This window comes from Drosophila hydei, unplaced genomic scaffold, assembly GCF_003285905.1.
Source record: "Drosophila hydei strain 15085-1641.00,03,60 unplaced genomic scaffold, DhydRS2 tig00000001-arrow-pilon, whole genome shotgun sequence".
NCBI lineage: Eukaryota > Metazoa > Arthropoda > Insecta > Diptera > Drosophilidae > Drosophila > Drosophila hydei.
The window spans coordinates 12251052-12539409 of record NW_022045643.1 but is presented as its reverse complement, the minus strand read 5'-3'; the positions used below and the strand labels follow the sequence as shown (position 1 = coordinate 12539409).

Here is a 288358-nt window from a genome sequence, read left to right as displayed (position 1 = left end):
AATCGCACTTTTTCCAGTTCATTATTGATTAATGTTCGTTATGTAATTTAATAAATATTTTAGTCTTGAAAGGAAATGAGTTTTTATTTTGTAATACACAATTTATCAGAGATTTACTTAATCAGTATAGCACCAAGACACGTAGACAAGTCTTGCACTATATCAGAAAATACTTTTCACTATCTAATCATAAGAAAAATTCCAGAATTGATATATTTAAGACGTGAGGTTAACTCGAAGTTGGAGAAAGTATTCACTTGTGGCTTTTAAATAAAACGGGAATTAATTTAAGGTGTTGCTATACTATTTATTCTCAAAAAAAAAAAATAAATAAATAAATAAAATAAAATAAAAAAATTAAATAAAATATAATTAAAAACAATTGAATTTTGATTCGTTGCCGAATCTCGTGTATTCAATTGAATTCAATTAGCCGACCCAATTTATTTTAGAGCCCCAAAATATGTGTCTTTTGTGTGAAACTTACTTTAGTGTTTGACGCTGATGTCCGCTCATATAGTCCGTTAGGAAACTAACGGGTGGACTGTGACTGAATATGGGTGGACTGTGGGAAATCATTTTATAGATGGCTCTCTCTATAGATCTCTAACAAGGAACTCTGATTGATTGTAATTAGCAGCACGGCCTGTAAAATTAGAACAGAAATTGATAAGGTAAGCGAAATTGTTGTGAGTCTTAGACGAAGCGTAAAATGTTAATTGGAATTAGCTATAAACAAAATGCTTGACTGCGAATGTTTACATAAAGCTATTCTAATTAGGATTGCAATGGAAAATATTATTTCTAAACAATATTTGTGTATACATTCTGTTTATGTTTATGTGAGCTGATCAATATTGATATTACTCCGAAAACTAACCGTTGCTTGTTTTATGACTTTGTTGTGTGTTGCGCTCTCGTTCCTTCCCTCTCTTGCTCTCTTTTGCTGGCGCTCTCCGCGTCAGCTCTTTTTCTCCGTTTATATATATATCGATCTCTGTGTATTAAGGAACTTTTTCTGATATCACTTTTCTTTTTTGGCCCAACTTCTTCTTAGAGATTTCTTTTCATATGTGCATCACGCGCGCTGTTCATGGGGTTTGGCAACGCGCGTCAGACAATGAAATTTTTGGGTTGTGTAAAAATTGAAATTTCTTATTTTTGTTAAAAATTGAAAATTTTAAACACACAGGCACACACAATTTTGGCAGCACCGCACAAAACAAAACGACAAAACGGATTAGCAATAATTTAAAATTATTGAATTATTTCCCCTATTCTTTTTGAAGTAAGAATTCGCGCGTTTTTCTTCTTAAGTTATATATGTTATGTTATGTTATTTTTAGTAATTTATTTGTGCTTTCAACGACACGAGCAATTAGGACCGCATCGCGTTTTGTTGTTGCCAGTTGCACTCCGACTGTGAGTACCGTTCGCCTCGACAACTCAGAGACGAATAACTGATGTTGTTAGAGCACCCGCCGCCAAGACTGGTGGTTGTGCCGACCCAACCAACCACTACGATCCCAGAGAGCGTTGCTATCGTATGCTCTGGAAGGCACTCGCTCTCTACCGCTCTCTAGCTCATTAACTCTCTGTTTCTGCTTCAGCGTCTTCCTCTGCTCTGTGGCCCTCTCTCGCATTGTCCGTTATTCTCGCTGTGAGCGTGTGGCTGCATTTTAATGATAGTGCAGCAATAGTTGCTGCTGTTTTTTGTTATTACTGTTGTTGCTGGCGTTCAGTTTAGTTTAGTTTAGCTTCGTTCGTTTGGATTGACAACAATTTTCGTTAGGCTTAGGCGCAGCCACAGAGGCAAAGTCACTCACTCAATCTGTCAGGCTGAATGGACATGATCAGCGAGCAACAACGATCATTAGCTCGTGCGCTCGTTTTCGAAATTTTTGTTTTATTAATAAATGCGAATACTCGTACAACGTATTCACACACATCTTTACACATTTAGTGGTTATGTCAAACAACTTTCCATATGATCAACAGTGCCTACGTCTGTGATTTTAGCCAGCTGTTTTGCCTTTTTTTCAATCCATTTCATTCCCTTACTCTTTCATCCTTTCCCAGGCCGATAAATAAACAAAAAAAAAAAAAACAAAACGAAAACTCACCGAACGAGTACCCACTCAATCGCTTGAGTGTCCACAACTACTTGCTGGCGTTTCAATGGTTCGAGTGGATTTCCTTTGTAAGGTCTGGGAGATTATATTAGGCTGGCTGCAATCGTGTAACCCGAACACCTTTACAGCCTACGCTTTTCTTTATGCAATTTATGTTTGTTTTACGTTGTCTCTGTTGAGTCGACAGCTCTAAATCAATTATGCTTTTTGGGGGGGAATTGTGTAAAAGTTGTCGCTATGTAATCTCGCCTTTTCATCGACTTTCTCATGCGCTACGTTTAAATGCAGACGGCATATTGATTGTGCTACGTGCATGACACAACTGTTGAGTGCTTAAGATGCAACAAGGCTACAATTTAAATTACTAAATAGGACAGTGAATAAATGTTATAGCACTGCCAAAAATCAGACTATAACTGAATAGGACTTTGTGTTGTTAAATTTAAAATATTATTGTAGAATATTGAAAAGTAAAATTCTACATTAAATTAAATATAATGCGCTTAAGTCACAAGCACTTTTTCTTTTTGTTCACTAGAGCCAACTGTTGAATCATTAAATCCCATTAAAATCCCATATCAAGTGACTTAGGAGCGTTTCATTTAGTCAGTTGTAGTACCCACATCATTCGTTGCATAGATGACGACGACAACTCTGTGAAATTTTCGACGTTCTCTGCCACGCATCGTCGGGGACTGAGTCTATTTCATGTTGCAGTGCATAGAAAGTGGCTGAATGTGTGTGTGCTTGGTTGTGTGTGCGTGTGTGTGAATTTGGTGTATGGCGTGCGTGACTCGTTGACATTCAGAAATGGCGGCCTAGGTCTTAGTCGTGCCTAGGTAGTCGACGAAAATGCTCTCACAATGCGTGATCTTTCAAGTCTCTAATGATAATGCAGTTTTTGTGTGAGGGCCTTAACAAGTTGTTTGTTCAAGTGTTTCGATTGATCTGTTACCACTGTGCCACTTTCGTGAGGTGTCACACACGCCGCTCCAAGTCCAAGTAACTTATTTGCTTTCGAGCCCCACAGCATCAGCAGTCAGGTTTCAGAGTGCACAAGCCGGCCGGCTAGCTGGCTATCTAGCAAGCTAGCTAGCTGTCTGGCACTTGTTCACCTAGTCTCTTCTCCTTCCTGACCACCAGCCGATCGCCTTGACGGAGAGCCGGTTTAACGACGCATCGTTTCTGGAGTCGCATGTTGCGTTTTTGCCGGCCACTTCATCAGCATTCGCCTATATACCATTCCCATATGCAGGCAGTTCTCCATCTCCCTTTATCTCTCTCTCTCTCTTTCACTCTGTCTTGTGGTGCAGTGCCCTTTGAAGCGTTGGCCATGTGGCAGTCTACGGCTGCCTCGGTTATGGAGTACACTTGAAGCTCTGCAAATCTCATACATATATGATATAGCAGCTGGCTGTCTATTTCTGTTATATTTTTCATACATGTATGCGAAAAGACTCTTAGCCGCGCAGCGGATGTGATGCATTATTTAATAGACGACTTTCCATTTTTGGCCTGCGTGTGGGACACAGATACACTTGATATGCCATAGTACACATGATATTAGCTTAAAACTTGTTTAAATACTGTTATTATCAGAGCTTTCTAACAGGAGACAAGGAAGAGGAAAGTTATTCCGATCACCATTTTAGAGGGTAATTTGTCAATCAAAGACTATCATAGTCTGATCATTAAAGTTTATAGATGGAATATAGATTGAATGGTAATTAATTTTGAAACAGTTGCACATTGCGCTATGTATCTGTATCGTACATAATATTATTCGCAGAATTCTAATGTACTTTGGTATTGATATATGATAATATTTCAAGCCAGGTAACATTCGCTGACTGCGTGAAAGGCAACCATTAACCGTTGTTAACACACATTTCTTCTCTGGAATCAAAACAAAAAGCACGATTTGCCCTGGACTGAAATATATTAAAAAATAATGTCCAAGTTGTCTGGCAAAGGGTCTAGACCCGAGCGGCCCGGCCCAACAATATGCTGATGAAATCAACCGAGCTGTCAATATCAGCAACATCAGCGGCGCCATTAGTGAAAAGATTATCAGCGATTACGATGTCTATAAAAAAATGGGCGTACCTAGAGCTTGTTCGGCTTGAAGTGTGTAAAACTGCAACGTATACTCTACGGCCGGCCGAAAGTTTAAATTTAGAAGCGAGGCGTGTGACTTGACTTATCAGCGCTTATCAATGTAGGCAGAGGAATCAGGGGTTGAGATGCTGATAAACTGCGCAGCATAAACTAAACACAAAATTCATAAATATAGCTGCATTTATTTTTGGCTGATGAGAATCACGCCGTAACTGACCTAGAGCACCTGATCGCGGCGTGATCACTTATTTGGCAACATATCACAGATCTCAGATCTCTCGGTCTCTCTTGCATAGAGCGAAAATGAACTGAAAACAGAAAGGAATTAGTTACGGCTGCATTTCACAAAAATTATACACATAACGTTTTTAATCATTTCAAAAACGGTTATCGTTGGTGTGAGGGTCAATGGAATAGGCGCTTAGAAAATATAATCGGTGATCGATTAAAATGTGTGTTATTTTTCCTAGTTTTTTTTCTGTTTTGCATCGCGTAATATTGCCGCGTAATTTTCCATTGTAGCTCTCGCTCGAAACTTAATTATGCGATTTATTATGCAAATATATACGTCCATATGCCTGTTTATATATATATATATATATATAATTGAGCATCGCCAGTCTACATCTATTTAAAGATGCGGGCCTTGTTTGTGGTTTGGTCGAAGCCGCGAACACGAGCTGATCACGTTTTTCACTTGTGCTCGATTGACACCCTCGATCGAGTGGAGTAGAGTAACGCCTAAGTAAACACCAGAGTAAGTAGTTTGAAAATCTGAAAAATCTGTTTCATTGACATCGCAGCGACGCAACGCGACGCGACGTCTGCCCGTAATTATGATATGGCAGCCCATTGTCTGCTGATAAGTGAGCCAACTCCACACAGATCTATGTAACAGCCGAGACCTAAAAAACAAACTCTTCTGCGAGTCATGTTCAGTTCGTCGCCTTATCAATAGACAAACTATTGGAATGATGTGGACTATATCACATATATGCATGTGGTTTTTTCGGTATGAGGTTCTAATTATAGTCGGAAACAAACCAGACGAGACTAGCCACATCTGTTTGCCTATGTGTCTGAAATTTGTTTGCTTAGCTATTGACAGTGGCGAGTCGCAAATTGAGTTTTTAAGTTTTGTTTGCTCAGATTAAATACATACTAAGTTCAAGTATTAAACAGGTTTACCGATATTCGCATATTAATATTAATTGTTATATAATTTTTTTCTTCAACCTACACCTTTCTTCCCTCTATCTGTATTCCAGACTTGCTCCATTTATTTGGAGAAAGTAATCGAAATAAAAATTCTAACGCTTATCCATTCCTAGTTTATATTTTATTATACTTAAATTACATTTATTTAAAAAATAAATTAAAAATAATCTATCATCACTTCCGGCTTTCTTAAAAAGCAGCCCAAACTTCGATCGGGAAAGATAGTTTTGACTATATATAAAATAAAACGTAAGCATTCATTCCGGTTCCGGTTTAATGGGACATTAACATAAAAGCGAATGAGGCAAAAAATGAAAAAAAAAAAAATAAATAAAAACATGTTTGAGCATTGCATTCAATGCTAAATCAGTGCAATGCACTGCACAGATACAAAGATACAAATGTATCTGAGAGCTGGTGAATGCTAGAAGCGCGTAGACTAGACTATCCAATGAGTCATTCATATAAACAATTTACAAATAGTGTCGGGCAGGTAAATAAGTTTACACTTGCACACACACACACACCCTCAGACACACACATAGACCTGTACATATTTAGCATTTGATATACTCAACTCGCAAATATTAATATGAATTGAATAATGCATTAACCTTAAGTCGCATACGTGCTATATCTAAGCATTAAATATCATATAGTGGCAATTTGCCGAGTTCAATGAACTCTATTAGTAGATGGTCTCAATAGGAGCTTGCATTTAGTTTGTTTATTTCGCGTATTTGCATGATTGGCAAACTTAATTGTTTATTTGAATGCTGGCAGCGGGACTTTGTTTGAGGGTTCGTTATGCTCGCTCATGAGCTGCAAAGAGTATATTGGCTTTGTAGTGCGTGAGAACAGAAAGGACAGTTTAGCCCTGGGCGTGTCTAAATTAGGTTTACAAACTGCTAAGCTTTTGTGAATATGCTATAAGATGTCAAAAAGCGGCTGGCGGGAATTGCAGCTTTACTAAATTATGAATTGGCTGTCCTTAACCACATTGAAGTGAGCGTCCCTAAATATTATTACATCTAGCTATATCGATCGCTTTATAAGTCTTATAAACATAAGTTCCTTTTTAAAATTTTGAAGTTATTGAAATAATATATATTATATATTTTAATCAAATTGAAATCGGAAAACTGCTTAGAGTTGGCTTAAACAAAATCGTTTAACGTTATTCAAGAGCTACGATCAAAAAAGTCACAGCTTGAAGCGTCTATATGTAGATCAATAGATCAATTTGGAGTGTTAGATTGAAATATGTATATATACTGTATGAATAGTATAAAAATCTATGTTAATTTTAGAATCACCACAGACATGCAGTTCGATTACAATTAATCACCTCTGCACACAGATATTTAAGTAACTAATTGATATATGCATTAATGAAACTGGGTTTGAGTAGTGAACGCCTATTATACAGTCGCTTATGACTAACTGAACTATTATTTTTATTTGTTTTCTTTTGACAGTCTGTTATTCAAAGATATAAGTAATAAATATCATCAGTTTTTGATTTCCTATGAAATATCGTCACACACTTAGAGTCTATACTTTGTGATTCTCCTCCATTTGATACACACTTACTGCTCACGCTTAAAGCTGGCTTTTTTAGCACCCATTCGATTCAACTTGGTCACCTTTTGGCTTATCAGGGCCCATAAAGCTGATTAACATTATATTGGCGCCTTTATAAAAGCGTTTATAAATAACTACCTATACGAATGCAAATTGCCTTCTCTTTAGCGCATTTTCATTATCATCAAATATAATTAAGACGAAAACGCAATAAGTTACGATCTTCAAAAGAAACATTTATAATATTATCCCTTTCCAGACAGCTGTCCAATGGATTGGCTTGCATTTTCGGTTGCCTTTTTGGATTACCAATTACTGATAATAATAATAATAACTCAACAAAAATTTTTAAATAGAATCTTAAGCAATAAATGTTTATTTGTGTATAGGAAACTTTTTATTAGACGATTAGTTTATTGCAGTCATACGTCAAGTCCGTCTGGCTATATATAAACGTTTTTATGTCCCAAAACAGTTAATTTAGGCAAAAGAGAAAGTTATCATGTTAAAGATAAAGTTATCATGTTTCATTTACTTCATTTTAATGCTGCTAGTCAGGATAACACACATTTCATATGGAAATTCGAGATATGTTTATCTTTGTAATTCTTAAACTTTGATCAGTCACTCACTCAAGACAATGGTAGACCTGTAAACAGCTAAGAAAATATTCCTTTGATATACAGCTCCATTCGACTGCAATAAGCTAAGAAAATATTCCTTTGATATACAGCTCCATTCGACTGCAATAAGTTAAGGGTTAGAGCTCTTATCGGCCAACTGTTACAAATTATAGTGAAATGCTGTAAGATTTTCCCTTGTGACGTCAATCGAACAGACTTCAAGTCTGTGATTGACAGCAATGGCATAGTTCAGTCCAGGAATAGTTTCAGGTGTAATACATTCTCCTAAGGCGTGATTGTAAGTGTAAACATATGGTGTATATATAAATAGATCATTAATGCGGATTGATTTCATGAGAAAAGGCAAAGTCTGTGTCCCTATATTAGAGGAGTCAATAGCGGGTTTCAGTCTGACTGATTTGATCAAAAGATTAATGTTAAAATCGATGTTATTGGAATCAAAGATAATTTGTGAAAAGTTTTCCATTGCTTAAATATTATATCTAATCGTTAGCTTATCAAGTATATATGCTTGTCTTATCAGAGAAATTTTATGTGGGGTCTTTTGGGTTATTTATATTTTTAATTTTTATTTTATGTATAAATAATTGTTGTTGCTAGCCAGTCGCGCGACTAGATTCGCTATATAGTATATATGTTTTATGATTGGCCATTCGCCTTCTTCTTCTTCCAATGTTAAGTTCAATGACTAAATTTAAACGTGATTTCTTGCTGTTGACGAACCCGAGTGGCGTTTTATACAATTATATATAATTATATATAAACATACCCTGTCGACATTAAGAAATAAACAACAAATATTAAGAAAAATATTAAGATTAAAAATAATAATTAGATAATATAATTTTTTAATATGTATTATTCTTATTGATAATTATTTCAATTATGTATAATCAAACTGATAAATATATATTTCTTCGCATAGGGAATAGACTTGGAAGTGCTACAGCATCTGAAGTGTTGTAGGGTATATCTTAGTCGGGTTTTCTTGGACCAAGCACACTTATTTATTTTCTTTTTTTTTTGACTATTTTTAATCAGCTACTCTGAAATTTTGTTATCAGCTTTATGTGCATGTTGCCCTAGTTTTTAAATTTGATGTGATGGCCAAACTCGCGGGATTCAAAGATGCAAAGAGGAGCGATAAGCATATCAAAATGCAAGATTAAAAAATTATATATAGAAAAGTAGCTGCAGCCGTTCAGATTTCGAAATTATATTTCTATAAAAAATTTTTTTGCATTGCATTTTATATAATGCTTAAATAAATGTTATATATAACGATTCTATCTCATATAGCTCACCTATCTGTATAGGGTATATGCTAGTTTCGTCAACCTAACCTTCGAGTTGGTCAACCTAACTTGTTTTTTATTATATTAGGGACACTCACCCTACCCAATCAAAGATGGTCTCTGACAATTTAACTCTTATTTATGTATCATTTTCAGTTTTCTTTTCACATTCGAAATCTTTGTCGGTATTTTTTCATTGTTTTCTATTTCCTTTGTCATTTGGTCTTAATACTTTTTTTTTGAATATGTGAATATGTAGATGCAACATAATGCGCTTTTAGAAACACATCATCAAGAAACACATAAGACATTAATTTATTAATAAATTTCTAATTAAAAAGACAAGAAATTGTTTATAAGATTTGGTACATTTCAAATAGGTTTTTTTAAATTGCAGATGAAGCCATAAAAATGTCCTGTTCAAAATGTAAAAAAAGAAGGTTATAAAATAATTTATAAATTTCAGTTATTTAAATCGTTTTAGTATTCATACCTTCGGTCAAGTGGACCCCACACACAATTTTATTTTAAATTTGTTTTAGTTTATTTTGTAAAAATTGATAAGCATTTTTTTTGGTTGCTTTGATTAATGGCGTATTAAAAAATTAAGAAAAAAAAACCGCTCAGGTCTTGCCTGCATATATATTTGCCTAATGAGTGGCAGATAGCCCATGCCCGGGTCTTGATTTAATTACGGGATTACGGGCTCATGGGGGAACATAGGAACATGTTATGCAGGAAAACTGGAAAGCTGTTGCGAGAATGCAATCGACCTGATTAGATTTGATTTGATTGCAACTTAGTTCCGCAATTAGATTGCCACATTTCAAAGGCTCGAACAAGCCGAGTTCATGGGTTCAAGTGCTATTTTTATAAAGCAACTCTTAACCAAACTCTATAATATATCTCACTTCTAGTATACATGTTTCCGATGTTTTTAGTTTTATACACCATCGAACTGAATTTATATTAATTGCATTTAGGAAGGACCAGGAATTGCCTCAGTTGAAAATTATAGTAACATATCATATTTAGTCTTCCTATTGAACCAATCATTCACTCAATCAGTTAGCCAGGTAAACAGTTTAATAGATCGATAAGGAGTTGTTATTGAAAATCCGCCCACCTAATCATAATAATTCACCTATAATCAGCATTTTATGTCCAAGAAAATCCCCAATCTCTCACAACAGCTACACAGGTTGGCGTCTCACATCTCGCATCTTGACATTTGCGCAGTCTAATTAAATCAGCAGAAAAAATAGAAAAAGGGAAAGAAAAACGTATACGTTGTAACTTATTTAGTTGTAGCTGTATTTTTTTTTCGATTATCAGTTGGTTTAATGATTTTTGAAATTCAGATTTGTGGCATGGCCCAAGCGCGATTAGTTAACATTTGTTTTCAGCGTGTTCCCAGAGCCAAAGGCTTGTGAGCTAAACCTCAGAACCCACGCGAGATAATTTAACGCACATGCAACGTGAGTGACAGTTGCATTTCATCTCATCTGTTGCCTCCTCTCTGAGTATGTTCATAGTATGTGGGTATTAATAGACAAGGTTTATGGGTTGTTGTGTTGTGTCGACGACCAAAGCACCTTCAATCCGTTTTGGACTCTGTCTATCAGCATTTGGAGCCATCCTTATCGCAATCATAGTGCATAGTAAACTAAATAAAAATAATTGCATTTATTTTTGGAACGAATATTTTGAGACGAAAATTAATCTGAAAAGGGCGTGTTTGCGAGTGTTATTTAAGATTATATTGAAAGATTACAATGGAATGCCGTCGAGTAGCATAACCAGTATATAAATATTTCAACAAAATTGAACGTGATAAAAACATATAAATAAATTGAACTCTATTTAAGCAAGACAATGTAATTATTTTTAATTTAGTTCTTAAAAGCTTACAATATGTGCCAACAGTTACAATTTTCAATAGACTTTTTTGCCGGCTATTTGAAGATTTTAAGCAAAGCGCCAAACTTAATATCGATATATCGTAAAGAATCAAGCTTGCTATCAATGTTGCCGGCAAATGAGTTGCAAATCGGCTAATCGATAATTTGAGGCGGTAGTCGATAAGTGTGTATAGTTTCTCATAAGAATAAACATAAGTCTTAAACATTTTAAAATTAGTTAAAACAATTACACAAGGATGGTGAGTAACCTCTCTCAGCGTTTTTTATTTTTATTGTTGTTAAATATTTAGAGCTAGTGCAGTAATTAATTGGTAGATTGACATTTCATACATATCTGGAACGAAGTTTTAGATGGGCGAACAAGAGCTGATTACTTGAAATCTCTGAGATTAATAGAAATTGTGTTCCATGCCTGCGCCGGCTACGGCAGACACTGCATCGGACAATGTAAGCGTCGATGCTTGGTCCGGTGAACGCTTGCCTCCCCAGGAATGGAAGCGCTGCTTCTTGCCGAGGACAACCGAATTGCGTTTGTCATCCCGCTGAACTTTGAGGCGACAGCGTTCGATGACCGAATCTCTTATAATGGAGGCGAACTCTAAATCATTGAACTGTGCCATCAGCAGCTTGAAGAACGCCCAAATCTCGCCACGCTGTGATGTTGGTGGTGGCGCATATTGATCGAATAGCCAGGTGTCGGAAGTGCTGGGCCTATCATCTGGAGCGATGCGCCGTGAATTGTAAGCATCGCACACATCCTCGAAGCTGAGTATGGCCTGCAGTATGAAGCGACGATACTTGCCAAGCTGCAGCTCACAGGTGTTCAGCTCCAGATCCGTTGCCGTGTGCGTGGGCAGAGCATAGAGCTGGCTGCAAATGCCAAGGAGCAAGAGCAGTAGGCGCCAGGTGGACAACATGCTTGGATTCGATGTTTGTGATGGTTAATCCGTCTGCAAACGAAGCGCGTGTGTGTTCGCAGATTGGCAAGATAAGCAACTGTGCACTCAATGGCCACTTTCAATGGCTTTATATACCAGTCAGCCAACCAGCCAAGCAGCCAGTAGCAGCAGCAGCGAGCTAGTCCTGCCCCACTCTCAGACAGACGACTGCGAACTTTGAAGTCCATAAAATAATTATAAAACGTTTCTCGTTTACATTTCTAAACCGTTACACACGGCTAAAGAGCGAGCCCTAATAAGCAGATGGCTTGGAGGGGGCGCACTTCGTTCAGCAACAAGTGTCATAAATTTACGCCGTACTCTTAAGCTGCTAACGGCTGCTCATTTGTTTTTTTTATTTAGCTCTCCCACGTTGAAAATTTATTAATTCTGCCCATAGATAAACGTGACACTCACTTGAAGCCGAGGCGCCACTCGCCAGTTGCCTTTATATGTCACAAGCTGCTCATTAGCTTGTGGGCAGCCAGTAGCGCATACCCTCTACCGTCTACCCTCTAGCCACTACCCTGTATTCCTGCTGCAAATTGTGCACCCCTTTTGTCAGCAGCCTTGTCAGGCAGTTGTACAAATTGCTCGCTGATTAGCAGGCAAGCGTATGAAATTAATCATATGCAAATACGAGTGTGCGCTACACTTTACGCATTTCTTTTTACACTCTCCTTGCGCTCGTACTCGCACTCGCACTTCCGACTTCTTACTTGTTGCTTGCTCTTTAATTTACTTGACACATGACGAATGTAGCGTAGGCGTGAAAGAAAGGCAAACAAGTAGCTAGTTGTGAGGGCTGTGCTTAGTCTTTTTTATAAGCTCCTCAAATATAGCTATATTTTATATAATAATTTCATATTGCATGCAGAAATTTCGCTTTTGTGGCGATGGCGATTGTCCTGATTGGGTTTTGGCCGAAATCATTTCTACACTCTCGAATCTGAGTGTCGAAAATGTGGAGCAACTGGCACAGCTGGTGGCCAAGCGCATTATCGGTGAAGCCTTTGAAGTGAGTAGTTAAGCAATACCTATATAATCGAAATAACTCGAATTCTACTAAACAATCTTTTAAAGGAAACGACTATCAGATCTTTGACATCGACTGCCACAAATGATGGCAAAACAGCTGTGGCATGCGTGCACTACATGCTCACAAATGCGGCGCGCTATAGCTGCACAGAGGCAATCTTCAATGAGGAAATACAGCAGCTGGGCCTACCCAAGGATCATGCTATGGCTATGTGTCGAGTGCTGCAAGCAAATGCGATGGCTATACGGCAACAACTTATAGATAAGGCATTTAGAAGTAGGTATTTTCCTATCTGTTCATTATAACAAAACTCTGATATATCATTTTTGATAATTATGATCGATAATCGAATGTATCTCAGCCTATTCATACTTGTCTTCCCTTTCAGTTAATGAGTTGCAAAGCATACGAAACGTTACCTCACCTGGCGAAACACCTCCAAACTGTGCGACATTGGAACTTAAAATCTCGCAGGAATTGGTCGATGGATTACCTAAGGATACCACGCATATAGTTAATATTGAGTGTGCACAGTTGGGCGCTCTGCTCGATGAAATGAAATTGGCTCGTGATATTATGCTTAAATACGAGAATAAGCAAAGTGCGTAAAAATAAGCAAAATTAGAAAATAGTAGAACTGCGAAGTACTTTAAACTGTGTTGCAGTTGTCTATTGCAACTGCTTGCACAATTGTTCATTAACCTCGCTGGCAATTATTTGTTGTGCAAATCGTAGTAGCAGTTTTAACTAATTAAATACAATAGTTATTGTGTAAGTAAATATGATATGATATGAATAATAAAGATCTTAAATATTAGCTTATAGTGTCCTGATCCATAAGCTATACATTTTAATATCTATTTTTTCCATCTTATAAAAAAGTTGCTTGAACTATCTTTTATTTTATAAATATTTGTGTTAGGTATTAACACATTTCGTTTGAAAAGTCATAGTTTTATTTATTCTATTTGGCTCTAAAATGATTTCATAAAAAACATCGATTTTATATTTTTTTCACAACCAGCAACTCTCGAAATGAAAATGGTTTCGGTGTTTGTTTGTTTGGTTTGTGTCTTTGCTAGCGTTGCCAACCAGTGACTTTTTATGTTAAGTTAACATATTGAAAATATGTTAAGATGTTAAAATATGTTAAAATGTTAAAAATTCTGTTAAGGAAATGGAGCAGCTCAGAGAAAAGATTTTTATTTTCAAATTAAAATTAAACTTAAGCTGAAACTGAATTAAAAAAGCTTAGACTTAATAACATTTACAATTTTTTTAATTTTACAATTAGAATAGTGGAGACAATGGGTAAAGTTTCTAGCTGAGCTGAAACTTTCAAAATTGTAAATTTCAATTCTTATCAAATAATGCCAGTAAAATGTTTATGATTTTGGTCAACATTTAAAAATTCTAAGAAATATACATATATATCTACAACTACATATATGTATAATTAAATGACGATTCTTATTTTTAGACCTGTAATTCACATTTAACCAAAACAGCATCGCTGTCTTATCGACTATGAACGTATAAATTACACTCGTAAATGTCACCAAAAATCAGCCACAACTTGAACCCTTTTACCAAACCCAACAAGACTAGACCAGACCACGCCCCCTTCATCACAAACTGTGTCAAATTTAATCAACTGGCGTGCAGCAACCTGCGCCACACAAATTTCTAACTGCCTTCGCCCAATTATTAATTATAATAACGTAACGTGCGGCGTGAATAAAGTGAAATTTGTTAATAAAAAAGATGGGCAAAAAGTGAACCCTTTTGCCCCCAAAAATGTAACCTTAATTCTGCTTCTTCCTCTACTTGCTCTCGCTCGCCTCGGCCTTATCATCCGGTTTTCCACGGCAATTACCGGCGCATCCTCTGGACAGGGCGGGTTATTAAAATTATCTGCAGCAGCTAAAAAGAGAAGTAAAATGAGAGTAAAAACGAAAAGAAATTTCAATTAAAACAACGCCAAAAAGAATAAATTAATATTGCTTTTTATTTTTTTATTCTTTTTTTTACTGCCAGCAATTCTAATTATGAGCAGCTGCGCAGCATCAAATGTCGCGCTCAACATTTGAATTGTTGATTTTTTCTTCTCGTATTATATTATATATATATTTTTTTATATACAAATATATATATTTATTTTTTCAATTAAACTTGACCATGTCAAACTGCGGAAAAAGTCGCGAAGTTCTTGACATTTGTATATACCCTAATACCATTGGTACTTCAGGGTATATTGTTTTGCTTGAGGTGTATGTGGGAGGCTGAAGGCGTGGCCGACATAATCTAAGGCATATGCAAACCATAAACTCCATCTTGCAGATCATATTGAAGTTCGTTCCAAATTATCGATAAGTTTTAACAAACAATCGATTGAAATCGGTATCAAGCTTACAAGTGAGCCATCAAATATGATCGATAGATTCAATTAAAATATTTTCAAATATTCTTTATCAATAACTTCGTTGCACATGCTCTACAGGATATCTCTTAGTCGGGCACTTCCGACTAGAACACTGTTACTTGTCGCCATTTCAGTCCGATTGCTGCGCAGCGCTTATTTCTTTAGCTCAATTTTTTCTTTTGACTGCCACATGTTGCCGACACTTGCAGCAGTTGCTTGCTGCTCCCTCCACCTTCCACTCTCTGTCTTTCTCTCTCTCTCTCTCTGTCCCACTCTTGCTCACACTTTGATTTATGATATGCCTTGGCAACTTGCAGCACTGTCACCTGGACGCCTTAATTAAATTTCTGCTGGAGCTTTTCCAATGAACTATCATCAGCCGAGCTGTATGTTTGCCATTGGTAAATAAATGCACCAATTACTGGGGCAACTATTTGCCATAGTTGTCGATATTTGCGAAAAGTGATATCTAAACATTGGCGGGGCATGTGAGTGTAAATGGGGCCATATACACAAATTGGGCACGTAACACTCTTTCGGGTGTCACTCGGGGCTGGAAGTAAGCAGCATTGGTCTGGTGCCTGCCAAACTGTGAGCTACAGTGGGCGGTGCAAGCAGATTATGGTATAAAAAAATTGATTATTTAAATGAAATTATTTGAAAATATTTTAAATGTATTTAATTGAGTCAGATTGTGCAGTGCTCAGATAAATATTTGACTAACTTTACTTTTATTAGAACAAATAAATAAATAAATAAGTATGTATTTAAATAATGTATTTTATATATTTATTACATTTATTTTAAATATAATGTATAATATTATAAATATAAATATAAACAATTAATGTTACATGCATATTTCCCCCAGGCTAAGAACCGAGATTGAAAACATAAACTTGTGTTCGGGCTTGATCAGAACATTTCCAACAGTATATGTCTAAATTGATATATATATATATGTATGTTACATATATTACAAATTGAATTCGAATTATATATTTATGTTTTTATATAGCTTGTAACCATAAGAACACTCGACTTATGATCTCTTGCAAATTCATTTTTTATTCTTCATGTTTAAGCCGCCTTTCTCTCTGACCACCCTCGCGGAGCCGGCACAGAGAGAGATATACGTCATAACCCCCTCCCTTGAGAAATTTTAATCAGGCGCTGGCAACGCCTAAACATGTGTACCCTTCATCTGTCTGTCTCTCTCTCTCGCTCGCTCTCTGCTGTCTCTCTGCTATAACGGGAAATGCTGTCACATTACGCGGCTGTTACCATATCTTTACAACTGTATCTGCAGATCGTCCTCCGCGCACTTATATGACAAAGCACAAAACTTAAAAACCTTATGCATGTGATTTGAGGTTGACTCGCCGAGGGGTTGACGCCCAGCACAAGTGTCAGCCCATTTATACCCTGTAAGTTGACGTAGGGTGTATATTAGCTGCAGTAATTATAATTAGTTCATATCAATTATATTGTTGTATTAAAATATGATTGAATAAAGGAGTTTTAAGGGCATATCTATACTATTAATATATAAAAGAATCAATGGAAGCTGCTGATAGGGTATCTTCAGGTTGGGCAATCGAGGTAGATAACTGTTACTTGTTAGCCTGATGTTTTGGTGAGGGTTTATTTATATTTTTCTGTTCTTTTGGACTGAGTGAGTTGCCTGACGGGGTGCTCGGTGGTGGGCTTCCTGGTTGTTTTGTTGCTAGTACTTCCGTTACGGTTTTTACTTTGGCCGCGATGCCACCCCCGTGGGTGGGCCACTTTAGTCACCCTTCAGGCTTTTGTTTGGTGTGTCCGGAACATTTCTGACTTTTTCAATTTGACTTTTGTGCAGGGCCACTACCAATGCAATGAGTGCTGCGGATCTTTTCCCCCTTATGCGTAATAATGAAATAAACGTTTCGCTAAATGCCTTCGTATTTGGCATGAGGCAACAGAGTCCGGAGCCTGGGGCTACGAATCGTTTAATTTGATGAGCTTTTCGGGATTTTTGTGGGTAAGAGATATCTGAGATGTTTAAATAAACTAGCTAGATTTTCTTCTCTTTTTGTGCGTTGACTAAATTTCTTTTACAATAGCTTAAAGTACGCAGTTTGTGATCATTTTGGTCATGCATTATTAGTACTTAGGTATATTATAATTAAAACAACATCATCCAGCTTAGACTTAATATGCAAGACTGATTCAACCCTTTCACGGATCCATTGTATTTGGTATCTTTGATCATGCCCATGAATGATTGGTCCCCACTGATTCCAGATTTCAATCCAACGCTGAACAAGTGGTTTGAATAAATCTTCGATCCACAGGATCCAGCTGGTGTTGCCAATAAAGTTTAGATACTTTTTTTGTTAAAATACTTATGTTAATTTTTACCGACTTACTTTAGATTTCAAGTGTCGCTTATTGTTTTGAAACTCCAGGACGACTTTAGTTTCAAGGTGAAAAACCTATTTTGAAATTCCGATGTCGACTCATCGCTCAGATTCATGTGAACCATCCAAAGCTGTACCATTCTCTCAGAGCTTCTGTGCACTATAGGGCATGCGTCCATAAATAGTTACCTGATTAGCTATCGGATTTATGCCGAAGCTTTCCACTTGTTGTGGTCCTAGCTAAGTCCTAGTTCACATAATTAGTCAGCTTGATGTCTGTCCGTAGAAGACCAGTTCGAGCAGTTCTTAGTATTCATTATATCGACCAAATCGGTAGGCCTTATTCTTATTTTGGATATGCCTCTTGGATATCTTTTAATTATGTCTTTTATGGAGTCAAATAAGAATAGCCAAGCTAAGGGAATGATTAGCTAGATCGCTTAGCTTCAGCTTAAAGACACTTACGCCACGCTTTGCAGGAGGTAACCAGAAGCAACATAAAGAGATATCCAGCCAAGGCGTAGCATATAATTTTTCTCAGTTATATTGCTGAATCACCTGGCTTATAGATGTTATGCGGCACGTGATCGAGCTAATCTATCTTAGAACCAGTTGAACAACATGAACGTTCGTCCGGATGAACTTTGAAGCAAGTGAAAGTGATTTCTAGAGAGGAAGAGAGAACCGATTGCATAATAGTTGAATAAGTGCAATAATTCAGGAATGTTTATTTTATAATAAATGCAAGCGTACTACAACAAGTAAAAGTACATAGTGGAGCTGTCCAACTGGCTGATACCTTAGACTCTATTTAAATATAACAAACTGATACTCCTATATGTATACGAGCTATGCCTGAAGAGTAAAATCAGTAGAAGATAGAAGAAGATATCGAATAGCATGTTGAGCTTCGAGCTTAGTCTAGTCCAATTTAAAGACCCAAAATTGTATAGCTCAAAGTTGATTTGATGTGTATTAGCTGATAGTAGCTATATGCTTATATATATATAGGTTATTATAAGTATATATATATATAGGTTATTATAAGTTAGATTATTGCTAGCAGTTGCGTTCAAGCAAACAATACTTTAGAAGAATTGAAAAATTGTGACTCATGTGAGTCAAATTTTTTAGATTTTAATTTTTGATCAACAATCTCTTGTTGAAGTAGGAATACTTACGTTGTACATAAGTATAAGTCGGGCAAAATTTTGTATGGATATATTGAATGCAATCTGTATTTTAAAGTTCTCTCTTTGCCCTGCTTAATATTAATATGAACTTGTTATAGATGCTGCAAACACCTGAGCATAGAAGTGTAACGTTTGCCTTCGCCTCTCCACGCGCCTCTGTTGATCGACTGCTTCGCATTAATCAACGCATAAATTTAACGCATTATTATTTATGTGCCTGCTCTCAGCGTAGTTGTTGTTGTTGTTGCTCTTGTTATTGTTACGGATTTCATTTCGAAATAGAAATTGTTTTACAAATGTCACGCCTCGCACCAAGGAGCGGGAGGTGGAACAGCAACAAAATAAATGGCGCTAAAATGATTCAATTACGCGACAACCCCCAACCCCAACACCAACACCCACAAACGAAAAAGTGAAATGGAAACAGGTGGCAACTCAGGCGACAAATTTTTTAGAATTGAAGTTGGGCATGAGTAAAATTTGTAGACGTGTTTATTGGCGGCGGCTGCAGCTGCGTTCCGCACGCAAAGCCCAAGACCAAGGAAAAGTCGAAATATAATAAGCGAAAATAAGATTTTAATTGCCACTTTATGGGTTGCGTTGAATGCCATTTTAATGCCAAGCACAACACCTGAGAATTCCTCGACACTGGGGTAGAGGTATCTCGGCCAACATGTCGAGCGCATTGAACTACACTAATTGCTGTATGTTCATCCGATTGCCAATTGCCAATTGCTAAATGCCAAATGCCAAATGCCAATTGCCAACTGCCCATTGCCGATGGCCGATTGCATTCCATTCGAGCGCCTTGATCTTACTTGCATCCTGCTCCGGGCAGCAGGAGTGAGCTCTATTTCAGTTCAGTGTCAGCTTTCAATGTTTGCTATTGCGCATTTGCTGGACTTCGCTTACCCAAGGCGAAGGCAATGCGCCATTTCCCCTGCCCACTCACCAGCTCTGCCACTTTCTCCTCCTCTTCACGCTTCGCTGCGCAGGCTGAGCGAATTTTTAAGTGGGTTCGCCATGGTCTGTGGGTCCAGTAGGGTTATCCATCCTGTTTCACTTTATTTAATGTTGTTTTTCTTGTCATCGCGAGTAAATCAATGTTGTCTTCCTAATTTATGATTTCATTACTTAAATTGTTGCCACATCTGCAATTAGGTGTAAGCCATTTTGGTATATAAAAAATATAAGAATATAGAATATAGAATATAGAATATAGAATATAGAATATAGAATATAGAATATAGAATATAGAATATAGAATATAGAATATAGAATATAGAATATAGAATATAGAATATAGAATATAGAATATAGAATATAGAATATAGAATATAGAATATAGAATATAGAATATAGAATATAGAATATAGAATATAGAATATAGAATATAGAATATGAAATATAGAATGTAGAATATAGAATATAGAATATAGAATATAGAATATGAAATATAGAATATAGAATATAGAATATAGAATATAGAATATAGAATATAGAATATAGAATATAGAATATAGAATATAGAATATAGAATATAGAATATAGAATATAGAATATAGAATATAGAATATAGAATATAGAATATAGAATATAGAATATAGAATATAGAATATAGAATATAGAATATAGAATATAGAATATAGAATATAGAATATAGAATATAGAATATAGAATATAGAATATAGAATATAGAATATAGAATATAGAATATAGAATATAGAATATAGAATATAGAATATAGAATATAGAATATAGAATATAGAATATAGAATATAGAATATAGAATATAGAATATAGAATATAGAATATAGAATATAGAATATAGAATATCGCCTCTCGCCTCTCGCCTCTCGCCTCGCGCCTCTCGCCTCTCGCCTCTCGCCTCTCGCCTCGCGCCTCTCGCCTCTCGCCTCTCGCCTCTCGCCTCTCGCCTCTCGCCTCTCGCCCCTCGCCTCTCGCCTCTCGCCTCTCGCCTCTCGCCTCTCGCCTCTCGCCTCGCGCCTCTCGCCTCTCGCCTCTCGCCTCTCGCCTCTCGCCTCGCGCCTCTCGCCTCTCGCCTCTCGCCTCTCGCCTCTCGCCTCTCGCCTCTCGCCTCTCGCCTCTCGCCTCGCGCCTCGCGCCTCTCGCCTCTCGCCTCTCGCCTCTCGCCTCTCGCCTCTCGCCTCTCGCCTCTCGCCTCTCGCCTCTCGCCTCTCGCCTCTCGCCTCTCGCCTCTCGCCTCTCGCCTCTCGCCTCTCGCCTCTCGCCTCTCGCCTCTCGCCTCTCGCCTCTCGCCTCTCGCCTCTCGCCTCTCGCCTCTCGCCTCTCGCCTCTCGCCTCTCGCCTCTCGAATATAGAATATAGAATATAGAATATAGAATATAGAATATAGAATATAGAATATAGAATATAGAATATAGAATATAGAATATAGAATATAGAATATAGAATATAGAATATAGAATATAGAATATAGAATATAGAATATATAATATAGAATATAGAATATAGAATATAGAATATAGAATATAAAATATAGAATATAGAATATAGAATATAGAATATAGAATATAGAATATAGAATATAGAATATAGAATATAGAATATAGAATATAGAATATAGAATATAGAATATAGAATATAGAATATAGAATATAGAATATAGAATAGAGAATATAGAATATAGAATATAGAATATAGAATATAGAATAGAGAATATAGAATATAGAATATAGAATATAGAATATAGAATATAGAATATAGAATATAGAATATAGAATATGAAATATAGAATATAGAATATAGAATATAGAATATAGAATATAGAATATAGAATATAGAATATAGAATATAGAATGTCGCATATAGCTTACTCTCTCTATTTATTAGATGACATATTTTAAAATAAAATGTTGAGTTAGGTTTACTTTGCTATTGCTTTCAATACGTAAATTGGTTTTCTTTTCGGGCGGACCTGTTTTCAGCTTAATATGTAAGTGCATTTTTGGAGTCCCGCTTAGTAGTTTGGATTTATTATTATCGAGTCTGTTTTCTCTAGGCTAATTATCAGTGTTAGCATCATAAGCTGAAAATTGCGTTTTGCAGAATTTGGCTCTATAGAAGTTGCAAACAGTATCTGGATGCGATGTATATGAAGCTCTGTCGTTTTGGATGTGGAATTCCTGTGCCGAGCAGCTGTTGTAAGCGATGCTTTGGGTGTTCATCTGGATGTGCGAAATGCTGGTCTATCTGCTGTGGATTATACCCAGAGACATTTTCCGGGCCCTGCAGTGAGTCTTGCCTTGATCCAGCCTGGTTCAGCTGGCTTGCCCCAAATGGACACTGCAAACGCTGTTGCTAAGACTGTTGTTCGTGGACAATTGCAAATAGTATGCTATGGACTTCTAATAAACTGCAAGCAATAGATAACTGAATATAGCTCATCATCTTAAATCATCTGTAAATGAATGCTTGGCTAAGAATCGTTCGTATTTAGTTAAGCTGTAAGGTTATAGAGTAGAATATTTAATATTTTCAGAAGCGCAAATCTCAAAACTCCGACAGTTTAATGATATTATTTGCGAAATAGCTCAATACCTGAACCTTAACTAAAATCAATCGTAAAATAGTAATAAATATTTATTGTTGCCTTTGCTGTTGTTGCTCTTGGTAACACATGTAAAGATTGTAAAATGAATTTTTATTGTTGACCATGGCGTGGCATGGCATGGCATGGCGTGGCAAGCCAGCGCCCTGATACGCTCAAATTTTAAAATCAGAAATTGACGATTATGCAAAAATCCACAATACACCTTTATGGCTGAATCGGATTTGTGGGCAAGGGCCTGCCTGTACGACATATGATTTCTTACCACCTCCTGAGTATGACATTTGTTTTATGCCTACTTCAGGCGGTGGACGCATAAGGCAACACATGAGAACGGCCTGCGATAAAAGTTAAATATGCAAAAAGATGAAAATCTATAATTTTTTATGAGTTTTCCCTGCGACAGCGGCCGGTTCAGGATCAGGATCAACCACAGTGTGTAGAAGGCGCAAGGCGGAAAGGTTGCCACGTTGCCACATTATGTCGCATTTTTATGTTGCTTACTCGCGTGTGCTTTCCCACTAATTTGCCACTCCCCTCCCCAATGCCACCCCCTTTGAGCTTCAGCTGGGCCGCAATTTGTTGCGGTTTTTCGGCATTGGCGAAATTTGCGCAATTTTTACGATTCGAGATTTGCACGAATTATATATATATTTTTATAGTTTTACAATATGTCGACCCACTTCGATCATCAAAGTTGCATTTGCTGTTGTTTTGTATTAAATTCTATATATATATATATATATATATATATATATATATATTTTGCGCCAGTTTTTGCTTTTTTTTTAAAGAGTGAGCTGAGTCTATAAGACTGGTAGGAGAAGGTAGAAAAAAATAACAAAAATCAGATGGCAACGGGCTAGCAGCAGACAGCTTTTCTGTGATGTCTTTGAATACATGGGCAGTGTTTTTTCGAAGGATATTAGAATCAGAAACAGATAGATTTAGGCGTGAGTTGATGGGTCATGTCTTTCTTACCTTTCCTTTTGACAGTTCATTCATTTGCTCTTCTCTATCATAAATAGAAATCATGAATTAAAAAATATTGAATTTTCACTAATTAAGTTTTTAAGAATGAGCTTGAGATAATCTAAACAGCAAATATTGAATGTATATTACCAGATATATACTATCTGCAGGTGAAATGTATATAATTATCACTTTTCTAACTCTGTGTCAGATTCTCGACTGGAGGACTAGCTTGACTTTTCAGAGATGGCTACCATTAAAAAATGAGTGGGATGCGAAACATGTTTATAATTAATATTTTATATTTTTCTTGAGCTCTTCCAGATGAGTTTTTTTGAGGATATATTTAGAGCTCATGTCAATAAATTTGTAATGCTCGCTTATGGTCGATATTCCGAGATATCAACTCGAACATCATCAAAAATGAGAACACGTGTTCGGGCTGACACCCCAAAGAAAGAAACGCCTCCTACCTACACATGGGTAGAAACACCCCGCGCATTGTTTTGCCCACTTTTTTAATGGCTGTTGCCGCAAAACAAATCCCACGGTTTGTAAACTCTGTAAAATGTTATCTCTAATGCTTAGAATTTAAATTTTTGGCGCATAATTTACATGAACATTAAACGAGCAGCAAACAGCGACATCCACATGAATGATGAGGCGTCGGCACGCGGCCAACCGCAGATATCCAGCAACAGTGCCCCGCCCCTTTGTCAGCCCTTACGCCTTCCGCCTTCTGCCTTCGGTCTCCGGCCTCCGGCGCGCCGTGGGATGTGCCAACAGGCAACTATTAAACGCCTAATGGCAATTTCATTGTATGGCCAGATATTAGTTGCCCGATAGCCAAAGCGAGTCACGGCCACATGTTTTGTTGTGATTACATGCGAGTTGACACGCCGATTTGCCGCTTTGCCGCTTTGCCGCGTTACCGCTTTCCTAGGGCGTCTCGGCCACGTGACCAGGTCACGTGTCGTCAATTCGGCCGCAAACAAAATGCTACAAGTTATTCTGCTTGCAATACCCTGCTCTACCCTGCAAAAGCGCATGTTAACTTAGCAATGGACTTTGAGCTGAGCGTCTAATTATAAGTCAAGCCATCAAATACAAGTCTCTGAAATATCATCAGAAACTATAAACTTTGCATAGAACATAAAATATGGTAGAAATATATGGATAAACTATTCAAATTCATAGTTTTTAATAAGTTTTCAAAATAATTTTTTAATATATTTAATATATTATATATACATTATTATATATATATATTATTTATTTTTATATATTATTTTAGTAATATTTTATATAAGAAAAACACATCTTAAATACAAAATAAAATATATTTATAAGATATGTATATTTGGTTGAATATTTGAATTACTGAAAATAGATTTTTCAATCTGTAAGCAACTCGAAAAATAAAAAAAAATCTGTAAACATAATTTGAAACTAATCTCGATTTCTTTAAAATTATTAACATTGAGCAAAGACTTAAGACCTTTCAGTTCCAATACGAATATTTAGGGCTAGGTTCGAGGTAAGGTATATAAGGAATTTTTGTCATTGAATTAAATCAAATTTTAATTTATATAATCAAATTTAAATGTGGACAGAATATGTTCTACGTGAAACGAAACTCCATTTTGTTCTAATTGCATTAATGAACTGGGTCATCAAGCAAGAAGTCAAAATAATTAAAGTAAATTTGATTGAAAATAAAACTTTAAACAGCTCATTGAACGTTCCATAAATTAGATTTATTCAGAGAAGAAAAAGGCAACCGATTCACATAAAACTCTTTTGATGTTATCATTTAATCTGAAACCTGTTTCCACTTCATAGTTATTAGTTACAAAGGCATCTCGATAAGGGTATACAAAAGTCGCTCTGAACGAGCTCTTTTTTATTCTACTTCTAATGTTTGTATCTTTTAATGTAATCAAATTATGAAAATAATATGAGAGCGTCCGTAAGTCAAGTTGCCAAAATGTTGAGTGATTGTTTTCGCACGGCATCCCCTTCTCTGTCTCTCTCTCTCGGCGTCGGCTTTGGGCCGCCTGCTGAGATTCACTTAAGCCAGCCCTTTGGGGGCGACCAAATAAATTATATTTAAAATGCTAAGCCCTGGTACCCTTACCAGTCAGTGAGTCAGTCCCTCGTCTACATACTCCTCCCAGTGGGTGTTTCTATTTCAACACTTGAGACCCACTCAGTGCGCTCCAATTGGATTTATGTTTGCGCTTAGAGGCCCACCAGGGTGGTTGAGCCCTGCGCTGGTGGGTTGATGGGCCTCGTGGATTTGTTGGGTTTCCGGGTCGCTGGGCTTTTCGGTGACTCGTCAGACCGCCCATGAGGATTTGCTTATTGCTTTTAAAAACATTAAACTCTTACACGGTGCTACTCTGGTGTTGTTCTTGTAATTGCTCGCGCCGACCCACTGTTTGTTTTCTCTTCTGTCGTCAAAATGACACATCACGAACTTTTTTAATTTGTTTATGATAATTTACGTATTGGCCAATGCTCGGAGTCATGTCTGGTAGTCATTTAATATGGGGAACGAGGTGAATATGCCACTCCTGTTTCTTAGAATTTAAGAAAAGCTGTAGCAGAGCATATTATATTGAGCATTGGATTTTATGATAACTCAGAATTTAGTCAATTAGTTATACTTCAGTCAGGCAAACCCAACTGCCCAATACCTGTCTAGAATCGAATGTGTGCTCTGAAGAGGTTGCATATAGAATATGTTGGGAAAGATACTTTCTCTCAACGAGTTCATGACTTCCGTGACGGACAAACTAATAGCCGAATATACTCTATTCACTTTGGGAACGAGCATCAAAGCATGATTCAGAACACTTCATTAATTGATAAGTATTTATCGTGCAGTAAAGCGCCAAGCACTGCTCCTTGAAGCCATTCAATTTCAAAGTGGAAGCCTTCAGTGGCTCAGTGCAATCAATCTCCAATGGGGGCTTTTCTCCAATGTTGTGCGCAATATGCGCAGATTAATTAATTTGTATTACATGCACACACACACACACACACAGTGAGTCAAGTCGTTGTTGTACAATAATTAATCAAATCAAATGCATAAGTTTCAGTAATCACATGCGTTCCATTTGTAGCAACAACTGGAAAATCAAATCAGCGCCCAAAATGCGCTTAACTTGCATGTCAATTACAGCTGGCGAGCAACTGCGTCTCCTGCTGCCCCCGCCGCGGCCAATATTCAAAGTCAATTGGCGGAACTCATGAACTTATCGCAAGGGGTCGCATAGGTCGTCATAGATCGGGGTTAGAGTCGCGATTATTCATGCCACACGCACAAAATGCAAATCGAATGCGAATCACTAAAACGCGAAATTGGCAACGGAGCGAGGCGAGTCAACTGAATATTGATACGATTTTCGTTTTGGCCAATTTCATGATAAATATGCCGCCATTTGCGCTTAATAGTTGATAAGCCCGCAAAACAAGCCGCGCCCAAGTTGCAACTTCAAGCTGTGGCTGCAACGAATCGTTATAGCCTCGCAGAGAGCTTCTATAACTAAGTCATCAATTCGAAAAATAAGTGAATTTGTAATTTTATTTGGCATTAATTATTTGTTGAGATTGACATATTTATTAGATATTTTTAGTCTTCATTTATTTCAGGTGAACATTTGGATTGAGTAGTTCAACAACCTTTAGAGACTGAGACAGTCTAATGCTTGGTAATTGAATCTCAACAAACTGTATAGGTTTGTCCAATGAATAGACTCGGATAGGTAAGCCATTCGAGCTTATATTTTGAAGGTCTGCAGAAAATGGCATTGTTTGCAGTCTCAGGACTTCACCTGATCGGATTGACTTAAACAAAAGGTTGGCATTCAGCAAATAGAGATGTCATATTTAAATCAAATTTCAGCTTTTACTTCTCTAACATTTTTTTAGTAAATAAGAGTTCTCTGGTCGAGACTGCTTGACTAGAAGATAACCGGAACTCTGTGAGTTGCCGATATTGCAATCTTTTCTTTTATACATACATAGCAAAAAGAAACTGCACACACACACACATGCTCGTCATACACACACATATTGGAGTCAGATCAAATAGCATCTCACGATGACAAAGAAGGTGGAGTATCTCAACGAAACTGGAAGTTTAGATTAACCGTAAGCTCAGTGATATTCATTTTTAACCGTAAGCTCAGTGATATCATTTTTCATTCATTTTAGTTATAATATAAATTATAGTATAATTAAAATAATTATAATCTAAATATGTAAATAAATTGAGATATAAAAGTAATATAAAAAGTCTTTATTTCTTAGCATTGGCATTTTTTATGGCATTTTGAGTGGGTGGCTTGAGCTCTTGGCTATGCATCAGACTTTTTTAATTTTTGTAAAAAATGCATTGTCAGAACTGTGCCGAGATTTATGCACACGCAGCTGTGTGTTGTAATTTTTAGCATAGATTCTATATTCATCTTTTTTTCAGTTTTATTTCGCTGCTTTTTTCGTTTTTAGATTCTTTCGTTGCGGGCCGCGATTTATTGTGCGCAATTTTTTCTATCTTTGCGCGCTGGACGCGCACATTGAAAACGAATCACGTGAAATCTAAATAGCATCATAAATCAGAAAACGACGGCAGGTTGCTTCGCTGTGGATTCGCAGGACTCGCTTGAATACGCTCGATTCGCTTGGACTTGCTGGAATAGGTTGCATTCGGCTTTGGTCTACCCATTTCGGCCAGACAATGATAAATGTTGAGCACTCCTCCCTCCCCTCCCTCCACATACACACACAGCTCCACCAATCCCCCTCCTGCTCAGTTCAAAAAACAGGAAAAAAATGGCGGATGCGTCGCTCGACTCTCATGTGTATGAAAATGGCAAATCGCTAGACGGCCTTTGATTGCGCGAAAGTCTCCCGTTCTTTCGATATTGTATGAAATTTGGGCAGGAAAAAACACGAGGCAGCACCGGTCATTTGCTCAGCCTGTTCCCCAAGCGCTGCAAATGCAAATACAGCTCTGTGGCTGCCCATAAATATAAGCGAGGGCGTGGCATGTAGTGGGCGGCTAGTTGTGTCCTTGGAGAACGGCACTGCAGCATGGCAACGCCGTACACGAATGCCTTTTGTTTATTTATTGACGCCGTGTAGCTTGCCAATTCTTATAACTTGTGTGATAGTCCTTCTCCCTCTAATGCTTTAGTGCTTTACTATTTTTTGTCTTTGCTTCTGCTTTTGCGTATGATTTATGTCAGATGAAGCGATTGCCAAAAAGTTCACTTCAGCCAGTGGCTTAGGCAGTTTAATGAGGTTTTAAAACAAATGTAAATACATATATGCCAAAAAAGTAGTTCGCATATCTTTGGCAGGCTGAGCAAAATTTATAATTTAAATATTTTTTAAATTGAAATAGAACTTTTTCAAAATTGCTCAAAATTCATATTTTTTATTTCCGTTTTCTCTACAACTGAATATGATTGAGGAAAATAGTTTTCAAATACGAAATAATCAGAAAATTCTTATAGATTTTGAGCACTTTACTCAATTTGTATAAGCTCAATAAGAATAATGTATCCATTTCGATATATTTATAATTTTAATACCAACTTTTTCTTCAACTAAAAGGCAAAACTATCTTAAGCTTAAGTTTGGCTAAAATTGAATAAATTGATAAATATAAATATTTAATCTAATGTCTAATATTGCAGTTGCTACATTAAGTGGCTTCGTGTATGTGGAAAATCCGTCTTATGAATCGAGAACTCAGAAACAGCACTTCTTGCAGCATTTCCCTTCCTTCCCTTTCCTAACTGTGATCTTCGGGTGGCGATGCCATTTACATTTGAAGCGGCTGCCAAAAGCATTCAGAGGTCGCACATGAAATGAAATTGTTTTTAATAACAATAAGCTTTACGAGTATTACTCGCAATTACTTAGTCACACCCGGAACCCGTCCTGCTACTTGACTTATTTGGCCAGCACATAAGCAGATTAATTATGCGACTTTTGCTATTTGCCGCGCACACAGATTTTCAGTCAGGGGGTCGCATGTGGTTGCCATTGGAATGGATGAGGGGGTCGCTCTAATTATGCGATAAGCACAAATTGACCTCCAGATGGGGCAGCCCAAGTAATAGTATGGCCTTCAGTACATTCGTGTCCATGTAATGTTATTAATACATAAATCTGAATATTAATTTCGCCGCGCCGTACTCGCCCGCATTGGATTATGAACTCTCTCTCAGATGCTCGCATGTTGGCCGGGCCATTTATAAGGCTTTCGCTTTATTGTTTGTAATTAGAATTAGAAATTTTGTGTGTGCATTGCGTTTTCCTTTTATGGCTGTTAACACATGCGCATATCAAGCCATTATTTATAAAAATCAAATGCTTCCCGTTCGTAAGCACAAAATTAAACATAGTTCTCCGTAATGTAGCTCCAGTCGAAAATATTGGCTCTCATTTCATATTACTTGGACTGTTTTTGCGCCTTATGTGTGGCACATTAAAATTGCTTTATGGACGGGTCAGATTAATTCGATATAGTTCTGTACTAATTGAGCCACATATATAATGCATATATTTAGAGCAGAGAGCTAATGATATTACACTGGACTGTCTACTAAAAATCTCTTACTTGTTTAATTTTCTTTGAGCTCTTTTGTCTGTGGATACCTAACAATAAAAGTATATTTATCTAAGCAATATACATATATATAAATATATAAAATTTAGGTGACTATTTAAAGTATAACTTGACATATTCTATATTTTCTTATGAACATTAAACATGAAACTGAATACTATATTGTGTATAGAGTTGTAATGAGTATTCATTGCCTATTTCGCTCGAATCTGGCACAAAAGTTTCTTTATGAACCGCAAAGAAACAAACAACCGAAATTTTAGGAATCTCTCGCTGTCTGTTGTGGAAGGGGCAACAACTAATTGCAATTAGAAACTGATTTACTTAATTTGTTTACTTTGCGGTGTCGTTTGCCCCAAGAACTGAGCCAAGTTACCAGATTTATGGATGTGGGCAGATTTTTGGCATATTTTTGCAAAGCTAAACTTTAGACATTTGCGGTTTACTCTCATGCAGCGTGCACAAGGAAAGAATCCAGCAAGGGATCTGAAAAGGCAAAAATGATTGAAAATTTATGGCATTTTGATATATTGCAGTAGCCCAATTTGCTAATTGCTAAAGCGGACGAAATGAATCATTTTTAGTAGTAAATTATAATATGCAAGACTTCGTCACGTAAACTACTTACTATGTATGAATGTGCTGTTTAAATAGGGCATTTTGTGGTGCTTCTTAAGGCATATGGAATATAGATTTATATATATATTGTTGAGCTGTGTTAACTGAGTTTCTGTGAATCATTGTTCATTTGCTTTTTGTTCTAGATATTGATATTATATTATAACTATTAAGATGTAGACATGATAGATATTAAAGTTATTCAATACACTAGTCCAGCATTTATATTACAAATTAGGCAAAGGCCTGTTCACAAATTAGGATATTATGTGAAAAGTTGTAAAATAATAAATTTATTTTATTATGATTTAAATTTAATTTATTGTGATTACTTTATTTAATATTGAAGATATTTACATTTTTAAGCTATTTGGGAACAAAAGTTTGAAATAGAAGATTTTTAGTGGAAAAAGTTTTATTGATTACATAATTAATTAATAATTAATATATCTTAATAATTAATATATCTTAAGGAAATTTGGCATATTTCATCTTGTGCATTAACTACAATGTTGGCACAGGCCAACAAAATATAATAAAATTAATTAAAGACAATGAGACTTTAATTTCCCGAAGGCCTTTTATTTGCCATTAACGGACTTTTAGAAAATTCTAAAATTAAAAAGCTTTTTTTGGCTATATTTTAGGTTTTGTTATTTAAAAAAATATAAATATAAATAATATATTCTAAAATCTACTTTATTATAATACTTGAACATTAATTTATCTTAATAAGTTTATTTTTATTTCTAATTTTTATTAAATTAAAAAAAAATAATTTATTTTTTCTAATATTATTTATATATTTATTAATTATTAATTTTCTTAATTTGGAACTAGCTAATCCTGCTGGCCTGTGTTATCTTATACTGAAGTTTTTCATGCTCTTTAAAATTGATTTTGATCGAAATTAAATGCCAATGGTTGAGATTTATTTTAAGTTACATTTAATAATACTACGGACCTTAACTCGAAGTAACAAAAAAATTATTAATGGTATGCAAAAATATATTTTAAAGGAATTAACATTTTCCTTTCATTAAACTATATTAAAAATAATAATAAAATTGTATATTCAGTGGTCATCAATGTGGAACGCCATTTATAAAAGTCCTACGAATTGGCAGCATTTGTTGAGAATATGTCCATGATTTATGCCATGTCGCTCTTAACTCAACTCAACTTATGATCAAGTATATATCATTCAACCAACTACTAAATAACGTAGCGCTGTGCACAATTCTAAGTAGGACCATATATCAGACGAAGTGACGTAGCCATGCATTACCACAACTTGCCGTGGCTAAAGTCGCTGACAAAGCTTTTAGTGTCACTTGAGGCAATTCTGTGAATGCTTTTCCCTATGCCAAGGACCTCCCATGGCTGCCCAAGTGATAATTGAATTAGAATATGGCGTCTCACACACACACACACAGAAGCACTTGGCTATAACTTTGCTGAAACAAAAAATACAACACATGTGCGACATCATTTGGACTGGTTTCCAGCTATGGCACGGGCTGGAGTTGAGGTTGAGGCTGGGATTGGGGTTGGGTTGGGAGTTGGGGTTGGGGTTGGGTCGGGTCTGTAGCCAAAGAAATATTATGCTTTTAACAATTTTAGCATTTTCTCCATTTACATACATCTTAATTATTTCTCAAGATGGTTTTTGTGTGGATTACAAAAGCACAAACACACGCACACACGCACACCCATTCGGAGGGACTGATGAGGCATGTGTGTGCCAGAGGGTTGTTAAATTTAACTGGTAGCATCCTTGGCGTCGTCGTCATTTATACATTTGCATTGCCAGCTAATTTGCTTAAATGTTTTTAGGTGCCCCGCTCAGCGCTCTGCTCTGAATCTGCTGCAATAATAATAACGTGCGACTTTGTCGTTGAACATATTTTTACGATTTCGTAGATTACGACATGAGAGGATTTCGCTAATTACATTTCCTCTTAGATGTGAGCCAGCTCGCTGGGCAGGAGAGCGTTCAGTAGATGGTTTAATTAGAGCTGCGCATCATTAGCGTCCCTTATTAATTTTCATATGTGACTCAGCTGAGCTGTAACAAAATTAATGACAATTTAAATACTAACGCAGAATTTGAATTTGAATTTGCTATCAAATCTGATTTACTCGCTGGAAAATCCATTTTAACTGCAGCGGCGTTAATAGAACCAATTCCTAGCTCTGTTTCAAATATTCAATTCACACAAATTTCAAAAACATAGCAGAGTCACATGAAAAGCTACCCCTAATTATGTGCTTACCCTAAATATGATCGGTTAATGATAGCATAAAGAATGAGCAACGAGCGCTAGAGAGAGCCAGAGTGAGCGAGAGGGAGACGAAGAGACAACGATCATCGTTGTCGCCAGGGGTTGACTTTTTGTATAGTCAAAGTCAATTGGGAATAATTAATTTGGCTCAAATCCTTTTGTATTCTTCATTCAGCCGAGTGTTTTGCCACGTTTTTGATGAGGGACTGACAGTGGCTGTGAAAAGTAATTTGTGCACTAATAAGGCGTCCCTGTGTGATAAATAAAGTACACTGAAAAAAATTTAGCGTAATAAAATATAAAAAAATATATTAAAATAAAAGCTAAAAAATGCGGAAATTATTATAAATAAATTTATAGATAAAATAAATAAATATAAATATAACATAAGAAAGTTAAACTGAATTCAAATAATTATAATTTATATTGTTGTTTTTAAATTTTATGAAAGTTGTAATTAAGTAAATTTTATAATAAAATAACTGAAAAGATGGGAAAAATATATTTTTTAGTACATATTTTTATAAATAAATTTATAAATAGTATTAAAAATATATGTAAAATAAATATAAATAAAAATATAACATACAATAATTAAACCGAACAAAAATAATTGTAATTAATAATTATGTATTATTATTTTTAAATTTCATTCTATTTGCTGCATTGCATGAAATTGTAAATATTTTTTACAGTGCATAACGAAATTTCGAACGCATTCGCTGCAGAGAAATTGCAATTGTTTATATCCTCACACTCATATACATAATCGCATTTACACTAATTGGGTGACGGTGATCAATCAAAAACAAAAAGAAGAGAGAGATAGAGAGAGTCTCTGCTTGGGCGTCGGGACATTGTCAAAGCAACAGTCGCCTGTAAACCTGAAACTGAACTCAATGAACCGATTTCCGGTTGTGCCGGCGCACCGAGTACCTGAACCAGATTGTGCATTTATCTGACTAGGGCTGAACCCTCCGAGCATTAAAACGGAAGCAATGCGACGCAGCTGAGTTGACTTTTGGCACGACCTGGACTCTGCTCAGACACAGTGGGTTTCAACGCCAGGCGGCTGCATGCGTGTGCGTGTGTGTGTGTTGTCACCGCTGCCATTATCCTTGCTAATTTCGCAGCTCAATGGGTCTTTTGAATTGCGTTTGCTTCTATCATTTTGGATGATCTTTAATTGCGCAGCTTGCCAGCGTATTACAAGCAAAGCGATCCACCCGATCGCTGTATAAAGTGTGATATATGGCTATTTGAAAGGCCGTGAGGCAGAGCACGAAACGGGGAGTTGAGTGCAGGACTGCATATACCATTGATATAATCTGTTATCGTCTTCTTGTTTGTTGTTTATTAATTGATTGCTTTTGTGTTCGTTGTATGATATGTTGATTCTTATCAGCTGCTGCAGATTCTCACCAAAAATTGGCAATGACGTCACTGCTGTGTGCTGAATATGGGAGATAGGAAAAGTTAACCTTGGCGTATTCGCATTCAGTCACGCAGAAAGCGCCATGCAGGCAGAACAAATGGTGTGGAAAAACTTGTAGTGAAAAATCGAATGTATTTCCACAAAAAAATCATAACATCTGCAATTAATCCGGCTGTCATTTCGCCGCTTTCTACACTGAACCCAAAATGTCATTTGAGGGCTAAACTGTCGCGTGAACACGAAATTGATTTTTATAGATATTTATAGATTAAAAATTTTCCACATAAGCACCAAAAAAAGGAAGGAAATATCAGCCAACATTTGTAGCACAATTTATTCGATTATTCCGATTTGCTCTTTTTAACGTGCGTCGCTTGCAACCCTCATATGTGATAGATTATGAACTTGAAATGGCAGCAGTAGCAAATATCCTTGTACAAAAGAGACAAACACAGAGAGAGAGAGGTGGAACATGTGGCTGAATTTTATGAGTTTGCTTTTGCAAGAAGCAGAAGAAGAAGACAACCCACCCGAAATTGAGTTACTTGCTGCTAAATGAGGGACAGTTGCTAGCCCAGCCCAGCCCAGCCCGACCCATTAAATTAAAAGGCCATAAATTAGTCGGCTTTAATGTCAGTTGAAGATTTTCGCAAGCAGTGTGAATTGCATCAACTCTTATTGATTGTCTTCTGGCCTTTGTTGGCCACTTTATTGAGTTCCGTAACAATTTTATGAGTTTTTCATTGAATATGTTCGGCTTCCTTGAATATTAACAAAGTTGCAGTGTCGCAGTAGAACATCGAAATGTTCAAATTATCGTATAATGATTTCTTTTTATAATCTTGATGACAAATGAAAGCATAGAATATTGCATTTAGTTTTTTTTAAAGTTATTTGTGAAGATTTTATTTGCATTAAAATTTATTCAATATAATATATTATATATTAAATAATCTATATAAATATACAATTTTAATAATAATAATAAGAAGAAGAAATATAAAACAAATGCATATAATGTTCAAAATAAAAATATAAGAAACAATTGACATTTTTAAATTTATTGTAGATAACAATTTCAAAATAAATGTCAGCATTTGAATCCTTAGGCCTTTCATTTCATTTTATTATGAGGCCTATGTCAAATGATAATACTATAAGATTTATAATAAAAAAATAAGAAACTTAAGTGATGCATATAATTCTTATAATATACAACTTTTTTTCAAATATAGTTTTGACGGCATCGGATTTGCCCTCGCTTGCCTGTTGCACAACAATATGGAAAAAGTACAGGGTACAGGGTATAACAGAACTCGATTCGTTATAGTCATATTTAAAACTGTAATGCCTATTAATAACAATAGATGTCTGTCTGCTAGCGATTCGAGGCATAAAAATGGACAATTAATAAACTGTGTCGTAGCTCATCGGACGAGGTGACAAACGCTTAAACAATAGAAATTGATGAGATCCTGTAACGCATGCATTATATGGCAAATTAATTGTACTCCCCGCGCTGCCAAATTGTCAATCAAAGAGCAATAAATTTAGCAGCTGGAGGCTGTTCGCCAATGAATGAGTAGAACATCGCAACAAAAGAGAGAATATTGTTGGCTTATAAATAACAGAGAAAAAGAGAGAGAGAGAGAGACAGATAGAGTGCAGTAAGAGTGCAATGATTCGCGTTATGTCTATAATCTACTTTAGGAAAGTATAAAAAAAGAGTAAAGGAATATCCGATAGAGTTAAGTAAGTAGCGCACATCAAGCAATTACAAAAAGAACAACGAAGATACAACTAAAAGAGATACAACTACAGTTCTTACACACACACGCGCAATATATATATTTTATATATATGTATATATGTATGTATAAAATGTTCAAATCATCAAACAATAAACTCAAAATGGACTCCATCGCTTGTCGCACGTTTCGTTGCTCATTTTCATGTCGAGCGCGTTAAAAAGCTAGCTCCCCACCACTCACTCACATTTCGCTCTCGCTCTCGCTCTCGCTCTCTCTTACTGTATCTATCTCTCTGTCCCACTGTTAGTGTGTTTTTCTTATGCGCAGTTTCTATGAAACGCTATGGAATTGAACACAGGAAGCCGTTTAGCATGGCCATTTTGGTTCCAACCCTGCGCATGACTCAGTTCTATTGTGGGCGTGGCCAGCCACTTGCAGCTCTCACTCGAAGAATCACTCAACTTGAGCGCGTGTGGTGAAGATAATGAGCTACGTTGAGCTCTTTGCCTTGGGTTTGATTATATTTTGACCTTCTCGATACTTTTTTTGGTTTTGTTTTTGGCAACTGTTTGGTTTCTTTGCTAGCGACGTGTTTGTTGCATTTTTAATAGGCTACCGAACGCTCCAGGGTAGCTCATTAACAGTCCAACTTGATTGAATTTTCTTAAGATTTTTAATTAAAAATTTGGAAATAAGAATTTACTTCAAATGCATAAATGAAGGTTGAACATATGCAATGCAAAAGGTGTATGATTTAGAATCATAATTAAATTAAAAGAAAATTTATATATAACTAAAATGTGAGTCTGGCTTTGAAATAGAATACGAAAGAAAAAGCAGTCTATATAAATAATATAAAATTATGTTTCATACAAAAATCGTATTTATAATTTATTTGCTATTATTTAACTGACAAGGTCTCTAAGTTTCCTCTGACCAGTCTTCATATATGAAGTCGATGCTCATTAAAAGGACATAGATACATTATTTAGCTATAAACATAAACAATAATTCAATTTAATGTAAATAGCAAAAAAGAAAATAAAAAGAAACAAGCAAAAACACAGCATAATCAATGTCGTCTGTCTGCAAAAAACACCAAGAGAGAGCTCCACACACATACAGAGAGACTCACATGTATATAGACATCCCCAATATAGACAGAAGCAACTTGCAATGCTCGTATATCAGCATTGGAATCCACCCAGCAAACCCTAACAACGAAAACAATTTGGTAAGTTTTCGAAAATTTGCTGCACAAGCGACTGCGTCTCTGTGTGTGTGCGTGTGTGTGTGCGAGTCTGTTTGCGTGCATGTATTTGTGTGAGTGAGTAAGTGGGAAAGAGTCTAATCCTTCGAGCGGGACAGCAATACATTTTGGGAAGTCCATGTACAAAGCTTAGAAATAGACAGACAATAAAAGCTTCATGAAGCGCCATTGCCGCCATTTGCCATTTGCCACCGTGGGTGGGAGCGAGCAAGCAATAGACCATCCATGAAGTTTCTGTTGATTTTTATCATTTATCGATTTCGAATTTGTGTCGAGGGACAATTTAGTAGATCCCATACCAACTCTGTCTCTGTGTGTGTGTGTTTGTGTCTGTCTCTCTCCCGGACATTCATGAGGTGTCAGTTGAATAGGCGGCCTGCAGTCCAAACAATTTGATGGCTAACTCCACTGGCTGACTGGCTGACTGGCTGACTAGCTGTGTTTTTGGCATTGGCAGATTGGTATAGCTGCCCTGGCCTGTCATTGTCAGCCTAAATGCCCCGACAGCAGTGGAGTAGGAGTATATTTTGGGCTGGGCTCTGTAGACGACTAACGAGTACATATTGCTATTTATAGCTATCACATATCCTTGTACGCGCCACTCTTTACGCTTTTCAAAGGGGTTGAGCTCTCGCTGCTTATTGATCGCAGTGCAAGTGATAAATTAACACGCCAAATTCGATCATAGAGTGAAAGCAGTTTAAGGTCTTCGTAAAATCTATATATTTTGCGAATGGAACTCAATGTCTAAAGTGAGTTATAGTCATAGCTAAAATATGAGTATAATCAATGATGTTTAATACGTTATAAAATAAAAGCAATTGATGTTTATGTAGGTGACAGCTTTCTGCATATGATAAACACACTTTATAAGGAAAGTTTACAAATTCCTGTAGCTACTTGGATAAAAATCAATTTTAAGGCTTTTTTATTTATTATCATAATCTTATTGACTATAAACATCTTTAATCAGCATCACAGCTGTGTATGTGTCTCACTTTGTTAGCTAAAATTCTTTGCTTGTATAACTGCCATGGGTAAAAAAATTAAATTATAGCATAAGTTTTCAAATGTTGTATATTTACAAAAACGGACGCGTACAAGTAATTCTATAGTCATCAATGGAAATAATGGAATCGATGAAAATAATGTTTTAAAGATATATTTTTAAGTGTTTTTAAAAAATTTGAAGAAACTCACTAACTTTATCAGACTACAATATTAGGTCATATCAATATATTCCTAGATAGTATAGTATTGAGTACATATAAATAAATATGTGTATATATAAATAAAAAATATATAAATAAATATATGTTTATATAAATAAAAATATACATACAACTCACATAGATCACTCAATAGAATAGATCTGTGTGAAAAGTTAATTGTACTTTAAAAGTTTTATTTATTCATATATTAAATCTATGCACAAAATGATTTCAGGTTACTAAAAGCTATTTCTTATAGCAATTAAATATTTTGATACACATTTATTCTAACTTATACTGCAAAATATTCTGGAATGCAATGCCATTTATCTATATTTTATGCAATTCCATTCATTTCATTCAACTGTTAGCTCAACAATTAAACAATTAATCAAATTTATTGACGTGCCTGACCCAAACAAAGCAGAGCCGAGACCAAAAAAGAGACCGAGAAGTGGAATTTGCAAACCAAAAGACCCGCAGCAGCTTGCAATTTTTCAGCACGCAGATTAACACGGATCCTAACTCACTAGGGACACGTATGAGCGAGCGGCCAATTCATTGTGTGATTCCGATATTCCGAATTCTATTAACCTCAGGCTCAATAAGCGGCTTAAGAGGACTTACCTGGATCCGAGCGAAAACCCCGGATCGGACACGTAGCTCATATGACACATATTCCATATACGCCTGCGCAGCTGGAACGAAATGCCAAATTCAATGGCAATTCACACTCGATCGTCAATTGCTGGAAGTTGACTCTGGGCGCGTACGCAAAACAAAAGCAAACCAGGTCTTCTCGCAGCGGAAGTGTGCGGAAGTTGGCCATGAAAAGAACTGCAATGTAAAACGTGATCTTTGCTCTTTGCTCTTTGCTCTTTGCATGACTGTGCAGATTGACTTTCAAAGTAAATAACAACTGAGAGTGATGCTGGAGACTAGAGACGGGAGACGCGGGACTGAGTCGCATTTAATAATTGATGTTTGATCTGGAATTTCACAACGTAATACGGCGGCTGTTTACTTAAGGGCGTACGAGTCCGCTAATGGCTCGTCGAGGCAATTATCGGCAGTATGCTAATGGTATTTTGAATAGATCATAGTCGGGTCACTCCATTGGGCCCATTGTTTGCGCAAAGCTGGGCAGAGCCAGAAAAACTTAAAGTATGATAAATGTGGCTCCATTAGGCATGGACAGCACACAATGCGAACGAGTTCGGTAGTTGTGAATTGCAACAGCAACAGCAACAGAGTCGTTAGCTGACGATCCTAACAAGCCTAAAACCAATGAATAGAGCCCAACATCAAAGTGCCTCTTGGGCTCAAATTGTTGTTCTCTCTTAGATATTCACACTCTCCAAGCACCTTCTGTACTTGTATTCCCCATCTGCCCAAAGCTTGGGTATTCATAATTTGGTATGGCTCATTGTTGCAACAACCTGTTTCAATTTCATTCATTGCTTGTTGCAAGTTTTTGTTCAACAATTTTGATTGACAGTTAATCAATCTTTGGATTTTCGTTGATTCTTTTCACACATTTCTATTCATTTGGGTTCCGTTTTGTCTGCACCTTGTTGCTGTTGGCAGATTGAAACTCTTTGAGTTAATCCTTTTGACTGCAGTCCAGAATATTTTTGACAGATTGCCTGACTGTTTGACTGACTTACTGACTCAGGCTCAAGCAGATTTCCGGTCTGTAATTGTTATGAGCCCTAAGCCCTGAGCAGCAATTGTTCAGCTCTTGTGGGTGTCTCTGAGCCGATTTTGGTATCTAACTATCTTTCAGCTCTGTGTGTAAGATCGTTGACATATAGGAGTCTGACTGCATGCGTGTGTCTATAAAGAGGATCTATCTGCCGATCAGGCTGGTTCTGTTTGTAGGTAAAACACATTGAATTTGTATTATTTATAATTTGATCATTTTATTCTTTATCAATTCGAAATAATTAAAATTAGAATTAAATTTAAATAAACTTTACATAATTTACTGCAATATTTTATTTTCAATATAATATATTTATTAGTTAAGTTTGCTCGCATTTCATTTTCGCTTCTTTTCTATTCGTATTTCAACTGAAGTCGGCTCAAAATGAGTTTTCTTTTTGAGGAACGCTTCAACTCTGCTTGTCCCGCTGCCTCTCGCAAAAACTATCCAACTAAATGTACAATATTTAATAAATTCAGTAAACCGTGAGACTTAAGACGACTTAGCATTTAGAGCCCGGTTATTGAATACAAAATACCTAAGTTCTATATATCTATGCACTGTGAAAATTAACACAAATATTTACACACACATTTGTATATGTGAAACGAGGGGCGAAATCGAGGAAGAAATCAAGTTGCGTAGCCTTAAAACTGACGTCTTCAGAAGACTGTAAAGTGGCAGAACCTTCTTTAAATGTGGTTTCGTGTAACTAGCTAATAAAAGAAGAGAGTGGGGCGAACCTTTCGCTGTGTTGGAGTTTATTAGCTGGCGCAATTGTTGTTTGTTTTATGTTTCATGCATATTTATGCTTTTGCCATTTAGGTAAATTCGTTTTAATGACGATAATTATCCTGTTGGTGGTGCTGCTGCTGCTGGGAGCTGCTGCTGCCGCCGCGACTCCGTTTGCTCTGAGCGGGTGCCTCGCCCATGTCCAGGCTCTCGTTGTCGCTGTCCATGGTCTCGCTGCAGTCGCCGTCGTTGTCGCCACCCATGTCGTCCTGTTTCCGCTTGGCCGTAGCCATTTCCGCCGCATGACGCTTGCGCCATTTGGTGCGACGATTCTGAAACCAAACCTGCAAAAGTCACAAATTGAAATGGGAAACTTTAGACTTTGGTGCGTATGTGTGTGCGGTAAGGCAATTAAAGTTTTAAATAAGCGCAACACAAACTTTCGTATGTAATTAGCCAGTCCAGCAGCAGCAGCAGCAGCAGCAGAGCCCACAGAGGCACACATTGTCAAAGTCATTAAGTCGAGGCCCGTCACCCATTCAACAATGCCCGTCTCACAGCCCATAAGTCGCATCATCAACGCCGGTTAACCCTCAATTAAGACAATATTAAGCCCTGGACAGCGCTTGTGTTCCCATTGCCATTGCCATTGCCATTGCCGTTGCCGTTGCCGTTGCCATTGCCCAACAGCAGTTACACAAAAGCCAACAACAGCAGCAAAAACTATGCAAAACCATGACTAACATCTTTGGTTGCGCTTCATTTTCCATTTTGCAACCGCGCGCCTGAGCTCGGGCAACATATGTTGCATGCCCCACCCTCTCTCACTCTCTCTAGCACAGCCTGAAGGGGATTATTCTGCATAGGCCTAGACACGTTTTTTGCCTTGGCGTGTGCCGTGTGGCATGTGGCATGTGCTGCTGGAAAATCGAGCATAATTTCAGCATTTGCTTGATGATGGAGCACTTTCCTCGAATCTAACTAAGCAGCTTGTAGCGCAAGACATTTTTAAATAGTATTTGGTAAGTTCTTTAACTGTTGCCAAATCAGCTTTCCGCTGGATTTCTATAGACACTCCAAAGGGCAATTAGCTGTGCTCCATTTTAATATAAATAATTATGTTCACCTGCACTGGCCATGGCATTCGCATGCGAGAAATCAACGCTCGCAACGACCCAAAGGTGCAATTAAACCAGATACAACATAATTTACAGCTTCATTTGCACATTTGTGTAATTATTATTTGCAACATAATGCGAAATAAAAATACAATTATTATTTTTTCGTGTGTTGGCCCGAAGTGAATGGAGACTGGAGAGCGGAGGCTGGAGCCAGCGGATTGGGGCGTCTTTTTGGGCAAAAGAGCGAGCCACAGACAGGCTGGCAGGCTCGCAGGCTGGCAGGCTCGCAGGCTGGCAGGCAACAACATTAGTTGGCATCATTAAGGCTGCTTTTCATGGTCATTATTTTTTGGTAACAGCTGCGTCCATGTTGTTTGGGATTTGCTTGGCCAGAACGTGCTTGGTTGGGGGCGTTGAGGGAAAGCTCCGTGTGCAGCCAGCTTGTAGCATGTAGCTTGTAGCCTGGCCATAGGGCAGCGTGGCCCTGCCATCTGTCCCTTTGCGACATCATAACGATGTTGTATGCGTCATCTAGCACCCACTAAAGCATAGTTTCTAAGTGGAAGGCAACAGACTGTTGAATTCAAGACTTGTCACTGGCTTTGCACACGCATTACATGCCTCAAATTTTAAGAGTAACTCGCTTAGGACATTTTTTAAGACATTGACTTAAAGACGTAAATTATGTATTTGGCAAACTATTTTTATGTTAATGTCAGAGAAGTGGACTAAGCTCAGTTTTTGGCATTTACAGAAACAAGAAGTATTTCTTTAAGCAATCCAATTAGGAATTACAACTTTGATGTTCATTCTAATAAAACATGATCTGGGGTATTTAAGAGCTGCTTAATTAATTAAATAATCTTTATAAGGCATTCATCTTTTCAGGTATTTTTGAAAAAACTTGTTTGCAATATAAAAAAAATTTAAGTAAAGTGATGAAGCTTGCTCACATTTGAGCATTTGATTTAGTTGCTAAGTTATAAAAATTTTAAATTGAAATTTTTGTTTAGCATTCACAGATTTAGCATGATTATTTATTGAAGTTGTAAAGAAATCTCAGTTGGGTTTTGGCAAATAAAGTGCTATCGCCTAAATTTTAGATTTTAAATTTATCTAAAATATTTACAATAAATGTATATATTTATATAGCTACTAACTAACTCATATAGCGGTTGTTAGAGTGATAAATATTGTGCCGTAGCTCTGGCAGCGAATGTTTTTCTTGCATATGCGCAACGTTTTATTGTGACCACCAAGCGAGATCAAGATCGCCTTAGATCGCGGAGGTACAACATTCAAGGAAAGACACACGCAGACACACACACAGATACGCACACTAGGAAATTTATGACAGGCAACATGTCAAAGTCAATCAAATATTGTGGCAATCAATTTGACGTGGTGGCAGCGTTACGCTTCGATTGCTGGCGGCATGGGGGAATGGTAATGGGAATGGGAATGCCATATTGGATTGGTTTGTGCAGTTCGGGCACACGGATTTATTTATTGCGGCCAGGAGGCAATGCTATAAAACATATGCCAATGTTTTGGTCAAGCGGTGTCTGGTGTAGTTTATTCTTCTTTTCTTTGGCACCGCTGCGGGGCATCCGTCAGGTGTCGGTGGCCAGATAAGGATGAAAAGCGTTATGTAAATTTCATAGGAACGGACGGCTGGTTGTCAAAATCAAAAACCTTTTTTATTTTGCTGGACACATCCACTATTATGCATTTTGTCTCGGCGCTGGCAAATATATGACTCTGGCCAAATTGGAAATTTATTTGTTTACGCACGTCCTGCTCGAGTTCGGAGTTCGGATGGGATCGTATCGTATCGTATCGGATCGGTTCGCATGGGTACTTAAAACTCATGAAAATTTACAGCATGGCTGCGCGCACACCTTCCAAGCCCTCGCCCGCCCCTGATCGACTGACAAGTCAGGGCTGCGCTCGTTTTATTTCCTATTGGTTAACAAACATTCTGTTGTTGCCGTAGTTCTGGTCTTTAAAAGTGGCTCGTAAATTTCGGTTCGAACCACAGGCTCACCCTTCCCTTTATATGACCGTATTCGTATAGGTATTTATGTGAGTTTCTGATTTATTTGCATTTTGTGGGCCATTAACGTGCAGTCGCAGCGCCCATAAAATCCGTTTCTATTTGACTAATTGTGAGTGGAAAAAGTGTGTGGAGCAATGGCGCAGTCTTCGATAGCGCTTCAAATGGAACACCTTCCCCTCCCTCCATTCCTCACTCTTATTGGCAGTTCTTCATAGAATTTTCATTCCATTCATTAACACACAATCAAATCCATTAGTTGACAACAATGGACCAGCCAGCTAGCCAGCTGTTATATTCCATACGATTACCAAAAATCAATTAGACAATATTTCACATATCCGTCATAAGTTTTATGGCTGGCCTGTCCCATTGTCAACTTGTCGGCTTGTAACTTGGCTTCATTGCCTGATGCCTTTGACACTTTTGACAAACGCTACGAATCGATTTGGTCCACAAGCTTTCGATATAAATGTGCTAATTATGCGGCAAGTTTTTCTATGAATAAAAACCTAAATTGATGCATGATCGAAATTCATTTAAATTATTTTTGATTTGATTATTCTTCCATGCCTAACAGCCTCTCGAGCAAAGCTCAATTTTTTCCAATTTATTAGCCTCAGCGTAAACATGCCCCAAGCAGCCCCACGCAGCTCGACCTCCTAATCATTTGCCTGTCGCATGTGTTTACATGCCTGCACTCAGCAATCATTGGGGAAATCTCATACATTTATGCAAAAGCTAAATCACGAAAAAGCCATAACAGCGAATCATGCAATAATATTATGGCTTCTACTAACTACACAAGTCCATAAAGACGCAAAGCAGGAATGTCATTAATAATGGACGCAGACGCTATAATTCACAGCGAGAGAGAGTGAGAGAGAGAGAGAGAGGGCCAGGGGGAGAGGGTTAGACGGAGTACCGTTATAAGAACGTACAAAATGGCGACCATTTGCATTAAATGATTGCCAAAATGAAATGTCCCTCAGGCAGCAGTGGGTTGAGTGTGTGTGTCGTGTCCAAAAACGGTTTTAATTATGATAACAGCGCAATTATTCTTGTCAAGATCATTTGGCATACGCCCAGTGGCAGCCACGCCCACACACTGTCTCTGGTTGCTTTGCATTTTGTGTGCCTGTCATATTTTGGGGCCGTGTGCAGTTCTTGTTGTGTTTTTGTTTGTCAATTTGCATACTATCATCGTCATGGCTGTTTTTCATCTGGCTAGAAGGCAGCAGGGAGCAGCGGCTCTATCCGCCCACACACACACACACACACAGTCGCACACTAATTGAATATGTATGAAGCTGATGTCGTCGTTGCTGCGTCCTTGCACAGAATTTAATTTACACTCACCCAAAAGTCATGCAGTCATTTGGCATGTCTATCAGACAGAGGCCAACCCAATCCTGCTCTGCACTCATCCATCTCTGTGACCATTTGTACTCGTCATCAGACGCTTTCCCTCTTTCTCTCTCTCTCTTCCGCTAGCTGTCTCGCTTTATCTCTGTCTCTGTTTCTACTCTTGGCCTCTGCACAAATGACGCATATTTAGCTGCAGCTCAAGCCATCAATCCTGCGCCATGCTCTGGCCCTACATAGAAATTTGCTCGTTTCGTATGCCTCGCAATGCCAACGGCCTCATTCATTGGTAATTAATCATTTTACTCATCATAAACGTGATTTCTTATCACTCTGCCTATCTCGCAGTCCGAGGACCTGATTTGTGCACAATTTGCGACCAAAAGACACTTAAGGGCTGTTCCATTTGGGCTGCAGCAAAGGGGGTTGTAATTATTAAGCTCTACAAATTGCTCGACAAATGCTACCATCTAACAACTAATGAAATTGCAAGGCTTTCTACATTCTGAAGACAATATATAGTTTGCATGGAGTTGCGTAACTCTTAAATATGATATAGTCTATATAAATGGTCATCTGACTTGGCTTTTGTGAGTTGCTTCTTTCAAATATTATTTTCAGTATTTACCTCAAAATATGCTTATCTATTATGATAAAGAAGAATAAAATATATATACAATATATATATATATATTATAATATATGCAGACTTATATGAATGTCTTTCTTCGTACATCATCGTCTTTTGACTAGTTCTTTGAGTCCTATCTGATCTGTGTTCCATGAAACTTGAAACTAATTAAAGAGAACCAATTTAAAGCATTTTCTTCTTATTATAATATTCAATAATGTTTTTTATTGCAGTTTCTTCTATTTTAAATTACAAACAGAAAAAGAATAAAATTCAAGAAAAATCTATTTAGTTTTTTTTAGTATATAATATTATATAATTTATATTATTTTCTCTGTACAAATAACTGTACTTAATTGTAGTCAAATTTGTGTATTCAGGTTTGCTACAAATTCAAGAGAATATCACAGTCTAGTCTATCTAGGTTCATTCCCTACAACATACACACTATTTGGCTTGGAGTTAGCCTATCATAAGATCCATTTGCCTATTGGCTAAGCAAAAGTCAGCGCAAAAGCAATTAACTGGCCGGGCTTTAGGCTAATTTGAATTACAAGCCCCACGAGATCCGCAAGTCGCGTCACACACGCGACTTATGGACCACAGCAATGACACGTGCGTTTCTGGTAAGGATTACAAACACGATGATGGCAATGGCAATGGAGATGGAGATGGAGATGGGAACGGAGATGGCGACGCCGCTCGACAAATTTGACGACACAAAGGATTTATATGTTGATAACGTTTTGCGGGCGCGGCTTGGGGGTAAAACGCGTCAACCTTTTGCAACAATTTTAAAATGAAGCGCATGGAATGGTCTTTTTAGGGCGGCTCGGACTGGCTTCGAGCTTCGAGCTGGGACAGACATGTGAACTAAGCCTTTAGGGCACCGTCCACGGGCACACGAAGGGGCAGACCATTGGCGCCATTTTGTTTTGTGGGTTTCGACAAAAAATAAACCAAAAATCCATGAGCTTTGCGTTTCAATAAAAATGCAAATTGCCACAGAAGATAGAGGCGGGGTAATGCACAGTGGGCGGGGCTGTCAGGAAGGTTGCTCGTGTCTTTTACCTTATTTTTTAGCTTGTTTGCTTTTTTGTCAGTTGGACTAACCGTCGCCATTTTATGAGTATTTAATTTGCATGCCCCAAATGTGACGCGTTGCTTACCTTCACTTGCGACTCTGACATTCCTAAGGCATATGCGAGCTTGGCACGCTCTGGTCCGGCCAGATATTTCGTCTGCTCGAACGTCTTCTCCAGCGCAAATATCTGCTGACCACTGAATGTTGGGCGGGTGTGTTTCTTCTTGCCATCCTTGTCGCTGGATGGATGATGCTGATGGGACTGTGACAAATTAGCAGACACTGTAAAGAGTCAAAAGAATATTTTAAATGAGCAAATCTTTCTGTGAAAAGTATAAAATTATGTAAAGTGTGAACGGATCTAAGAGTCTTCGAAAATTATTGATGAGAGTAAAATGTGGAACAAGACTTAAATTTCTAATATTCCATTGCAATCAGCATTAATGAATATTATATCTAGCAATGCTGCCTTCATTAAGACAGGACTTTCTTCAATAAAACTTAACTTTTAAGGCCATAATCAATGCATAAAAACACTTCGCTCTGCAAAGTTGACAAATTTGTTAAATTTACGTTTAAGAGTCGTGTTTACAAGCTCCAAAAAGTTGGGGCCATTTGAAATGATTTAATTATGAAACAATTTCATGAAATTTATCGAGATTATAATGTCCTTAAAATAAAGTTGGCAAGGTAAGAGAATTGTCGTTGTTGTTGTTGTTGTTGTTGACGTTGTCGTTGCGGCAAAGTTTTTTGACATTTATTAATTGTTTATGGCGCGGGCATTTGGCGACAGCTGTGAATTTTGGAGCGGTGGTTGAGCAATTGTTTTTGTGGGTTATTGGGGTTGTTATTGGACTATATATATGTGCATTTATATTTATAGTTACGTATCTTATTGGAGCTATTGAGCAGGTTGAAAAGCAAAACAGTGTGCCCAATGGAAAATCTAATCTAATTTGTTTTTGGCAATTCATTTTTGCAAGCTCCGCATAACAATTAGACACTAATTACACTCAAGTTAGGAGCGGGTCACAAACAAAGTGTATCCCACGTTTGGGGGCTCGAGCACACGTTGCGACAATTAACAAACCCAAATTGACCACAGAATTTATGGGAGCCACTAAGCGTTGGGTCCGTGGGTCCGTGGGTCCGTGGGGCCTCAGGCTTTCATTAAAATCAATTAGCCAAAACGACAACGACGCTGACGACAAGAGGCCAATAAAAGCAGGGACCACGCCCCCTCCACCAGAGCATGCCCCCGCCCGCCCCGAAGGCTCGTAAAGGCATTCAAGTGGACAGAAGCTGGGAGGTGGTCATAAAATTAAACGGCAGCAGTTGACTCACTCTCTCTCTGTCTCTGTTTCTCTAGAAGTGTGGGTGGGTGGTCGTAGCAGCCCTTGTACTGTCCCCTTTGTTTGCTGGGCGGCTGTCTGTGTGTGTGCGCTTTCAATTAATGTCACCCCATTATTAAATGATCCCTAATTATGTGAAATGATTTGACTAAATATGCACGGGGCGCGCCTGGCGCTAGGTAAAAAGGTGATGCCAAAATTGTACACCAACCTTGTGGGTGCTGCTGTGTGTGTGCGAGGGTTGAAGGGTCTGCCTTCGATATGTATACCGCTTGAGACTTCCATTTATATTAAATATACGAGTTTGACTCTGTTGGCTCTGGACTATTTCTCTTGAAACTTGAGTCCCTTTATGATACTTTGGTGAATTTTGTCTAAATTATTAATTTAAATTATGACAGTTTTAACGTGAAGTGTGAGCACTCGATGTGGTTGAAGTAACGTGAAAAGTTTAAGTTGAAAAAATACTGCAAAGCTGCTGTCAACTAGAGTCAAATCAAACCCAAAACTCTAAAATGAATAGAATTTTCTATTTGATCTTAGATGCAAATTCATAGAGCGAGATCTAGACGCATAAGATCGAATTTCAAACAACAAAAGATTCTCATGATTTCGCCTTCAAATTAAATTCATTTATCAACAGTTTCTTATGATCAATGATTATAATACAATCAATAAAATAATGCAATTGATCCCATTATTTTATACTTTATAAATTTTATCATTTGACTTAGTCAATTGGCGCTTCGAAATACACATCTTTAACAATATATTTACAGCTACCATTCATTATTTCCTTTGCTCAGCTGCAACTGCACAAAGTGATTGCAATGCACCAGAAGCAAAAGAGGAAAAAAACTAAATAAAATCGCTACAAAATAAATATGAGCCATAAAATGTATTTTTTACTTCTTCACAGACAATTCGTAAGCTTAACAAGCTATGAAAAACCGTTCCTAACTAACTTTTGGGGTGAGAGAGCCAAGGAACAAGGCCAAGCCTGGCTCGTAACAAGCCTAATCCCCGACAGGAATGTGGGCTTGTGGCATATCAAATACACTTTCCAATGAATCTAAGGGCAAGCTCGAAGAATTTTGTAATGTAAAATTAAATGTTTTTCAAATAAGAACCGAAAATGCGAAGGTATTTGTTGAGTAACTTTAATATAAACTTAAATTTCATACTATCAATGTGCTCCAATTTTGCAGTCAATATTTTCAATGCATTTTGCTAGAGTATTAGAAAATGTTATCAGTGACAATTTTCTCCTTTTTTTGTCGCGAGTTTGGCTTCTCTTTCGCTCTTGGTATTTCTCTATCTTTGTCCATCTATTGGCCCTGCAGCTGCGTCCCAAGAACCCTCATAAATAACAGACAAATATGAAGCGTTTATTTGCTCATGTCAGGGCCCTCACGCAGTGCAACAAAACGAAAAATGAATTGGCAGTGGAAATGGCAAAGGCAATGGCAATGGAAGCAGGCTCAATTTCTAGAGCTCGTAGCTCCCCTAGCTGTTGCCTTAGCCTGTGCCAGTTGTCTATAATCGCATAAGTCACCCTGTTGCCAACGCTGCATTTGCACTTTTCTCCTCATATTTTTTGTTGTTGCTTTGTTCACGTCCAAATATTTTTCGCCTACTTCTCTTTTTGTTATTTTTTATAGCGTTAATATTTTCGGTTTGGGATTTTCCTTTTATTCGCTATTGATATTAATAATGCTGGGCAAGGGGCGCGCTAGGTGGGCGTGTTATGTTTTGGCTAACTGCTGCTGCCTTATTGAAAATATTAAAAAGTCATTTGTTACGGGCATCTCAGCGCCAGAGCATGTGCAGAGGCGACAATGGCAACTGTTGATGGCCATCAATAAAATAGAAATAATGAAACGAGCTGAATGTGCGTCTCATACTAATTTCCTTAACATGGGGATAACTCATATTTGCGGGCTAAATGAAGCTACAAATAAGAAGCTGCCTGATGAGAGCATATTTAGTTTTCTAAGCGGTCTTTAGATATTGCTTTTGAATAGGCAATTGTTTACAGCCTCATCTGTTAAATAGTAAAGGCTTCATAAAGCTGTTTTTTCAATTCGTTAGGTCTGCAGTGTACTAATTCTCCGGTCCATGTTAAACTTGGAGACATCCATAATTTTGTTTATTTCCTTTCTCAAGTCAGATACTCATTTGAAAAACAAGTCAAAGTGTTTAACTAATTCACAAAGAGATTCGTTTTATATATAAGCCAGTCTTTTACCTACAAAAAAAGTATGCCAACTCAGACATTAACGATTACAGGGTATAGCAATTATAATTCACATTAAAAGCTATGCGTTAGCATATGCATATTTATTCACATAAAGCACTTTGACAATCTTGGAATATGTCTGTGCCAATTACCAAAGTAAACCTAGCAATGAGTCGCTCTCTGAAATAAGCCTCTCTCCATAGTTAGCTTTGCTCATTAAGTGGCTTCGTTCTGCATTGTACATTGTGGCTTCAGCCTCATTGCATTGTTTTATTGCCTGTTTTATGGGCGATTATATGCTTAAAGCACAAGTTCTTTGGGTAGCGATTAGGAGGACGACACCGACACACAAAATGCCGCTTGAATTTTAATTAAACGCAACAGCTAGCAAAAGGTTTTAGCAGAGCCCTTGACTATCTGCCTCTATCTCGCTCTCTCTCTCTCTATCTCTCTCCCTCTCTGTCCCTTGTTCTGTCTCTCTCGTCCGTATTTCCCTTTTGCTGGCAGCCGTAACTTTTTATTTGGGCCTCGTTGCTGCTGTCTTCATTAAGCTTAATGAATTGTGTCAAATGTAGACAGCGGGTATAGTTGGTCAGCTCCTAGATTTGAGAACTTGGTTTTTGCTGTCTTCGACTATACGTCTATCTGCTTATCTGACAGTCATATAGTTGGCAGTAATTTTAGTTGCTGCTACTTTTTATGATACACTTTAGCGCATTCTAATTTGTAGCCCATATTTACTCGTCGGGCTCAAGTTAATTATTTAACTCTATTTACATTAGACAGAGTGAATGAGGTGAAGAAAACCGTGGACAGAGTAAGGAATATATCTAGTCTAGTTTTTTCTACTATCTACTATCTACTATCTACTATCTACTATCTACTATCTACTATCTACTATCTACTATCTACTATCTACTATCTACTATCTACTATCTACTATCTACTATCTACTATCTACTATCTACTATCTACTATCTACTATCTACTATCTACTACTACGAGCTACGACTACTAGCTACTACTACTATCTACTATCTACGATCTACTATCTACTATCTACTATCTACTATCTACTATCTACTATCTACTATCTACTATCTACGATCTACTATCTACTATCTACTATCTACTATCTACTATCTACTATCTACTATCTACTATCTACTATCTACTATCTACTATCTACTATCTACTATCTACTATCTACTATCTACTATCTACTATCTACTATCTACTATCTACTATCTACTATCTACTATCTACTATCTACTATCTACTATCTACTATCTACTATCTACTATCTACTATCTACTATCTACTATCTACTATCTACTATCTATCTACTATCTACTATCTACTATCTACTATCTACTATCTACTATCTACTATCTACTATCTACTATCTACTATCTACTATCTACTATCTACTATCTACTATCTACTATCTACTATCTACTATCTACTATCTACTATCTACTATCTACTATCTACTATCTACTATCTACTATCTACTATCTACTATCTACTATCTACTATCTACTATCTACTATCTACTATCTACTATCTACTATCTACTATCTACTATCTACTATCTACTATCTACTATCTACTATCTACTATCTACTATCTACTATCTACTATCTACTATCTACTATCTACTATCTACTATCTACTATCTACTATCTACTATCTACTATCTACTATCTACTATCTACTATCTACTATCTACTATCTACTATCTACTATCTACTATCTACTATCTACTATCTACTATCTACTATCTACTATCTAGCATCTATCTATTATGTTATCTCTCCCAGTTTATTTATCTTAAATTTGTTATAAAATATGAAAAACTTCAAAAACATGTTTCACTCGGTTGTCAATGGTTTTTCCTCATTGTTTTCACATGATTTTTCAGCCGAAACATTGTCATATATTCCACATTTTCGGCACATTTACATAAAACACAAAATGATGGCTGTGTGTGCGTTTATCATTTACATAAAAATTGTTTATTTATTTATTTATTATTTGTATATACATATTATGGCTGCTCGCCGATGTCGACGAATATGCGACAGCTGCTCAGCCAGACAAAACGAAGGGCGCAAAGAAAAACTTTTACCGGAAAAAGTGAGTGTTGTTATATCGGTGGCTGTCTGTGTGCGGATGTGTGTGTGTCTGTGTTGCTCTATATAAATGTTGGGTGTATATAGTATGTAGCTTTTATATGGAATGGGCGAAAGATAGGCATAAGATAAGGGCAGACGCAGACGCTACAAGAATATGTTGCCACATTATTATCTAGACGAACCTACAACAACAACAGCAGCAACAGCAACAACAACAAATGGAGGCTGAGCAGTATGCCAAAACGGGGCAGCTGTGCTTGTGTGCGTCTCTGTGGGTGTGTGTGTGTGTGTTTATGTGCTTGTAGGCTGTCATGTTAACAAGGCAGCAAAAGCTTTATATGTAAGTGGATTGTTCATACGGCTGTGTCAATATGTGTATGTGTGTGTGTGAGTCTGTTGTTTTATGCGAAAGCTGCGCACAGGACATCGCACCAAAAATGGCGGCTGTTGAGCTCCTCTCATTTGAATTTATATGTGCGCACAAAAGTATGCTATGATTTCTTTATGTTATATTTTTATTGTTATTTGTTGGCTGTGTTAGCATTCAAATGTTTTGATTGATAATTCGCTTTAGTTTAATTTTTTGAATAATTTAATATATTTGCCTCGTTGTTATTTGGAATATGTGATAATTATTTGATCGATAATTGCATATAGTTATTTAATTTGATTTGTGATTTCTTTCTTATTATTATTATAATATGTTGTAAATGTTTTAATTTCTTGTTATATATGTTAATATTTAGTCATTTTGATTGATAATTTAATTTTTTTTATTTGTATAGTTAACAAATATATTTATCACAAATTGAGTTCACCTGGCACACTTTTTTATGACAAATAAATGCTCATTTACCTTTATCGCTTTTTATTAATATTTGCAATGCAATTCATTGCATAATTGTGAGTTTCGACGAGTTCATTGCGGTTTTTATGAGCTGGGGCTTACATTGCTTAAATAGTCACCCAGTCAGGGGTACAGAACTGCATGGAATATCGTATTATATAACTTTAATAGGGTCGCAATCAATTTTATCTATCGCATTGCAAGTTACTGCAGCAAAGTTTACGAAAATATCGTTGGAAAGGTTAGTTATCATGATTTGTGAAATGAGTAAATACAACTATCATTATTTGTCATAGTAGGAGAAACCCGGATTTGTTATCATGTATTAGTAATCACTTGGAAGCACAATGCTTGGCTGAGCTGAACGATACTCTATTGGCTATTGACAGATTATAGATTTTCTTACCCATTCAATAAAATTCAAAAATAATCTAATTTGTATTAAATATCTATCTATCTATCTATCTATAACATATCTTAAAAATTTATTCTGAAAATGTATAAAATGTCACCTTGTAAAATGTACTTGTTATTTGCTAAAAGAAGTTTTAACAATCCTTAAATTAATTATATACACACATATATATTTATATACATATATATATGCAGTGCCTTAAAATAAGGTCATTAAGATAACTACTTTATCTGGTCTGTATGAGCTTCCTAGGCTGCTCCACTTAACACGCTCTTCAGACTAGAGCTCTACACTGTTTGGTAAATCAACTGAAACAATATTTACTTAATCGCAGCAGCTACCAAGCATTCCAAGATACACTTCAGAAATCGAGTCGAACACAAGACAAACATTTCTCTTCTGCTGCGCTCTCTGGCGATCTCGTTACTAATTCAATAAGAAAATTATGTTCAATTTCCGACATTAAGCCCAGCTGATAAAATATGCCGAGTCACGGGCGCAATTAAAAGCCAAACAGCAGCTGACTCCAGTGACTTCTCAGTGACTGCCTGATGCCCTGGCAGTAGCCACAACACTAAATCAAATCAAATCAAATCAATTGCCATTGCGAACGATCATTAACCACAAGCGAGCAGAAGGGAGAGGCGAGGGAAGGGGCGTTTAAATAAATAAACAATGTGAAAACGAGTTCGAGTTGAAGCTGGAGTTGGGCGATTACTTAATGAGCTTAGGTGTGAAGTCTGGGGCAGAGCGGACAACGGGAGAGTGGGAGCGGAACCTTATAAATAGATGTAATAATGAAGTGACCAGATCCAGAGAATCGTTACCCCAGCGAACTCGAAAGATGCTCGAAAGCGAATGCGATGCGAGTAAATTAATTTTTCATATGGCTTTTCAGTTAAATAAATTCTTCTTTTATGTGCAGTCATTGTCAGCTGTATAGATCGATCGTCGGACGCGTCCATCTCAGATCGCCGATCGCTGATCGCCGATCGCGGATCGCGCATCGCTGATCGTGTTAAAGTGATTCTCTTTATTTGTATTTCTCGTCTTCTGCTTTATTTTTGATGCCAGTTCTTTTAATGAGTTCGACAATGCGCCATGGGCCATGGGCCATGGGCCATGCACTAAGCACATTGGACGCGTCATATTGGTAATCACTTGAGTAGCGATCCATGATCATTAGGGGCAGCTGCCTCATTCGCTGCGCTTTGTTAACGGTATCAACAGGAAGTCGATCGGGCCTCAATGAAGCGCGAGGTGTGGCTTTCATTGTTGACAAATCATCGGCCAGGCCCGCTGGCCTCGCAACAATTGTAACCAAATTACGTGCCCCCGTAGCACGGAATGCACTGAATGATTGTTCAACAGCTCCACACACACACGCGCACACGATGCCTCGTATTGTAAAGTGCTTGATATTTGCAAATTAGTGCACACATTCAGATAATGATTTCATTCACTTACTTGTATTCGATAGACGCTCTCGCCACGCTATCGGATTGGCCACCAGACCCTGCAGTCCCGGCCAGTACAGATGCGTGCGATCCACAATGTGCCCGGCGTGCGTCTTCAATGGCGCTCCCTGGCTCTGCGACAAATATTGGGCCATGCCCGCCGCAGCAGCGGCTATGGAAAAACGTGGAATGCCAGCTGCAATACAAAATTATTAAATGAGAATTAAATATATATAAATATATAACTATAAATGTATTAATTAGTTGAGTGGGTTTTAAATAGGTCTTAAATTTTTATTTTATTTATTTACAATTTGAATTATCGAAGCGTTTTACAATAAAGAAATAAGTTTAAGCTGATCTAATATAACATTTGTTATTTTCAAATAAAATCTGAATATATTTTTGCTGCTAACATATTTCTATAAGCAGCTATTATCCACCACCTTTTGCAGTTCAACCTCATTGAGATTTGAAGATAGAAAGACGCTAACTGTGAGGGTATAACATCTTATCATTTGGGTTTACATATACTCAGCATGTTTTTTGGCATTAATAGAAATCTTGATGCTCTGTCTTAAGTTTGGAGGCAGAGCCTTATGCTCTGTATGTAAATTATCTCAAAAATGCTTGGGCAAGCGCTTTCAGATATGAAAACTATGTTGTTTATTTGATTATAATTTTTATAACATTTAATATAATTGATCAATTAAGTACACACAGTCTTATTGTTGCATTCAAGCCCGTTGAGTTCCTGGCTCTGCACACTGTTGATGTAATTAAATTTCAAAACTCAAAATATTATGTTTTCAAATATACTAACATAAAATAACCGAAAAAGTAAAATATCCATTTAACTTATGTAACCTTTATGCTACAAACTATTCAAAAAAGTATCACAGCCCCAAGACCTGGAGTCTCATATGTCTTAAGCGTTTGCCAACTCATTGTGCTTAGAACTCGGAACATCTAAACGATTTCAGCGAATTAATTTGATGCTATTAAATAATTTGTCACGAACAGAATGAAAAGATTTTTGTTTTGTAAACGCAGAAAAAAAATAAAGAAAACTAGCAACAAAATCAAATGAAATCATATAAATGCCCTCGTTAAAATTAATTAAAAGTTTTATGGTAAATTGTCAACGCCCTGTCGCATAGGTGCCCTCCTCCTCTTGGCTGGCAGCTGGCAGCTGGCGGCCCTCCACTCCACTCCACTCCACTTCTACTCGTCCGCTGCCTACACCTCTTTTTGATTACGAACAAATGTTGACCCACTCCTTATTGGTCTGGCTCTCGGTCTCGGCTCTGTCATGCCGCACAATTGGGCTACATTTAACTGTCGAAAAATTGAAATCATTTCAGTGAAACGGCAAAGTCATATATGTATGTGGTATACACCTCGCTCTCCTCCCCCGCCCCCTCCTTCTCGTCGCTCGCCCTGCTTTTCGTGTGTCATTTTGATTTAATTACAAACAATTTGACAACTAATTGCTAAACGTTTAAGTATCGCATTACGCTTTGCGTCATTTTGCAATTTCGATATTATATGATTTTGGGAATTGTGTCCAATGAAATGCTTTATACTCTGCCATCTGCTTAGAGTGGGGAAAAGGGTTCGAGGTGCTCTCAATTGCTGTTGTTGTTGTTGCTGCTGTTGCTGTTGCTATTTTATTGTGGAATCACGTCAAACCGGATTCATGCAGAAAACAACATTTGTGGCTGGAATTTTTGTGAGCGAAGCAGCTCCTAAAGCGTTTCAGCCAATTTTGGGGGCCGTGCATAATGTCTATTCGATACATTCGCATTGCATAATGCATAATGATGCAGAAATATATATTTTATTATTGCCCTTTCAGCGGCTAGCAAATCTGACTCTATGAAAATCATTGGGCAGCAGTAAGGATATTTCCGGGAGGCATACTTTATAGATATATTATAAGCCATATAATTAAAGGTTTTTCTATAGAATATTTCGAGTACTTTGTAATCGATATTTTAACATCTATTTATGTTATATTTATAATATATAATATTTCTATTTGATCTTTATAATTATTTATTATAAATATCATAATGATTGTAAGATTTGAATTTATGCGATAAACATTATATATTTATATAAAACTTAAATAAAGCTAATCACTATAGCAATATCATATAACTGTTTTGATCAGGAAATTATAGATTTTATTACACATTTGTTTTATTCGATTTTCATTAGGCATTTATTTACTCTATGATTAAAGCTGAAGCTAATATAAAAATGAATCTTTTGCCCATGACATTTGTTGGCACTCAACTGTCCATGATGCTGTATATATTTACTTGATCAAAAACAGATATAAGTTTTAGTAAAACCTTTTCTTAAAATCTAAATTTAAGTCCATTTAAAAATAAAAGAAGTCGCATAGACCGATAATTTGCATAATATTAATAATAATAGCTATAATACATCAGTAAATGCTATTCCAAGAGCATATGAAGCTAGAAAAATACTGAGCAAATTCTCTGAAATTGATTACTTAAAACCCTGCGCATAATCTAAGAGTTATATTGAAATTAGATCTATTTATATATCCTACATATTTTAAAACATTTGTAATACCAGGAACTTTGTAACTTACCTCCCGTTAAAGCACTTAGACTCGCCGATGTGACGGGCGGTGGTTTCGATAGTATCGTATCGATGCCATGTGGATTGGCTGCGCCTTGTGTATTTGTTGTCGTGGAGCTGCTCGAGCTGGAGGAGCCCGTGACGCGTTCACTGATCAAATGCGAGTTGGGACTGTGTCCATAGACCAGGCCATTGCCAGCGGAGCCTATTCCGCTGCCGGCGCCAGAGCCGACGCCTTGTGCAGTCTTCATTTCTGTGGTCATGGAATGCAGCGCCGCCAGCGGCGGACCCAGGAAACTCAATGGCAGCTTGTGCTCCATGTTGTTGTTATTGTTGTTGTTATGGTTATTGTTGTTAGGATGGTTGCCACTGTTGTTGTTGTTGTGCAGGCTGAGCGGATTAAGGCCGCTGCTTGGATGCTGGTACTTGCGACTGGTCAAGTTCTCTGGACTGTAGTCAGATGGCGGCGGGCTGGACTCGCTGTTCTGGCAATGCTCCTCGCCGCCGCTGCTGCGCTGGCTCAATGCGAAGGACTTGGCGCTGTCGACGCCGGGACTGGAGTTGTGCTCGTACCGCGGCGAGGGTGACGATTCCGAGTGTAGGCGCGACGAGGCTGGCGGCGGCGTTGTCGAGGGCGAATCCTCAGCTGATGACTTGACCTCCGTTAGCCGTGCGCCAACCGCGCCGCCATGCGCCGCCTTCAGCAGCATCAGCGGACTGTTATTGTTATTGTTGTTGTTGCTGCTGGCATAGGCAGCCGCTGCTGCCGCCGCGCTATGATAGTCTGCCAGCTGTTGTTGATAGTCCGCCGCGGCCATCGCATGTGCATGAACATCGGCGAATCCATTGCTCAGTCCCGCTGCTGCCGCTGCGGCCAAATGATGGCGCTGCGCCGCCGACGGCGGACTACTCTGGGAGGCAGCTGCGAAGCTGTGATGACGCATATAGGGATTGATCAGATCCATGTCGGGATCGGTGCTAGGCGAGGAGTGTACGTAGTCGAGCGAGGGGACGCACTCCGGTGCGTTAACCGGATTCGGAGCGGGTACGTCTGTGGGCAAGCGATGATAAAAGCTGGGCGGCAGAGCTAGATTGAAGGCCGAATTGGCCGATAGCTGAAAGGTTTGGGCGAGTTGCTTGGCTGCCGATGCCGGTGTGGGAGATGGGTTGTTGCTGCTGCAACTGCCACCCGCGGGTGTAGCGTGCAGAAATGGACTACCCAGCTTGTTATATTCGTGGAAAACGCGTTGCACTCAGAACAAGTTTGGCAAACAAGCTATGGTTGGCCAACTTGGAGTCTTCACAATTAGCTTAGTCGAAAAATACACACAAGATAATGAAACTTAAACTCAATTTTGCTGTTCAAACTTTGCACTTGCTTTGCTTTGCTTTGAAAGGGTTCAGTTCACTGGAAAACTCTTAGCATCCGGTAGCATGCACTGGCTCCATTTAAGAACACGAATTTCCGCAATTTCTGTCACCTTTTCGTGGTCATATACGAAATTGGGTTTGGATTGAGAGACGCGCGCGCGTGTCCGCTTGTTTAGGCCTAAGACTAACGAATGATTTCGAAATTGACTCGATCGACTTCACTTCACATGGTGACCCGCAGCGTTGGGCAATCTCAGCAGCAGCAGCAGTCGCAATCGTCTGAGCAACCCTGTTGCGGCCCGTTGGTTGCTCTTTTCCACTCATTCGAACGCAGCATCCAGCATGAGAGAGAAAGACACAGACACCATACAAGCATCTGCCTTATTCTCTCCTTTGTAAATCAGTGTGTAGGCAGTAGTATATGTGTGTGCGCGCACGCTCATGGGTGTGTGTGTGTGTGTTTGTGCGTTCCACAATCAGTGTAAACATGCAATGAAGCTGGAACGCATTGGCATTGGCACAAAACGAATGGGAATTTTATTATGTACATCATTAAAATCAACTATTTCGGATTGGATTGGAGCTGGAACTGGACTGGTTGCGTTTCAGCACTGTGCGTGTGTGTGTTTGTGTGTGCGTGGTACATGCCAGAGAGTTACCCTTGTATGTGTGTGGTTGAGTGCATTTGCACTGTTGTTGCTGCTGCTGGTGGGTGGCTTCCGCCTCCGTTTGAGGCGCGGCCCGACTGTGAATGCTGTTTATTTGTTTAAAAAGCTATAAATATTAAATGAAGCTGTAGCTGGCAGGGATTGAGCAAAGGTTTTTTTGCACTGTCATGCTCTGAGTATATTCATTAAAATAATTAAATTTTATGCGCCGGCATAATTAAAAGTAATAAATGTAAATTAAATATTATAAGTGCAAATATCAAATGCAAAAAGGAATACATTCATAGAAATTCATATTAAATAAAATTTAATTTTTAAGAAATAGAAATTTTATATTTATATATATAATATAAATGCTTATGTATAACAATAAGTTAAGGCATATTAAATTATATATTACTATTTGGATATATTTTTATGGTAATTTACGGTAAGTTTTGCCTTTAATTTATTTAAGATTAATTGTCTGCGCGCACGTTTATCGGTACCCAAAAGCAAACAAATAAAAAAAACTTAATTAATACGCTAATTAACATTTCAGTATTATTATGTGACTGCTCCAATGGAAAAGATTTACATTCTCATGTGCATATGCATACACATACATACATGCATGTACGTACATAGCAATACACACATATACATTGCAAAGATACACATACAAATACAAAACTGCGCTTCATTTAATAATAAACTACACAATTTTAATTTACTCACACACAAGAGCGCAACAACAACAAGAGCACAACTGAAACGCAATGGAATTGAGAACCGCTACATAGGCCACACCTACCCACCAAGCGCACTGAACGTTTTGAGCTCATGAGCAAGAGAGTGTGAGTGAGAGAGAGAGAAAGAGCTGAAGCCGCCATTGTTTGTCGCACTTCGTGTGTGAGCAGCGAGAGCGACTCGTTCATTGCGCTCAGAGTTCCACTCAAATTCATTTCAGTAAGTCAAGCGAGCTGTGAGCAAATGAAAAGGTTTTCTCACCACAGCTGTTGCTATTCGCTCTCTATTTAATAGACTTTACTATTCATTTATTTATGTTTGTCCAAGTATAAGTATGTATGTATATATATATTTATATATATATTTATACATACCCTGTTTTATTTGCCCAGCATCTCTAACATTGATCTTCTTTACAATTCAATATAAATTTATGCATACAACAATGTCATAACAGATTATCGCACTTAACAGATCTCGAACACAGAAACGGAAAATTACGAAACTTTATTCTTTCTTAAAATATAACGTTGAATCATAAATACCCACAACTACGAGCAGGGATACAATAAAAAATTCTAACAAACTACTAAAAAGTTGAAATAGATAACAAAACATAGCACAAACGACGCGGCCTTTGAATAAACCCTAACCGTGATTGATTTATTGTTTTATTGCGCAAAAAAGAAACTGGAAAGGCACAATCAAAGAAATGACAACAGCGATAACCAGAGAATGTGTCTTAGAGCATGTTCTCCATTCTCCTTGGCAGTGCGGGAGCATTTCGAATACAAAAGTGGTCCAAAGTTGATTAAACTCACTCGCCCAGACCCAGACAGCCGGAAAAAAGAAGCGGGTAATTAATAAATAATTTGTGAGACTCTTTTCTCACATGTTAGCACTAAAATCAACTCAAAGGTAAATAGCCATGGCCAATGCTGACGGCCAGGTTAGGTTCGCTCTGCCACATAGTTCATTAAACTGCGAGCGAACAGTTGAACAAGCTGCAGCAGCTGCCAAAGAGAAGAGGAATAGAAAGAACTCTTTTCTGGTATTTATGGCCCTTTTCCTTCGAAGACAATTGTTAAAAAAAAGCTGAGCTGAACAATACACAGAAGTTATTCTTATGGCATTAGAGAAGAATTGAATGCCTCTAGCTTTGTCTCCTTATAATTAAGAGATTATAATGCAAATAATTGAGTTAAACTAATTTGTAAAGACTGTTTTCTGACAATCCATATGGGTGGGCCTTGCCTTAGTCTCAACACAGCACAACTAATTTCAACCAATTTCAGTTTTAGTTATACTTTTTTATTCAATAATTACAAAGGATATACTGTATTGCGTTAAATAACCAATGTTTGTAGCAGGCAAAAGCAGACGTGGTCCAGACCATACAGTTCTCAAATACTAATTTTAATTGCCATATTCTACCATTCCTACGTCTAAAGGTGCTGATTTCAGCAACAGTTCCTTATTAATTAATTGTTATTTTAACTTTTGTTTCGGATTTATAACTTAAAGATAATCCATTTAGTTTGCGGGATTTTTAATGAGTGACGGAATATGTAATATATTTATATAAAAGAAATGGAAATATGGTTCTTATATTTATATCCTTCCTCGACTTTTTGCTTCTATAACTGAATTCTGACCAAATCACTTTAACTTGTTTCTCTGTTGCTTGGAGTTATTAATTTTTATGCAACATGCAGCAGTACAAGCCCAAAGCATATTTACACTGATCTAAGCCTAATCCATTTAACCCTGCCTTAAATTAAAGCAAAGCAAACACTGTTCAGCCAATTTAAATTTGCCTTTTTAAGTTAAGCGCAGCAGCTGCGACTCGGCTTTCTGCGATTCGACCTTTCGCTGACCAAATCGGACAAAATTCGTTTTGCACCTCATGCAAAACTGTTGTTTCTCAGTATTATTATTGTTATTATTATTGTGTTGTATTATTATAATGCCGTTTCAACGTGAAATTGGGGCACACCACACAAGAAGGAGATGGGTCACATGTGTGGCGCACTCAGATATTCGACAATATTTGAATGGTCAGCAGAAAAAGTAAAATGAAAGACAAACAGAAAATCTCAACATTTGGCATGCAATTTGCATTTTTGTTGGTGTTGTATTTTTTCGAATGGTTATTACTCAAAGTTAAGTCGTTCGGGGTTACCGGGATTTGATGTATGTCAAAGTTACGTGCGCGTTAAAATCTTGTCTAATTTAATATCTATAAATCCCGGCTATGACAGCGCTACCCCATTTGTGGCCCGAAAGGGTTGTTCGGCTCGGTTTGGCTTGGGCCTAACCTTATCAACGTGGCAAATTGATTTCGGCTCGTTATGCGGTCATTGGGGTATATTCTGTTGGTTTAGCATGGTCAAAAGAAAGCAAATTGTAAAACCAAAATTGGCCAAACGTGCGTTACAAATTAATGTTTGTTCGGGATTTCTTTCTCCCCACACACCCAAAGAAAAAAACAAAAACACATATAAAAAAAAAATATATATATATATATATATATAAATTGTTTATCGTTTTCCCTTTTTTATTTTACGCTTTGTCCAACAGGTCATAAAACCCTTTTATACTTCAACAGACCCAACAACAGGCGACTGATGCCGAGTTATGTGGTGTAAATGCTTTGGGTTTGCTTTGAAGGTGATATGGAGGACGAGAGGGTTCTATTATTGATAAACAATCAATATGGTATTAGTTGGGCCTGTCATGATATCAATATTGGCTATTGATATCGATGTGCTTTATCTAAACTACACCAACTGCAATGTGAAGAGAAACGTGCCACGTGGGAACTTGATGGGTAATCCAGCAAATGGAAAATATAAACACATTCAGATTAATTGAAAAGTTTATTAAGTTTAAAACAAATTAATGATTTGTATATTACAAGTATATAGCTATTTATTAATAAATTTATAAGCATATATAAATAAAATATAAAAGGTAATTTTACTAATAATTTAAAAAAAAATAGTAATTTAATACAAGAACCTTATGCATTGCAAAAAAATATTTAATCTTTGACGTAGTCAGATTTGTAAAAAAATATTTGTTAATAAATGTTTATTTATTATATACTTAAGAAAATAAACTAAAATATATTTCTGAGTCTTATAGAAATAATTAAATATAAGGCATTATTTTATTTAAAAAAATGATAATAAATTATAGTTTACGTAATTTCAAAAAAAAAAACTTTATGAAAATTCGACCACTTTAAATATAAATAATTTGGGAAACACAATGTAAAGAAAATTACATTTAAATCGTTTAAGTAAAAAATATATTGTGATAAAAATCAAGAAGAAAATGTCAAAAACAGTTTTATTTAGAAATAATTTAAAATTAAATTATTTGGGGTAAAAAATCAAAGCTGATTTTTATTTGCGAAATTATTAATTTTAACAACTTTATTCAGCTTAAAACTCTTCAATATAAATTAAACATCTTTAATAGAATAATACCAAGTAAAACTTCACTAACTTTTATTGATGTATACGATTTGACGGCCTGTATCTTAGAGAAAACAAGTGTTATATGCTTCTGTCAGCACGCAGACACAGATACAACTTACACATGCGAGCGTAACATCATCGTAGATACAATTGCACTGCTTCCTCTTTGCAGTTCTAATCATATTTTTATTGCATACTTTGGTGCGCGTTCACGTTAGATAGGAAAATGTCGCTTCTGATTGCTTTTGTATTTGTTTACATTTCCTGGCTATTGACAGCGAGTAAAGAGGGAATAACAATGCGTTGAAGATGGACGAAGAAAAGAGTGGGAGGAGGAGGAGGCTAAGCACATAGAACAGAGGCAGAGACGTGGTTGGCATATCAAACGAGAGACGAGACGAGCGCACGGCACATGTTTCAATCATTTTCCATTTTTATTTATTGTCAGCGTTTATTCTGCTGACACTTTTCGATTTTGTGTTCGTGCGCTTAGAAAACAATTTGCAAATTGCTTCGAGCAGCCCTCTTATGCCAACAGAAATGAATCACAATTTGAATTTGAATTTCAACCAAGAGCGCTGTGCAAAGTGTTTTTTTGACGCAGTAATTAAAAATCATTTTGTTTGCCAGCTAATCAGCTTAAGAAACTGGCAATCGTGCGAGCCGTGGCAAAATTTCCATTTCTTAAACATGGCTCATAAATTTTCCTGCTTATAAAGAGTGTGTGGGTGCGTCAACGAAACCCATAAAAAAGTGCCAAGGCCTGAAAAACTTTGTGTTTCTTTACCTTGCAGCGGGATCATTCACTTTGCAAAGCTTTTTGCAATGAAATTACAAATTTCTTTCGATGAACGTCATGCATCAGATGATAATTGAAAAAAGTATATTTTATTCAACTGAAAATTATATATAATAAAATATATGATATATATATATATATATATATATATATATATATATATATATATATATATATATATATATATATATATCATATAATTTATTATATATAATTTTCATATATATATATGTATTAAGCTAGTTCTCAAACAAAATTACTTTCTGCAGAATTTTATACATGTAACTTTGGTTTTAATTTTGGTATTGGTATCCTTAAGCCTTAAGCTTAAATCAGGCGGCTAAGCTAAGTAAAATACAATTCTTCTGAACTACAATTAAAGACAAAATTTACACCAAAGCTTAGTCTACATAGTAACCGGTTAATTTGTATTACTTTAGATCACATTTTCAACACTTTGAGCGTTCACTTGAGTTAGAGTACCTAAGCCGCCTGCTATGACGTTGACTCATTGATTCTTGCTGCAATGTCGTCCTGTTTGCCAATTTATGTGCACAGTGTGCTGCGAGGGATTGGACACTGCTGCTGCTGGCTCTGCTCTGCTCTGCCTCTGCACTGCCCCTAGCTCCTCCGTCTGTCTACTCTATATTGTTGCTCATACAATTTCAATTACTTTTGCTGTCGATTTTCGAATACGTTTTGGGTTTTTCAATTCGATTTGCAAGCCTGACCCTGCCCGGCCGCACACCGCCGCCCACATCCTCCGCGTTCGACTTGATTTCAATTAAACTGAGTTGCCCCATTGGCGGGGACGCCATCCGACGTGTGTCGCAAATGCAGCTACCAAGTTTATTTGCTTGTTTTCTTCACCCAACGATTGCTGCTGCTGTTGCTGCTGCTGCTGCTACTTGGCATTTAATTGTTTTTCTTCGTTTTTCATTTTCTGATTTTCTTTTCTCTCTTTCACTGAACGACTCTCTCTCTCCCTCTCTCACTCTTTCGACCACTTGCATTTTATGGCGACGCGAAAAAGCTGTTTTCCTCGAGTGCCCATTCGAAGAGGGACAGCCATGTTGTTGATGATGTTTAACTTGCTGGAATGGGAGTTCGTTATCGCAGTGGAGGGGCGATTCCAGCAGATACAGTGTGTCGAATAAGTTTACAGCTCTCGAAGTGATGAAAGTTGCATTATTCAATAAATATTATGTAATTAATACAATATTAATTAATACATACATCGTCAGAAAAGGCCTTAAGACACGAAGTGTGCATAATCAATGGGAAGAATAATTGACTAATTTATTTAATATATAATTGATGCAACAGAAAATATTAAAAATATTTTTAGAACAGTTCTATGTAAATGGCAGAAGCATGATTGCTTCTTACCTACTCCTCAGTATCGCCTGACAATGAGCACATACCTTGAAAGAACTAGAAAAGCTAGTGGATATGTCTTTGAAAAAAAAAACACATTTGTTCTTAAAGATTATCGATGTTTCACTATATTTGCTTACGAACAGTTGGAATTATTATATAATTTAAACTGATTATGATTTATAATATTTACTAGTTTAGTAGAGCGTGATCTATGGGATTACTTTCTTCTAACCGTTTTAACTTTTACTTAATTAAATTTTTTTCATTTTCTCACTACTTCACAACTCGAATAGCTTTTATTTCTAATTCTAATATCTGATCACTAAATATAAATTACTTATCTTAACATAACAATACTTTCATTGAAACGTTTTTTTTTCAATGATTAGGTAATGTCAATTGTTTAACGTACTTTTTAAAAAAAATGTTATATGAATTTTATATATATATGAGTTGGCAAATGCTAATCAAGAAATGAGCTTGTTTTCGCTACAGCTATCTTAAGAACATTTGTCACTACTTCCAAGCTTAAGAAACATATATAAAAATGTAGTTTAGTCTTTAAAGCTATTTTCAAAAATACAAAAAGCCTCTAAACAGCATGCTGAACTATCCCACTAACAGCTCGTATAGTTAATCGTGCTCTTAACACTATCATTCTTATAAATGTAATATTTATCAGTAGTATACCACTGTGCGAGAGTTGAGCCTCCATCCAGTCCAGCCAAATCGTAGCCAATCGGGCGCGTTCCAATCGCCAATCGAGTACAGAAATAAAAGGCAATGCGCTGCTTGTTTAAAACAAAGAAATTGCCAATGTAAATAAAGAATAAAAATCGAGCAAAGAGGAAACGAGCAAGCAGAAAGCGGAGAGCAGAAAGCAGAAAGCCAAGTGTTGGGTGTCGGTACACAAAACGCCAAGAGTAAAGTTTTTCAAAAGCGATAAAAACGAAATGTCGCATATTTTTATGACATTTGCCGCGACACTACAGGCGAGGTGAGGTGTGCCACTCCCACACCTTGCTCTCAGCCCCCACCCAGGTTCTCCTCTCTTGTATGCTGTAGCAATTCGTTGATACCCCGTCACACCCTCTAATACACAATGGCGCAAATTGAATTCGTAAAAGTCGAGAAACACAAAAATAAAAACGTTAAAAAATTCGTTTCGCTCATATTTTTGACTTTTACTTTGCCATTGCCAAATGGAGAAAATCCATTCAGACGAGAGGATGGCCAATTCAGCTTAGTATTTGGTTTTCAATATTAAGTAAGCTCCCCAAGAAAAAGTAATATCTTAGACTACCTATAATTAAAATGTAAACCAATAATACTGATTACTGATTCAGCTGATTGTTAGCTAATGGAATCTTGTGATATTACGAATGACTAGAGATTTAATAGTCGGGGCTATGGATTTTATATAACAATAGTAAGTTTATTTTTTAACTGCTTATTTATTAAGAAGACTTTAAGTTTTCAAAGGATTCAAATTTCTTAAGGTTTAAAGCAAACATTTAGTAATACTTAAAAAAAATTATGTAAGACTATTATAAAAAGTGATTTGGTTTAACAGGATTAATATATTTTTAAAGAGAACCTAATTTGTTAACCAGTAAAGTTTCTAAGCTTAGGCAAAGGAATGAACAAGCAAATGCAGCTGCATCTAAATATTTATTAATATATTGTTATAGGCTTATACATATGTGGTTCAAATTATTATACCCTAAGCAAGGGTATAGAATTATATTTCTAGAATTTTTATTGGACATCTTGTTAGGGGCACACGGCTCCACTCATACGAGCTAAATCATTCCAGACTCATGACAGTTCTTCTTCAGGTTGTCTGTTGGAAAACTATAAAAGCTAAAAACTTGATGTACATGGGAATATAAAAACAAACATAACACTCGTTCACGGTCTAGAAGCACTTAATCATATTGGGTATATCTCAAAAGGGAGTGTGAACTAACCTAACTGTCACCTTTTTGAGCTCAACCATCCCGATTTGCCTCGCCACCTAGAGGCATACATATATAAAATTTATAGACAAATCAATCGAGGAAGTCAACAGTTACTCAATTATCAAATTTTTAATTTCATGTGCTTATATATCTAGTATATATTTTTGATCTGGGGTGTCCCATTCGAGTATATATTCCAATTTTCAAGTCTCTATTTACAGCTAAAGACTTTTATTACCATAAAAGACAGCAGATATGTGATATCCTTTCACGAATACGGATTCAATATTTTATTTGTTTATGTTGTTGTTGCAGAGGTAGCTGCAAATGAATCGAATGCCAGTTCGAGTAAGGGTCATTCCCCAGTCGGGCACTAAGTCAGATTGCCTATGTTAAAATGAAAACACAAGCCCTTGTTTATTATCTCTTTAAAAAGAATTTCTAATCATTTAATATATATATTTAAATTTTTAATATACCTATATAAATGTATTCTTTACAAACAGGCTTTTCCTTAACTCAGCCTAATTTTGCAACCGTTTCTTGGAAAAGACATCATTCAACTGGTCCTTTCAGAGCTGACTCTGTTCCGTGTGTGTGTGTGTGAGTTGGACACAGTTCGCTGCCTTTTCAATGTGCCACTTGGGGGCAATTAAAATTCGGCCTCGAAATTATTATTATTGCTTATGAAAAACACTTTTCTACGGCCCAAAAAAAAACTTTTACCCCAAGCACATCAACTCGTTGGCTGGGTTTTAAAAGCACTTTATATGCCTAGCCAACCAGTGCGTAAATTCTTTTATATCTCTATCTCTCTCTGTGTATGTGTGTGTGCGTTTATGATTATTTTTCATAAACTTGGCAAATGCTTTGGGAAATCCATTTAGCAAGCAAGCAGCAAGCGCCGCATTACTTACTTTATCTATGGCCAGCAGAATTATGATTTGTGTGCGGCGGCTGAGATGAGTTAAGAGCTACAATGAGTAGCTGCGTATAGAGTGGAATACATATTATGAATTAAGTCAAGCCAAGTCATAAAAGTAAGTCGAACGGCTGCCAATTCGTTTTTGGCAAAATTTTGTACACTTAACATCTTTAACGGCAGCGCAGCCTTATAAAGTGTATCCAGCCCCACTGAATAGCTATAATTGCTGAAGTCCAATTCACTTTGGCAGGCAAATACTTCTGGAACTCTGCGAATAGTTAGAAATCTGTCGTAAAATTGTATAGCACAGAAATAGCATTTCAATTGTATAGTTCTTCTTGGGGATCCTCACTTTTATGAGCTTTCTGCAAATGTATAAAATTATTTCTGAATAAATTACAAATATTTAAGTTTTTAATTAAAGTTATGCTCCTATTTTATTCAATTATCAGTTATCTCTGCAAAAATTTATATTTTCCATTTTAAATATTTATTTTTCTACTACTATTTCTATCAACTATCATTTATTGGAACTTTTGAAGCTCACACATCACCTTCGAACAGATCTAGTTATGATCAAGGGACATTGACTTGGCTGACTGTAGAGTACTTAAAATTAACAATCTTGTCTGTATTGAATTACATAAAACATTAAGATACTTTCTTCATTGGATTGAAACCTACATCCACTTCTACATCTACCCCAGCAGTCACAATTGAATTAGATCCATATTGAATCAGCTGCTCAACCTTTTCTTTAAAATCAATTCTATTAATCTGTTTGACAACCAATTTGCACACTCACTAACAAATCGAATATGGCTAAAAGCATAGGCTAGCATAGGTTCCTTCAATTGCCGATTAGCATGACATTGGCAACAAATTTCTGGCAATTTTATTAACAATGCCATCTGAATGCAAGGCAATGCAATGTTAAAGAAGAAGTTGGCTTCAAGTTATAAATGTGGTATATATTGCAAAGAATGCTCAATTAGGGAGTATTCGAGTAGAAAACATGCTTAAATGTCCAGCCATAAACACACACAGCACAGCGGATGCATATCATTGCGAATCTAACCAATGAAATAATTACATGAAAATTTAGAATAAAAAGTCAACATATTTAAGTGGCTGCCTTAGATTTACATTCCAATCTAACTTATAGTCACTGAGATCGTCGCTATGATCCACACAGAGAGATAATTTATAATATAATTTTTTCTTTAAGACGCATAAGCACCAATCTTTATACTCTAATTCTTAAATATTTCTATTTTAATTTTAATAATATAAAAATTTAATCTGGCGAAATTGAGGTCAACTATGCAAATATTTTAATATATACTTTCACATTTGCCTTTCTTTACTGTTAAATATTCATATGTTTTGCAGATTTGAAATTTAGTTAACTTTGATAATTATATCTTTTCCAAATGCTTTTGTTTATTCATCAATCAAGGCTGACAAACGTGTCGCAACACGCGGATTTCGTTCGGCTGTGTCTACAACACTTGTATAATAATCCATTAAAATACAGAAAATTAATTGTTATGTTAGAAATATGTGTAGGCAGCTGCTTGAAGGGATGTCGCCCTCTGCGGATGTGGGGGGCTGTGGAGGCTGGTTGACTTGTCAGGTGAGTGCATGGTTAAAGGGTTGCAAAGGGGTTGTGGCTACAGTCAGCGTCTATTGCCCTGTCGCGGCCTGTTTTTGTATTCGGCGCCAAGTTTCATGCTCAATTAAAACGTTTGTTTAATGAAAACAAATGCGCTTAATTAATAAACACGCATTTTGTGGCTTCTGCCAAAGCTTCAGAAGGGAGTGAGCGTGGGGATTGGGCTCTTTTATGGAAATATACGTAATGCGAGCTACCAAATAACAAAAACTGTCCCAGCTGTCGTGATGTCGTGGGTTATGCGTAATAATTGTTGTTGCTTCTGCTGTTTATTGTTGCTGTTGCTGGCTACAATTGTTGTTGTTGGTTTTGCGTGTTTAATTACGCGTGGCGCGGCTGAATCGCGATTTATAAAAATTAAGTGGCAGCAGCAAACATAAATGTGCCATTAATTAAATTTGATCATTTGTTTATACTTGTGCCATAAATGTTTATAGGTGCCATATTCGCATTTGCATACCTGCATGTGTGCGTGCGTACGGCTGTGTGTGTGCATGTGAATGAGCCACCCTGTACACACTTGGCGATTCATGTATTAAAAATGTAGCATACTTTTAAGCGTTCGTCGAAAATGCAGCTACGAGTTATTCTGATTGACATTAAGATCTCTAGAGAGAGTTTAATAAATTATTTAAGAATCCGTTTTAACTCTAGCAAATCTATATTCACTGCATGCATTTGGAGGGGCAGCAACATAAATAACTTTGATATTTCCGTGAAATAGTTCGTGAAAGATAATACCTGTAATAATAATAGTAACAATATCTTAATATTTAAACAATAATTTGTATAAGCCCCAAAGGTACAATATAAATAATAAAAATTATATTTTCATGCATAATTAAGGAAAAATATATTGCATACAGAAGGCACTGAAGTCTTACATTAACATTATTTGAAAACAATTCGAATTTGTATAAAATATAATAAATTTAATCAAAAATTAAATTAGTGATACAAGCTATAATTATAATTGCCGATTCAGCCATAGACTTTCACTGACTCAAACATACAAATCAAAAAGTTAAGCTTCAAGGTTTAAATACTCGAAATAAATATTGAAATAATCACGCATACGCAGCGTGGGAGCAGCCAGAACCGTTCTTTGATTAAAGCAAATAAATAAAACAAACAAACTCTTATCAGAGTAAAGACTCGTGCGGGTCTGTGCCTATAAAGTCGTTTACTATTACGAAATTAGCATGCGAGTCGCATAAGCTGCGTGTAATGCACCAACTGCAAAAAGTGCATGGCTAAATAACCTAGAAAAGCTCCAAGCGCTGAAATTGTAGACAACGCGACCGAGTCGAGCCATATAACCGGGCGTTGGCATAGCGGGGCAGAGTTTGGCGCTTGGCTCGTAATACGAGTAGCGCCATATTCGCCATATTCAGTGCCTGAGCTATGACAACAAACCGTTCGAACCAAATATTGAAATGTTTGACCTATGCAAAATGAGAACCCCTTGGGCGAAATTCTGCCGAGCCAAGCAAATCGGTCTATGAGAAAGTCTGAGAAAGTTGTTCAATGGCTCAAATGAATCAACGAATCAACATAGCTCTGTTGAAAGCGAAGCCTATGCCTAGCAACTACCCAAAGAGCTAGACCAACTCGAAGACTCTAGAACTTTTTAAGATACTTGGATTTGTGTAGTTAAACTGTGTTGATGTCGAGCAAAGTTCAAAAGACTTCTCGACAATGCGGAAATGCAATTTTAAATTAATTTAAATTTTTTTATTCATTTTTCAGCCGAGTGAAAAGACAGAGGCTTTTGCTTCCACTTTGAATATGTTACGATTTATAACTATGTTATATAAATAAAGCATGTCTTAATAAGCAAATGGCTTCTATTGAGAACTACTTCTGGCTTTTTGGACTTATTTGAAAGATAACTTGAAAAGATTAGATACGATAAATAAGAATATGAATTGTAAGTGATGAGCGATTATTTAATATTTATGAAGATGACGACGAGGAGTTTGTGAATGTAAATTTCCAACAGCTTAATAAATTAAACAATCCCTAATAATGTTATCTTCAGACGTCTGATTCCCGCTAACAACTTGCCAAGACCAATGCTTTAGAAAGCCACAATCAGAATTATGGAATTCTTTTAAAATATGTTGAGCAAAACACGAATGAAACCAAATACGATTTTACAGTATAATTTTCAAGTAAGCCAATTGGTGAATCCACTTAGCTAGCTAAGCTTATAATAGAAGAGAAAGCCTCATATATCGAGGATATATTTATTATTTAGACTTTTGAACAAGGAGAAACTACGTTTAATTCCTAGAGTGGAGGTGAATGCATTAAAAGAGCTCATTTACCAGGGCTAATTAAATTTAATTTTTGGTCAAAATAAACACAGCTAAGACAATAACAATGACAAGTATGCGAAGATACAAAGCCTTTGAGTAAGAAAAGGTATACAAATGATATGAAACATTTTAATAGCCGATCTAAATCTGCTATCTGACTTAAATTCTGTGATAACAGTATGAGTACTTTCAAGAATTACTTTCATTAACAGCCACAGCACATATTCGCTGATTTAATTATCAATTTTCAGTGGATACTCAGTATAAAAATAAAAATGCAATATTTTGTTAAAAATTCCAAGTGTTATCAGTCCAAAGTGCAAGAGATCAACATGTTGAGTGTCAGAAAAATTTGTTTAATACGCAAAAAGAAAAAAATGAATAAAAAATCAGAGACTGAAGAAACAGGCGAGTGACAAGCAGCGCACAGCAGCACTTAAAAGATAAGTAGCTACTCCAAGAAAGAGAGACGGAGATAGACAGAGAGAGAGAGAGAGAGAGAGAGTGATCCACACAGACTTCAATTTATTAATTATAGTATAAAAGTGTACACTTGTATAATATACAATAATAATAAATAAAGGGCCGCTCGCCAGCGCTGCTGGGTCAAGTTCAAGGACAAGCAAATCGACTACGACGACGACATCGCGCAATATATATGGAAATGAATGGGAATCCGTATGTGGAGAGGGGCATGCATTTATTCTCTCTGTGTGTGTGTGTGTGTGTGCTTCAATGAATGAGTAGCTATATATGTCTGTCTGTATGTAGGGTCTTGTAATAGTAGATTATGTTCCGATTCGTATTCTGAAGTAATCGCTGCGCTGATGGATTTTCGCTTTTCTTATCAACTCTTAGAGCCGCTGCCCGCACCCTTTATAGATCATTGGGTCACATACACATACAGAAGATGGCCCTCAGCATCGATTTACCGCTTATAACTGGCACAGTACAGCTCGCAGAGCAGGCTCTGGGCTCTTGGCACTCTGCTCTCCACTCTCGGCTCTCTGTGACGCTGATGAGCTGTGGAGGATGCCGAGACGCAATGTCCAGCCCACTTACACTTACAATAAAACAGAGGAAGACAACAAGGCAAAATGAATTTGCAGCTCGTGTTAATCAAGCGAAACACTCACATGAACACGATGACATACGAATATACCGCATTACGGCTACTACGACTATTTATGCTCGTGCACTCAGACAGCGTGGAGCTGATTGTGAGTAGCTGCTGCAGTGCACCCTGCACGCTCATTATGTGGGTAAGTACGTCCTAGAACTCTTTACCTGCTTTATATTGGAATAATGATAATGAAAAATCGATAACTTATCGATTTAAATTTAAACGAGCTCTCAATTGTAAGCAAGCTTTTGCAATATTTAAATCAGTTCAAAATAGCTTTAACGAAAACTTGTATCTCCCTCATAGATAAAGCTAAAGATAAACTTGGTTTCCTAGTATTACTTACTTTGTCATTCTGAGAATCGCAAAGAAGAGCGAAGTTGGTATTGGCATTGGCATTGGCATTGCGGGCAGGGCACCAGCTGATCGTCTAAACTCATTTGCCAGCTTCATTCTCTCTTCTTCAAATGGAGCATTCTTGCTTGTTATCAATTGTTGTTGTTATTGCATTTAAGTGCAGCTTGTTAATGCTCATTAAATGTTAAGGGAACGCTCAAGCTGTAGCTGTGGCTGTAGCTGTGGATGTGGCTGTGGCTGCAGAGTGCAACTGGGACTGAGACTGACACGGCAGCAAGCGGAGCTGAGGCTCCATCAAAGGCAGCTCCCCAATTGCAATTGCTGTGTGTGCCAAGCGCTGCAGCGGCGGAGTCAGCGCAAAACCCGATCCAAGTCTTACGCTTTAGTCCATAAAATGAAGTGAGCCGAAAGTGTTGAAAAGAACTTTGTGTCTGACGGCAACTCGGGCAGCCATCATCATCATCCTCATCATTTACATATTAAGCGACACAGTGTGACTCGATCGAGAAGCATTTCAGAATATTAGATGTGGTGAAGGAAAAAAGTTTTAAGCACCTCAGGAAGAAACTTGTCGTAAAATGAAAATTCAAATGAAAATCTTGAAAATACACACCAAAAGGCATAGAACGTTGGCGTCCTCCGCAGCGCGTGAGAAACCTGTTCGTTGGAAAAGAGGCTTGTTGCTTGTTGTTGTTAATTGTAGTTGTTGTGTTTCACTGTGTGTGTGTAAGCATGTCTCTGTGTGTGAGTGTGTGTGTTGCGTACACAACTAATTGAAAAAAAGAAGTATTAACAGCATTGCCTTTTGTTTTTGCCTTTGATTGACTTACCGACCGAGCCAAGACAGACCGAAATGAAGACGAGACAAGACAAGACGAGGAAGCCAGCAGCCAGCAGCAGGCAGGCAGTCTGGTATGGCATAATGGCTGGTGGATTTACGAAGGGAAGCAGTAGCAGCCAGCTCAGTCCGTCGAGTTAATTAATAATGCAAAGCCATGAGCCATGAGCCATGAGCTTGCATTCACTCAATCATTCATTCGTTCCTTCATTCATTCATTCATTCATTCAATCACTCATTCATGAGACATAATCACAAGCTGAATGCATTGCTTAGCCATCAGTCGATCAACAGGATCAACAATATGATACAAGCTCAGGCAGGCATGGCAGCGTGTGAGCTACTTGGGAAGTCAATAAAGCTAAACATGGTAGGCACTTAAGTCACTGAATGTTGGCATTCTGTAATAAATAATATATATTGAGTATGGCTTAGTCCAGACTCTGCCCAACTCAAGCTGTTCACAAGCGACTTTATTCCCTGCGTAGGGTCTATTAAATGATTGCTAGTTCAACGGTTTATTTGCGTATTTTTGTGTTTGAACAAGCTTGAATGTGACTTAAAACACAACTGCAGCAACAGCAGCAGTGTCAACACCAACAACAGCAACAACAACAACAACATACAAACACACAACTCAAATTCGCATTAATTTAAAACTCAATCAAGACAATTAGCGCTCACTCACACTCGTTCGCTCCAAGCCCCGTCGCCCTCGCGGAATTCATCAGCTCCGTATATAATTGACGATCCAGCTCCAGCTCCGTCTCCTGCCGCTCGCAACGCTCACACGCACAAATCCCAGCCACCAGGCGGCAACATTGTTGTAGCTGGTTAGACATCTAGACGGACGGACAGACGAGGCACAGCTGATTCGGCTGCCTATACGAACCAGTTGTGTATGCAGTTGGTGTAGTCTCAGTCGCTGTCGCAGTCGCAGTCGCAGCCGCAGTCGCAGCCGCAGTCGCAGCCGCAGTCGCAGTTACAGTCAACCTACCTCACGCCAAGCTGCTTGCTGAGAGGCAACTCCAAGCAGCGCACGCGGCCACGCATTGAGGTAGCTGCTGTTGCTACTGCTGCTGCCTGCCAATGTGTTGCATAAATGCAGCTCTCAATGTAAACATTTCAATAAGCCACTCAGCAAGAGCAACAACAGCAGCAAATCGCCTTGGCTTCCATTGTTTCTTAGCAAACTTTCATTGAGCTTTTGTATGCAAAAAAATAACAAGAAGAAAAATACACACACACACATACACACACAGAAACAAACACAAACAGCAAGCGAGAAGTCAAACGACAGCGCCTCTTGTTGTTGTTGTTGTCCTCTTATCAGCGGGAGAGCGCGAAGTGCCGCAAAGAGAGCGAGAGCGCACGAGAGCGAGAGAGCAAGCGAGTCTGTCAGTCTGGCAGTCTGCTGCGAGCGTGAGAGAGTGTAGGCAACATGGTTCAGACACGATGCTATCATATCATGCGGCATCGCCTGCCGGGAGACCAGACCCCACACACACACTGATACTGACACACACACACATACACACACACACACGCACTCACGCACACTACATAGTGACAGAACCTTGCCTTACTCACACAAAACGGATTCGAACAGCTGGTCGGTCGGTCAATCGATCGTACGCTCGTTGATTGCACGATCAACACGATCGATCCGAATCGTAGCCACTTGTTGCATCTGTTGTTGCTGTTGCTGCTGCCGCCGCTCTCATTGCTTTTGTTGTTGCTGTTGCTGTTGTATCGCATGGTTATTAAATCAGTTGGAAGAGCCGCTCGCGGCGATCGCATTGCCGAGGCACTCAAACGATCGTACATCGTGCTCGTCGCTGTCGTAGACCGTGGACTCAACATTCATGCCCATTCATATTCAGTCAGTCTTTGACTAAGCGTCGCAGTTGTCATCGCAGCGGGCACTGTGGTTACGGCTACTGTTTCGGATTCTGAATCGGATTCTGATTCTGTTCTGCTCTGTTCTGTTCTGTTCTGTTCTGTTGATTCCTCCGGTTTCGTGGCTCGGGCTTGGACAGCGCTAAGAGAAACGCACACGTCTATGTTTATATATTAATATAAATCCGAATATTTCTATTGAACGGATACGGATGCAGTTTTGATTACACACACGCACACACACACATACCACAACAACACACAACAATAGGCAGTCAGCAATTACGAATCCCCAGTACGAGTGCAAAAGTGCAATGTCTGGATGTGATTAAAAATCAAGTTGAGCATATTCTATTGTTTTCGGAACCATGACGAGAACAACATTACCAACAGCAACAGCAATCACAACGGAGCGGAGCTTCTGATTTTGATTAGAAAGGGGAAGAGAGGGAGAGAGACAGGGGAGAGCCAGAGAGAGGACGAGAGAGATCGCAGATCGAGGAAAATATGCAGCAATAAAGAGCTTTAATAATCAAAAAATATATTATCAATGTGCAATATAGCTAAAATATTTATAAAATATTCTAGAAAAAAGAAAATATCAATTAGTTCTTTATATATATTATAATTGAAAACCAATTCAAATGCCGGTTAGTGATAATAGTCTTACATACATACAAACATACATACATACATACATACATGCATGCATGTGTTATGCAGTGCAATATGTTTGTCAGTAAATAAATAAAAAAATTAAGTTAACTTAGTGAAAAATGCCTAAAATGCTAACTAAAAATATATTAATAACGACATAACGGATCTTCGCTTGGATTTCAAACCAATAATACAAAAATAAGGTAAGTTGGCAAAAATAAAATATTTAAAATTATTAAAAAAAAAATATAAACAAAATAAATATTAAAATAAATTGAAGTTTAAAATTTGTATCAAACAAATTTCTAAGAAAAGTCCTAAACAAAGGCTGAATATAATAAGTGAGTTGTCTTAGTAGGGATTGTGGCCTACTTTGGCTTAGGCACCCACAGATCAAATGGGTCAAGGTCGAAGTTTGCACAAAAAAGTATATGGATTTCTTGGACAAATCTGATCTATATGCTTGCTGTATTTTATATAATAATATACACACAATTTCTGGGGTTGCCTTAGCTGAATAACTATACCCAGGCTTTTCTTCAAGTGTAAAAGTTTCACAATCAAAAGCAGTTTATTATTAAATATATGCCACATCCAAATGAAATCAGAAAACATATAAAAATATTACTGCATTATATGTATATAAATATTTATATTACTTTGGCAAACATTAAACAACAATTAGCTTCTCGGCTCTACTCACGGCTGTTGCTCTTGCTCCTGCTTATCGACTGGGGCTTGGGGCGCTCTGAGTGCGAATTCGTTTCGGCTGCAACTGATTTTTGTTTATTTATTAATGAATTACTCATTATTATTTAGCAGACAGTAGTAGCACGCAGATTTCGTATAGAAATAATTCTCTTTTGTCATCAAATAATATGTATATAAATGTACGCCTCAAGTTCATTATCATCGTTAACAAAATTGTGTAATTGATATTTGCCTTTTGTTGTTAGCCCGATTTGCTATAATCACAGCAAAATAATTTTACATTTTACATTTTCAAAGTGATCACCAGTCACTCCTTGTTTTTTATTTTTAAAAATCGTTTGTTTCTCTCTTTTTGTGTGTTTTAAATAACGTGCATTGACCGCCACTTTTCAGGGCAATGATATATATGGTTTTTTAACTTTGATCTGAAATGTAATTTTCGAGTATAAGATATGGGCTGTAAACGCGCATACCAAATTTTTAATGATCTCAACTTAAATTCAAGTGAAATTTGTAAAAATAAATTTGCCGTTTGATTGCTTGAACTTATGGCATACATTTGTTTATATAAGCACATCTAATAAACATAAATATATATATATATATATATATTTATTTATATGTATAAAGGGAACTCCAATTCATGCAGTTCAATAATTTGTTAAGTTTTTTGATTTTGTTGTTGCACGATCCGTGTTATTCTAAGAATTTTTAGGAGTGCCCTTTGAGGTTCTTACACTTCACTTCTAACGATTCTCCAGGTATTGAATAATTCACAAAGCCAACGGCGAAGCCAACAACAACAGCAACAACAACAGCAAAGCCCAAAGCTAGTTTGGTCGAGGCCTTAGCGCTTCTGCAATAATCTAATGCGAAATTTCTCTATTTCTCTCTATTACGATTCAAAACCATGGAAAGGTGGCAAGGTGGGCAGGTGGTCAGGTGGGCAGGTGAGTTTGGTTTGGTTAGGCAGGTAGGTGGAGGTTGTCTACAGACTCCTCTATTCAGCTGTTCAGTTGTTTTCATGCGCGTCGTTGGCCGTACATTGAACTTAGCCAAACGTCGGACAGGGCTTAGCTAATGTGTTGGGGCCTATCTCCTACTCTGTTTCCCTCTCTTTCTCTTGCTTTCTCTCTCTCTCTCTTTCTCACACCGTCAGCTGACAAATGCTATGCGCGAAAAATTGTTAGTCCGCTGCCTAGCCAGTTGGCTGCTGCTGCTGCTGCTGCTGCTGCTGGCTTGCCTGTTGGCTGTTTGTCGCTTGAGGCTTGAGACTTGGCCGTGACCATGAACGAACCATCGGATCGTTTGGGTTCCGTTGCGTGTGCAATGTTATATGGTCAGTCGGTAGTGACATAATCTGCTGATGTTGAGCGTTCTACGCTTTGAGCTGAGGTTTCTTCTTCTGTAACTGCGCAGCGAATCGCGTGGCTTTTATTCTTCTTTTATTTTGTTTATATATATTTATATTTATATATATATATATATATATCTTATTTTTGATTCGGTTGATTTGCATAAATTGTGAAAAATGTGCCAATAAAAAAATAGCCAAGAATATGTTCAAAACTTTATGTAAATTCTGATGAAAACACAAACTTGTTTATTTCGCAAAATAAACAACGACAAAATATCGGCTAATTGGTAGAACACTTTTTCATATTAAATTTTTTTTTTTTAATTTTTTTAAACTGCTTTTTTGTGGCACATTTTAGCTACGTTTGCAGGTCGCCTTGTATAAGTACGAGATTTTTATATTTTTTACAAAGTAACTAAGCAATTGCTGAATAATTTTATGTAGGTGTCAACATTAATTTGCAGTTGCACTTGGACTTGGACAGCCAGACGCCACAGGAATCAGTTCAATGCGAACTAATTTGCTGAATTTGTCGAAATTATTTACATTTTTATATTGTTTTTTGTTTGTTTGAGTTTTTTGGGGTTTGTTGTTTGTTTTTGGGAAAGCATTCGTCGAAAGCTGTAAGGTAATACCAAGGAAGAAATACAAGTGAAGAAAGCTGAAAAATGATCAACAAATTAAGCTAAGGAATGCCACAGCTCGCGTGGAGCTCTGAGACGGGCGTGCGACCCATACAGTGGGCTGTGAGACATACAAAACTGCTTGAAAACTTGCTGAATAATTAGAACCACTCACAGTGCTACCGCAATCAAATACTCTTCAAAGCCTTTGCTTGGCTTGAGTTCTAATAAATCTTTTTCATTTACATGAAGCATATGAAAATGACTTTAAAAAATATTTTCACTAATCTTTGAATTAATTACTTATAAACAGATATTTTATAGACTTTTTATAATTTATAATTTATTTTGAGATTTTTCCAAAATTTAAAATTGATCTTGATATATAGCATTTATTCTTAAATATATTTTGAATACATGTAGACGTGTTCCAAATTACATTTAGAATTTGAAAGATCTTAACCAGGGGAAGTGCTTCACAGTTTTGATTGCCTAACATAATTATCTTGTGTGCTCTCAAAGGTATATATTGAAAATGATCAATCGGTCATAAACAGCAGATACCTGGCCCACTGATGTTTGTCCAGCTCACACACACTCATACAGCTTATATCAAATAGACACCAAGTGTACAATGTATTTGCGAAGAAATCAAGATAATGAAATTTCGAATTAGACTTAGAGATATATTTGGAGTATCTACGTGACTTTGGGCTGTGGCTGAATGTCGCCAACTCGCTTTCAAATAGAGGTTCTTCTTGGAGTCGATCGTCAATTCAATTGCCTTTGTAGATGGTTGTGGCTTGCGAAAAGTGGAAACACAAGAAATAGAAATCATAGCCAGTTCAGCACTTCCTTCTTTGCTGTTAATCACTTCCTCATCTCTGGGGCGACGCGTGCACCGTTCTAAGCGCTTCTCACTTTTCCAAGCAGCTAGCCATAGTAGTAGTAGTAGTGGATGAAAAAACTCGCTTTTTAATAAGAATTCTTGCGAATTCTTCTAAGCACAGATCTCGTCTCGTCGACTGGCGGCCCCATGATTAATATGCAGATACATAGATAGATCGAGTCGAGTCGGCATCGAACGAGTGAATGTCTTCGCGTGCTGGCTGTCGTCGTTAGAGCCGCGTTAGAAACCCCCGTTCCACAGGTCGGCTGTAAAAACCGGCTCAGAAGCAACCTAGCCGCAGGCACCAAGTCAACAAGAGAAAAAAGCATCGACCAGCCAGAATGCGACATTAGAAAGCATATTATGTAATTTATTATGTAAGCCGAGACGATGGGAAAGTTTTCGTTCCTTACTCTCAGTTCTTCTGCGCTCGGCTTTGTTTTGGTTGAATTCGAATTTCACAATTTCTATCAAGTATTTCTCTACACCAACAACACAACGCAATAGTCCAATGCGCAAATAAAACTTCGACTTCTTCTTTTTCGGGTTTTGTTTACGACAGCTTAGAGCAATGACGTCTTAATAATGTATAAGGTATAAAAATACGTTCATATATAGCTATATATACATACATATGTATTTTTGCCTATTTCGCAAGTTAAAAATAATTCATAAACGTGATACGCAACAATAATAATTTAGTACTAGAAAGTGCTTTCGCCTGTAGAAACAGGAGTGGCTTGAGTAAAATATTTTACTTTATTTATATATACTTATAAATAAATAAATATATATATATATATATATATATATATATATATATATATATATATATATATATATATATATATATATATATATATATATATATATATATATATATATATATTATTTTTAATATACAGAATATATTATTTCTTGATTGCGCAAGACTTTCGTTTATGTAGTTAAAATAGTTATTCTTGAATAATAATATTATAGTAAGAGTATAAGTCGAGTTAGAGGACATTAAAAACGATACAATCTGGTAGTGTTAAGATTTATTAAATAGATTATTTGGGTGGCAAAGGCTAAGATTATCTTTCTCTGCTCTTCAGCTGCAGCCTTAATGTTTTGCATTTTGGTTATTGTTGATATCAGCTTCACAGCAGACACAGTTGCTAAGCTACTCCACAGATATCTAAGCTGCATTGAGAAAAGAGACACAATTAAAATTTTTATTTTCCATGAACGAGTATTATTCAGTCAGTTGTACCCGAGCTCAACGTTCTTATCTATTTTTTTGCTCGATTGCCCAATTGTTCTTTTCGCAAGTCACAGTGTCTTAGGTTTTTTACTTAACCTTGAACTGGCTTTATCTTATCAGTGCGACGAAACAAAAGAGTTAAGCCAAAAATGTTCTTATCAGATACACCCAAACACAATGCAAAATCAATGATTAGCGAATCTAGGTGCCAATTTCTAATTAAAGCAACATTTGAGTTAAGGCCAGGGACCGGTTTGCTTTGTGTGCTGTACATGAAATCAATTAAAAGTTGATCAGCTTAAGTGTTTGAAGTTTCAGTTGAGAAAATTTGCATAAAATATACAAAGTATATATGAAAATTTGAATACGTCAAGTAAACCCTATCCCCGTCCACAACTCCCCTCTTTATAGCGTCCAATGGTAATGGCCGTGATACTGTTGCTCGCCCTGGCACTTGTACTCGGTTGCTACTGCGCGATCCATAGGCAAAAGATCAGTGCGATTTATTTGAAGCCGCTGCTGAAGAATACGCCGCTCGAGGATTGTTATCATGCGACGCCCATCGAGCAGAGGAAGCGGCGCAGCATCTGGGACATACCTGGACCGCAGCGTATCCCTTTTTTGGGCACCAAATGGATATTCCTCATCTTCTTTCGGCGCTACAAAATGACAAAGCTGCATGAGGTCTACGCAGGTGAAAGACTCTCACTGCATACTACAGCACATGCCAATAGTCTCTCTTCTTCTCTCTCGATCTCTTTGTCTCTCTCTCTCATAGATCTGAACCGTCAGTACGGCGACATTGTGCTCGAGGTGATGCCCTCGAACGTGCCCATCGTGCATCTGTACAAGCGCGAGGATCTGGATAAGGTGCTCAAGTATCCCAGCAAATATCCCTTTCGCCCGCCAACCGAAATCATTGTGATGTATCGGCAATCGAGACCCGATCGCTATGCGAGTGTTGGCATCGTCAACGAGCAGGGACCCATGTGGCATCGCTTGCGGTCCTCTCTCACCTCCAGCATCACCTCGCCGCGCATCCTGCAGAACTTTCTGCCCGCCTTGAACGCCGTCTGTGATGATTTCGTCGAGCTGCTGCGCGCCAAACGAGACCCCCAGACTCAGATCGTGGCTAACTTCGAGGAGCTGGCGAATCTGATGGGTCTGGAAGCTGTTTGTACCCTGATGCTGGGCAGGCGAATGGGTTTTCTGAGCGTCAATGCCACCCAGCCGGAGAAGATCAGCCAACTTGCGGCGGCCGTCAAGCAGCTATTTATCTCTCAGCGCGATTCGTACTACGGCCTCGGACTCTGGAAATACTTTCCCACGAAGACATATCGGGAGTTCGCGCGAGCCGAAGACTTGATCTATGAGTAGGTATAAGAATACGACATGTGGCAGCTAGCATCGCAGCCATGACTAATGCATTTTTACAGTGTCATCTCGGAGATCATCGACAACGAGCTGGAGGAGCACAAGAAGTCGGCGGCCTGCGAGGATGAAGATGTAGCCGGCCTACGCAGCGTATTCCTTAATATACTCGAGCTGAAGGAGCTGGACATACGGGACAAGAAGTCGGCCATAATTGACTTTATAGCCGCGGGTATTGAAACGGTAAGAGACAACCGAGAAGAGAAGAGACATGATAAGAGAAGCGAACAGAGGAGATAAAATGAGATGAGAATTGAACCCACTTCGTTTCTCTCTTTCTAGTTAGCCAACACCTTACTCTTTGTACTCAGCTCAGTGACAGAGGGTAAGGGCTCAGCTATGCCGCGTATATACGACGAGTTTCGTGAGTATCGTGACACGAACATTCTGCAGGACGCTCTGACAAATGCCACTTACACCAAGGCGTGCATTCAGGAATCGTATAGGCTTAGACCGACCGCCTTCTGCCTGGCACGCATCCTTGAAGAGGACATGGAGCTCTCCGGCTACTCCTTGAATGCGGGCGTGAGTATTCAACGCCCATATTGAAGCCGTATGCAAACCGTAGTCTCTAAACACAGGTCTTTCTTAACACTACTTTGATCTAGACGGTGGTGCTGTGCCAGAATATGATCGCCTGCCACAAGGACACCAACTTTCAAGAGGCCAAGCAGTTTTGCCCCGAGCGCTGGATCGATTCCAGCTCAGGTAACTTCACAGTGAACGTGGACAGTGCCAGCATTGTGGTGCCCTTTGGTGTCGGACGACGCACGTGTCCCGGCAAGCGTTTCGTCGAAATGGAGGTGGTGCTGCTGCTTGCCAAGGTTAGCTCATAAATAATATATGTCCTTATGTATCTAATAGTTATAACCCTTCAATCCTTAGCTTGTATTGGCATTCGAAGTGAGCTTCGTGAAGCCGCTGGAAACGGAATTTGAATTCCTCCTAGCACCCAAAACGCCGCTGAGCTTAAGGCTGCGTGACCGCGAGTTATGAAACCTATTGATTAGAGGCGTTTGTATAGCAAGTAAACCCCGAAGGCAAAACACTTGTTTATAAAGGCGCTTGTGAATTGGAGCTCAAGAGTTTTAAAAAAACTTTCCTTAAAACCAAAAATCGTATGGATCGAATACAGTTATTCTCCCACAGCAAATTAAATATGTTCCCATAACTTATTGGGTTCGTCAAATATCATTCAGCTTCTGTCAGGCATACGCATTTAACACAGCAGCCAAAAAGTATGCTTTAGTTTTATCACCAAATCTCCAATATGCGAGTGCCTTTCATAAATGAGAAAAATACAAAATAGAAATATATATATATATATTAAAGTATAACCCAGATATGTGACAAAAGAACACACCAAACTGTATATACAAAAAATATCTAGAAAGTAGAGTTCATTTATATATCTATAGGAACTATAGCTACCCGACTCGTAGCTGTTCCCTATACGTTCCATTGTGTTGTTGTAGCTAGTTATTGTTTCTCTTAAGTAGCGGCAATTATTTTTGTGGCCTGTAAACGGAAAGACTGTATTTAAGTTTTGTTGTTTCAATATTGAGGTGGCACCTAATGTAATATGTATAAAAACAACAACAAAAACAAAAACAAACAACTAATTCGTAATGCTCTGTACAGTTAACAAATATGTATTTATTCAAGTTTTCTATTTCCTAGTTTTCTAGCTGTGTATATTTTTTGTTAAATCATAAAAAACGAGAGTTAAAAACAATTATGAAAAAATAAAGTCAATACTTTAAACTGTGTTTATAATTCCTTTGGAGATTTCAAATCTGATGTTTTTCATTTCTGAAACGTTGCTTAGAGTAGATTTACATCGCGCGATGACTCCTAAAAATTACAAATATTTAATAAATTTTAAAGCTTTTTTCCCATAGAAAATATTAGACGATGAATCACAGAATTGCAGAAGGCATTACAAATGTCGTTTGCAGTAGATAAAGGATATAAAAACTAAAGTACTTTTTCCTTGATCAAAGTTTGCAACCATAACTAATGTGTCGTCGTACACATTAGTCAAGATGTGCCGTCTAATCTGATATGTCACACTGGTGGCCAATTCGGCTCACATATTAGTCAAGGTACGCTTGAGTGTGACATTTTAATACGGCTAAGGCTTGTTAATATTCAGCACTTGTATTTAATTTAAAATATTTTATTTAATTAAATATCAGATGAAACAGATATTACTCCCTTAAGTATTTATCTTATACTTATTGGGAAAAGTATGGCAGACCAAGTCATACTTTGCAACTTGACTAAATTGTTTAATAAAATTGTAAATGGGAAATTAAAAATTTCCTTAGCATTTGATAGGGGAAATATGAAGCAATGTAAGGGAATTTAGCATAGTTCGCAACCATCCCTAAATCAGTGTGGTCTAATATATTAGTCAAGGTGCGTTCTGCATTGGTTTGAAACACGATTAAGTCCCATTACAGTGCTGGCCCCTTTAGCAGTTTTTTAAATATCTGTTTCAAGCAAACCTAATAATAACTGAACTATTCTATTGAAAAAGGTGTTAATTAACTATTTACCAATTTCAAAAATAGTTGGCATATATATATATTTTCATAGTTAACTTTTTTAATTTGTGCAGCTATTAACACTTTGGTTAGCTTTGAAGTTTCCAAACATGTTTCAAGCGCTTGTTCTCTTAGCTTTTTCAATTATGCTCGCTTGCTCGCTCTGCCTGTGTGTGTGTGCTTGCGCGTGGCTCTCACTCTCGCTCTCTCTGTCTCGCTGTATGTGTGTCTTAGGTTTAGTCTCTCTCTCTGCCTATGGGGCTGGGGCTTGGGCCTGAACGGTTTGGGCTATACGTAAGCTACAACAGTTGACGTTGTCGTGTCGTCGGTTTCAGTTTCAAACTTTCCCGATTGAACGGATTATAGGAATAACGAATCGAAATAGAAAATATTTGTGTATACACATAGAAATTGAATTGCGCGCTTCAAGTTCTGACTGTATCTGTGTGTGTTCAGTGTTGGCTCACTGTAAACGTGTTTTAGTTTTGGTTAACAGCATCAATTGGCTGCACTTTTCTGCACCTCTAATAAGTATTAGCCATGTACGCAACTGTATATATCTAATATGTTGTAATACTCACACACACATACATACACACACACACTCACACACAACTGAATTGAAAACCTGTTTTTGAAAGCCAAAAACATTTGTAAACATGTAAAAATAGTTTTAACTAACTTTGTGGTAACACGCAAAAGTGCATCAAATACTATCAAAGCGAGTCTGAGTCGGAGACTAAGACTGAGACTGAGGCAGAGACAGATTCAGAGAGCCGGAGATCGTTGCTCTCATCTATAAGATCTGATGCTCTCGCTGTGCCCCACCCGAAAACTAATTGTTATTGCAGTACAGTAAACAAGCAATAACAACAACAACAAGGACAACAATAAGGGCGTGACGATGTGTTGTTGTTGTTATTGGAGTAGTGCTAATTGTGCATAATTAGAACTAGCTAACAAATTGTTTGCTCTATGATTCACGGAAACTAATTTTGGGCGTGTTTTGACTGCGAGTTATAAGCTCTGTTCGAGAACTACTTAAGTCGGCAAATACAAGCAAATATATTAAAATATATATGAGCATTTATACATATATGCATATGCTACACTTTGTACAGTTGTTAGGGCTTTTGTTGTCACAGCGGCTCAGCCACCATTGAATGGTTCGTATAAGCACTACTCTATGGACAATCTTTAAGAGAGAGTATTAGTTATGTGAAGCATATCTAGAGAATGACCTCTAAAGTGTATGTCTATCTTCGATATATAATATGTATCTATATATTTTACTATCTATTTAGCTTCATAGATTTATATCTAAATATCTAGGAAATAGATAAAACATAGTAGTTATATTATGTGTCTAGAAATTGACTTTAAAAAAGAAATATATTTATATATATATGTCTCTTAAAGGAACGTTTTCTTTATGAGCTTACATATTTCTCTGCATAGATCTATATTTATATCGCTATACATGCCCATATATATTTCGCACCAGGGACTATGCAAATTTAGTTAGTCTTCATAACAATCCATACTACTAAAGATATATATATATATATATATATAAAGATATGTACATATATATGTATAAAGTATATATGCTTATAAAATATATTATTATTATATTTATATAGTAAACATTTATGTTCAAGCAAATCTTATGCTTGCCCGTCTTAAGTGCCTCTTGAATTGCGAGCGAGTATCGCTCAGTTGGTGGCAACCAGTTTTCAGTTTTAGTTAACAACATGAAACTCTGCTAGTTACTACCTTTTTGATGTAGCCATTAACTGTTCGCTGTAGTGTTTGTGGAATTGAAGGAATAACACAATTTAACACTCGCTGACACTGACCTTCCTTTAGCTGTGTCATTGAATTCGCCAATTGCGCTGCCTAGGCAACCGACTAACTCAACAACCGACGAAAAAGTTAACAACAACTAAGCATCGAATAACAAATTGCATGTCCAGCCCAAAAGCTATTACAACGGCTAACGTGTGGGAGGGAGCTGACGACTGCGACTGTGGCTCTGACTGAGACTGAGGAATGAGGTCAACAAATCGCAAACTCAGTTTACACTGCTTGCCCTTAGGCGACAATAACAATAACAACAACCTGGCTAGGTACAGTAGGCGCCAATGTAATACGCCCCTTGAGCCAAACAGAGAGTTAGAGAGGGACAGAGAGAGAGAGAGAGACAATTGCTAATGCAACCAAGAAGCAGGTTGGGGGTGTCATACGTTCGAAACTTACATGAAAAACCAGTTTCTGTGACGTTTTGTGAATTTATTTAAAGAGCATTAGATGCGCATTGGAAAGTGAACTAAAAATATGGCAATTTTTTTAGAGGCTGCGCAAAGCGATCGAGATAAAAGTGAAGCGTCTCAAGAATGGCTTAGCAAAACAAAAAACATAACAGCAACAACAACAACGACGACCACGACGACAACAGCAACATTGCTCACAAGTCGATGACCCAATCCACGCAGAGCTGGCCAGGCCAGACCAGTTAGAGGGCTGCCCGCCAAGCCCTTGCGCGGATACCGCCAACAGAAAGCGAAACGAGGTTAAGGCACAGTGCCGGTCGAAATATTGGGCATACACACATTGAGAGCGGTGGGAAGTGCGCGAGAGTGACAGCGACAGCTTTGTGGTTGCGCGAGCGCAAAACAGGTGTGGCTGCCTCACTCTCCTGCGCTCGCCCGCTCTCTCTTGCTCTCTCTCTCTCTCTCTGTCTCTCTCTGCTCCAAGCTGCTCACAAAACCCGTTGAACTGGTCAAGCGATTTGTTTACATTATTCAGCGCTTGTTTTGTTTGTTTGTTTTCTTTTTTAAGCTTTCTTCTAAATTGTTTTGGTCTTTGTTTTTTGTTTGGCTTGGCAAAAAAAGAAGAAGAGGACCGTGAGAAGTTTGTTAGCATCAACACGCAAAATGTTGTCGTGTCGTTTCCTCAATTACGAGGCATTACGACAATTATTTCGTCTCGGAATCTGCTACCAAAACTTAGCCGCAATTTTCATTGCATGATTCATGCTGAAATGACATAATAAAGTTGGCAAGAACAAGAAATATCATAAACAATAAAATATCAGTTATTCATTATGAGATTTAGAAATATTCAAATATATACAATATTAATATTAAACTCATTTAATATAAATATCTCAAGAAATCTGTAACAAATTTATGTTGTATATATATTTTGTATATCTTTTATATTTTAATTTTAAAAAATTATGAATTTAAAGAAGCCTCACCTACCTTATAAGGAATGTAAGGAATGTAAAAACTTAAAGACTTTAGGATCGTATGAGCTCAGCTCGTTTTGAGGATTGCATTCTTCTGTATGTTCAATTTGTAATAAAGTATTTGAATTATAGGGTATTTAGTGCACCACTATTTCGAGTCCTTAAGTCATATTACATATTCATAATTCTTTGACAACACGCAACTGTCACAACTGTCGAGCCTAGACACTAGAATAATTGTTAGTATTTCGAATTAATGTTAACTAACAAAGAATTACACACTTCCCACCATCTCTCTCTCTCTCTCTCTCCTTATCTATCCCCTACACACACCTTCGAGCGAAAGTTTGGCCCACCTTAGGTTTTATTTGGGTTTTTCGACTACTGGTTTTCCCGTCTGCATTTCAATAACTTTGTGCATAGTTGGGAGTAGGTGAAGCGGGTCAACTACGTCTGTAATTCTCCAGTCTGTGCCTCGTTTATGGTATTTTTTATTGTACGTGACTTTTGCCAGTGCAATTAGTCTTAATCAATGAGGCATGAATGAATGCCCCGAATAACTCAACCATGCAGTAAAATATTCTTCATGAACAGCAACAGCAGCAAAAGTGTTGGCTCGGCCAAGTGTCGCATTGTTGGCTGAACAGTAATTGTTGACACATCAACTAACAAAAAACAGTTAGGGAGTTGTTTGAAATGATATACATTTAAGTGTTGATCTGACTGATTGGCAGACTGCCCGAATGAAATAATGATATTCAAAATATGCTCTATAAATCAGATTTCTAAGTCAAATTTAAATAAAAAAGTGGAAATAGTCTGAAAACTTGTTATTTTTTTATTTAACCAATTTTGAAAAATTATCAATAAAATATTTGTTAGATTATTTGTTTTATTAAACACATTTGCAACTATGAGTGGAAAATATGTGACTTGGGTTGCTTCACCGATTTTGAACACGTCGCCCACAGCAGAAAATAAATTGAATATATAAAATAATTGAAATAAATTCTAGACTTACCTTTTTCATCTATGTAAATCTAAATGTAAAAAATCACATCGAACTATAGTTGCTGCTTCCATGTGAGAAATACATGTTTTCCCCTGCAAATGGACTTTAATGGTTGAATAATAACATCTCAATCTCTATCTGAAATCAATTGTACAATGGGCTTTGTCTATTTGCAACAGAGGTCAAACAAGATCCAGGTGCAGAGATTGGTTATCATAGTGTTATAAATTTAAAATTATAATTATATATTTAAAAGAAAGAAAGCTATAATAGCCTTAATTTGATATGTAACATTCTTATAAATTATTAAATACTTAAAACATAATAGAATGCATAACAGCCAGAATCTTATATATTCTATTTAAATTAGGTAAATATTCATATATCTTACACATTTTATCAAGACTTTCTAGTCTTTAGTAGAGTCATCGCTGTAATCGATATATTAATTCCTGAATTTCTACGCCTCTAGTGGTCGCTCCATAAACTGTGAACACTTTACAAGACGACCATATACAACAAGACATATTTAAAATCTTAGCCTTTGGTTCTAAGTGTTCATAGCCAATGTGCCGTACTCAATGAAAACGAAAGATTTTTCATGCAGAGACAGTTAATATTTAGTATTCGAATACCTAGTATTCCTTGTAGCCATCTGATTGAGTGTGTAAATTCCACATTGTAGGCAAAGACAGACAACGGCCCAGCCTGTTGACTCATCTGGTTCACAGCTAATTTTTATTGCTGGAGTCGCTTGGAGCTGTACCCACGCATATCCAGAGATGACATCATTTTGCTGCCCTTAGAAATTTTAGGTACAGGCAATCAATTAGAGCCCAATTTGGAAGTTATGAGAGGGAGACCTTCCCCACAGCAATTGACATGAATGTTCAGCACAGTTTTTTGTAGCATTTAACACGCTCCACTGCGCACTCGAGTTAATAATAAAAAGAATAACAAATAACTCAGAGCCCAATAAGGCACTTACGTCTTAACCTCCATAGATACCGAAGAACAACTTCAAATACCCCATCGTAGGCAGTGCGAATAAATACCAGAATAAAGTGGAAGATGAGTTACTTGCGCTCCATAGGTACTGACTATACTCTCCAAATGGAGCACTTGGCTCGACTGTTCCAAGCCAATTCCAATTAAAAAACATTAATTAATTGATCAGTTAATTGACTAATTGCATCCCACAGAAATCTCACGCGTCGAAATGTCGCCGGCGGATGACAATTCCTTTGCCACAACAAATGGCAGCAAGAAGGCAACCTACACTATCATCACCATCAAAGTTGTTGAGCTGGTGAGTACTAGTCTTTAAAGACATATATATATCCATACATACATGCATATAGTCGAAAGGAGGGAGACAACAATGTTTGCCTTTTTATCAACATTTATTAACTAACAGAAGTCGATTATGCATTCATTATGTCACAGTTATTTGGTTATAGACAGTTGCCTTATCTATTTTCATTGAGTCACAAAATTAGATTAACAATTTCCAGCATGCTTAAGCCCTACGGAAATAGTAAAGTTAGTAACGCCAGTTGATCTGTGTTGGTGACTTGTTTGTTCCATCGACTTGGAGTTTTTATAATTATATCCTGATCTCATTGATTTTATGGGACGTCTAGAAGAATATGTGTGAATATGCTACAAAGTATATAGGCATAATGTAGTATAGTATAATAGTATATTAAATTTAATCAGGTTGACCAATGTCCTTCTGTCTGTCTCTCCATATGCATTCCTGTCTTTTTCTTGCTGATAATCGATCATTTGTTGAAGTTGAATACACAGATTGGATTATTATATTATTCATGTGTTCAATGTTAAGTTAATTTAGAATTATTGAAATAGCAACTCTGCAGAATAAAGGGTAGCTTCTAGTTGGGCACTCCCGACTGTTGCACTCTTTAGTTGGTTCTGTCATACGGTAACCTGGAATAAAGTTTTTCTTTTCAAATCTGGGTTGGGTAGCTAAATTCTTTCTTATCTATATAATTACGCATTTCGAATTCGAATCCTTTCGCCAGTGTCTGCTGATATGTTGCCTGGGACTGATCGACGAGCCGGCCACCAACTCGCACTTGCGAGTCTTCATCACACCCAGGGTCATGGCACTTAGTTATGTGACTTTTGGAGCATTGACCATTTACACGGCAATCTATTTGATTATGGCTCTATTTGGAGATCTGTAAGTAATATAAATACTATATCTATATACCAATATAAATTGATGTGTACAATATTTGTATAGCACGCCTTGGCGCACTGCGACGCTTTGGTCCTTGTTGGGCTTTGTCCTGTATGTGGCTGTGACGGCGCTGCTGTTCCGTGACTGGAGCACCACAAAGGATCGCAACTACTGGCATCCCAATATGCATCGCCTGGATCTGGTAATGGCATCCGCTTCCATTTCGCTGGTCACCGCCTTGGTCTATTTGCTGGATGTGCTACTCACCATTCGCTTTGGCGTGCACGGAGACCTGGAATGACATCGCACTCGACTCTTCCAGACTCTGGTCTAACTGGACTGTAATATTTACAGTGCTTAGTCGTAAGCGGTGCCCCAACCCCTGCTAATTGTTCAGAATATCTGTACCATATACATCATAATTGCCATCAATTGAAAAAAATGTACAAAATCCCCATGAGTAGGAAGTTTTTTTGATAAATGTTAAAGTGTCGCTTACAGCCCTTAGAATACGAATCACGAAACGTTTTTTCTAATCTATCTAACATAAGTTTTACACCGAATATTTTTGTAACAAAACAAATAAATTTTTTGAAAAATAATTAAAATAGCAAAATTGTTTTCATTGCATATTCAGCTTCGATTGTGTTATATGTTTTGAATATATAAATATATATTTTTCATGTAGAGCACAGGATTTGCATTTAAATAACAATGTTTATTGGGTAGCTAGTCTCTATAAATATAAAGCTAATTATTATTATGCTTTCATCTGATCAAATATTAAAAAATGAAAATTTGTAAAATTTTAATTCGGTTTTTGTTTTAAGGATTCCAAAAAAGGTATTTTTAATTAAACATGCGCATTTTGCTGTAGGATCTTATAACCGATCATTAAAATCTAAACTTGGCTTCCAAGCGATATTTGTAACGTTTGAAATGATAATTTTGTAAGCTGTTTCCATTAGGATTAAAAGTGATTATCAATATTTACAGTAGGTTTAACGACATACAACAAAAAACAGTTCCTATAACTGATAACATATTAATAACAACATTTCGAGGAGCTGGCGGACATAGGCAAAGGCAGTATCAAAATTCGATGTTGCTCATTTAATAGAAATTGTAAAGTATTTCTCAATGTCCTGATCATTCTCGATCATCTTGAGGCTGTGAAATGTTTCCTTAATGTAACACTTGCACACATCGCCGTTGCCTAAAACGAAAAAAAACAAACAAAATTACAAATTGGACCCAAATTTCTTTGAGTGTATTCCTTACCCAGGCTGCCGTCGCAAATGCGTTGCGTGATGAGTTTTGCAAGCGCCTTAAACAGCTCCCTGGTGGCTATTTTACGCTTGTAATAGGGATTTAGCCACTGCACCACAGATTTGCTAACATCGTTCTTTTGCTGATTGACTTGCGGTTTTTTTTTCATCTGAGAAGAGGACTTATCCTTGAGAGAGTCATCTCTTGCCTTCTCCTGTAAGACCGGCGACTTAATTTCCTTCGACTTCTTCAAATGTGGCTCATCTTTAATGTATGCTTGCTTCTTTCTCAAGTCGCTAGACTCCTCTAACTGTGGCTCTTCTTTAATTTTCGCTTGCATGTTTTTTTGCTCTAGCAATTGTCTCGCAGTCTGAAAGCCACCGTTAAGTGTCAAAGATTCTTTTTTTAGTTCTGGCAGCTTCTTATCTACCTCGTGTTCCGACTTCGTTTCTGTCATCATTCTTTTAGCAGTGGTGAATTCTATTGAGTCCATGCTCGTTTCCATTTCCTCTTCGATTTCATTCTTTTCTCTTTCCAATTTGCTAAAGTTCAATTTGAAGTTCTCTTTAGGCTTTACTGGCTTCTTTTCCGTTACTGGTTCTAGGAGCGAAACACGCGCTTTTCGATGCGTATCGTAGCTACCATCGCCATTTGACATTAGTCTATATTTTCTGTCTCCAAACTCGAGTTCCAACTGTTTGTCATTCAGCGGACTTTCTGCAACGTTGAATTGTTCCTGCTTTACTTTTGTTTCAAGAGCTGGCAATTCCGTACTTGTTTTACGGTCATTCTCCTCCACATCCTTCAGTAGCCCATTGTCAGCATCATCTGCTGGCTCTGTTTTAACAGTGACAGAAGGTTCCGTTGGACTCACTGCTATTTCGTCCTCCTTAACTTCTTGCTTGACTTTGGTAAAGAAACTGGCAATTGATGTTTGCTTGGCTTGATCCTCTTTGAAGCCTTTGCGCTCGCGCAGCGCTTTTGGTGTCTCCTTCATAGACTGTGGCTTCTGCTCCTCTAAATCCCTAAGTTTGCGTTCAAAATAGGCCACACTTCCACCTGTCCAGACGCCCTTGGCGCTTGTCTCCGGTCGCGGCACATATTCAAGAATCATCGGCATTAGCATTGTCTTAGCAGTTAGTTGTTTAATGCTCGCCAGCTAAAAGACGTAGATGGTCATTGACTGAAGTTTCACTTTCTCAAGTTAGACTACTCACCTGCTTGGCCAGGGCATGTCGATACATGTTGGCAACGCGCTGCTGCCGAAATACTTCGTATTCCAGTTCCACTGCCATGGCCTCATAGTCATTGTGCCTTAAGGCGCTGCGTGGCTGCTGATCCGATTCCTTTTCACACTTCTGCACATTCGCTTTCAGTGCATCGATGATGGCGTCCAGGTATTTTTCTCGACTCGTATGCTGTAGTCCACTGATTTTTGTCTCCGTCGATTGCGCCTGCTGCACACGTGATATTTGCGTGCTTGTTTCTTGTTCTAGCTGGCGCGCTGAGCTTAATTGTTTCCGCAGCTTAAACTGCTCGCGAATAAAGTTTTCGGTTTCCTTTTTCATCCGCTTTGCCTGAGCTGCGTGACTTTGCTCCGACTCTTGGTCCGAATCAGCACTGGCATAATCTTGGGCTGCTCGCTTGCTGCCCGCTCGACCACCTAAAAGACAAAAGATTTTAAAGAAGGCTTTCAAATCAGTCAAGCTAGATATGAGACTTACCCTCGTAAAGATCAGAGCAATCCTGCAATGAAATGTCCGATTTGAAGGTGGCATCCATGCAGAGTTTCTGAAATGTCTCGAGCGCCTTTTCCGCTTGCTTCGGTCGCTTGCACACATCACACTGAGCCGTGCAAGCGGGCGAGGGATCTCCAAAATAGTCGGCAAATAGTTTGTGTCGGCAGCGAATCTGTTCACAGAAATTTACAATTCGCTCGAATTGACGTAAAGCGCGTTCCGTGAGCATCTCACGATCCGCACGACCGCGAGCTCGCTGCACATCGTTTTGCAGGAGAAAGCGGATGGAGCGTACATCCTCGCGGCCATAGTAAAGACGGCAAAACGATTGAAGGCCGTCGCGTCCTGCGCGACCCGATTCCTGATAGTAGGCGGCCACATTTTGCGGCACATCCCAGTGGATAACGAAGCGCACGCTGGGCTTATCGACACCCATTCCAAAGCTATTGGTTGCACAAATGATGGGCTGATCCCCACGCATCCAAGACTCCTGTACCTCTGTGCGCTCTGCTGTCTTTAGTCCAGCATGATAGGCCACGGCACCGACACCCTGCTTCGAGACACCCACAGCGACGCGTTCCACCTGATCTCGAGTGCGACAGTATATGATGCCGCAACCTCGCTTTGATTTAGGCATGGCCTTAAACTCGGATTCATTGCCAAAGCAATGCTTTGCAAATGTGGCCAAATGCTGAAAATCATCCTCAATGGAATTCTTGTATACAATATCGTAGTAGAGATTGGATCGGAAGCTGGGAGTACAAAATTGGGACACGGGTTGGCGCAACCGCAACTGCTTATAAATATCCTCGCGCACCTCCTTCGAAGCGGTCGCTGTCAGAGCTAACCAAACGACGTCTGGATACTTGGTCCGCAGCTCGCCAAGCTTTAGATAGTCGGGTCGAAAGTCGTGACCCCACTGGGAGACGCAGTGTGCCTCGTCCACTGCAAAATATGCGAGCTTATTGTGTTTGTAAAGTGAGTGGAGTAGCTCCTGAAAGAACTTGGTGGCCGCTTGCTCCGGCGTTATATACAGAAATTTGATCTTGGTCTTGACAGCACGCAAATCCATGATGACACGTTCGCGCTCCTTGGTACTCATCTTGGAGTTAAGCGAGTCTGCCTGCACCTTGAGTTTGGCCAGGTGGTCGATCTGATCTTTGATCAATGCTAGCAGAGGGGAGAAAACGATTGTCAACTGATTCTCGCACATCAAGCCTGGCAGCTGGAAGCATAGCGATTTGCCCGATCCCGTGGGCATCGACACATAAACATCCTTTTTCTCTGCAAGAGCACATATACATTAAGCTAGGCCCGGTACGAATATCCTTGTGCTTACTTTTCACAGCGCATGTGATAGCTCGTTCCTGCAGCTCTGATTTGAAGCATTTGTGGCCAAAGAACTTTTCCAATGCCTCAGTTAATGCGCTTTTATCCGTCATAATAATACTTTAGTCCAACTAAACTTAACTTAACAATAGCTGCACATTATAAATAAGCTTAACTGAGAAGTTGTTGCGTATTATCCTAACGTGAATGCCGCCAAAACAGCTGGGTTAGCGATGGGAGAAGCGGTGCTTAAAAGCGTAACAGACGATATTCTAATAGTTACATCGATATAGTGCAACCTAAAAATTATAGCTGAAAATGTATAACTGAACTAAGAACGAACAGTTAAGTCATATAAAATTGTAATTACTATCTATTTAATTACTATATCCAATAAATACATAAACAACAACAATTACATTCGATATTTGCAACACTTGCCGCAAAATTCAAATTAACCGCCAACAATAGCAGACAGGGTTGAAGAAACACTAGTTCTTGGTATGTTTGCATCTGAGATGCAAAGGTCCTATAAAATAAAAATAATCATTAAAATTTGTGGAAAATTAAAGCATATTTAATTCATGAGTTAACCTTGCTTACTGCTAATGTAGTTATAGTTGGCTTACCATTTTAAGCAATATTTTCACTTACGGTAAGGTAACTAGAGAATTGTGTTAAAACGTATATGAAATTTTATTTAAGAAGGGTACTTGCTTAGTAAAATTAGTTCATTTGTTTCAATATATTTATTTGTATTTCAATAAGCAATAATATTTAAAGTAATTTTGTGACGTCACTTTCGGCAACAGATGTCTCAACTTGTGGCATTGTTTTCGTAACAGTGGAAGGCACCACTAACATAGGTGTTTGCATTAACATTTCGTAGCTTTAACATTCGGTAAGCATTATGTAGTGTTCGTTAACAGTATGTAAGCGTTGTGGCTCTCTTTTTAGTTTTAGTCAAATTTCCGCGCTCGATCCGCACGAACGTATTTTGTTAGTGTTGCGTTTCGCATCGGATTCGTTGTGTGCGTGCTGTGCGTCTGCGAGTGAGAGTCTGACTGAGCGCGTGTTTTGTGCGTGTTATATTAATTGTTGTTGATACTTCATACATTTTGTTAACGAAACCAAAGAGCATATTACCGGCTGCACCTGCACATCATAAAATGCACAGTAAGAAACAGCAGCAAAAGCAACAAAAACAACAGCAGGCAACTGCAATGCCGGCATAAACAACGTAATGCATTACGTTGTCCGTGTGCCGTTTGTCTTTGTAAATTAGTGCGTGTGCCGCTCTCTCTCTCTCCCTCTTCCCTGTCCGTCTCTCACTCTCGCTCAAGTTGTGGCGAAATTTATTTACGGTACCGCGTAGAGTAAAGTGCAATAAAATCAACAACAACAACGACACCAACAACAGCCCCAAGAGCAAAAGCCGGCTTCGTCATAAAATTCATGGATTGTGCGTCGTGTGATAAACGTGTGTGATTGATTGTGACAAAGCCTAGCAACACAAACAACAAAGCAACAGCAACACCAACAGCAACAAAATGTTTGCGTCGAAAAGTTGTCAACGACAACAAAAAAATCTGCAACAACATCTGCACCGCAGTAGCAGAAGAACAACAAATGCCGCCTACCTTGTGATATTCAATAGTTTGCTCTTGTTGCTGCTAGCAACAGCCACACAGGGCCAGCTACAAGAGGCCAGTTCCGTAGGTGGCGCCCAAATAGCCGCATTGGCAGCGCCTGGACCAATTGCTGGTCCGGGCAGCTCCTCCTCCGCCGGCGTGGCTGGCGGCTCCTCGATAATCGATCAGTTCAGCCCCAACTGCAGCGCCGTTTCGCACATCTTCCAGGCGCGAGGCATCGATGCCAATGAAATACCACAAAAGCCCAGCAATGGTAAGTGTTTAAGTATAATAATGTATATGTGATATAAATAAAGAGTAAGTTTCTCTTAATCTACAATCAAAAAAAAAAAAAAAAAAGAGACCAAGAGGCAGAACCTTCTGAAACTGCCCAAAGCAGTCAAATGTAACCAAATGTTTCGATTAAATTAGATCGGTGTTTGTAAAAGGTTAGAAACACAAATTGATAGGAAGAACAAAGAAAGTATTGCAGCAGCGAGATATCCTGCTGCAAAATCGGACAACTAACCGAAACCTAATGGCCCCAGCTGGTCTAGAAACTTTGCTGAAACGACATCAATTTGCTTATCAATTCCCTTATCATGGCCGTGCCCACAGCCTCTTAAGTAACCTACTTACAGACTACCTGGGAAGACAAGCTGTAAAAGCTGTTGTTGTTGTCGACGTTAGAGAATCGAGTCGAGTCGAATCGAGTCAGGTTGAGGCAAGGCCTTAGCTTTATCTAAACGCTGGCGCTTATCAGCAGAATGCAGAAGAAGAGAATCAATAAAATTTATGACTCACGCAACAAAAGAGGCTGCAACACAGTATCTGGCTAACTTATCTAACCAAGAACAGAGCAAGAGATAGAGAGAGAAAGAGAGAAGGCAAACAAAGAAAGGTTCACAAATGCCGACAGATTGAAAAAAATCCTGGAGTGGACTGAACTGGATTGGAGTGCATAATTTAAACGATTTCAATGACACCTTGATTAATATCAATGCAACAACAACAACTACAATCGTAGGGCTTGTCCTTACCTGTTCGCTCACTCTCCGTCTCTGTCTCTCCTTTGCTCTCCCTCTCTCTCTCTCCCTATCTTTGTCCAATTCCTTGAAATTATGAACGAAACGAAACGCAACGCAACGCAACGTGTTGCATTTGACCAAAAGATAACGAAACATTGAGAACGGCGATGAGGAAAGAAACAAAACACACAAACAAAAGTAAAAAAAAAAACCAATCAAGCAACGTTGAAAACCAAAAATAAACAACGCAACACGGCGACAGGTAAAGAGCAGCGTGGAACGGGCAAAAGGGTGGGCAAGCAAAAGGCAGAGGCTGCAACAGTTTACCTGAAAACAAATCAAATAAACGTAAAAACCAAAACGAAACAGTGAGAATGAAGAGAGCAACCAAACGAGAGGGAGAGGCAGAAAGAGAGAGAAAGAAAGAAAGAGAGAGAGCGCGCTCGTTGGGCTGGTCAAGTTATTGCAATTAAGCGTGATTAATTCAGGCTTTATACAAATTAACTAAAATCTACAAAAGAAGCTCGCGTCCATCCATAGCTTGGCCTAGGCCCAAGCAACAACAACAAACAGAACGAGAACAACTGTTGTTGGTCAGTATGTAAAAGCGGCGTGACAACATTTTTCAGTCGCTCTGCTCCGCTCCGCTCCCCTCCGAAACAGATTTCTTTGATTTTTGTTGTTTTTTCTTTTCTTCTTTTTGTTGTTGCGCCAAAGGAATTTCTTGGGAGACTTTTCGTAGCGGCTGCCGCTGGTGCGGACTGGTCTTGAAACTGGTACCCTTTTTCTTTGCTGTGCACACACAGGGAAGGGAGGGGGCAGGCGACTGAGCACCGAGCAGTCGACGCATGCGCCAAACTCGCTGCTGACTGGACAGTGGAGGCATCCAAGCGACGACGGTCTCGCTCTGTCCGTTCCTTCCGTCCCTTCCATTCCTTTTCCCATCGACTGTTTGTAGACTTATTTAGAGTTTGGATTTTTTATCGCTCTGTTCGTTTTCAAGTTAATTTGCGTGGAATTTTATTTCCTTCTTTGTGTGCGTTGCGTTGGAGGAGGCCAGGCATTGCAGGCATGAATCATGCGGCCATTGGAAAGAAGCCCAAGACAAAGGGCAGACGGGAAGGTGTCTGCTATTGAGATTGTTGCCAAGTTATTAAATTACACCTTTGGCAATAGAGCGCATATAGAAGCATAGCTCGAATAACTGAAGAAGCAGCAATCGAGAGGGAAGCTATAAGCTGCAACTTTGTGGAGTCTCTGCCTAATTTAAGGCAACACTTCACAATTCCATTCCCATTCCCGGGTCACATGTCGCACATTCCCTTTAGTCTGCCAGCATCATTGAACATTGAACATTCAACAGCTGCACAACACCTTTCTTATGCCAACAACAACAACACCAACAACACCGACGACAGCAACAGCAACAGCCGAAAGTACAACAACTGCCACTTAAACGCTTCATTAAAGTTGCACTTCCTGTGGCCATTGGAACGTTGCCCCAAAAGACAACATCAAAAAACAACAACAACAACAAAAAAGCTTTTGTTCAACCGCCTGCAATCTGGCTGCTGCTGCCTTCTCACCTGCCGCAGCGCTTCGTGGCACTTAGTTCAAATTGTTTGCACAATTTAAGCAGTTCACAAAACATTAAATCGTTAAAAGTAATTCCAAAGGCAGAGAGAGAGAGAGAGAGAGAGAGAGAGAGAGAGAGAGATAGAGGGAGAGAGAGAGAGGTAAAGCGTAGTAGACAACGGCAGCCAACTAAATATCTTTACTCACATACGTTCAACATTCTCACAGTCGGAGATACAAAATCAAACATGGGCTGAGTGCAACATCTTCCCTTGCTGTTGCAGTTGGTCTTGCCACTGCCTCTGGACATTGCTCCTCTGTCTTCGCCGCTGCAACTACCTTTGGCAAAAGGAAATTTACAGCGCCGCTGCTCCACTTAGGCTGCAACTGCGGCACTGCATCCGTCCCTCTCCGCGTCATCGACGTCGCGCCGTCGTCGTGGTTGCCAGGGCCAAGCACACGACTATTAATCATTTTTCAGCGACCAAAACTAAATGGCCCTCTCATTCACTGCCACAGGCCCCTGTCTCTTCCTCACCTTCTGTATCTCCGCCTCACTTGCTCTTTTGGGGCCCTTTTTGCATTGTATTGCTGCGGCTGCTAACCGCATTCCACAGTTGTGTACCACAGCGAACTGGCCATCCAGCCAGCCAGCCAGCCTATGTGGCACTATATCATCATTATGCGAAATAATTCCTAAAGATGTTGCATTGTTGACCATTGTAAGATTCGGTGTTATATTTCAGCAAAGATTTTGAATAAGAGCAATGCGATGTGTGGATTCTTTAATATAATATTATGGCAAGTTGTGGGCAAGCATTTCAGAAGAATTTGATTGCACTTGCAACTGGCAATAGATTTGACAATTCTAATTCTGTTAGATTACACACTGAAAAGAACTTATAAAAATAATTTAGTTTGCATTTTATCAAAGATTTATAAGCTCTACAATATTCATCTATTTAAGTACACTAAAGTACAATTTTTTAGAGAGATTATTAAGTTGAGTTCTCGAGTACCTCCTAGCCAAAGTATTTTAATTCTTATATATTACTCTTATAAGTAGATTTTTAAATATAGCATAGGTATGCAGTATAGGTATATTAATTATAGGTTTTGAGAGTGTTTATATTGAGATAGTGTCTGCTGAGGAAATGCTATAAAATGAGTTCTATGGAAATGCTTTAGGTTCATAGATAGCTGTCATATAGATTATTTTAATTGAATTTCTTTTAAAATGCAGACAGCAATAGTTGTATAGAAAGGTTGGTGCAACTTGTTTTATTTACGTTATGTTTGTAAATAAAATAATTTTTATAGTTTCAATTGCAAAGTACTAGAAGTATTTTCAGCTACATATATTTATTTATTTCACATACATATAAGTAATATTTAGTTATTTAGTTACATATATTTACATATTTGTAAGCTATAGAGTAAACTCTTATATAAGTATATTATTTAGCGCTTTGCAGTTTCAGGTTGTTAACGTTCTCCCTGCCAAATATAATTTAACCCTAAAATGTCCTATCCACAGATCTGAAAGGTTCAAAATGTCGCATCTGCCAAGCGTGCAGAGCTATTGCTCGACCTGGCTATTATGTAAATGATGCAAACCCCATATTTAGTAGTTCCTCTACATTATTATCTTTAGTCGGCATATAACATTGTTGCTGTTTGTAGTTAGTTAGTGTTTTGTTGTTGCTGTTGTCGCTGGTTTGTTTGCACGACTTAATGCTTCATTTGGCTGGGCCATGGAGCAGCAAAGGTGCAAAGACGAAGCTAAAGAGTTAAGGTACTGAGTACTGAGTGGCTTAACTGCTTTCGAGTACAGCTAACAAGGGCCACATGGAGTCGATAATGATGGGAATGGGGAGCGTATGTAGGAAGGTCTATGGAGTCTAGTCTTAGTTAACTTAACTACTTAATTATCTGTGAGCTTCCAGTCGCTGCTCAAATGGACCGACTCGCCTTTGCCTATGGGGCGCCCCTTCCCATTTACTGATTATTAATAAACATGTAAAATGTAATTGTTATTTGGAGCTGCCGTTTTGGGGCGTGGCTAATTGCCATGTTGTGGATGCTGGACCACATTATGAAATTGCCCAAAATCGATGAAGGCGACTACATAATCGCCCAAAGTAACTGACCGTGAGAAAATGTTATAGTTCTCTCTCTGTCTCTCTCACTCTCTTTCACTCTCTCTCTCTCTGTTCGTGGCATTAACTTCTTCAAATGCAACAATTAAAATGCATTTTATGCGCATAAAACATGAAACATGGACATGGAATCCATGGTAGAGCATTGCCAGCTCCCCTTCTCTGCAGCTCCTGCTCCTCGAGCTGTCTCCGATCCTTGCATGTTTCGGAGGTGTTAAGGCAGCGACCAAATTGGTATGCTGGTAAACGAAACCACCGCAAAACTCATGAAGCCAAGTGACGTGGGGCAGGCAGCGGGGGTAGCGAGGGTAGCTACCACCAAATCGGCAAAGCTGGCGGCATCCCGAAGCACTCCATATATGAGAGTCACCGGTGCCCGGTGCCCGGTTCGGTATGAAGGAATGCGCCAGCCAGCTTTAACTTTGGCTGCAGCTCCAGAGTAGAAGAAGAGAACTTGTTTAAGGAGCTGCTGCTGCTGCTGCTGCTTTTGCTGACGCTACAGAAATTTTTACATTTCATGCTACGATCAGAGCGACCAGACCACACAGGGAATGGAATGGACATTGGACAATGGGCAACTGCTCATATCTTTGGGCATCTTGAAAGTGGCCACGTTTGACCTTTTTGTTGTTGTTGCCGTGCTCTCACACTGGGAACCACTGAGCACATCAGCGCGGACAGGCCCTTGAAAAATATGCCGACCGTGTAGGTTCTTTATGGTCTTGTCTCGTCTGCTGCTCGTCCTCTATGTCTCTCTGTTGCTCACTCTCTCTCTCTCTTCCGCTCTCTCTCTGTGTGTGGAAATATTCTGAGCTACAGTCAGTCTGGCTTGGGCTTGATCCGTTTTGGTTCGTAACTATTTTTGGGCCCCGACACTTGTGCCACAGGGCTCTCCGACAATTAAGTCGTTGGTCGACGTCTTCTCAGCAATTCCCTGGGCTCGTTTTCATTTTGCGCATGGCGTCTACTCAGCATGATTCATTCTAAGAACTTGGCTGACGAAGCTGCTTTTGTTGTCATCTTTTGTTTTGATAGCGCGCGCGGTTTTCTTGTCTTATGTCTGTCTTTCGCCCTCGCTCATTCACTCTCTCACACTCTTATTAAGGTTGCGAAATACTTTGTCCAGAACACTTTGTCAGTTCCGTCAGCGTCATCAACTAATTGCAATATTGCGAAATTCAACAAAGCCAGCGAGATAAGTTCATTTTGCATCCATGATATTGGGCAATTTATGAGAAATTGAAAACTGAACGACATGATGATCCATGATTAGCTGCGGCGCGAGAGGAAGTGGGACCAATGCCATCGGAAGAGGGTGAAACAATAAATAGCTTATCTTTGTTTCTGTTGACAATTCTACTCTGATAGAATATCCTCAGTGATCCAGTCAATCTGAAGATTGTATAAAAACAATGATATTGGAATATCAATTTTTAAGGCACTTTATTTATTGATGAGCAGCTGAATTGAAGAGTTTCTGTTAAGTGAAAACTTACAAAGAATCACTTTGAAGCTTTGTGAAGAAGCGGTTGGCTCTACTTAGTTTAGAGAAACGCCATGCTTGGGTCCACTCGAATTCGTTCTGTTTGCAGACTTCTACTTGGTTACAGCAACTGCATTCTTTAGACACAGTCATCCGTGTCTGCAGCTGCCCCAGAGCAAACACATTTGCTGCCCAGCGAATTTCAAATATGCCTCTGACCAATCGAACACTTAAGTGAGCCCAAGCTGAGCTGAACTGACGCGGAGTCGGAGTCTGAGTCTGAGTTTGCGTCTGCCTGGCCCATTTGAGTATGACGAATGTTAAATTGTTGGAGTGATGGGGCACGAATCAGTGACCGCTCCCCCTGCGTTCTGTAAGCTGGCGGAACATTGAAACGACCTCGCGTTGATTTAATTAGGTCACATGGAAAGATTTGTTAATTTGCGCCACCTACTTTGATGGCGTGTTTGTTGATAAACTCGCCGACGCTGTGTTGGCCATGCCAGGGAATTAGCTGAAGCTCGGCTATATTCCCGGGACTTCTGCTTTTCCAGTCCCTCCGCCTCTTGCGCAAAGTGTAATTAAAGTACAGCATATCTCGAGCCTACGTGCGTATCTAAAAGTTCATTAAAGGCCGCGCAAAAGTCTTATCCCAACTTACCCATCAAAGGTCGTTTGACACAGTCAAGTGGTGCTGTGAAACTGAGTAGAGTCGAACTGAATACGGAACTGGGTCTGAGAATGGGAATGTAATAGATTCGCTTGCGTGCCTTAAGCTGTTGAGTTGAGCCTTAGGCTCTAAGCCGCTCAGGCGTCTGCTCAAATAAAATGCAATTGCCTGCTCGGGTTTCAATTTTCTACAGTTCGTTAAGAGGCATCCCAAACAGGCCTTGGGCATCATGCAAATCTCATGCTTAACCTTGCCCATTTGTTTTCGCCTAATCTTGCAAATAATGGGTTTCAATTAGTTTGCCACGGTCCAGTTACCGTTCCAGCTGTGTTTACATTCGCATCAGCTCAAGTGAAAAATCCATGCTGGACAATGGCTAGAGACTGAGCTCTCTGCTATGCATTCCAAACAAACGTTTTGCAAACTAAAGATGCATTCCTTAGATATAAGACAAATAAAAGATATATCTGATACATGTAAAGGAAATATATATTTCCTAATGGCATACACTCCCTAAAATTTAATTCCATGCAGCTGATTGAATTTGTGGACAAATTCGTTATCGCTAAGCTTGGACAGCACATTAAATACACATAAAATCGTGCAACATGAAAATTAATATTTATTAAATATGTACAATGCTTGTTATGAAATATTCAAAAAGCCCACACGAATAAAAAAATGTAAAAAAAAATATAACAAAAGTGCCAAAGTGTCAGCGGTCATAAATTCGTAAGTTTTATGACTGAAGCTACCGGAAAGCCCAGACGCAAGACCCAAAACCGAACACTCAAGACTCACGACCCAAAGACCTAACCGCCGTACTGAGATACAGTTCGGATAACAAATGAAAAAGAATTTAGACAAGCGACTGCCAAGGTAAATTTGATATAAATTACAAATGTCTGCATCAGGCCGAAGATTAAAATACTCTATGAAAAATTTAATTAAATTTGCGCGAATTTATTGTTGAAGTATTCTTGCTCAGTATCAAATCATCTCTAAGTCTATCTGTAAAAAATGCCCGATAATAATAAAATAGGAAAAGAAACAAAATATAAATATATATATTCAATAATCTTCAATGTATTTCAGCCAGAGTTTAAATAGTTAACAAAAGTCAAATAAAAATAATAAAAATAAATAAAAGGTACATATCCTGAGGTAGAGTATTATAATGAAATCATAAGCGTAGAAGTCAAGAGCGATAAATTGAATAGACAACAACCCACACGATGCCGGCTGACTGCCTGGCTGGCTGGCTCTTTGGTCATAGCCAGATAATATGTATGATGATTTGGATGTGTCGTCGTTTGTTGTCGGTAGGTTAAAACGATGCCACAACAAGTTTTTGTGGACCTGCTGCCCACGCAGCTAAAAACTGGAAATCGGCAACCAAAAAAATCTCTGTTCAGGTTTTATAATGGCATCAGGGAAGCGCCAATCATAATCAAGCCATAAAACTTAATCTTATGATGAGAGATGACAAATAACAAGGCTTCCTCATATATTTTAATGAGCTCGTTGCCTAAAGAATCCTAAGCGAAAGAGCTTGAATATGCCTTACGCTTACAGCGTTACAGGGTATCCTGTGTGTCTCTGTCTGCGTTTCTTTTTAATAAACTTCCAATCGAGTCGCTGCCAATCGCACACATAAATTCCGTTTGGGTCGACAAATAAAGACATTTCCGGCATATTTGTTAGCTGCCCCCGCGTTCAGTTCCTCCTCCTGCGTCGGGAAATTAGCCTTGCAAACAAAAAGTTGCTGACAAACGGTTTACAATTACAGCGCAAAGGGATATGCGGAAAATGAAACTGAAAATAAAAATTGAAATCAGACTCAGACAGAATGTCCTTAGCAACTCCTAGACGACATATGAAACCGAAAAGTAAATGTAATGATAGTTTGCTTTAGCATGTAATTGTGTGAGTGTGTGTGTCCTTGTGTGTGTGTGTCTCATCTGAGTAACAGTTTCAGTTTGACGTTGTGTATCTCATGGATTGCGCATCATCGTCGACGTCTATCGCACTTTTATCAGCTGTTTGTATTTGGTTTGTCTTTGCACTTGCAACATTTGCCGAGTTCATTGAAATCGAATGAAAGGAACCACCAGGAGAAATCTCTTTCACCCCGACACGCTTTGTACTTTTGCCGACTGTTTGCCTGTCTCTGCCTGTCTGTCTTCCCCTCTCTCTCTCGGTTTCTGTCTCTGTCTCTTTCTCTGTTCCTGCCGTACCTGTTTCACAGTTGAGTGGACTCCGCTTCGAGACAGCAGTTCTGGCATTCTTTATGGCATGCACATACCTATACAGATATATATAAACATATCTATATATCTTTTGTCGGCCTCCGCGTAGTAACTCATTTCATTCATGGCCGTAAATTATGCAAGGATATGTTCACCTCAACATGTTTCTATGCTAGGCTTTAAAGAACGAGTAAAGCATACTATGCCTCAAATCATTGCAAATAATACCAAGAGAGATCCGAAATTTCTCTAAAAAAGGAAAGAAAAATACTTAAGTAAACTGCTGACGCTCACGATCGATCGTCGAGGATCATTGGATCGCAATTTAACCGCACTTGAGGCTGATGAGGCTCACCCAAGTGGAAATCGAGGCGAATTTATGCGTTTCATTAAAACCGTTACGAGACGCGTGTCTCGCAGCTATAAAAGAATCGGGCATGGAGAGAAAAATGTAATAATAAGTACCGCTCGGGCCTCAAAAAAGAATGGCATGTCTTCAAGGCGAGTGCAAGGCGATGCGTCTCGGACAATGCTAAATGCTTACGATTTCTGATGCTCCACTTTTTACAGTAAATTGCCAAAGATTTCAACGTTGTTTTAATTCAATGATGCCGCAGAGAGAAATCAGGGAAAGATATTTTAGAATGTCACTTAAAAGGGAGCAACTGCAGAAACAGTTATATAACAGTGAAGATTATATAGAGAAATCTGATAAAGTGTATCTCATAAAATGTTTACAGAATTTATGTAAATAGATAGATATATATAGAATTCATAACTTTAATTTATAATTTATTAATTAACATTGCTCGACATACAATATCTATATCTTTTAATTATAAAATACTAAACACACTATTATATTGTGCATAGGACAGAAACACATAAGATACATAGATCTCCATTTCTACTCGACTCTGCTCATTATAAAAACATATCCATATACGAAGATTTCAAACTGCATGCATGATATTTTTTATAATCCTTGCACAATTTTCGCGTTTATCCCAAGAAATGAAAGCAGCAATTATGTTATGCATTTGTGTAACATAAAGTATTTAGTTTACAATTTTGCCATTTTGCTACTACGAAGACCTTTAAAGAGAATTTCCCAGGCGAACATAATTTATTGTAGTGTTAGCCATGTGCTACCCAGCTTAAGCCTAAACAAACTTCAAAGTGCATAGCCGAGACCGGTAATCGTCTATGTAGCTCTGGCCCCTCTGACCCCTTTGGCTAAGTTGGCCCTGTTGCTGAGCCTGCCTGGCACGTCAAGAGTCTAAAACCCAACTTAAACGAAATTCACAGACAACATTGAGAGTCGGTGGCAGCACTTTACTCTTTGCCATGTGGTAAGAAAATGTAAAGCTGTGTGTGTGAGTGTGCGTGTGTTGCTTGTGAGTGTGTTCGTATGTGTCTACAACACCTTTTACTAAGAAACAACAACAATTACAGCAGTCATCACCTTTGGTGGTTTCAGTTGTTGTTGTTGTTGTTGTCGGCGCCTTGTGAACCTGCAGAGCTCATCGTCGTGGTCGTCTAAAGGTCTACAGACTACCTAAACAGCCAAAACTGCAGAAGTCTTCTAGGCAAAGCAGAGAGAGAGTGTGAGAGTGAGAGGGACAAGTTGTTTATTATCTTATGGCTTGCAAGTTATAAAACAAAGCGTCAATTGACTAAGTATTCCCTGTGCCCTGATGCAATCATGTTGCTGTGGTCTGAGCTCAGTGAAATTTACATAACACACACACACGCGCACAACACACAGAAGCCGCTAGATGAATGAAGGTGGACACAGAGTTAGGCTCAGCTGCAAATAGCGGAAGTGTATAAAGTGTTTCCAAAATACACACGTGAGCTACATAAATGTCATTTGAGATCTGTGGAGTTATTAGTAACAAAAACCTTTCAAATAATAAATGAGGCAATCAAATATTTCTACTAAAAGCCGCAGTAGATGGTTACAGATCTTAAAGTTCACTCAAAACATAGCGAACAATAGAGAAACATGAACAACTCAGATCTATGAACATGATCTCTATGCGAAGCTTTAATAAACTCAATTTAAAATAATTTTCTTTTGCTCTCTTTACAGGTAAGTCGAAGACCCGATTGCGCTAAATTAATGTAAGTCTTTTTTTGTTTTTTAAATGTTTTTACCCCATTTCCTGTGCGCCGGTGCCTCGCGGTCTCCGCCTCGCCCGATCCATTAACAAATCAAATAAATATTTTGGGCTGGCGGCATCAGAGAACTCCTCATAACAATTACTCGCTGGCCGGCCTCCTCCTCCGGGCCATGACAGTGGCGGCGTCTGCAAATTAATAATAATCAAGCCAAATTACACAATGACACGCACTTGAAGTCTTCTTGCCCTCTCTGCCCTTGCCTCAGCGCAGCTCGTCTCGTTCTCTTCCTTGTCGCTCGTCTGTTGTTGTCGGGGGTCTTGGACTCGTGCGAGCGCTCGACTATCAATTAGGCACATCTTTCAATCAAGAAACAACGACTCTCAAAAAAGATTTGTATGCCTCTCACAAAGAATTAGCGCTAATAATTAGAGACCAGTTCAGACCAGACGAGACGAGACGAGTCACAACGACAAACTCGGTCGCTGATCATCGCTGCTCGTCATATAGAAGTATTTCTATAAGATAGGCATCATTCAATTATTAACATCGTACGCCAACGCACCTAACACATTTTCGAGTGGCAACAAGAGTAGTTTTTTTTATTTATTTTCTTTTGTCAAGTACACAATAATTATAGTTTGTATTTTTAGATTTTTTCGACAGGTGTACCGCTTGGTCTTGGCCCATAAAACTTGGTAACTTGCCCCTCAGTTCCGCTTCGCTTCGACCTATTCAAGCTGCCCTCTAATGATGTCTTAAATTTATGTTAATCTACAGCTTGTTGCATGTCATGCCGCAAATGTCGCTTAATTATGAGGATCGAGCCACTTGTGCCACTTCTCCCTCGTCGTATGCGCGTACTAATCATAATCAGCGTTTTTTATATTATTTATAGCACGCTTGATAGTTTCTTTTGTGGGTCGTTTTTCGCGTGGCATGTGGAAAATGTTAATTAAATTGTAATTTATGTGACTGCAGATAAGTTAGTTCAGTAAATGAGTCAGGGCAACTGTGATAAGCACATAAGAAAGCAAGAATTGTAGATGGAGAGTAACTATGTGTGTGGAATCTGATAGAACTAGAACTCACATACAGATAAAACTGTCGTTAGACCACAAGGAGAAGAAGCAGGGCACTTATTACCATTTATTGGTTGAAGATGGACTTAAACAATTTAAAGTTTGAATGGATTTCGCGCAGACAGAGTAAAACCTTTTAGATATATGAGTTTGCAGTCTGAGCAATTATGATGCTAATTTGTCATTTTGGCCTGGAGCGTGTGGCATGACATTCCATTCATTAACAAATTATGCAATAAATGCAATCAAACAGCAGCCCAGGCTAACAACGATACGTGCCAATAAAACTCGTTACCGCGGCTCAGGCAATCCAAAAAGGTATCCCATCGGAGTTTAATTCCAAAGATCCTCTGCCCCAGCAACTGCCACTCGCACTTAATTAAGAACTTCATTTAGCACCTTCTGCGAGTCGGTTGGTTGGCTGGTTCGGAAGCCGGTTTTTCGGGACTTGTGGTACTCTGGAATGTTATCGCGCTTTGCATATCGCCTCGGCCTTCTGCCTTCTGCCTCTGAATCAATATTTTGCTTTCTCACGCTATGCTATGGGGTAGGAGTCGTCGTCGAGTCGCTCCTTTGGAATGCATCGAGCACAGTCGGTGCCTCAGTTGGCAACAATTTTGCCTGATTGCACCATCCAGACCTCGTTCTAGTCCACATTGCACTCGCACTCGCAGTCGCAGTCGCAGTCGCAGTTGTAGTCAGAGTCACAGTCAGATTCAGCTTCAGCTTCAGAGTCAGAGTCAGAGTCAGAGTCAAAGTCCCAGTCTCAATTCAGGCTAAATGGTATCACATGTCGACGTTGGAGTCGTTTGTTCTTACTCGAGTGCATTTGCATAGTAAGTGCAGTTTTTAATACCCTTTTATTAGAGCCTTAAAATTTCGCAAAAAGTATCATAATTTTGGGAAAGAAACGTTAACAAGAAATTGCTCTCAAATGCGAGCTAAAATTAAGTTCAATTAAATGTGTTCTATATATACATATATAGAAGGTTCATTGCAGGGTAGTCGAATTTCGCAGTTGCTTAGCTCGCATTCCTTTAGCTTCCTTTTCAAGCAGCTGCCTCGGCATTGCAAAGCTGCCTGCATTTGATGATAAATAGGCGTAAAGGTAAAAAGCCAAAACGTGAATGCGAATTTCGTTTCGGCTTGAGCAATGTCTACATACAATTCTCAAAGGGGCAGAAAGAGGTCTCCTCTACTCCTCTACTTACTGCTGCGTGGTTCAGGTGGCAGGTGAGCCAGCCAGCCAGCCAGCAGCGGAACTGAGCGGCTCTCAAGTGCAGCCCAAAGGAGGCGGCATTCAAGTGTTTCGCCTGGTGCTCGCTTGGTTCTTGTTCTTGTTTAATGCGCTGGCATGTGTGTTTGTCAACCTACACCAACAGCAGCTAAAGCAGCAGCGACAGCAGCTGTTGCCGGCAAACATTTGCCCAAAAGGGGGGCAGGCAGTAGACAGTAGGTAGGAGGAAATAGGCTGCAGGCATTGCAGCCAGTCAGCCAGCTCGCCAGCAGGCGCAAGCGCAGGCGCATGGCAATATTTCATTACCCACGGCCTACTCCTCGACTGACACTGAGACGTGGCCCGAACCCGAACCTGGCTCTGAACCTGGGGTACTGTTCTGTTGTCACCGTTGTTGTCAGGCTGCCTATATGCAGCTGGGCATCTTTTTATTTTTATTCGCATTTGTGCTGTAGCGTTTGAGGCATGCCCGCCAGACTGCTGCGTTATCTACTGCTGCCGCCTCGACTAGAGAGCTAGCAAAAGTTTTCTGCACGACTCTTCATATGCGCTACTTGGTGGGCAGTGGCAGCAGCAACTGTGTAGGATAACGCGATAGCAAGTTACATGTCTTTTAAATACCCACATGCGCGTAGCAATATATATGTTTAGTAACTTGGATTCTTGTAATAAGATTTTACATATTCTATGAGTTTTAGTTGCCACGAAGAGTTGACTCTTGTATTTCTGAAGGACGTTATATCAAAAATGGATAATTGTATTTTGTAGCTTTAAAAACAAATAGTTTAAATAGTTGAGAATCAATATTGTATATCATATATCATATAAATAATTATGTCATTAGATATTTCACTTGTGTTTCTACATTTGCTCTAGCTTGCAATTGTGTATCTACTTTGCTACTTCTTATGGAGTGCATCTATAAGAAACACAATATATATGTAACCGCCTTTCTACGCGCTTCTCATTAAGTACTCAATTGCATTCAAAAAGCGCATCAGTTATTCGACCTTAGCTGAATCTCATTTTATTTCTCATATCTGCGGCTGACTATCTATGTGTATGTTGTAGCCAACGAGACAGGTGGTCACAGTGGCGTTGAGGTGTCCCAACCCGCTACCCCCACCTCCATCGGGCGAAACCTTTTGCCACTCGCAAATAATTTCCATAGCAGCGCGGCGACAATAAAAACGAGGAACATGTCGCGTATTTTTTTGCCTTACGCGCATCTGCAAATTAAAAACGCATTTTATTTTATACAACACAAGAGGCAAGAAGCAGCCTATGGCTTTGACAATGGCACTAAACACTGCGCAGCAAAGTTGAGGGGCATCGTGTGTGTAGTACGGAACATACGTACATGAGCGCATTATTCATGTTTCTCTATGCGTAATTATTGTGAAATTTGTTACAAACTTTTCTTGTCGTCTGCTTGCAACGTGTGTGTAGCTACACTTTAGACTTAATTGTTAGCTGTAGGATACCTGACAACAACAACAACAACAACAATAACCACAACACACTCGACAGAAGAACAACAAGAGAGGAGCCCTGTTGAAATCAAAGCTTTGATGCCGACACAAACAGCGTCGAGGATGATGATGATGTTGATGATTATGATTATGTTGCAGAGGATGATGCTGCGAATGATGCTGGTGATGATGATGACAGGTAGCCGAGTGTTTAATTTATGTCTTTTTAAGCACTTGCCTTCTCTACATAGTTAACAAAAAAGAGAGGAGAATCTCAAGAACAACACACATCAAGCGAATTTTCTCAGTTAGTTATGCGACTTTTTAAACTTCAAGCTGACCTATGTGTCTTCAAGATAATCTAGAAGAGCTTTGGAGAACGGTTGTGTTTGGTAGAGCGCCTCAGATCTATTATCTTTGCATCTTTTACTTCAATTGGCGCCTGTTAAGCCAGCTTTATCTAAAATGTCTTTAATTTGCTTTCTAATCATTTCCTCTAACCATGGGCAACGCGCTTATCGGCCCGAATTTCCTTTCATAAAAAAGAGTGAAAACAAACTCAGCTATCAATGACAACTGATCTTTAACCCAAATCAAATCAACTTGTTAAAACTTCCGTAGAATTGTTAACTTTATACACATATATATGTCATATGATTTATTTCTGAGGATATTTCCAGTCAGACCCCCACCTCAGCTACTGTGCCACTTTCCCTTTTTTTGGGGCCACACACCTTTGTGATCGATTTGTGCAAACAAGACGTCACAACCAGCTGATAAGAATATATAAATATATATATGTATATTTATATATAGTATAAATAATTGATTAAATATACCATATTATCAAAAGAATTTCACGTTTGGAATTCTATGCCCCACAAAGAGGGTTGTTTCGGGCTTATCTGGTAGCAGGCACAATTATTTTATATACTTTAATAGCCTTCGTAGCAATTTTTGACTCTGTCTAACGGATATGTATATATATTTTAAAATATCTTATTCAGAATTAAAAGTATCTATTAGAATGATTTTAAAGAGTAATTATTTTGGAATATGTAATACTCTTCTGAGCTAAGTAATATATATGTAAAGTTTTCATTCCATACAAGATTTATATGACCGAGCAGACCGCACACAGATTAGATTACTGCAAATTGACACATTTTCAGTTGTCTTTCTGAGTCTTTCGGCCGCCTGTCAATCAGCTCTGAAAATGTCTCAAATGGGGCGCAGCTCTTGAGTCGATTCGCTGCGCTGCATTTGCAGGGCACATTAGTTATGGCATTGACTACGTTGTATTGAAAAAGTTTGAAATTTTCCCCGACAGCAGCCACACGCTTCACCTCATTGTTCTGGTCTCATTTTTTTTGTGCTCTGAACTACTCTCATGATGCGTTACGCATTATCCTTTTTGGCCTTTGTTATGGTTTTTAGTAACGCCCCTTCCTGGTAACCCGACTACCTTTTCCATATACTCGTTCATTATATTATTTATTTTTGTGTTACAGATTTTGGAGAGCTGAGTTCTGATTAGCACACACCTTTGCCCAGCTGCCTTTCCATCAGCATATTGCATGATTAGGACTAATAATCCCTACAGCCATTGCTATTACCATTGCCATTGAGTGTGTGCGCCCTTAATGGTTCGGGATTTTTTCCCAGTGCGAATGGAGGCGTATGTTTTTTACTTTCAGGGCGCAGCGGAAACGAAATATTTGGAATAAGTGTACAAAAATGCTTTTAATGTTAATGGGTGCGATATCAGAGAGTTTGATTAATGTATATTAGATTGTGTGGGATAAATCATTGATTACAGACGACTAAGTGGGACGACCTAAAAAGTACTTTAGCCAGGCATACTTGGCTCAGACACGAGTCAGTGCTTGATGTTAGCTGATGTACTTAGAATATACTATTTATATGCTATAATCATACTGAAGTAGCTAACAACAGCTAATTGACAAAGATCAGAGGCTCAAATTGACAAGCCAAATATGCGAAAATAAACAAAGTGTAGGTAGACTACACAGACCAACACGATTCAGTAACTAGAATCGCTTTAAACTTTATCAAAATCACATCTATATACATGAAACAACATCTTTATATTGAATATATATCTACAGACTAAAAATAGTCCAAATCTGTGTACTTCTTACGAGTAAATTATGATTTGAAACCCAATTAAAAATATCGATTTTTCATTCAAAAATCATTAATTTTATATATGTGTATTTAAAAAAATCTTTTTAGTTTATTTTGTGCATAATATATATTTATATAAGTATATATATTCGTATATATGCTGATAAATATAGATTGCTGATCACTAAGATTCATCCACTTTTAGTTGAGTTTACCTTATCGATTACAGAAAACAGATAAATATATACATATATAATAAATAAATATATATTTATATATATATAAATATATATATATTACATTTCTATCCATATAAATATATATGACACATGCTTGCAATTTAAATTCGTAGAACGCTAATAAGCGAAATGCGCGAATAAGATTTCTAAGAGCAGAAATCAGAAAGGTGTGTTGAAAGCGTCTAATGGGTCGAGTGCCAGCATATGTAGTCAATCAGATACTGTATAATAAACGAAGGTGCAAAGTGATCGTTGAAATAACTATGAAACAAATACGTCCGTTTTCGTGTTGACTTTTCCGACTTTTCGTACTTCGCTTTCCACTGAATGCCTTTTCCGCAACATGAACATTATTTGGAATTGTTGAACACAGCTGTGGGCAATTGGTATAAATATGTATAGATAAATATTAATTTGTCTGTTTGTTATATTGGCCAAAAGTTCAAATAAATTAATTACCTGTCTATGGCAATAAATTCGCAGAACTTTGTTTGTGTTAAGCTCAGATGTGGGTACATATAGATTTCTGTTTTGTTTTTGTTTTTGCTTTTGGTTTTCGGTGAGTCAGTTTTTGGAGGCAACAAAGCAAAGTACCTCTGTTTACATTGCGCTAGCAACAATACCAATAACAACAATTTCTTCTTTTTATTTGATTTTATAATTGTCGACAAGCAGCAAGCGGCTACAAAAAGTGTTAATGGTTTTAATCGGATCTTAAAGATCTCGCTCGGGGAATGTTCTGTTAATAACACTAAAAATTTGCCAAGTCATATCCAAAAGCATCGCCATCGTCGTCGCCATCGCCGTCGTCGTCGTCGACTTTGGCTCACATCATTGGCTGTTATTAGGGTGATCTTATCAGTGAACCTGTCCCCAGTCCGAATCGGAGTAAACGCTGCCTTGGCTCGGTTCGAGCCGGTTCGGCTGCTACAACTTAATTTTGTTGTTTCTTCGTGCATCTGCCGCTGCTGCTGCTGCTGCTGGGCCGCTGCTGGATGCTGTTGTGTGAATTCCACTTTGAATAGCCCATTGATTGTGTGCCATAAAATATTTGTCTATCATCCAATCACGTCCGGTATTTGTATCTAGTTTTTTCTCTTTACTTTTCATTCTCAACTTAACTTCGTTGCCTCGCAAATCCGACTTGTTTTTAATGGGTTTTCAATTGAGGCATAAACTCGTTTATTGGCTGCATTTAGTTATTTTTTCTGTGACATTTCTATCGTGAGAGAATCAAAAATATATTTTTCGTCCATTGAGCATTTCTCAATTTCGATGAGCTGTCATATTTTCATTATTTGTGCAGCATTTCCTACATTCCTTTCAAATCAAAAGAAAAATATGAGTCTTGCCTTTCGCTAAATAACACGACACATTTGGGTTCCCATCTGAAACATTAATTTTCCAATTAGATCATAGTTGCTCTTTGGTTTAACCTTTGGGTTTATCAATTTGTTAATTTTGTACTTCTTAAAATAAATAATTTTCCATTTTGTTCTACCAAGTGGGACGAATAGCAGAAACAATAACTAGAATTGCTTTTATTTTCTGCGAACTGTTGCTGCATGGCTTTGAGTGCCAAAGAACCTCCACATAGAGCATTTTATGGCCTTTTTCTTTAACACATCTTCCACATATTATGGCTTATTAAGGGTCTGCAGGCTTAATTAACTAACACCCTGGCAATCACTTGGACAAGGCGTAATACCAGCGCTAATTAGCCTACCAGCACGTACAGCAATCCAAACAGAAAGCACGTCAATGGACGAAGTTGAGGTTGCTGTCGATGTGGATGTCGATCTCAATGTCGATGTCGACGTCGATGTCGATCTATTGCCCCCACATGCATGTCCAGCCCGGTCCAACGCCCAGTTACAGTCATAATTGCCAGCAGCAAGGCAAATGCATTGGACCTGCTCTGATCTAAGCTCAGCTCTGGCTTTGGTTCTGCCTCTAGCTGCGGGTCTGGCTATTTTATAATACCAACACGTTCAAACGTCAATTAAATAAATACAAGATACCAAAGCGTTGTAAACGCCCCAAAAAGCCCCAACCGAGATCGTCGCCTGGCGATCCTAAGTCAAAGTCCCAGGCCTGTGACTCTAGCCGCGGCAAAGACTGAGGTAGAGAGGCAGACACCCAAGCAAGAGATTCATTCAGCCCGAACGATTCATAAATTCACGTTGCACGAGGAATGCGGCGGCTGGTGGCTGGTGGCTAGTGCCTGGTGGCTGGCGGCTGCAGCAGCTATTTTTGGTCTAGAACGAGTTTTCGAGTTTACGTTTTGTCTGTGGCCCGTCTTCCAGTTCCACTTTGTTGCAAATATTTTAATGGCAGCTTCCTGTGGTCAAAACTCTTGCGAGCTCTCGAAACTCTCTTACTGATTAGTTAGGTACTCTTAGCTCAAGATCGTCTCCAGACTCAATATGCCGTTAATTGGTTGAGCACATACGAGAGTGCGTAGCTGGAGGATGTCATCCAGAAATTAATCAAAGTGCTTGAGCCCCAAGTGCCCACTCCCAAAGAATGCTTTGTTGTTCTCTTTCAGTATTTATTTGCGCACTCAATTAGTGGATGGGTCTATGGTCTTTGTTCTTCTCGTGTTTATTTGCCTTTGGCCAGCGCAGATAGAGGCAACTGTGAAGGAATGCCCAATGGAGCGTTCACATCAAGTGGGGCCGTCTGTTCTGGCTCTGCGCTTCGATTTTGCGCATTTGATTTGCCTGACTGCCCGACAGGCAGCCTGTAAAATGATAAATTACCATTTGGTCTATTACTCAGGGGCGTGGCAGTACGCCCAGTTCTTAGCTTAATGTCCGAAAAGCGTTCATTGATTCTTAACTTGTTTTATTAAGATTTTTAAGTTTACTAATTGTTTGCGTGTCTAATGAATTTTTAATATTTTTTATATCTAATACTAATTTTTGCTTGGCTGTCCACATTATGTAAATTAATTTGACACAAATCGTTGGTCTGCACAGAGCTCTCGCCCTGAAGTCCCACATCAGGAAACTTTGATCTGTCGATAAATAAATTTAATTAACAATGATAAGCATCTCAAATAATTGATACAAGCTCTGTTTCTTGTCAGTATACCAGCTGAGCTTTACTCTACTTAGCAGTAGATACTATGATATATGAGAAATCTGCTTTTCGATTTTCCTATGAAGCAAAGAGAAAGATGTAAAAATAAAAATTTCTTGGAATGCTAGCGAAGTGAAATCTCTTTATTCAGTTTTTTCGGCTGGCTTTGGTGCGCACGATTCAATTGAAATCAATTGCCTTTGATTGCTACTGGCAACACGATGCAGCTTGCAGCTGGCAGCTGGCCTCTGCGGCTCTATCTGCTAATTATTGCAACTGCAAATAGCGCCTAAACACTGAGCAGTTTGCTAATAAAAGCCAACCCACTTCGATCTCCTCCTATTTGAGCTACTGCTACTGCTGCTGCTCTTAAAGGCATCTAAACAAGCTGAACAATTTATTAGCAATAAATTTGCGTTTGCTTTATGCATTTATGAGGCACAACAACAAAGCTGCTTGTGGCAAATGGCAAGTGGCAAGTGGCAAGTCGCAAGTGGGCGATGTGGCACGCACTGCAAGCAAAACTGCAATTGTAAGCTCCATATTTGATTGCTCGCGCTATGCATTTTAATTTAAATAAATTGTGTCTTGGGCACATGCTCCAAAGTCTTTACGGCTTCGATCTTTGTGCATCGGCGTGAGCAGCAATTGCTCTAAAACTTATCTTCGTTTTGTAAGCTGTCAACACTTTGAAATGGAAATGCTGTATGAAACATTGAGATCCCAACAATTGCAGCAGATGATTAAGAGATGCGCAGCTTGAGCTTGAATAGAGTTGGCATTGCTGCAGAGAACAACAATAATTCTATAGGCAAAGCCTCAGCCTATAACTGTGGGAGACATAGATGGTTCTTAGACAATGCATGTCTGAGTACATTAGCTTCCTAAGAAGTTAGGCCATAAGTGCAGAGAACGATCAGAAAGTTCGATGTTACGGAGAACCTATATTATTTTACTACATGGGGAACTAGTATTAAAATCATTAAAATATAATAACTTTATAACTGATTTAATTAAACTTTAATTATCACTGAATCAGTGCATCAAAGCCAATTGCAACATTTTGGAAACTAAAACTGAATTTGATGAGAACTGAATTTTGTGCCTAAATCATATAAAAGTTGTTTTAATGATAACGCAGTCACACAGTTGAAATTAAATGGAAAAATAAAGGTTAAAGCAGATGTTTTCAATTTTCTGTTAAATATTTGAAATTTTGAAATAATTCACTGTTGGGGGTCGCCGTGTTACGGCAATGAAGCCATTGGAGACGACACGCTGTATCGAGGCACAAAGTTTATTTAGCATTTGTAATAGGCAGTAGGGAGAGCGAGAAAGGGCAAACACAGGCACACACAGTGCGTTGATAATTAATTAAATCAATAATCGATCGTAGCCAAAGTATAACAATAGAGCAGAGACACAAAATGTTGCTAGGAATACGAATCCATGTGGACATAATCAAGCGAAAATTCCAACAAAATTAACACACGCTGTGAAAAATGCTGCCCGACGAAAAAAAGAGAAGAAGAAGAGGAAACAGGTAGAGAATATTCATTCAGAAGGTTAGGAATGAGAGAAGAGAGGCGACAAATTAGGCAACGCTTGAAAAAGTGCAGGTAGAAAGGATTTCGATTCGTCGCTAATGTTGCGTGCGACATAATCCTGTTAGAGACGCGTGAATGAGAAATCCAAAAAGAGCAGCAAATATATATATACATAGTATATACGAGTGACAAAGCGTCGTATGAGCAACTTTTGCATGTGACAACATAATTTGTGGGATTGGCTTTCAATGATGATGATTATTAATCATAATTCGTTGTTGTTGAGTTTTTGTTGTATCTGCCGTTGGCCGTTGGCTGTTGGCCATTCGGCTGGTCAGCATATTTAATGAGGTTTATTTAGGCAAATTAACAGCGAACAGGCGGCTGTATTATTGCTGCTCTTAATGGCTTTTATATGACATTTAATAGCCGCTGAATGGCATCGTAAATATTTGAAATTCGAAATTTGTGAGTCTTCTGGTTACCACAGCGCATGTCAAAAGTCAGACAGTCGCACGGTTCACGCGGTTGAGTTCTTCACAAATTTGTGTTGATATCACTTTAAGAAACATTATGTTGTAATCTTTATAGAGTTGCAACAGCTTCCAAGTGTCGACTCGCTTCGAGCAACTCCGAGACCTTTGTCGTCGCCCACGCGTCGTTCTTTCCTTTTCTTTTTTCTGAGACCTAAGGCATAAATATGATTATAGGGATTATGTGGTATCATAGCGGCCTCATCGCTTCGCCTTATAAATTATATATAATGACAAGTGCACTAAACTAAATAAATTGTTGCCGGGTTTAATAACGTAATTTCTGGCATTCAACAAGTGGGCGGCTTCGCTGAAATCTTAAACGATTTATCGCGCACAGGAACGACGAAATTTGTTGGGGCGGGAGTGGGGGCTGGGAAGCAGCCACTCTTGAAAGCTGTCAGCCTCATTAATCTATTGTGGTTTATGGGCTGTGCAGATGCGTGGATGATCCCAAATTCAATTGGGGTTGAATGAGTCATTACCCAATGTGGAACGCCCGGAATTTTCAAAATTCTCAGCTGTTTTTAGACATATTTAAAGGCCTCGCTGATGCGTAGCCAATTTCGTTATTTCAGATATGAAGAAGCGCAATTTGTAACCGAATAATTCAATTATTTTTAAGCGCTGGATTCATTTTTCCTTGTCACATATCAAAGGGTTTCCTTAAGCACAAACATATGTTAGACGAAATATAAAGTTTATCAGAAATATTATGTCATCATTTTGCTCCATTGTTAATCAAGTGCCAAATAAACTTTCAAATATTATATCAAACAACAAATTGAAAACTTTCGAACTGCATTACTGCATTACATCCTGCTTACTGTCTAAAAACGCATATTTATTTCACCTAGGAACCAGTCTCTATCACACATTAACCTTCAAGGTGAATTTCCTATACTTGCTCTAACTGCGCTCCTGTGCCAGTTCCCACTTTTTCTACTGATGTCAACAACTGTTTTAGGAAATAATCTCAACTTATTATATTTCCTGAATATATATATAATTTTTAATTTGAATAGAAAATACTTTTAATTTAAATTTATTATGTTTTCAAGAAAATCGATTTAGCTGAGCTCCAACTTTCTCAATTAATTTGCCACCCTAAATAAAAGCTTGAGGAAAAGCTTACAACATTTCAGTAATAAACAGAGGCACACGCTCACCCCACCAATCCCCTTGTTATTTATACCCTTATTTATAGATATACTATTATATATCTACTATTTATAGAGCCATACGAGCACAGTTAACAAGCCAACTAGTGAAAATCATTCAAGCGTTGCCACCCAGATACCCAGATACTCAGTAACCCGTCCATAGGTTGCAAAAGATACAATCTATTATTCATAAAGTGTAATGTCAACTGCAGTGGGGGCTCAGATTGGGGAGGAGGCATCGAAGAGCAGGAAACCGCAAGTAGACGCTGCCATTGTTAACGTCATTTAATGTGCCTTTCAGTTGATATTTTTCATTTTTAATCGGATATCGATTACAGTTTTTTACTTGTCATTTCGCTACGATATTTTTCGCTTCAGATTATCATTGTTTTTATTATTATTTTTTTTTGTGAAGCAAGCGCAACTTCATTTTACAGACGATTAATTTCGGAGCCTGTGAGCAGCGACTCGAAAGGCTTGTAAATTTATCAAATTAATTCATTTTAAAGACCATTTTCCTTTTCCCCAGTATCTGCATGAGTGTGTGTGTGTGTGTCAGTGTGCGTGTGTTGCTGATGAGTTTTCTGGCTTTTTCATTCATATTTTTACAAAATTGCTTTGCGGTCGCCAGCAATTTTGGTAGCTTGCTGAGCTCGACGGCAAATTGAGGAAATCTCTGCTTTTATGGCTTTTGCGGTTTTTTTGCAGTTGCGGTTACAAAAGGGTTTCGTTTACGGCTGGGTGAGAGCTGGGAAGCAAACCAACCAACCAACCAACCAACCATCCAAACAACCGACCAACTGGTACAGTGGCACTCTGCCTGGCGCAGAGCTCTCGAAATGGCCTAAATGCTTTTTATGGGCCCAAGCACATTTTTCAATTGTCGTCGGCGTCTCAACTTAATTGGGCCACAAAATTAAATAAAAAATGCTGCTCGTGTTGCATGCTGAGTGACCAGAAGAGAGTTGACAGCAACACGTCCTCACCGTCACCGTCACCGCCAGCGCCAGCGCAGAGCTCTCCTTATCGCTATTGCAAAAAAAGAAGTTCACACAAAATGCACACAGTGCATGAAGCAGAGATACCCTGTAATTAGCTTTCACAAAAGTAAAGATAACTGGCAGAATCACTCACTGTTTTCTATTACTATTCTCTGATTGCATTGCGGTTAATCTTCGCTTGGGTAATTTAATATATATACCATATTTTTCAACAGCCGAAGATGCCCAAGGAATCATCGATATTCTCAATGTGAGCTCCCATTTCGTATATAGCCTCTTCAGTCTGTACACACAGGGTACAGAAAAAAAATTAAACTCCATAACACGGGAACGTGCTTTGAATAGCTCGACAGTATTTTTTTTGGTTTTTTTGCACCAGTCACCGCTGTAAATCTCTGTCGCGCGTTTTATCTCGCGTCCAAAATCGAATTTAAATCCAAGCCACAAACCAGGTCCAACATGTTTCAATGACTTTCGATCTGGCTAAGCGGCTCTTTTGATAGCTTAGCTCCTTAACTTTCCCTCCTCGTCCCGGCCATGTCTAGCTGTCGTTCAATTTGATTTGTTTGATGGTGTGAAAATTTGGTTTGACTACAAACTTTATGTGCTGCTAAATTGTGTCTTTGATTCTTCATTATACGTATTAAAAGATTTGCAGCTAGATAGAGACACGAGTATCAGCTGAACAAACCTTCGCTTATATATTGATGAAGAGCACAATGCAATCGAAATGTGTCTGGAGATTTATTATCTTGAATATAAGGTCTCTAATGAGTCGTCTAATTGAAATCAACTGCGATCAAGTTGAGTCCAGTTGGCACTTGTTCATAGACAGCTGTTCCAATTACGAAAATAATACCCATTCTGTGCCAGACATGGAGCGTTCGTAAACTGTAAACAAAACAAAGCTGAGAATGTAAACAGCGAACAGGTTGACCAGACAATTGACCAGAAACCCACAGACCCCTGCGACCTGCCGCTCCACTGGCCTTGCCAAAAAATGCCATTAATCAATTTTTATTGTTTAATTAATTTCGCTTGAATGAATGCCGCCTGGAGATGGCAGCAGGTGAGGGCGGCGTGTCACAGGCAAAGCAAACAAATAGCCGAAAATAGTTGCAAATGGCATTCGGTTCGAATTATTTCAAAGAAATTCAGCCGCAATATTTGCTTACTTTTCGCTTGAAATTTATTTGTGTGCCCTATAACTGGGTGAACAGAAACGGGTATACTGTTACAATTGTATCTAACAAGCTGTAGATATAGAAACAACTGAAATTAAAATATCAAAATAAAGACTTAAGAAATTATATGAATAATTTCTACATTTAACAAATCATATAAAGGCTATATTTATTTTGTAATATTTGTTTTATTATTACATATCATAATTAATAATAATTAAGATGCACCTAATTATTATTAATTATGATATGTAATAATAAAATAAATATTAAAAAATAAATATAATATATAAATAAAATCGTACTTCCTGTTGAAAGAATTTAGATTATTTACATATATTTATAACTAAATTTGAAATATTTGAAGCAGCTTATTTGGTAATTACTTATCTATATATATATATATATATATATATATATATATATATATATATATATCCCTCTGTTTTTGTTTTTGTTTAATATTTATATCTATTTATTTAATTCTAACTATATACATAAACTATAAGCGTAGCTAAATCTATATATTTATAAAAATATATATGATATTGTAGTTTTATAAATAAAATATCAAATTACTGACAAATTGTATAACAATAACCATTGGATTAATTATATTTCTAAATATTGTTAATACAAATAGAAGCAAGTATGCTTATATACCAATAATAATACCATTATTAATAATAATTTTAGAGTTTTAGCCATTGCACTTATCACTATTTATAAATAATTGTAAATTCTGTTGAAATGGCGAAAATATTATTGATATACATATCACATACGCATTCACATATGCACGTCAGGATGAACTAGATATACATATAAAATTGTGTATAATTTGATTTTGGTTCAGAGTTCGTTCGGCAGATGTTTCTGTCTGCATTGGGGCTTGAATCGCCCACATGCCGACTTACCTCATCATTTCAAACATTTCACTGCCAAAAAGGGGCATGAACTGAAACTATGAAAAACTGTAGGGAAATTCAGCTGCAGCATTCAGTTTTCCTGGCGGCTAATTACGACTCATAAATATAGCTGAGGCAGCAACAAGGAAAAAGTTGCTGCATGCTGTGTGCTATTTTTGAGATCTTTGCCTTCGTTTCGCTCATGTTCATGTTCATGTGCATCGTGGCCTGATGAATTTTCGCACATTTGTGCATTGAAATTGTCACTCAGAAAACTGACAGTGAGGAAAATGCACTGATTGCCAGACATAGTACATGGCAGAGGAGCATTAAGAGCAGAGGGCAACGGCAACAAAAGGAAATTGTGAACAGAGCTGCGCCAAAGTTCGCAACATTCGTCACTTCATCAGGGCAAAAGGTCTCGACCCACCCAAATTGAAGCGGGAAGTAACATAGGTAATACCAGCTCCTTTACAAGCTACGACTTCTAACTCCATGCTGTGTTTATGTTACAAGAAACGTGTTGGCAGCATAAACATCTGTTCGCTCTTCAGACCTCTCGCCAGCCCAGTTTGCAGTTGAGTAATTTTAATTACGCCTAAAAGAGCCGACCGTACGTACAGAAAGAAATAAAAAAAAACCAAAACAAAAACGAAAAACAAAGCTGGAAAAGTACCCAAGCCAAAGCAAATGCGACCCCGGGCCGTGCCGCCCGTCCACCATCTACATCTTTGCCTTTGGCATTTATGCAACGACCTGACTCGACACGTAATTACACACAGCTCAGGAATCGGAGGCTTTCAAGGGGCTGGACAGAAGGTGGAGCATGCTAAATGTTGCATGCACCCGATGCACATTAACAGCGAACGCCTTTCCTTAGTTTGTGCAGCTGCCCCAACTGCACTGCGCCAACCGAGGAATTCATGTCAAAATAGCACATTCCACAATCACTTAAACCTCGCCCAAACAGCCCAATAGCAATGAAGAATTAGCCAAAACTCGCATCTCTTTAATAAACAATCCCAAGTTTGCTTGTTTCTTCAGCTGGTAGAAATCATTGCGAATGCAAAAATCATACAAACTACATATAAATATATATATATATATATATATGCGAAGGCCATTAAACTTGTAGAAGAAATTACTTCGACTGAACCATTTTACAACTCATTTAAACCTGAAAGCAAATAAATAATATTAATAGAAACAGAAAAGTATTTAATTTTATGGTTTCATGACGCATGCCGATGTCTATCATTTATTTCACCAGACTTTTCATTGAATATATATTATTTAGTTTTATCTTTCAAATAAGTTCTTACGATTCTTTTTTCCAGTATAAAATTATTTATTCATTACAAGAAAACTCCTTATAATATTCTGATTAATTCCTAGTTCCTAGTTTTATCAGTCTTATTAATGTGGATATGTCTGGGCCTTAAGCTATATATCCAGTTTCATATATATTGTGTTTATTTATTTATTTCTAATAATAGTTTTCTGAAAATGCATGTAACAAGCAGAAGAAGGCGTGGCAGCACGATGATTGAGTCGATTTAGTCATGTTCGTCAGACCGTCCGTATGAACGTAGCCAATTCCAGAAGATGGAGACTTCAAATTTCCAAAAACGTATAGCTAGAGACTTGTGATTTGGCAAATACGCACCTATGGATGTCATCGTGCTTTGGAAATTTTAATAAGAAACTCCAGTTAGAAAAAAAGTTATTTAACATTTTTTTTACCAAGCGCAGTCGCTGCGTAGACTGAGCAGTAAGCAGAGCGCGTGCTTATGCGTGCGTGCCTGTGTGTATATATGTATATGCATGTACGTATGTCTTGTTTATAATGTATGTAGAGCAGTGTAGTATGATCAGAATATCACCTACTCGCAGTGTTTAGGGTATCTCCCAGTCGAGCAGTCTCGACTAGAGCCCTCTTATTGGATTTATACTGTTCGTTACTAATATTTTGCACCCTTCAGAAAATGTGCAAGATATTAAATTTTTTAAAAATATTTGTCAACAAACGCAATTAACATACAAAACAAATATAATTCTTAATATAAATATATGCTGTATGCCTGCTATCTTCAGTGGGTACAAGTCTATATCCAATAGGGTATTCAAAGTTCGGCGTGTCATAGCTAGACCCTCTTCCCTGCTGTGCTGTAGTATCAATTAGTCTGAATAAATATACAAATTGCACTTGCTAGATATTGTGCAAGGTTTTCCGCCCAGGCAGGCGGGAGGTTCAGCGCTATAAAATTAATTAAGTGCGACTCAATGCGAGCGGTCGAAGCAGACGCCAAATATTTGTTTTTATTTTTGTTATACCTTTAGCTTTGGCTAAGTATTTGTTATTCTTTTGTCTGACTGCGGGTGGCAATTGAGTTATGTATTGAAGCTGAAACCATCGAGTTCACATGCAGCACTGAAAATTTCGACAAACGTGAAGTGCAAATGGCATGCCCCAAATAGAAAAACAAAAGCAGCTGCAGCAGCCGTAGCAGGCATGAGAAAGTGGCAGCAATTACATTTTGTATTAATTAAGTTGATGATCTGATTTTTAATTATACGTATTAAGGAATTTCCTCATGCTGAGACTGACCCAATTCTGACTGGCTATAACGAATTCTTGGATCGTAGTGCCAGCTGTTGCTCCACACATATACCCGAATTTTTTATTTTCAGATTTACAGGCATCGCTTTTTACACTTAATAAAACGTCCGTAGTCGAGCCCAAAAAACTCAACCCCTTTAACTACTTATTTCAGTCCGGGTGGTTGCTTGATGGGTGGGTGGTTTGGTGGCTTGGTGGATGGTATGGTGCGGCCTTCGGCTCGTTTCGGACTCTGCTGCTGCTCTCGCTTTGCTGTGCGCCTAATTAAAACTCATTACCATAAGCATAAACTGAAGCAAGGAGCAGTTCACAAAGTGCAAAATAAAAAACAAACAGGACGGGCGGATATTGAAGTCAAATTAAATGAGCAGCCCGAAGTCAAATTCAAGGGTTTCTCGAGATAAGCTCAGAGATTGGTTAACCTTCTGCTGCGCTACGTCTTGGGTCGATGCTTGCGTCTGGGGAGAAGTTCACTTAATGCAATTTCCTTGCCAGACGGCGAGGTCGACAACTGCTTTTGGGGGTTAGTTGGCTTATCGACCATTTTGTTTGCACTCCGCACTATCCGCACTAACAGGGAAAGCCCCCCTTTGGCTCGACACGCTCGCCAAAGCATGCAGCAATGTGCAACCCCATTGAAAGTGAAAGCTTTGTTTCCCATGCGTGCAACGACCCCTTTCGATGGCTGGCGCTCTCTCGCATAGCCTGCGCTCTCTCCATTGCTCCCTCTCCTCGCTCTGCTAGTCGCTCTCCCTCCCTGGCTAGCCGTCTGTCTGGCTATCCATTTCCCTTTTGCACTGTGCAACAGTTGCCACCAGCTGCTGTTTGCTGGGCGCCTGTTAAAGTTGCCGCGTCGCATTTTTGTGCCAAGCCAAAAAGGACGAAGCGATGAGTGAATTTTGCTCTCTCTCTCTCCTTCTCTCACTCACTCTCCTTCCTTCTGGCTCTCTCTATCTCTTGCATTGTTTGTCTCGCTCCGCATTATAGTGGCTCATTGAAACTCAACTCAAAAGTAAAGTTTGTTCGCAGCCTGCAAACAGCAGAGGGGAAATTTTGTCTTCGTTTCATTTTTTGGGGGTGTAGCCGCTTTTAGTTTTGCCGTCTGCTTATGTCCCGTTACATGTGCAATTCTGTTGTTGTTGGTGTTGCTTCTTTTGTTTGTTGTTTGTTAGGCTTTTCACTCGCAAACTGTTTTCAAATGTGGCTCGCTTGTGCCTTTATCTGCACGCACTGAGCGAGAAAGAGAGAGGGAGAGGAGTGTGAATGAGCAAGGGATATGCTGAATAGGTTGAATGGCTAAACTTTGACAGGATGGAAATGGAGCATTTGGGAAAAGCATTTCCACAAAACTTTACTAAAAATATACTTCTATGAATTAAAGAGTTACCAAGCTAAAAACAGCAAAGCCAAGAAATTTCAGGCTACCCATAAAGCTAACTCGTATTCATTGAAATATAAAAAATAGTTAATCCGAAACTATTTTAAATACATGTATATTTAGTTACTTAAGTATTTAAAAGATTTGGTTTCTATTCTAACCTTATTTTTGTTAGTTTGTTTGGCTGAGCTTCGGGGTCAAGCGCCAGAGTGAGTGTCTGTTGAGAGCTGCTTCAGATTGTCAAAGCGAACCAGCGAACCAAAAATATAATTTCGCTGCCAACAGCCTCTCATGCTCACACAATACGAGCCTGGGAGTAACAGTAGACACCTGCTGGAACGCTCTGACCGCCCAGCAATGGCTCTCCCCTTGCTGTTATCTGTGCGCGAAGCGTTGCTAAACTTTCGCACCCTTTTAACATTTTTGGGTTGCCTTAGGGGTGGCTGCCGTGTCCCGTTGGTCGCCGCAGGAGTCGTTTTGTTGATCGTTACAGTAAATCATTTGAAATGAATTTCACTCCACTGCTTTCACCCCGACAACTAAGTAAATAGCGTGTGCTCAGCAACAACGACGGCAGCAGCAACGACAACATATGACCCAGGTTTCAGCCAGGGGTGGGTGGTTAGAGAAATTGCTTTGCCAGCTTACTTTTTATCAAGCGCAAGCTGGAGTTTTCTATTAGACATGAACAGGGTGCTTTTCCGACGAGTCAGCCAAAGGAAGCACACTAAAAAAAAACTGCCATATCGTTAAGTTAAGGTCATTTATTATGTTCACGACACCTTCCTGCCGCCGCCTGCTGGCCACATTTGGTATGCGCGTGTCCCCCGCCTGCTATTGTTGTCTGTGAAGAAATTATGCAGCAATTCATAAAAAATGGCAAGCGGTCCACCCTAATGTTATTTTAACATCGATTTTTGGCAACGATTTATCGATTCCAAGTGGAATGTGTGGTTACACTTGGCTCGACATTTAATGATGGGAATTTGCCGAACTGATATCCACAGCTGGTATCAGTTAAAGGATGCATGCTTAAGACACCATTCTGTTTTATCAACTCTCAGTCAGCAATTCAATTAACTTGGATGTTAGGCAAAGGAAAGCGAAGCATAGCACAGCCTAGGCAGCTCCTTCACATTAGCCATGCTAGCCGCAAACGCTGTCTGTCAGCCAGTTAATGGAAAAAGCGACCACAATTGTTGCCGTTGGTAACGAGCCAATTTAGATAAGCAAAGGCTTCCAGTTACCCCATTGTGTAGCAGTACATGCTACACTTAATTCATATCTTGTGCAACATAACAATTAGTGCAGACCATAAAACCGAACGAACCAAACGCCGCTGCTCTTGCCCAAAATAGAGAGAACTTCATCTGCATATATGTGGGCTGGAGGGAAGCGCATCTGAACCTAGATTTGTTTACAAAATGTGCACGAAAAGTAGCTAAATTTATATTGGAAATAAACAAAATACAATACAACAACAGCCAAACACAAGATACATTCTTCTCTACCTCTATGCACTGTGCATGTGGATGATGCATTTAACTGAATAGCAAAATATTTATGATCTCCGACCAAGTCAAGTGTAGAGCAACTTGTACTTGCAACAGCTCAACTCTAAATACCCTTTCAAATAAATATCACAAATATAATTATTTCTATATTAGCCTGATACAAACTACCCACACTCAGTCGGTTTTGTAAACGAAAGTTTTCATTTTCACTTGAAAGAATTCGATTTCCCTAATACCCACGCAGCAGAAGGGTATTCAGAAAGTTGATTAAAAAGATCAACATGTTTGCCTTCAATTAGCGTTAAACTTTTTGGACTGTATGCAGCGCTCGTCGTTATCCATTCATGAGAACTGTCTAAATAAACAAAAGTTTTTCTGGCTATAAAACTCGAAAAATAAAAAGCCAGAACAAAAATCGAAGGAAACAGTGGAGCACGAGAGATGTGCAGCATAATTTACAGTGATTACTTCGTTGTATGTTGTATGGAACTAATGCATAATGCTTTTAGAGCAGTTTACTTCTGAAACTACCTGAACTCCGATGTTGAACGTGTTAAATGTTTGCGTAAATCCATCCAGAATCACTGCTGCCACGCCCTTATCGGTTCGGGTTCGGGTTACGTTTACGTTTACGGCTACGGTTACTCGTTATGTTGTTGCTCTGGCTGGTAGCCAAACGCATCGTTTACTTTTCATCTGAACGAACAAAGTGGCACGCAGTTAGCTGCTTTTTTTCCAGTGGTGTCTGGGTTTTTGGTTACCATGTCAAGTGGCAGCAAGTTCCAGTTCCCGGAATCTGCATAATGTGCTGCCGTTTGTAATGCCTTCTGGTTAGGTTGATGTTGAGGTTGGTTTAGTGACCAGTGCTAACAACTGGAATGCATCCAGCAGTTCTTCCCTAATGCTCGAGCAAATAGAACGCTCACAAGTTCACTGGCTTCAAATATTTGTGAACACGAACACGAACACTGATGCGGGTCTGCCTCATCAGCTCATCAACTGAGCAGACAGAAGCTGCTTTATGCACTTCCCAATATAATTTGAGCTGCTGAACATGTAAATACACATCAATTGTTCATTATTATCTAATTTGTATTACAGTATTATTGAGCATTTATTTTTGCACTTTTATAAGACCTAACAATACCCATTAATCATTGCTTGCTTGATCAGACTAAAAGAGAATTTAGTTGACATACATAAATATATTATTCATAAAATTATGTCTAAATTACTTTATTTATCAATTTATTCTTGTTTAATAATAAAAATAATTAAGTGTTTAGTATAATTTTTATGATGACTTATGTGAAGCTTATTCCAACTTGCTTGGGATTTATTCTAATTTTATTCAATACAAATTTGCAGTTTATTATGCATTTATTTATTTAATTATTATTTATATTATTTATTATTTATTTAATCTATATACTCAGAAACTCTTCTTTTCTTGCTGTTGCAGAACGTGTGCTACGCTACTGTGAATCGCCCTCGGTGGGCACCTGCTGCACCTACTCCATGGAGACGCGCATGGCGGGACAGTCGCGCCAGCAGCTGGAGTGGCATACCAAGGAGCAGATAACTAAGATGTCGGGCCTGCTGGGTGGCAAGGCTACCAAATTTAATGGTAAGTCAAAGCAAAGCCAGAAATATAACTCAACAGCTACTTGAAGATGCCCGATTCTAATTGCACGTAGACAGCCAACAGATTATATGGTTTATAGTTTACAGATTTGTAACTATTTGCGGGTGTCGAGTGGAATTGGTTTCCATTTCCATGGATCATGCGGGCTTCGGGTTACACAGATCAATTTGTAGAAAGAGAGAGGGTACAGAGAGTGAGAGAGAGAGCAACACAATGTGAAGTGTGCAGGCGACAATGCGGATGTTGAGATTTATTTTGTGCAGCGGAAGCCACAAATATTTAAGAATAGTACCACAGAAACATTTAGTCGGTTGGCTGGAGGGCGGAAGTGGCCCATTTCAATAAAACCGACTCATAGAATTTTCTTAATTTTTCACATTTTCTTCTTGTCGTTTTGTCTCTTTTATAGATATTTTTCGCAAATTGCTGTTGGAATCGAGGGAACAGTTCCACACGATGTTCATGCGAACATATGGAGTTATCTATCAGCAGCATTCGTATGTCTTTTCGGATCTGTTTAACGAACTGGAAAACTACTATGCGCGTGGACGGGTCGATCTATTGGATGTGATGGACAAGTTCTTCAGCACGCTCTACCAAAAGATGTTCACTGTGCTGAATGCGCAGTATGACTTCAACGAAAAGTGAGTACCATGCCATGTACACCATATACACCTCCCCGCGTTATCCGATCCAAAGTCTCCATTAAGGCACTCGTCGCCTGACAGATTTGAAGTTACAGACGTGTGAAACCGCAAAGTGTCGAGCGTCAACGGTTGACTGACTGAGTCAAGCCAAAGACTGTTGAAAGCTTTGACGAATCTTTGACGTTGACGGGATGTCTGAATGTCTGCTGCCTGCCTGGCTGCCTGACTGCCTGGCTGCTTGCCTGTTTGACTCTTCTGGTGTGCAATTTCAGCTTTCGGTCTATGGGCTGAATTGCCCTTTTGTTTTATTGTTGTCGCGTTGCTTGCGGTTGAAACGCTTAACTAGGAAATGGGCTAAATTTGGTACTCTAAATGCCGAAGACTAGTTACACTTTCTTGCAGAGTAACAGAGTAACTTATAAGAAACTAGAAAAATATATAACAGAAACTGATAGAAATTAGGAGCAAATTAAATTTATAATTCTAATCTGGCTAAAAACCTTATTCATACTTCAAACTTGGAATTGCTTACAATAGTATCTAAAGACATACATTAAATTTATATAAAATAGCTTAGCTAACTTGTTGGGTATATGTGGATAGTACCTACACTCGTAGTAGATATAGAGAAAGAGCATTACAAATTAGAGTCATTTGGGGGACTTGACCCAGAGTGAACTTTTGGATAAACTCTTTATCAAAAAATAAGTTGGTTGCCCATGGGCGACATCCCACTCATAGGCTGCATTACCAGCTAATCAGGCAGCTGTTGTTTTGTACATCTCTTAATTGAGCGAGCTGCAAACGTAATCCTAATGTGTATGTACTCCCACTGCACACACATAACGTGTGTGTGAGAGCCCACTTTGAGGCAGTTCCTGTGGCAGCTGGTCGCATTTCCTACAACACGCTAAATTGCGCCCACTTGGCTCTTGGCTCATTGCACTGGACCCATTCCTTGGCTTGGCTTGCCTTGGCTTGGCGAATTGTTTCGCTGGCTTCGGCATCGGGTTCAACTTCAGCTTTTGCTCATCGCGGCACGGCTCGTGTTACCCACGCGCTTTCCAATTGCTGTCGTTGCTGCCGCCGCTGCCGCCGCTGCCTTCCTCTGCGATTCGTTTTTATTGTCATCGCTTTAGTTTGTCGTACGTGCTTTGGCACGTTGTCCGTTTACTGCAATGGACAACGATGGCGGCGTAATTGCTGGCACTTGCTGCCTGCTATTTGTTGTTCGCTGTATGCGGTTGGTCGGCGGGCTGCCAGAGTGGACTTCACCAGCGAGTGTGCTGCATTTAATGTAGGGGCTGCTCCCCCAATTCAGAAGGGAATCAAGCGAATGGGTGCCCCAAGAGACTGTCAATGTTTTGGCAAAACACACAGCAACAATGTGTGTGTTAGAGTATTTTGACAGAAAGAGATAAAATACAGCAACGAGAATATTGCTGCGTCGTAGACATAGTCTATCTCTCAGTAATATATTTAGCCAGCCAAGCAGCTGACTAATTTGTATCTGTGCTCTCAGCTATGCTTAAGATTTGACAAAGAAGACCGTTACTTGGCTCTAGCCTTTTGATGCGTTTTAGCCATTTGCTAGTTCACTCTCCTATTGTCGAGTTGAGGGGCAGCCATACAAGTGCAACAGCTGCCATGCCTCATGGCCAGGAGCAGGTGCAGCGCGCTACGTGCAGCACATGGCGCGCAGTGAAGCAGTCAGTCAGACAACTTCTTTTCATATTATTCTTTGCACATAAAAATCTGTGTATACAGAAGCCGGAGATCGGGCAGATGGACGGTGGGAGGCGCGGGCCGTTCAGCGTTGTGCCATTTACATGCTGAGATTTCCGGCCAATGCCAATGAAAATATTTTGCTAACATTTTGCCCGAAACACACGTCGTATTCCAGATACATGCAATGCGTCAGCGAGCACATGAAGGAACTGAAGCCGTTCGGCGATGTGCCCGACAAGCTCTCGGTGCAAATCAAACGCTCCTTTGTGGCCACACGCACCTACGGCCAGGCACTGATCACCGCAGCCGAGGTCTCCAAAAAGATATTGGCAGTAAGTGAAAATGGATTTTATACGACATGAAATTAGTTTAACTTCTATTTCAATTCTCTTCAGATTCGACTCAATCCGGACTGCACTGGCGCGCTGACCAAAATGCAGCACTGCGGAGCCTGCAAAGGGTATACGGAAAAGCCATGCACCAACTACTGCGTAAATGTGATCAAGGGCTGTCTACACTATCTGCACGAGTTCGATGCCGAGTGGGAGAACTTTGCCCTGGCCATGGACAAGGTGGCCGAACGCATGCTCGGCTCGTTCAACATTGTTATGGTTGTGGAGCCCATAAACATCAAAATATCCGAGGCCATCATGAACTTCCAGGTGCGTCTGCTCCTTCACATCTCCTAGCTAAAGAACCAGAGAGTGAAATATATACAGAAGAGACTAGAATGAGGACACACTTCGATCTGTTAGCTGCTCATGTGCGCATTTAGCTTACTCATCTCGAGCTTAACTCGTTTGGCAAACAGCTGCCAATTTGTATTTTTATGGCCATTGATTTTAGTTTATAAATTATCCCATAAAGCTGTCCGCATGGCTTGTGCTAGCCAAAACCAACTCATTTGAATAGCTGACTTACCCGATCCCAAAGTATGGGAAAACCGCCTAATAGTGTCCGCTGTGGGCATGTTCTGAGTCTGATTTCGTTAAATATTCAACATTCAACTTTTGTTCTTCTGTTCTGCTATCTCCATATTACTTTGTCTACTCCATATGCCGAGTTGTCTGTCGATTGTAAATGACCATTTACAATTAAAATTAAAATTAAAATGCAAAAATATTTACACTCATGAATAATGCTCACAATTTATTGAATTTTGATTGCTGTAATATTTCAAGGTTCTAAATTTGTTCATATTTGATTTTTGATTTTGTATTTTTGTGTTTTGTTTGCCATTTTAACGATTTATTTGCACAACATTTGGTTCCCATATGAATTTAATTTATAATTCCATTTCAAATTTATACATTTCTACTTTGTTTGTTGTTTGTTTCGATGTGAGTGTGAGTGTCAGTGTGCGTGTGTGTGTTATATCTTTAGTTGTAGTTTTTGCTGCTGCTGCTCTTATTGTACTGCGGCATTCTGTTCTTAATGTGTTTACTTTGAGTGTGATTCTTTTTGTTTTTGTTTCGTCGGCGTCTTTAAAGGCCAAACGGCGTAAGCAAAATAGTTTTTAATTTAATTATTATTGGTCTTTTTCTTAACATCTGAAAGGTTTATTTTGCGCAAATCACAGATTACTAAGAGCTCTTAGTTCGGCGACTACAGTTAGCTGTGTCTTATGGTTGGGATAGGCCAAGAGCCCGGGCCGCTTGTTGGCATGGCTGTCAGTCAGATAAGACCTACTTAAACCTAACCCTAACACGACCCTTAACTGTAAATAGTAGTCGCGCGCTCGCAACTGTCTGTTTGCCTACTCTGCACACAGCTTGAGGTAGTCAGCGTGTCAACAATTACCGCCTTCCGATAAAGCCCCGCTGATAAGGTGGCCAAGACAGTCAGACGATTTATTGAGGGTCTCGCAGCTCGCATGAGTGGTAAATCAAACATATATGGATTTCTTTGTATAAGATCCAGCTATAAATAGCGCTTGGCATGCTTCCAAGCAATGCAATTGTAGCAAATAACTGAATAAATCCTCAAATGTTGCGAACTTCACTGCCTATAGAGGGCATTAGAAATGATTAAGAATACGTAATGTGAGTATCAAATGGTTACCAAATAGGAGATGACTTTAGTTAATAATAATTGACTTTAATGATTAATCATCGAACTACTAGAAGTTTTAGAGCTTACAAAATCAATAATAAGATTTAGATATTATATAAATTAAAATATAATTTAGTTATAATAATGTATTAATAATTGATTAGCCTTCTCGTATCTACTTTCTATTTGTATAAAAGTATTTTACAGTATATTTTAGAACCTTGATTAGGTGGCATAAGTATACCAATTGTGGCCAATTGATTAGAGTTTTTCCATTTTGGATCTCTATCAACCACAAGTTGAAAATAATCGCATTTGCTTTACTGCATCAGAGTTACTAAGCCCTAAGGAATCGCAACCTTTACGTATTTCCATTCATACAGAGTCAATGGCATCTTTGCTTAGATTGGATTGCATTCGTTTTTCTTTAGCTTTTCATTTATTTACCGTTATTAATGACGTACAACACTCGATTTTCAGGACTCTGGTCAGGACATTACGCATCGTGTGTTTCAGGGTTGCGGCAAGCCCACTTTGCGACATGCCAAACGCTCCATTAGTCCCAAAATGCTACTGGCGCCATCTGCCGCCGCGGTGCAGGAACTGCGTGCGCACAGCACTCCGGAGGCGGACACGTTAGACATCGATGCCACCTTGGATGAGGCGATTGTGCTGCGTGAACGGCGGGCTGCCGAGCCCGGCTCACAGGATTCGTCGGCACAGCAGTCGCAGGAGCAGGGCTTGGTCAATGGTAATGGCAATGGCAATGGTGGCAACAACAAGCGTCAGCAGCAACGCCGCAGGCAGCAGCAGCAGCGCCGCAAGCAGCAGCAGAACAATCGCAACGACAACGACGACGACGATGGCGACAGCAATGGCGGCGGCAGGGAGCCTATTCTAGACAAGATTGTGCGGGATATACGCCAGCGTGTAAAGGACTACAAAAAGTTCTGGTCAAACCTGCCGCACTCGATATGCAGCAATGAGGACATCGCCGCCTCATCCGATGTAGATGGCATGTGCTGGAATGGGCACACCATAGACAGGTGAGAATTGTGCAGGATCCCTTCCAGCATCAATTGGCCTCATTACTTACTACTTTGCCTTCTCAGATATATGCACTCGGTGACCACAGAGCACGGCTCGAATCCTGAGTTCAGCGGCAACCCAGCGAGCACTCGCCAAACGGCACAGATGTCCACGCAGCTGTTCCATCTGAAGAATGCCATTAGTCATTTGCGAAATGCCTACAATGGTCAGGACGTGGACTGGAGCGAGCAAGGTAAGTGCACTCCGAGCTCTCTGAATTGCAACATTCTCATGGGCGCTTCTGAATTGCAGAGGAACCATATATGGGCAGCGGCGCTGGCTCCGGATCGGGGTCCGAGGATGATGAAGACGATGATGAGGGCTCTGGCTTAGGTCCGTTCGAGCCCAGTCACAAGCCGGACGTGGAGCATCCGTCGGTGCGTGTCGATGCTGAAAATGACGATGATGAGGATACCAATCCGTCCGTTACCACCCACACATCGCGTCCCAATGTGGACGACAAGAATCCGCTGGTGCATACCACGCATTTGGACCACGACCATAACGATCTAGACGAGCCGCACAATGGCGACAACGACAATGAGGACGAGGAAGATGACTCCGTCCACAATTCGTCGACGGATGGCGCCACACGCACTTCCAACGCTCCCGAGAAGATGACGTTGCGTCGGGCTTTGGTCGTCTACTTGCTGCCCCTATATATGGCGTGGTTCGGAGGCGTCTGCGCCGATTTGCTGTGATTATACAAAACGCTGCCCCCAACGAAAGCGAAGCGAGCAAGCGAACAAGTGCAGCCGCTGTGGAAGCATTTGCGCCCCACTGGCCGCTGCACGCCCACACCTCTCAGTCATTCATCCATGAAACAAAAATGTTATTAGAACTTCTTTTATACGAAATGCAAGTCCAAAATTTTATAAAAACTTTTGTCAAAGCAATGAAAAAGCAATGAGAAAAACTACGAAAACCTCCCCAGTTATGGTCAACGCTCTCGAATCGAGCCAATCGCAAATGAAATCAATTTATTGACAATTGACGCCTTTTGAGACTGTTGCCCATCGCTGTCGAAAAGCAAGGAGGACTTGACGAGTCCCCTTACCTTTCTCCCCATTTAGAAGAGTTAAGTCCATTAACCTAAGTCGTAAGCGCGAAATTCTAATCTGTAAGCGTGTGAATGTCTGTCTGAGTATGTCTGAATGAGCTTTTGTGAGTGCCTGTGTGAGAGTGCCTGGTTATTTGTGATCGTTTAGCAAAAATTAACTATAAACATTATGTAACGTATACTAAGCGAACTTATATTTGTATTATATTTATACATATTCTATACACATATACATACAACAAGCATATACGTAAAAGTTGCCAGCAAATATTTTAACCATTTTGAATTAACGCCCAGCATAAGCAGCGATAACTAATTTCTAACTGTACTGAACTGTAATTTAGTAACTTAGTTGACCTCTCCTCCCTCGTTTCAAATAAGATAATCAAATACAATTGATTATATAATATCATATTATATAATATATATTAAATTGAAGAACGTCCTTAGACGCATCTATCAACAGATCGGTTTTCAAGCAAGCGCATTTGTAACCTTAGCAGATAAAGCTTAAATATTTATGTATATTTATTTTTGATTTTTTATAATTTTTAATAATTGTATTATTTTTATGTATGTATGTATTAAACGCAAATACAACACTGAAAACACATTGAAAATACATTAAAGCGAGAAAGGAAAATGTACCTCAATTGCAATTCTCCTGAAACTGCCCCTAAAATAAGATATACGAATACTAAAGGGCGCCAGCAAATGGGCTGAGACTTACATTTAGTGTCAACTTGACTATGTTCTTTAATCACAATCTTTAATCACAATAACAAAAGAAGAACTTAGTCCATTGGAGTGATGAATTCAATTTCCACAAAGCGCGAGCTCCAGACATTCAAATCGATTGGCTTGAAGGAGACTTCCAAATTCGGATGCTTCAGTTTTGCGATTATCTAGAAACAAAAAGAGATGCACTCATTATAAGGGCCAGTTCTATTGATATTGAAGTGTTCACCTCATTTTGATCGCAATCCTTCAAGGTTTTGTGTAGGTGAAGTGTCAGTGGTGAGGATTCGCTTCGCTTCTTCAGCACTCGATCCAAGCATAGGGCGCTCAGATACAAGAACTGGTCATCCAGCCGGCTGCCCGATAGATTAAGAATCCTTAGGGATTCGCTAGCGCCTACCATGTCCCAAATTTGGGTAGCAGTTGGCAACGTACGCATTTTCGTCAAATGTAATTCCTCCAGCTGCGGCAATGTGGCGCAAATCTTGTACAGTTCCTTCGTCTCAATGTCATCGTCGTGCAGCACAAGACGACGTAGATTCGTCATGCTCATTATGGCATGACTGACGCGAGAGCTGCTCCAGTAGGAGTCGTGGAAGAGCAATGCTTTCACCCTGAGCGGTCGCAGCTTGCCCACCGTCTGCAGAAGATACTCGTAATAGTCTCGGGTGTAGAAGGCCAGACGTCGGAGCCTGGGCAGCTTCAGTAGGTTGGGCATGAAATCGCCCAGCAAGTGGTGATCGTCCATGACGAGTTCCTCAAGCGTAGCGCACTTCGATATGGGCAGAACATCCTCGCCCATATTCGTGTTGTATCCGTAGAAGAGAAGCGTGAGCTTGCGCAATGGCATGACGCCAAAGATCTGATCAAATATTGACTTATCCAATGATTCGCAACACATTAAGTGTAGCTCTTGCAACTGATCCCAGAACCATATGTGTCGACCAGTGGTGTTGCCCAGCAACGTCAACTGGCGCAAATGTGGAAAGAGTTCGGTGAACAGTAATATCTTCTCGTCGGTCTCTTCTTCGTCTTTAAAGCCTAAATCACAGTCGAAAGTAGTCAATTTAGGAAATTCATACGATCTCCATTTCTGCAGTAATGCAATATCAGCTTGTTTAAGTTTCAGATTTTGCAGCGATCCACTGGCGAGATGAAGGAACTCCTCCATATCGTGCGGCTGCTGCTCGAAATGTTCCAGCAGAGCCTGGTCCAAGCAGGCGGTCTTTAGATGTTCCCAATGATATCGAACGACAGAGTGCAGACTCTTGGAGATATGCGCCAGTGCCACTTGGTCTTTTAGGTTTACATACTTAAGAATGGTAAGCCAGCAATCGCCGTTGAGTTTGTCAAACATTTCTACTTTAAAAAATTTAAAAACTATTCAACAGAAACAAAGATAGCCTACTGAAGTCACACTGTTAGCCGGCTGTTGACAATCAGCTGATTGAACTGCTTATCAGAAAGTCAAGCAGATCGAGAAGGCCACTGCTTGCGCTAACAACTTTGGGGCCATAGCTATGACGTCACAATTGACATAAAATGCAAAAGCTTTGAAAATACCAAAATGAGAAAAGCTTAGATCAATTGCCAATTGAGTTAATAGAATACTCTATATTAGATAAGAAACTTAAGCCGACTATGCGCTATTCTTGCAAAATAATAGTTTTCTATATATTAACAAACTATTTTCCTATCAAACTTCTTGTATTGTATCGTGTATATTCGTCTGGTTTTATTTTTATTTCTTTATTTATAAGTTTCTAAGCTTTTGCGGTTTGATGTGAGCCAGAACCAAATCGCTATTTGCATAGTTTCACCACAAATGTATAGGATATTTGTATATACCTAAAGTAGATTTCTGTTCAATAGAGTTGTCGAAGCGATGATAATATATATATATATATATATATATATATATATATATATATATGTATATGTATATGTACATATATAAATAAATTTCAATACATGGGATATTAATAAAATTCTTTGTTCATAACTAGTTTTTAGAGTGCAATGTTTAAGCAATGTTGCACCTACTGCTTGAGTGCAGCAACTAGGCTGGCAACCCTGGCAGTAGAGCTTAGGTCTCAGATCATTTCAATTGACGTTCTGAAAGTAAATCAGTTATTATAGAGCAACTGTGGAGAATGTTGACTTGGTTCAGTATGGATTTGAGATTTTTAATGATGATTTCGTATTGTTTTTCGCTTCAATGTGAGACTCTGGGATCATCGATAGGTAATGTTTTAGTTATACTATATAAATGGCATGTCTAATATTTAAATGTGATTTGTTTAGGAAATTTCGCCAATTTTAGTCAGTCGCTTGAAATCGCAAATGACTTTTATGCCGACATCAATCCTTTTCAAAAAGTCAATTCGAAATATTTCTATATAGAAAGGAGCAGAGCTCTCAATTGGTTCGAAGCTCTGCACAAGTGTCGTGAATTGGGGTCGGATTTGGTCAACTTTCGAAATGATCGCGAACTCGATGCAGTGATACCAGAGTTGAGTAAGAAGCGCTGCTATTGGCTGAGCATAAATAACTTTTCAGAGAAATCCCAATATATTTCAATTACTAACGGCCGGCCACCGAGCTTCGCCAGATGGGGTCGCGGGGAACCAAATAACTTGAAAAACAAGGAGCATTGCGGACAGCTTGTGGCCTTCAACAGAAACACATTCTATTATAACGACAATCAGTGTATTCGGCGCTGTTACTATATTTGTGAAACGAAGCTGCCCAGCCAAACAAATGTTGTTATATGGTGAACATATAAATATATGGAGCAAGCAGTGGAACAATCTGTGGATTCATAATGCATAATTATAACTCTTATTACCATAACTGATGTTGCATAGTTCTATATAAAGGCAGCGCGAAAATGAATGAAATTCTTTGGAAAATATAAGCTTAAGAGTATATTGAAGTCAGCCTAGAGTAGACTTCTTTACTTAAAACTGTGAGCACTACACAGCAGCATTCAGCATTCAAGCAGAGCAACATACGCAAAGCTTGAGTAAAGCAGTTGTTAATTTAAGAATTAGCAGTACTCCCTATACATTTTAATACGGCAACCAACCCATAGATGGCGCCACATATGCAATTCATCGACAAATTCCAGTAATAATAAAGTTTGTTTCCATTGCTACGCGATTTTTTTCTCAATTGTTCTTGGTGGGAAGTATTTTGTATGTTTGATTGATATTTACAATTTGAAATGTGTAGGTATTTAACTATTACAATTGAAAACGTCGTTGCTTTGTTCCAATGTACTTTGTATTTCTCCCAGGTCTGTAGCTAGTCTTCCTGTATGTCCAGATATATGTTATCAAGATTCTCGGCAAGGGCATCAAGAGGAACACTTTTATCTGATGAATCTGCCACTAAATTGTCAGTTCCATTAACATCCATGACATCGTCAAAGCGATTTTCATCGCCCTCTTCCTCGATTAGGTCCAGCTCCAGATCCTGATCATCAGTGTGACATTTACCATTGAGTTGATTCAGTGTGCTCTCCAGCTTATTAGCCCGGTCCAACAGCAAGCCCAAGCGCTTGTCAATCTCATTAAAAATATCCGTATCCAGCATGGACGGCGTGGCCAGTGCCGGGAAATCATCAGCCTCCGGCTCTTGACTCTCTTCAGGGTCGGCCACATCCTCCTTAGCTGGCGAAGACATGATATCGACGAATTCAATGCTTAATATTTGCTCAAGTAGAAATTTTAGTTCATCCGCAAATGTTATATATGTTAAACGTATATAAATTTATGTCGGCCTGTGCACAATATCATTTAACTAGCTCAGACTTACAACACAGGCCTACTGAGCTCTGCCAGAGACGGGTCGACAGAGAGAGGGAGAGAGAGCGAGGAGTTACACTAATTTTGCAATAATAAAGACAACAGCTGAGCAGCTGAGTAGCTGAGCAGGTGAGCAGCACCCGAGACGATGCTCCAAACAATCTCTGGGAGCGATCAACGCATGGCGGCTTTTTCTTTTTTCAGTGAGTGCGCGAGCGGCAAACGGTAAACAACAACAGCTGCTGGCAACGAAAAGTTTCGAAAGGCAGGAAAATTATTAGCTCAATAACAAAAGAAAAAGTCAAAAGTTACCACAAGCAGCTGCTGCTGCTGCTACTACTGCAAAGGCCAAGAGATCTGGAAGAAGTCACAGAGGCAACTAGATACAAAAGTATCTGGCGAATGCGCGAATCTTCATTTTCATATTGAATAATTACGCAAGTGAGTTGAGTTACGAATTGACAAATCTCTGCATTGCAATTACTGAAATTGCCACAAAGAGCCAATTACTGAAATAGAGTGGGCTAAATATACTTATTATCAGAGTGATACTATCTGTGGCGGACTGCTTCAGACTTGCAGTGATTCACTCCAAGTTCTATGGAGTAATTAGGCGAAATATCAAAAGCAAACAAATGATACGAGTTTACTTTGAGCAAAATGATTTATTTGGCTCGCCTCTTCATTTCAACTCTTTCGAGATTTCTGCTGCTGTCGCCACTGCTGCTGCTCTTTGCAGTTAGTACAAATGTTAGATGTCTCTGACATTAGTCTGTGTGTATTCACAGCTGTTTCGGTAAGGTGAAACCAGTTTTCCAGCAGCAACAGCTAGTTTCGGTGTTCCTCATCATTATTTGTTTTTTCTCTCATTTTTTTTATATTTATTTTTTGGCGCATACACCGTATAGAAAAGTCAACTGTGAACAATTGTAAATGTTATAAACTCGGATGCTTTTATATATGTTTACAGTGTTTTTAAGGTGGGCTTCGAGTGGCAGCTGAGAGTATATTGAGTAGTAGAGTAGGCGGGAAGTTTAACTTAAAATATCTAGAGACATCTTTGTATTTATGCAAACTGCATCTAAAAATAGTAGAGTTGGGAAACACAGTTGTTCTCTTTAAGGTAAAGGGAATTTAGGATCTGCTAGGAGTTGTAAACTGCTTTTTCAATTCCAATGCCAGTTTTAATATTATCATAAATTATGTCTGTCATTTAGTTGTGGTTGGCAAAATACCATTTTCCATAATCTTTGATTGATTTTTTTTCAATTAATGCCACAAGCGAATGTTTTTTATTAATAAAATTTAGTTTAATTGCTTACGAGTTGAAAAAAAAAAACTATTTCCATTCGAAGTGTGTAAGCAGTGTTTATAGCAAGCAGTGTTTAGAAACTTATTGCAAGCAGTTTCTTACTTAAGCAAAGCAGAGTACTGCTTTGCTGATCATATGGTTAAAATTGAGAATAAGAACAAGGGCGCGACTGACTAAGAAATACTCCGACTTGCATGAAATGACTACGAAATGCACTTTTCATAATAAGAATTGTTCCAAAGAGGCGAGCTTTATATGAGAATCAAAACATAGAATGTTCCGAAAAATCGTGAATTTCTCTGTTGTTAGAAGCCGGATAAGTCATCTCGTATTGAATTTCAGTTAATGAATAACTTATGAAGATAATGACAACGTGTGAACAAATCTTTCTTTGTTTATCTATTTATTTTATTTTATTTTCTTGTGATATATACTACTTTATTCAGTTGTTTTGTTTGTATTTCCGTATAAAAGTACAAAATATGTATAGCATTAAGACTAATCGTAGAACTAGAACTAAATTGAGATAGAATTCTCACTCTTAGTAATCCTCGTCGCAGAAACAGCCATCTTTTGAGTTCTCCACAATCCAGTCGAGATATTTAGTAATTCTGGTGTAGACACCTGGATAATTGGGTCGCGCACATCCATTGCCCCAAGAAACGATGCCGATCTGTTCGAAGCGTTTGTCGTCGGGCCGCAAGCGGACCAGAGGACCTCCCGAGTCGCCCTGGCAGCTGTCACGGCCGCCCACTCCCGGATACCCAGAGCACATCATGTTCTTCGTGATCATCTTTTGTGTGTAGTTGGTTTGGGCCACACACTCGTCGTTATCCAACACTGGCACCTCCACCTCCTGCAGCAGGCACGAGGGCTTGCCGTCCTCCTTGAGTGTGCCCCAACCGGTGGCAATGGCACGCGTGCCCACGAACAAATCATTGCGCTGCTCCACGCGGGGCAGGCAGATGGGTCTGATGAAGCTGGTGATCGGCACGCGATCGTTAAGACGCAGCAGGGCAATGTCGTTGTCGAAGTTGGAGAAACTGAACTTCTGGCTAAAGGCGCGCAGCACAAAGCGCGTCTCCGGACGCTCCTTGTCGTTGCAACGATCGTGCTCCCCGAAAGTCACCTTGATCATGAACCACATGAAGCCCTTCACGCAATGCGCCGCCGTCAGCACGTAGCGATCGTTGATCAGCGTGCCACCGCAGTAGAATCGATTGAAGTAGCTCAGTCTGGCCATCCAGGGATACTCGCTGACGCCAGTTGTAGTGCCCCCAACGATTCTCGACTCATCGTTGCGCTCCCCGCACCTGCAACAGTCGAAAAGCATAAAAAGTGAGCGGACCTCAATATTTTATATGTTTGTCATCCACTTCATCAAGCCGATGACAACTGAGTGCCCTGCAACCGACTGAATCATACTCTGTTCATATTTCAATTATATCATGCAGTGGCATAGTCCATAGAATAAGTCTCTAGTAAAGGGACGATACATATGTAGGAAGGGTAGCCATGAAGACATAGATGCTTAAAGATGTTTATCATTTCGATAATTGACAATGTCTAAGGACAAATTATTACAAGTTGTTGGCAAAGAGGAGTTTATATGCAATTCTGTTGCTTCCACTAGAGACAAAGATACGGCGCAGTTATTTTTCTCAAATGTGAATATTTTGCAGATTATTTGTTTACTAACTCAGCCTTAACACAAAGTGAGTCAAAGATATTTTTGGTTGCGCACAGAAACATATTCTATAATGTTCAGTTCGATTGTCTTGAATTATTGAATTATGTTTATACAAAATGTAAGTTGAGAAACTGTTCTTGCTAGATGAGATATTCAAATCTCAGTGCTAATTGCACAGCATTCTCAATTAATTGATACTAAAATTAATCATTTCAGACTAGAGAAAAGGCTAAAAAGTGCTGTTAAATGGCTAAAGCATATACACGCATATTACAAAATATTATGAACGGTTGCCTTGATATATATTTTAGCTGATATTGCCTTTATTTTGATACATTTCCTAGCCGATTTTAGAGTCTATGATACATGCCACAAGCAAAACAAAATTTGTTTTATATTCAGTCCAGGCTTAACACAATTTTCCACTTCGATTTCATTGAATGGCAATCTTCGGTGATTAGTTCAGAGTTCAACAACCTAAGAAGCCTCATTAATAATGTCGTAAAGCAAGTGTCAAAGGCTTTAACGAGCTTTTGTGCAAATCTTTCGCTTTGCAGTTTTTCCAACATATTTAAAATGACATCGTTACATAAAACTGGTTTATAATTGCCAAAAACTGAAGTAAATGCATTCAAAAGCGACACTCGGAAAGAGAAAGAGAGAAAGAGAGAGATGGAGCAAGAGAGAGAGCTGGATTGATAAATGAAATGAGAGAGGAAGGCAAGAACAACCAGTTCTCCAAAGTCGGGCTATACAATTTTATATGTATACTAAATAATTTTTTTTGGCCACAAATCAATCGTCGGCTCAGAACAACAACAGCAATAAGCTTGGACTTGGGCTTGATATCTTTTTTTGGTGTTGCTTAACCGAGTCATTGCCCCAAAAATGGTGGCCAAGGCGAGGTAAGGCAAAGTCGAAGGCGTCCCGAAAGCCAGCAACAAAAATGCAAAAACAAAGACAATAAAAATCTGCGACCCAATTCAAAGAGAATGCGGCGTTCCCTTTGCTAAATGGCAATCAACACATGACGCATTAGCCTTACCTGTTACCTATATACATTATATATATCCATATACATATATGTATGAGTGTATTTGTGTAACTCAGATATTTCAGTATATAAAGAGAATCCAGATACAAAACCAGACATATTTAAAACAAGAAGAGCTCTTATCAAAACTTATGCAAATCAGGCCTATTTCATTTGAAATGCAAAAAAAAAGTAAAAATAAATATAAAAGATACAAGCAGAGGGAATTAAACGGGTTTTGGGCTTATAAAATCAAAGTTTTATAATACTGCCAAAGAAGAAGCAGAAGACGTTACTAAGAAATGGCTTTCATTTGCTCTTTTCGTTAGGAGAAGGTAACTTTTGGAAAATGTATCTTAAGACCTTAAGACCCATAAATTTGGAGATACTCCAAAATAAAAAGTGAAAATGCAGCAGAGAGCTCCCTTTAAGCTATGGATAAGTGTGCATAAGCTGTGCATTGAAACTGACCTAACCTAATTCGGGGCTGTCGAGTCTTCTCGAAGACTTCAGTTCATTCGGATCATTAAAATTCCTATGCGAGGTGCGCCGACAAACGCATTCCTCTGAACTCCCTGAAGTGAAGTGTCTCTGCGTTCACGCAAACAGTTTCGACTCAATCAATACCCTCCGGTACTCTAAAATGCCAAAGCCATTGCCAATGCCAATGCCAACGGCGATGGCTAAGGCCCATTGCAAATCCCCATTGGCAACTGAAAGTACCACAGGCAATGCAATTTGCACTTTGCAGCAGGCATCAGGCATCAAGCAGCTCAGGAATGCTTTTCAAATCGACATCTTCAGAGTCAAGAACTGCGTAGCTGAGACGCAAAGGTGCAGCTTGTCTCAAGTGTGTAGCCAAGTGCTGAGCTGCGAAAAGTTCTAAGTTCAATTTTAAGTGTGACGACTGAAACAGAAAGCCTAAAAAGCTTCATCTTCATCCGCATAATTATCTAGTAAGAAATAGTTTTTTATTGCTGCTCCCATTATTAAAGGTAAAATCATTTAATTTCTTGAACCTTCAATCTTTGGGTTCTATCAGCAAGTAAAATTAGAAAATTTCACTCCAATACGAGCTGGACGCTTGTGGTGCGAACTAACTGCATTCTACACTCTAAACTCTACACTCTACACTCTACACAGTTCGGTTTGTGAACTAAACTAAGCAAAAACTTAGCTTTTCGTTATTCACCAAATTCGAGTCAATGAATTGCAATTTCTTTTAATGAAAATATGAACAAGTTTTCTAATAATTGAAAATAACTCACATATATTATAAATTTGTTATACGCCATTTTCAGTGTAGTTGGATGAGTGTCAAGTCTTTGTTTCAAATTATATTGGCAATTCAAATTATATGGGACTAATTATGTGGTTCTTTCAAAGTTCAGCTTTCAGTTCAGTTTGGGAATTGGCTGAAGAACTGGGAATTCTTGTGAAGTGTCAGCTGTTTTAGAACCTAGTTCCAAAAATGAGTATGTGTCGGAACTAGTCAAAACTGAAACCGTTACGCTCATTATGTATAATTTACTTTGGTCTCTGGTTCTTCTCACAGCTGAGTTGACTTCGTAATGGGCCACTTACTGAACTTGCAGTGCCACGTATGGCGACTGTGTGCAGCAATGTGTGGCAAGCTCCCCGCCTTCATAAATATTAATAACAAATGGCATTTCTTGAAGCTCGAAAAGATCTGTAAGCGCGTGCAATGGGCATACACATATATCTGTATCTTTAACTGTAACTGCGATTTGTATGCCGTGACAGTGACACCCAATAAAATGTGGTTGGTTAACTAACTCGGCTAACTGGATGCCGTCAGTTGCAAGCATGAGTGGAACTGTTTCTTCTGTTGTTTACCCACCTGCAGGAACATGTCGCTGTTTGGTCTTGAGCCGGTGGCGAATTATTACGATTGAAGACGCCAAACCAATTCTTGATCGGATTTTGCCGGAACTGGTTTACTGGTTCACTGCCACTGGAGTTGCCAGCAGCTCCAATTCCAGCTCGCAGCTTCTTTGGCTGGTGCTGGCTGCCATATGCCTGATATTTGCCTGGTATGGATGCTGATGTTGCTGTTGTCGTTGTTGATCTTGCCTGAGTTGGCGTTGCTGTTGTTGTGGTTGTGGTTGTGGCTGTGGTTGTTGTGGTTGAGGCGGCGACAATGCAGGAAGTGATGGCCAATGCTAATGGCCAGTGATGTAAGTGGAGCAGCAGCATCTTCAACTTCAACTGGTTGGCCAACGATTTGCTGTTGCGCGCGTGCACTGATAGCTTAATGAGGCAGCTAAACACTTGCTTCGACTGGTCAGTTCTTGTTACCGTTACAATATTTTCCAGATATTTTGTGATTTTTGGTTTCCTCTGGAGACCAGGTTTTTCCCCATTCACCTCACTTATTAATTATGCTAATCACATGCATCCAATTCGCTTTGTATGAACTTTTTCTCACATTTCACACTCGTTTAGCACATAATTCAAACTGTCAACAAGTCGCGCCCAAACATATAGAATTTTTCGTTTCTTTCTTTCGTTTCTTTCTTTTTCTTCTTGGATATTCTTAATATAACGGCTTTCGTGAGTTTTGTTTTGTCTCTTTCGGTTCGACCGCACACGCGAAAGTCTGCAAAGCGACTGATACCGGAGCAAACGCCTCAGCCACGATCTGCTAGCCAAGCCAAAGTTGCGCATGCGACTGCGGCGTCGACGTCGACGTCAACTAACTGAAGTCGCAGTCAGCGTCGGCGGTAGCGTAAGCGTAAGCGTACACGTCAACGTCAACGTCAACGTTAACGTCAATGGCATCGCCGCTTGACTGGCAAACAACAAAGAAAGAACAAGTCGCATTTCTGTTGGCCCGTTGCGTTCTCAATATGCTAATGTGACAGTTTGCCATGGTGTGCAGTCGCTCCTCCGGGTGAGAGTCTCCCGCTCTGCCTCCGTCTGTCTGTCTGTGCGTGTGTATGTGTGTGTGTGGCGCAGTGTCTCTGTGGCTTTTCCTGGGGCTGGGCCTCTGCCTGGGCGGCATTGATTTAAAGTTTGTTTATTATGCCCACAACGCCAATACACAGCGAGAATTTCAATTAATTTAAGTGCTTATCAAATCGATTATTTTGATAACCCATTTAATAGCCATTTCCTGAGCGACTCTGTTTTCCTTGTCTGCTGACACACATTGCGCCCCCAGAGAATCTATCTATCCTGATTTGCAGGTGCCAAATATTAACTTGAATCGTTTCATTCACTCAAAATACATAATATCTGAGTTTTTAATTTGCATTTGATATGCTGCATTTAGCACTTTCCTCTTAACCTAATTGGCGCAGATAAAGTTCCCTTTTTACTTGCACAGCAATAGAAGTTGATTCGATTCGAAATAAGTTTTTTAGATATATATATATATTTGTTAGGTAATGAAGCATTAAAATATGGATAGGATGAACATTAATCTATCCGAAACAACTGAAATTACAGTTGGAAATATATGCATTACTGGAAATATTTCTCCTTTTACACCATACGACGTCTCAGTTTATTTCTTTCATAAGATCTTCACTCTGCAAACAAAATATATATTTAGAGCAAATTATATATATACAGTGGACCAATAATGTCTTCGTATAGCAATGATTTTTTTCTTTGGCAACGAATAAGTGATACAAGATGGGCAATAATCAAAAATTTAAATTTACAGATTTGTTAACTAATATTTTGACAATTTGGAAAAAAAATAATATCAATATTTTGCTTAGCATAAAAGTTATAACTAACAAACCACAAGAAAACGCGTTTTTGGCTCCAATAAAGTCTTCGTAGAGCGCAGTTTCCTAGAACTTTAACTGCAGAGAAAAAGCGAAAATGATAAGGGTATATGATAATGATATATATTATATAGCAAATTTGTCTGTATAAGTGGAAAGTAGTGCACTCCCAATGGGCTAAAGACTTCAAATATTGATTATATATAGTCATTATTTGAACACTCCTCTTATAATCTGCTTAAGACATGCTAAATCAGCAGAAGAACAAACAACTTAAGAAGCTATTGAAGCGGGAGAGTAGCTCAATGTGCCATATAAAGTTGGGCATACTAGCGTCAGATAAAAGTATTTAAATTCTATATCCAAAGCCATTGACAGAGTGATAAATTGACAAGATATTACATAGTCAAGTTCGCTGGCAAACATTGCAAAACTTCTAATTTTGTGGATTATTGTAAACGTCCTATACAAAGATACGTTTACTATAGGATTCGCCGGAAAATGAAATATTAATTTTATAATAAAATAAGCAAACTTGAGTCCATCATCGAGTTCACTGAGCCCAACTGCAAGGCTAGCCAACACTTTCCGGGCACCTGCCATTGGCATACTCCCGATTCAACTTGTTAGCTGTTCGCTAATGGCTAAGCTTGACTTTAGCTGGCAAGTAACAATATGTGTTATCAGTAAGTGCAAATTAGTATGGATCGCTGACTGGTGGTCAGATTAAGGTTTTGCAGTCATAAGATGAGCACGCTCACCTTTGTCATCATAGACGATATGGGAAGGTCGGGGCATCGGCAGTCGCAATTTACTCCTCATTTGTGCCTTTCATGTTTTCCGACGCTTTTCACTTGCGAGCAGCGGGCCCAAAGGCAAAAAGAAAACCAAGAAAAATGCGCATTTTCATCTTCAGTTGCCGCTGTAATCGTTTGATATTTTCTGTCTTCTTTTCATTGAGACATGAATTAACAAAACTTTAAACGGAATATTTAACTTTTCGCATTTAATTGACGAGGGCGAGACGTGGAGATCAATCTACAATCGATTTTACAGTTTCTGACCTGATTCACGCCACAAAGAAGCTGAAGACCCACTTGATCAGCAGCTGAGTTGAGTCGAAATAATCATAATAAAATGTAATAAAATAAATACAAAATTATAGTACATAGGAAATATACAAAAAATGAGAACATATAGACAAACAGCAAAGGAGAGCTGCAACAGGCCCGATCGATAGTGTTTCTATATAGTCAAAACGCATATTTACATTGGTCTAATCTAAAGTCTAAGCAATTGCTTGAACTATATTTAATTAGTCAGGTAAATAATATTGCTTAATATATGCTCTTGTTTAGTTGAAAATAATTGTTTTAATTGCAGTGTAGATGGAGTAGCAAATTTGCTTCAATTTGAATGCATTTCCCTAGTCTTAGTCTGGCACGGCTCATTTCCCGCAAGTTTTCATAGCATGTTCTAGGCCCATTCCCCATTGCTCACTCGGGTACTCTATAAAGTCAACAATCCATGTCAAAAACAAGGAAAACCGTAGGCGCAGCTATCGAATTTCCTAATTAATGCAACACATGCAAATTTTCGCCCACTTCTCTTGGCAGATACAAATACAAATGCTGGAAAACACTCGTAATTGGTTGGAAAACTCAGGAGTGCATAAAGCGAATCTCTGAGCGGCATCGGCTTCAGCCCCAGCAATGCCAACGACAAAGAGTGGCTCAGGCACAACGGCGACAACAACAGCAACAACAGCAACAACCATTGCATAACTGGAAACCAAGAGTATTATCATTATTCATAGCCAACATGAGTGCCTTTCTTGATATGACGGCTGCGCAGTCAGCGAGCGTGGCGGCGAGCGTGTGCGATGCGCGGCTCAGTGCTCGACAGAAGGCGAGCAAGCGGCGCAGCCAGGGCAGACGCAGTGCAGCAGCTACGGCGGGCATACATGGCAGCATTGCCAGCGTCGGCGCCGGCCTCTATAAATCATTTCGCGAGCGTTTCAGAAACAGCGCCGCCAGCAGCGCCGTCAGCGACTATCGACCGCTGCGGCAGCGCGACGCTGAAGCGGGCAAATTGCAGAACGAATTGAACTTAAGTGACAGTTCCGATGTGGAGAGTCTCCAAAGCAGCGACAGCGACAGCGGCAGCGGCAGCAGCGTAGAAAACTTATTCGGCAATGAAACGGAGCGTGGACAGTGGCGCAAAAAGAAGAAGCCGGCAGTGCCGAGGGCCAGAAGAAGAAAGGTTAGTGGCCAACTCAACTCTCTTTCCAGACCCTTGATGCGGGCAGCAGCAGCTTTCCATTTCACAGATAGCTCTACATATTTAAGTATTCCAATCAGTTTGGCAATCGTTAACAGTTACGCGCGTGCCTTGTCGTCGCTTGTCTGCGATTTGTGTTTTATGACTCGAATTGGCCTCAAATTGCACGAGCTTGGACTTAATTGGAGCCTTCGTAGTTGATTTCATTTACAATTGTTCGTTGCCTTTGATAATTGAATTAATATTTGTCCATTGTTTTTATTAGATAATTAACCAATCATTAACCATTTCATTCAGTGTCCACCTGTATTTCACGCTCTGTTTCAATTAAAGCACATTTCACTTTCATTTCGATGAAGCTGTGGGAATTTTAAATTGTTGTTGACTAGAAACGAAACGCAAACAGACTGACATAATTTTTTTAATCATACAAAGAATCAAATTTAATCACAATATAACTTAAGACTTACTTAACTTAACAATATAAGTTAAGCTATCAGCAGTATAATAATAATCATTATCAATATTATTTAATACGACATTCTTATTAGAATGAAATTATTTAGTGAATTTCTATATGAATCAATTTTCACATAGACTCAGCCCACTGTGAAACGCTGCAGTCAGCTGTTGTAAAGCTTTCAACTTGTTTACAAACAATCGCAGTGCAAGCAAAAAGCTTCAGCATGTGGCTTACTCCATTGACTCAACAGCTGACAACAATTTTGCTCAGCTATGGGCTCTCTTGCCTATCTATTTCTATCTCGCTCGCTCGCTGATTCGGCTGCTGCTGAGCGCTTTTGCAGAGCTTTGACTCACGCCTTATGGCCGATGTGGCAATGGCCATGGGCCTGGCGGTTTTGTGGTCGGAAAACCTTTACGGCTTAAATTTTTGGCCAAGCCTCTGCTGCTGCACCATTTTACTAGTTGTTGTTTTTTGTCTAGATATTTAATGCTCGAATGGACTTTAAAATGTACGCTTCGTAGAGTAGAGCGCGCTCGGTTTGAGTTGTTTTTCGGTTGTTGTTTTTTACATACAATTTTTGGATATGTCTCTTATGGCTGTTACAGCTAACTTAGCCTGTTTAGTTCTATATGTTTATTTTTATTTTTATTTCCCTTTTTCATTTTGTTTGTTCTCTTCGCTGGCTTGCGCCGCTTGACTGCACAAACTCAAATATAAGGCAACGGCATTTATCCTGCATGATTTGAATACCCTGCCTAAAAAGCGATAGAGTATTTTGATTATGTGCAAGCATATGTAACAGACACAAGGAATTTCTCAACAAAGTTGGTACAACATATCGTATTGTATTGTATATCGAATATCGTAAATAGAATATCGTGTATCTTGTATTGACTATCGCATATCGTAATTTGGCCCATTAATGTAAGTCACGATATGCGATACCGTATATTCTATTCAGCGTATATTGAAAATACTTATTTCATATCATATAGTCTATATATAATAGGTGAATAAAATACAGAATTTTTTATTGATGATCGTATAATAAATCACTTATAGAATATTGTATATTGTATATTGCGGATCATATTTTATGCTGTATGTTGAATATCGTTTGTCGTGTATCGTATTCCGTATTGCATAAAGCTTGGGTACACGATAACTATCGTGAGACTTCCACGATGTTAGCTGAATGTTTTTTTTTAGTTTTTCTTTTGGTATAATTTATTTTCTGCGATGATTATGTTGGGAATAATTTAACTAGCCAAACTTTGCTTGTAAGAGACACATATACATTTGCACAAATCGAGCAGAGAGCAAATGCTCGGAAGCCGGAAGTAGTTCTCCTTTTTGCCAAAACTTGTGCGACTCTGTGTCGCCCGAAACTGCAATCAACAGAGCCAGATCTATGATGGGGGGCTTGGCTGGCACACCGGATTTTTTTGTACGCTTCGGCAACATCCAATTATCAGTAATGGGCGACTATAAAGGCAGAGCGCCTACCTTCGTCGCAGCTCTAAAGGTCTGCTGCTCTTATATAAGTCCCACTCGCACTCACTCCCCGCCCACATGTGATAACAGAATCAGGCGCCAGCTCGACCACTCCACCGTGGCACATCAACAGTAAAACGGCGTAAATGTGCAACTTTTCAATGATTTATGCATGATACTTAATGCCTTCTTAATTACGTTTTATGTAACCCCCAGTCTCCTCTAAAATACTCGCATTATACATATTCTGCTCAGAATCTGCGCCAACAAGCAACAAACACAACAGAAACAGAAAACGACGAAAAAAGTGGCAGCTGGAACACTTTTAGCACACAAATCATATTCACAGGAGCAGCCAAAAAAAAAAGAACGAGGGGAGGAGCAGAGGAGAAAGGAAAAAATGGCCGAAAATGTGTAGCAGCTGCTTTAAGGGGCGATGAGGCGCCACTTTCACTTCGACTTCCACTTTCACTGCGTGCTGCCATGTGACGGTACGTGGTATTCGACTGTACCAAAAACCATTTTGGGCTGTGGCTCTGGTATATGACAGCATACACACACACACACACACACATACGAAGAAAGGTCTCCCACCTTCCCTCCGCTAGCCTGCCCTCGGCTGCATTGAAACATTGGACCAAAACACAGTTACACATGTACGCGTATTCATGCATTGCCCATTGTCTCATGTGGATGGACGTCAGCTGGGACCTCGACAGAGGAGTCCCAGAGAGAGAGGGAGAGAGAGGGAGAGGAGCATCTGAAAGAGACAAAAGTCATGGTTGATGGACCAAAACAAGGTTAAATCTCAGTTACGTGATGTTTGCTCAGCGACTTAACTTTTGCATTCCATTTAAATCAATTAGAAAACTCATTGAAAGAACGTTAATTAATCAAGTTTGGATTACGATTAAAAAGCCAGTGAATGCTTTACTTGTTAGTGAATTCTTCTGAGAGTTTGTCACGCTTCTAACCAAACAAAAACTTTAGATCTAATCTGATCATTTACAATTGATTTCAGCACTTGAATCTTCGTACCACAATGATCATCAAAAAGAATTGACTAAAGCTTGAATTGGAACAGTTCAAATATCCATAATCGTTTTTAGACAATAACTATATCATGCATGGAACTTTATTATTAGGTTATATGTTTCGATCTAGTCATGTTTACAGATCCATTAAATGGAATAAGTCAACGAACAGATGGAACAGAAAAATAAATAAATTCGTCGATCTGGCTAACAACAGCCATGAAAAATAATTTATATGAATTCATCATCTTCTGTATTTTGAAGATTAATAATTTTTTAATAAATATATATAAACTAATTATTAATTTAAATTAGAATTATGATCATATCTAGAAGCTACCATAAATATATTTACTAATTTTAGAGGGTAGCACTGCGACGTGGCTCATCCCATGCAGCGTAAGTCCATGTCGAATTTACACGGTGTGCTAGCTAACTAGGACAGGTAGAAGTATTTTCAGGTAAAACTATTTTGGCCTGTCCAGCGGTTAGCAACAATGTGATGTTTGGTTCGACACATTGCGAATCACCAAGCGGAAATGAAAAGAGTATATTGGTCTCATTCCACGTCAGCTTTGAAGCTGAAAACTGGATACTTTGAATATAGACTCAAATATATATTACAAAAAAATCCGGCCTGCTAATGTTCTCTAAAGGCCAATCACAGAACTTTGCAAATATCGTAAAACCAAATCGCAGTTATAAGACCTGCATTAGTTGTTATTGAACGAGCATTACGCAGTCTGCTTCTGCTATTATCCAGCTTTGTGCAATGCGGAACTGACATGTTAAACAAATTAAACGCATACGATCCGAAAAGATGAAAAACACCAGCAACAGCAACAGCAACAGCAACGGCAGCAGCAGACAAAATGGACGGCTCGGAAATCCTTTTGCATTCAACTGCAACCCGGGAGCTCAGACCCCATGTAGCTAAATATCTGACTATGCGGAGCTCAGCCAGTCTCTGGCTGTGCGTCGACAGCGTGAAAGTCATGTTGTTTACACTTAACACGAGCCACGTTCCACGTTTTTGTGTGTTTCGCTTTCGCCCAGGCGATTTACATTTGGGCCGTGTTGCTGGCAGGGGAGACCCATTGAAGGTCAGCGATAATTTGAATTTACAAAAATAATTTACAATTCGCAAAACAATTGTTTTTGACAAGTGTCATAATTTTTGCTACTTGTGAAAGTTAATTTTTGGACTAGTTGTCAAGGGCCTTGGGAGCCAGGCAGAGCAAAAAGTTTTTTCTGAATGGCATCAAGTTTTTAATTGAAATGCCTAAGTGGCGGAAGGCGGGTGGGGGAATGGAGCAAAGTTGAAGCTGCCATTGGTTATCCTTGACAGTGAATTATGAACTTAGCCTTAGCCTGTAGGTCAAAGCAGCTGGAGCATTATGAAAGTGAATTTCCGAACTGGAAAGGTATTCAAAAAGTATTGATTTCTTTTTTGGTCCTGAATGCTACATTTGATATCTCAAAGACCAGAAGCGTGTTATTATTTCATTTAAACTAACAAAACAAGGTTTGAGCCACTTTCGCACAGCTGTGAATTGTGATCCCGTGTATGGCTGACGTGGATTACAATCGCCTACCTTTTCAGTCGGACACCCTTATTTTGTCCATTTAAGCTCCGTTTCCGGGACAACATAATAAACAAGTTACAGCTGCTCCATGGCCCGTAAACAGCCTTAGCAACCTAACTTCACCGAGAAGTAGGCTCGGTATGAAATCGAATCGATTTCGGGCAGTTTTTTGCTGAGCACAGTCCATAAGGAATTTATTTCTAAAACAAGCTTTGAGCTCCAAATACGTGAAAGCCGCTGACAAAATAATAAAATAAGTTACTTTTCGATAAAATAGTGCAGTAAGTAAGTGTGAGCGATGTCGCTTTTCGACAATCCCGACCAGCTGCGACAACTGCAGAGTTTATTGTACCCCACACGTAGGCGGGGTGGGGTCGAGTGCAGCAGCAGCAGCGAGGATGAGGAGGAGTCTCTGGTGGTAAAGAGGCAGAGTGAGTAAGTGGAGCATCGCAGCAACAGAAGCTTCATGTATCCTATCCACTCGCTCAGCACCCGGCAGCATCGGTCCGCAGGCTCCAGGTGATGCTGCCAAGGCCCGTGGAAAGGGTAAGGTGAACCTGGTGGCAACGCCATTGGATGAGCCCGTAAAAGCGCAGCCCCAAACACTGGAGGAATGGCAGGAGGCGCAGGAGCGTGAGGATGCCGACATTCTGGAAACGCGCAAGTGCCCGGAATACACGATGACCTATCGTCAGGCCGTTGGCACTGAGGACGTCTTTCTGCAGGTTGGCACGAACCCTTTTTCGCCGTCTGTCTGTCCCTTAGCAGTGTCTGTTAAGCTGTATTCTTTTACATTCAGATGGGCCAACGCACAGCATCCTCAGCCAGCTGTGAAGATCTCATTCTAGAGATTGCCTTGCCCGGCGAGCAAATGTCTGTTGACAAAATGGGCCTAACGCTACACGAACAGGAACTAGACCTGGGCACATCCCTTTACAGACTCAAGCTCCCGCTGCCCCATCCAGTGGACGTGGATCGATGCCAGGCCAAATATGACAAGGAACTCGGCAAGCTGCGGCTCACGTTGAGGTTGCGCCGCGAACTAGACTTTGTCAACTTCTAATCTACATCTTACACTATTCACACTACTCAACACGATTTCGTTGCTTGTTGTTTCTGTTGCTCGGAAGTTCACATCAGCCGCCTGTGTCGTAATATTTTGGCAATTCCCTTTTTGAGATCGCATACAAAATTTTACTACAATATATAACAAATTGTATGGAACAAGAAATCCTCTTCTATGATTAACCCTAAAATCTGTAGATTGTCAAGTTTACTCAGAATTAAAGTCAAATCCTTTAAGCTTGTCGGTGGAGCAGGAAGACTTTCTTAACATCTTGTAGTCTTTTAGGCATTCAATGAGAGCATTTTATAATGTGAATATTATGAAATAAAAATGAAATGAATTGGACGGATTTGCTTAACGCTCAAAAGGCAGTTCACCTCATCTAAAAAATGCTAGAAATAAAAAAAATAAATCTGCGTATGCCCTTGAAAATTTCCAGCCATTGTATAATTTTCCTGCTTGAATACAATATATAAACGCCTTAGCTCAGCAATGGCATTTTTGCCCTTGGACTTCGACTTTTAGTTTAAAATTACGCATACGCCGCATTAGGCCTCGCCCACACAAATTACCCTTAAACGGAGCAGAAAATGTGCCTTTGCTAGATATAAAATAGGTTCAGGTTCAGCTGTCAAAAATCACTTAAGCCTAATATTTGACAAATGCGGTCAAGAAACAACTTTCAGATGTCAAATACAAAATTGAAAAAATCTCTTCACACAAGGAATCGACTAGGTTTTACCCTGTGCCCAAACTGAAGTTAATCATGAATTGTCTAACATTGCATAAAAATACAGCCCAGTCATAAGCAGCTTAAGGATAAGAACTTGTGAGTTTTCTTCATTCATATTACACAAATTGAATTTAGAGACTAATCCCACGATTGCTTTGTCAAATGATTGAGGAAAGTCTTAAATAACAATTTTCTGTTCTCTGAGTTATATAAATAGGGGCTTGCTCTAAGTGATAAGAGTTATTGAATCAAAGCCAGGTGTCCGACTCAGAGATACCCTCTCAATAGGAATATATCATCCAAGAGGCTAAAGCAGACGAACTATAGAGGGGCGTAGCCTCGGCTAGTGCTGCTTGCCCATCTTATGTGAGTACAGGGCAAAATAATCAAAAGCGGCCAATCCTTACAAAACATATTTTTTGTGCAGGATTTGCCCAACATTGTACAGCAGCAGAGGGGGCTGCAGCTGCGACCCGCTGTGACTGCGGCTTCGCTTTGGCTCATTTACTCTTGACTGCCGCGGACACATTTCAATTTGTGAAAAGCGGTCAGCGACAGCACTGAGACATGATAAAGTGTCGTCCAGGCAGTTGTCTGAAAAAAGTTCACACAATTTAACATAGAAACTCGCAGGAAGGCAATGATAAAGGCACAAAGGCACAAGTTTTTGGCCAGCCGAAGACGAAGAAACGCGTGCAACGTGCTGCAAATAGTCTCTGTGCTCAGAAGCTGCTCGGACACTGGATTTTTGTTTTTTTAATCATTCCGCTGAGCCAGAGGAAAAACTTTTATGGCCTTAATAATAATAAATCATCGGACGGCTTGGCGTTGACGATGCGACGACAGCTTTGTGGACTTGAACAAATTTTCATTTCAATTTAATAGCCACAAGATGAGCTGCCAGCCCAATGGATTAAGACAAATATGGTTAAGAAGCTTAATAAACGAATACTAAATTATGTTATACATAATATTAATATAAATTAATAGTTATTAAAGACTAAGCTTTTAACAGAATATAGGAATATCAAGGGAAAGTCTCATCACTAGAGCTATAGCGATATATAGTGAACTAACTATGAGCATAATAATTAATAATTGCGGGGGCCTTTATAATATTGTGAACTCTGTTCTTAGTCTAATATGAATAAATAACTTTTGTGGCTTAAACTCAGCATTTGAAGAAACTTCCAAGCAACGAGAACATAAAAATCTTGCTTTAATTAACTGAAGGCACAAGAGATGATTTATTACAGATTACAAGCAACTGTTGAATTTTGAGTTTGGGTATTCAAAGTCAACAGCAATTAAATTCCATGAGACTGACAGAGTCAATCTATGCAAATGAAATCTAAATTGAAGTCGAAACACTGCCGTCTTCTGGCTTAGTCGCTGCTTATTTGATCAACAAGCTCTCGTTAAATAGAATGTACCGGAAACTCAGAAACTTCAACATGGCCAAAAAACTGGGCACAATATGTTGGTAAGCGTATCCTTTGCAAAAATACAAAAACAAACACACAAAAAGCTACGTCGCCACCAGACTTGAGAAAACAAACAAGAATCATGTCACAAAATGTTAGAAAAACGAACGCAAAAAGGCTACAAAAAATATATGCGAAAATCTTTCAATTTATACACTTCAAACAGGGTCCATTCGATACCATGTCACATAGCATACCAATTTATTATAATTTAATTTATTATAAATATATAAAACTGAAAAACAAGTATTTAGATTGAGCGTCAAATACAACTGCTTTTTGAAGCTGGCGGTGTATGGAATATGCGTATACTTATTATTTCAGTAAAGTAAAACAAGACTTGAAATAGAGGGGACATTTCTTACCCTATAATTTACCTTATAGATTCTTATATATAGATTCAAGTCACTTGTATAGACAGACTGCTAGTCACTCAAAGGTGTTGCCATTAAGTTTTGTATAGTGCTATCTATTGAGAACAGTATGTATGAAGAAAGCAAAGAAACCTTTAAGTTCCGTCCTTACTTCTGAGCAAAATATCATATGCTATATATACGCCACACGCCATTCCTTCCATGTATAAGTAAAATGATATAGAAAGCGAACAACTATTAATTATAGGAATTATTATCTTTTCTCCACTTTATTCGTATGCGAACTATTATCAAAATAGATTCGCAAATATAATATAGAATTTTACCTTTTTAAGTCACAAGATTATATAAATTGAGAAAAACACAAGTAACAAGTAGTCGACTGCATAATACCTAGTTACGATCTGAACAAGTTGCATGAGTCTACACTAACGTAACTGTAAGGTATTAAGGCTTAGGCTCCAAATATGTGGAATTGACAGGGTATTTTTTTTTATAGCAAGCCCCTAAAGCCTCGTAATAATTAGTTTTGATGCATCGATATCAACAGTAGCTACAATAAATAATCAAAATCAAATTTTTAGCTTCAGGTTTGTAGAAGATACTAACTTTTCCGATTTACCTCACGCTCTAGACATTAAATCTCTTTATTTTCTGATGTGCTCAATACTCATTAGTATATAATCCAAATTTCAAGTCTTATACAAAACACTATTTAATCCGATCCAATTAAGCGTAGACAAATAATCGTTAGTCGGTAGTATATATCAACAGTAATCCCATGCCCAATTTGGAGGTTCTAGTTCTAAACTGGAATGGAAGTATATCTACTACAAGGCTCTTGCTTGAATGAACAGATGGACGGACAGCAAGACGAACTATACACAACAAAATAAACGCGTGAATGAGTATAAAAGTTATTAAAATTGTGAATATTAAGCTCAGCAATATTTTTATATTTTACTGCTGCTCCTTTAATGAAATATTGTTTCGCGAAATTGAGATTTTATGTTGAAGTGTATTTTTATAATTTTGTTTCAATCTATGCAGCCAAGGCACGGCCAGATCCAGCATAATAAAGGAACTTCGATCAGGCATAACTTCCTCTATTTTTGTAGGCTTTGAAGAACTGACCCTCCCACTGGAAAAACTGCGAGTGATAGAGTATCTAATGACAGACATGTGAAATGTGTTGGTTTTGATTTTTGTTTCCGTTTGTTTATTTTTGGCTCATTTACACAAACGCAGTTTTAGTCGTCATCATCATTATGAGCCACCTACATGTGCTCGGGGCAAACACTAAATAGTTGAACTTGCTTTTTCTGCTGCTGTTGAGTCACGCCTCTGCCTCTGTCTCTTCTTTTGCTATCAACTCTTGAACAAAGTTGCATCAACTCAAACAGAAATTCGCATGCAAATTTGTAATGTTTCTCCCATGTGCAATGCGAACTTTTGTGGTATATAAATTTGCTTGCTCCCAAACAAAAAACGGATGACAAAAAACTTTGGCCAATGCGAAAGTTTTTTGAAAATGTGTGAAAATTGTTGTCTGCCAAGTGTGCCCGTGCAATTGTGGAAACTGCAAAATATTTATGGCTGATTAAAACGGGCAGTTGAAGCATGCCGCATGCCGCCTGCCGAATGTCAAGTGACCTTGGTTACCTTTTGAAGCACAATTTATTGCTGTTTTTTGTTGCTCTTATTGTTAAGCCACATTTAATAAATAATATGCAGGGGCACTTAAAAAATGTAATAAGCTGCTCAGCGACGACAACAGCGAGCACCGCGGCAGCAGCAGAAGCAGGAGCAGCAGCAGCAACAGACTTTGATTGTAAAGGCTGAGCCCCTGACAGAGGCCGTGCGAATCCGCATCCTTGCTTCATTGTTGTTTGACTTTTATTCATTTCATTTCAACGCCCCGCAGTTGGAAGTGAAGCGCGGCAGCGTCCACTTAGCCTGCAATACGGGCGAACAGCTCTGAACTCAGCCACAAAGCAGGTGCAAAATGAACGCCAGCAGCCGCAACGAATAAGGTCAACAAAAATAAAACCAGAGATGCGAGAAACTTCAATATGAAATGTGTTGGAAATGTGCAATTCAGCTGAAAGAGTTGAAAAGCCGCCTGAACTGAACCGAGCTGACCTGACCTGCACCACTCCTCACTTAAAGCCACGAAAATTATTACTGCAAATCTATCAAAAATCAAGTGTCTAAGCGACTGACAGTTAAAATGAATTCAGTACTTAACATTTCTTAGTTCCTAGCTAGGACAAACTGAATATGTAAATGAAGAAAATGAAGGAAGGCAGAAAAAAAAATGTTAAAAATGAACAAATTTTCTAGCTCTTGATATGAGTGAATATATTTACAATATTAAATAAATATATAAAATCAGAAATAATCATAGAATAATCCCCCAAACACACCTTCTAAAAAACTGTTGAGATAAACGATGTTGAATAACATTTTAGAAATCTATAGTCAAGATGGTAATTCAAATATTTGTTCGATGCTGGATAATATTTTAGAAATCTATGGTCAACATTATAATTCAAATATTTATTCGCATCAGGACCCAATACAATATTTATCTTTGTATATTATCAGAAAATAGTTCTCAATTGATTTAGAAAAGAAAATAACTTAAAGACAGATTTTAAGTAGAGATTTATATGTTAACAAAATTATATTAAAATCTAAATTTAGTTCGCTTGGCCTATTCTTATATGTTTACTAAATTAATCAACTTATGCATCAATTTGTTTACAGTAAGGACTTCATGTTATGAACTAAAAGAATCCATAGAATAACTCAAAAAGTCATCATCTACGATCAGCAAGCTGTTCAATATTCATTGGCTAAGCTATATTCACTTATTTGTTATATTCTTGATATATTTATATAAACTCATAATATATTATTCTCAGCACTGCTTAAGACAGTATAAGTCACGGATATATTCAGAAATATGCTTATATTATAGTCGCATCTATATATTTACTTTAAAGTCTTGTTATTATTTCAAAGTTTATGGGTTTTAATTAAACAGAAGAAACAGCATCCCAAGTACAACAATTGTTATTTACAATAATGCAAATTCACAATTAAATGTGTAAACAAAATAATTGAATGTAGCAAACACATGCTAAAAGTGTGTACCTCACATGTGGCACGGAAAGTGACTTGCGGAATTTAATTCAATTAAGACTCCGTTTAAGGCAGCTTGCACAGTCCGTGTGCTAGTCTGGCCGTCTGTTAACGCATTTCTCAAGTTTCATTTAACGTAGTAACAAATTTGTGAGCCGTGCTCGGAGATGCAAACATGAACAGAACAGTGTATAAATTACGGAAGCAAGTTGAGCAGCAGCTGGCTGGGAGCAAGTCGTATGCTGGCAGCCGGCAAGCTGGGCAGAGGCAAGCACGGCAAGTGCTGTCCATGTGTGTGTTGCCAAGGCCATTACGTAACGCACGCCTTGGGCCCTTGGGGCGTGGTTTCAAGTGTCTGCCACCCTAGCCCCTGCCCCATAATTAAGACAAATGTAAAAACTACTAAAAGACATGCCAAAAGTCACTTTCACTTACCAAACAAAAGACAAACATCACCCAGGTGCCAGGTGGCAGGCGCCAGGCGCCGGGTGGCAGGTGGCAGGTGGCAGTTGCTCGTTGCCTGTTATATTCGCCTTTTCGCTGTGTTACAAGTCCACATAATTTCCTCTTTACCCCTGTGCTGACATGCGGCAATTTTCATCTGTCCTTTGTGATAATGTCACGCGTCTGAAGACTTGAGCAAATACTTTTGATACATATGTGTAATCGAAAAGCAAGTGTTCTCTTCGAGATGCCAAGGCTTGGATACTCTGCACTCTCTTCAGTTAATAATATTCCGATTTGGTCTACCCCATGGCCATCATGCTGTGTGCACAGGGTATCGAAGGCGAAGGTCAATGTCCAATGCGTGCAGAGTGGCGCGCGCTGAATGCTCGCATGACCTTTTCACATTAATCTCAAGAGATGGCATTTTTATGCAGCCATGCGAGCGTGTTATGCTCGTTATAAGCCAACTAGCTATTATGGTTATTTATTGTGTTGAACCAAACAGCTGTTACGGCCACACATCACGACAAATGATTTCTCAACATTTCAATTAGATCGTCAATTATATGCCATCTGATGGACTCTTCATTGTAATTGATTGCCTGAGTGATGTTTTCTCTTTCCTTGCAGCTTTCAAATTATAATTTGATTTATTTTGATTGCATTCACATATAGTTAAAATAATCAGATTAAAATCTCATATGAAATAATTCTTTATATCGCCTATTTGTGCTGATTTCACGACTTCACTTAGATCAATTTTGTTCTCTAGATAACTTCATCTTAAATATTTTTGAATCTATTTGCTATGACATGCACGAAAAACACTTTTTATGCGACAGAATGAAGATTTACTGCTTATTGAGTTGGCATTCACATATGCTGAAGCTTGAAGCTGTTTTGATGGAAACAACCGACTGCAGAATTCCCTATTCATATTCATTGTTTAGAAACCTTCTTCAATATTCAAATTATGATGATTGAATAAACTGTAAACTGTCATAAAATACAGCGGGCAAATTCAGCAGAGGAACCTTCATGCCTAGCATTGCATAAGCCCCATATGCTCGTTTGCACTTGGTGAACTGAGTGGGCTCGTGTATGTGGCAGCCGAGTGAGGCAACAGCAAACATTCATTGAAACTGTTTTACAAATAGTATGAAACGACAGATGAATGCCGCATTTGCGCCTTTTGCTTTTGGGTCTTTATCTTTAGTGGCAATGGCGCCTTATGTGCTGCCTCGGGTAGCCTTCCCATGTCCCATGCTGCATGCCACCAAGCCACTCTCTCATAGAATCTGATTTCGTTTGCTGCTTTCAGGGCGAAACTTTTCGGTGGTTTCCTTAACCCACATTCGAACGGAGCGAAAGAGAAAGACTTATTTTCCTGCCATTGGGCCATTGGATCAATTAACCATTGACTGTGAGTGTGTGTGGGAGTGTGTATATTAATATGCCCTCTAATTGATTTTCCATATACTGAATGTGAATTTACAAGGTATATGAATACATGTTTACAGGAGTTTATGCTTGCTGACTACTTGTTGATCATTTAATAGCCATAATTATAAAACAAAAGACGTTAATTCAGTTGGCGATGCCTGTGTGGTTTCTTTATGCTTTATATTTATATGTTTAAATGTATATATAACCAGTAATGATGAGGTTAGAAGTCTTAGACTTGGAATTTCAAATATATTTTCTATTAAACATATTTGCTTTTCGGTTTTAAGTTGAGCTCTAGGCAGGCTTTGTATTTATCGCTCTGTAATAGTTAATCTTAGCAAGCATTAACTAATTTTCTTCACAGTCGAAAGAACATTTTAAAGCATCAATACCTATTCAAGTATTCGATTTTATTTTATGTAGACACAATAAAAAGCAATTGCAGCTATTGTGTATTTTGCAAATAGCAGGATGTCGGACCGTTCGATTACACCCATAGCTGTTGATCTGGGCTTTGAAGATGCTCAATATTGGAGCCCGACTGTGCATAAGAAAATGAGAAAGAGCGAGACGAGTGACACAGCTGACAGCTCGGAGTGTGGTGCCTCTGTTGATGCTGACTTGTTCTCGCACGCGATTAATGTTCAGGCGTACCACGACAGGCTGCAGGTCATACAAGATCGGGTCACACGCATTGTCGAACGAATGACTTGTCTGAATTCGGGTCTAAGACATATGCATGTGGGACTCAAGCAGAACAACAAACTGGAATGGGCAGCACTGCCTGAGGTCGAACTGAAGGATGCCATAGGAGACATTGGATGCGCTCAAGCTGAGCCACCAGCAAAGCCAACCCTGAACCTGATCTCGGAGCGTATAGGGGACTCGGTTGCCTGTCAGACCGTTGAGGATAACTCGAAGACTCAACTTTAAGTGGTTTATACTTTATTCACTAAATGGTTTTTTTTTTGACATTTAAGAAATATCTTCACCATTTTTAAATTATGTTAGCAGCAAGATTACACGATAACACGTCGATCTATATTTGGAGCCATTGTCACGAAATTCAGTGTACTAGTAAAAAGTAAAGAGTTGATCAAATTTCCGCAATCTACCAGTTGCATTCATAATAAATATGTTGATATTTTCTGGCACTAAATGCTATGCCATTCTCTCAATAGACTTAATTTTATTCGGAAGTGAAATATTTACGGAAAACTTTTGTCGACCAACTTGTCTTTGGCTTTGTCAAAATAATGCCCCGGGGGAAGGAGCTCTGAGCATAGATGCATTTGCAGCTTTTATTTGAGGCAACGCTCAACAATGGAGTAGATCTACTAAGTCTTTGGGGTCAAGAAAATTGGAAATATTTATATATTCGATTAAAAGTGTAAGATATTGGTTAATACATTGTCCATTTGTTATTGAAGCTGGATAAAAGGAATGTGCGTGAAATAAAGTAAAATTATGCACAACTAAAATAAATTTCTCTATGATAACAAAGAGCATTTGCCTAAGCTTAATTGATTAATAATTAATTAATGTGAACAAAAATGTATTAAAAAGTGAACTCTACGACTTTCTAAAGCATTGTTTAAACTAGCTGTCTATCTACATAAGTCCTTAAATCGAAGTGGAAAGTGCTAAGTGAAATTCAATTGGAAAATGCCACCAGAAGTGGGCGTGTCTCGCATGCCTGAATTTGTGAAACGTCACTCATCTGAGGACTCTACGGTTAGCCGCAAACGCTCAAAATATATCGACTGGCACATCAAACATAATCCAAAGTTCAAAGCAACTGTCAATAACAGGAGACTGAACTAATAGCATTTGTGATAATCGCACGTACGGCAGGGAACGAGCATCAGAATCCGTTTTCGGTCCGGAGAAATGTGCATTCATGGAAAAGTCAGTTCAATTGAAAACGAAAACGAAAACGGGAAACGAAATTGAAATCGAAATCGAAATCGAAATCAATATTGAAACTGAAGCAGAAGCAGAACCAGAAACTAAAGCAGAAATAGAAGCTGAACTTAAAGTGAATCGCCGTGAAACGGAAATTCACTGATGAGTTTTAGGAGCAGACCAGCAAAGGGACCTACCGAAAGCTGCTGTGTCATTAGGCAGGTCCAGTTCATTGTGAATGACTAAGTCCTTTATAGACATCCTCTCAATGAGCTTGTCCAGTTATCTCGATTGCTGATGCGGCTGCTGCTTATGGAAATCAGCTCCAGACACAATTCTTTTGTCGGCACTCCTACGAAATTAACATTTCAATCAAATCAATTTGATGTCTCTGACTTGTTTTATGCCTCAGCAGTAATAGCGTCATCATCGTCGCCGTCATCATCGCTGTTATTATCATTGTGTCTATGATTATTATTGTTTCTAGCTTTGTTGGCCCGTTTAGTTTGTGTGCGTTTTTGACGAGCCAAAAGAAATTGTCGAAATTGATTGATTAAATATTTATTCAGACGGAAGTCCTTACAGTGTCCTGAGGGCCCGACATATTGAGGACCAAATTGTTTGTGAAATGGCGCACACTTCTTATGGCCTGGTTCATGCGTCATTCAGCAGATTTGACTAAGGCAAGATATTATTTTTAAATATAGCAAAATATCCCAAATATGAGTATGGATATATAAACTATGTAGTAAGTGTAAGTATATAAGCTTCAGAATTGAGAACGTACTATTCACTAATATTTGACTCCACATACTCTGAGCTCTTTGAGCTTAAGCAGAAGTTTTTGTGTTTTGGAAAACTTAATACGAAATTCCATTTAACTAGAAGAGATAAGTTTATTTGGTTTTGTGTAATATTATTTTCGCTGTTTATCCATCTGTTTGTTGTTTGCTCAAGCTGAAAATTAAAACTGTGAAAAGTTCTTGAGACTATATGAATGCATAAAAATATTCAGATAGACCTCCAAAATTATGGGAAGAAGTAAATCAATTTTACTTATTACTTCAGAGTGGTTCGGCAATTTCTCATTCTAAAACTCAATGATTATTCAAATAACAATATTAAGTTAAATTAAAAAAGTGAAGAAATTAAAAAAATTAACTCTGCATGTTATGTGATTATCTTAAAATACTTTAGTCAGCTAGTCGGATAGACAGTTGTACCTCTCTAGCTTGACTTACTATTTAGACTATAGCAAATATTGACTTTATGGAGTCGCAGATGTTTCCTTTTTTGGCAGATGCCTGGCTAAACAGCTATGCACGCACAGTCGATAAGTTTGACTGTCCCTTTGATTGCATATTTATTGAGGCCCGTATATCCCGAGCAGTTGTTATTATTCAACATCAGCCCCAGACGCTGCTGCTGCTGCGTCATTAAGTTTGTCTATAGACAAAAGGAACACAAACCATTTGTATTGAACACTTGAAGCGACTAACAGACCCGCAGGAAATCTTAATTAAGCAACTTGTAATGGCAAATCCTAAATGGCCAGCAAAAAGGACCCGGTTCGTCTACTCGGCTAGAGGTTGGCTCGACTCGACCCGACACACGTCGGCCAGTGCTGGCAAACAAAGGCAAATTTCTGTGTTGGTATTGAACAAACGCCAACAATTTGCTGCCAGGGCTGCGGCATACACAACGACAAAGCATTCAGCGGCACAGATACTAACAGCACACACACACACACACATGCAGAGTGCAAACGTGGAAATCCATTTGGCGGTTTTTAGCACATTTCCGACTTTGAATTAGGCTTAGAGATTCTGCCCTCTCTGCAACTCCTGCCCTTCACCTTTGCCGTTGCTTAGCCAACCAAACGGACGCTCAATGGCCCTCAGCACATTAGAAGTGTATCAGTTTCAAGTCCTTCTCATTGCCAGCTAAGTGTTGACCCGATAGTAAAGCTAGATGGTTGCCCATTAAGTATCTAAAAATAGAAATTAAGTGGGTAACTGAGTTTATCTTACGAGAACTTCTTCAATTTAAAATTTTCCTAGCAAAAGTTGTTGACTTTGCTTAAATTATATATTCTATTTTTATAAATATGAATGAATCTAATACTTGCTAGTCACACTCTGACTCAGTACTAAACCCTTAGTCAACATTGCTTACAGACAGCTGCTGTGCATATACTATTACACATATATTTAGCAGCTGCTTTGGTTTTGTTCATTGGGCTGAAGGCAAAGACCGCATTTGCTTTCTGCCGCTTAGTCTTTAGCGTTTGTGGCATAATACCTTTTGCACTTGGGTACAATTCGAAGTTCGAATTCTTTAAGCAAACATATATTACAGTTATTCAATATAGCTTTCATAACAAAACATTTCATACTGCGCTTTGTTCTTCGCACAGCTCTCATAATAAAGACTCGGCTAATTTATGATTATTTGTAACGAATCACTTCAGATCAAAATGTCTACATCGAATTCCTAGCATAAAGAAAATAAAAAATTGAAACATCTTTATTTATATAATTTAATTTATTTTAAGATCGTTACTTGAGACAACTTGTGTTCGTTCATTCGTTATGTTAATAAATATAAAAGTAAAGCTAAATGAAGTTTTTCCATAGCCAAAGGCATTAAATAAATACATAAATAAGTGAGAGCGCTGCAGTCGATCATAGCAGACTGCATAATGCTCGCTCACGTTTATTCAAACATTGAGAATTTTAGTATGCATTGAGAATTTGAGGAGGCAAACAAGGCTCTAAGAAACTTCTGAACCAGAAGAAATGAAAGGTGAATGGCAACTGAATTTTCAGGCTTTCGCACGAGCTGTAAGAATGTGGGAGAAAAAGTTGTTCCTAAAATGTACTCAAAACGTACCCAAAAAATGTTAACATAACAATAACTATATACCAATTCATTTGTGTCAAACATGAGCATAAAGGAACACCAATATACTCCTTTCAGTTCGTCAAAGCTTGTAGTTCTTTCGACGTTCTGCACTTGTGACAGTCTGTGGAAAGCGAATTGAAGACAATCAGAAATTTATCTCTTGTATCGTTAGCTACACAATTTGAATACTTTTCACAGGCTCATTTGCTACCATATCTAACTCTGAGATCTAGTTATGCTGGTGCAGTTAGTTCGCTACAGGGTATCTATCAGTGGCGTATGCTCGTCGAGAGCACTGTTACTTGTGTTGTGTGTGCATTTATACATCGCTCATTGCACTAACTCCATGGATGTAACTTGAAATATGCAAAGTTCTGTTTAACGTCCTCGCCGTTGTTGGCCAGTTGGCCAGTTGGCCATCCAGTTAGGGACAACAACGTCGTGTTGGCAAAGTACTGAATTCCCCCTTTGCCTTTGCTAGTTTTAAAGGAGAAGCCATTTGTTTTTTTGTTTTCTTTGCAAGCAGCAGGCAGGCAAAAATAAAGAAAGAAATTCAAAATGAGGCAACTTGGGAATGTTGTTCGAAAGTTAGGTCCTGGGCCTTTGGCCACTTTTGCATTTATATTATCACAACTTTTGCGTCGGAGCTAGAGCGCTTTCTCATATTTTCCTCATATCTCTCAGCTCGAGCTTCCATTTGCGGCCGTAAACATGTAACGCTGCTGTTGTTGTTGTGCCGTGTTGTTGTTGTTGTTGTTGTGTTGTCATCATCATCATAATCATGTTCATCATTGCGAGAACACGAGAAACTTACGCTTGAAACATGTCGCGAATATGTATGCCTCCTGTTCGCATCCTGCATCCATGTTGTCACTTAGGACAGCGAAGCGAGTAGAGAGAACTTTTCGTGATTTTAATGTCAAGTCAAATGAGTTTTTGTGTAAGTTTGGCAACGTTTTCGCTTATTTAATGGTGACAAAAATTTTAATAAAAGCTAAAAAGTGGCATTAATACTGGTCTTTAACGGAGGGCAAAACACTAGAACAGAGAAGAAAAAAAAAACTAAAATGCCAATAATAACTATCAACGACAAAATGTCATCTGCAATGTTTCGTTGCTGAGCATCGGTACATTGATGTAATCCTGTAGCCGCCACATCCTTTTCGAACTACTCCTTTTCTGTACCTTATTTTTGCTATAGTGCTTGCAGATGAACGTTTTAGATCCGCGAGCATCACGCAGCATCCGATGCTGTACAGGCTCCTGACGCATACTGCAATCCGTAATACGCTGTGTATGGGCAGTAGCCGCCTCGAGATCGCGGCGTACTCTGATTGCCTTACTTGTGAGATCAACAAAGATGTAGTCCAGCTCATGGGACGTCCGACCTTCCACCTTCAGCTTACCACAGCTGTCCAGACTGAATGTGGACAGCGAAATATTTGACGATCTGACCAAACTAATAGCCGACAATGATGTATTCTCTCCTATCATATCGGAACGTAATGGCATGGTTGCACTTTTATTGGGATCCGGCTCATTATACTTCTGGTCTAAACGCTGCACAATGTTAACGCAAGTGCGCAGATCGTTCTGTATCAGCTGACAAAGTTCCAGCGCCCGATCAAGTTCTCGATCTTCGGTTTGGATCATTCTACGTGAATGTTTGTGTGTATTTTTGTTCTGTTTTTTCGACGTGTATCACACGAAACAATTTCGAATGTCGTTTAAAAATAATTTCAAGGCGAACTATATAAATTTATTTTAGTAACTAAACTATTGTATATAAACAAAACTATGTCGAACAGCCTCAATTGACAGCAAACAGTTTTGAATAGTTTTTCCACAATATCTTTATTTTTCACTTTCGTGTGAAATCAAGTTTATCTTTTCATATTCTCACATACATTTTACAGTTCTAAGTTGTTCACACACTCATTTACCCACAACTTACCTTTAGAATCACTTACTTTTCTAGCTTTCAGCTTCGACCTTCTGCAACTATTTGACAAGCTTTCAGATACAAATATGAGAAACCCTTTTTAGAAGTGAACAAACAGCTGCAGATATAATTTTTCAATTTTTAAAATCCCAAGATCTCGCTCTCGCTCTGTCTTTCAAACTATTTGAATTCAGGCATGCGAATAATGGGATTGCTTGAAACAAATTCAGAATAATATATTTAGTAAAAACATTCTGAAGACCCTTGTTTTATCTCACTCTCCCTTCTTCCTCCTCCGTTCGTCTAGCTACACTTATCTCTAACAATTATACAAATAAAAAGCTACCAACACGAAATTCGTAAAGCTCGGAGCGGCGATTACTGTGCAGCAGGGCGTGGCTCTAACGCTACCTGACGGCAACTGTAATGGATACCTGACTAGGGAACTGACTCTGCGACTGTCTGTTCGCATGCCGAGGGCGGGCAACCTCAAATAGAAAAACAATTTAAACAACGCAAGCATCGCACCATAAAGGAAAGCACGAAAATTAAATTGCCAGCGAAAAGTGAAAAGCAAATCAACAAAAATCGGTCCAAGCCAAAAATGAAACTAATAAAAGAGAGCTCTCTAGCCGGCTGTGCCCGCTATATTAGGTGTATATACAAAAGATTTCAGCCCGTGTGCGGGTGATTCAAAGAAGTTCTGCGGATATTGACAGAATGCCTTTGTTTTTGCTGCCTCACGTTGCACTTTACAAAACTATAAATAAATTAGAAACTCAGACAATTAGCAAAGTCAATGAAAACATTTGTTAAGCGATTCAAAAGGAAACTATTTCAGAGTATTTTGACTTGTTAAAAATAGTAGCCTATTAGAAAGGTATTCGGCGATCTGAGCAGGCAAGAAAAAGACCTAAGCAAATCGTTTTAAAATATCTGTTTGTATATAAGCAAAGCATCAACTTATAAATATTTGCATAAATGTATATTTCTCCGCTATATACATATATGGCATACATATGTCTGAGTGACAATGGAAGCTTCTCTTGTTATATGATGCCTATATTAGTTATATTAAAGAACAAACTGTAAAACTCTCAGAAATATAAGGATGAAATTATGCATGACAATTGCAACACAGATAGAGAGTTTTAAGTAAATATGCTTTGTCTGTATTGAGACTCAATACTACAATAATCAGAAATGAGCTATCGTCGCCTTGATCTAACAGCAGATGTTGATTTAAGAAGCAATAAAAGTTTTTGCACAACTTTATGAAGCTCGAGAGCCTCAAAGGCTTTCAGATTATCTCAATTAAGCAACGCTGCGTATGCGTAATCTGCGTGCAAGCAAAGTTAAGGCAAGCCAAGTATAAGCCACTGCATACGTGTTGCGAAAATCAATGTCTCCACAAATGCTTGCCACTAAACTGACTCCAAACTTGTCTCTAGATAAGCGACAAGAAGCGCGATGCGATGCGATGCGATGCGATGGGATGGGATGCGGCTGTCCTTGATGTCGCTTTTGTTGTTGACACCTGTTCGTGTTGCGGCAGGTGCAACTGATAGTTGTATAGTTTGTTAGCTGACTTAAAGTTTTCGAGTTGCACACTCGAGTCATATGACTTTCGGCTAACTGAACGTAGTTTGTCCATAGCCAATTGAATAATGAGCAAAGTTTAGGCGACCAGCTCGAAAAGAAGACAAGCTTTTCGCATTCTTCCGACTTATTGGCTGCAGCAATTTTTCAATTAATTCCATTGGCTAGTCAATATTAAACAAAAAATTTTGCTCAGCAAATTTAATAAAATTGTCTTCAGCCAGCTGAAAAAATTCATAAAACTATTAATTATTTTTCCCCTCTGCTGCACGTCAAAGCTTGTGAAAAAATGATCAAACTGTGATTAAAAATATAATAAAAACAAAATGAAATAGACGCTTAAAACAATAATGAAAGCAGATTGAAATTACGCTATTTTTAAATTAAATTTCAAATTTTCAAATTGCATCAACGAGCTCTTGTCTCTTGTCACTTAACTAATTGAAATGTCAAAGAAACCTCAGCTGGGAGTGAGTTGAGTTATTTGTTTCCAAGAATTTCTGTATGAAATTCATTTAATATATAGCTGCAGTCAAAACTAATTTCAAGGCTTAAAACTATCGATTTAATGGTCCGCCAATTGACAGTATCTACTTAAGCCGTGACTAAGCGAATCGAAGTCAAAAGACTTTAAGCCGATTTGGGCTGAAAGTGCTGCTCAATGGCGCCATTGTCATTGCATTATCGGCTTACGATATGCATGAATGCAGACACGCACACACACACACGTACACGTACACGCACACACACTCAAATACACACGCGGGCAGCAGGCAAAAGCTGCTACAGTCAAATATCGAATGCATTTGTTCACGACCAGAGAAAAGGTTTTTTGGCTAGCGACTTTCATTTCATAAATATTTAGTGAGACAAGGGACAGTGGAAAGCACTTGTTGTTTAGCTTTCGAAAGATTTAAATATGCTTATTATAAAATTTAAAAAGTAGTAAAAAGTAAAAAGTAAAGTAAAAAAAAAAACAATTTATCTGTTCATTTAGCTCATCTTTGGTTTCAGGTTATATGCTAACGGCACTAACTGCAGTGTTTTCATGTGAAAATGGAGAGGATGAACAATTTAATTTTGTTTTTCAAAACGTATTTACAATAAATATTGCGCATACGAGACGTAATCCCGTCACTCAACGGCAGACCGACACTGAAGCCACAAATTTGACAGCTTACAGTTCTACTTTTCAGGCTGTGCACATATTTACACTTAATTTTGTGATACCGAAAAAATCATTGATTGATTGGCATGCATAATCCAGTTAACTAAGGTATCCACATCCAACGCACTTCATTGGATTTTGGGTTTGAAATATTGGTGCTGTTGAACTGTGATTTATGGCGCACTAGGCAAAGTAGCCAAGCGAGGCAGACGTCAGCTTTGTGAGTTTTTCATTATGCGACAACAATTTTGCTCAGTTTAATCAATAAAATTAAATATTTTTAGAGATATTTCGAATATTTAATTTAAAATATTTATATTTGGTAAAACTACAAAATCTCTATTAAATTAAAGAATATAAGTTAATTATAATTTTAAAAAAAGTGTCTCACATATTTTTTTTAGGACTTTTCAATTGAAGGAAGTTCGTATCACTCGAAAATGTTTATAAAATTAACTATTAATTGAAAATGAATACAGCAAAAAATTTCTACTTTTCCCTCTCTCTCTCTAGTTTCGACGTATTTATATAAAACGAATAAGCAAATTCTGGTTAATTTGAAGTAAAATGTCAGTCAATAATATATGAATACTTACCCCCTTATCGATTATTCTCTACCCTCTGCAAATATATCAAAGCTTTTGTGGTTTTCATGCTTCGAATTGTTGCGGTTGGCGAACTTTTAATATGGACTCATTAAACAAAAACTTTGCACTAAAAATATAACTTAAAGGCTTAATGGACCTCCTCTCAGACACAAATGCTTAGCGTATTCCCGTGTCATTTTCATTCAACTGATCTGGACTTGCCCCATTGGGAGACTCTTGTGCGGTTTCATCTAGCACTTCGATCGTAGGCTGCTCCAATATATTTTCGGAAATCTCATCTATTTCTGGGCCGTCGTAGTCGGCCAAATCCTGAAAGTCGTTAGCCAATGCATTGTCCACAGTCAGCTTCATTTCCTGCAGCTCAATGTTTAGCTGTCGAATGCACAGCAGACTAGTTCGTGCCCGCACCAAGGCCTGCGTAATGCGATCACGTAAATTAGCCTGCTCGATGCGCATATTGGCCGAGTTCTCTCTGAGGCATTCCAGTATCATCAAGCGATTCTCGACATTGTACAAGTCCATTATTCAATTTTCAATTAGATAACTGATTTTGTGTTCAGTCTCGTGTCTTTTGTTGTATTTACTATATACTGTGATGAATTTATTGTAGACGCCTGCTTGTAAAGCCCACCCACCACATTAGTTGATTGATGGCGATTGCCTAATATGATTATTTGATTAAGCCGATTAAGTGCTGACTGGCTAATCTGGCTATGCAGCGAGCCCGGACAACAAATCAATGTCATAATAAAAGCGCAATTATGATTCACGTAATACTCATTATGCATAATTTAAGTTCCTAGCAATTAAAGTATTAAAAGCTTGCTTCTTGCTGCTTGCTTCCTGCTTCCTTCTTCTTGTACTTTGCGTGCTCTCGCAGCTGCTGTGCTGTGTGTTGCATAATTGATTATCCTGTGGGCAAAATGTGTCCTTGGCTTCACTCGATTCCTCTTTTGGCTTGGCTAGCAAAATAAATGCCGTTTAACTCATTGTTGATCTAAATTGCGCTGACAAAGTTTCTGGATTATATATTTTCTTTAATTTCGCCAAGAGAAGCATTAAAATTCTTTCTAAGTTTTTTCAAAGTTCCTTAATTTGTTTTGTTAATTGGTCAAAGCACTTGATTTCGGTGCGGCGCATTAACTTTAAGGCTATCTTTTTGCAGCATCTACTGTCATCTGTCCCCTATCTACTGTCCCTTGTTCGGAGGTTTGTTTGGCCTAATTGGATTAATTGACAAGCTGCGGGTTTGCCCTGAGGTTTGTTCGGTGTGAAATTCTAAAATTTAGTTTGTCCTTTTGACGAAGGTTACAATAATTAAATCCAAAGTATAGGTTAAATGTGGATTAGGAAATGTAACCTTTTTTTTTAAATTGGTAACAAATATTTGTTAAAGAATATAAATATTTAAAAATTATATATTTCCAATCGCATGAGCTGTGTCTATTCATTAAGCGTAAGTTTATTTTTGCTTGTCCGTATAACTATATTTCAAGTATAAGCAAAACAAAAGTTAATCAATCAACTGGAAAAGAAGACAAATTCATATACATATCCAAATTGGAATTCATATTTTGATTATTCATAAATGATTTTCTGCTAAGCACAAAATCGCTAGAATTTAGCGTTTTGATGAATTTGTTCGCAAGTATCAATCCCTACAACAAATATTAAATATAGGCAGCGGACGTTAATGAAATATTAAGCCAGGCGACAACAGCCAAAACAAAACATACTTTAATCCGAGTCATCAAACGCGCAACGCACTCAAAGCCAAACAATTTGTCGTCAATTTAGCTGCAAACACGCACACACACACACGCCCACGCACTCAGCCTGGCTACGAAAGCAGACACACACACAGACAGACCAACACTCTGCTTTCGCTAGGCCGCTAGCGACACCTGTTGCCTTTAAACAGCAACTTCCACTCAATTCGACGCACTCACTCGTTACGATAACGGCGCTCTTTGCAATGTTTGTTTTGCTCTGCTCTTTCGCCGGCAACAACATTCATGCTCAATTTTGATTTGGCGGCATCGCACAGTCAGGGTTTTCTCACTCTATGCTCTGTGCTGCGTTTCTCGCTCAGCGTTGGAGAAGTGACGGTTCCAGATGTGGCTTTGGCATGCTTTGGACTCAGTTTACAATTCAGTTGTCGCTTGTTAGTCGCCACGTGCGGTTCGGCTGCTAACTTTTGCTCCGGCTCTGGCGCCCTCTTTCTTTAATTTCACAGTCGCGCGTGTGTGACCAAATAGTGCGCAACTTTCTCGCGTGTGTGTAGGTGTGTGTATCCACGTTCGCTGAAGCTGTGTGAGTGTCATTCGCGTGCTTTAATAAACACACACATCGACAAGTGCTACAGATGTGTAGACAAACAGGCGGACAGACGGACGGCCAAGCGGACGGACGGACACTGATTTCCATTGCGTTGACGTTTGCAATTTAGCGCAATCTATATGAATTCTGATTTTTATTTCTTTTTTTTTCTCCGCATATTCGTCATTAATGTGCTTTTCACACTATCTTTATGTGTCTGTCTGATTGTTTGTTTGTTTGCTTGCAACGAATTTAAAGTTGTAATCAAATATCAAGCTACATTTACAACTTTAATTTTGTTTTCCATTTGCCTATGCAACGTAACTTTTATTTATTCTGAAGGCGACGCCGACGCCGACGCCGCCTCCGTTTTGTCTATGACCACAAAATTTGGCTCGCTTGACTTTATTTGGCTCTTACGCTGGTGAAATTATGTTTATAAAACAAAAAGAAAGAAAAAAAGAAATCAAAACAAGAAAAAGACCATATTTCAACGCAAGGGAATATTACTCTGATTTTATAAAAGTTTCCCGAACTTGGCTGCATGCCGAACTGACAAAATTATGCATTAAACTAATTACAAAAAATTATGCGATGCGAATTTTTTTATATGAGCAAGTCTGTAAACTTATTTGTCATAAAACTGATAAAAAAATTAAAGCAATAAATGGAAATGAGAACGTAAGGAATTCTGGGAAAAAATCGTAATTGATTCGAGCTTTAATAACCACGCCACATGAATGAATATGTTAATGCATCAATAAAGATTCCTAAAAAAATTGAAAAGTAATTATTAAACTGAACTAAAGGGCAAAGCCAATTGTTTTTAAGTTGATTAAAAAGTAACAAAAAAGTGTTTTTGCAAAAATTGTTAAAAATAACATGAAATTATTCAAAAAATATAATAAAAATGCATTAAAGTTCGCAATATTTATATAATAATAAATAAATAACAATTTCATAGATTGTCTTTCTACATGCTTATTTATTTATATATGAAAAAGTGATCGATCCACAGGGTATTTTCTTGCATATCAACCAAAATCATCTAGTTTGACAAGAAGCTAATAATGTAATTCGTAAAAAAAATATGTAATTAGGTAAAGCAACAAATTGTATCAGTTTTACTCCAATGCACAGATGACGTAGCAAATGCTTATAGTAAATAGCAAGACCGATAAGAAAAATTGCTTAGAGCTTATTCAAAAGTAGATCATATATATTTACGTATTTTCCATGCATATATATAAATATAGATATTTATATATGTAAATATATGTAAATATATTTTGAGAAAATCTCTGAACTGTAGACAGCTGTAAAAAATATATGCCATTTTTAATGTTCTAGATTTTGTGTATAATATATGTTTTCAACAGATGTATATTTATATATATATGTCTATATTCAGATACAATTTATACATTTTGGGCTAGGCAACACTGCGTATGAGTGATTTTTAACAATTCTAAAGATTGTTGCAAGCTTTGAACAACAAATTATTTTCTATTTTTAATTTGATCGATATGATATTTGTGTTACTGTTTTCAGTACGAATTCGAGGCAATCAAAGCATAAATCCAATTGTTAGAATTTTATATTTAGAGCTGAAATTTGTTAATCTTTTATTAATGTACTTTCCGATACAATTGCATATGCTTTAAGAAATATAAGAAATGCCAACAACCCATTAAAATAATTGCAATCAAGGGAGCACGTTATTTCAGCGCAATTCTTATCTCGACAAGTCCCGACAAGTACCCGCAAATTAAATACCAAAAACAAATTTACAAAAAAACTAGATGAGATCATTTTTGCAAAGTCGAGAAACGAAACTAAGCTAAGCTCTTTGGAAATCCCCCGAATGACTTTGCGCGCCTCTAGTTGGCTGCCATCTGCTCTACCTTTTTTATATGCATTAAAATATTTATATATTAAATAAATTGAAATGCAACCACCTGCATTCTTCTTCTTTGTATAGTTATTTAGAGTCGAATATTAATGAAATTTTCAGAGCATGAATATTTTATTCCATTTTTTTTTATTTTTTAATTTAATATTTGATTTGAATTTCAATGATATTAAATGCATTCACTATATAGGCACATGCATTCATTAAACTAGGCTGTCAAAATTTTTGATATTAATAGACGCATTATCTGTGACCTATTCAATGCTAAAAAACTCCATCATAAATATGTCATACGACTACAATAACTAAATTGTAATTAAAAGAAAACATCTTATTTTCACTCTAAACTCATGTTTTTCATGCCATTATTAAATAATTATACAATGGTTAAACATGACATTTGGCCAATCGCTTTGAATCAGCAATTTTGCATTTATATAATATCTGAGCGTGTTCAATCGAAACTAATCAAATTGTAGATAAATTGACAATTATAATTGCTGTAAATAATATGAAATTTAATAATTTTTTATAAAAGCTAGCTCAATGACAATGAAAAACTGACTTAAAATTACTTATTTATAAAACATTAATTATACAATTTAATTAAGTAATTATGAGCTGAGCAATGTCTTAGTGTAGATAGTGGAAATTCATAGCTACTAAACTGAGAGTTTTTAAGGAGCATATTTAAGTCCACTCAAGTCTACATCAAAGTGTCCATCTCTTTCTCTGGCTGTTCCAAGAAAAGTTTACAAAAATGTGGAGCCTCGATCATATAGTTAAAAAAGATATTCCTAAACTCAACTCCAGCTATGTGGACTGAGCTGCCAAAATTCTAGGCATTTATATGTGGCTGGCGATCATTTAATTCTATTTACAGTAAAAGGATAAGCCATTCAGTTCAACTTATATATTGTGGGGCACGCAAATCAGATAAAGCAACAATATAAACAAGAAGTTAAATGAATTGATTAATTTTAACGAGTGGTCGCCGCAGCAGCGTTCACTTAATGGGACGGCCACAGCACAGAGCATAACGAGGAAAAACTGAAAATTATAAAAATAATTAAGCAGCAGCTGCAACAACAGCAACAACAAGAGGGCAGGCTCAACAAAAGTTGACAATTTTAATGATGTTTTAAAAGTCGACATCCGAGGCTTTTGTGCCGCTTAATTAACACTTTCGCAGGCGTGCGGCAATCAGTAGACATGAGGCAGGGGCGGTGGGTGAGAGGCGTGTCAGTATGGACTTTAAAGTCAACAATAAGCTGCCGGTTATTTAAGGCCTGCTGCCCAGTTGTCCCCTTTCTTTTCTTCTTTTGTTTTTATGAATATCAAGCAGAGATTTGTGCCAACAAATCGTTTGCGATAGTCAACCAAAAACCGTGCGGATTTGTAGAGTACGCGCTGAATTTATGCGAAATTCGAGTTGGTATTCGCATTCGTATTCGAGTTGCAGCTTTTTACGTTTTCTTCTATTTTCATCTACATTCTATTTTGTACTTTTTGACATATTGGAGTTTTGCGGCAGCTTCATTGCGCATTCAAGTGGCCCCATTCGCCAAATGAAACTGAATATAAAAATAAAAAGCAAAACTTTTCTATACGGCCAATTGGGCATTTAAGTCGGGAATTCAAAGCTGGTTTCACCCAGCTTTGCCCTGTTTTGCCTGCGCCTCCGCTTTGGCTGAATTGACAAAACTGCTGCATTGGTCCACGGCGGAGGCTGAAGCGGCTGCAGCAGCGCAATTTTCATTAGGCTCACAATATTTTCGTGCAGCACATTTTGAGGCGCCTCTACATTACGTATGCGCAACGTGTTACGCGCGCGTAGTAAAACGCGTAAAGAGCAAACGCGTCAAAACTCAAATACACAAAAGTAAATACCAATAAAAGCTGCAACAATGACAGCCAAAAAATATAAATAAAAAAAGAACAACAACAAAAACATTGCCTCATCAGAAAGGTAAACAAAATGCGCCGAAAAGGCAAACATTTGCCTACGAAATGAGCTAATTAGATGCCCATTAAAAAGTCATATAAATTTGTTGTACATTTTCTGCTCAGGTCTTTTATGCTCACTCCCCCGGACTCAGCTGAGTGATTAATTTTCATATTATTACTGAATAAAAATAGCTATAGAGAATGACCTTTTCTGACTGGCCGAAGCTTAAATACCCTTATGGACATCTCCTCTATACAAGACACGGATAATGGGACAATTGAGCTTGATTATAGTGAATAATATAGAGTATTTCCAGAGACAAACCTGTGTATTCTCTACACTTCATTTATACATATGGCCTATATGTTTTGAGAAATAAAGAAAAGTCTATAAGAATAAATGAATACATATATAAAAATGTAGTAAGTTTTATATAAATTATGCTGCTTCATATTTCACAAAAATAATATAAGACCCTCGGCAAGAATGTAACACTGAAGGATCGCGTCCAGCAAAAAAAAGGACATTACATGGAAAGGTCGAGCGTAAAGCACAAAAAAAACCATGTTTCACCTTTATCCATATTTATGCATAATGAGAGTGTCGACAAGTATAATTAACAGTGAAGGCAGCCCGTGCGTCAAATGCGAATATGCAGTAACGACGCACGCTCAATGACCTTTCACACATACAAACACGGCCACAGCCACAGCCTGAGCCACACGCACGCACACCTTCACCTGCCTTCAATACATTTGCTTAAATTAAATGCAACATATGCATGAAAGAAGTGAACTAGCACGCGCTGAATGCGGCCATTTTGTAGCTACATTCATCACACACACCAACACACACACTATGCTAAAAGTGGCATACCAATGCTTGCATACAATTTCCATATGCCTTTATGCTAAACGATTCCTTTGAAATATTTTGAAACTTATATATAAGCCCGCAAAAAGCCTCACAAAATACTCTCACCATGAATATCATCTACATTCGACTTCGACTTAATTTTTATACAATTTATTCCACGGTAAACTTATTGCCCAACTGTTTTGCCAATTTATTAGGCAAATAGTCAGCAACTTTTGCAATTTTATTATGCGAATTGCCTAGCTTACATTTAAATTAATATTGCTTCAGTTACTACACGTAGCTGCACAGGCAAGCCCCCATTTCAGTGCAAAATATTTATCTTTATTAAAAATCATCTTTTTACAACTAAAACTGAAAAGTTCTTGTCGACTTTGGGTACAGAAGGAGCATGAAAACTCATACAAAATAGGCTTTAAAAAATGCGATATAATTGAAAGAAGAAGCATAAATCATATTATATATTTGTAATTTATTGTATTTCTATTGATATCTTGTACAACAAAAACAGTTGTTTAACGTGAAATGCAAAATGTATATTCATATATATCTGTATATGAATATATCTCTGTATATAAATTAATATAAGATCTTGTTGCTAATATGTAAAGAGAGCTCACTGAATTGATACTTATATAAAGAAAAAATAATATAAAAAAGTAAATGCAGAATCATTTTTAATGCAATAAGAATATATTATTAATTACAACGATTGCCATTTGCCATTCAGCAAGATTCCAGTTAAACTGCATTTAGAAATGAAAGCCATCAAATATATTTTTATATGTACATTATGTAGCCCAGCTAATTAGGTAATTTCTATGTAAGCTAGTATTTAGCAAAGCTTCAAATCAATGCATTTTATATATATGATTATTATTATTTAACTTGGTATTTGAGAGTATATCCACGCTTCATTTAACTATATAATATCGATTTAGAGATTGATTGATTCTTGCAAAAAGCTAAATTTCTTATATGAATCTAATCCCCCTTCACTCTTGTCTCAAGCCATCAATGTAATATATATATATATATATCAGACTCGTATACCATATGCTTATAGGAAAAGCGGTTGATTAAAAGCATCACGAGTGGTTGTTTATTTTAGTGTATTTTACCACGGATATAATCTAAAGTGAGCCAAAGCCGCAAATTACAAAAACGGATACCGACCAACATTGCCAACTTCCTAAATAGCTGATAATATGAGATTAATGGTGATGCCACAGCTGGCATTGTAAAGTTTTATGGCAACAGATTTGTGAGCGCAGTTCTAATTAATACAATAACAAATTAGAAACATGTATCTCACTGACACCCACACACACACACACACAGAGTACATGCTAGAAAAACTAAAAACAAAAAACAAAAGTTTTTATTAAGCGCTAGTTTTGACCCCTTCACGCTGCCTCCTGGTCGTTCACTGAGTAGACGCGTCCGCTTGCCCTTAACATTTTGGCACAGCCGGCGGACACGGCACAAGTGGCACTTCAATTAAAATGATTGTCTTTATGTTGGCTAACCCCACAGAGAGGCTGACAGAGCAGCGGGTGTCAGTCATTCACTATTCAAGTCAGTAACGAGCTGCCAACGAGTCCGCCCCCTCATCCATGCCTCATTGTGGCAGCAGCGGCTGCAGCGGCACTTAATGTGCTGAAAATAACACACTTACACGTACTTGTCTAATTCATTTAATTACGCTCACAATTACCGTAATTCTGTTTGTAAGTTGCAAAAATGTAAAAAGTCTTTTACGCATTTGTCTAAGGTTTCCATTTTATTAAAAAAGGCAAAGTGTCGAGCAACTTCCGTCATAATTGAATTGCGCTCAATAGCCCACTTTATGGTCGAATTAATCTTATCTCCAACTAAATAATATTATAAGAATAACACTAGTAACTGTGCATGAGTTGGCTAAGCTCGACCCAGAGATACCCTGACAAATCAGCCTGAGATCATATTTTTCTGGGCAATGTTACCAAAAATTGTCATTCTCCTCAACTGCTGGGTCTTAAAGGAATATGTTAGCCACATTATCAGTGTCATTAACAACTATCATTGACATGATCAATAAACTGAAATTTTGGTATTCATTTCGGCGATCAAATCTGATCTGCGTCTGCTAAGCAATAGCCCAGTCTCAGACTAGTATACCTTAAAGTACAAGTCTCAAACTCTTATACTCTTGCAGATCGAGGACAATGCACATTAGTGTATAAGAAACAGACTAGTCATAAAAGTCAGGAAAATAGAGAGAAATAGAACAATAATTGTTGAAGATAAGTGGGGAAAAGCTTGTTAATTTTTCAAGAAGCAGCCCACTGAATATAGAGTCTCTCGTTAACTTAATCTGCGATATATGTGCAATAAATCTACTATAAGTCGATCTATTTATTATTTTAAATTTCCTTGATACCTTTTCTAATGTGTCTAATGCTTTCTTTAAACTATTTTTAATTTGGGTCAAATTTTATTTTAATTCGAATGAGAAAAGTAAGCTGAAACTTGAGAGGCAATGTGTTACCTACAGAAAATGTTATAGTCAAGGACCATAAATATGTCTGATTGGCAGAAACGAGCTCGAACCAGACACGATAATAGCCACTTAGAGTCATTAAATATGTCATGTGAATGATATCGATAAGATTATGTTGCGATTAAGTTATCGTGTCTCAGCGATTTCCATTATAAATTCACTCGCCTTTGTTACAGCTAAGTCCATATTCAGTTCAAATCGAACTATGAAATGCAATTGAAATTTCGACAGTTACTGGAATGCCAAATGCCCACAGACACGAGAACGTTTCGTAGAAATTCTATGAAATTTTCATAAACGAGTATGGACAGCAGAGGACTCTGCTTTTAGGTCTATTGGTCTAGTAGCCTGCGTCCCTCTCCCTCTCTCTCTTTCTCTTTCCCTTTGTGAGTGTCTGTTCCTTGAAGTTTTGCATTTTCGTGAAGTTTCGTTCCTGGTTTGCGTTTCAACAATCAACAGAATCTTGAATATGTTTGCTCGCTGCGAGTTGGCCAAAAATAAGGACAGAGCTCATATAGAAACACACAGATCGGCGCCTCCTGCTTGGGTCGTACATATTTGCTTGGGCCTGCTCGAGGCTCGAGGCTGTGGTGCCAAAATCAATATTTAAATTAAAGCAACAATTTATTGAACAACATTCGTAACAGAAAATCAGAGTACGCTATAAGATATTTTTATATATAAATATATATATATATACCAATCTATATACATATAAAGATGTATATACATTACATATACGTATGACTGTCCCGTAGCCAGAACAAAAGACTTAAGGACCTTGTAACAGTTTGCAGTGGATGTTTTGGTACACTGGAAAAAGAAATAACAAAATAGAAAGTTCCTTTTGCAATTCCAATTAGAACATCTAGAATTTTTATTGAAATTCCTGAAGAGCGTAGAGGAGACTTCAAAATTATTTCTATTTCAAAGAAATATTTTGTTAAAAGTCATAAGGAAAATAAAAAAAAATATAGTTTTTCTCAGTGTATTTTAGGCTGGGAAGTGGCCATGTGGGGACGACTGTTGCTAATTTGTTGCTTTTGTGCTGGATACTAGTCGTATTTTTTTTTACATCCGAGCACTTTGGTATTGGTCGAGTATTTTATATGGGCCGCTCTGCTTGTTGTGTCTTTTAATTAATAGCTTTGTCGGCGCATGGTCGCTTCTATTGTCACTTGGCAATGAGCTGTGACCGAAGGCATTAGCTTTGATTAGTCTGCACCGAGCTTTAAGATGGCCCTGTGGGCGTCTGTGTGCGGGCGTGAGAGCAGCTTTAAGGATTACAAAACAAATACTCAACAAGAGATGGACTTAAGAGGGGTTTCATTACGGTTGTTGAATGGAACTCATTTCCTAACATTACAGTTTATTGAGTACAATCTCTTTTCCTCCTTCCTTTCCCGTAGCCATGGTTTCCGTTTAATACCATTGCGCTCTATCAACTGAGACATGTCCAAGCCTTTAACTGATGACCTCTCAGCATCCTTATTTATTTAGTCGAACATTGCAATCCTTTCCTAATGGCGAATATATTGAAACCCATTGTCAAAGGGCCCCTTACAAGACAATAACACAAAGTGCTTTAATCATCATGAGATGTTCCTCTGGGGCAAACAGCTGTAGTAAGCCGAAAGCAATTGGCTGATGGCCCAAGCAAACTATACGAGGGCATCTTTAAGCCAGTTGAGGAGCTGCTTGCAGCTCGAGTTACAACAGAGTGCCAAAGGAAGTGACATCTGAAAGTATTTGCCACAAGCTGTTGCCGGTCTCAGCATTTGTATGTTGCATGACTTTTCATTGTTGCTTCATAAATAAGTATATAAATTTTATTTCCTACTTTGGCCTGTAGGCAAAGAGAGGACACCAGCGCAGAGCTTTGCCACATCAAATTGTCACAGTTTCTGCACACATGTCTTTCAGTAAGCATCCCAGATTATGTGTATGTATGTGTGTGTGTGCGTGTGTACAATGCTTATTAATGTCAGCCATAAAGCAAATTGCACGTGCGTCCATTTAATAACCAAACAGCTGCCCAAGGCCATAAAAAGTTTTCCAAGTTTTCCAGCTAAATTAAAAGCTCCTTTAGTTCTACTTGACTCTTTGTATGTGTGCGTGTGTGTGTGTAAGGAAAACTAGTTTTAATAATGTGCAGACTAAAGTGAAATATAAAAGTATTTTATTAACCTCGACTTTATGCAAACATCAAGACGCCATAAAAGCAACGCCTTCAGCAACAAGAAAACAAACCAAGTCCCAAGAACAAGTTGCTCCTTGCACCTTATACCACCTGCTTACGACAGAAAAGCACACGAGGATCAAATAATGAGAATATTTACTTAATTTAAGGTGTCTTCAAAAGCCATTCAAAGCGACTCAATGAAATGCCTGCAGCACGAATGTTGTTTTCAAAACAAATATTTTCTTGTTATTGGTCAAAAAAAAACAAATCTTCATTCAATATTTTTGCAATAACAAGAAAACAAGCTCGTTTCAAGCCATATAAGTAAATATGAGATATTCGACTTTTGATTTCAAATCAATATAAAAAAAGACTTCGAGAGATAGACGATATGCCAAAGTTGTTTTCATATGATTTGTTTGGCACGCAAAGGTATCAAAGATGAGCTGCACACGAATGCCTAGTGCGATTTTGTTAACTGATTTGTAAACATGTTGATTCACTCTTGGTAATAAATTCTCTAACTACGCCATTAACTAGAAAACTCTAATGCCAAGATAAACTTAGATTTAAATGACATTTTCTCATTAAAATGACGAGAGACCAGAATTGAGCGCACATTTATCAATGAGTTCAGCTGCTTCGGCAAAGCACGCAGCATATTAATTATGGCCACAGACAATAAGCCCAGTTTACGATGCTGCCAGCACTTTGGCCATACTCTCTGCTTGGTAGTTTATCGCATCTGTAGCTGTCAACAAATTGCCGACATTTTGATCAGGATAAAGTCAAAGTTGGCTTCGTGCTTAAACGAGGCCCAGTCAACTGATAAGTTGATAACCAATGGCCAGCTCGGCCAATGGCTAATAATGAAAACAGGCTGAAGCATTTGCATTAAATAAGACTTAAATTCGTATTCTCATTGGCTCCAGTGGGTCTCGGTCTCGGTCTGTGCTTCAGTCTCAGTCTCAGCTTCGGTCTTTGTCTCGGTAGTTTGCTAATTGGCTGGTGCCATAAAACTTTATTACTTTCAAATAAGTTTCAGTGTAGAGTTAAAAAAACTGGCCGAAGGAACACACAGCTGCACAGCTGCCCGAAAGCTTGAAATTAGCTTGACAGCCCAGTTAAGTATCTAAATGTTGTGCTTATTCAATGCTTGGCAACATTTTGTTGCATACATTTCGGGTGCTACTGAAGCCGGTTTGATTCATGTTATGAATTGTGCATTGAGAAAGAAAATTTTAAGCTTCAGTCTGTCAGAACAACAAGAAGTTGCAAGCTAAATGTCTAAAAATACCTTTTAAAGGTTAAAAAATACTTTAAATTTATTTATTTCAATATTTAATATCTAATAATATTAAAATTATAATTTAATATCTATCATGATTTATAATGACTATAGATTTATAGTTAAAATCTTCAGTTGAGGCTAAGATCAGAAAAATTACTTCTGCATCATAAATTAACTCAAACTATTAAGCGAGGAATATAACAATGGAATAATCTAATTCAATAAACATTTAATACAACATTATATATACATTTTCATAAATATGATGAATGCTCAGCAGAAGTAGAGGAATCATCCAGTTAAGTTGGACATCTGTTTAAGCCGCAGCGTAGTCTGTTACAGATTGTGGAATATTATACGCAAATGAGATAATAAATGGAAGCTGGCAAAGCAGAGAGCCGACAGCAGCTGTGCTTCAGCTTAAGTTGTAAGAGGGTGGACCTGAGGCTTAACATTTGAATATAATATATTTTGATGAAGAAAAATAATTACGAAATCATATAATATGACAGTCAAGTATTAAAGATTGCATTTTACGATTTGTGCACTTCAATTTTATATGCTTTAAATATTCGAGCATAAGCTACGAATTCACTATTTCCAAAGCGTTCATAATGGCACCGCATCAGTTGCTCCTCCTCCTCCTTCAGCTCGTTCTCTTGCAGCCTTCAGTGGGCCCATGTAGAGGCGGTTCTGCAATGCGCCGAATGCACTGAAATAATTTTTATTAAAATGTCAACAGTCTGGCAATGAGCATTAAGCATGGGCATTGAAGCCTGCCAAGAGCTAAAATGTTTGCCAGCACATTGCAGTCATATACGTGTGTCTGCGTGTGTGTGTTTGTCAAGAGGGCACGCGCGTGTGTGCTTGGCTAGGACAAAAAGCAGACGCCATGTGAGGTAAAACACGAATCTACACTAAGTGCCCATAAAGAAAGCCCAAATGCAGTAACAAATCTACAGCAATAAGTTACGGCTATCGTGTAAGCACCGCAAATAATACTTTTCCAATAATTGAACGATAAAATAATCTCAGCCTTATTTTCGAGTGCATTACATGAAACTCTTTGAAGATATGTACATAGAGCTACTGAAAGTCTGTGGAAGTTTTCAGGCGAATCACGTTCCATATATGTGGAAGAATACTAAATGGGAAACGTGTGGCAATTAGTAGGCACTGATAATTCTTGTATAAGCACTATACTCGGAAGGTCAGAAGGCCTTTGGGCGCGGTACACAAAAAAGACCAACCTGGCCTGCATATCAATGAGAACTTCTGTTTCAACACAGCACAAAAACTTACATTTGCAGCTGTCTCTGAAAGATTTCACTTGCTGCAGTGCTTGAGCACATTTTTAACTTACTCCGCAGCAGTTTGTTGCTGCAATGTTCTTCGGCATCTCTATGTGGGTCTTTCGCCCTTTATAGCTCTTTTAGGGCTGCAGCAAATCGGTAGCTCATGAGATGCAGCTTAGCGCCAGCACCAGCAGAAAAAAAGGGGAAACACAATACAGAAAAGATTAGGGAAATTCCAAACATTTTTCTGCGCAGCTAACTGGCCAAGTTCATAAGTACGCACTTCAATTAACTGTACAAAATGTATACAAAAAAGTGAAAAACTTGGCTAAATGAAAAAGGAAAAAAGTTTGAAATAGCAGTTCGGCTTAAAAATAAAACTTTATGTAAAATCGTAAATATTTACGACACAAGAAGTCGTTGCTTATGGCTGTTAAATCTAACTAAGCTTAAATTGAACTTTCTTATTGTGCTGTTGTTGTGGTTGTTGCTGCTGTGGTTCTTGGCTTAACTGCGGTTAGTGGTGAAGCTGCTGTCTAAGGCGATAAAATTTGATTTTTATTTGACAGTTATAATGTACTTGCGTCTATATTAAATTATTTATGGCTACGGGGCAAACTGAACAATTAAATGAAGAAAATAAGGGATACTGAATCTGAAACTGAATCTGATTCTGAATCTAAATCTGATTTAAGATTAACATTTCAAATTAATAACTTAAATAAAATTAATTATGTTTCAAAACATTATAAAATTTAATGGATGCTTCCTTTTTGTTGAATATTTTCACATTAATAATTTAATTTCACAATTTTGTCGCTTAATTGAATTCCAATATTTCATTCACAATATATGTAAAATTATTCTACAATATTATAGTAAAAAAAACACAATAAATATATAAAAAAAAACGGACTGACACTGAGACTCATAAATCTTCGCACACTTGTCCAATAAACTGAAGAATTTTGCGACCCAACACATAAAATGTACGAAAGGGCAAATAATACAAATACTCGAAGTTCGATTGCAACAATAAAGAGCAAATGGCCGGCAAAAAATGTCGTATAATATATCAGGCTGTGCGCAAATAAATTGCATTATCGTTGATTTGTAAATTTATTGCGTGTAAACAAATTGCTTATGCAACAAATCAATTGTTGTTGTTGTTCTACTTCTTACAGTCGCTGACAGCCAACGAAACTGTAAGAAAGCAACATTGAATAGCCATCAAATCGCTGAATGCCAAAGGAGCTGTCGCAATATAATCCAATTTTAGAGCGCAGCTAAAGGGCATAAATTGCAGAGAAGAAGCCTCGGCTTTGAATACTCCAAACGAGTGCATCCGCACCTCTCTTATACTTTGTTTCAAGAGGCTAGCAATCCAATAAAATCGATTCACAAATTGCGAAATCATTGAGTTCGAGTCACCGGCTATAAATCAAGAACCACTTCGAGGCAATTGCTAGAAACTGAGTAGTGCCCAGTCATGTAAACGTAGTTATTATTTAGGGTATTCTAATTCTAATCTCTAGATGGCATGAGTAAGCGTAGTTCTAAGTAGTAGCCACGAGCAACTGCTCACCTGACTAGCCTTCAATTAAAAGTTGTTCTCTTTCTTAAAATAGTTTAAAAATCTTTAACTTTGAGAAATTTATCAAAAAAGTTTATCAATAAATTACGAAATTACTTCTGCATGAGTCCAAGCTACCTTAACTACCAGCGCATAGCAGATTATGTCGCAGCTGAAGATATTTTCTAGGCTTACACTTGGACTTTGATGCGTTTGATGCTGCTGTAAGAAACTAATTAAATTAATTAAGACGAAATAAATTTGTAATTAAATTATCAATTATTTTATGAAATTGTGTTGAGCAAAGCCAAAGCGAGGAAACCAAAATATTGACTCAAAACTTAGTCCATCATCAAATTGCAATTGCGCTGTGCGCGTTAAAAGCTTTGACTTTGGCTTAGTCAAATAGAAAACTGGAGTTTGAATTTGAGTTATTATTATTTATGGTGAGATTTCCAACAAAAATAATAAATTGAAAAGGCACTGATAGCAGAGCAACGATAGTCACCTGACTTTATTGCCTGAAATGTTGATGGAAAAGGCGTTTTAATTCCGAACTATTTTAAAGCCAACTGATTGTGCCATTGCCTAGCTATGGCCAACTTCAACCCTTTTTCAGCAAATCCATTAAAAAACAGGCAGCGGAAAAATGTACACTTCTTGAATGTTTCCGCACAGTTTGCTTTTGCAGCACTTGCACTTTTCAGCGCCAGACGCTGCGAGCTGAAAGGGCTGGCCGCAACCAATTTTGGGGCCATAAATTCGTTTGGCTGGGTACGCACAACAAATTAAAAGGCATTGAAAAATCGTGGGCAGGCAACAGAAAACAAAAAAAAAAAAACAACAAGAAATAGCAAATTGAGTTGGGTGTTTCCTTGGCTTAAGCACTTCAGACATTTTCACACAACAATTTGGCTCTGCTTTGTCTTGGGCACTTTTAGCAACTGATTATTCAGCTTAGCCATGCTAGTTGAGCCGTCGTTACATGCACGTCTTGAAAAATACAGAAAAAAAAAAAGAAAAGGAAAAACAAATTGACACTGAATTTAATTTTGCGTCAAGACCAGCGCCCGGGTAGGGTTAGGTGGGGTTAGGTGTAGCGCGTTTTTGCCGCGACTTCTGACATTTGAATTGGTAATTTTCTTTTCGCTGAATGCCAGCCCATAAAAACTACGCACACAGTTGCACTTAGACGCACACACACACAGCCAGATACAGTCTTTAGTCTTGTTTATGCCACAACGGAAATTGCCTTTTTTGTGCGTCTTCCGGCCGCCATTCCGTCGGCATTGCGTTACCTCCATAAGCCACCGTCATATTTGCCGCATCGTTTGGCATCCCTTGATGCCGCCCTCATTGTGTTAACGCCTTTAGCTCAAACTGTAACTGACAGCCACCGTTGGCACTCTTTCGACGCTCGACACTCGACACTCGGCATGCCACGCATAAAGCTGTCAATGTCAATGTAACGTGTTAATTTCAAAGTGGTTTAGTTTGTTGACGCAGCCTGTTAGAAAGACAGAACCGAACCGTTGCCGAGGTAGCCGTGGTAGCAGCCGCCCTTCACAGCAGCTTCCTAAGTAGGACCAGCAGCAGCAGAAGCCACTGCGGCACCTCCTCATACCAATATCTGGGGCATAAAATGTTTTGTGTTGAAGCACATGTGGTTTTAATGCCTAAGAGCAACAGGATCATGTGCACAGGGAACCCTTTTTTGTCCCCTTACCACAACGATTGTCAGCTCGTGTTTCGCAACTCCATCTTCGACGTCTGCTGCTGCTGCTGCTGCTGCTGCTGCGGCTGTCGCACTTGATTGATTGAAGTCTTTTATGCTGACTGCTTAGCAGTTGGTCTGTTGACGTCGTTTGCCTTTTGCTGGGCACATTAAACTTATTGATTAGTCGGGAACAGGCTAAGAAGAGCTGAAGCTGCCTGGAATGGCAACTAGCTCATGGTATAGGACTAGTGAAATATTTCCAGTTTATAATGATTAATTTGACGAGCGAGCATGGAAGGAACAGCTAAAAGCCCAGTATTAATACAATTTTATTTTGCATTTCAGTTAAGCAATTCTTTAAACAGTGCTACAAATGGTTAGCAAATGTGTTTAATTTTGTTATTTATATGCATATATATTGTGAATATATTTACATAATCTGTATTAAAAGATATTTGCCTATAATAAAATACAAAATAATAAATACATAAATATTTTCTTCTTATTATAGATTTGTTTAGAAATCCTTATTTAATCTGCATTTTATTTATGTTCAGCTCTTAGGCCAAGAATTCCTCTGTAACTTAATACAATGGTAACCTTTCTATAAAGCGCCATGGAGTCTTAGGTCAGATAATTGTAACACATATAAAATAAATTATATATTATATATTATATATTATTGTTAACAAATTTGTTTATTGTCTAGTATAAGACAGATTGCAAATAAAAACAGCAATTAACAAAAAAAATATATATATTATATATGTATTATATATATTAATGGTATAATTAAATTAAATTATATAAGATATTATTAATTCTTTTTTGTTGCTTGCTTGCCCACTGTGCGTCATAGCTTGTCTTGCAACCCAGCTAAAGCTGACAAGCCACGCAAATTCAGGCCCCAAGAAACGAAGTCCCTATAAAGCCCACATTAGCAGCTTGTTAAAATGTATGGGCTCATCTGGCTGCGTGGGCGTAAGGCAGAGTTAAGCCAGAGCGGGGGTTAGCTGTTGCCCCACTCCTCGGCTCGTTATAAGCTCCGTTTTGGTTTGTCGGCAAAAAAATGCCAACTGTCATGTGAAAGTGGGAAAGTTGAGCCAGGCTGCTGGACCTGATTCCTGCGCCCGGTAATGGCCTGACATTAAGCGCCATCAAACCGTGGCGCGGCGCGCCGCGGCTGTGGCAGCTGTGTCGGCTGTTAAGGTCCTCAAAATTCGAGCGTAATAAAATTTGAGAGATTTCGCACGTTGACAAAACTGTGAGAAACACATCTGGCAGACAAACAACGGGCCAACAACATCCTGCCACATAAACCACGAACACGTAGAGAGTGCAGCGATAGGAGCAATGGCAGTGCATGAAATTGACTACAATAGACCCGGCATGAATGTAAATGGGATTTTGGGCGGAGACACTTCAGTGCAGCTGCACTAAAAGAGTGCCCAGAGCTTGTGCAAATGTAGGTCCTGGCTAAGCAAGTAGATGCTGTATGCCAAACACTCAAAAAAGTCCGAATGCAGGCACCGATTTGCACCATGGTCAAAGCTCATAAACTTGTTAAGCCAAAATTGGAATGAATTTTGCTTGTTGTTCCTGTTCTTATCGTTGCTGGGGTGACCTGGGTGGGCCGGGCTGTTGTGGTCTGTCCATCACTTTGTCAGCTGCCAGTTAGCAGTTTGTACCAGACAATTACCACACAACAACATGGCCAAACGTGCTCGTGCTTTGTGCGAGTCAAGCTACGTAGGTGAGCAGTCCCAGCCAAACGACAACCAAAAGCATTCTGGCCAATGCTGTATAGTCTTTTCATTTTTATAACATGTCTTTTCATTTTTATAACATACTTTTTGGCGTAAGCTCTTTGAAGTCCTTACAAGGCAAAGTTTATTTCTACAGTTACTGAAGAAAGTTATGTACATTTCTTTTCTCGAAACCAATTTTCCAAGTAAAAATGTCATAAATCACTTTTAACTGCCACTATTTCATGCTATTCTGGTCAAAGCTCTTACAACAATGCACGAAGTCATAGAAACATGAAAGAGCAGCACTAACCCATACCCTGGACAATTCTAAGCCAATGTGAAAACTCTACAATAAATTTAAATATAAAAGAATACTCAAATATTTATGAATGTATAATAACAAAGAATAAATTCTGTGAGCAAAGTTTATTTGCAATTAAAATGCCGAATCATTCGAGCAAATAAATCAAATTCAAAAATTCTTTCTGCATGAATATTTTTTTAAAAGTTGAAACTGTGAAATCAATTCAGAGGCCCAATCGTTAGAGCCTGACTATGCAGTCATCATAGCCATTCTTTACCTAAAAACTGGAATTGCCCTTGTAGTGGGAAACGCGACAAGAAAGGCATTTGATGCTCAACCCCAATGCACAGTTGACCGCAATAAAAATATGCTGGCAGCATGGCGTATGCGCAATATAAATAACTGAATGAAGAGTTGAATGAATAATTGACTAACTAAGTGACTTAGTAACTGACAGACTGGCAGACTGACTGAATGCCTGACTGCCTGACTGACTGATTGAAAGTGAGTGAAAGTGGCATTCTCCGCACTTGACGCAATTTGTCTTGCCACATACGTGACTTTTGTTATTCTCTCTTATTTTGAACATTTCTTTCTCTATCTCTTAGCGAAAATATTTCGCTAGTTATTTGGTTGCCATTCGCCATTTTAATGCATTGCTCATACGCGGCGTGTCAAGGTGCGACAGCGAGGTCAGCACTTTCGCTTTGCCTGCATACCGAAGACCCCAAATAAAGGTAGAGCGGGACAGCTGTGCGAGATAGGAAGATAGGGAGACAGGGCGAGGGAGATAAATGGGCGGCAAATCTCTGCGAGCGGAAGTCGCGCACTTGGCGCGCTGAATGGGATGCTCAAGCGATTGCACAACATGGCACAAAAACTGACACTGATACACTTAACTGTACCGGTTCGTGTTGTTGTTGCTGCTGCTGCTGCTGCTGCTGTTGCTGTTGCTATTGCTGCATGTTATGTATTACACCTGCTGCTGCTGTTGCTGCTGCTGCTACTACTGCTGTTTCCGGTCGTATTTTGTGTGCACCAGTTAAACGCTATCATTTGTCTCTTTGCACTGCTCATTAGGTTATGCAAGAGAGTTGAGGAGCGCGTGGGCGAAAGCAATGCACATAACAAGCGGATTATTAACGAAGGCTCAATGTCAAGTAGTGGCATGCTTAAAGCGCTTTAAGCCGACACTTCTTCGGCACACAACTTGGCCAACAAACGACGGCAAGAAGCACTCCAAAACGCACGTTGGGAGCAGAACAAAAAAAGCCAAGTAAAAATGTTCTACACGAGACGAGCAAGAAATACCCCAGACTTAGACACGAACTTCTCTTTCTTCATCCTTCATTCATTTTTACGGCTATGGCTATACTGTATCAGTATACCCGGTGGCAGTCGTTGTTGCGCAGTATAGAGCAGTGCAAAAAAAAACTTCAACAATTCAAAAGCCTTAAGGTAAACACTCAAAAGATAAGAGCCAGCCCAAAGACGACACAGCACACATAGAGCACCGCAGATGCAGGCTCCGAGTGTGAGGTTGGCGGTCGGGTGCAGCGAGCGTATGCTGCGCTGAATTTGTCTTAATTTGTGACAAATGCAGGACAGGGCAAACCAGCAAACAGTCAACAGAATACAACTAAAAACGACAACAAGCTGCTAAGCAACATAGCTGCAGCTGCCAACAAAAGTTAGTTCACAGAATCCAAGGCTTGTGTAGGTGCATGGTCGAAGTGCACTCAAAGCGGACTTAGCTCTTTTTCCACCTATGACAGCTGCGTTGATCTGGCTTTTCTTTAATCAGTACAAAGCTTTTTTGTTCCCTTAATTCTTAAATTTTCCTCCTAATAAATAATCTAAGCTCGAACCAGATGAACAACAAATACCGAGCTGCGATAGAGTGCGAGGTATACACTTTGCTGAGCACCATGAACACCAGCCGATTTCACTCTGCTGTTATGACACAGTCTTAGCTTAGTTATATTTGTCAGTCAGATGATCTTGAAACTTCTTTAAAAATCTTAGATTATTGTATTTTTTTTCGGCTGACTAAATTTCATATACAGACGTTCCAGTCATGGCATCTGCCGCCGCCAACAAAAACAAACCGAAAAAGGTCATAACCATACAATCAAAAGACGATTTTGAAAGGATCGTTGCAGAGGCTGGCAACAAGCATGTTCTGGTGGAGTTTTTTGCCACTTGGTGTGGCCCGTGCGCCCTGATCGGACCTCGTCTTGAGGAATTCGCTAGTGAGTACGAGGACTGTTTAGTTATAGTCAAAGTCGATGTGGACGATCATGAGGACCTCGCAGAAGAGTATGATGTCAGTAGTATGCCCTCATTTCTGATTATTAAGAATAAAGTAAAGCTTGAGCAGTTTGTGGGGAGTAGCGGGGAAAAAGTTCAGACAACTCTGCAGAAATTCTGTGGCAAACGCGATGATATCAATGATGCGGGTACCAGCTCGAAGCCAAATGAAAAGAACAAAATCGTTTCCATGATCAAAGCAGTTGTTCCGGGTAAAGCAAACACTGTTCAAACAGAAAAAAAATAACCGACTTCTGCATTGATCGATTTCAAGAAAGCAAAATCGCTGATTGACAATCTATTTAGATAATTTGTAGGCCAGTTTAAATTCAAGGCTCAAATTTTGCTGTGTTTTTGTATATATATATATCATCTTAATGCCGGAATAAAAAGGTTTTTCCAATATTGCAATCTTGCTTTTACCCACTATCGGGAATGTCGACAATATATCGACATATATAAAAGCGAGAGCACAAATTCACACTTTTCACTTTCGTTTTGAATTATAATTAAATTAGAATTATTTTTTGTTTTGCAGATACGATAATAAAAAGATTTTGTAAAAATAACAATATTAGACCGTTACTTAACTTAATTAACCCTTCACATACCGCAAAAATTCTCTCTGCTTACGTATTCTAAAATATGAGGACACCCTTTGCTGCTCCTATTTTTACCATGCTTCTGCTTGCCATTTTAATTAAATCGAATTTGTACAATATGCTGCAATATGAAGCATATGGAAACAGACAATATCCCATGGCACTAGATAACAAATACTACTATTACTTATACAATGTCACCGTCTTATACTTCTATTACTACTACTACTTATACTAGTATAAAAATACACCAATCCTTCGACTTATACTACTTCTACAAACACTTCATTTACCAATACTTCGACTACTTATACTACCACTACTAGAACTACTATTTATACTACTACTACTTATACTACATCAACCAACACTTCATTAACCAATACTTTGACTAATTATACTACCACTGCCAGAACCACTACTTATAATACTAATATTACTACTACTTATAGTACTTCTATACACCAATACTTCGACTACTTATACTATTGCTACTACTAATTCTATACTGCGAATACTTATACTTCTATTACATCTTATACTTCTACTACTACTTATACTACATCAACCAACTTTTCATCTACCAATACTTTTACTAATTATAATACTACGACTACTACTTATACTACTCTCGAAACACTTTATATGCCAATACTACTTGTGCTACATCAAATACCACTTCAAATACGAATAGCTTGCCTACTTATATTTCAACTGCCAATAATTGGACTACGTCTACTTCATCTGCTAATAGTTCAACTAGTTGAGGTATTTCTACTACGCCTTTTACTTCTTATACAGCTTCAACTGCTATTTATAGTATAGCTGTCAATACTTCTACAGTTACATCTACTACTACTACTTGGATTACTACTACGACTAGTAGTTCCCACACTTTCAGCTAAGTCGGTGGCCAGGAAGTCAAATTCTTCCAGAGTTCATCACCATATCGTTTCGCAGCTTATTGAAAACGTATTTCCCTTATTGGATGTGGCTGTTCCTTTTCCTTTGTTTTCGTCTTTGTTTGTTATTCGTTAGCTTTCCTCCTCTTTCGCTTTAGCTACCAAGGGCAAAATTCAAAAAGTTTTATCAACGTTTTATATGAGAAAATTTGCTGGAAAAGAGCGAGCAAGTAGGGGACCTGATGGCAGCATCATGCCAACACTTTGAGGAAAAGACATTTGCATTTTTATTAAAATGAGAAATTGCAGCAGTTGCAGTTGCTTGAAATATTGTCCTACAGCTTCGTTGGTCAGAGATTAAAGTTGTATTTCTTAGCAAATTAAAAGTTTTTATTTGGATAGATGCTCACAGTGTGTGATGAGTCAGTAAATATAATCATTAACTCAGGACTAATTAAGAAAATGGGGCTACACGTTCGTTTGTCCTTTTGTGGCTCCTGAGTGTGGGAAGTTTTAAAGGACTCCCATCAGTTCCGCTTGTATCGCTTTAAGGTTACTTTCGGAGAACTCTTCGTTCTCTGCTTATCTACTTCATGTGTTGGGTGTTTATACAGCTACTACAGCTGCTTGAGTGGGTGTTGGGTAAAATAATAATGAATTTGCGGCATGCCGTACAAACACGCTCAACAACGACGTCGGCGCCATCGCACAACATGCGCCAGATTTAGCCCGAGCTATCAAGAAGATGCACATGCATCAAGCCCTGGCCCGAGCCCTTTTTCATGCCACACCCGCAGCACACACCGCTGCCCGCCAGCTGGGCCACCAACCATATGTGTGGCAGCTAATATGTTGGTTGTGTCGCCTCTCGGAGTCGCTGAAAAATGCAGTGACATGTGCTATAGCTACATCTGCTGCCGATCCCCGATCCCCCGCCCCTGCAGTCCACTTCACAGCTGCTCCATTGAAACAAATGCACAGGGCGTGCGTACGTGTATCCTAGGCCAGCTAGAAGGGTGTTCGGAGGAGCTGTAAAGCTTTGATGCGCTGAACAATAGCTATAAAAAGGATTAACTTGCATAACAAAGAAGATGGGGTGTGTGTCTGTAGTGTGCCTGTGGGTGTGGGCGTGGGTGGGTGTGTGTGTGTATAGGCGGACAACGATGCGACAGGCAGCTGGCGTATAAATTTCCTAGAGCCAACCAACTGCCTGGCATTGGTCCATGGTCTGCCAAATTTATAGTTGCTACTCCCCTGCTCTACTTACCGCAGAGATTTGCATCCAGCACATTGTTTGTCCTGGGCTTCATTTCTCGATTGCGACTATTTAAGCAAAATTATTCTCACAGCTAGCAAATTGCTTAAAATGTTCATTAAACAACTTGAGCAGAGGACAGCCCAAATTCACATGGTCAAGGAATCAATAAATTATTGTTAGCAATAACTGAAGTTCAACTTCAAACTATTTTCAAATATTTACCTAAGTTTTGAAACAATGTATTGAATGGCAATTTTAATTAATATACCAAATCAATTTGTTTTTAAGTGTGCCTTGGCACTTTGTATCATTGATGAAGGCTCCTCAAGTCAGGCTGGTTTTCGGACATCATTAATCAGATGCGAAAACGATTATACCTGATAAACAATTGATCAAATTTATATTCAAATCGTTTATTCGAGTTTTGTGTTGTATAAGACCTTGAAGCCATAAGGTGGGATTGCACGTACAAAGTGTCTTTATGAAAGATTTGAAAAAGTCTGGTGTGTCCTGCATGTGATCAACGGGTGACCATTTGCACATCTGTTGCACTTTGTGATGTATATTAAGTGTATGTTCTGTATCCTAAGTGGAAGTCCTGTATCAATGTCAATAATGTTCACATGAATGATACTACTTGGGTGCTGGCTCATCGTCGCTGCTGCACTGACTGAGATCGCTGACACTGTTGCCGCGTCGCGGCACCATGGCCAAGGGGGGCTGTACCGGCTCCTCCTCGGAATCGGTATCGTTGCGAAAGAATACAAAGGCGCCTATCTCCTCATCCATGAACATTGGAACACGGTTGGGCGGCTGTCCAGCGCAGAGCCGCTGCATACCATTCGGTGCAGATGGACGATTCTGTGCCCGAACGCGTGCATGATAATCACGCCAGGTGGCCGAGGGTCGGTTACGTGTTAGATCGATTGAGGCCGGGACCGGGCGCAGGTCCAAGCGCGAATTGTTCACCTGGCCAATTGACGGCAATGCAGTTGCATTTGCCGGAACATTGGCATTGGCATTGGCCGCTTGTGCCGGCGGCTGGTAATTTGGATTGAAGAATCTGATGCCATGTAGAGGTGGCGTTTCCTCAAAGATAAATTCTAATTCGGTTTCGGATTCAGACTCCGACTCCTCCTCGTCCAACACCTGATTGTTTTCCGGCATAGCTGACGGAGCCGGAGAGCCTTGCATTTCCCAATTGGATTGGCTCTCAGCTGGCCAAGACGACGGCATTGCAGCCATCTGCCCATCTACATCCACATCCGCATCCACATCTACATCCACATCCACATCCACATCCTCATTCGCCTGCACATCTGCACAGCTTATTGGCGAATTGAAGTTCCGGCTTCGTTGCGGCTCTGTGTACGAATCCAATAGTAAGTCTTCATCTGAGTCAATATCAATGTCGACCCGGGGCGACTGGCTTTGGTATGAATTCGCGCTGCTATCCCAACGCCGTGAGAAGTCCTGAACATTAAAGTTGTTATTGGAGTCAGACATTCTATGCTAATTGTATATAATTGTATACAATAATTATTTTTGTATTCAAGAAAAAACAAATCCTTAAATTTTCTCACGTGACTAGTAGATTTTAGTTTGACATTGAACAGTGTTGCCCATAAATCAGCTTTGCTGCTCTCTTAAGCGCAAGGGTTGTGCTGATTACAAAATAAAAGCAGACTCCGTTTAATCAAGACACGTTTCAACAGTTTCAATTAAAGGTGCAAATGTGAAAGATGAAAAGTGAGAAACACTTGAAAGCGTGAGATAATTCTAATATCGACTCAGATATGGAACAGTTCCGAGTGGGCTTGAAGCTTATCGAAATATAAAACAACGAAACATCTAAACATAACTGACATAAACATATTTATATAAATATATATATATATATAAACATATATTTATATATATATATATAAATCATTTATAGAGAGTGAGATAGAATCATAAAAATATATATTATATATTAGCCAATTTAATTTATATTTATATAGATCGTTACATATCGATTACATAAAAACTTATCGCTTGATTGAAAACTGGTTCAGCTCCATTTTCAGTTCCGCTTCGTTCCTTAATCTTCCTTTGGCACTTTGGACCTTCAATCGTAAAGTGATGAAAGTTCTATCTGCAGCATCTTTTATTTGTCAGTGCAAAGGACATGTTTCCTGCTGTTTCCGTTCTTTGCTTTCACTGCTCGCTGTCAGACGACCATTAGGTCCTTCGTCGGCTCTTGAGTGTCACTTGCAATTTATGTTTGCCCTAAGTGAAAAATGCACAAATGAAAAATCAAATATTCAGAACAGGATTAGAGCTCAACCCAGTGCAAGCAAACGTCCCTGTTATATATGATTCACAGCCTCCCTCTCACTCTTTCTATCTCTCTCTCTGTCTCTATTCCGCTCTCTACATCAATAACAAAGCGATTTATGCGGCAAGTCAGTAACAATATTAGAGTTTCCTCTGCTGCAACTGGACAAATTGTTCGCCGCTTTTAAGCTCATTAATATTTAATGAATTTTAGCTAAACAACAGCTGCCCCCAGTTGACAAGATAAAAGTGCCGACATAAAAGGACCGCAAGTAAAATATCTTTGCAATTTTAAGAGCCTAGAGTAGAAGATACTTTGGTCCCAAATGACCTTTGTGTGGTCAACCTAAACGCCGTTGATTAATGGTCGAACTAAGCAATTTTAACAGCTAAACAATTTTGTCCCAAATATGTTTCAAATATGCTCAAAAACTATTTAAGTTAATATTAAGTAAATAAACAGGAAAAATCTGAAAGAAGTAAATTATAAGATGATAAAAATGAATAATGTAGTAGATCTATATGACTACATGATAAAGAATAACAAGCTATATTTATGATATTTGGATATATATATATATATATATATATATATATATATACTTATATATAGATATAAATGTATGTGACTGATGTCTAAGCTGCTTACGAACTATTTTAAAAAAATCTTTTTTTATTTGATTCAAGCTTAAATGAGTTAAAGAAATCATGAATTTTATCTATTTATTATTTAATCTTACAACTCGTATTTACACTCAATAGCTAGTCAGTTGATTTACTGACGCATCTATCACAGTTGCCAATAATATGGTCATAGATTTCTATTTGCTACAAGAAACCCTCTCTAGAGTAACGGAGGCAAGACGACAAACGAGTCGCTCCCACTATGCCTAGCTACCTCTTGCCTTCACTCACGTGCGCTATCTCCATCTTTGTTGCGCCTCAGTTCCAATATCCATTACATACACATTTAGCAGCGCATTAGTACAAAGGTCACAGCACATTTATCAAATTTTCGGGCAACGATTCGCTCTTTTTATCTCGTTTCGCAACGCGATTCTTACCTACTTGTGTCTGTCTGTTTACATAAGACTTAAGCGCCCTTTTTCGGTTGTTTTTTCTTTCGTTTACGTATACGCAATTTCAATTTCTCGCTGGTATTTTTATATTTCTTATTTACTTTGCTTTTGGGGTCTGGCACCGCCCTATGCTCGGTAGTCTATGTTATTGTCTACCGCAGTCGCCGCGTGGCTCTGACAATTGGCAACCGTAAGGCAGGCAGACAGGCAGACCAGCAGGCAGCACATTTGTAGCCGCAATTCGGCTATACAACGCGGCGTATGAGTAACGAGTTATGTGCAATGCGACAAACCAAACAAAACAGCAAGGCGAGCGCACTTACGTATGTGTGTGTTTGAGTGTGTGTGTTTGAGTGTGTGTGCGTTTCTGTTATCCTAAGCTTCGTCTTCATCTTTGTAGTCCCCATTTAACCACAAATTCGCATTTTGTCCCGTTTTTGTTTATTTGTTTACTTATTTAAATTGCTTAATTTGCATTAAATGACAAGCGGCTGCTCTTTACTTCGCTGCACAAATGAGATACGAAACTGTGGGTTCGCTCGGGGAAACGGTTAGCAAATACTTTGTGAGACAAGGATTAAGTTACGTAAAAAACAGACACAAGAAGCAAGGGTATAAAACAAGTATTGTATGCATACATGTGGCATAGGGAACAGCGACAGAAATTATTCTAACCACGCTTGAGAATTAAAAATATTTACTGACTTGCTCAAATAAAAGCGCAACACAAAGACCCAAAAAATATATATTTATATACATATACATACATAAAATATATAAATATATATTCATTTATATATATATATATATATATATATATATATATCTAGCGTTTCATCTGAAATAAATTCAATATGCCACATAAAAAAACTAGTTTAAGTATTTTCAAAAAAATAAACTGAAAAACTGGACAAGAATGCGCAATAAATCACAGCGAAATAAACGTTCGAAAAGTTGCATAAAAATTCGAATATAGCCACAATTAAACTGAACATGAAAAGTGAATAAAAAATGCAGCAAAGCGCTTAATCCAATCAAAAACACTTTTTAAATAATAAAAAATAAAACTACAAAATAAATTCATCAAATAAATATTGAAATTTTTACCTTTTTAATGCAGTAACAACTCCAAGTTTATGCAATCCTAAATACACATAACAAACCAAGCTTAAAAAATGTCTGGCAGAGATGTTTCAATGACCGAAACAGCGCAAAGCGATCAGGTATGTATTGCGTAAGGAATACGTTTAATATCGTACACAAACTATAAAAACTACAAGCCAAGAACTCTTCCACTTTAAGCCAAATGTATTTTGAAACCGAAAACTTTCGCATGATTGTTTTGTTATTTTTCTATTTACGTTAAGCACAGAGATTCGATATATTCAAATTTGCACTGCTCGCATGAAATTTGTTTATGATTTTGAACCATGCGTTCTAACCTCTGCCCCTACCCGCAACCCCTACTCCCCACCCTCTTGCAGGCGATTTCGTTTAACGATTGTATCCCATTATTTATGAGCACATTTAAGGCTATTTTATTTCTGAGTTTTGCTGGCCTAAACATCGAAATATTTATGCATTCTGTTTTTGGGCGTGTGCTTTTTATTAACTAGTTTAAGCTCTCGCCCACAATTCACGCGAGAGTGCGACAGAAATATAATTTATTATTCTGATTCTTTTGAATTCATAATTTGTTGTGCATGAACGCAGCGGCGCGCAGAGGGGCGAGCGCACTCCATTACACACTTTTAAGTGTCACCTGCATGCGCACAGTTACCAGTCCTCTTTTATTTTTGCATTTTGGGGCAAGCATTCTGCTTGCATTGCTGCTGGTTATCTAATTAAATTCTTTAAGGGAATGACCTAAAAACGTGTGCCATGCCAGCTAGTCTCAGCGTGCCTCATTGCAAAGGGCGCATTGATCGAGCCCTAATCAAATAGCAACCCAGGTCGAGGGCTCGAATGATAGCAAATTGTTTTGATATTTACATATCATTTGTGCCACACAGCAGTCAAGTGCCAAACTAGTTGGAAGTTGCAGCTTCTCCTGCGCCCAGACCTGCTCGTTCAGTTCAGCCTCACGACTGTGAAAAGTGAAAGCAGCGCTCATTACGCCCAGACGACGCCGAAGGGAGGTCGAAGACGAGGCATATTGGGGCTCATGGCACAGTTTTTGGGGAAGGGCAGCAGAGAATTTCCTGGTTTGCTGCCAACTGGGCTAACGATTTTCGTGGGCTCTTTGTTGCGAGGCCCCAGCATTTGGCCCGTTATTTGATCATCATTAGCGATACGTATCGGTCCGAGGTCTCGAGCTTTGTGTAGCTCAGCGGCTTTTGAAGGTCCGTATATGCCTCTATGGCTATATGTATATATACATATATATATATATATATGTGTGTGTGTGCCTGTGTGTGAGTGGGTGACACTGTAGAAGTGATGACGTCGCCCCTCGAAGTCCTTTCTGCGGTTGCTCGTACTCGGCTCGTACTTGGCTGCCTGCAACACAAAGTTGCAACAAAAGTTTTGTCGCTCTTTTGTGCCATGCTTGACTTCGTTGGCTCTTTGATTAAGCCGAGAGCAATCCATGAACACAGACTGGGCGGCAGTCAGCGGGGAGCCTCAACCAGGCAACCAAGCCAACTAAACAATCCTCTAGCCACTGTGTAATTAAATAATTGCGGTGAGCTCGCCACCAAATCGAGCTAATGCATTTGGCTCAAATCTCACTTGGCTTTGGTTATGACTTGCTCTGCCTCACTTTCGTTTGCTTTCCCTCTATTTGGTTATGTGGAAATTGCATTTCGTAACTTCGTTTGTGTACTCTTGCTGCAGGCCATTTAAGAATATAGTTGGAGCATTTAGTTGCAAAAGAGTCTCTGCCGTAACGGTTAAATAATGCTTGCAGCTCAGCTTTGATTGTGGCCTTTTGCCATCCAAAAATGTAATTCATATTGTGAGTAGCTGAATTTCTTTATATATTTATCTGATGATCTTAAAATTTTTTTGACAATTATTTTAATTATATTACTAGTTGAACTTTGAGATAGTTAGATAAAAAATATTAATAATAATAATTTAATATCCATATAAATATCAATATTAATTTTGAAAGTCTATAATTTTTTTTTATTCTTTGAGTAGAAAAAGAAACGTTTTTAAAATTTAATTTTGAAGACATTCAAATTAAGAGTTGTGTGATTAATTAAAGCGTGGCTGCATCCTTACGTTTTATATAGTTATATATATTCCTGATCAGCACGGCGAACGTAATCGTTATATTTATACTGTCTTTCCGCCAGTTTGCATAAGGTTAATATATATATTATATTTATAAACTTGAAATTTCATATTAATTTTTGATAGTTCATAAGATCGATATATCAACTTGGTTTTAGTGTATTGATTTTCAGATGAACACACAGATCATTGCCCTTAAAAACTCATTTCTAAATGTTAAGCTTTAATTTTGTTTGTACACACAGTTGAATGTTATAAAACCATTCTACAAATTTATTAATATCGTTATACGATTTTCCCACAATTAAATATATAGCCCTAAATATTTAAATATTTTTGTTAGCTAAGGTATTTTTAGATTAATCTAAAAATATTTCTCTTTTGGTTTTAAAAATTAAATGAATATTCCTCTTTAAGATTTTTTCTGATTACTTCTTATCGTTTGTGAATGAGAAATGAGAATGATAAACCGCTGGATGGTCAATGAAAACATTTACTATTTCTTATTTGTTAAATTAATTTATTAATTAACTCACTACAATCTCTATGTTATTTTATATTATTTATTTTTTATTTAAATGCATTAGTTTTATTGTTATTACTAAATGAAAAGTTTTGTCGGAGACAATATCACTCCTTAGTTCTTAAGTTCGATAAGCAATAAGTATTGAACGTTACTTAGCTTATGAACCAGTTCAATTGAATGGTTTTTGTTCCAGCGGACAATCAAATTCGATTGTAAGTTGCTTTTCAACTCTGAATAAATCGAAATGAAAAACAATACAGAATCGCTTGATTGAACTTGTTCTACTTGCCCGATAACTCCAAGTGAGGTTTTATTTTCTTATTTTTTGCCATAGTTTCAATTTAAAGCCTCTTTTATTGTAGTTGCTCGTTATGCTTGCTGCCCTTAGCTGGCATTTGATTTTGTTCACTGTCCACTTTTTGCTTTATGCCAAAATGTATGACCGAACTTAAGCTTTATATCCCATACCGCCCTTCCCGCTGCAACACACACACACATGAACACGAATACGAACAGAGAACACTTTTTGCTGTCAACAAACAATTTATATGGCTACTCTTCTTGTTCTGGCCGCGATGAAAAGTATTTGCCCGCCTCCGCGGCCACAGCACAACAGCAATATTTTCGCTACCACAGCCACAAGCAGCAACAGCAGCAGCAGCAACAACAGCAACAACTACAACAGCCACAAAGTTGCATGCGACACATACCACAGCAGCAACAGCAACAACAACAGCTTCGACAGTTGCAGTGGGAACAGCAACAACAACTGGTCAACAACTCGAGCGAGTTTGACGAGTTCCACTGGCCGAGCAAGCAGCTGCAACAACCGGACGCTGTGGGAACTGTGGGTGCTGTGGGTGGTGGTGGTGGTGGTAAAATCTATATAACACCCGCAGACATTCCGCCACCGCCTCATCCACCGCATCCGCATCCGCATGGCAGCAACAGTCACAGTCACCACAATGGCAACAAAAGCAGACACCACCAGCATCCTCAATCTGCTATGACGACACCACATCGAACACCGCCGCATCGTTGCAAATGCGAGCATCCAATCGAGCTGCTGGACTATGACTTTGAGGATGCAACGGCAGCGGCCACCACCGCCTCCGCTCTCCACTCGCATCGCCATCAGCACCCGCCCTACTACTATAAGCCAGCTGCCACCTTGAATTCAGCGAGCGCCTATCAGCTGAGACGCCACAGTGCCAAGTTGAGTGAGTCCATGCTGGGTGGGGTTGGTGGCAGCAGCTTGGACGATGATGATTTGCACAGCTCTGGTGGCTTTGGCGGCGGCATGAACCGCTTCAAGGTAAGCCGCACACACACGCGCAAGAGAGTATTTGCTCAGAAATTGTTGATCTTCAATTAAAACATACTGGCATGCACATGGCCCAAGTGGGCCACTGGTCTGTGGCTGTGACTGCCATAATGAGCCACTAATTGATGCTGTCGATGACTGCTCCAATGCACCATTAGTGACATTAAATGGTGTTCGCTACAGCGGTTCACTGAAAGGACTAAACGATTTCAATTGTGTTTGCGGCCTTTTTGTTGTGCGCGAGAGTGTGTGTGTGTGTGTGTCTGGGCGTGACATGCAACAGGCGACAACATAGTGTTAGCCTCAATTACGGGCAGCAGCCCTATGGTATAATAATGTGACATGTGGCACTAAGTGAGCTTTGAAGTACTTACCTTCCGTAGTAGATTAAATAGGGATAAACATAGGAAAGTGAGGTAATTAGAGATGAATGTCTTAATTGAGATTTAGGCGAGGTCTTATTTCCAAGCAAACAAGATTAGCTTTGTTCACTGTATAAAATAAAGTGTTTATAAATTATTGTTTGTCTATAAGAGACAACAACTGTGCAAAATGCCCAGAGTGGCAATAAGTAATCGGAAGATAGTAAACGTAGTCCCCTATAATTAGTTAAAACTCGCTCAAGTTCTTAGAGTTCCGTGAATTCATAAATTAAAGACACATAAAATCAGAGAGCTCAAAGCCAAACGCAAAATATGTTGGCTATAAGTGAAATTGTACTAACATTTCTGCTAAGAGACGCAATAACAATAATAGAAGAAGGACACGCCCAAGACAACTAATTAACTTTGCTGGTTTAATGAAAAACCAAGCGACAAGCAAAATAGCCTTGGGAAATAACCACTCCTTAAAAGGTGCAGAGTTTATGGATGGAATGTGGAAAATTGAATGCCCTTACGAACTACCTGAGGAGCTGCTTAGCACTTATAGTGAAAGGTAAAGGTAGAAATGGTAACAAGCCAACAATCGATTGCTTCTAGAAGCTGGGACTGCCTCAAATCAATATAACCTATATTATTTCTGTTTAATAAAAATATAAAAATGTGAATAGAATTTCGAAGAGTAAAAGAAAGTGTGGAAGTTCCAGCAGCTGAAGTCGAGGTGAACTTGAAAGGAATATACAAACAATTTGCTCGTATAGTTAATGTTTAAGAATGGTTAATAGTTGATGAGTAATGATACATGAATATGAATACATGACTTCAAGCCTGTAAACTTAAAAAGGCTAAATTCAATATAAGTATGTGTCTAAACAAATTGCTTTAAGAAAACAATTAAGCTTCCTTACACATTAGGATCAGGCTCATTTGGAATAGCTGTCAAAGGCCTAATGCCCGTTGCTAAATAAGAAAACAATTTACGCTGCCCATTTGTCTAGCACGATTTGCGAAAAATATGTTCACATTAAGTAAAATGTATTAAAATTGCTGGTAGAAACCAGGCACAGGACAACTAATTAACTACCGGCTTAATGACAAACTAAACGACAAATGACAAGCCTATATCGCCCCGAGAAGTAACCACTCATTAAAAGGCAAAGGAAAGGCGCAGGCCGCCTTCGTTCTTTTACTCTTTCAGGCTGACAACAACGTTATACCCTTTCAGCAGGTTATTGGTGTAGGGATTAGCGCTAGCAGAGCAGAGGTATAAAGGAGACTGAAGTCCATGGACACCTTTCAGAGTAGTTGTACCTAGGCAGCAGTAAAGTCAATAATTTACAAGTGAATTGCAGCTGTTATGGGCTGTTGCAAGGTAAATCTTAGAATTGCTTAGTTAATCTACTTAGAATTGTTTATCTAATATACGCAAGGATATAGGTGAATAAATAAATACTATGAAGAGAAGGTAACGGTAATTCCATGTATTCCTGATTGTGATTGTGATATATCCTTCTACCAAATTGTAATATATGATTGACTGTGAATGGATGAGAACTAGACCTCAAGAGTCAGACCTTACTCTGGGTTTGATGTGGTAAATTTGAAAATAAAAGTAAAAGACGAATACCATTCTGAAAAAAAAAATCAAATTTATGTTGTGAGTTTTAAATCTATAAAATGAAAAAAAAAATTTTTTTTCAGAATCTTAAGTATATCTCAATACAGTCTAGTTTCAGTAGAACTAATTCTTGATGACTAAATGTTATTATCTATATTCTGACTGAATATCATACTCATGAAAGGCAAGGGCTCAATAATGACTTTTACTTCAAAAGTCATTACCTCCCGACAGGTATATTTGTTTAAATGATTTTACACATATTTTTTGAACCAGATTCATCACGTTTCGAGATTTGGATTCTATTCACTTTGAATTGTTAGTGAAAATCTTAAAAGTATTTCATATAGTCAAATGGAAGATACCCTAAAGAAAGTCTTATATTTAATTCGATATATCAATAGATGTAATGCTGTCTTAAAAACATTCTATTTTATAGATACTCGAGCTTCATTAATAGTTTTCCTTTAAGCTTATTTCATATATGAAAATGATTGAAAGCAAAGAAAGCTAGTAAGAAACTAAGAATAGCCTCTGTGAGGGTACGTGCAGCTGACACTGTTGCTGCTGCTCTTCAAGCTCATTCATTTTTTAGCAGAGCATTTGGGATGGACGAGGACTGAGTGGCTTGCCGCAACCCACAGGCGATTATGTGTCAGCTAACAAAATGGCAACTGACGCTAAACAAGTATACGCCATGTGGTGCAACATGGATATAAATTGTATTCAATTTCAACCCACCCTTTCTGGCTCTAGCCCAGGCCAGATAGATACCAACTAATTGCCGGAAGTTCAAGTGCACAAGCAAACGTTCGAGTTGGAGTTCTAGCTAGTCGAGCAGCTGATTTTTGTAGTCCTGTTGCCTTAGGGCAGGGATTGCTCCTAAAAGCTTTCGGCTTTATATATATTTAATGAAATTGTTTGGACTCGTCTGGCGCCACTAATTGCGCCATATTGTGCACATATTCTATTCACAGCTCCCCAAACAATCTCTAGACGGACAAACATCATGCGCCGAACCCAGACGGCGTCTGTTCATGCGTATTTTCAATTTGCACCCCATCGAAGCAATTGAAAATATTATTTGGTTTTTCCCTTTTCAATAAACAGACACAATATGAATACCCTTTCAGAGTCACGCCTAACAATGTCTGAAATTGATAACAAATCGAATTTCGAAATTGCTTAAGTTCATCTTCAATAAAATATTTAATTTATATGCAGCTCTTCACCATCAACTCTTCGCCCACTATTTTGTAAGGTACTCAACTGGCTTGCAAGCTGATGTACTCATATTTGAATTCAGTGCAACTGTTGGTGTTGAAACAGATTGAATGCAATATTAGAAAAAAGGGAAGTGGAACAAAAACTGTGCGCATAAACAAACAATTTCAATTTGATCTGTGCTTAATAAATGCGGTGACCCCATAAAGCCAGTCAACAAAGCCCAAGTGATTGCAGTGCCTAGTGGGCCATATTTTATGGCTGTTCTAACCATAAAATCGCAAAACTTGTAACCAACATGTCTTCGAAGCCAGTTACAGCCACAGCTACAGTTGGCTCCAAGGTGCCATATATTTTAGCTGTGCCACTGCAAATCATGTGGGGATTCTGAGTATACGTGACGTGGGGCTTCGGGGCAAAGGATTCCTATTGGGAAGCTCGCTTCGATTTCCTTTGCATATCTTAATGGCATTTGTGCGGTTAGCTGACTTTGTGATAAGTGCAAATGTTGGCTAGATACGGACACGAGCTCAATACCTGCTCAGAGCTGGTTATGCAAGAGCATTAGAAAATAAATGTAATAATAAATTTGTTATAAAAGAAATGTCAAAGTTCACTCAACTGAATGAATGAGCTTCAACCGGTTCTTAGCACATGACCAGAGGAAGTATTAAAATAAGTTGAATTATTTTCTGAGATCTATACAAAAGTCTTTTTGAATTCGAATGTACAACTTAGAAATATGCTTCAAAGATTATATCCATATTTTTACTGCCATAATCCGCTTAACCTTGAGCCAGTCAAAATATATTTGGCATAATTTCTTAGTGACACAGAAAAAGACAATTAAATGTAATTTACTTTTATTATAGGACAGCTGTGGACAGCTCTCTATTGCACACATTGAGCAGTTTCTTTGTGTTTTGTGTGCAAATGACAAGTTGAAAATACCAAAACCAAAAGTCAATAAAAATTAGTTATATAACAAACTACCTGGTAAACACTTTGTGAGCTTACGTCATGGCGCAATTGTCGGTTTCCCCTACCTGAATAGCTCCCGGCTCACCTAACAATCTGTAAACCTGTTCCGAGCCGACGCCAGTCTGGTAGAAAACAAAACCACTTTCATTTTCAGTCAACGTCTCGTGATTTCTGATCGTTCACGATGGTCGAAAAGAAAAAGCGCATTCGCATGCGCAACAAAGCCTCAACAACAACAATTTATATGCAAAACTCACTTATTCTGCGTCGCTGTGAAACGTGATTCGAATTTTGATAGCTTAGCTATAATTGTCACATCAAAATATATGCGGAATTTACGTTTTGCTTATAAAGCTTGGCTAATTGAGCAAATGTTTAAATATATATATAAACTTATAATATAGTATTTAGTATATACTATAAAGAACAGTAAATAGAGAGAGACTTAAGACTCTAATAATGCTGAACTCTTCAGCAACATACCTTGATGATCTTCCATATTTAGAAATGTTTTAAAAACTACATGAAAAAGTTGCTGTTGAAACAAGAAATATTTCATTCCATATAAGTATCTCTTCAGATCTGACATTATGTAAGTTTATTTTATATCAAAAATATTTATTGATATTAATTCTTATAGAGAAAAAAGAAATGATAAAGATGAAAGCGAAGTTTCAATAAAAATAATATAGAGAAAAAAGAAATGATAAAGATGAAAGCGAAGTTTCAATAAAAATAAATTTATATCAAATAAAAAATTATATCAAAATTTATAAATAAATAATAATTCCATACCATAAAAATGCTTAGAATTTTTATAGTCTGAAAAAGAATTTGGAAATTTGGAAAACTGTCCAATTTCACATTCGCATAAACCTATAACATCTACAATCAAATTTCTAATCAATCTGCAATAACAACTACTCAATCGTTGCTCCACAGAACCTGGTGTACTCCAAGAAGAAGGAGCGCAGAGTGCGCATAATAATTTTGGTTGCTGGACTTGTTGCCTTAGCTCTGTTGGCTACGCTGCTGGTGTTCATCCTGCGATCGGGCGATGAGGACGACAGCGGCGATAAACCAAAGGATAATGCAATCGATCTGGAGGACGTGCTCAGCGGTCAATTGTATGCGAAGCGCTTCAACGGCAGCTGGAGCAATGGAAACAGCGTAATCTACAGACATAATGCGGTGGGTGTACAGCATTTGCACTTCAATAGATGTATTATACAGTGTTAAGCCTTTCAGGACATTGTGGAACTGGATTCAAAGACGCAAGTGGTCACCACGCTGTTGGCCAACGCGGCGCAGTATGTGCTCTTTGAGAAGTCCGCTGATGGCCAGCTGCTGTTGCTGGCAAAGAACTACAAGAAGACGTTCCGCTATAGCTTCTTGGCCCAGTACGACATTTATAACCTGACCTCCAACACCATTACCCCGCTGACGATCCAGAATGAGCCTGCGTTCCTTAGCATGGTTCAATGGTCACCGGTGGGCAATGCACTGATCATTAACTTCAACCGCAATTTGTATTATAAGAAGACCGCTCTGGACACGGAGATAGCTATCACCAGCAATGAGAGTGGCATTTTCTTGAACGGCATACCCGACTGGGTGTATGAGGAGGAGGTATTCAGCTCAAATGTGGCCACCTGGTTCAATCCCACGGGCACTCAAATAGCCTTCATTCAATTCGACGACTCGCCCACGCATGTCATCAACTTCCCCTACTACGGCGATGCCGGTGACCTGCGCTTCCAGTATCCGTTACATCAGGAGATTCCATATCCTAAGGCGGGCTCCTCAAATCCACGCGTAGTGCTCTTTATGGCTGATCTCGAGCGAGCGACATCGGGCAAGGAGTTCCTCACCTCGATGCCAGTGCCAAGTGCCCTAAACACTGAAACCGATTATATAGTCACAGTAGTCAGCTGGCTGGACAACGATAATGTCTTGTCGATATGGATGAATCGTGTGCAAAATGCTGCCTATGTCATTAGCTTCGACGGACGTAGCCGTAAGGTGGTAAGTACTCAAGAGGGAACTTTGCCTTTAAAGCAAATAATAAAAATTTACTTCCTGCAAGAGAAATAAATTGTAGAATAAAAATGCTGCAGTCACGCTAACCTTATGTTGTGGCACCTAAAACACAAATTTTATGCGTCGAAAAAATTTGCTGCAGATATCCCATCCATGTTTGTATAATTGAACGCTTCAGAACTTGAGAAGATACTGTTTTGCCAGATTTGCAATGCCCTCAACGGGCGTAGATACATCCACTATATTTTTTGATTTTGGGCTGTCAAGGAGGTTTTACATTTACCATGCCCTTAGCAGGCCTATCGGAAAAATCTTAACCCATTATCAGAAGAGAGCATCCACAAGTAAATATATATTACAAATTTCAAGTATCTAGCTTCACAACAATCGAAATGGTTTTCATTCATATAAAAGGACAAAACCAATATACCCTTTCACTTCGCGATTGAGTATAAAAAGAAGGAATAGGGTAAGGACACAAAGTCGATTGAAACCTTCATTGATATTTATTTCAACGTAATGAACTTTGAGTTAATCATAGAAGCAAGTCACCAGTGGCTTACCCTTAGAGTTCATAATTTCTAAAAGAAGCGAGATTCCAAACAACCAATACTACAGCTTCAACAATACTAGCTCCAAAGCTCTACAAGATATATTGTGTATAAGTGAGGTAAGTTTCCAGTGACAAGAGCATATAAGACAAATATATACTCTGTCCTCATAGTGAAGGACCATGAGAGCTGACATGATTCTAAAGAGACTTCAAAATTATTCAATTAGCCACGCCTGTCACTCCACAGCTTTTTAAGTATCTAAGCGTGTAGTTAATATTCCAACAACTTGCAACTTTATAAACTTTATAAATCATATAAAAACAACTTTCTAAAAGAGATTACTTTTTGCTTAATAACATATTAATTCCACTCTACCTTGCCCACCGGCAGCTATACAGTACCGAATCGAAAACAGGCTGGGTTGACCTTTATACGGCACCATTTAAGAACCGCAATGGCTCACGGCTGGCCTTCGTGCTGCCCCACGATAACTATAAGCAACTGCAGCTGCTTGCTACAGATGTGATCAATGCAAAGCTTGAACCCCTGACCAGTGGCAAGTTTGTGGTGGACAGCATACTCCATTGGGATGCCACGCATGATGTCATCTTTTACACGGCCAACACAGAGGAGCATCCGGAGCAGCTGCATCTCTATGCGATTCGAGCTGTGACCACACGCAAGCAGACGGCCAAGTGTCTGACATGCAAGCTGATGACTTCGGGCGATGTGGAGCAGAACTACTACTCGGCCATCTTCAATGACAATAATCAAATTGTGATTACCTCTCTGGGACCAGGCATACCCACAACTTCAGTATACGAATGGAGCTATGCGAACTGTAGGTGGAAGCTCATTGGTGGCACATAACAAAGGCTTGAATTGTGTTCTGTTGTATCTGATTATAGCTCAGGTAACGCTGAAAAAGCTAATGGATTGGGAGAATAACGACGCATTGCGCTCCAAGTTGCGAGGCGTGGCACTGCCCACACACAAGATACTCACAGTGAACATCGATGGCGGATTCCAGGCAAAGGTGCTGCTCCAACTGCCACCCAATTTGGATACGAGCGGCAAAACCAAATATCCAATGCTTGTGGATGTCTATGGTGGACCCGATTCCTATTCCGTAAGCAATTACTGAATTACAATCAAAAGTTAAAGCTAAGCATTTACCATTTCACGTGACTCAGGTGACTAACAAATGGATGATGGACTGGGGCACTTACCTGTCCTCAAACCAATCTGTCATCTATGCCAAGATCGATGGACGCGGCTCGGGACTACGCGGCGAGAACCTGTTGCATGCGATCTACCTGCAGCTGGGCACAGTTGAAATCAGCGATCAGATCAAGGTTACGCAGTAAGTGCTCAGATTATAAGCCAGAAAAGTGTCCTACTGTTATCACTAACTCTGTGAAGCATAGAAGATGATATCGTATGAACAGTTATAAACAGTTATTGCTGCTACGACCATACAAAGGGTTGTTTTTATAGGGGCTTACAACTTGGAGCTGGCAACACTACCTTATTTGAGGACCCGTTTTACAATTGATAGTTGCTTTTTATTTAGTTTCACTTGACATTTCATTATGAATAGAGTAACTCAGTGCTATGCTTGCAAATTGTTAAAATATTTATGAAAATATTGGTTCCATTCGACAAACTTGATTGGTCATGGTTCTGAAAATTAATATTCCAGATTGCGTTCTGTACACGCCAACCGTGGCGGTTGCATGACCGAAATCATTTCATTAATTAATTATAATTGCAATAAAACATTGTCTCGTTTTATTGATAAAAATATATTTCATTGCTTTATTATGATTTCAACTTTTATAACTCTACTAAATTGTTAAAAAATACATCAATAAATATCAAAGACATAGCCAACAGATGATTTAGTGATAATAGCAATTTAGATCAAGCTGATCGCCAGATATAAGCTGATGTATAAAAACCTTTCAAATTTTTTAAAATATCCATTTCTATTTTAGCATTTATTAATAATACTAAATAATAATCAAATTAAGTTTTGCTTAGAAACATGATTAGCTTCAGTTGATATTATGTTAAAATAAACTTAGGCTGTTTCCACATACTTTTGTCAAGACAGTGTGACTTATGAGTTGAATATATTTTCCAAAGATACTCAATCAATAAATTGTTGATCTATAACATCTTATTTCTATACCAACTCTCTTTTGTATTTCCCCTCATAGCTGGAAATTGTTCCCTTGCTAATTTGAATTTATCTTCTTTCAATTTATTGACAGAAATTTGACGCAAATGTTTGATTACATCGATGATGCACACATCGGCATCTGGGGCTGGAGCTATGGTGGCTATGCAGCAGCCATGGCGCTGGCCAATGATGACCATGGAGTATTCAAATGCGCCGCCTCCATAGCGCCAGTCACGGATTGGACCTATTATGGTAAGGGCTAAGCAATGTCCCAATCTCGCAAATCTATGACTAACAAGTTTTTATTTTGGATTTGTAGACTCCATCTATACGGAACGTTATATGGGTCTGCCGGAGACAAATGAGGTTGGCTATGCCAACTCGAGACTGAGCACACGCGCCCAGAAGCTGCGCGGCAAGAAATATTTGCTCGTCCACGGCACATCCGATGATAATGTGCATTACCAGCAGGCCATGATCTTGGCCAAGAATCTGGAGCGACATGACATACTATTCAAGCAAATTGTAAGTAAACACTTCTCTGGCTGTGGTTGTTGTTGTTTCACTATCTTTAATCTTGCCTCTTTCCCCGAACAGAGCTATGCCGATGAGGATCATGGCCTGGTCAACGTACGTCCACACCTATATCACTCGCTGGACCGTTTCTTTGGCGAATGCTTCTCCAGCAGCCGGCTGATGAAGAGCGCCAAATAGACCGATTAACTATATGTATTTTACAATAATAATTAATGTATTTAAATGATAACTTGTCAAGCTTGCAGGCAAATTAGAGCAGTGCAAATTAATTGGTACTTAAAAAGATGCATTTCAATTCAACAATTTTATTGATAAATGTAGTTCAAATAAAAACGCTTCAAAACTTCCAAAATTCAAATCAAAAACAAAAAAAAAAAAAACAAAGGAGAATCAAACGAATGCAGGTCCAAAAGTGTTAATAGATAACTTTGAACAATAATATTTGAAAACGCATTTTATGACATTTTAAGCATATAATTGAGCAGGAAACAAAACGAGAAGTAAATTGAAAATATAAAAAATATTTATAGACAAGTTTAGGAAATGTCTAAGCCGTAGTTAGTGCCTGTTATTATAATAGAAATTTCACAATTTAAAGACAAAGTAACGCCTAGAAGTTTTATAAACTATTGGAAACTAGAATTTTTCTGTGCGTTTAAAAAGGTTTTGTGACGCAATTGGAAAATCAAAAACCACAATTATGTACATTTTTCCAACTGAAATACTTAGCTTGTAGTTTGTTATAGTTATGTTAATTTGCCACATTGTAAAGAAAATGTTATTGGATTTGTAAATAAGAAGGCTTTTGTAATTTAGATGACAAATGTGTTTAGACAACACTTAAAGACGCAAACACAAATAAAAATTAATAAATAAATATATATACATATATTCAAGAAACTGACTTCATTATTCCCTCTGCCTCGACTCCGACCCATGAAACAAATTTGTTCTGTTTATTTTCTTTAGCTTTCAGTACACAAACCGCATCACTTTATTGCTTTGGCCCCAAACGTGGGTTACATACACCATATACATGTACACATACACATAAGATATATAATATATATACATGCTATATATCATATCATTTATATGCATATGTAGCCTATGGGCGCATCTTTTTGCCATCTTCTTCAACAGTTTTTTAAATGTCAAAATGTTTTTTTTTTTTCTTTTTAAATATTAAATATATATTATTAAGTTTACGTATTTTAAATGGAGTTCTATATTTGAAATCTGTATTTTACAATTGATATCGATAACGTTATAATTATTCGTTTCATAAATTATGAAATATTTGTATATTATCTTTTCGAATTTCAAGCATAATTTGTATGGTACAAAAATATTTTTTTATTTTCATTAATTTGAATGTTTCTTAAATAATTTGTTAATATTTTCTTATACTTTAATTAACTTTATACATAGACTTTTACTTACATTTCTTTAAAAATGTAATTTTCTTCGAATTATTCATTAATTTGTTTAAAATGTTTCATATTGTTCAATATATATACAATAGAACGTTTGAGCATTACGAAATGAATATATATATATATAAGTATGTAGAGCCAGCCCAGTTCACGTATGTCACGGACCATTAAATACATACTTTTACATATATCCATTAAGAAAGCTCAATTTGTTGGCAATCAACACGTGATCAAAACTTATAGAAAACTAACAACTACATGTGTACTACATGGATAATTGGTAATGAATTGGTTTCCCTTATGCATATGTAACACTGTTGTTCTATTGCAGATAGACCTCCTGGACTACGTCGTGATGCTGTTGTTGTGCATCGGGATCCTGTAACTCTTCCTGCAAATCCAACTGATGATGTTGGTGCTGCAAGTGATGATGGTGCTGATGCTGCTGTTGTTGCTGATGGTGATCTTGATCGTGATCCTCAATGACAACACCCTCGCTGGCATCGTACTCTATCAACTGATCATCCGCTTCTGCTTGCTGATGATGATCGATGATAATGTGCTCCTCCTCTACCAGATGGTGTTCATGTTGGTATTCGTGCTGTTGCTGCTGCTGTTGCCAGCGCAGCGGTGGCGGCGATGTTGGGGCCACCAAATGCTGCACTGGCTCGTGGATGCTCGTCGCGCTGGTTGATCCGCCAGCTGCAGATGTGGTGGTTGTTTGATAGACGGTTTGCTGATTCCTAACAATATGACCGGCGGCTGTGACATTGGTTACGCTGGCGCGCTGATTGGTGCGCGTCAAGGTAACTGTCACCTCAGAGCCAAGACCAGCAAAGGAGACAGACGGTGTAGTTGCCTGTGTGGTGGTTGCACCAACTCCTAATGCTGTTGCTGATGTGCCAGCTGCTGCTGCTGATGTTGATGCTGTTGTTGCTGCTGCTGCTGCTGTGGCTCTGGCCTGAAGTATTTTGCGTGTGGGCAACTGTGATGTGCTGATTGTGGAGGTTGTTGATGTTCCTGCTGCTGATGCTGATGCCCCCGACTGCGGCACATAGTTAATAAGCAGCACGCGCTCTCCACTGGTCGTTTGCGCTGCGTGGCCACGAAGAACGCGACGTTGCAGTGATCCACCAGTTGCAGTTGTTGTCGTTACTGCTCCAGTGCTGCTGCTGTTCACTGTTGTTGCTGCGCTGCTGCGTTCGCTGCTGCTATTGTTGTTGCTGCTGCTGCTGCCACATTTACTGCCGCTGCTGCTGCTGCTTTGCTGCTGCTGCTGCTGCTGCGCTGCTTGCCCACCGCCCCCGAGTGCTCCACCACCTCCAGGGCCGCTGGTCATATCGTTGGCTCATCATTACGTATTATTACCGCCTTTCAAAATGAAAACCTTCTTTACCAAAATGTTCTTATTGTTGCCCTATTGAGACACATTGATTATTGATGAATGATGCGGTTATTTGTCGGGTTGGTTGTTTGGTTGTTTGATGCATGAGTTGCGATATTTAAACATTATTTATTAATTAGATTTGGTGAGTTTACAACGAGGCAGCGAAAAGAGAGAAGACAAGATAAAAACGATTGTTAATGACTTGGTTATGGCTGCAACGTGAGTTTGTGTTATGACAGACAGTGCGAGGGGCAACATAATATTGTTTCACTTTATATATTATTTACTCCTTCGCAAGTGCCAGAGGCCCCTCATATTAAACTAAGTTTTTAGAGTTTTGTTTAGTCAGTTTGAATTTCAAATGTTATTTACAGCCTCCGAACAGCTTATATCGCTTTTGGCAAAGTCTTATTAGATTGTCTGTGAGTGTTATACAGTTGGTGCAAGTTTGAATGGAAAGCATATTAGAGTCAAATATAGTTCGAGTTTTTAACTAACATATAACAGCTTTGTGGTTGGATTAATGATACAGAAAAAATAATTCGGCATGGTTAAATAGCTGGCTACATTTGTTAAAATATAATTAAGAAAATATAGAAATTAAAATATTGTTTACATATATTATACTAATTTATAAATTGTGCTAAAAATAAAAAGTTCCAACACCAATCAACGAAAATTCTTGAAATAATTTTTTTTTTAACATCTTTTGGTTTATTTATGTATATTCTTTTTAAATAAAATTAAATTTTATTTAGATCATAAGATTTAAGGTATTTTTTTTTTTTTTTTTTTTTTTTTTTTTTTGAATAGGCCAAATATTTGCTATATTCAAAGATGAAAATTAATAAAAAAAATATATAGAATCTGTTTTCTTACGCAATTTCAAACTAAACCAAAGCAAATATTTGACTTAACCAAAAAAAAAAAAAATAATAATAAAAGATGACTTATTGGAAAAAATTTGCAACTATTAAAAATAAAATTAATTATGTAAATATAGAGCTTTTTGTTTTTGTATATTAAAATTTAAGTGTAGAGTCGTACAACTTGTTTTGTACAGTGTAGCACCAAAGATGTTTTGGCCTAAGAGCGGATAGACAGGAGAAACTAAAGCTTATATAGATATCTGCAGAGTTAAAGCAGCATTAAGGCAAAAGTACACAGTCCAAATGAAAGATATTACTCCAATATCAGTTCATTAGACGAAATACAGGTGAACCTCGCAATTTGTTTCGGAAGATTTTAGCTAAACATATTTAAGAGAATCTACACAACGCAAAAGTAATGTAAAATTTAAAAACAATTGCTTAGCACCGAGCCAATATTTGGGTCTGGCGCGTTGTAAAACTACACTGATCGGTTATTAAGTTTGACTAGGATGCCTAGTCTGTCCAATTAAGACTACATACACACACATATAACATAGGTAGGGGGAGGCGAGAAACGTGTCAAACTACAGCACATTACATAGTCCAATAACCATAGCGCGCTCTTAAACATAACTAAGTATTGCAGAACATCATTATTCATAATAGCGAAATCAATATTTAAAGTTAACAAAATATTACAACAAAATTGGATATAAAAACTAAATACCCTTGCGATACAAAGAGCAGACTACCGACAACACAACATTAACAATCAGATCGAATTCTTTAATATATTTCGAAATGATGCGACTGCAATCGTTTCTCTTAAGTACCCCCAGCTGCAAAAGCATCTCACAGAATAATGCGAGTTCGTAAACTTGAATTATCACCAGATGCTTAAAACAACTATTTCTATTTAGATCTACTCTTGTATCTAGTGTTATATTCAGGACTGCAAAGTCATAATTATTAAAAATATAGTAAAGAAATCGAAATAGAATAAATGATTCAGTTTAAATTTCGATTTAGCTCTCTATATTAGGTTAAAAAATATTGCAATAGTTTCAGCCACGTTTCCCTTTGCAGCCCTCAATGTTTGTCAATCAATCAGTTATCTAGTCTGCTCTATATATCCAAGTTTAGTTGATAACATTTTACTACTCGCATTCCGTAAAGAGTTAAGCAAAATCAGAGAACCAGGTCTTGGATTGGGTTTATAATTGTGGATGTATGATTCGGTTCGATTTGTCAAAGTAGGTGCTTGCTACTCAAAGCGTCTGTGGTGGTTGTTGTGTTTGTGGTTGCTGTTGCTGCTGCTGCTGTTGTTGTTGCTGCTGCTGTTGTTGTTGCTGTTGAAAATCAGTCATATTCACCTGATTTAAATTGCCAATGATCTGATGACCCTGCAACGTTTGCACCTGAGCAATTGAGAGAGGTGTGCCACTCTCACTGCCATCTGACTGTGCCACCAGCTGCTGCTGCTGTTGTTGTTGTTGTTGTTGCTGTTGCTGCTGCTGCTGCTGTTGCTGCTGCTGATTGCTTGCCTGTTGCTGGGCAGCAGCTTGGGCGCTGGTCGTTGGCGTTGTCAAATTACCAGATGAATCGATGATCTGGTGATGCTGCAATGCCTGCTGCTGTTGCACTTGCACCTGCTGCACTTGCTGCTGTTGCACTTGACTGCCAGCTGTGGTGGTTACTGTCATTGTTTGTTGCTGTTGCTGTTGCTGCTGCTGTTGCTGCTGCTGCTGCTGTTGCTGTTGTTGCTGTGCATCTGGATCCTTCTTGACTTGCACGCCCTGCAACGGATGTAGCGACTGTACCGTTTGCACTTGAGGGACTACTCCACTGCCGCCCGTTTGGGGCTGCCCGGAGCCAGGTGTACTGCTGCCAGGTTTCTTGCCACTGGATGCTGCAAAGTATCAGAAGTGTGAGTATATAAACATTGTGGAAAAACAGCAAATGTTAAGCGAAAGTCAACGTATACGTTAGGGCGACACCATCTTGGACAGAAGTCAAAACAACTGACACAACAACCTGACTAAAAAAAACAGAGACAGCAGAAACTGAAGAAGTAATAGATTGAAGTGTGTGTAGATGAGTGTATGTATGTGCGTATGTTTGCATGTGTAGGTGGGTTATAGTCTGACTAGATTAGTAGGTAATACTAAGTTCAAAAATCAATTTTAAAAAGTAAAAAAGCCATAAGATTAAAACAACAAACAAATAAAAACAAATAAATAATTTGTTAAATAAAGTATAAATTGTTTTAAAGTCAAGTAACATGTTTTAGACTTGTGTTAAAAAGTATTTTAGAATTTAAAGTTTTTATAAAAAACTAACTAAAAATCAAACTACAGTATTTTCTTGCAAAACAACAATAAACAAAACGGAGCGCAAATAAAACAAGAGACAACGATTTGGTGGAATGAAAAAAAAAACATAAATAAATATTAACAACAAATTGCCGCAGTATCAAAATTAATTGCAAAAAAATTTGGTTACATAAAAATGATATACGTATATATTTATTAAACAATTTATAATATATGTAATTATATATTATTTAAAAAGAAACTTAAAGTGAATTTCTTTTTTTAAGCCACAAAGAAAGCTTATAATTAAAAATTAATTTGTTAATAGTTTTTTTTACATCTTAAAAATAGAACGCGACATATTTGATTTATCCTTTCAGTTTTTAAGTAAAATAGTTTGAGTATTTACCGTTATATTCAAGAAAATACTGCATAAATTATCATAATTAATTGTTCTTCTGTTATCGGATTGTTAAAAATGTTTAAGCAAAAAATAATGAAAACTTACAACAAAAATTATACAAAATGAAATAAACATTCATTTGCAGACGGATATTTCTTTCTTTTTTTTTTTTTTTGTTATTTACAAACATTATGTGTGAGTGCGTGTGTGAGCATGTGTGTTACATGTGTGTATGTGTGAGTGTTAAGGTGGAATGATTAGGCGAGCGGCATTGGGCGGCGGCACCGTTGTTATTGGGGCTGCTGCTGCTGCTGCGGCATAAACACTTGATCACCCACAATATGTATAACATTTTGCATGCCTTGCTGCTGCTGCTGAGCAGCGGCGTTGCTGCCACTGCCGCCGCCCTCATGCTTAATGCTGACGCCCATAAGATGCGTTTGACCACCACCCCCGCTTAGTGCTGATGTGTTTAAGTGTTGTTGCTGCTGCTGCTGCTGCTGTTGTTGTTGCTGCTGCTGCTGCTGCTGTTGTTGCTGTTGTTGTTGTTGCGGTGTTTGGTGGTGTTGCTGTTGCAGTTGCTGCTGCGGCAGCACAGTACTGGCCATAATAGTATTACTGTTTGCCGTTGGCGTGGCTATGACCCTAGGTAAGTGCGTAACGTTGCCACGAACTGGCGTCTCCGTTGCCGATGGTGTTCCCGGTGTCTCGCTGGTGTCGCCCACGGTTGTGTTATTGAGCTCAGTGCTTGTCTCGAGTGTGGTATCATTACCGGACTTACTTTTCTTCTCCTTTTTGATGCCCGGCTTGGCGAAGTGCCTCAGCTCGAGATGGCGACGAAGATTGCGCGACTGACGTATGACGGCATAGCAAATGGGGCAAGTAGCAGGTTGTTCCGATTGTGAGCGTGACCGAGGTTCTGCATAGACAACAAATATAATTATGTTACACTCTTACTATAATTGATTCTGACATCAAATGGACTTACTTTCTGTCCCAGGCGGATGTTTAGTCCGTTTAGCTTTAGGCGTCGCTGTTGTGCCGCCAGTGCCAGGCGTTACAGTTGCTCCAGATGCGGTTGTTATTTCACCAGTTGCCGCATTGGCCGATGTCACGGGTATCATATTGTTGGGGTCCATGGTTACAATAGTTTCAACCTTTTGTCCTTCACTCTTGATGATCGGTGTGCTGGTCAACAATTGCGTTTCAGCGCCATTTTCATCCAGGACTTGCTGTTGCTGAACAACTTGCTGCTGTTGTGCGGTTAAGTGAGACGTTGTCGGCGTGTCCATAATCGTACCCATTCCTTCAATTTTGGTTATTTTCGGTGCAGTTGCTGTAGGACCATAAAAGTGTTTTTTAAATATATAAACCACCTCACCATATTAGAAATCAATCTTTGATGCTTACGTGACATTTTCTTAACACGCGGCTTACGCTTGCGCGCAGGCAAGAAGCTCTGAATAACGGCCTGATCGTGTTTGGAAGTATCGGCTGTCACAATCGTTTGCTGGTGTCCGGCGGCATTGGTCTGTGTGGTCGCTTGCAATATCTGGCCCTGGTGATGAATATCCTCGACAACCTGTGCGTGCACAGTTTGTTGCGGTGCCGTGGCAATGGTTGCTATCAATTGGTCCTGGTCGTGGTGCTGTGGTATCATATGCTGCAGTTGTATCGAGTGCGTTGTATAGTCATCCTTGGTCACGGTTTGCGGTGCCAGACCCTGAATATTGAGGCACTGCGCCGCTTGCAACAGCGACGGCAGCTGCCCATGATCGACGCTCACTTCGCCTCGATAGACGAACTCCAGCAAAGCCTCCAAATCGTTCGCATTGACGCCAGCCAACATCACAACTGGATGTTTGCATGGCGTGTTCTGTACGTACATGTAAGCAAATGTTATAATTTAATAATACATTTATATAAATATATAAATTAATGTTTGAAAAAAAAATAGTAAATATAATAATTGAAGCTTTGCACGAAAAATGGTGTGTACTAATTAAAAATGATACTATATTATAACATAATTTAAGATTTGACACATTTATATTTTAAATATGTTTACTTATGTATAAATAGTCAATTATTATTAGGAATTATTAGATACTAAATAGACGCTCTACCAAAATAACTTTGTGTTTGGCGCTCCAAATTTATTTGCCGGCTGAGCAACATGCGCGCTCGCTCATAAGTGCTGCTGCTGCTGCTTAGTTCAAAACAGAGACAAAAGAATTGGCCGTCAACTGAGACCATCAAAACAAACGGATAAATTGTCGACCAACTCACATACACACACGCTCAAATACACATAAACGAAACTCAACAGAAACATGTATTTGTACACGCACACGCACACACAGAGTCGGAGGCATACTCTCATCACAATAAACCGGCTTTTCGCTGTGCGCGCTCTGCATTTCTGCAGCAGGATTGGAGATGCTGCCAGAGCCCATATACACTACACCGCGCTGCTCAAGTAAGAGTACCCCGCTCGCTCACTCGCTCATTCGTTCGCTCACACACTCACATGGCATGGATTTAATTAGTAGGCAGTCAGTCAGGCAGGCAGGCAAGCAGCAAAAAGTCTGCGTCTTTCAGAGGCCCGCTTTAAGCGGTGAGCGACAGCTTACCACCGCGTGACGCTGGCAGCGCCTCTCACCCAATCTCTTTAAACGTCATCCAGCGCTTGCCGTGCTCCGTCGCACTCAAACCCGCAGAAAGGCCGCGTACCACACGCTCTTTGAACTCTACACTCCCTTCTGTCGGCCTACCTAATTCTGCCCGCTGCTGCTGCTGCTGACGTCGCACTCGCCATTGCTGACGCTCATCGATTTTTTCAGAGTGGTTGTTTTTCACTGGTTGCACTTTGTGAGGGAGCGGGAGCGACAAAGAGCATTGTCTACGTGTTTCGCGAGTGTGTGTGAGTGTAACGAGATCACTAAATGTACGAGTACATCTTATGGCTGCGACTCTTGCAGAGTTCACATATAAAACCAATTTTTGACATTTCCCGCGACCGACTCTGAGCGACGTTTTTAAAAATTACGCTCTGTTTACTTTTTGAACGGGGGAGCGAGCATAAAGCCGATGCTAGGCGTCAGGTGTTCTACACTCTCCTCTCTGTTTTGGTCATTTGACATGTGGACGCAGAGACAATAACAATGAATGTATATCTGATTGGTGCTGATCTCCAGTGTAATTTCTTACATGTATATTACAAATATTACAGTATGGGAGAAATCAAATAAAATGAAAAAATAAAAACAAAAAAATACAAATAAAATATATTAATTCCAGCATTGTAAAATACAGCACTCAAATAAGTACAGTACAGCACACGGAATGAAAAATGTTAAAGTGTAACAACAGAAATAAATCCAAATCAAAAGGCACATGAGTATATAACCACATGTCCCTATGTATTCAAAAAGTATTTACGTACATATATACATGTGATATGCATATGTATAATTCTGATATGCGCTGTGCTACAGTGTACAGTGGAGCTTAGATATGACAAACGAAATGCGATACGTAAATACGTAATCAATATGCTCAGAAGTACGCATGAACTCATATATATTGTTTATGAATTTTACTCGCTAAAATGCCATATTTATTAGTTTTATTCTATTAATTAACTTTTCTTTTATATTGTATTCCAATAGTCAATATCAACTGTACATTTACACACACACACTTGCTCGCATAAGCAAAAAGAGGTCGCGCTCGTGTGCACCCAACAACAGCAGCAGCAGCAACAACAAACATAGCAGCAAGAGCCAGTCAGGCTGCCCCGTCATTTGGCGCTCTCGTTTGCGCTCGCTCTAACACACTTGAATTAAAAGTTGGCGCAACTTTTGCTCCTCTTCACTCATACATGCTTGCTCTCGCACTCTCTCGCTCTTTGGTACTCATGAAAGCTTATACATTTGTATAGCAAACAAGCTGATAACCAAGACGAGACGAGGTACAGGGGCAAGGGAGACAATATGACAACGTCAGCGTTAGCGCAAAAGAGTGCGCAACTCATTCTACTCAATTGACAATAGAAAACTTACACGGAAATCTCTGGCTAACTAAAATGACGAGAAAGTAGGAGACGCACCGCTATCTCATGCTGCTCCTGAGCAATGGCCCAGAGCGCCAACTGTGTTTAAGCCAGGAGCAGAGCGCGAATGCACATTTCTTAGCTGGCACATACACATACAGATACACTTGCACTCAAATGCTGATATAGCTTACATTCACATTGTGTTGGGGAGTCAAAACTGCTCCACAAACACACATACACACTCACACGCACGCACAAACACATAATAACCTATTTGGCAAGTCGGACGACGATGTTGATTTCTCTGTTTACAAACTGTACGCGCAAAAACACATGCCAACGAAACGTTGTTGTTGAGGTTATGTTTAGAAAAGCTCTCGCCGCGTACTCACCTTTAGCAGGTCCAACAGAAATGGAGAAGCCGCACATAGCACGATTTTGTGGGCCGGAAAACTGCGTCCGCCGGCTGCCAATGTGCAATCGACCAGGTCGCCATGGCAGCGCAACAACTGTATGGCCGATACCAGAGATGTTCCATAATCACCCCAGGTGAGCGAGTACAGCGAATTCATTGGCAACGACATTAGGGCTGTCGTGTCCAAATCCAACAGTTGTTCTCCAGCGTTGTAGTTGTATTGATTGCTGTTTGTGGCTAACACGACGAGGCTGTTATTCTTGCAACGTTCTAACAAGAAATTTCATCTAAATAGCAGCGTCAAATAGGTGATGCTGCTGCTGCTCCACTACTCCACGTTCACGAGCTTTCACAACGACTGAATGGCGCGCTGCTGCTTATCGTTGCCCCCTAAAAAAAAGAGTAAAGAGCATAAGCAGATGGAAGACAAACAACATATAACTCATGTGCTCTCGCTCTCTCGCGAGAAAAAGTTTTCATATACAATGTTATTAAGTGTGTGTGTGTGCTGCGGTGGGGTAAGGGACTCACTGGCGCATGAGCTCCATGCGCACCCTTCACTCCCTCTTCCAAGTATGGTGAGCACGCGAGAGCGAGACAACCAGAGAGCAAGTTTTACAGCTCGTATATGAAATGTGGGCCGCCTGCCCGCCCCCCACAGACCGATGAACGAACGAACGTATGGAACTGCATGACTTTAGACTTGGGAAAAAAACACACAACTAACACGAACAGGCAACATTTTAAATTTGTTCATAGAATAAAACAAGTTAAAAAAAGCGCGCCATTATCACACAAGCATTATTTAGACACGCCCAGGAATATTCATATTTTGCTTATGATTCTCCTTTTTTCCTTCTTTTTTGGTCTTTGTACAGTTAACGCCACGCATTTTGCTTTTGCCTCTGCATTTGTTTTATAACTACAATTTCATTCACTTTTGTGTTGTTATTCTGTTTGTTTACACGCCGTCGCTCCCGGAGCGAGCAATTTTATGCATGTTGAAATTATCTTCTCACCGGAGCGCAAAGAAAAATCTGCTTGCTGCTATTTTATACTCGGTTTGCTTTCCCTTCTTGACCGCCGCTCACGGCTGGTAGCTCTGGCTCTTGATTTTCTTTTTTGCTGCTGCTGCTCGCCAGCGTTGAATAACTCGAACTGAGACTGAGTATTCGATCGAATTACGTTCTGCCAGCGCGGCGCGGTCGTGTTGTATGACGAGTTTTAGTCTCTATACGGAGAAAATTTCTGATCATGCGCGCTGAACCGCTTTTTGGTGGTGGTTTTACGTATGCATGTGTTTGTATATGTCTATGAGAATGAATGTATCTATGTGTGTGCTCGAATGTCTCTGTGTGGGTGACACTGTTGCTGCGGTGAGCACATGAGAGTGAGAGAGATGGCTGGCAGTGCGCGCTCTTGAAAGTACAGTTGGCTAGCAGCGTTACCAGATGTAAATAAATTTAAGTGAAATACCAATGAAAGAGCATTTCAGTTCAAAAAATAAAAATAAAATGTAATATTCCAAATATAAATTTATTAATATTTTTTTGTAAACAAAAAATTATAAAAAAATATAAAGTTTAACCAAATGCCACCGATATTAATACAAAAATACTGATTAATAACTATACATTCCAGAGTCAAAAGATCCTGAAAGCCGGTTCGCTCTTACGAATACGAACATACTCTTTGAGCACCAATTTCAGGCAATCACCTGTTTTTGTGACATACTCCCAAAGACAGCTCGACCCTATTTTTATGCAGATCAAGTCCCGCTTAAGAGCAGAAACGAGCAACGTGTTGTTTTGGACTCGCTGTCAGCGGGGAGAGTAAAATACCAGGGAGAGTTCTATCCATGGTGCGTCCAATACTCTGAGAAGTAGTAATTTAGTGAGCAGCATGTGAGTTGAGCCGAAAAAAATACGACGCAAGATTACAAATTTTCTCTGTTTTGATTTTGATGCTGCTGCCGCTTCAGCTGGACCCGACAAATGTTAACGTCGCTTTAAAAGTCCAATCAGCATTAAAGCACTGAGCGTATTTTGAACCTGGTAATGCTGAGCGAGAGTCATTGTGTGGGCTGTGGTGTGGAGAGAAGCATGGGGAGCAACAGCGCACAGTAGGCCGCAATGCCAAAAAAACTGCACTGGTTTATGAACAGAGCTGCAATGATTGCAATGCAATCATTCTTGTACCACTGTGCGAACTGCTAGCTGCCTGATTGTCTGAAATTCGAACGGCGCGACATTGCTTGGCCTCGCAGCGATTTCCTCTCTGCCACAGCGCACCCCGTTGGCAATATTATCATTGTTTTTGTTCTTGTTTCAGTTGTCGAAGTCTATTTAAAAAACGAAAACGAAAACGAAAACATGCTAAAATTTGTTTAAAGCGCATAGACAAATAGATATGACATACATATATATATACAATCGTATATACATATATTTGCACGTTCATTTCCACATGTATTAGAATGCGTATAAATAATTATGTCCACACATACATATATGTATATATGTACATATGTATGCGTGTGTCAAATATTTGTTTGCCTTTTAACACATTTGAATTTCGTCTGCATTCAGCTTAGCAATAGCAAAATAGCGTCATTTTGTAATCAATATTCACATAATTATATATTTTGTTTGATTTTGTATTACTTTTCCGCAACGCAACAAAGCATCTCCACGTTTTGAATGTCGTCGCAATAATAAACTCATTTTGCCATACAAATTTAACCTGTGACTGCTGCAGAGTGGCGGCGGCGTCAGCGGCAGCAGATTCCCTCTCCCGCTCTGCTTTGTTCTTTTCTGCGGCTGCAACTGCCGAGATACAATACGGAGAGGTTTGCCACAGTTGAGAGGAGAGGCTAGCGTCGGGCGCGCGTACTCCAAGAAATTTTCAAAAGCAGACCAAATACTATCCAAGACTTTTTTGCTTCATTATTTTGCTTTCCCACAATACTATTCTTTGTGCATATGTGTGAGTGTGAGTGCGCACTCAGAGACAGACACACACACACGGACAAAGCACTCACTGAGGCATTTGGAGAGACGGAAGAGTCCAAATTCACGCAACTCTCTGTTATTGTATTTAATTCCACAAATTGAAATTCTTGCAACGTTACAACAACCTTGGCGCCAATTGATAGTAAAAATTATTAAAATTTGTTGTATTAAAAAGTACATAAAACCGAACCAAACAAATTAAAAATCGTCAGTTTTATACAAGGAAAAGTTGTTTGCTACATATTATTAGATTTGAATGCCCTTATATCGGTTCAAATTCTCTTCTTTTTTTAGAAGGAGAAGAGTACCATTCTGTACCAATATGGTACATTGTACCATTGTTAAAACATAGTACGATATTTTGTAATTTTAGTACACTCTAAGTACAGTAGTCTAAATTTGTGATCAATTTAACTATAACTTATATGAACTAAGCAATGTGATGAATATTCAATTATTCCTTGGCTATGTCTTACTCACCGGTACTCTTTCTTTCAATTATTTGCTAGGATTGCACCAGGCAACTGTTTGGTAAACGATAATATTTCCATCAGTTTCTTCATAGGCAAATACACAGCTCTTGTTGACAGTGACTGACAATCGGACCTTAGCAATCAGCTCCAAGGGACGTATCGCGGGTGTTGATTGTATGATGACAATGTGGGAGGCGTGATAGAGCAGCGGATCCCCGGGATATATCAAGAAGTCGGCGCCAAAGGCATCGCCACAAGTGACGAACTTGCCACGGCCCCAAAGATCACGAAAGACCCGATATTTCAGCGAGTTACGGTCGCAAATCGGATCAGTCCACAGTCGACCATCTTTTAAAAGGATAAATCCACATGTAGTTATAGTTGGGATATAAATCTTTTTTCACCCACCGTGATTTGTCATATGCGGACAAGGCAGTTCCACGAGCGCATTTTGAAGGTCGAATTCAAAATTATTTGCGACTTCTTGAATCACATTTTCTGACGTAAGTGCAGCAGCTGTTAGAGAAGGCATTTAATTTTATAATTATCTCAATAAGAATCCTGATGCTAACCTTCGTCAGCTTTCCCTTGCTTTACCAACTTGTTGCGTTTGCCGCTTAGGATTTTGTCCACATGACGTTCGGTTTCGCGCATTTTTTCCGCCTTCAGAACATCGGCCTGTGCTTCTAAACGTGACGTGAGCTCTTGTTGATTATTCTGTAATATATCTAAAGATGGAGACTTTGTTAAGGAGGCGGTCTTGCTAACCAGAATGGCCAAGCCCTCATCTATGAGCAACTGTGTCTCGCATTTCGTCAGCTCCAAGGGAAGAGCTGAAATATTATAAATGTCATAACTATGGATTTCGATTACCAGATTGCTATTCCTACCTGCTTCACTCGAGCTCCAACCTTTGCTGTTGGCCGTGCCCACGAGAGCTCCCATTATGCGGTATTTCATGCGTAGTTCCATGTAATCTGTTATAATGTAAATTATTATTGTTTCGTTTACACTGCACTTAGCTCACCGTCCACATCAAAAACATAGCCGGTGCCATTTAACAAAGTTAAATACATTTTGTTTTAATTTTTCTGTTTTTAAGAACAAAAATCGTGTATTTTTGACAACTTTAACATGCTACAGAACTGCTATTAACAGCATGAACTTGCGCTCTGGAACTATAAACGATTGTTGTTCAGAAAGTAATTAATATATTGTTTTTATTATCGACTTAGTAAGCTGAATTTAATTTTTTAACAGATTCATTTTTTTAAGAAGACAAATTTAACTATAATATTAAGTGTGTTAATATACATTTGAATTTAACAGCTGTTTACTGGTTTCAGAGAACTGTCTCTGACACAACAATAACATAGAGCGCTTATCGGCTGTTCCTGCGGTACTAGTTCATAATTTCGTAACCAACACTGCTCCCTAAGTTTTGTTGCACTTGCTAACACTGTGAAATTGAATGCCAGTTTTATTGTTGTTATTATCTCAGAAGCGTTTTGTTAATTTCATCAACTTATGCATATAATAACGCGAGTGTTGCAATTATTACGAAAGCATATGTACATAATCAACTAAACTATTGCAACAAAAATGTAGCCATTTGTTAGGCCAGTGTATGCGAATCTGCAAAGCGTATGGCATAAATTTAGCAATACGACGAAGACACCACCCACAAAACCGACAAATTGAACATTTGCGTTTTGTTTCTTCACTGAATCAATTCCTATTAGCACAGTTGGCGTGTCGTTACACACAAATTGCGTAAATTGCGCACTGATTGTGCGTTATTCTTGGAGCAGCAATTAACTAAACATTACGTGCAGTGAGTAACAGAGCAAAGGGCAGAGCGAGGTATGGCTCGAAATTTGTTTGTGACGGCTTCTATGTGCGTGAGTGTGTGAGTGTGTGAGTGTGTGAGTGTGTGTGTGTGCGTGTGTGATTGATTCCCTATGGGAGCACCTTTACTAATGTTGTTTATTTATTAATGTTGACTGTTGTTGTTGTTTACTTATCAACTATGTCATAACTGTTAATACTCACACGTGCCCTCCCACCCACGCGATGGATTCAAATTAGTTGTAATAGAGCCTAATAGTAGATAGATAGACCCGTTATATCTTTTCGGGTTTCCACGTAATTATTCGAAATGCATAAAAAAGGCTAAGAAATCATTAATGTAATCTAGGCTTGAAATTTCGTAACTATTCACACTTAAAACAGAATGAATTAATAGTCGGAAGTTGAATGAACTAATACTAGGAATCTCTTATCTTAGGATCTGCGTTTGATCTGCTTATATATTACATATAACATTAAAGGCATTCATTTTAAAATTATTTAATTAGCTTATTGCTTACGAACCCATTCTCTCCATAGTATTATAGAGATATACGTATGTATATACCTGAGGGAAATAAGTAATGCATTTGTATCTTGGGAAATAAAACTAAATGAAATGAAAAGTAGGTTAACATTTATTTTTAACTTGTAGTTAGGGCTTATAAAAAGAAAAAATAATAATGGAAAAGTTTAATTTTCTCAGAGTAACTTACTCTCACTCTTAGTTCTCTTAGGTTAATATTGTTTGTAAAATGTATTCCTATATTAGTATTAAAGATTTATATTTGTTTTTGCGTAGTTAATTAAAATGAAATTTCATTTAATCCATAAAACTGTTTATGAACTTTACTAATAATTAAATTTACATTAATAGACTCCCTATAGAAAATGTTGCGGTAAATTCTCGATTTCCGTGTTTGGCACATTATCAGCAACAATGTATATGTCGGATATCTTTTCAGCTGTGCTCAAAAAGCGTTTTAGCTCATTAACAAGTATTAGCTTATTTACTAACACATTCTGTTCGGGTTTTGTTTTTGTTTTCCTGTCTCTTTTCTTGCGTTAGCGCTGGTGAACAACCCACCGACGATCGAACGACGAAATAACAATAGAAACAAATATAAAGCACTTGGCGCTTGGCCATGTAAATAGAAAATTTTTGCACACACAATATACACTAATAGATGCGGCAGTATATTATATAATTTATTGTTTTTGCAGGTCGTGCGGCGAGAATAACGACAGCTGCACCATAAAAAACGTTAACAACGACGTTCACGGTTAAGGGTAAGCCAACAGCAGTATCAAGACCTGGCAGACTTGTTAAACGTTTCAACATTTGCTATAGCCCCAAACTAGCTTGTATGGGGTGCACCACCCACTTATAGCCGCTTGCATTAGTCACAAAACCGTGAAACGAAAATGTGGACTAGTAAGACGGCAGCCAACAGTTCACTTGGGGCAGCGATGTGGCTACGAATTGCACAACAAACTGAACTGAAACTCGAGCGAATTGGTAAGTGCAAATAGAGTTAAATTGTTGAATTAACCACTATAACTATAAGCTTTGTTTATGTATTCAGATTTGCAAACAAAAACATCGAAAAGTGCCTTCTTATGTTCCTTATCAGCTTTCGCAATGATATCAATTGTATCTAATTTATTACCACTCCTTAATGAAGTTTTGTTTTTGATTGCAGAGAATGTAGTGGATCAGAAGTGCTACGTTGAACAAATGAATGATGAATGCTGGTATGTAAGACAAGTTATCTATAAAAACCCTAGATTGTATTCCATATAACTTGATGTTCTCTTTTTTGTTTACACAGTCTAAACGACGTTAAATGATAGAAGACTTGTTCAACGAGCGAACGTAAATATGTTTAAGATTCGACAACGTAATTGCATGCTGATTGCCACGGTGCTTATATTGGTGCCCTGCATTGTGATATTGATGGTATTGGGACCAGAACTATCCACCGAAACGTCGCTGACGCAACGTCTGGCCGAGTGCCATATGCGACTGCAGTATCTGGAGTCTATGTATCGTGCTCGGCAGGAGGATGTCTCGCTGCTCTCACAGTACTTGGGCCAGCTTCAGTACAACAATGGCAGCAATGTGACCAATGTAAGTCCGCCGCCACAGCCTGTGCCGAACTTGCTGGATGCGCTTAGTCCGGAGGCACGTCAATTGCTGCGCAATGCATCCCATGTGTCTCGATCAGGAGGCTCAGGATTTACGCGTGGCTATGTGTCCGCACAAAATATACGCTTACCGAACGCTTATCACTTTCTGCCACATCTACTGGACGATGCTGGCTCCTTGCGCCCAGCGTATTTTCAGAGCAAAGGCCGGTCGGATGTTAGCATTGTGCTCGGCGTGCCAACAGTGCGACGTGACAAGCAATCGTATCTGCTTGCCACGCTGCACAACCTAATTGAGAACATGAATGATGAGGAGCAAAACGAGACCCTGATAATTGTCTATATTGGCGAAACAGATTTCGATGCAGTCCAGCTTATAGCCAAGCAAATTGAGACCAGCTTCGAAACACATGTGGAGAGTGGACTCATAGATATTATAGCGCCAGCGCCCAGCTACTATCCAAATTTTGAGCGCCTGCGCATCACACTTAACGATTCCTTGGAGCGTGTGAAATGGCGTAGCAAACAGAATTTGGATTTTGCCTATCTGATGGCCTATGCGCATTCGAAAGGCACTTTCTATGTGCAACTGGAGGATGATATATTAACAAAGCGACAATTTATAACCACAATGAAGAAGTTTGCACTTATCAAGAGCGCTCTAACCAAGCCCGATCAGCCAGCCTGGTTTGTTTTGGACTTTTGTCAGCTTGGCTTTATTGGCAAAATGTTTAAGAGTGCTGAGCTGCCATATCTTATAACATACTTTCAAATGTTCTACAATGATAAGCCAGTTGACTGGCTGCTTACCTATTTCATTGAGTCGAAAGTATGTCGCACGGACAAGGATCAGAAGCATTGTAATCTGGAAAAGGCAAGGTATTGGCAGCACTTTCGCAAATCGCTTTTCCAGCACATTGGGACCAGCTCCTCGCTCAAGGGCAAAGTACAAAAGCTAAAGGACAAACAGTTCGGTAGCAAGGTTCCATCCTACTATGCACACACGCACAATCCGCCCGCGCTGGTCAAGTCGAATATAGCGCCGTACAAAAACTATTTACTAAAGCGAGCCTATCGTGGCGAAACATATTTTTGGGGTCTTTTGCCGCAGCCCGGCGACTTGGTGCAATTCATCTTTGAGCAGCCAACGCTGCTGCGTCGCTATTTATTCCGCAGCGGTAACTCGGAGCACCCGTCCGATCGTTTCTACAACACTACCGTGGAGCTGCTGCCCGCTGATAGCTTGAGCGAGAACTCGTCCGTTTGGAGTACGTACAATACAACAACGGATGGCTACCTTGTGGTGGGCGCATTCGATGGCTTAGGCGTGGCCGAGGGACTGCTCGATCCGAAGATTGGGGCCATCAAGGAGATACGTCTCCACGTACACAGCGACAGCGAGAACTGGGCGCTGCTTAGCGAAATCGAGCTGCAACAAATGGACAACAATGCCAGCCACTTGGAAGCGAATGCTGCCAAGCCGCGCTATATCGCTGTCAGCTGATTGCTGCATCGCCATCGGCACCAGCAGCAGCTGAATAATTGTAGTGGCGATATACCCAAACATTGATGTTTTCCTAATTTGTACATCTATTTGTCTGTCTGTGTATATGTGTGTATATTTTTTGAGCGCTACTTTTAAAGCCTATCCTCTAAATGTGTAAATAACTAACCTCCAGGTATAATTATAACATTTAACTGTAACTATTTATAATTGTAAAACCGAGTTTACACGTGTGTCTGGTTCGTTAAACAATTGTACAATTGCCTCAATTGTTTTGGAATTGAATTTCATTATGCGGCAGAGCATAAACTTTTCTAAAACTGAAAAAAATACAAACAGAAAATGAAAAAAAAAATCAAATAAAATTCAGAATGAATCAAACATTATTTTTGCTAATATCTGTCACGTGTGAACCAATTTGTAACCGGTACAGTGTTTAAATACGCCCACGATAAAATACTGAAAGTCTACATAAATGTAAGCGAATTGAATACACAATATGTAAAATCTATAAATGTCTTAAAACGATATGAACAATAAGTAAATCGAGATTCGAACAGCCATATTTATAAATCCAGAACGAAAATGAATATTCCTTGTAAACTTGCAAAGCACGTTTCTCCATTATACCCAGCATCCCAAAATATTTCCTCCAAGTGCCCCTTCCACTGTTTCATTGTGTTAATAATACATATAATAGACATAAGAGAACCAACATTGTAAGAATAGTTGTGCAATACGCTACTGTGCGCGTTTCTTTATACACAACTATTTGCAATTGTATTTAATTTTGTTATTTTCTATACATTTCTAAGTATTTATGCTAAGTGTTATCCTGTATGTGAACTATTGGCAACTATCTTGAATTATCACATTCCACTAACATTGCTGATAAACTTTATATTTTTAATTACACACGCTTGAATCTCAAGAAACCATTTCGTTGTCCATCTGCGAAGGAACAAATCATCAATTTCGAATATTTTCCACAATTGTTATTTGCCTTTTCGACTATTTAACTGTAATTTTAGCTACAGTTACATTGTATTGCAGATGCCATAAATTAAATATTAATACGTATTAGATAAATTTCATAGCGTAACCGAGAAAACCCAAAATGCATTACGACCATATTTAGCATTGTTGCTTTTTACTGTGATTTGTTAATAATTTTTGCATGAACAATGAAGAGAGCGAATAACGACTAATGTGTGTTTAGTATTAAATGAAAAATTTTTTGCTGATTAGTCAACTAAATTGAAAACAAAATAATTTTTTACATAAAACGAAAGAAACAAAAAAATTAATAATAATAATAATAATAATGATAAAATTGTAATTATACAGTAAAAACAATTGGAAAGAATGCCAAATTTATGATAGAGTTTAAAAGTGAGAAGATTAAATATTGATACTTTGGTTCCTGTTGCGAAAACGAAAACGAAAATGAAGACATACATATATTGTTAGTTATATAGTGGCATATTCCATTCAAATATCGAATTCAATTTTTCGGGTGCTTTAAAATATTCATTACAAATTACAAATTACAAATATGCCAACTCAAGCAAACAATTAATTTTGGTATGACATTTTCTAGAAGCTGATGTCACTTTTAATACTTTGCTTGTTTCATTTAAAGTATCCTATATACAAATATCTGAATATATATACACATACTATATATTTTTTTACATATATCTGTCCAATGTACGTACTTTCGAGATTCACAATAATTTCGCACGTAATCGGCAGAGAAATCTCGTTTTCGACTCACAAATTGCAATTGTAATAGACTTTTCTCTCGAGACCGAATCGGAACAGACTACATAAATTTACTTAGCTAATGCTATATGTACTCTTATATAAATGTTTGCTAACGATTTCAGTTGAATCTTTACAAAATTCTCCCAGCCCAATAATAAATAACGAATCAAAACGAATGCACGCTTCTAATGAATGCTTGAAACATGCGTGAACTAACTATTTGTGTGCAGCTTAATAAATCAAAACAGAAACATTTCAACAAATTCTGATTGAGTTTTTCTTTATTTGCCGTTTTTTTTGGGGGGGAAATGTATAAACTTTTATAATATTCTTTCAGGTTGCATTTAAATTTTTATATTCTATCATATAATGGGATAACAAGCCAGAGCGCCCTGGTCGGAAGTACCCAACTAGTAGATACCTGGAATTTTGCGCTCACCTTGGCCCATTTATTTATCAGTTATTGAACTCTTCAGAGTGCAATAATTATTCAAGGAGTGTTTATTCGGCAAAGCAAAGGTGTACTATTATACGTTCAAAGTTTGGGCAAAGGAGAAAACAAGCAGTAAATTTGAACATTTGAATATATTTGAAAGATAGGGAGAGTGAGCACACGGAAATCGAGCACAGGAGATCGAGCAAAGGGAGGGCGCGTTTAGGAGAGTGAGCATAGGGAGAGTGAGCATAAGGAGAGCGAGTACAGGGATTGCGAACACAGGGAGAACGAGCACAGGGAGAGCGACAACAGGGAGAGCGAGCTTGGAGAGACTGATTATGGAGAGAGCAAGCACATGGAGAGCGGGTATAGGGAGAACGAGCACACAGAGAGCGAGAACAAATGAGAGCATGGAGAGAGCCAGCATGCAGAGAGCAAGCGTGGAGAGAGCTAGCACAGAGAGATTGGGCACAGGGAGTCCGACATTCCCGCTCTAATGAGCCCAACTTCAAATGCTGCTCTTACAAGAATGATTATTACTATACAATATTCAAAATATTTAACAAAAATGATTATTACTTTTAAATTCATATAAATATTATGATTAAATTGTAATTAATTAATGAATATTATTCTTAGTGTTCCGGATGTAGATACGCTGCATCGAGACTTGACATAAAAATGTATTAAATCTCTTCCTACCCTAAGCTAACCTGCGTGTATTTTTTGTAAAAGAGGATATAGTTATTAATGATAATCCAAACGTTCCAAACTCACATGAACAAATCTATATAAAAGTGTTTGTGTATAGTATATTAAATTTTAATTTTGGCATTGGGAGACACGAGTTCAAAATTCAAATGCTGTTTTCAATTCTTTGCACATAATTTTGTTAACGTGTGAAAAAAAACAAAGATTAGATCGATTTTGGGAACACAGAAGTCTAAAATAATAAATAAATAATAATAAATCTAAAATAATAATGAGAATAATAAGAATAATAAGAATAATAAGAATAATAATAATAAATATTACCCCATAAGCCCATAAGTCCAAGGAATAAATCAGATTGAAGTGCAGTCCAGGGTCTAAGCACATTTGCATTGAAGTTCAAAAGTTCTTTTAGCCAACTTGTCGTTGCGCCATTAAGCCATTTCCTTGCCATTCGTTGCGGCTTTTGATCCCAACAAACTAAACTGTCGCAGAAAAGAAAAAACTCTATGGTCAAGAGCAGAAAAGGAGTGGAAAAGAGAAAAATGTGAAATCTGAAATCTGAAATGTGCAACTTTGCGAGTTCACAATGGGTAACTGAGATTGTTATGAGTGGATGGCTTGAATGGGAGTGCGGCTGGCCATGCAAATAATAATAACAGTCGAATTGCCGAAATAAAGGAGACCCGAACAAAAGTTAGACAATATTTTGTCCCTTTTTATTTTATTTTTATTTTTATTTCTATTTTTTGTTGGGTTCCACTTGAGAATGTCGCCGCAGTTGCAAACTGTTTAAATGTTTATAATTTGTACAAAGTTTTCAGCTGCCATTTGATTTGGGGTTGGCCCAAATTGGGGGTTCGGGGCGACTTTGCAGCTCGCATTCGACTGGCAGTAAATGTTGATGGCCTTTTTACAGACTCACCTGCAGCCGGTTGACGATGTCAGCCACCAGCTCAGTCTTGGACAACAAGTCACTGGATCTATTCAGCGTCCGGGTCTCCAGTGCCTTTCATCCATCAAAGCGATATTTTTAATCTTATTAAAAGATCTAAGTCATTATATTATATCAGACTTGTACAATGGCTTGAGTAGACTTCACACTCGACTCAACTCGACAAGGCCTGATTCATTCTCGCCTGAATTTTAAATTATTTTCAAGGCAAACTTATTTAGTTATAAAAAGTCAGATAATTATTTAAAATACGATTTCTTCTATTCAAAGTGCAGCTAAAGTAGTTCCATCAAATCTTAACAAGAAAATACATTTCAAGTTTAAAACACAGTTATTTTAATTAGTAATTTTAGTTGTATATTGTTTGTTGATAATATAACAATACAGACTTTATCAGTATTAGTGTATCACTGTCAGGTCTAAAAGCAAATTAGTTTTTAACTCTCAAACCTTGAATATTTAAAAAGCTATTTTCCGTTTAAGGCTGATAAACGTAGAGCTAATTAGAGCGGAAGACAAATATTTTTTTTCGCTTTACCAGACAGTGTTCACGTACTTCTATCGATTCTAATTTAAAATCTAAGTATAATAATGTAGAGCAATCAGATTGCAATCATTCGCGATTTTGACATAACTTAGTTTTTGAGATATGCCTCTCTTACGGCATGTGAACATACAGATATTTTAGTAATTAAATTTTTTTTTAAATATTTACAAAAAAAACCTAAAAAAAAATCTATTATGTTAAAATATCAAAAAATTAAATACTGACAACTTGTTTTCCGAATAACTAATCTATAATTATATAATTTAACCTGATTTGAAATTAAAATACTTTTTAGTATTTTCTTCAATTTTTATTAAATTTATTTTTTATTATTTTTTTATTTTATTATTATTTTTTATACATATTATAAGGTACAGAAAAAGGTTAATTTCATGGCTAATTTGGCTGTAAGTCTGTTAATCCGTTAAGCCTCGCAGTTCAATTAACAGTTATGTGGATGGCATCTGCAAAGTAACAGCGCAAGAGAGCGAGACGCGCGAGCTTTTCGGCCTTAAATAAGAGTTGAGAAATGGGCACAGAGAGTTTTCCTCGCCTGTCAGCATGCAGCATATAGAAATCATGAATGATGGTCATAGCCGGAGGGAACCCACCGCTGAGTTATCTGCGAAATGAATGGCATCATTTGCAAATCGTCATGTCTCCTTATCACATAATACCAAGGCGCAGAAAACATTGACACAGAGAATTTGTTGACAAAAGAATTCAATAAATTCCTTGAGAAAATTTATCTACATCAATAAGAAGCTCCGGACCACTGCCAGCCCACATGCAAATTATAAATAAAGAAATTTCACAGCTTCGAAAAACTTGTATAAACAATTGTATATTTAAGGAAACAGTTCTTAACATATTTGTATACATTTTTGTAAGATCAACAAAATAAACTTAACAGGTATTTAATGGGATGCTTAGGGTTCATTGCGGCAAATGATGGAAATACGACGTGTTTTCTGAATGGGATTGCCAAGAAACTTGGAATGCTCGTTGGCGAGGATTTCGTGCGTGAAATTATAGCGTGCCGTATGTCTCATTATGTAGAGCGAACGACGAGGCAATAGGAGATCCGCATAGAAGTTGTTCTCAAGCAACGCCGCCGGCTGCTGACGGTACGCGGTATCTTCGGTGTTATCACTCGAACTGTTCTGCTTATACTTTTGGGCATCTGTGCGAACAAGACGCATGACGCTGTCGCTGAGTAAACTTATGCCGGAAATGGTATTGCCGCAGTACTGAGAACGATATATAAAAGTATTGAAAATACAGTTATGCCGACAGTTCGATAGACTCACCCGGATGCTGTCCACATGTGGCTTGATGACGCCATCGGCGGCTAAATCCAAAATGTGCACATAGGGCATAATAGCGCCGTTGAATGCCACTTCACGTACACGTTCCAGAAGTTCGCGGTTTTTTGGATACCATTTCTTGCGCTCAGTTTCCCGAAAGCCATGAATCGCCTGCACAAGATTTAATTACACTAATGACGATGGCTATGAGACAATCTTGCAATACTCACATCGTCCCAGTGATCAAATTCATAGCGCAGCCGGCTCATGTATGGCTCAATTTCCTCGTGCAGCTGTTTCTCCTCTTCTTCGCTTATGAAATCAGGTATGATACGCATGTCCTGCTCAAAGTCTTTTCTTTCCGCAGTCGGCCAGACTCCATGAAAACATGTTAAGCCGGTATTCTTTTTATTTGCCGCAACTACATTTACGCAACAAATGCTGTAAGTCTCGCCACATTCAACTTGTAATTGCTACATACATACCCGCACGGTGGCATCGTCTTAAGATTTGTCGAATTAGTTCGCTGCGATATAGAATAACCATTGTTTTGCATAAGATGCTCCACAAAACTTTAGAGGTTGCTTCGTCCAAGTCCTGCGAACAGCTGTTCGGTTATTCAATATCAGACAAGAATTTAGGTTTTGCCCATCCCTGGATAGAAGCGCGCGCAAAGTTGTTGTGTCGTTATCGTTTATCGGTACTCAAAGTATAAATTACTTAGAAAATTATATTGAGAACACAAATAAATTATTTATTTAATAAACATTTTATATTTGACATATTGCTTAATCATACATTTTTTAATTTTGTGTTTTAATTTATCATCTGTGAGTAAAAATTGTTTGGGTAGAACAAAACACAGCTCAATCTATTTTATTGGATTACCATTTACGTGATACGGATTTACCTGCCACAAAATTAAAAGGGTTGCGAACGAAAACAAACAATTTGTAACGCAATATAAAAGGGACGAGGGTAGAGTGGGTGGTTGCTCGTGGGTGGCAGTTGTGCTGCTGCCGCACCGCAATTCAGCGGAATGTTGCTTGGCATTTTTTCAAGCGATTTGACGACCCGGCCACAAGCTGATTACATCAATGCAAATGTAATGGTCGGGATAGACTGGCGTTGCTGTAGGTGTTGGAGTTGCTATAGGTTATAGGAAGCTGTATCAAATTGTCCTTTAGTCCAGCGCGGTACACACTTCTTGCAGAATTACGTAGTCTATGCTGTCATTCACAGTAAATAGGCGCAACATTTTTCCATAATAAAAAAGGGAAACCTGAACCCAAAGCTCTCGCTGTGTATCCGTGTATCTGGTATTGTTCATCTGTGCGCCAACGTGCGTTGGCGTGTAAATGATAAATGAGCGAGACGCAGTTGCCCGTACGTTCAACTGTTCCGGCACCTAAGGCAACACCATCAACGGGCTATTAGGCGCCATTGTCCTTTCACGTTGTTTTGTTCGTCTTATACAAGTAAAAACCTTCTCACTGAATAATGCCATGAAATGTTGTTTCTCTCAGACTTTTTCCTTCCGTTTAGGGTACACAATTCTTACAAAATATGATTTATTTTTTGTCATTCATTAATGTACAATTATAAAATAAGAAAAGAATGTATCATGTCTTAACTACGATTAGCTGAAGCATAATTATGTCTTGGTTGACAGTTATAAATTAAGAAAATTAATATAGGAATACATAAGAACACATATCTCAAAGTTTAACTACGATTAGTTAAAGCACAAAGCATTATGGCTTGGGTCATTTCAGCTGTACAATATATCGAACTGCGTAACATTATAAACTTTTTAAAACTTAATAATTATACTCTACATTTACTTCTAGATTCGAGGTAACTAATTTTGTACGGGTTTTCGAACTCGCTTGTGGCTCAGCGCCTGGGCCAAGAGCATACGCTTATGCTCCAGCTGTGTGCAAAGGCCAAAGGAGTACAGAAACGATTCCTTGGGATTTTGCGCTTTAGTCTCGCTGTTTACCTGCTTGTTAAGACGCGCTCGCTTCAGAGCTGCCTGCAATTGCAGGCGACTGACATTCACCGTATCACTCTTGTTGCCAGCCTCTGGTGGCGATGGCTTTGTTGCTGTTCTGGAGCTCGATTTAGGCATAACAGCAGCCGCAGCAGGAGCAACTTCATTCACAATGGTTTTCCTTTTGCTGCTGGTGGCCGATTTGGTGGGCTTTGTGACTTCATTTTTGGCGCCTAACGAGTTCCTTTTGTCTTCATCGATAGTGAAGTACTTGCGTCGCAATTGGATCTCTGTGGGACGCTCTGCCACTGAATGCGGCTTAAAGGGCAAAAGGCTGTTCGTGCAGACCAAAGGTACAATAGCTTCGCTGACCATTTCACTGATCAAATTGCTATTGGGCTGGAGTTGTTGCTCCGTGAAAGGCAAACAGAAGCCTTCGATGTCCTCTTCCAGGCGAATCATCAAATATTGACATTCGGCATTGATCTGATGCACAGTGTCCTCAATCTCGAGTAGATAATTGTTCTTAATCTCGGGATCCTTAAAAATAAAGAAACCAGTAAGCAATTAAACAGGACTACTATACTCGGGTGTGACCGGCTAGTAGATACCCTCAAACTTTCGTAGTTCTCAATATCGATTCTTCGATAATAAATATGTGGTCTAAGTGATCGATTATTACTCCTGAATAGAACTAAAAAGCGGACGGATAGACGGACATGGTGGATCAAAAATATATGAGGTCAGCCATGCCATTTTCAGCCTTTCAGAAACATTTTCAGAAAATTATTACAGCCTCAGTTATATATGTGGGTTGGTTCATAGTATAATAAAAACAAATGCAACTTACGGCATCTGCCTGCGCGGCAAAGACATTTGTGATTGTCTGCAAATTATTAGAGAACATATGTCGATCAGTTAATCTATCAAAGATGGAGCTAACAATTATTACCTGATGTACAGAGAGATACGTTTTCATAGCGCGCTGGCAATAGATTATATCGTCGAGCAGTTTCGTTGGCATCTTGTAAAATTGTTTGAGATAATATTGAAAGAAACTGTGCGCGCTGTGCATCGAATTTGCTTTACGCATTTTAATGAGAAACGCCGTAATGATCTCGTGACGTTCCTTAACGGAGAAATCATTGAAATTTATGGATTCCATTTATAACAAATAAAGATTAGCGCATAAATCCACTTGTGTTTTGATTATATGTTTTGATGCTTCTTTTGCCGCTTATTTATGCCCAGGGTTGATCGTGTCATTTCGATACATCGGCATCGATAAGTATTTTGCCAATTCATGCGTTTGTTTACCAACACTGAAACATTTCTTAGTTTTTGTGTTGATGATTTCGATTAGACACCGATCTTAGGCGCCAAGTTTGAAATATGAAACGAAGGACTTAGTCAAGAACTCGAACATATCTATATAACATATTTATATACATGTTTGCTCGTTGCTTATTGTCTAAGTGAGTCTAACAACTTAAATATAGTCATATTGGTACAATGAAATTCCACTTTATAAAATTTTAATAAATATTTTTTAAAGCTTTACACTTCTTTGAAGTAAAATTTAAATTAATTCTAAAAAATAAAACAAAAATCTTTTAAACTTGCAAATTAATTAGGCCAACAGTCTCTTAAAATAATGATAATGCTGAAATATTATTTCTAATAATTTGTATTCCCTTTTTCACTGGATGCCTGAGGCATAAGAAAAAGGGCACTTGTTTCCCATTTTTATTTTTTTATTTTGGTCCCTTGTCGCTTATCAACTATGCATTTTGCCTTAGATATTCCTGTGATATCCCACGCAACTTTAAGGCTTTTCAGCGTCGGCACATTTAGTGCCAAAGTTTTGCGAGCGACGCAGAAACCGCAAAAGGGTCTGACCCGAGCCACTTCCCCCCGTCTAGTCACGGCATAATCTCTGTAAGGCTTTGTCGTCGCCATAGCAACAAAGCGCAAAGGAAAACTTTAACCAGAAAACACCGCAAACAACCAACTTAAATCTTACAATAAGCTCTGCCATCCAAGTCAAAATGACGAACAATAAAGCAAACTGAAAGCTCAAACTTCTAACTCATAGATCCCCGAAAATGTCTGTGCAGTTGTATGGGCATCAGTAAATTCAAGTTTGTACTAATTGGATATGTGTTGCCTCAGTTTTATTTATATTCATTATGTACACCTACGTCCCACTATTTCCGGTGTATCGACAGAAAAATCATTTTTGAAAAATATTTCAAAATTCGAATATTGAAGTAAACGTTTAGTGCTGAGATGCGCTTAGTAGATTCTTCTCTTTCCTGTCATTTTTCAGTTCTTGATCTATAAAAATTAGTTTAGCTTGACAAGAATTAGATAAACAGAACAAGGAATTTAATAAATCAGCAATTATAAGAAGAAGAAAATATATTTATTGAATTTTATGAAAGTTTACAATACAGTTTTAATATATATTAGACTCATTTTTTAGTTTTTTTTTGATTATAGCTGTATATATTAAATATAGAAATATTTTAGTAACGGATTAAATCCAGAAGCAGAACGGTTTGGAATCGATTTATCCAATTTCAAGATTGACCACGTAGTTTAAAGCTGAGGGCATAAGAAGCCAGCGAATGTTGAAATCCGTCTTCTTTTAGCATTTCCCACGAAACAAGTACAAAAATAAAAACTGTTTAAAGTTTCATTTCTTGCGGTTTTGATCAGTTTTTCCGCTGAAGTTCGCAGCGCATTTAATTTTTCGCTTCTCCGTGGAACGCAAAGGATTTGGGGGCGGCTGAACGTTGTTCTTCAGGTCAATCGACATTACACTTGAGAATATCTGCTCGATGTCATAGTTCGAGCCCTTCACTTTTTCGGACTTCAGAAACTTGATGCATATTTCAAACCTGGCCATGTCGAAATCCTTGCCATACAGTTTGTACATCTTGATGGTCTTCTTGACGATCGATGCTCGCATCTTCAAATCGTTAACCGTCTTGATAAGGGCTGCGAGTGCGATGTCGCAACGGCTGTGCTGAAGATAGTAGCCGTCTGTTTGGCAGCTGCTGATGATGGCCATCACCAGATCGGGCAGTGGCTCGCGCAAGGCTCTAGCAAACTCAGGTAAATCCTCCTTGGCGAATATCGCCCCAGCCAACGGAGTGAGCACTATCTCGTTGCGCGCCACTAGATATGGCACCAGCTGGCAGTACTTTGCCACCGCCAGGAGACTAGCCTGCTTGAAGGTCAGCTCTAGATGGCCGTGCAGCAGGCTTGGCTGCGTGGGCGGCGGCGGGTTTTTGGTGTACAGCAATATGGTCACCTTGTTTTTTATTGAATATTCTTGCGCGCACTTCGATACCAGCGTCATTTTCCGCACCTCATCGATGTTCTTCGCCTTCGCCTCTTTGGCCTCCCTGCTGTATTCGAAAATTACCTGCTCGGCGAAGCGGCGGCTCATTGTTGCATTTGCATAGCTCGGCTCATCGCAGAAGTCCGGGCAAATTTCAGTGAAGGTTTTCATCAACTTTTGAAAATCGAAAATAAATTTTGGCTTTGCTATTTCGCTCATTCTTAATGAGTATCTGCAAGCAAATAATAAACGACTTTATCTTTAACAAAGTTTCTATCTTAGATATAAAGCATAAAAGATCAAATAAGTATTTTATACCCTTCAAGAAATACTTCTTGGGATTACTTTTTTCTTGGGAATATTTTAGCACACAGCTTGGCTTCTGTGGAGCTATGTGATATTTAGAGAATTTTTATGCGGATGAGATTAGTGACATCGAAGAGACACTTGCAACGACTGCAACAGAAATACGATGCTGAATTTGTTTTGAACTAACCGAGCCTAGCTCCATTGACTTAAAGAACCGAATACAAATATGTCCAAATAGACTTAAGGGAATGGAAGATGCCATCTATATTAGGTTCCCTGAGAAATCTATAAGCAAAGATTCCATACTTAGCATTTACATGTCACGCAGTTCTCGGGGTATCAGGGACTATATGAAGCCGCTAAGATTGTCTACATCACATTTCGATAACGTCAGCAGATATATTACGGCATCGGAGGCAAATGTGTATTTGCTTACAGATATGATTAAATGCTCTCGAGCTCAACTCAAATTCCGATAATGAATTAGGAAAAATCCATAACATTTTCATAACTGTAAAAATAATTCCATGGCACAGTGACACAAAATATAGTTAGCTATACAAATAGTTCATATAACTGTATTGTTTTGAAATAAGTATACCAAAAAGTATTCTATATGCAAATTGTAATCTCTGTTTACATTTTCTTTGTTTTTATATAGACCGCCAACGAACTGCGCGATTCTTCAATGTTTGTGCTTTTGCTTATAGTCACGAACTGAAGTTCGCCCGATTGCGGCGCAAACAGAAATCAAAATCGGCTAGTAGATACCCTCAAACTTTCGTAGTTCTCAATATCGATTCTTCGATAATAAATATGTGGTCTAAGTGATCGATTATTACTCCTGAATAGAACTAAAAAGCGGACGGATAGACGGACATGGTGGATCAAAAATATATGAGGTCAGCCATGCCATTTTCAGCCTTTCAGAAACATTTTCAGAAAATTATTACAGCCTCAGTTATATATGTGGGTTGGTTCATAGTATAATAAAAACAAATGCAACTTACGGCATCTGCCTGCGCGGCAAAGACATTTGTGATTGTCTGCAAATTATTAGAGAACATATGTCGATCAGTTAATCTATCAAAGATGGAGCTAACAATTATTACCTGATGTACAGAGAGATACGTTTTCATAGCGCGCTGGCAATAGATTATATCGTCGAGCAGTTTCGTTGGCATCTTGTAAAATTGTTTGAGATAATATTGAAAGAAACTGTGCGCGCTGTGCATCGAATTTGCTTTACGCATTTTAATGAGAAACGCCGTAATGATCTCGTGACGTTCCTTAACGGAGAAATCATTGAAATTTATGGATTCCATTTATAACAAATAAAGATTAGCGCATAAATCCACTTGTGTTTTGATTATATGTTTTGATGCTTCTTTTGCCGCTTATTTATGCCCAGGGTTGATCGTGTCATTTCGATACATCGGCATCGATAAGTATTTTGCCAATTCATGCGTTTGTTTACCAACACTGAAACATTTCTTAGTTTTTGTGTTGATGATTTCGATTAGACACCGATCTTAGGCGCCAAGTTTGAAATATGAAACGAAGGACTTAGTCAAGAACTCGAACATATCTATATAACATATTTATATACATGTTTGCTCGTTGCTTATTGTCTAAGTGAGTCTAACAACTTAAATATAGTCATATTGGTACAATGAAATTCCACTTTATAAAATTTTAATAAATATTTTTTAAAGCTTTACACTTCTTTGAAGTAAAATTTAAATTAATTCTAAAAAATAAAACAAAAATCTTTTAAACTTGCAAATTAATTAGGCCAACAGTCTCTTAAAATAATGATAATGCTGAAATATTATTTCTAATAATTTGTATTCCCTTTTTCACTGGATGCCTGAGGCATAAGAAAAAGGGCACTTGTTTCCCATTTTTATTTTTTTATTTTGGTCCCTTGTCGCTTATCAACTATGCATTTTGCCTTAGATATTCCTGTGATATCCCACGCAACTTTAAGGCTTTTCAGCGTCGGCACATTTAGTGCCAAAGTTTTGCGAGCGACGCAGAAACCGCAAAAGGGTCTGACCCGAGCCACTTCCCCCCGTCTAGTCACGGCATAATCTCTGTAAGGCTTTGTCGTCGCCATAGCAACAAAGCGCAAAGGAAAACTTTAACCAGAAAACACCGCAAACAACCAACTTAAATCTTACAATAAGCTCTGCCATCCAAGTCAAAATGACGAACAATAAAGCAAACTGAAAGCTCAAACTTCTAACTCATAGATCCCCGAAAATGTCTGTGCAGTTGTATGGGCATCAGTAAATTCAAGTTTGTACTAATTGGATATGTGTTGCCTCAGTTTTATTTATATTCATTATGTACACCTACGTCCCACTATTTCCGGTGTATCGACAGAAAAATCATTTTTGAAAAATATTTCAAAATTCGAATATTGAAGTAAACGTTTAGTGCTGAGATGCGCTTAGTAGATTCTTCTCTTTCCTGTCATTTTTCAGTTCTTGATCTATAAAAATTAGTTTAGCTTGACAAGAATTAGATAAACAGAACAAGGAATTTAATAAATCAGCAATTATAAGAAGAAGAAAATATATTTATTGAATTTTATGAAAGTTTACAATACAGTTTTAATATATATTAGACTCATTTTTTAGTTTTTTTTTGATTATAGCTGTATATATTAAATATAGAAATATTTTAGTAACGGATTAAATCCAGAAGCAGAATGGTTTGGAATCGATTTATCCAATTTCAAGATTGACCACGTAGTTTAAAGCTGAGGGCATAAGAAGCCAGCGAATGTTGAAATCCGTCTTCTTTTAGCATTTCCCACGAAACAAGTACAAAAATAAAAACTGTTTAAAGTTTCATTTCTTGCGGTTTTGATCAGTTTTTCCGCTGAAGTTCGCAGCGCATTTAATTTTTCGCTTCTCCGTGGAACGCAAAGGATTTGGGGGCGGCTGAACGTTGTTCTTCAGGTCAATCGACATTACACTTGAGAATATCTGCTCGATGTCATAGTTCGAGCCCTTCACTTTTTCGGACTTCAGAAACTTGATGCATATTTCAAACCTGGCCATGTCGAAATCCTTGCCATACAGTTTGTACATCTTGATGGTCTTCTTGACGATCGATGCTCGCATCTTCAAATCGTTAACCGTCTTGATAAGGGCTGCGAGTGCGATGTCGCAACGGCTGTGCTGAAGATAGTAGCCGTCTGTTTGGCAGCTGCTGATGATGGCCATCACCAGATCGGGCAGTGGCTCGCGCAAGGCTCTAGCAAACTCAGGTAAATCCTCCTTGGCGAATATCGCCCCAGCCAACGGAGTGAGCACTATCTCGTTGCGCGCCACTAGATATGGCACCAGCTGGCAGTACTTTGCCACCGCCAGGAGACTAGCCTGCTTGAAGGTCAGCTCTAGATGGCCGTGCAGCAGGCTTGGCTGCGTGGGCGGCGGCGGGTTTTTGGTGTACAGCAATATGGTCACCTTGTTTTTTATTGAATATTCTTGCGCGCACTTCGATACCAGCGTCATTTTCCGCACCTCATCGATGTTCTTCGCCTTCGCCTCTTTGGCCTCCCTGCTGTATTCGAAAATTACCTGCTCGGCGAAGCGGCGGCTCATTGTTGCATTTGCATAGCTCGGCTCATCGCAGAAGTCCGGGCAAATTTCAGTGAAAGTTTTCATCAACTTTTGAAAATCGAAAATAAATTTTGGCTTTGCTATTTCGCTCATTCTTAATGAGTATCTGCAAGCAAATAATAAACGACTTTATCTTTAACAAAGTTTCTATCTTAGATATAAAGCATAAAAGATCAAATAAGTATTTTATACCCTTCAAGAAATACTTCTTGGGATTACTTTTTTCTTGGGAATATTTTAGCACACAGCTTGGCTTCTGTGGAGCTATGTGATATGTAGAGAATTTTTATGCGGATGAGATTAGTCACATCGAAGAGACACTTGCAACGACTGCAACAGAAATACGATGCTGAATTTGCTGAATAACCGAGCCAAGCTCCATTGACTTAAAGAACCGAATACAAATATGCCTAAATAGACTTAAGGGAATGGAAGATGCCATCTATATTAGGTATCCTGAGAAATCTATAAGCAAAGATCTAAGTATGGAATCTTTGCTTATAGATTTCTCATTTACATGTCACGCAGTATCAGGGACTATATGAAGCCGCTAAGATTGTCTACATCACATTTCGATAACGTCAGCAGATATATTGCGACATCTGAGGCAAATGTGTATTTGCTTACAGATAAGATTAAATGCTCCTGAGCTCAACTCAAGTTCCGATAATGAATTAGGAAAAATCCATAACATTTGCATAACTGTAAAAATAATTCCATGGCACAGTGACACAAAATATAGTTAGCTATACAAATAGTTCATATAACTGTATTGTTTTGAAATAAGTATACCAAAAAGTATTCTATATGCAAATTGTAATCTCTGTTTACATTTTCTTTGTTTTTATATAGACCGCCAACGAACTGCGCGATTCTTCAATGTTTGTGCTTTTGCTTATAGTCACGAACTGAAGTTCGCCCGATTGCGGCGCAAACAGAAATAAAAATCGGTCAAGTCATGAGGAAAGAGAGATGATATCCGATCCCGATCCACCCGCTAAGCTCTGTATGCATGAGTAATTGAAAATCTATCGCCAGGGCTGCAGAAGCGATACGATTCAATTGCAATTGCATTAAATCATTAATAAAATGTTAAACAAAAACCATTTGATGTAATAGAAATTGACGCCAAAATATGAAATAAATATAAAATAAATATAAATAAATGTAAATAAATAAATAATAAATAAATATAAATAAATATAATGTAAATGATAAATAAAAGTTCGAGTTTCCTTAGTTATTAACTAAATAGAGAAATTATATTATTAACAGTGCAACAACCATTCCCAAAGAATAATCAGAACTATTATTTACGAAATATTTAAACTATAAACTATAATATATAACTTAAAATGTTTAGTCATAGAAATTAATATAAGATTGAAGATATTCGCTCGCATCCCTGGAAATAACCATATTTCCATTACTCTCAAAATATTTATTTAAAGCTTTGTTCACAATATATGTTGTTCACAATATATAATAATATATACATTTATTATCTGGACGGCAAGTTAAGTTGATATCGCTGAAGATGATGATGAGCTATAGATTTCAGCGACGATCGTGCTCGTTGTAGGCGTAATTTTTTACTTATCTCTATGAGTCATGGAATAATATGAAAATTCGCTACTTGGAACATAGATATAGATATATGTAGATGCGCATGTATATATTCTCTGCATAAGTGTGAACACTTTATAGTAAAAAGACCATATAGTTTTAAGCCTGATAACCGTTTACCCCACAAGACAGTTAAATGGCAATAATAAAATGTATTTGCCGTTGCGTACAGGCGCAGCGTAGCTTCAAGTGTTTCCCGGGGAGCGACTCATTTGCATATGCGTGGGTGGCACTTGGTTATTGACTCACTGAACTGTGGGCTCTGATCAATTTGCATATGAAATGCTTGTCACATATCCGTAGTATTGATATTTCGCAATGCCAAAAAAGCAAAACAGAACGGAATAGCCAAATGGCAACGACAACAAAGGGAATAGCACAATGGAAAGCGAGCAGGGGACTTACACATATATCGCCAGCTGACAAGTGACACTTTTTCAAATTGAATTTTTCATTGGCCCCAAACGAATGGACGGGGGTGGGCTGGGGCGACAGAAGGGCGGAAATTCAACAACCGGTGACCAGACAAGTGCTTAGGATTGAGTTATGGATGTGGATTCGGATGTGACTTGGAGCTAGCTGGGGCTTAGCTGTCAGCCCGATCAGTTGTGGGCTTTCATGAAACATAGGCAAACACAAATCCATTTTGAGAAGTAAATCACCAAATCAACAACAAATTTGGCATTTTAAATATGATCAAAAATCACACAGTTCAAAAAAGCATAATGGAGCCGGACTACAATGTAATACTGCTGCCTATAATTTCGGCGGTGCTCTTGTCCTACAATCGGCCCGTGAGCTTGGACGAAATTGTCGATGGAGTCGTACAGTTGCTCGGTTCACAGCGCGATAAGCACAGCTTAGTAATCTCCTCAAGTCTTGAGGGAACATCGGACTGCAGCTATGCTCGCATCGTGCCCGCGAACAGAAGAAAAAAATGAGTGCGCCATGACTGTGTCAATTTAATTATTCGATTTCGGGTCGTTTACGGTGACTAAATTTTGATTTGAAATTTTCAAATATATTAAGAAGCAACGCAGCTGCATTTGATAATTTTTCTTTACATGATCAGTTTGGGTCATCATGGTCGAATTGACGGTCATTATTATTATAATATAATCATCTGTAATTTGTAAAACTCTTTGATGTACCAACTTATTGAATATATTTTTCTATTGCTTAAAGAAATTGTTTGATTCCAGCAACAAGCTGTGGTTGCCGGTCTTTACAAAAAATGATTGTTGATAGTTCCTAAAGATATCATAATCTAGTTAGGACGTTTGGTTGTTCGAATGAATCTGACACGGTCCAAGCTTGTGGTTTCGACTTGAATGTTGATTGGCGTTGGGAGAGTCGTTTCGATTTCACTGAAACCAGGTGAATGTGCCACAAATTGCATTTCCACTGTGCCACCGCTAAGCGGATCGTCAGCAGACTTGGCAATGCTGCGTAAGACGGCGTCTATGCTCTTTGCTGTGGGCAGGCTTTGGTCGCTTGAACTTGACTGCGTCGGCTCTATGTCTGCTGCTCTGCCGCCTAATTTGGAGTACTTGATGTAGATATTGTAGTACGCCTCTTTATAAGTCTTGCCATGTTTGGCATAGAGCCGGATTGTCTTCTCACGCAGCTTCTGGCGCTGTGTGGCCGCAGGGACGCTCACCTCAATGGCAACGAGGGCAATGTGGCACTGGCTGTGCTGCAAGTGGAAGCCATCGGTCTGACAGCTGCTGATAACAGCCTTGACCACTTCGTTGCTATCCACTCTTCGACCGAGCAGCCTTGTCAGTTCGACGGCAATCTTTGGAATGTTTTGTGGCAGGAAGACGGCTCGAGCCAAAGGCGTCAATAGTATCTTGTCTCTCGGATTATAGAAATCATGCAGCATGGAGCATATTTTGCTGGCGGCCAACAGGCCAGCCTGCTTGAGAGTGAGATACAGCTTCTTGTCGTGTAGTTGCGGATTAACGTTAATCCGATGCGGAAAGGTGTAGCTGTAGACAAATACGCTTGTGTCCCCATTAAAGATTAAGCGCCACATTTGCGCTGAGCCACTTTGCTTAATCTGGCGCATCTTGGGACCGAGGTCGAAGAGTACTTTGTTAGCAAAGTCCAGGCTCTGCGATTTGTCAGTCTGATGCGTTGCGCCAAAGTCCGGACAGATCTCGCTGAAAGTTGAGCACAATTTACTGAAGTCAAAGCCGCTTGCCATTGTCCAGCTACGCCCTAAAATATTCGAGAGAAAACAATATAAAGTACTCCATTCCATTTGTATATCATTCCATAGTATAAACAGGCACACACGCATACATGTCCACATAGACATACACATTCATATATTCAAAACAAAAAAAAAGAAAAAATTGTACTTGCCAATGAAACTGAAATCGAACGCTCACTTCTCGGGTCTAACACTCAACTGATTTGTTCTTTTGCGCGCTGAGTTGTATGGGGTGACAGAGAAAATATGTGCGCAAAATAAATAAACATGTTCTCCAGGATATATAAACAGATGTTTGTGAAACTACAGTTGCACAGAATAATAAATACTTTCATACTTCTATAATACTCTTGTTGTCATTTCAGTGCATTCAGTTTTGAGTCAATTGGTCCCTCAGCATTTCAGCCCAGATAGTTTTCAAGGAAATATTAATTCTATTCTAGAATAATTGAATATCTAATGGATATTCACTATTTCAGTATTCTTAGCTCATATTAGCATTAAAATGCCTTTCAAATAAGAAACCGATCAAGTTCTTGATTGAATTTAATATGGAACAAAGAAGTTTATTTTATTATTGAATTTTTTAAGAGAGGAATTTACTAATTTTAATTCTATATAAGCAACATTTGAGTTCTTAGGTGACTCTAATTCTTGTCTAAGATATTTATCGTTTCAAATTGTGTCAAATATAGTTTTTCTCGATCAAGAAGTGAATGAGCTAAGCGATCTCTGCTGGCTGAGATCATCGTCTTTTCGGTAATCGACGCCGTTTGTTTACAATTTCTAAATGTGAAAATGCTTGAAAATATGTTTGAAATTTATGAAGAGCACTTAAGACTTATGTGGTACATTTATGATCACTATAAGTAAAATTCCGAATCTTTATATTTAACAGCTCGAAGAAGGACATTTCACAGATCCAATAAACTCTTTGTGTAGCTACTAAGACTCAAGATTTGATGACATCTTTGTGAAGTCAGTTGAAAGAGTCTCCATATATCTATGCCTATATTTAGTGCTTACAGGGTATAATGCAATCAGTCACTCCTGGCTGAGGCTGCGCTGTGTATTTAATATTTAGTTGCGAGCGTATAATCGAATTCGGAAGTGAGCCTGTTAGTAACAAGATTATGCATTTCCGAGCGCACATGTTGATATTTTGCCACTTAGCAATTGAGTGTGTATGTGTCGAGGCATACGATTAAATAATTATATCTATCTATCTATCTATGTGGCAGTAATGCGAGCAGCGCTGTATGCGTTGTGCCCCTATTCCATGCAATTAAGGTATGTGTGATAGAGCGCAGACCTACTTGGCAACCAAACCCGTTTCATTCTCGACTTGAAATGTGAAATACTCTTTTTTGCGATGATAATGGAAATGAATATGGGAGACCTAAGGCACATGGTGAGAGAATAGTACTAATGTAAATGAAAAGCGAATCAAAAGACAAGCAGCCATCAATGGAATCTAAAGCAGCGAGGCTTTCGTGGGTGACCCCTGCAATCCATTACACACTTCGTGATACGCTCTGCAAGGGTATAAAATATAAATTTGATGACCGATTTCCGACCAAACATCTGATGTTGAAATGTGTGTGCTTTCAAAATTTGGTTCTCGGGCTGTGAGGGCAGTTAAATTCGGAATGTGCGTATGAAAAAGAACATTTACCACTAGCATCAAAATTGATGGCGTGTTCACAACGAGAGGCACAGCATTGCTTTGGGAATGCCCAGTTATAGATAAGCTTTATGTGTCTAGCAAAATATTATTTATTTATGTATGTACACAATATAAATTTGTTGAAGAGCTGCAACTTACTTAAGTTATGAAATGTGAATTTATTGATGATTACTTAAAACATTGATAATAATATTAAAATGTGGAAATGCATGGCTAAGAATATGTTTGGCAGATTTGATTAAATATATATCTAATATGCTTATTAAAATTGTATTGACTCTAATTTATTTCAAGACCAACTATCCCTTATTAAAACATTGTTCATACATTTGAACATATACTACAAATTCCATAGATATTCCATATCTGAGCATATGAATACATACATACATAAGTATGTTAACTGTTTACATACACATTTTCTAGAATATCTCAAAGACTTTTTAACTTCTATATATTAAGAGCAGTCTTGAAATAGTCAAAAGGTATGCAAATAATAAGTCTAAGGCTACTTGAAGACGAGTCTTCAAAAATATTCTAAAATCCAACAACACTTGAATAGACTCGTTACTTAGAGCCTCTCATAAATAGAATTATGCAAATTGTCAACAAGCAGAGGCACGATTCTAGAGTCAAGACAACAATCGCGCCCGTTTTGCAATAGGTGCAAGCTATAGTCCGAGATGTCCGACTAGGAGATACCCTAAGTCCACAATACTATGTTTTAGCAAAAAAAAAAAGAAATAAAAACAGAAGTAAAACGAACATTAGTGACCCGAGGACACGAACCAACAACTTTTTCTATGCAACGTGCTTCTTCCACAGAACGTGCACCGCCTTTACTAACGTCGCAACTGACCGCTTGAATGAAGAGTTGCAAATCTCAACTAAAGAAGCAGCGGGCGACTCAAACACATTTCAATCGCAAATGTGATTCTGCGAGTAGATCTATGCACAACTATAGGAAAAATGTGTCCTCCTGAGGCAGTTTGTCACGTGCTTTTGTGGCGTGGGCAAACGTTGCGTTTAATAACTTCTGAATGAAATTTTCAGCATATTTTCGATATCCAATATGTTTCAAAACCCAAAATTGTATATAAATGTACATGAAACTACTTGCACAAGATGCAATGAAGGATGAAGGAAGATTTTAACACCAAAGACGTACGAGATATAATTTAATAATTGAATTTCGATAACGTAATCGATATCAGTCGTTTTTTTTTTTAAATAAACCTGATATACACGTGCTATAGACGAACCTACAAATTTAATAGTCCAGGTGTCTAGGCATTATAAGTGCTTAGATCGAAAGTTTCAGACACACGAACAGCTAGTCGTCCTAATCAAGAAGATATATACAAAGGGGGTTTGCCACGCATATTGCATACATTTTATCAAAACCATTTTTCATTTTCACTGAGTTGAGGATATAAATAAAAATCCATAACATTTTGGAACATTTACCTATTATATTTCATTTTACAGCTCATAAATAATAAATAACTGGGTTCAGTTAAAAATTTAAATTTTTTGTTCCCCGTAGGCGACTGTTGATTCGAGATGAAGCAAGCTCATCATGATCATGTTTAAGAGTTTACGAAATAATTAAATAATTTAATAAAATATGCATCTATATATAATATATGTATATCTGTATATAATATTTATATCTATATAATATAATATTTATATTCTTTGTGTAACATATTTTGAACAATCGTTTCTAAGTTATAAGTATGAGCATATGTAGGCGTTAGTGGATTCAATTCTATTTATTTGCTTTACAACTTTAAGCATGTTATAAAATATTTACAGTTTTCGGGAAAATAATGGAGAAATGGCATTTGGGACCCCTTTGGTATGGACTACATATGTAAATGGCATATGAAGTGTAAGCGAGTGATCAGAGTGTTAGTTGGGTAGGGTGAATACAATTGGGATCGTGGCTATGTATAGCGTCTGTAGATGTGCTGCCCGCGTTTTCTAGGTAGCCATTGGCTGCGGTCAGAACCCTCTCAGTAAATCATTATTAAATTAAATTGTATGTAAAAATGACAGGCAGCTTGGCTTCGCATAAGCATCGCTTAAATTACTGGCATATCTGCTTTAATAGGCATCAACTGGGGTTTTGTTCATGAATATTTGCGCTGGCCCAAGCTCGGAGACCGAGAGAGATTCAGTTGGATGTTAGCAAGTGACCCGGTTGGGTGTCGTGGGTGCGTGATAAATCAGATTCGTTTTACTGTGATGCTTATGTAATAAATAAAGCTGTACATATTCGATATGCATATGCATATATAAGTACAAGTTGAAAAAAGCTACAGAAACAAAGCAATAATATCCTTTGTACATACTCTATGAGATTTTCTTCCGCTTGCTAAGGATCTGCTATAAGAGATTTAAATCCAATAGAAAAATAAATGTGTTTATGGACTCGAGAACATAATTCTATAACAAAACATAATTGAATATCTAGTTCAATGTTTGTTAAATTTGCATCGCGATTTTATTAATTGTTCTATGCTAAGTATAAATATGCCTTAAATCCACTTCTGTTGTGTGTTCCCAGGTCTAAATTTGTATTCAGAGAATAATCATCAAAGACCGATCTAAATACAAATAGGGCGAAGAAGGTTGACGAAATGTCTAGTAATTGTGGCAACGATGGCGATGGAGGGGATCGACAAAAGCACGATCCCATTGAAATGGGAAAGCTTTTGTGCCCCAAAGACTTATCAGCCCAGCCAGCAACGGACACTACAGCCACATCAACAAGTCATCAGGTATGTTGTTTTGCATTGAAAAAAATGATATATAAGCTTATTAAACATTTTAGAAATATTTATTTGCCAAAATAATATAAATATTAAATTAATTTGCAACTTTGAGAGTGTATTTTATAAATTCATAAGAATATGAAAACATTTTAAACATATTTTTTGTTAATTTAAATGAAATTCATTTTGATAACTGGAACTTATTTGATTTAATTTGTTAGGTTTATATATCTGAGCTGATGTTTCAAGAAATATTTATAATTGTGATGGACTAAACTATTTTTCGACAAATTTCATTATAATTAACAAATAAAAAAGAATTAGAAAATAAAAGAAAATAGAAAATATTTTTTTATGGTATTTCAAGATATTTTTTTGTTGAATATTCTTTTGAGTATTTTAATTTCTATGAGTATATGATTTTTTTTAAGAAGTTTTTCAAAATTCCTTTAAATAATCAAAAGCTAATCGAAATCGAATTGGATTTGTTAACAAATAGTTGAAGTATTTTAAATACAAACATTAAGTAATAAAACTAACTCTTATAGTGACTGACAACACTTAAGAGTAAGAGAGCCGTGTAACGCCGCGTAACACGAGCCACAATGGATGTCACGCAGAGAGACAATTTTACATTTTCATCGCACTGAGTTCACTACTGACTACACTGATTCATCCCTTTATATGAACTTTTTGATCAACACAAGAAGCAGAAATAAAAAAATCAGGTCACAGCTATGGCATTCAAATATTCTTTATGCTAATTGGCATTTCCCGTTTTTTGTCGGAGTTGTAAAATGATGAACGATGACGACGAAATGATCCGTTTAATGTATGAATTCAATTGTTTGCTCATTTTTGAAATAGGCGAATAAATTCTATTGTTCCCAGAAATGGAGATGGTAACATAATTATTTTACCAGTTATAGAATTATGCGAAGTTTCTTTAGCTTCCTTTCCTTTTATTTTAAGCTCACCAAAATCACACTGCCAGAGCGCGGAAGTTGGAGCTCAAAGCTCGATTTCATTTTGTCTGTAGTCGGCCTGGCCATTGGCTTGGGCAATGTTTGGCGGTTTCCCTACTTGTGCTATAAGAATGGAGGTGGCGCGTTCATTCTTCCATATATCTTGACATTGTTTTTAGCTGGTATTCCGATGTTCTTCATGGAGCTGGCGCTTGGTCAAATGTTGACTATTGGCGGCTTGGGCGTGTTTAAAATTGCTCCAATTTTCAAGGGTAAGCGGAGCTTAAGGCGAGAACTCAATGGCATTGTCAGCTCATATGATCTATTTATATGAAAGGAATTGGATATGCTGCCGCTGTGATGTCGTGCTGGATGAATGTTTACTACATTGTTATCTTGGCCTGGGCAGTATTTTACTTCTTCATGTCAATGCGAGCTGGTAAGTCTTTGGAACCTCACCAATATTCCTCTGAGCCGCTTTCTTAGACACATTTCCATTACAGATGTGCCTTGGCGTACATGCAACAACTGGTGGAACACAGTCAACTGCGTCAATCAGTATGAGAGGAAGAATCTCCATTGCTGGGATAAAATGATCAATGGATCAGCGAGCAAGGTTTGCTCAGTGGCAGCCGCAAATATTTCCACAACTGAGCTAACAGATCCGGTCAAAGAGTTTTGGGAGTATGTTTAACAATTTCCACTCACTTTTTTATGTTTGGTATATTATGTTTGATATGTATCATGCAAATGTTAGTTAGATAACCTGCTAGGATTAGTACTTACATTAAGAAGAATCCCAATAACAAAATTGATAACTTTAGCTAGTTAAACATGAACAAATTTGAATGCAGCTCAAAATTTCTTAGAAATAGGAAAAGATGTTTATGGCTTAAAACAAACTTGATCGACGAGATTAGAAAAGATCTTCGAGTAAAATCAAAAATGGACACTTTTAAATATAAAGCCAGACAGACGAAAAGAATGTTTTATCGTTTCAGTTGCAGCTGCTGAAATTTGAATATCCTTTTGCCCAAGGTTTGCTTTTCAGTAAAAAAGAAGCAACACGAAAGAGAAATGTCACGAACTGAAGTTTGTATAAATATGTTAGATGCATAGTGAATCTGGTAATAGATCGGTGTGGTAATGATAGCTCAGATGCAAAACTTGTTCTACTCTTACGCATTTCTCTTTAGATAGAACAGGCTCACTATATCTATAACCGAAGTTTTCCTTTTTTATGTTACTCATTAACTAAAACTTTAAATATTACAGGCGAAGGGCATTGCAAATATCCTCGGGTATTGATGATTTAGGTAATATTCGCTGGGAGCTAGCGGGCACCTTGCTTCTAGTGTGGATTCTTTGCTATTTCTGCATTTGGAAGGGCGTAAAGTGGACCGGAAAAGTCGTCTATTTCACTGCGCTCTTCCCATACGTCCTGCTGACCGTTTTATTGATTCGTGGCATTACCCTGCCTGGTGCACTGGAGGGTATCAAGTTCTATATTATACCCAACTTTTCAAAGCTCACTCATTCAGAGGTACGTAGCCTTAGATATGCATGCATGAAATGCTTTAAGTTATGCATTCTACAGGTGTGGATCGATGCCGTTACGCAAATTTTCTTTTCCTATGGATTGGGCCTTGGAACTTTGGTGGCTCTCGGAAGTTACAATAAGTTTACGAACAATGTATACAAGTAAGTTCATCCTATATTAAGTGGGAACCATTGCATCTCAACGATTTCAAACACATCAATTTAGGGACGCGCTGATTGTATGCACAGTGAACTCGAGTACGAGTATGTTTGCGGGCTTCGTTATATTCTCAGTGATTGGATTCATGGCTCATGAGCAACAAAGGCCAGTGGCAGAGGTGGCGGCATCAGGTTCGTGTTGTCGAACTTTGCTAATGCTATAGATATGCCTCTACTCAACATACGTAACTTCTTGCTTCAGGTCCCGGATTGGCATTCCTTGTGTATCCGTCGGCGGTGCTGCAGCTGCCGGGATCTCCGATGTGGTCATGTCTCTTCTTTTTCATGCTCCTTCTTATAGGTTTAGATTCACAGTTCTGTACTATGGAAGGCTTTATCACCGCCATCATTGACGAGTGGCCCCAACTGCTCCGCAAACGCAAGGAGATTTTCATAGCCATCGTTTGCATGTTGAGCTATTTAGTTGGCTTAACCTGCATAACACAAGTGAGTCTGGTTATGCATAATCTGTAATCTGTAATGATGCCACAGATTTGAGTGATGGAACTTAAGTCGAAATCGATAAAAGTATTTTTGTGTGTATAGATTAAACAGACATTCGAATTATTTATCTAAGCTTATCTAGGGGCTTTTACGAAACGTAAGATATTCTAACCAAACTCAACTTCTGAATCTGAACGACATTCTTCTAAATCTTATTAAGTATAACAATGGAATAATGGTTATCTTTAATCAGTTTTAAATTAAAAAAATGTTGGTCAAGAAGACATCGTCCGTTATGCCTATCTTTCATTCATAAATATTATTATATTTTATTATTCTTATAATAATAATATTAATAATAAATAATATTAATATTATTTTCAGGGCGGCATGTATATTTTCCAAATACTTGATTCATACGCAGTTAGCGGCTTTTGCCTTCTTTGGCTTATATTCTTTGAGTGTGTCTCGATATCCTGGTGTTACGGAGTTGATCGTTTCTACGATGGCATCAAAGACATGATAGGATATTACCCAACTGTTTGGTGGAAGTTTTGCTGGTGTGTCACAACACCTGCAATATGCTTGGTGAGTCAGTCATCCATCTATGGAAATACTAAACTTACTCGAATTCCTCATTGGCTTCTTTGCGCAGGGTGTGTTCTTCTTCAATATAGTGCAATGGACGCCAATTAAATATCTGGACTACAGCTATCCATGGTGGGCACATGCGTTTGGTTGGTTCACTGCATTGTCCTCGATGCTGTATATTCCAGCGTATATGTTTTGGTTATGGAAAAGAACGCCAGGAGACTTATGCGAAGTAAGAATTCATATTCCATTTTATTTGTAATTTAAGTTTTGTGATCTTAATTGGCTTCAATTAAGGCCATTTGTGTTGGCTGTGATGAAGTAAATTTCTTATAAGAGCCTTGTAAATTCTTTCATATAAAAGTTTGAAGATCTGGAATTCTTTCAGCAATGAATGAGTATATAAATGAAAAGAGTATAATATAGCTTCTTTAGTTTATTTTAATGTTGGAAACTGGATATTCTAGTCGGACTCAAATATCATTAATAAGTTTTAGACTACTAAGTTTTCAATTAATCTATTTTTAAACCACATATTTATTAATAATTACTTGAAAATCTTGCAGAAAATACGTGCAATTGTTCGAATTGATGAGGACATTACGCGGTTACGTGAGAAAATGCAGCACGAAGCGTATGCTAAGGAAGTTGAGTTTAATTCATAATAGAACTCGCAGCAATATCCAAAAAGTACTCGCCAGTTTAACAAATAATTCAAATTGCAATATTTTATATATTTCGATGCAGCTCTAGTTGTAGAATTGTTGTACGTTGTACGTGTATAAGTAACATATGCTCTTGTTTTTGTTATTCGTAAAGAAACAAAAGCCCATAGCTATTCAACGTTTATGAATAATTCTTATTTGTATCCTTTGCGATATATTGAATTTTCCATGCTCTTAATGTTGAAATATTTTAATTTAATATAGGTTAGTCTTCACAGTGTAAACTATTGTAGAGTGTTTTGTGTGTTGCTCTTGAGCACGGAATTGATAACATACGAATGCAAAGCAATTGGTCAAAATTATGAAATTGATATTTAAGTAAATATGCCTAAGATTCAATCACGTATTAAGTGTTAAAGTTAAAATACATTCAAGCATACATTCATGCACAGAATTTATGTACTATGATGTATACAGTACGTCAGTGGCTTACTTTAATTAATAAATTAATTTAGTCTTAAATTATTTATACAAACTAGAGAGTATTTAGCTATTAATTTACCTTCATATCCATAACGCACACCTACATTTATCAAAATACATTGCTCTTCGGTAAAAATGCAAATGTAGCTCACAGAAACAAATATAAATATGTTTTACCCAGCGACGTTGAGTGTTGAGTATGTAAGTTATTTATTTTAAGATTTCGAAATTATGTTAAGCGCGTACGGAGTATCGGCGTTAACACTTATTCGAAAAATGAGAAGACTTTGTGAATTCCGTGGCGATGACCGACGTTCTTTATTTCCAAAAATCAACTAACTCTATTTGACAATCGTTCTTATAATAGAAGCTAGCCCTAAGCCCTGAAAACGCTGGCATTGCATACAGTACTAGGTCGCTGGTCAGCAACATTGTTGCGCGTGGACGCTTCCGCTGTTGTGCAATGTCCGCTTGAGACAGCTGGTGTCGTAAGCATTTATGCTGAGAATGCATGGTCAGCTTCAATATTTACGTTCTGCTGATCAATTGTGTTAACTCCTCCCCCACTTAGGTGAATGACGTCCTCGGAGTTCTTCAAACTGTTAATTACCGCTTGAAGATCAAGTTGACGTTTGCTCCTCTGATGTCTTTGATAAAGTTTCATTGAGGCGTAGCAGGAAAGTAGAATGATGACCACGGTTAGTCCAGATATTATTGGTCTTTTTACCAGTTGTTCTTCTATTTGAGCAATGTCCCGGATGTTTTTTATGCTTAGCTTCTGTAGGTACGGCAGGCTCGGTATTTCCTGATGATCCGTTATATTTAGAAGCGTGGATGCCGCTGGTCTCGGGGATTTCCTCACGTATTTTTTTGGATTTTTATATACGGTGCCGTTTACCTTTATCTCGTTGTCAAAGGTAAGGAGGAATGTCCCTTTCACCATTTGCTCGTCAACTATAGCCACTCTGTCGTTGATGATGATAACGCCATCGTCGATGATGGTTAGAGGTTCAAGATGGCTGGGTCGAGTTGAGCAATGTGCAGTGCCACCTGAGTGCAGTTGTTGCGCGCACGTTGTATAGGGTAATTTCTTACAGAACGTTGTTGTGAGGGCTGTGCTACAATTTCCTATTGATATTACATGGTTGTCGCAAACAGCTATATCGTAGTCTTCGGCGAAATTGATTACAATGCCATCGTGTTGGACAGGGTATATTGTTAGTTTTTTACATACTATGTTAGGCTTAGGGTATCTTATAATAAAGTGTAAAAAGTTATTATTTAGCAAGACTTTAACTTGAGATACTTCCATTAAGTCAGTAATAGTGATATTTATAGGGTGTTCATTAACAATATTTTTTAAGTCAGAAGAATCTAATATGGAGGGGTTTACAATTCCAACCTTTGCAAGTGTTACTGATAGCATCAAGGTTTCTAGTTCTGAAATAATTATTCTGTTTCTTGAGAGCAGTGTCTCATACAAATGTTCTGTATCTATTTGCTTTGTTTTTGTTATGAGGTTTACTGTGTCGGTTAGCTTATTTATTTGTTCTTGCATTTTTGTGTTTATAGTTACTTGCCTGTTTTCTGATTCTACAAGTTCTTTCTGTGTAAATTTAAGATTTTCCAAGTCGTCGGAGTCTGGCGTGCCAGCTACGACTTTAAGAACGGTGCCTAGCATATTAATGCTCCTAGCATGTCTATGATGGATATTTACTGTGGCTATTAGTGCTTCTATATGTTGTATATCTGTGTCTAATAACTGTCTCATATGTGATCGTGGAAAATTTTGTCTTAATTTCTTCGTGTCCTCTACTATTGCTGAGTATAGAGTAAGATTAGTTGAATGTTTTAAATATTGGAAATCCGTCCAAATGGTTACATATCCGTCTGAGATCGGTATGTAATCTGTGTTCGTATAATCGGTAAGTTTCGCCGCTACCGTTGTGGCGAAGAGAATTATAGCCCAAATCCTAAAGATAAAAAGAAATAAAAAGGGTTTAATGTTTTGTTTACCTTAGGTTGTCTTTGTGGACCACCCTCCCTTTTATTAAGACCGTTGTCCCCAAGTCTGCGTCAATTTTGTTTTCATTGTACAGTGGTGTCAATTTGTTCCCTAAACGTCTGTTTGCCTTTACAAGAACTGTATCGCCTACTTGGAATTGTCTATCGTGTCTTGTTTCATTTACCCTGTTTATTTGGAGCTGCTGTGCTTTTTGAATTTTATTTCTTATTTCAATTTTAAGTTCTGGGGAGGATGAGTGGATTATGTCGATTGGACGTTTGTCTGTTACCGAGTGAACTGTGTTGTTGTATTCAATAGTTGCTTGGAGTATCGTTTCAACGGTATCTGTAATTTTTCTTTGAGCTGTTAGGCATCTTGCGATGTCGCTGAGGGTGCTATGAAATCTCTCGACTTGTCCATTTGAAGTACTATGGAGTGGTGGGGCGTTTACGATTTGAATGTCATACTGGCCGTTTAATAGTGATTTTATTGTTTCGGACTTTAAGGAGGGTTCATTATCGCAATAGATCGTCTTGATATGTCGATAAAAATTTACAAGTTGTAAAATTGCCGATTGTATGTCGATTATTGTCCTTGAAGCAATGGGTTGAACGGTTGCGAATTTTGAAAATTTGTCTATGCATGTAAGGAAGTATTTTTTATCAGTTGAGTATACGTCAATGTGTAGCATTTCACCCACATAGGAAGGTATAGGAGTTTCTCCAAGTATTTGTTTTTGTGGGTGACGGTTGTACTTAGCTGTTTTACAGATTTTGCAATTTGCAACCACTTCGTTAGCTAGTTTTGTCATTTTTGGAAAAAAGTAGTCTTGTAAAATCTGTTTTACATTTTCTTGAGCTGCTCTGTGGGCTCGATTGTGTTCTGTTACAGTTATTTCTTTTTGTTCGTTCTTGTCAAAAATGTCATTTACCATATGTTTTGTATATCGAAATATTGTTGTTGGGAAAGTTTCTATTAGTTTATGTTGTATGAATGCCAGTACTGGTAACTCGCAATGGATTGCATTAACGACGTCTTTTTTGACTACATCGTAAACTCTTTCGATTAACGAATTTCTGTCTGAGAAGTGAATTGTATGTCGGATTTTTTTACCGAATATAATGACTGTACGATCAGAGGCTACTCTATCTTCTTCAATTATAATTTGGTTTTGGAAACAGTTGATTGGTTTGTCTGTTGTTTCTATAGTGTACGTGAGTGATACTTCGCTATGCATTGTAGCTCTGTCTGACTGTGCGTCGTCTTCCAAGGCATGAATATTATGCCGCGATAGCGCATCAGCAACGTAGTTTTCCTTCCCTGGCTTGTAATAGATATTTGCATTATACTCGTCTATAAAAGCTTTCCAACGCCTGATTTTTGCGTTTGGATTACGGTCAGATACTGCAAACGTCAGGGGTTGGTGGTCCGTAAAGATATTTAAATTTTTTACTCCGTACAGATAGTTTCGGAGGCTTTTCAAGGCCCAGACTATAGCAAGTAATTCTCTTTCATTTGTTGCAAAGCTAAGTTCCCTATCTTTCAATGTCCTTGATATCATGGTGATTGGTTTTCCACCTTGGGATAAGACTGCCCCTAGACCAAAGGACGAAGCATCAGTTGTTAAATCAAACGCTTTCTTGTAGTCGGGGTAGAGTAACATTACATTTTCGGATGCGAGAACCTCTTTTAGTTTCTCAAATGCCGTGAGTTGACTCTCGTCGAATTTTACTGGTATTTTCTTTGATTGTCCTGCGCTAACTTTGCCGTTTTCGCCTTTTAAGATGTCGCTTATAGGTTTTGCCAAAGATGCGAAGTCCTTGATAAAACACCTATAGTAGCTTGCCAGGCCGAGGAATGATCTGACGTTAAACAGAGTTGTTGGTAATTCGTAGTTACGAATCGCTTCAACTTTACTTGGACATGTCTTTATACCTTTACTTGAGACCACGAAACCTAGATATTCAACGCTTTCTTTGAAAAAGTGTGATTTTTCTGGCGAAACTCTCATGTTGGCCTCGTATAGCTTATCTAAGACCCAGGCGATATGTTTGACGTGGTTTTCCATGTTTTCAGAAAAAATTATTACGTCGTCGACGTAAACATAACAAGATTTTCCGATTTGCTCTCTGAGCACATCGTCAATGGCTCTTTGAAAAATACTGGGTGCATTTTTCAAGCCAAAAGGGAGCCTGCAAAACTCATACTTTCCACTTCCTATAGAAAAGGCTGTCTTTTCTCTGTCCTTTTCAGCAAGTAAGATCTGGTGAAATCCGGATTTCAGATCTAGGGTTGTAAAATACTTTGCTGTTCCTAAGTTGGATAAGATAGAGGCAATATTGGGGATTGGATATTTGTCGTCTATTGTTTTTTGGTTAAGTTTTCTGAAGTCTATGACTAAACGCTTCTTTTTCCTTCCCTGTTCATCAGTACCTTTTTTATCTACAACCCAAACGGGGTTATTGTACGGTGAACGAGATGGACGTATTATACCGTTTTTTAACAGGTCTTGAGTTTCTGCGTTTACGAATTCCGATACGCCCATTGGGTATGGGTATAGTTTGGAATATATGGGATCCTCATTTTCTGTTCTAATGGTGGCAATGATGTTGGTATTATACGGGAGTGCCTCATTTGGTTCCGCAAAGACTCCTGTTCGTTTCTTGAGCATTGTTTGAAAGTTTGTCGTTATGGCTTGAGGGGTTTCTATTTCTTTGACATCCGTAAAATTTACGGTTGGGCATTTTAGAAATTTAATAGTCTCGGAAGTGCAGTTTGTTATTAACTTCTTGTTTTTGAAATCTAATATAACGTTGTTTTGGTTTAGTAAATCAAGTCCAATTATACCGTCAAATTTCGTAAGGTTTGGTAGTAAGAAAAATGTTGTATTTGTGTTAAAAAGATGCATTGTACACTTCCTGTCAATATCGTTATAGCCATGAATTGATTTTACTCGAAAGGGTTTTTCTACTGGCTTAATATGTTTTAATTCTTTTAATGGTTTAACATAGTTTTTAGAGGCCCCTGTATCTATAAGTAATCTTATTGTCCTTCCTGCCACTGATCTTTCTATGAACGGTAGCAGGGAGCCAGGTCTAAAAAATGGACCTGGTCATATTCGTCGGATTCGTCTTCAATGTCTTCTGCCTCATTTTCTGCGATGGTCCGATATTTATTACCGTCCTGTTCATATTCTGAATCTCTTGCTTCTAAATAGTTAACTCTTTGCTGCTTCAGTCCTGTGAGTCGTGCACTACTATTATTTGGTCTCTTGTTTGCTTGTCCCTGATTATTGTAACTTTCATATTTTGTGTTTTGTTGTTGAGTCGACCACTGAGTTTGCTTTGAGGGAGCCGTGTTTTGCTGGTATTGGGTCGTCTGTCCGAAGCGAGCGGATGTATCAACGTCCATTGGTTCAACTTGTTCTCGTCGTGGTGAGAATTCTTGTTTCTTATAATATGGGCTTTTCCCTGGCTGGTTGTATTTTGGGTCTTGAGTTAGGTTCCTATCTCTGCCTTGTTGTTTTTGTACTGTTCTCTGAGCCTTTTCTTCTAAACTACGTGCAAAATTCGTGGCAAACATATACCGGTCATGATTAGACTCGACTTCTTGGGCTAATGCCAGTGCAGACGGAAGGTCAGTTGGTCTAGCTGAGAATAGGACATCACTTAAAGTTTTCCTGGTACCTGAGATGAATACTCGTAGAGCGTCTGCCCTGTATTTCTCATTTAACGAAGAGGCAACGTTGGCGTCATAGGTCATGATTGTCTTATTTATGAGTAAAGTCAGTTTCTTCTCCACTTCGTCATAGTACTGTAGTAGTGTCAGATTTCCTTGACGGAGTGTTGACAGCTCTTGTTCAATTAGGTATATCGGTCTTTTGTCTGCGTACGTGAAATCTAACCGATTTATAATGGCCCTAAAATTCAGAGGAGTGTCAAACGAAGAGAGTACCATATCGGCGGCGTTTTTAATTTTGTTTCTTAATATTCCTAAAGCTTGATAATGTTTCGAGCTACCATCATATTTTTCATATACTTTGTATGCGGTATGCGCAGCTTTCCTCCATGATACATAAGTCTCATTTTTTCCTTCAAATTCTGGAAGGGATTTCATTATGTCAAGGGTTTCATTGCAAATGACGCTTGCCCTGATCTCGGCCTCTCTAAATGTTTCTACTTCAGGAGTGCTAACTTGTACAGAACCAATACGTTGTTCTATGTCGCGTAATTTCTGATCAAAGTTTTCTTTTTGGGTTCTTAATGCGCTTGTAACTGCGCCTTCTACAATCGCTCTTAACTGTTCGTTAGATAAAGACATTTTTATTTTTTCACCTGTATCTATACTTTGAAATTTTTTTACTAAATCTTGTATCTCACTATCACTCATAACATGCAAATAAGATATGTGTAGTGTTTTTTATACAATTAAAATTTAGTTGAACAGTTGGAATTGTATTTTTACAATTTTTATTTATTATTATTCTTTTTTTTTTTTTTGAACACCCTACTTACATGTTCTTATATTATTTTCGTAGAGCTGATGGTTTGATGAATCCCTCGGTGAACTTTTTTTGTTGCGTATTAGTTGTAATTTATAATGTTTTTTTTCACAAATTATTTGTTGAATATTTGTTTAACTGAGTTCGGGTTTTTTTTTTTTTCACAAATTTTTTTTTAATAATTGTTTGATTGAGTTCGGGTTTTTTTCAAATTATTTGTTGGAAATTTTCTTAATAGAGTTCGGGTTTTTTTTTTTTTTCACAAATTATTTCTTGAATATTTGTTTAACTGAGTTCGGGTTTTTTTCACAAATTATTTTTTGAATATTTGTTTAATTGAGTTCGGGTTTTTTTTTTCCGATTTCGTTGGGCGCCAGTTATTTATTTTAAGATTTCGAAATTATGTTAAGCGCGTACGGAGTATCGGCGTTAACACTTATTCGAAAAATGAGAAGACTTTGTGAATTCCGTGGCGATGACCGACGTTCTTTATTTCCAAAAATCAACTAACTCTATTTGACAATCGTTCTTATAATAGAAGCTAGCCCTAAGCCCTGAAAACGCTGGCATTGCATACAGTACTAGGTCGCTGGTCAGCAACATTGTTGCGCGTGGACGCTTCCGCTGTTGTGCAATGTCCGCTTGAGACAGCTGGTGTCGTAAGCATTTATGCTGAGAATGCATGGTCAGCTTCAATATTTACGTTCTGCTGATCAATTGTGTTAACTTGTACATAAGTATACATATGAATATATAAAGTATTTGCGCAATTTAGTTTTAGGAACTGCTTTAAATGTTAAGACGTCGATTGCTTGTGTCAATTAGTATTATTTCCTATTTTTAATCATCAAGTTAAATAAAATGTTACCATTCAATAATTTTCTGTGTTCTCATTTATTTTTAATTTTTTGATGCATCAAAATTGTATAGCAGAATCCGTAAAACAAAAGTTAAATTTATATTAAGTAATAATATTTGAATTTAATAACGTTAACTTAATAATAAATCAGACAAGTATCGAAAATTAATGAAATAGTATTATTCTTGTTTATTGCCAAAGAAATCTATTTTTATTTCTATATATATTTCAATCTTCAGCGAAAACTCATACTCTTGTTATGCTATTCGAAGAAAATTTGTGTTCGATTGACTCTTGAAATTTACAATAAAAATGGCAGAAATTATAGTTATTTTAGTTTCTTTACAACTTCACTAAGCGAAAATGCTTAATATTCGGGCAACAAAGCTTTCATGCACCTTTACCCTTAAAAGTTACGAAGTGAACAAAAGAGTCTGCGCGTCAAGGAAGCAGCAGCACATAAGACAGAGTTTTGTGGTCGATATGAGTGGCTTTTGTGAAAGTTTGATAAAAAATATGTGAAACTATTTTTAAGGCTCAACAGAAAGATGAGGCAACAACAAAATAAATTGTTGGTAACACTTAAGTGAATGGTGGGCGTATTTTATGATATGCAGGACATTGACAAACGAAGGCTTATGACATCCTTGCCCATTGACACTGACATATAATCTGTCCTGGTCTGTGGGAGTTTATTGTTATGGGAAGCAGCACCTTGATCCGTCAGCGGACATCCTCTGTAGCCAGCTATTGACTTCGTCTACTTTGCTTTTATATTTTTATACTTGTTCATGAAGTGAAAAGCATATAATGCTCTCCGCCTGTCTCTCTGTTCGCATGAATGAATCAATGAAATATTATATACTCAAATACTCTGTTAGGCATAATAGAAACGCTTACCTAGAATGAAGTTGTGAAATTTGAAATATATACTCGTGTTGAAAATATCGCCATTTTATAGTAGATATTGTAGATATTGGGGGCGTGGGAAATCTAGAAATCTGCTACAGTTTTGAAGCTAGAGCTCTTAAATAATGGTAAATGATAGTAGGTAATGCAGTCTTATTTAATTTTGGCTGCAAATTATATGACGTTTAAACGACCGTGAATGTTATCACAGAATTATGAGTATCAAATATGAACAAATATTTATTATAGACTCAGCCAATACTAACGAAAAGCGAAAAAATAAATTTAAAGCAGTTTAGAACCTTTCAAAATAATCAAATATTTATTATGGTCAAGTACCTAGCTATATATGTATATATATATATATATATATATATATATATATATATATATATATATATATATATATATATATATATATATATATATATATATATATATATATATATACATATGACCTTGGGTAGCTTATTTCATATTTGAATATTTATTTATTACAATAACAGTGTTCGACAAAAGTAAGCTCTCTCTCTTGCTTTATTTATATAAACAAAAAATATATTTTCTGTAAATTCCGAATTGACATTGCAAGTTAATTGATTATTTATGCATGCTATGAAATTGTATTTCAGCCAAATAAATAAATAGTTAGTACTGAGGGAATACTAGAGTCTATTTTTAGTAAAGTTGAGAGTAGTAAAGCTTTAATAAATAATCAGTCTCAATACACAAAGTCTTTTTTGGATACTGTTATTGAATTACATTTGTAAATTAAATATATATATATATTATTAAATATATATTATATATATATATATATATATATATATATATATATATATATATATATATATATATTATTAATATTATTAATATATATGATATAAATATAATATAATATAAATGACATCAAATTTGTATTATAAATATAAATTCTAGAATACTAATCCAATGTAGAACGCAGCACAATTGTTACGTCAGATGCAGCCAGACCATTATAAATGAAATATATGTACAAGTGAAGAGCAGTGCAAATGGCCAAATGGGCAAATGCGCAAATCTTTCGTGGCTCGAGGCGTAATTTCTGAGTTCGTGTCTGTTGGGTGGGGTTGTTATGGGGCCACTCCGCAGCTAAATGAGTCCCAGGGGCGTGTTTCAGGAACACACATAGCCTTCAATAAATTGCTCGACAAGTATTTGTTACCTATACACAGCTCTGCTGCCAGTTTCACCTGAGTGTACCTGTGTTGCCAGCCCATTGTGCTGTCATTTGCAAAAATTTAATTGATTTCTCTTTGTCTGCGTTTCTGTTTCTATGACTTCCATGACTTACCTAAGTTTGCCCCATAATTAAGATGAACACAAATGGAGCAAACAAAAATTAAGTGCGTAGCCCATAAATGTGCGCAGTCTCCTGAGATCCAGCTTAAGTTGACGCTCAACAAATTTCTATTAATTGTAATTTGTGGGCCATTCGATGCGGCATTCCTCTGTCCTGTCGAGCTTGAGCTCGGTTAAATCATTGCATATATTCAATAGTTAACTAAATCAAAACAAATGGGAGTAGACTATAATATATATACTATAATATAAATTCACTATAATAAATTTATATAGTAGCGGACAGAAAGGTAAGAAAGGTAAGTAAGAATATCACAATATTCTTTACCAATAATTGCTAATCATTTGTTTCAATATTGAAAATTGGGCTTGTGTATGTAACTTAAATTTATTTCTGTTTGTATTGTGAGACTTTAAAAAAGAATGATTAATTTAAGACTTCCCTCTGAAAATAATTGTACGGACTTAGAATGAATACGAATCTTAGATACATTTCCAATAAGACGGCGAGAATATGTTGAGCGCCTCCGTTCTGTACAGCTCCAGTTTTTACTCTGTTATCTGGATTGAAGTACGTGTCTCTCTAAACTCATAAATTGTAGCCAACACCCGCCGTGCAGAAACCAGGCCAGGACAGAAAAATCGGTCTGCCAGATTGGGCCCGCAGACGAAAATCAATTGAATTGTAATTGAATTGCAAACACTTGAGAGTCAAAAACCACCGAGGAAACGTATGAATATTTTATGTGAACGATTTGGCACTGAGAACAACGAACAACGAACAGCGAACACCGAACAAAGGGAACTTGCCTACATTGTGTTGTATTCCGAAGCTTCAATAAATACCCTAGGAAAACATTGTTACATTTACGATGGCTCGTTGGTTGGCTTTAGGAAGATTATCAATGAGAATACAAACTGAATATAAACAAAACTTATGATCAAAATATGTCAATTGGATCAATACGACGACATTTTTTCTCTTTGTATTTAACTTTTTGATAATATCATTTTTCTAGGGTGTTAAGAGTGTGGGGAACTATATAAAAGTGTCCAAATGCTTTTACCCAAATTACCCTCAAAATATGCAAAAGCGGAAAATAAATTTCGTCCTGGGAACAGTGGAGTTTACAAAATATTCATTTTGCTACAACCAGTAGGAACAAGACGAAGAAGAATGGTCCGTACAATGGAGCGTATGAGCAACGATGTCAGCACGTACGCATATCCTTCATTTGCGCAAAGGGCGAGTGAGTGAGACAAAGAGAGGGAGCAATTGGCAAAAAATCGAATTGAAAATGTTTTTTAAAGGCATCCAGAGGCCCTCAAGTCGACTCGAGTTGCCACAGCGAAGCATAAAACAAACCGGAAGTGTAAGCAACGGCAACGGCAACGGCAACTGGAAGCGAATGAGGAGCGAAAATGTTGAAGTGGTCATGCATGAACAGTAAATGAAGAAGCCGCCACGCTGCTCTGTCTGTGTGCGTTTCCGGCGGATGTGTCGCGAGTGCGCGCGTTGGCTCTGCACTGCGCTTTTCGACTAGGAAAGAAAAAACAAATTAAGCGGCTTTCATGCGAATGAGTTTTTGACTTAAAGCACTCATCTCCGCCGCATCTATTTGGACTTGAAATGTTTTGAAATGATATTCACAAACACTATCAAACTAAAAATCTTTAAAATATTGATAACATTAAAATGTAATCCATAATGGCTGAAAACATTCAGGGACATATTTAACTAGTGAAGTTTGCTAATACAAATAATTGATATAAATCTAACAAAAACCTGTTATGCATTGCCAGAAGCATATTACATATAACACTGTTAAGTATACACAGCTCATGGGTATGTCAAATACGACTGTTAAGCATTAACAGTATGGAAGCGCAGCTGTTAAGTATGCACGGATATTCAGCTTTTAACAGAATGCTGTTAATGATTTACATCTTATTCTCTGCTTCATCAGATAGCTGGTAAGTATAAACAGATACATAGCATTTAACAGATTTATGTTAATTAATAATTGGTCTGTGAAATGTAAATAAATAACATACATACTTATATTTTACTTATACATTAACATAAACGCTCATATTCCTACATTAGCACCTCATTTTAGTTAAGCTATTCAAAGGAACAAGCTCAAGCAAATATCTTCCTGGTGGCGTCAAACAACATTTTAATCTAGCTTCAAAGAATAGTTTTTCTTCCTAATCCGCAAAAAATGCTGATATCTATAGATAGTTTTATATAAGAAGATAAATTAAATTGTTTTTCGAAAAGCTTGGTATTAATAATAATTTAATAATATTTTTTAATAATTGATAATTACTTTTTAAATTCTTTGCAACGATATTTTTCAATTACTTTGGAAATATTTCTTTTATATTTAATCGGCTGATGAACAAAGCTTCTTCATACATACATACATTTCATACATTTCTTTTTTTAAATACTCTTAGAGAAATTGGAATTCGTGTTTAATCTAGAATTTAATTAATTGAAAATATTCGCAACATGATGACTCACTCACACATGGATATTAGTATGGAAGGTGGGCTTCGGCAGGTGGCTCCGACTTGAAGCATTTATATTGGCTTTCGCACCTTGTGAGGCACGTGTTTTCCGAGATGCAGTCGCACACACGTGTAATTCATCTTTAATATTTTCCTTACGCATATTTGCCAAGGTCTGAGAGGCAAGTTCTCCTTGCTCAGGGTCTGCCTTCGGGAGCAGTGCAAATGTTATTTCGCTTAACTCGAATATGCCATTATACACATCACACACACGCACCCAGTTATACGTGGTTACATATATAGTTTGTGCTGGGAAGGAGTCCATAGAGTTTGTAACTTTTATGATTGCTGCTGATGCCGTTTTCCTGCTGCCGCTGCACGCGTTTCAGTCTTTCAACAAGCGCCATCGGCTAGATTGTCATATTGCAGAAGATAACAACCTGGCAGATGGACAATCCGACAGCAAGACGGACGGCTACATGCATATCCTTTTCCTTACATGTCGATGATGTCGCTGTAGCGCATCGTACCTTGCGTACCTTTCCAAGTTTCTCCTTTGGGGCTGTTGCCTTTTATGACGCAGGAAAATCGTGCGAGCTGCTGCTGCTGCTTGTGCTTGTCTCCTGCCTTCCCACCTTTCACAATCTTCCGCTGCGCTGTGGAAGCTTGGTGTACTCAACAGCAAATGCATTTTGCAAGTGCAACTGGCAGCAGTCGTAACAACAAAAACTTGTTGATTGTCGTTCAGGCGCAACTCCGCCCCCAAAAACGCAAGCAAACAATGCTACAGTAAGTTAAGTGTGAATGCATTTCAGCTGAATGTGCGCTTCTCTTAAAGACGACTATTTCACGTAAATTAACTGAAACACGCCGGGATGTCGATTAAGGCCACTGCACAGCACTTGCGAGCCTGACAACATGGAAATTAGATCCAGGCTTACACACGCATACAGTATCTATCAGGATGTTTCGTTGGGAGTGACGTGGACAAGTGTTAAATAGCGCTGCTAATGGCAGCTGAGTCCTGAAAGTCCTCTCACATCAACATGCCCAACAGCTGTCAATTGCTGTTGCCCATAGTGCAGTTCTGACAGCTCAGGAAATTATGTGTATATTTTGTGAGTTTAAGCATTGCCTAGCATTTAAATCGTAGTTTATGTTAAGTTTTTAGTCCTGCTCATATGTGTATGATATGATGAGCTGATTGTTTATAAAATATTCAATGTTTCCATTTTTCAGTGATGTAGGTGAGGCAAATGCGTGTAATTAACATTCGTAGAACCATTATAAATGCTGAAACTAAAGTCGTTTTTCTTTGACTTTGTGAAATATTTAACAAAAAAAGAAGTAGCAAAATTTCATTCGAAACCAACCGACTGTGAAATACGTTTATAAACAAGAGTATCTTTATTCCAAATATTCCTCTTGCTGCTTGCGTTAAAAAGACGGATGGACAGCAAGAGCAAGACGAACATTTTATAAAATCAATAAGGGAGTACGAGTAAAACGAAACTGTGGCTCTTATTGGATTCTTTTTTGATTGCTCACAACAATTTTGCTGGCAACATAGCAAAGAATTCCTTGAAATTCTGAAGTCTGAGTCAGACTCAATTGTACTTTTGTGTAACATTTAACCTGCAACAATGATTTTGTTCTTTTAGTGGAGACATCGGAAAGGCAAATTCTTAGACTTAGATGTAAAATCTAAAAGCATTTGAATCAGACGACAATCTGAATCTGATCCCTTTGCTTAGCATTGTTTAGTAAGTGCACAAAGTTATATACCTTACAGATGAACATCTCAATATATAAGGATCATAATACTATTCATTTGATTACCTATATACTGATACATTTATTGACAAGCATGGAAAAAGTATATCAGATAAAGTTTTTACTTTATGTCTGCCTAGAAGTCACTTTATAAAATCCTTAATTTATTATTTAAGTTTCTCCATGCCTCAGTGACTTTCTAAAAATTTAACCAATAAAATACAATTTATGTAATAAGCTGCTCGACTCCTTGAAAGACATTGGTAAACGCAATAAATTTAGTTAAAAGATTACAGAGTATTGAGCAGTTTTAATGGTGGACTTTGCACTCTCTTTCAGGCACTTAACTTTCGTTGTTTCTGCTGAATCTCTTGAGAACAGGTCCAGTAGGCCGTCCAATACAAATACCTAATTAATGGGGTCTTAGCACCACTACACCTCGGGTGCACAGAAGCGTTTAATTACAAATACGTCTGCCAACCATATTCCATCGGCAATGCTCGTGCCAGAAAGGCCAGCAGCAAGAGTAAATCAGTTTCATGTTGCTGGCAGGCCAACCGTTCAAATGCAGATCCTGAAACGCCTTGAATTATGTTCTGGCTGCTCATTTGGGTGCCACATAGCACTCGTAGGCAACTCGGGGCCGGTGCTGGTCCCCGGTTTATGGAAGCTGATTGCATGCAAGCATTAAATGCGCAATACAAGCACCAAGCTATATATAATAAATATTTCAGATTGAATATATAAGGATAAACAATGGACAGAGGCTTGTTGAACGCTTGCCCAAGTTATAATTAGAAACTACATTAGTTATTACGTTTGCTCGAATACGATCATATTTGAGTTTGGTCTTGCTGCAATACATATACTTTTGACCATGATGAGCAATCATTTAAGATAATCCCGTAATTGACTGATGTTTGCTATGTAAATAGAAGGCGTGCACAATGGTAAGACAGGCTCCTTCAGGCTTGGCCTATCGCTTGCGTCTGTGTAATTTTGCGTGTGTGTCGGTCGAAGGTGTGTGGGTGTGTGTGTGTGCCACGTAAGGAAGCAAAGACAACAACTCTCGGCTGGAGCAGTGATTTGCAATGCCCTGTGACAAGGGAACGGACAATTTTGCAAATTTCCAAATTGCACTCGGTTTGGCTTGCTCGGGTTGAAAATGATGTCGCTTGGTTTACCACACTGCCAACAATTTTGGGGTAAATGTCAATTGGTGCAGGTGGAGGCGAGCAGAGGACATGTTGCATCACTTTGAGGGCCAATTTGATTTCAGAGTTGTATGCATTTGTAATGGCTGTCCTTGTGGCAACTTCGGCTTTGCAAGTTAGTGTCGATGCCATTGGCAACCATTGAAATAGATATATTTATATATATATATATATATATATATATAAATGTATTCAATGGTCAAGTAGACTAATATATTACTGACTAGATATATTACTGAGACAATATTACAAAGTTTATGCACAGTCTAATCAACTAATATAAATTATGTGGTCAGATCAATAAGTGCCTACGAGTAGGCAATAATTTTTTAAACAAATATGTGAAATGACTTTAATTGCTGTAAAGAAGAGATTAGTTTAGTCGCATTAACTTAGCAAGCACTAATAAAATCCAATTTAATGCGCTTTGTTGTTCATGTTCAAACTAATTTAAATCAAATACTTTGCACTTGCGTGTTTATACATATTGTAACGTATAATTCGCAGAGCACAGGAATTCGTAATTAATAAACGTGAATGTGCATATCGTTTATAAGAGCACATAACTGCCGGAATGTGTTTGCTTCTGTGGCTGCTGTGTTGATTTAGAGACTTGGCACGTTTTCCAGCTTCAAAACCTTTGCATGGACTGACAGTTGCAATTATGTGAGCCTGTTTAAAGCTCTGGCAATCCCAGATGAGTTGCCTAGCTATGCAACAATAGGTAGACCACATAGAGCTTCTTATCGAAAAGTCGAGCATGATTATAGCTTGACTGGCTTACTAACATAAGCAATAACACTGCACAACAAAGAAAAGGGTTTTGCATATGAAATATTTTTCAATTAAATCTGGGGACTTAATACTAATAAATAGTAAATTTATATAAATAATATATTTGCCTAGTATAATTTTTTTTAAATTATGTGAAAAGGGCTTATAAAAAAGAACTGTTAAGAATCATTTGACTTCAGTCTAGCAGCCCTAAACAGTTCAATTTTGTTGAATAGCATAATTGTTAGTTTTTATCAGCAGTCAGAGCAGAGCAGCAGACTCGAATTAAACCGACTGGCTGAAGAGCACTTTTCCGACTGAATTGCGCAGATTTATGATGACGAGGTTTAAATTTTGCCAAATCAAATGTATACAACGGATGCGGGGCTTGTCAACTTATCAACAGCAATAACAATAACAACAACAACAAGGACAACAGCTAGCGAGGCAAGGACGATTCGTACAACATTTTAGTCATTATAAATGTCATCAAGCATTATTTTTTCCATCAACTGTCGCCAGTTTCTGGCGAAATGTTAATGGCTTTTTCGGTGGGCTGAGCAAGGGGAATGGGGAGGGGGAGGGGGAAGCAGCGGCGGATTAAACTACTTGACAGTGGGCATTAATGCTGAAACTGAAACAGAAACACAATGTACTGCAGGGCAAGACATTTTTAATGAAACAAAATTAAGCGGGAAATTGAAACCGGGCAGCGTGTTAATGAGAAAGCTATGTAATTACACTCCATGGCATTAACGAGTCACTAAGTTGTTCCAAAGAACACTTTATTACATTTCATAACACACATAATCATAAACGAGACTATAATTATGTACCTGTCATAAATATCATTCTAATACAACCTACAACTAAAGCTGTAGGCAGTTGAGTTGCCCATGTGAAAGTCATTAAATTAGCTGCAGGACGCCTTTTCGGATTATAGTTACAAAAGAGTATTGTCTTAGTCGAACTTCAGAGCTCTCAGTGAAATTCCAAAAAAAGTTAGGTTTCAGGTGTTTGAGTCTAGCTGCTTCTGGTTGTCTTTTCTTTAAATCAGTCATAAAAGCTGAACCGCATCAATAATTTATTTGCTTAAGCTTTCAATTGGAATGACTTAAAAGTTCTGTCACATACTTAAATTAAATATATAGTCTTTCGCTTAAGGCTATTTGATTTAGCAGAACACTAACTGGAGAACGAGGCACAACAATTAGTGCCTCTTTGATGCTGAGGAAAAGCCGGCTGCAACAATAATAAACAATCGGCAGGCAAGTGGAGAGAGAGTAGAAGGTCAGAGAAGCTTAATGCCAAATGGAAGCTATCAAGACAAAAACCTTAACTCCTCGTGTAAACAACAAAAACATTGTTATCAGACATTGATGGCGTCGGCGCCATCAAGGCTCATAACAGGCAAACCAAGGAACGTTAGCCGAGATTGGAATTGGCCGTCTTATTGGGCTGGTGTGGGAGTTTCCATCTCAAAATTTAAGCAAGTTTCAATGGACTGTAAATGAATAGAATTTACTTGGCCCACAGCTAAGTATGCGGACTGTTGTTCTCTACACAAGTGCCAATGTTTGGCTCTATTTGTGCTCTAGGCTTCTGTGGGAAAGCCAGCAGCAGCCTGCAGTTTTCTTGCTCAAGTGGCAAAAGTAGTTGAAAATAAATAAAAGCGTTCGCGCTAAAAGACCAAGCAGCAGAAGTACGCTTTCTGCAAAAACAAAACAAAAAAACTTTAGTGAACTTTCTTATGTTAGCTGAATTTTGATTTACGACCACTTAACGTTTTTTATGGCTCCCGACAACAGAATGCGTTTGTGTCCATCTCAGCACTAATGTCTACAGATACATAAATTGGATCCCAGCGTTTCTGCTTAGAACATTATTTCCAGCAGGGCTTTAAGCAGTTGCTCGGCTTGTATGTCTTCCATGTAAGTAGTTTTTCATTTTGAGTTGAACGAAGTCAAATAATGAGATTAACTAGTTAATACTCGGCTTATAGAACGAAATAATCGAAACAAATTGAAGGAAACGAGCCCAGTGACTTTTCGACTGACAAATATCTATTTTTATACAGAGTCGATTTATCACAGTGACACAGGCGATTAATCAGATACGATTGATCTATAGTTGTAGAAACATTGAGCAGAACTTGGAAGGCTAAAATTGATACTTAAAATAATGAGCAAATGGAATTAATTTCACAGAATATTATATATCTAATAGTCAGATCAAGATTACGCAGATAGTCTATATAAAGTCTACATATCAACAACAATTTACAACTATTTCCTATACGTGACTGAACATGTTTAGATATTGGCTCACTATTGATAATTATGTTGGACATAGCTCGAACGACTGTAAAAGAAAGTTACACAAAATTTACTGTATAGAGTTCAAAGTATCTGCATGCAGACTTTGCATATTTCACATTCTCAACATCGTTGCAAAGTCTTAAATACTGGATGCTTAAGGTCTTGGGGCATATACGCAGTTGGGTGCCATATTTCTTCACTGGAAATTATATAAAGATCGTACTAAAAACACAAAAGTTAAAATCTCATTTCTCATGTTGCAAAAGCAAGCACAGCTGCAGCATGAAATCCGCATTAAACGGCAAGCGTGCGTGCTTTTGTGTGGGTGGGCACATACATATACACAAAGTATGTAAGTGTGTGTGTGTGAGTGTGTATTTAAAAGAGCAGCACCTTTTCTAGACAGATATTCTGGACTGAAAGCTCTCATATTTTTAAAATACCTCTCCTTGCCTATATGCTATTCGGGTGCTTTATTATTTATAAATGAAATATTATATTTATTGCGGCTCATAATGGGCAAGCGACAAAGGATCTCGCCAATTGCCTCTGTGCCAAGGCCAGATTTAAACTGAATTATTTTAAGAGTTAAGAGCGAAACACACGTTAAATGATATTTATTTCAATTTTATTTATGGAAATGCAAGTATACGATGCTAACGTTGCTTTCCTAATTTTAATAAGAACGATTATGCTTGTATTTCTGTATATTTCAATTATGTTTGTGCTTGGGTGTGTGTGTAGGTGTATAG

General features: G+C 38.2%; 27 protein-coding genes, 1 long non-coding RNA gene and 1 other non-coding gene across 45 annotated transcripts in view; 13 read left to right on the top strand and 16 right to left on the bottom strand.

The window, feature by feature from the left end:
- The window catches only part of LOC111599855 (protein phosphatase 1 regulatory subunit 3C), an 8574-nt gene extending 7392 nt beyond the window's left edge, over positions 1-1182 (bottom strand). The window contains exons 1-2 of the mRNA XM_023315673.2: positions 881-1182; positions 488-646 (exon numbers count right to left, since the gene is read on the bottom strand). Coding sequence (XP_023171441.1) covers positions 488-579 — 92 coding nt within the window. The 5' untranslated portion in view covers positions 580-646; positions 881-1182. The remainder of the gene's footprint in view (positions 1-487; positions 647-880) is intronic.
- Positions 1183-11064: 9882 nt separating this feature from the next.
- Positions 11065-13621, top strand: LOC111599856 (COMM domain-containing protein 4). Its single transcript, XM_023315675.2, has 4 exons — positions 11065-11152; positions 12729-12869; positions 12935-13166; positions 13279-13621. The coding sequence occupies exons 1-4, from the start codon at positions 11150-11152 to the stop codon at positions 13497-13499; spliced, it is 597 nt and encodes a 198-aa protein (XP_023171443.2). The 5' UTR covers positions 11065-11149; the 3' UTR covers positions 13500-13621.
- LOC111599857 (leucokinin) lies at positions 11163-12675 on the bottom strand. Its single transcript, XM_023315677.2, has one exon. The coding sequence runs from the start codon at positions 11828-11830 to the stop codon at positions 11303-11305; it is 528 nt and encodes a 175-aa protein (XP_023171445.1). The 5' UTR covers positions 11831-12675; the 3' UTR covers positions 11163-11302.
- A 27201-nt stretch (positions 13622-40822) lies between the features above and the next one.
- LOC111599824 (homeobox protein Nkx-6.1) lies at positions 40823-59699 on the bottom strand. Its single transcript, XM_023315613.2, has 4 exons — positions 58453-59699; positions 55837-56022; positions 47464-47660; positions 40823-41465 (listed from the first exon to the last, which is right to left on the bottom strand). The coding sequence occupies exons 1-4, from the start codon at positions 59405-59407 to the stop codon at positions 41226-41228; spliced, it is 1578 nt and encodes a 525-aa protein (XP_023171381.2). The 5' UTR covers positions 59408-59699; the 3' UTR covers positions 40823-41225.
- An 18928-nt stretch (positions 59700-78627) lies between these two features.
- Positions 78628-86500, top strand: LOC111599777 (ecdysone 20-monooxygenase). Of its 3 annotated transcripts, XM_023315541.2 has the most exons (7): positions 78628-78833; positions 83868-84150; positions 84235-84829; positions 84893-85070; positions 85170-85412; positions 85496-85711; positions 85773-86500. In XM_023315541.2, the coding sequence occupies exons 2-7, from the start codon at positions 83874-83876 to the stop codon at positions 85881-85883; spliced, it is 1620 nt and encodes a 539-aa protein (XP_023171309.1). In that variant the 5' UTR covers positions 78628-78833; positions 83868-83873; the 3' UTR covers positions 85884-86500. The 3 variants fall into 3 exon arrangements, with proteins under 3 accessions (XP_023171309.1, XP_023171311.1, XP_023171310.1); XM_023315542.2 differs by lacking the exon at positions 78628-78833 and having other exon boundaries at positions 83704-84150; XM_023315543.2 differs by lacking the exons at positions 85170-85412; positions 85496-85711; positions 85773-86500 and having other exon boundaries at positions 84235-84833; positions 84893-84965.
- A 1254-nt stretch (positions 86501-87754) lies between these two features.
- Positions 87755-94481, top strand: LOC111599782. 4 transcript variants are annotated; one of them, XM_023315554.2, is made up of 5 exons: positions 87755-87880; positions 92706-92794; positions 92904-93010; positions 93747-93907; positions 93971-94481. In XM_023315554.2, the coding sequence occupies exons 2-5, from the start codon at positions 92773-92775 to the stop codon at positions 94206-94208; spliced, it is 528 nt and encodes a 175-aa protein (XP_023171322.1). In that variant the 5' UTR covers positions 87755-87880; positions 92706-92772; the 3' UTR covers positions 94209-94481. The 4 variants fall into 4 exon arrangements, with proteins under 4 accessions (XP_023171322.1, XP_023171321.1, XP_023171320.1 ...); XM_023315553.2 differs by having other exon boundaries at positions 87755-87904; XM_023315552.2 differs by having other exon boundaries at positions 87755-87978.
- A 271-nt stretch (positions 94482-94752) lies between these two features.
- LOC111599826 (ATP-dependent DNA helicase Q5) lies at positions 94753-98485 on the bottom strand. Of its 2 annotated transcripts, XM_023315618.2 has the most exons (6): positions 98255-98485; positions 96901-98199; positions 96394-96839; positions 95607-96335; positions 95189-95546; positions 94753-95123 (listed from the first exon to the last, which is right to left on the bottom strand). In XM_023315618.2, the coding sequence occupies exons 1-6, from the start codon at positions 98355-98357 to the stop codon at positions 95017-95019; spliced, it is 3042 nt and encodes a 1013-aa protein (XP_023171386.2). In that variant the 5' UTR covers positions 98358-98485; the 3' UTR covers positions 94753-95016. The 2 variants fall into 2 exon arrangements, with proteins under 2 accessions (XP_023171386.2, XP_023171385.2); XM_023315617.2 differs by having other exon boundaries at positions 95189-96335.
- Positions 98486-99224: 739 nt separating this feature from the next.
- LOC111599827 (glypican-6) lies at positions 99225-141101 on the top strand. Its single transcript, XM_023315619.2, has 8 exons — positions 99225-100149; positions 133736-133900; positions 134328-134562; positions 136469-136625; positions 136689-136955; positions 138826-139391; positions 139458-139627; positions 139687-141101. The coding sequence occupies exons 1-8, from the start codon at positions 99795-99797 to the stop codon at positions 140133-140135; spliced, it is 2364 nt and encodes a 787-aa protein (XP_023171387.1). The 5' UTR covers positions 99225-99794; the 3' UTR covers positions 140136-141101.
- A 109-nt stretch (positions 141102-141210) lies between these two features.
- On the bottom strand, positions 141211-142665 carry LOC111599828. Its single transcript, XM_023315621.2, has 2 exons — positions 141462-142665; positions 141211-141399 (listed from the first exon to the last, which is right to left on the bottom strand). Exons 1-2 carry the CDS (start codon positions 142587-142589, stop codon positions 141289-141291), a joined length of 1239 nt encoding a protein of 412 aa, XP_023171389.2. The 5' UTR covers positions 142590-142665; the 3' UTR covers positions 141211-141288.
- Positions 142666-143352: 687 nt separating this feature from the next.
- Positions 143353-144037, top strand: LOC111599832 (C-type lectin 37Db-like). Its single transcript, XM_023315625.2, has 2 exons — positions 143353-143476; positions 143537-144037. The coding sequence occupies exons 1-2, from the start codon at positions 143386-143388 to the stop codon at positions 144007-144009; spliced, it is 564 nt and encodes a 187-aa protein (XP_023171393.2). The 5' UTR covers positions 143353-143385; the 3' UTR covers positions 144010-144037.
- A 1220-nt stretch (positions 144038-145257) lies between these two features.
- On the top strand, positions 145258-222152 carry LOC111599825 (venom dipeptidyl peptidase 4). Of its 4 annotated transcripts, XM_023315614.2 has the most exons (11): positions 180683-180830; positions 207815-207917; positions 211044-211775; positions 216930-217178; positions 217236-218012; positions 218972-219422; positions 219490-219710; positions 219775-219944; positions 220858-221018; positions 221086-221291; positions 221364-222152. In XM_023315614.2, exons 2-11 carry the CDS (start codon positions 207870-207872, stop codon positions 221478-221480), a joined length of 3132 nt encoding a protein of 1043 aa, XP_023171382.2. In that variant the 5' UTR covers positions 180683-180830; positions 207815-207869; the 3' UTR covers positions 221481-222152. The 4 variants fall into 4 exon arrangements, with proteins under 4 accessions (XP_023171383.2, XP_030080325.1, XP_023171382.2 ...); XM_023315615.2 differs by lacking the exons at positions 180683-180830; positions 207815-207917; positions 211044-211775 and adding exons at positions 145258-145482; positions 154451-155096; XM_023315616.2 differs by lacking the exon at positions 211044-211775.
- LOC111599829 (venom protease) lies at positions 146813-151385 on the bottom strand. The gene is made up of 2 exons (XM_023315622.2): positions 150938-151385; positions 146813-147666 (listed from the first exon to the last, which is right to left on the bottom strand). The coding sequence occupies exons 1-2, from the start codon at positions 151291-151293 to the stop codon at positions 146895-146897; spliced, it is 1128 nt and encodes a 375-aa protein (XP_023171390.1). The 5' UTR covers positions 151294-151385; the 3' UTR covers positions 146813-146894.
- On the top strand, positions 159877-161033 carry LOC111599830 (protein PIH1D3). The gene is made up of 3 exons (XM_023315623.2): positions 159877-160125; positions 160184-160419; positions 160494-161033. The coding sequence occupies exons 1-3, from the start codon at positions 159993-159995 to the stop codon at positions 160755-160757; spliced, it is 633 nt and encodes a 210-aa protein (XP_023171391.1). The 5' UTR covers positions 159877-159992; the 3' UTR covers positions 160758-161033.
- Positions 161402-162433, top strand: LOC111599835. Of its 2 annotated transcripts, none has more exons than XR_002751459.2 (3): positions 161402-161589; positions 161699-161859; positions 161921-162433. It is a non-coding gene; the product is annotated as an uncharacterized LOC111599835 (long non-coding RNA). The 2 variants fall into 2 exon arrangements; XR_002751458.2 differs by having other exon boundaries at positions 161403-161589; positions 161711-161859.
- On the bottom strand, positions 173907-175024 carry LOC111599831. Its single transcript, XM_023315624.2, has one exon. The coding sequence runs from the start codon at positions 174851-174853 to the stop codon at positions 174284-174286; it is 570 nt and encodes a 189-aa protein (XP_023171392.1). The 5' UTR covers positions 174854-175024; the 3' UTR covers positions 173907-174283.
- Positions 178537-179120, bottom strand: LOC111599834. Its single transcript, XM_023315628.2, has one exon. The coding sequence runs from the start codon at positions 179037-179039 to the stop codon at positions 178674-178676; it is 366 nt and encodes a 121-aa protein (XP_023171396.1). The 5' UTR covers positions 179040-179120; the 3' UTR covers positions 178537-178673.
- LOC111599833 (thioredoxin-2) lies at positions 200198-200937 on the top strand. Its single transcript, XM_023315626.1, has one exon. The coding sequence runs from the start codon at positions 200302-200304 to the stop codon at positions 200779-200781; it is 480 nt and encodes a 159-aa protein (XP_023171394.1). The 5' UTR covers positions 200198-200301; the 3' UTR covers positions 200782-200937.
- Positions 222153-222855: 703 nt separating the features above from the next.
- Positions 222856-224098, bottom strand: LOC111599850 (G-box-binding factor). Its single transcript, XM_023315648.2, has one exon. It carries the CDS (start codon positions 224076-224078, stop codon positions 223062-223064), a length of 1017 nt encoding a protein of 338 aa, XP_023171416.2. The 5' UTR covers positions 224079-224098; the 3' UTR covers positions 222856-223061.
- Positions 224074-232363, bottom strand: LOC111599846 (transcription factor GAGA). Of its 2 annotated transcripts, XM_023315640.2 has the most exons (6): positions 232163-232363; positions 229124-229589; positions 228702-229049; positions 228495-228632; positions 226372-226907; positions 224074-224156 (listed from the first exon to the last, which is right to left on the bottom strand). In XM_023315640.2, exons 1-6 carry the CDS (start codon positions 232352-232354, stop codon positions 224094-224096), a joined length of 1743 nt encoding a protein of 580 aa, XP_023171408.1. In that variant the 5' UTR covers positions 232355-232363; the 3' UTR covers positions 224074-224093. The 2 variants fall into 2 exon arrangements, with proteins under 2 accessions (XP_023171408.1, XP_023171407.2); XM_023315639.2 differs by lacking the exon at positions 224074-224156 and having other exon boundaries at positions 225201-226907.
- A 134-nt stretch (positions 232364-232497) lies between these two features.
- Positions 232498-236881, bottom strand: LOC111599849 (tRNA-splicing endonuclease subunit Sen34). The gene is made up of 6 exons (XM_023315647.2): positions 236697-236881; positions 236560-236646; positions 236242-236502; positions 236078-236185; positions 235677-236017; positions 232498-232575 (listed from the first exon to the last, which is right to left on the bottom strand). The coding sequence occupies exons 1-5, from the start codon at positions 236743-236745 to the stop codon at positions 235695-235697; spliced, it is 828 nt and encodes a 275-aa protein (XP_023171415.2). The 5' UTR covers positions 236746-236881; the 3' UTR covers positions 232498-232575; positions 235677-235694.
- A 251-nt stretch (positions 236882-237132) lies between these two features.
- On the top strand, positions 237133-239024 carry LOC111599847. Of its 4 annotated transcripts, none has more exons than XR_003944373.1 (3): positions 237133-237503; positions 238742-238807; positions 238869-239024. It is a non-coding gene; the product is annotated as an uncharacterized LOC111599847 (transcript). The 4 variants fall into 4 exon arrangements; XR_003944374.1 differs by having other exon boundaries at positions 237133-237532; XR_003944376.1 differs by lacking the exon at positions 237133-237503 and adding an exon at positions 238125-238143.
- Positions 239025-239216: 192 nt separating this feature from the next.
- On the top strand, positions 239217-241905 carry LOC115482734 (alpha-1,3-mannosyl-glycoprotein 4-beta-N-acetylglucosaminyltransferase A). Its single transcript, XM_030225706.1, has 2 exons — positions 239217-239272; positions 239350-241905. The coding sequence occupies exon 2, from the start codon at positions 239400-239402 to the stop codon at positions 241167-241169; it is 1770 nt and encodes a 589-aa protein (XP_030081566.1). The 5' UTR covers positions 239217-239272; positions 239350-239399; the 3' UTR covers positions 241170-241905.
- Positions 241906-246441: 4536 nt separating this feature from the next.
- LOC111599818 (alpha-ketoglutarate-dependent dioxygenase alkB homolog 7, mitochondrial) lies at positions 246442-247565 on the bottom strand. Its single transcript, XM_023315606.2, has 4 exons — positions 247378-247565; positions 247123-247313; positions 246896-247063; positions 246442-246835 (listed from the first exon to the last, which is right to left on the bottom strand). The coding sequence occupies exons 1-4, from the start codon at positions 247436-247438 to the stop codon at positions 246515-246517; spliced, it is 741 nt and encodes a 246-aa protein (XP_023171374.2). The 5' UTR covers positions 247439-247565; the 3' UTR covers positions 246442-246514.
- Positions 247566-248550: 985 nt separating this feature from the next.
- LOC111599803 lies at positions 248551-250355 on the bottom strand. Of its 2 annotated transcripts, XM_023315584.2 has the most exons (3): positions 249838-250354; positions 249736-249771; positions 248553-249425 (listed from the first exon to the last, which is right to left on the bottom strand). In XM_023315584.2, exons 1-3 carry the CDS (start codon positions 250048-250050, stop codon positions 248754-248756), a joined length of 921 nt encoding a protein of 306 aa, XP_023171352.1. In that variant the 5' UTR covers positions 250051-250354; the 3' UTR covers positions 248553-248753. The 2 variants fall into 2 exon arrangements, with proteins under 2 accessions (XP_023171353.1, XP_023171352.1); XM_023315585.2 differs by lacking the exon at positions 249736-249771 and having other exon boundaries at positions 248551-249425; positions 249838-250355.
- A 1037-nt stretch (positions 250356-251392) lies between these two features.
- LOC111599817 lies at positions 251393-253275 on the bottom strand. Its single transcript, XM_023315605.2, has 2 exons — positions 253184-253275; positions 251393-252466 (listed from the first exon to the last, which is right to left on the bottom strand). Exon 2 carries the CDS (start codon positions 252451-252453, stop codon positions 251584-251586), a length of 870 nt encoding a protein of 289 aa, XP_023171373.2. The 5' UTR covers positions 252454-252466; positions 253184-253275; the 3' UTR covers positions 251393-251583.
- A 1992-nt stretch (positions 253276-255267) lies between these two features.
- On the bottom strand, positions 255268-257101 carry LOC115483325. Its single transcript, XM_030224714.1, has 2 exons — positions 257010-257101; positions 255268-256284 (listed from the first exon to the last, which is right to left on the bottom strand). The coding sequence occupies exon 2, from the start codon at positions 256269-256271 to the stop codon at positions 255402-255404; it is 870 nt and encodes a 289-aa protein (XP_030080574.1). The 5' UTR covers positions 256272-256284; positions 257010-257101; the 3' UTR covers positions 255268-255401.
- Positions 257102-258435: 1334 nt separating this feature from the next.
- On the top strand, positions 258436-258843 carry LOC111599813. The gene has a single exon (XM_023315600.2). The coding sequence runs from the start codon at positions 258497-258499 to the stop codon at positions 258743-258745; it is 249 nt and encodes an 82-aa protein (XP_023171368.1). The 5' UTR covers positions 258436-258496; the 3' UTR covers positions 258746-258843.
- Positions 258844-258927: 84 nt separating this feature from the next.
- Positions 258928-260210, bottom strand: LOC111599812. Its single transcript, XM_023315599.2, has 2 exons — positions 260175-260210; positions 258928-260027 (listed from the first exon to the last, which is right to left on the bottom strand). The coding sequence occupies exon 2, from the start codon at positions 260011-260013 to the stop codon at positions 259072-259074; it is 942 nt and encodes a 313-aa protein (XP_023171367.2). The 5' UTR covers positions 260014-260027; positions 260175-260210; the 3' UTR covers positions 258928-259071.
- Positions 260211-263865: 3655 nt separating this feature from the next.
- On the top strand, positions 263866-269578 carry LOC111599784 (sodium- and chloride-dependent GABA transporter 1). Of its 2 annotated transcripts, none has more exons than XM_023315556.2 (12): positions 263866-263928; positions 264282-264495; positions 265462-265726; positions 265792-265893; positions 265958-266138; positions 266730-266997; positions 267052-267155; positions 267220-267344; positions 267415-267659; positions 268041-268244; positions 268312-268479; positions 268814-269578. In XM_023315556.2, exons 2-12 carry the CDS (start codon positions 264355-264357, stop codon positions 268910-268912), a joined length of 1902 nt encoding a protein of 633 aa, XP_023171324.2. In that variant the 5' UTR covers positions 263866-263928; positions 264282-264354; the 3' UTR covers positions 268913-269578. The 2 variants fall into 2 exon arrangements, with proteins under 2 accessions (XP_023171324.2, XP_023171325.2); XM_023315557.2 differs by lacking the exon at positions 263866-263928 and adding an exon at positions 263949-263967.
- Positions 269579-288358: the final 18780 nt, after the last annotated feature.

Coding starts and splice junctions, on each gene's coding strand:
- LOC115483325 (XM_030224714.1), bottom strand. CDS start 256,271: ATGAGCGAAATAGCAAAGCCAAAATTTATTTTCGATTTTCAAAAGTTG.
- LOC111599831 (XM_023315624.2), bottom strand. CDS start 174,853: ATGATCCAAACCGAAGATCGAGAACTTGATCGGGCGCTGGAACTTTGT.
- LOC111599827 (XM_023315619.2), top strand. CDS start 99,795: ATGTTTGCGTCGAAAAGTTGTCAACGACAACAAAAAAATCTGCAACAA. Junction 133,901..134,327: donor CAAGGCTACCAAATTTAATG/GTAAGTCAAAGC, acceptor TCTCTTTTATAG/ATATTTTTCGCAAATTGCTG. Junction 136,626..136,688: donor TCTCCAAAAAGATATTGGCA/GTAAGTGAAAAT, acceptor AATTCTCTTCAG/ATTCGACTCAATCCGGACTG.
- LOC111599812 (XM_023315599.2), bottom strand. CDS start 260,013: ATGGCAAGCGGCTTTGACTTCAGTAAATTGTGCTCAACTTTCAGCGAG.
- LOC111599829 (XM_023315622.2), bottom strand. CDS start 151,293: ATGCTGCTGCTCCACTTACATCACTGGCCATTAGCATTGGCCATCACT. Junction 147,667..150,937: donor ACAGCGACATGTTCCTGCAG/GTGGGTAAACAA, acceptor CGACTGTTGCAG/GTGCGGGGAGCGCAACGATG.
- LOC111599813 (XM_023315600.2), top strand. CDS start 258,497: ATGATCAAAAATCACACAGTTCAAAAAAGCATAATGGAGCCGGACTAC.
- LOC111599782 (XM_023315554.2), top strand. CDS start 92,773: ATGAGTTACTTGCGCTCCATAG. Junction 93,011..93,746: donor CCATCAAAGTTGTTGAGCTG/GTGAGTACTAGT, acceptor TCCTTTCGCCAG/TGTCTGCTGATATGTTGCCT. Junction 93,908..93,970: donor ATGGCTCTATTTGGAGATCT/GTAAGTAATATA, acceptor ATATTTGTATAG/CACGCCTTGGCGCACTGCGA.
- LOC111599818 (XM_023315606.2), bottom strand. CDS start 247,438: ATGGTTATTCTATATCGCAGCGAACTAATTCGACAAATCTTAAGACGA. Junction 247,314..247,377: donor AAGACGATGCCACCGTGCGG/GTATGTATGTAG, acceptor GCGTAAATGTAG/TTGCGGCAAATAAAAAGAAT. Junction 247,064..247,122: donor AATTTGATCACTGGGACGAT/GTGAGTATTGCA, acceptor AATCTTGTGCAG/GCGATTCATGGCTTTCGGGA.
- LOC111599846 (XM_023315639.2), bottom strand. CDS start 232,354: ATGTCGTTGCCAATGAATTCGCTGTACTCGCTCACCTGGGGTGATTAT. Junction 229,050..229,123: donor GCGTGTTAAGAAAATGTCAC/GTAAGCATCAAA, acceptor ATGGTCCTACAG/CAACTGCACCGAAAATAACC. Junction 226,908..228,494: donor CATCAAAAAGGAGAAGAAAA/GTAAGTCCGGTA, acceptor GATACTTTGCAG/CATCCAGTGGCAAGAAACCT.
- LOC111599834 (XM_023315628.2), bottom strand. CDS start 179,039: ATGGACTTGTACAATGTCGAGAATCGCTTGATGATACTGGAATGCCTC.
- LOC111599833 (XM_023315626.1), top strand. CDS start 200,302: ATGGCATCTGCCGCCGCCAACAAAAACAAACCGAAAAAGGTCATAACC.
- LOC111599826 (XM_023315617.2), bottom strand. CDS start 98,357: ATGACGGATAAAAGCGCATTAACTGAGGCATTGGAAAAGTTCTTTGGC. Junction 98,200..98,254: donor TATCACATGCGCTGTGAAAA/GTAAGCACAAGG, acceptor GTGCTCTTGCAG/AGAAAAAGGATGTTTATGTG. Junction 96,336..96,393: donor GACATGCCCTGGCCAAGCAG/GTGAGTAGTCTA, acceptor TACGTCTTTTAG/CTGGCGAGCATTAAACAACT.
- LOC111599777 (XM_023315541.2), top strand. CDS start 83,874: ATGGTAATGGCCGTGATACTGTTGCTCGCCCTGGCACTTGTACTCGGT. Junction 84,151..84,234: donor GCTGCATGAGGTCTACGCAG/GTGAAAGACTCT, acceptor TCTCTCTCATAG/ATCTGAACCGTCAGTACGGC. Junction 85,071..85,169: donor TAGCCGCGGGTATTGAAACG/GTAAGAGACAAC, acceptor CTCTCTTTCTAG/TTAGCCAACACCTTACTCTT.
- LOC115482734 (XM_030225706.1), top strand. CDS start 239,400: ATGTTTAAGATTCGACAACGTAATTGCATGCTGATTGCCACGGTGCTT.
- LOC111599856 (XM_023315675.2), top strand. Junction 12,870..12,934: donor TTATCGGTGAAGCCTTTGAA/GTGAGTAGTTAA, acceptor AATCTTTTAAAG/GAAACGACTATCAGATCTTT. Junction 13,167..13,278: donor TATAGATAAGGCATTTAGAA/GTAGGTATTTTC, acceptor CTTCCCTTTCAG/TTAATGAGTTGCAAAGCATA.
- LOC111599784 (XM_023315556.2), top strand. CDS start 264,355: ATGTCTAGTAATTGTGGCAACGATGGCGATGGAGGGGATCGACAAAAG. Junction 266,998..267,051: donor CAAAGCTCACTCATTCAGAG/GTACGTAGCCTT, acceptor TGCATTCTACAG/GTGTGGATCGATGCCGTTAC. Junction 267,660..268,040: donor GCTTAACCTGCATAACACAA/GTGAGTCTGGTT, acceptor TATTATTTTCAG/GGCGGCATGTATATTTTCCA.
- LOC111599849 (XM_023315647.2), bottom strand. CDS start 236,745: ATGTATTTAACTTTGTTAAATGGCACCGGCTATGTTTTTGATGTGGAC. Junction 236,647..236,696: donor CTATGTTTTTGATGTGGACG/GTGAGCTAAGTG, acceptor ACATTATAACAG/ATTACATGGAACTACGCATG. Junction 236,186..236,241: donor GCAAGGGAAAGCTGACGAAG/GTTAGCATCAGG, acceptor CTTCTCTAACAG/CTGCTGCACTTACGTCAGAA.
- LOC111599857 (XM_023315677.2), bottom strand. CDS start 11,830: ATGTTGTCCACCTGGCGCCTACTGCTCTTGCTCCTTGGCATTTGCAGC.
- LOC111599832 (XM_023315625.2), top strand. CDS start 143,386: ATGTTGACTTGGTTCAGTATGGATTTGAGATTTTTAATGATGATTTCG. Junction 143,477..143,536: donor GACTCTGGGATCATCGATAG/GTAATGTTTTAG, acceptor TGATTTGTTTAG/GAAATTTCGCCAATTTTAGT.
- LOC111599825 (XM_023315614.2), top strand. CDS start 207,870: ATGTCTGGCAGAGATGTTTCAATGACCGAAACAGCGCAAAGCGATCAG. Junction 219,423..219,489: donor CGAATGGAGCTATGCGAACT/GTAGGTGGAAGC, acceptor ATCTGATTATAG/CTCAGGTAACGCTGAAAAAG. Junction 221,019..221,085: donor CACGGATTGGACCTATTATG/GTAAGGGCTAAG, acceptor TTGGATTTGTAG/ACTCCATCTATACGGAACGT.
- LOC111599850 (XM_023315648.2), bottom strand. CDS start 224,078: ATGACCAGCGGCCCTGGAGGTGGTGGAGCACTCGGGGGCGGTGGGCAA.
- LOC111599817 (XM_023315605.2), bottom strand. CDS start 252,453: ATGAGCGAAATAGCAAAGCCAAAATTTATTTTCGATTTTCAAAAGTTG.
- LOC111599828 (XM_023315621.2), bottom strand. CDS start 142,589: ATGTTTGACAAACTCAACGGCGATTGCTGGCTTACCATTCTTAAGTAT. Junction 141,400..141,461: donor AGGATTGCGATCAAAATGAG/GTGAACACTTCA, acceptor TTTTGTTTCTAG/ATAATCGCAAAACTGAAGCA.
- LOC111599803 (XM_023315584.2), bottom strand. CDS start 250,050: ATGGAATCCATAAATTTCAATGATTTCTCCGTTAAGGAACGTCACGAG. Junction 249,772..249,837: donor CGTATCTCTCTGTACATCAG/GTAATAATTGTT, acceptor AATAATTTGCAG/ACAATCACAAATGTCTTTGC. Junction 249,426..249,735: donor TTGCCGCGCAGGCAGATGCC/GTAAGTTGCATT, acceptor TTTATTTTTAAG/GATCCCGAGATTAAGAACAA.
- LOC111599824 (XM_023315613.2), bottom strand. CDS start 59,407: ATGGATCTGATCAATCCCTATATGCGTCATCACAGCTTCGCAGCTGCC. Junction 47,661..55,836: donor AGAGCGTCTATCGAATACAA/GTAAGTGAATGA, acceptor GACTCTTTACAG/TGTCTGCTAATTTGTCACAG. Junction 41,466..47,463: donor TGTCAGAGTCGCAAGTGAAG/GTAAGCAACGCG, acceptor TGACTTTTGCAG/GTTTGGTTTCAGAATCGTCG.
- LOC111599830 (XM_023315623.2), top strand. CDS start 159,993: ATGTCGCTTTTCGACAATCCCGACCAGCTGCGACAACTGCAGAGTTTA. Junction 160,126..160,183: donor TCTGGTGGTAAAGAGGCAGA/GTGAGTAAGTGG, acceptor CCACTCGCTCAG/CACCCGGCAGCATCGGTCCG. Junction 160,420..160,493: donor CTGAGGACGTCTTTCTGCAG/GTTGGCACGAAC, acceptor TTTTACATTCAG/ATGGGCCAACGCACAGCATC.